This window comes from Pezoporus occidentalis, unplaced genomic scaffold (genome assembly GCF_034315485.1).
Source record: "Pezoporus occidentalis ecotype Australia unplaced genomic scaffold, CSIRO_AGI_Poc_V1 ctg55, whole genome shotgun sequence".
NCBI classification, from domain to species: Eukaryota; Metazoa; Chordata; class Aves; order Psittaciformes; family Psittacidae; genus Pezoporus; species Pezoporus occidentalis.
Genome location: NW_026915888.1, coordinates 2,510,139 through 2,762,649, shown reverse-complemented (window position 1 = coordinate 2,762,649; position 252,511 = coordinate 2,510,139). Strand labels below are relative to the sequence as shown.

Below are 252,511 nucleotides of genomic sequence, written 5' to 3'. Positions count from 1 at the left end.
GCATGCAGATCATAAAAACAACAGCAAAAGGCTTCTAAAAGCCTTGCACTCCTTGTAAACCAGGCAGCAATTTCCATTTTAACTCATTTTCTTAAAAGAGGATACAAACATACTGCACAAAACAGGCTTTAAACCACATGAAGAACTCTGCAAGTAAAATACAGTTATTTCTGAACAATTAAATAATCTGGTTCCAATTATTAAAGCATACCAAACCTTTAGTGATTAAAAAAAGGGGTAGATTTAGAACCTCTCCACTTTTACCCCTTTGGCCTGATGTTCCTTAGTTCTGTAGATCATGCCCCATCCCTGGCAGTGTTCAAGGCCAGGCTGGACAAAGGGGCTTGGAGCAAGCTGCTCTAGTGGAAGGTGTCCCTGCCCGTGGCAGGGGTTGGAGCAGGATGAGCTTTATGGTCCCTTCCAACCCAAACCATTCTGTGATAACCACTGACTAAACAGTAACGATAACACCTATTGAAAAGTTCAAGCAGTAGCAACGGCCTTGTAAATTGTTAGAGCAATTCTTCCAGAAGAACACTACAATACTTACTTCAGATAAGACTGAAGCTCACATATAACTGCTTGTGCTTGGCTCTCAAGAAAAGGAGGGATTAAAAAGGACTGAGGAGAGCTGGTTACACAGGCAGATTTTTGTGCAAGGTTCCCACTCAGCTCTGTCTTGACCTGCAACATTAGGGGGGGGCGGTCTGAGCTATGCTTACAAAACGAGGAAAGTCATATGTAAAACTAGAAATTAGCCAGCCCTACCTCCCTTTAGTTATTATTTATTATTAAAAATGGTAATAACTAAGCAAACAAACCTCCCTTTAATTCCAATAGTAATAACAGCACTTTGTAGATAAAAAAATAACAAACAAACCATTATCCCCCTGTGAAAATTAATGTATTAAATCACCATTAAGGACAGTAAGTTCCTGAAGTCCCCAGCTGGTCTATGGAACACCAGGAACAAAAGACAATGCTTCCAGACCCTCCTAGTTAAGTTATCAGCTCTGCCACAGCATCCTTGTGAAACACTGAGCTCTCCAGATACAACATCGAGTGGGAGAGTGATGGAAGATCCATACACAAGTAACTTTTTCCGGGATTATAGAAAAGCTCTGGTATTTCAGAGCTGAAACACATCAAATACCCAACTGATGTATTCATATCAATAAATATCTATTCATATCACATATTTATGGGCTTGCCCATCAATTGATAGAGTATGAATATTAAATAAACAAACTCGGTGTCCCCCTGAAGAGGATTTATCATCCGTGTACAGTAACAGCAACCCAAGGGAAAGATGCTCAGGAATCCAAGAACAGTACAGCTGCTGCTGCTCTTATAAAGTTATTTTCTGCTGTTGTTTTAACTCAGAGCATTTTATATTAGAGGTCTATAATACAACGTTTTGAACCACTACAGTACAACAAAGTTGAAAGTCATTGTGCTCGAAGGAATAACTGAATTACTGAGTTGGGGGGGGGAACCCACATATTGTTCTGCTGCAAGTTTTCTGCCCACATCTTTGTGCTTTGGCAATCCTTCAAACACAGTCTGGGCTATGAAGATTCAATTGTTCTGTAAGGCAGTGAGAGCTTCCTAAACCAGACCCCTGCAAAACAGCATGAAACAGAACAGAAAGCCTTTGAAGCAGAGCTCCAGGAAGGCAGAACAGTTGCTCAGCCCCTGAACAGGAAGAGCCTGCAGTAGTTCTGCCACATGCAAACTATCCAATTACTCACAGGAATGGGAAAGGGGGGGGCTGGGGAATGGATTAGGGATTGCCTAATCTTAAAGAAAACATCTTCTGCAGAGGCATAAATTGCTTTTTTAACAGGAACAGGAGACAGAGAAATTAAGGTTTTCATGGAATTTGGGTCCTGGTTCCTCACTGTTCCTGTGTTCAGAAAGGCCAAATACCTGTGTAAATAGATTATTAGGAGTTATGATACTAAACCAAACGTTTGCAACATATCCCTTCCAGTACTAAAACAAACCCAGGCCCTATTTCTTCCACGCACCCTTTGGCTTGCTCTTGCTTGTTCTCTGATTAACTCTTTCCTCTACAGATCAAACCACCATTTTGTTTCATTTTGACATTGCTTTTATTTCACATGTCACAAAGAATATTTCCATAACCCACTTGCTTTATTATTCCACTAATAGAGTCCAATAGCCCTTATCTGTTGGAAAGAGATGCTGGGTACTTGGGTGCTGAGTGAGTTCCAGTTCCTTCCATCATGCACTCCCTCCCCCATGTAATTAAAACGAAAGGTAATGCAGCCAAAAAATGCAGCTTGCCACCTTAAATACAGAAGTCATTTCAAACCAACCATTCCCTCTTTCACCACGGCTCAAACTCCATCCCTTTCACTGTCCTAACAGGCAGCAAAATCCTTTCAAACTCCTCTTTCATGCCTCTCTGCCGATACTTACACATTAGTATGAAGCTGGAACTCATCAGTCTTATAGCCAACAGCAAAGTTGCTCTGGGTTACTCTAGACTTCGTTGTCTCAAAGGTCATCTGGTAACCTGCCAGCCACCCCTCGTAGCCAACCACCAGGGCTCCACGTATTGAAGGACCAGCAATGTCGAAATCCATGTCGCAGCCAAGGTTGATGTGTTCCCTTTTGTACCCTGTCTTAACTTTAGCACTCTTCTTCCTGAAGAGAAAAAGAACGCATCTTTGAACAGGTACACTCACAGGGAGCAATTCCATCAGATCAGTTCCTTTAATGCAGTGTAATAGCTCCTGAAGACAAAGCATGAACTCCTGTAGAGCCACAGGATACGTCACCTTCCTACCTCTGCAGAACCCTAGTTCAAGATACAGTGGGTTAATTGCAGTCAAGCAATTAAATGCTGTGTGGTGCCCCACTGAGCACTGCTGGGCTGTGCTCTGAAACGAGACAGCACAAAAAGCCAGATGGGAGATGACAAAACCAGATCCTCATCTCCAGCTCATCTAATGGCTCGGGGAGTTCGGTAGATGCAGGGAAGGAATGGGAGCTGCAGCAGTTTGAGGTTTGCCACAGAAACTCCACATACAAATACAATTTATAGACAACCCCAGTGAGCTGGGTAATTGCATTTACTGAGACAAACATCAAGAAATCACTGCTTTGTCTCCAGCTTCTTGAGGGAACAGAACAGTGTTTTCTCAGGTGTCCTTAGGTTGGTTTACACCACGGATGCAGGCCCTCACAAGAGAGTTATGTCTAAGATACTCAGCTACTCTTAATAAAGATCTTTTCCCCCTTCTCCTTTTACCTGACAGGTATCTTCTGTCCTTGACCAAATCTTCTCCTGAAATCTTCCTGGAAATGTCAGCCTAAATTGAGATTTCAAAGCAACCTTTCCCTCCGGGTAGCAAAGCCAGTCCGCAAGAACTGTTCCCCTCCTGTATCTGACCCACACAGAGATCGCTCTCCATTTCATTATGAGTATTCCAGACTGAGGAATTCGTGTTTTGCAAGATCAGACACAAGAGCAGCAGTGCCAGAAGCACTCAGCATTAGCTCCTCTGCAACTGCTCTAAGTCAGCAGTACTTCTACCATCGTCAGCAGGGACAGAGGCAAGCTAACACAGAGCACCCCCGAAAATGACTCTCACTGCTGAAAGACTCCTCACAGCAGGAAGGAAGGGGGAGAAGGTGTCTCATACTCAGACATGATGCATCCCTGTCAACCTAATCCAGGTCACACCAGGGTTGAATCTCACTCCATTTATTCAAATTACAATAGGCCTCCCACAAGGCAATTGTTATAAATCAGATACTACTACTACTCCTGTAGTAGTGTCTGAAGTGCTAGGAAATAGCTGTAGAGCTGTACATTGCCATTCTCAGACCAGGTTTCTCTATTTCTTTAAAACCCCTACCAGTAAAGAAATAATTATCACCCAACACTAGAGATTATTCTGGTTAACAAAAAATATCTACTTAATGTACAACTAGGAGTGGACTGGAAGTAGCTGGCAATGCAGGACACTACAAGACAGGGTGCAACCTCCCTGTGCCTGTATCCACAGCCTCAGTGCAGCGTGCTGCTCTGGGAAGCTCCTGTGCAGTGTTTTGACTCGCTGGCAGCACTGCTTGCAAAAAGATAATCAGGGGAATGAAATAAACCAGCATCCAGATTCCAGCTGCTGCTTAATCCCTCTGGCCCAAATAAAACATGGCATCCAATGAGGAATACTCATCCACCACCATGCCGCGACCAGCGGGAGCTCACATGATAATGCAGCTCGGGAGAAGAGCCCAGTTCCTGTGCTGACCTATTAGAGCCACGGCCAACTGGCTCCTGGAGCCTGTTCAGCCTTGAACTGACTTGTTTCATTCAGACAGCAGCTCAGCCTCTGACACAGCCAGAAACAGGCACCAGGAGCACAAACAAACCCTTTCCTTCACACCCTGACTCAGGCTGTCATTTTCAAGGTACTGGCTGTAAAAGTTTGCTTGCTGCAGCTTCGGATTAAAAAGGGATTGTTAATGCAGAGATTTAAATCAGATGCACATGATTTCATCATACACAGGCTGACTGTTAACTGTCTCCGGGTCTTAGGACAGAAGCAGCAAAGAAGCAAGACTATTCTGGAAAACTAAAGCAAAAAATGCCTTTTGGGGTCACTTAAGCTTACTGGCTTCTTACCCAGTGTTAGGAGAGAAGGAGGAGTCAAAGGTCAGCTTCAGGCCTCGTGCAAGCTGAACAGAAAAGAAATTCACTGGTTGGATTTATAACGAAGAGACTGACGTAAGTGAACATGCAAACTGCAGCTTCTGAGCCAAAAGTTACCTGGTCTTCAAGGGTAATCTCAGTGCCAAGTGTGTTGTCCGTGTTCCACTTCTCTGTGAACATCAGGCCGTATTCCACCCATCTGTATTTTGTTTCCAAACTGCCACTAACTTTGCTTGTTTCTGAGTTTGCTGAACCTGAGCTTGTGAATTCCTAAAAGGGAAAAGAAATACTTACGTATATATATAATATATACATATATATTTGCAAAGATAGAAGATGCTTGCACACAGGCAAATGCTTGTAGAACATTCATCACATTAATTTGGGGTATTATTCAATACTGCAGAGTTCTCAGAGGATTTAAGAACAGTTGCTAGGTATTAGCATCAACACACCCCTGCCCCACAACAAGCTTCAGTGTCAGGGGGAGTGAGGAACATGCATTTCCCTTTACAATGAAACACACAGTAACCACAAGAACACTGCAGTGCTTTGATTTCAATGTGTCTCCAAACTCACCAGTCCATTTTCAGACTTTGTTTTCAAATCAAGTTTTATGAGCCCGAAACCTAGAAAACGAGTGAAAAACATGAATTATACATATGATAATTGGAAAAGCACTTCTGATTGATTTCTTACAACTCCCTTCTAAATTGCCTGTGGATTATTAAAACAATACACCAAGGGCACAGTTATCAAACTGTGTTTTTATGAAGCAGATAATACAGCTGTGCTCACTTCAGATAGCACCCGATTAATCCTGCTGACCTCAGCAATGTAACTGGGACCAAACTGGGTAATAAAGTCCTCACTCATACTGAGCAAACTACTGACATCTGTCATCCTGTTCATGAGACAAGGAGACAGTTAAAGTACGTTTTCTTTCAGGCCTATAGGGAACAGGCAGAATTCTGCTTAAACAAGCTCCCCTCCCTTTCCAGCAAGGGCAATGGAAGCAATGAGAGAAAATTCTCTGGCTTCTAATGGAAATTCCTGGAATACTTATCAGAAAACAGTGATAAAGTCATAACATAGAGTGGGGGAGACTGAGAAAGACCAAACTTCTTTTGCCTTTATTTACCATATCCCTTGGTGAAAACATCCCTGGCGGATTTGCCCAGGTCAGCGTAAGCAGGTGGTACAGCCATCTTCTGCAGGGGATAGAAAGAGAAATTGCACTGCTCAGAAACATCCAATTCATTTGTGCAACATGAAACCTGAGGTCATTTCAGCCAGTTTTATTTGCTACAGCCCCCCCATCAATTCAATACAGCCTGAAAAATGTAGCTGTAGCAAACAGAGCGATTCGATTCTGCTCATGAGCCAGGAGAAGCCATTGCCATTCATTTGCCATGAGGATGAGGATCATGTTGCAGAACAAATATGTATTTAAAGGAAAAAAGAACTCTGCCTTTGCAAAGAGCCAACAGTTATTCTCCAATCAGTGTAACTGCATGAATGAATGACTTTGTTCTTTAAAACCACCCCTCTGCTCAGTCTCCCCTCTGGCAGGTTAAAGCCATTCCCCTTGGCCTGTCCCTGCAGGCCCTTGTCCAAAGCCCCTCTCCAGGTTTCCTGCAGCCCCTTTAAGCACTGGAGCTGCTCTCAGGTCTCCCCTTCAGGAGCCTTCTCTTCTCCAGGCTGACCCAGCCCAGCTCTCAGCCTGGCTCCAGAGCAGAGCTGCTCCAGCCCTTGCAGCAGCATCAAATGGTGCACACCTTCTGCCTTTATAGACAAGATTTCATCATTTTAAGAAAGCAAAGGAGATGAATCATAAACCGGTCCTCTCGATACTGGATGCTGCACTAAAATTCCGCATTCCCAAACTTTCTGGTTATGCAAAAGCAGCAAGTAGTTTATTACACATGCATGGAAATGCTTAAACATAATTCCCTGTCAATCCTTACTCCTGACTCTTCAGAGGAACAGCAAACTATTCCTTTAAACCACAAGGAAAACAGCTGGCTCTGAACTGAAGGGATGTTCCAAAAACTTCCTGGCTGCACTTGGACACAGCTCTCTGGGCAGGCACAGCACCCCACGAGTATCAGATCTGGAGCTTCAGCAGTCACTCACCGCCTCGAGCACTCCATCCAACAAGTTGCAGCCTGTTGAAGCAGGATATTGCTGCTGCCTAAATGAAGAATCCCTGTCCTAGAGGGAACAAAACAGATCTGGTGGCTAAATGAAAGCCAAGTCTTCCCAGAATGTAAATCAAGTAGGATACAAGGGTGAACACCATGATGTAGCTTCAGTTGCACAGACTACCTGGATGCATGTCATCTCTTTCCTGTTGCAGCTCAGTAGTAAGATGCAGCCTCAAATACATAAGAGCTAAAGTTAAATAAAAAGAGGGGGACAAAAAGGTATCCTATATTCCAAAGCAGTTTTAGCTGCCTATATTAGACCTAAATATCTATCTTTAGTTGTTGTGCGAACACAAACGTGGGGATTCATTGTTTATACACAAACCCAGCCTTTAAATAAAACCCCATGCTCCCAAACCAAGTAGTCACAGATCTGTTTAAGTCATTCCTCTGCTCCTTGGTAAAGTCACTAGAAGCTGGGTGCAATGCCCCGCTTGGAGACTGTAGCCTAGAGTCAGAGCTAAGGCAGCACTTAGGAGGGGGATGGAGGGATGCAGTTTGGGCTCTGTGTGTGCAGGAGATGTTTCTTCCCTGCCAGAGCAGCTTGGTCCCCTGAGAACTCTCAGATGGGTTCTTATTTCCATTTAGCATCATCAAAAATTAAGATGTTAGAAATGCCTTCTCTTCCCCAAGCCCATGAAGCCACCGGTGTCTGCACTGAACACCGCCAGGCTCTGCGGGTGGCTGAGCTGCTCTGCTGCTGCAGCCCAGGCTGCGGCCATGAACAGTGGGAGACGGCGAGATCTCCACTTAGGCAATTACTATAATTAGGGGGCAATACTGAAAGGCAAATCCCTGTGGGCTGTAAAGGCAGATCATGCAATGCACACAGAGCAAGGTGTTCAGATCTGCTGAGCGTGGAAGCCACGAGGAGCCCTGTACCTGGCCGTTAACCTTGCTGTTGTCAGCAAGAACAGGAAGAATTGTTTCTGTTTGTCCTGGCTAATCAGGAGCCTCTTGTTTAACAGATGGAAACCAAAACTGATTACATCCTGTTGAGTGCAGGTTGGAAGACAAGCGTGCTTAGCAGGGATTCAGACTCTTAAAGGATCAAGGAATGGCCGTGGCCAAGCGCCCTTGCTTGTCACCAGTGGGATCCCAGCACGTTAACTCCAATTAGGTTAGGACTGAAATGAATTCACTGCTTTTATCCTTGTCCAACTGGGCAAATAGCTCAGTGACCGTGTACCTGAACCCCTGCGCAGAGCAGGACGAGTAGAATATATACAGCATGTTCTAAGTAGGAAAAGAGTTTGATCTTCTTGAGTAGGAAATGCTGCAGCACAAGTCACAACTGAAGGGAATGTAAAGTGAGGACCTGGGTCCAAGCGCTGCTGCAAGCACCACCTCCATGAGTGCCTGATTTGTAACTGCCATAGGGAGAAAAGAGGAATCTTCCTTTGGAGCTACAGGATCCAAGAGCCAGCCCTAGTGAAGAGTTCATGAAAAACGAAGCAGCAGTTCCAGCAAGCCAAACCTGAGCATTTTCCAGTGTCACAGATGGCAAAGTTCTCACCCTGCAATTCAGTTCTGGGCAATTAAATCAGAATCAGCCCAACAGGCAGCAAAGCCCAGGGTGCCCTTGGTAAGGATTGACTGCAACCAAAGGACTGCAACCAATCTCTGCTTGGTAACTCTCCTGAGTGCCTCAGTTTAAGTTTCCCTCCACAGACTGATCAACCTCATAATAATTACAGGAGAGGGGAAGGAGCAATCTACAAATCTAAGATGAGAATAAAATCCATGATAAGAATAAAATCTCCATGCAGACAGTGAGAACCTGTCAGATCCAAGGCAAAGAAAATAAAAAGGCTGGATTCAACCTTACTGTGGCCACATTTTTTGCTGATACCATTCAAACTCGTGCACCATTTCTTGATGGTGACAGCAGTTCTGAACATATCAGCTCCCCGTCTCCACAAGCGGCACCCCTGAAGAGATGGTAACTGCAGAGCTGGCACGTAGAGGGTGCCAGGGACATGTCCCACTGGTGCTGAGCTGGGAGGGACAGACAGCATTGGGGTATGGACCAGGTACCACCTGTCTGCAGGAGGGAGAAAGCACACGAGGGTCTCCTGCCTCAGGATAAGCAAATTCTTCCCTGTGAGGGTGCTGAGGCGCTGGCACAGGGTGCCCAGAGAAGCTGTGGCTGCACCATCCCTGGCAGTGTTCAAGGCCAGGTTGGACACAGGGACTTGGAGCAAGATGCTCTAGTGGAAGGTGTCCCTGCCCGTGGCAGGGGTTGGAGCTGGAGGAGCTTTAAGGTCCCATCAAGCCAAACCAGGCTGGGATTTCTCATTTATCTCCTTCATTAAAGGAGAAATTATTCCTTGATATGAAGGAACTTTTAAGCCCCAGCCTGCGCAGTCATTTCCCAACCAAGACAGCAATAAACAGACCATGAACAGGGCCCAGTTCTCTCCAGGCTGGCTGAGTCACCAGCTCTCCATCCCAGATGTAGCAGCATGGTGCTGGCTCCACAGTTTGGGTTTATGATCCAGATCCTGAACCCATTCGAGTCACGACTCCAGCGTGCCTTGAATCAGGTTCAGAAGCCCGACTGTGCAGGGATTTAAAGCCACACTTAACCATAAACGCATGAGTAGTCCACTGAGGTCAAACATCAAGTCAGGCACACTCACAAGGAGCAGCCAGTGCAAGCACGTGATTTGGAAATACTCTGCATTATGGGACACAAACTTAACACCACTTCTGCCCCAACCTGCTACTGCTCCAACATCACATCATCCATGCACCGCCACGAGTCAACACTGAAGCCTCTGGAGCTCACAGCTGCTTTCATGCAGGTATTAGGAACCCCTCCAACACCCGCAGGATCACAGCAGCCTGCCGCAGCTCCGCTTCTGAACTGCAGGCGTGATGGAGCAGAGCTGGGCTGTAAAGACTGGTTTATGCAGGATCTCTGCAGCCCAATAACCACAGGAGCAGAGAGGAGTTAAACCCCTTTAAAGCACTAAATATTATTTAGTCTATACTAATATTTATGGAATGAAAGAAAGAGCCGGCTCTTAATTGCATGGGTGTAAATGAAGACTGACAATGCTCCACAGCAACCCCTTATTAAACTATCACTTACAAGTGTCAATTAGACAAAGCTAGGGATCGTGCAGCTGTAGCTGTTGTAGTTACTGAAGCTGCAAGGGAAGAACAAAGAACCACATGCCTGATGTTCAATTAAACCTCCAGGTTAACTATCTGCAGAGCAGGAGTCGCAGGGGCCCTGGCACAGCGCTCCAGAAGGGACATGTCCCTGTAGAACACCAGCACCAGATCAATGGGGATGACTAATTGATATGGCATTTTGGCTTCCAGCACCATTTGTCAGCTCACTGCCCTCACGCACAAGAGAAGCATCCACACAGCAGAGCTCAGGCTGCATCCCAGAGCTGCAGATGGGGTGATCTCGACCTGCAGCAGATGCCAAACGCAGGAAGGCCTATGCTGTGCTTCCCAACTGCATCCTGTAGAGCACCAGGGCTGGGGACATCCCTCCAGCTGCTATGGCAACCGACAGGATGCCCCACATCCCATCACACCTCTCCCTGCATTACCCAAAACGTGGGCAGGAGGAAAAGCAGCTAGCATGGAGCAGCGTAAACCTTCAATGGAGACTGGTGGGGAGGGACTATTCTGGGATGCTTTCCCAACAGAGCAAAAGCCCTTTTCTGAAGGAATTCTGACAGGATTTCATGGATGAAATGCCATGAGGCAGATGATGATTCAACCACACACTGCTGTGAACCCCACAAACTGCAACGCGCTCCTGAGCCTCCCTATGCCATTGGAGAAATGAGATGGGCTCCGTGTCAGCGGGATCGCCATAAGTATTCCCCAGGGACAGAGCCGTGGGGATGAGTCAGCTCCGCTTGTTTCAGGGAAGATTTGTTCCTCTCTTTCTTTCAAATGCCCAAAGACCAAATGAGTGTTTCACCCTCCAGCAGCAGCTGCTGCCAGTGAGAGCTGTGACGAGGCAGAATGGAGGCGATGGCACCGCGGCACCCTGCACAGGAAAACCCAATCCTCAACATTTATCATGGAACGGTTTGTGTTGGAAGGGACCTTAAAGCCCAGCCGGGCAGGGACGCCTTCCACTAGAGCAGCTTGCTCCAAGCCCTTTCCAACCATTTAAAACTGACGTTATCCCCCCCCAGGCCAAGTAAAGAGCTACATGTTGAGGATAAGCAGCATAAACCGAAACAGAAATCAGCCTGGCCGCTCAGAGCGGGCTTTGGGCTTACGGTGCGTGCCAGGATCACTGCACCTGGCACTGCACAACGGCGCCCGTGGGAGCGCCTCGGCGCCAAACCGGGCCACCGCGACCTTTGCTCCTCGGGAGCGCGCAATGGATCCACACCTGCGGCCGCGCTCCCCATGCAGCCCGCGGCGCCGCCCGCCCCGTGACCCATGGCCAGCGCCCGGCCTCCCCGCTGGCACCGCACCGCGGCCGGGCTCCGGGCAGCGCCGGTGCCGACCCCGCAGGCCCGGGCGCCCCGCGTTACGTAAGGACACGGTCACCCCGCGCCACCGCCAACAACACCACCCCGCGGCTCCCCCGCTGCCACCGAGGCCCCCCCGGCTCCCCCGTACCCGCTCCCGCCTCGGCCTCCTCGGCGGCGGCTGCCCCTGCCCGGCGCCTCCCGGGTCTGCGGCGGCGGCGGCTGCGTGACGGCGGGCGGGGACGGCACCGGAGGGAGGGGACGGGGCGGGCGGCGGGGCGGGACCTGCGGCTGCACCGGGACCGGGACCCGCGGAGGGAGCCGGTGAGGGGGGTTTGGGCAAGGGGAATGGCTTCAACGTGCCCGAGGGGAGACTGAGCTGAGCTCTTAGGCAGAAGCTCTTCCCTGTGAGGGTGCTGAGGCGCTGGCACAGGGTGCCCAGAGAAGCTGTGGCTGCCCCATCCCTGGCAGTGCTCAAGGCCAGGTTGGACACAGAGGCTTGGAGCAAGCTGCTCCAGTGGAAGGGGTCCCTGCCCGTGGCAGGGGTTGGGACCAGATGAGTTTTAAGGTTTTTTCCGACCCAAACCAGGCTGGGATTCCATGATTGTAATTAAATTAGAATTACCCAGAAATAATTCAATCCTAACTTCCCATCCAGTTGAAATTCCCATTCCCAGTATTCCTGAGCCCCAAAGGGACCAATTAAGAGAGAGTTTTGAGGCTGGTTATGCCGTGTGCAATGGTGTCTGAAGGGGCTGCTGGAGGGCAGCGAGCAGCAAACCTCCCTGCGCAGGGCCTGCTACACGGATGCTCCCGTTAGTTATGGAGCTTCCCACCTTCCACAGCTCCCACTCAGCCACATGGATCAGCCCCCACGGCTCACAGGGAAGCCAAGGCTGAGCCCAGAGCAAAGCTCCTGGTGACAACAGGTCCCACGTGGAGAGCTCCACTATCAGAGTGGAGCAGAGCCTGAACTGTGCTCGTTCAGGATGAGATAAACCCACCCTTCGCTGCTAGAGGCTTCTGCAGAGCTCAGAGCATCACCCACAAGGCCTGCAGGAGAATCAGCCCACCCAGGGAACTGCTGCTGCTCTTGACCATCACCTTCTAGCCCAGCATCCAGGGGTGATGTGTGTTAGGCACAGACATCACTGCTGAGAGCCCCCATCCACCGTTAGCTCTGATTTACTGCTTTCTCTTTCTTATACAATGAATCCTTTCCTACTCTCTCCCTCACGCAGTAGCAGCAGGTGGCAGGAGGCAGTTTCCTGCGTGTGCTCTTGTCTCAATCTTGTCTCAATGTCTTTGCTGCCCCAGCAGCATCCCTCCAGAGAGATCCCGCTCCACACGCACACACAGCGCTTAACTTCGAACCAGGGTTCAAGCTAAATGAGCCTTGCGAGGGATGGATTTCCTGCTGAACAGATACAGATAAATGGTGTGTGGGATGCAGCGAGACCGCAGGGATTTCATGGCATTCCTGGTGGGGTGGTAGAGGAGAAAGGGTTCCATGTACCCACGTGCAGACCTTGGAAATGCAGCCGTAGCAGCAAAGGCTGAAGTAATTGAGCCTGATCCTGACTCCACACTGAAATAAAGCACACAGCCTTCCACCAGGACGGGAAACAAGAGGCCTTTTTTGCATCTGGAGAGTCCCTTCCAACCACAGTCATTTTGGCAACCCTGAGAGCGTGGGTTTCATAACCAGAGCACAGGGTCTGACATGGGGGGGAAGTGCTGGCTTTGGGCAGCCTCTGAGCTCCATGTGCCCTCCCTCCTGCCCTGCATGGGGCTTGTCGGAGCCTGCCCGGGGCTGACTTCACTCACTGCCCCATGGAAAGCCCCAGCCCAGCAGAAGCAGCCTGGTGGCATTGTGCAAGGGTGCACAGGGACAGGGTCCCAGCAGGGAGCAGGGGCACGGGACATCCCTCACCATCCCTTTGGCTCAGCCCCAGGAATCCCAAGGGGCAGTTCCTCAATGTGTCCCATGCCAGAATGCAGCCCCAGCTCTTCACCTCTGCAAAGGCCAATCACACAGTGAATGTGCTTCACAGCACGCTCCCTCCCCAGCATTGTCCCTGCTGCTGCCCCATCTTCTCAGATACATCCTGCTATTACCTCCAGGCATAAATGCCTCATTCCTGCCTGCAAGCATGCAGGTTCCTTACCTGCAGCCTGTTCTCTATGGCTTTTCTCTGTCTTGGAAGGTTTTCATACCACCACCCACCCTCCAGACGCGGTGGCTGAGCCCTCACCGCGTTATGTTGGAATACACCTTGCACACCCACTATTTACCCTGATTTTCACTTCGCTGGTTTTCCTCCTTCCAGGCTTCCACCCCCTCAGTCTCTGCCTGAGCCTTTTCCCTTCAGCAAGACCAAGAAGAAACCAGCCAGGCCCATGGCCCTGCACTTGGCCCTTCCAGCCCCAAAGGCACCTTTGGAGGTTTCACTGGTTGCGATTGATTTCATGGGCTGCCTCTGCGGTGGAGGCTGAGAGGACACAGCTTAGTGTGTGGCATCCCTGCCCATGGCAGGGGAGTTGGAACTGGATGATCTTAAGGTCCTTTCCAACCCTAACTATTCTATGATTCTATGCTGCAGGTGGGGTAAGAACGAGCAGAGGGAGATGTCAGTATCTGTGCAGTTTTTCATGCGTGGCTGGGACATGCATCTACCAAGAGATGGCAGCAAATCTCCTCACATTGATGTGGGCATCAGTGTCATGCTCTGCTGGGCTCTTTCATACAGAGCTCTGGATGATCCCGGCGAGCGCCAGCTGAACTCAAGGATAACCCCAGATGTTCTCTAGGGAGGAAGTCTGGGCTTGGGACTGCAGGTTCAAGTTTCGAGACTCCTTCAATGGTGTAAGGAATCACCAAAATGGGTCAGAGCCCTCGTATTTTGGCAGCCCAGGGCTTTTGGTTAATGCTACATCTTAATTTTACAGGTGAAAATGGAATAAGAGGGAATCCATAATAATAGATTTGACAAATAATAATGCACAAATAGCTCATATACAAGGTCCGTCTTTGCCATGACAAGCTTTGGGTCTGGAGCTCTCCAAGAGGCTTGTTTCATAGAATCACAGAACCCCAGCCTGGTTTGTGCTGGAAGGGAGCTTAAAGCTCATCCAGCTCCCACCCCTGCCACGGGCAAGGACACCTTCCACTAGAGCAGCTTGCTCCAACCTGGCCTGTTTAACTCCAGTTTGCTGGAAAACCTGGAGCTGCCTCACCCCTTGTTACATAAATCTGTGTGTCAGCCAAAGGATTATATTTAAGCCCTGTCCTGTGTCATTGATGGATACAGCCATGACCCTGGCTCTGACTCTCTTTCATGCCAAAGGAACTGGGAATAAGTCCAAGTCAGTGGGGTTTCACTGCAGGTACAAGACCAGGTTACAGTCCTGGGCTGCGATCCTGATAGGCACAGCCTTACACCTGCACTGTACAGCAGGTAGTGGTGACAAGGTGGGAGCATGGGATGATCCTCCATCTCTCCATCCCTTCAGAGTATGCTCCTGATTCAGTCCCTTCACTCCCTCCTTTGGAAAACAGGATCAGTAAATCCTATCTGCATGAACACCATAACTGTGCAAAACTGCCATCTCCTCCCAGAAATCCACCTGCCTAAAACGAAGCTGCCATAAAACTGCCCTTGTGCTTATTCACAGCTTGGGGATTGTACGTGACGGCCAAGATCTAACTGAGCTACAGCTTCCTTCATGTCACACAGCGTGTTTGAACAGCCGAAAGCTCATTAGCCACAGACCAGGGATGTGTTTGTTCAGCAGAGCTTGATATGGTTTTTAATCATATGAATGGTGTTAGCTTGTTAACTTGCAGGGAATTCATTCCCGATCAGGCGAGGACATGCTGATGGAGTGATGAAACAAGAGAGGCCGCCTCGCTGCTCGGTACCACGCTACAGAAACACCTCTTCATGCCTCTTACACTTAGCAACTCAAACCAGGTTTTGGTCTCAGGGACAAGCCCTGACTGCTGCTGTTCCTGGGCCAGAGAAAGGGTTGTTTCCACTGCAGAGCACACTGCATGGGGATGCTTCCATAGCTTTGCTGCTCCGTGGGGCATCTCTATCTCATCATCAACAGTTTTTACCTTCACCAGTGTGAACGGGCTGCTTCTGGTCACTGAGCACAAGGAGCTATTGCCACCATCAGCACAGCCATGCAGCACCCAGCAGGCTGGGCAGTGGTGGTGTCCCTACTCGGTTCCTACACCAGCGCTGTGCCACATAGCCTGTGGTGGGCTTGGGGGCTCTGGGGGGTTACAAGATGCATTGATTTTTACGGAACAAAGCCCAAAAGCAGAAAACAAAAGGGGAAGGCAATGAAAGCCAAACACCCTGCACTGCTTTTGATCTCGGAGAGTAACAAGGAGTTGACCTGACATTATCACACCCCTCGCTCACTCCCTTTGGGTTATGTTCCCGTATCCTGGGCTGCATCAAAAGGAGCATGACCAGCAGGTCAAAGGAGGTGATCCTGCCCCTTTGCTCTTGTGAGACCTCACCTGGAGCATTGTGTGCAGTTCTGGTCTCCTCAACATCAAAAGGACATGGAACTGTTGGAACAAGTCCAGAGGAGGCCACGAGTTAAAACTGAAACAGGGGAAGTTTAGATTGGATATAAGGAGGAAATTCTTTCCTGTGAGGGTGGTGAGGCACTGGAATGGGTTGCCCAGGGAGGTTGTGAATGCTCCATCCCTGGCAGTGTTCAAGACCAGGTTGGACAGAGCCTTGGGTGCCATGGTTTAGTGTAAGGTGTCCCTGCCCATGGCAAGGGGGTTTGAAGTGGATGATCTTAAGGTCCTTTCCAACCCTAACTATTCTATGATTCTATGTTTCTATTCCCCATAACCAGCAATGATGGAAGCCAAGAGCTGCTCTGTCACTGTATGTTTTCCTTTTCACTTCAAACAACAGTTGCAAAGGCTGCTATGCTTTCCCTCACCCTGTCCTGGACCAGCAGTCTGCTTCAAACAGAGCTGGTCAAGGAGCTATGTGGTCTCTGTAACCTCATCTCCACATGCTGAGGCAATGTGCATCTCCCCAAGCAGGGGTGAAGGGAAGGGGATCTGCACCCTTAGCATTGGGCACGGGCTGTCAAAGCAGATGTCAGAGCTTCTACAGCTGCAATTGCTTGGGGAGAGCTGGAAATCTGATGTGTCAGGTGGGGCTGGCTGGAGTCATTGCCTCTGAGGATGGAGGGGTACAGAGATGCTGCGAGGGCTGGAGGAGCTCTGCTCTGGAGCCAGGCTGAGAGAGCTGGGCTGGGTCAGCCTGGAGAAGAGAAGGCTCCTGAAGGGGAGACCTGAGAGCAGCTCCAGTGCCTAAAGGGGCTGCAGGAAAGCTGGAGAGGGGCTTTGGACAAGGGCCTGTAGGGACAGGCCAAGGGGAATGGCTTTAACCTGCCAGAGGGGAGACTGAGCTGAGCTCTTAGGCAGAAGCTCTTCCCTGTGAGGGTGCTGAGGCGCTGGCACAGGGTGCCCAGAGAAGCTGTGGCTGCCCCATCCCTGGCAGTGTTCAAGGCCAGGTTGGATATACACCCTTATCTTGTCCTGAAAGCAACTTTAGAGAAGCAGCAAAGATATTGTATGTAAGACAAACAGGTGATACAAACGTGCCAAGCAGAACAGTATTTGCAGGCTGTTTAAATTCAGGAAGCATTGGTATTAATTTGGCAGAGAAGTCTTCCACACTGTGGTTACAGAGCTGCAAACATGATGGTTAGCAAGACAATCTGACACTTCTTTTACTTGTCCAGGAACCAACTGCTGAATATCATTGGAGAAAAGCTATTCATCAAATACGATACAAGCAGTGGGGTGGCAGAAGGGTGCCTCCAGGTGAGAGATGTTTCTGGCCACTGGCTGCTAAATCCATATGCAAAGCAGCACACAAATAACCCTTCCAGCCTTGCCAGGAGATCTATTTGCAATGAAAAGGGACACAAAGCACCTTGGAATGACGCTGTGGGGCTGGATCACAGAGAGGTTCAGGTGTGCAGTGGATCACTCTGTGGGCACCATCCCAAAATGCAACACCAAAGCATGATGCTGATGGCCACAGGCACCAAACACAGGTTGTGCTTCTCTGCTGCGTGTTCCTGGGCAGGAATGTGGTCAGAAGATGAAGACATCCAGCATTTCCCATTGAAAAAGACTTGGAGAGAAACGAGCCCTCACACAATGGACTAGTTGGTATCAGAGGTGCAGTCCTGGGTCATCCTTAGTGTGTTTGGCAAGGAGATGCAGTGATGGGTGAGAGATTAAGGGAAGGGAGAAGCTGCCAGGGCTCATTGCTGACCATCAGTGGCATGGCAGCAGGATTCATGCCATGTAAAATCCTCAAGGAAAGTTCCTCTTGGCAGACAAGAACTGCTGGAGCTAAGAGGATGCTCGGGCTTGCCATCTTCCAGATGAAGTTTAAGCACTAGAACACTGCTGGAAGCAAACAGGGGTTTGGCAGCAGAATATCCACATTGGATTGATACTTGCCAGCATAAAAACGTGAGCGGTTCAACTCAATTTAAGTGATTATTTAATCAGGTCCTATTTAGGCTGAATAATCCTGCAGATACAGGCAAAATGTAACACTGGGTTTAAAAACAGAACTAAGAACATCTGCACCTCAGCTGCAGTGTTTGCTCTGTGCAGTTAAACCAAACGCATGAGATCTAATCTCAGTGTGGCTGGGCTATGTGAGCACATCCCCAGCCTTAACTGCAGCTGGAGTTTTGGTACCCAGTTAAATAGGACACACGGGTTTAGGCTACAGGTCTTTAAATCCCTTTGGATAAACCTGAGTATTTCAATGAGATGTCCAAGTGTTGTGATGAATTGGTTCTGCTGCTGCTTGAATGGATCTACTGTGGTAGCACTGAAGGAGATGATGGAAACTACCATCAGACTCAGACAGTAGAATGATGCTATTTAGTGCAATAAATAGCATTCATTACATTATTTGATGTCCCAAACAAGCTAGGTACACCCCTTCACAAGGATGCACACAGGGCATCCATTGGAGTGTTATCTTATACACAGCTTTTCCATTCAACCTACTTCTCCCCATGGCAGAAAGGGCATCTCTGGTTCAGGGAAGAGCAGCCCATGCCAACGAGTTGCATGTTTGTTCCCTTCCCACCCAGTACTGCAGACAAGCAAAGTTTCCACAGAGAGGACCAGTGGGTCCAGCCCACCTCATATGGGTTTAAACCATGGTGTTATGCAGGAATAGCCAGAGTTCTCAAGTCAGTTCCAGAACACACGGCTTCTCCTCTTCAAGGAGAATTAGGAGTGACCAACACCTGCCTGGTGGGAAGAACAGGGATGTAACATCAGAAACTTGAGAGGAAGGATTACATGGTCAGGAGCCTGCAAGAGGAAAGACCTTTCACAGCCCTCTGAGCAGGTCCTGGCATCAGATTAAAGCTGGGTATCGAGTGCACTTGTACTCCCACCCCTGCAGGAACAGCACTGAGTTAGCACAGGGCAAACTGCTGTTTGCCATCGAAGCTGGGGGCTCTCTGGGGAGGAGGGTGGAGGTTTCCCTGGAAGCTGGCTCACCTGGGAAGGCTACTCCTGAGAGGACACAGATCCTGCTGCAGGGGCAGAGGCTGTGCCACAGCGCTGAGGAAGTCTGACAAAACCTCCACCTATTTGCTCAGACACAGGAGGGAAAACAGTTCAGATGCTTCACTGCACCAAGCTGAGCTCAGGGCAGGCTCCTCATGGATCCCAGTGGGTTTGGAGCAGACTTCACTTCCTGAGCTCAAGCCAAAGCATTCCCGGTATCTGGCACCTCTGCGGGGCCGGAGCAGCCTGCCTCTGGGATGTTGGCCTCGAGCACTCAGCACTGATCTGCCTTCCTTTCTGCAGCCAGCCTGGATTGAGTCCAAGCAGCAGGACAGCGATAGCAGCGTTTGGAGCATCCCGCATGGATGTAGGTTTCCTCTCTTGGAAGAGATTCTGCTCTTTGATCTACTCCACCTTAGAGAAGGAAAAGGCAATTTTCCTCTCAGCCCTGAGAAATGGCAGGCCCAGCATGGAAATACAGTTGGGTTGTGAAGGAATAAGGCAGAAGGTGACACCAAACACTGACTCCATGCACATTTGACACATGGTTTAAGCCACTTTGGGCTATAACTTTGATGCATGTCACCGTGTAGTGACACTAGGGGGACAGATGTCACAGAGAAGGTGAACCAGCTGCTCAGGGCCATGCAATGGGACAGTCACCACCCTGCCCTCTGCCAGCACAGACTGTCTGACCACTGTCATTCTGCATTGCTTAGACTTAGACTGCCATTATAGTTGTAGCCAGTTATTTATACAAAGAATTCATAAAACATGACAAAAATAAGTTATTTATACACAAACAGAATACATAAAAGATGCTAAAAGACAACCTTTATAAAGATGTCATTTTAGTTTGTTTATTATATGGTATTTCATGGGCTTGTATTTAGTGCTGGTGAAGGATGGCAGAGTGACAGCTCTATCCTGGTCCACCCCTGGGCTGGAGAGTGCAGGGACAGGGATGTGGCAGAGCCACACTGAGAACAGGATGGTCTTCAGTGGGGCTGTAGGGCAGGCTGGGTGTGTTGTGTGGTACAATGCTGGCAGAGGCAGCCACAGAAGCCTGAAAGTGAGGGAAGAGCCCTCACTGCCCGGCTCCAACTTGCACAGCTCACACGTGCCATCTAGTGATGCTGAGGTCTCATATACAGCACCTCTTCCAGTAGAACCAAAAGCATTCAGAAGGGTTTGAGCGCCTGAAGCCACGAGGATGGGCACGGGTGATGCTGCACAGGCAGCCCTGTCTGACAGCATCCCCCATATAGGTGTTAGGAGTGATCTGAACACAGTCCCTCCAAAAATACCCCAAACCAGATGTCCTAAATATAGTAGCAAAGTTTGTGTTCAAATTCATTCACCGTTTCATGCAAGGGGTAAAAAACCACAGCTGGCAAAATTAGACCAACTAAATAGCTAAGAACTAAATAACAACCTAATGTATAAGTAGAATATCTAATAGGTAGGAACTAAATAGCACAGAAAACACCAATGCTTAACTGTGAAGAAAGCCCAAGTTAAAAAGACATTGATCAAAGATGTCCTGAGACCATTACCCGGGGCAGAGCCCACATCCAGATCAAAGCCTTGGCGTTCTGTGGGATTCATAAAGGCAAAGGAACAAAGGTGGCAGACACTGGGATTACCCTTTTAATTCCTGGCAGTGGGCTGGAAGGGCCCAGGCTGGAGGAGGATGTGGGAATAACCATTAAAGCAAAACTGGAAATGGCTTGTGCCCATTCACTTCCTGTGGCATTTGTCACTGGGATGCAGGATAAGCCCTGCAGTTTCCCATCAGCAGGGAGACAGCGTGGAGCCAACAGCCTCTCCTGAGCTGATGGGCTCGAGGCCAGTTTATGTCGCAGTGGTGAGGATGGAGAACCACAGCACTCGTTGCTAAGTGCTGGTGAAGAAGCTTCCTCAAGAGCTCATTAGAAATCAATAGGGAAGCAGCACACTCCAGAGCAGCAACAGGAGAAAACATGAGCCAAGAAGGTCAGGATGAGGAGTGAGTGCACAGGAGAGCTGGTTCCAGTGTGTTTGGAGTGGATATTGGAGGGGTACAAATCCAGCCACCACCTGAGGCGTTTGTTCAGACCTCAATCCACCACTGGATGGGGCAGGGTGCTGCACTGAGGGTACAGGGACCAGGCTGCAGCCCAGGGCTCCTCTCATCCCCAAAACTCATTTAAAGCTGTGATACAGGCACTTTGTCTGTATCCAATGTGTCCAAACAGGCTTCCATGTTTACCCACAACTGCTCTGTCTTTCATGCTCCCATTTACCCTCCTTCACTGAGGCAGTTACAGGACTGTTGTAGCCCACCTACTGCTCCAGGAAAGCAAGCACAAGACACTGGGAAGAATGGATCAGCATTTTCCTTCCCTGCAGCATCGCTCGCTCCATTCTTGCCCCTAAGGAGGAAGCTACTCTCCCGTGTGTCTTCAGCCACCTCAAGGGGGTGGCTCTCAGGATGTGACCCGACTTTTCCCTTGGCTGTCTCCAATCCTGCTGTTTGCTGGATTGGGATGTGGAAGAGACCCCCAGATCCTTCCTAAACCATTTAATCCCCTGCTCCTTCAGCAGTAACATGAACAGTTCCACTCACTTTCAACCCCCAAATGGTTGCCCTTTTCCCTGAGACAGCTCCAGATTTTATCTCTCATTTCCCTATCCACCTACTCACACATTTCTCCTCTTTCTCCCTGAATTCTCTTGCTCCCTTTTCATGGCCTGCAGCTTTGCTTTTAACATCCAGAGCATTATTTCTGGCAAGACATGAAGGTGTTCATCGGTTGCCAGCCTGAAAGCCATAAATACACCATTTGCATTCAGAGTTTGCTAGTCCCTCCATCGCTGTTGGGATGGCATCTCTCCCTCCCCAGAACGCCTCGCTGTCTCCATCCTCTTGGCACAGGAAGGGATCAAACCTTTCCTCTTTCCATCTGAGGTTATTCCAGCCATGACAGTCAGTGCAGCAACAAGGGACATCGCTTGGCTTGGGCTCCAGGAGCTTTGCTCTCTTCTTGGGTGTTTTGCAGCAATCTGTTCTCCTGGTGTAGAGCTTGGAGTCCAGGGAGGCTCTCTCCGGCTGCTCACAGAGATAGTTTCTCTTTCATCTTATGTGCTCCCATGGAACCATGCTGCTCATCTCCAGCAGTGGCTGGGGTTCCTCCATCGGGACTGCAGGGTACCTTTAGCAGCACCCTGAGTTAACAGCCAGGTTTGGAGTCAGTGGGATGAATTACAGCCTGGCACAGCTCCACATCCACAAACACCCACCACCAGAGTGAAGCAGCACTTGAACACCTTCAGCTGCACCTACACAGGTTCAGCTCCAGCAGAGCTGTTGCCTGTTCCCAACTCAGCTGAGTCCAGAGCTCCTGCAATCCCCTCCCTGGTTTCCAGCACTCATCACAGTAGAGACTGAAATCTTTGTCTGCCTTTATTGCTGAGCTACAGGAAATCTTTTATAGAGGGCAAAACCAGACCCGCACTGGAGTGAGAAATGGGATGAAGTGAGAATGACACCTGGAACCCGTGATCACCAACTGATAGTTCTAGGTTAGCAGATTTTATTAGGTCTTGTCCCCTTGTAAATCAATTCTGGGACTTCAGCAAGAAGATCTGAACTACGAAATATGATTAAAATTATGAAATATGATTAAAATTAGCCATAAAATATAAGCAAAACCCTCAAAACTGATGGCTGGTGCCATATATCCTGCCAGTTAACAGCTTCTTAAGCTCCAGGGAGAAGACATTACTTGGCTTCAGCTCTCCTCCGTCTCCTGGGGAGATGGGTTGTCACAGCTCTGCATCAATGAGCTCTTAGGAGATGAAAGCATGAGATGAAGAAATCCATTCATTCAGTGCGTTTTGCACTGCCAGCAGTTACTGGTATCCCTGTAGCTGCTGACTTTAACCTCACTTTCAAAGCCATGGATGGCATTCCCCAGGTTGCAAACTCTTCCTTGAGCCTGCAGCACGCAGGAGAAGAAAGGCTGAAGTTACTTTTCTTATTAGTACTTGGAAAAGGCAAGCTCCACTCCTGAGGCTGGATGTGGAGCTGGGCACCAACACCAGCCACCATGGCCCAGCTCTCTGCAGCCTGTGCACAGGCTCTCACAGGCCATCTGTGGCCATGAACATGTGCAGTGCACACACAGTACCGTCTGAACCCTGAAGTGGAAACGGGTTGTGAACTTCCCCAGCACAGAACACACACACAGCATCACCCTTTGCTGCTGCTTTGAATCCAAGTCTGACCCAGTTTAGGTCTTCCTTTCTCTTTCTCTCAGTTCCTTTGAACTAAAGGAGCTCACTGGAGCAGCTCAGTGATTCGGAGGGTGCCCCATTCCTCCTATCCCACTGTCATTTCCACCCGGCTCAAAGCCTCACTCGTGCACACAGTGCACACAGCTCCCTCCGACACCAGTAAAACACTGTCTTGTTGTTCTCTGACCATTTGCCTAGCATCTTCCTGAAGCATTTGACCTACATGTTCTTCCTACTCTTCCTTGTGCTTCTGTATATTCAAATTAACTGCTTAAAGGAGTTATCTGCTCTTCTGTGCTTAACAGTAATACTATCTGTAACAATGCCTCACAGATCAATCATGTTTTCGGTCTGTGACGACTACCACATCTCTTATATATAAAACAAATCCCTTTAAAGAAGTTCTGGAATTGCTGAGGCTCTTTTGTACTGCCTCATTCATATTGGAGATCTTAATTGGAACTGAAATGGTACACGGTCTGTGTAGGCTGGAGGAGCTCACAAGAAGTTTCCATCTGATTTGATCAAGAAATACTTAAGCAGAGCTGAACACAACCACAGTCCTTACAGAAGTGTGGTTGTGCATCAGGCTTCACCCCACTCACAACACATGTGCTAACAGGAAGACAACAAAGAGCTCCTTTTTTACCACCTTTCATCCCCCTCATCTCTTGCCAGCCTGAACCTACATCTTCCATCAGAGTACTCCTGGCTGTGGGTATGTGGGCTTGAGCCAAAGCCAGCCTCCCAGATCCATTGCAAATAGCTGCTATCATGAGAAGGGCTTCCACTGGGTTTCCTGCTGAGGCTGGCACTGCCAGGGTCTGCTTGGGGGACTCAGGACATTGCCACTGCATCACCTGCCTTCTGCACTGATCCCATTGCCCTTTTCTGATGTGTCCCACACTTAATGATAAACATCAAGAGCTGCCAGCTCATAGTATGACTTCTGGTAAGCCATCTACCTTATTTCTAGCATAGCACTAGCACCTCCCAGCAGGGCCCTTAGAAGGGCCAAGGGGCTCAGTTCCCCAGTGTGTGTCAGTCTCAGACAGAAGAGGCACAGAGCCACTGCTAGGAAGGGACTTGCTTTGGTTTGATCTTTGCAGCACTCATCAGTGGGAGAAGAACCCTGTTTCATCAGGACGAAGCCAGGGCTCCATGGCTCATGTTTAAGGATGGCACCAAGTACCAACACCAGCAATACCTCCTGAGCTGCCCCTTCTCCCCTTGATCCCCAACATGCACATGACAGCCAGGGAGGAGCAATGCTTTGCAGCTCTGGGTAACAGACATTGGTACCCAATACTCCTCCAAGCAGCAGCAGCACAAGATGCTGTCTGCTGTCATCTCCTCCCACTGCTGCTTTAGTCAGGCACTGGACATCAGTCAAACAGGCACTTGCACCATTGCGAAACCTGCTTCCCACACACCCTGGGCACAGTGAGTGACCTTTTGCAGTCTCCCAGGTGAGGACTCTGCTGGTGTTTGCACTGTGGTCTGTCCCAGGCTGGTTACTCCGTTACAAGTAAGCAGTTTGCATTAATGGTGTGCACAGCTTTAACTACCCATATATGTTATAGAAGCATTTAGACTAATTAGGAACTTGCACTTTCTGATGTGGATTTTGCTGCTATCCCTCCCGTTTCATTATGAATACAAGATCAAGAGGTTACAGACCAGCTTTTCAAAGGTGACCAGCACTTAAATACCTTGGCAATGCTGAGCAATTACCGTGAGGCTGAGCAGCGCCTGTGTCAGAGCAGGGAGCCTCTCAGGAGACATCTATTGCAAACACTGGGGTTGTTCTTGTAGACACAAGCCTCCCATGCCTTTGGTAGCAACCCCATTTGCAGTACAGAGAGAGGTAACCCCAGGAGGGAGCAGAACAAGGTCATGGAGTCCAAGAAAATCCAATTTGATCTTGTGAATACGCCCAAGAAGTGCATTTCTACCACTCAGCCTTACTCAAAGCTCAGGCAGGGCCAGAGGAAGGTATTTGTAACAGGAGCATGACGGCTCTAGATGTTTCTACCAAGATACTTGCACAAGATGGAAACACACGATACCACAAAAGCCATCAAGTGCTCTTGTGTATGATGGAAGAGCTATTCCCATGAGAAGACCGTAGGTGTGCTTATTGCTCAGCCCAGGCATGCCTTCTAGGTCAAGCAGAGGGTGTCATTCCCTGTCCAGTAAAGGCATCCTGTGCTCATACCAGCCTTCAGTTGTGTACATGGGGATTCTGCCTGTCCCATCCACTGACCACCTATGGAATGAAAGCTTTATCAACAGCACAGGGGGACACTTTTGGACCCTACTCTTTTATGTAGAAATGGCAGAGGAGGATTCCTGCAGCTCTGGTTTTGCAGACAGAAGTAGAAAGCTGGATTTAGCCAAGCAAGCACTTGGAGGGCAAAGCTACCCATTGTTTCCTAAAGCAAAATGTAAAGGGTCGTTTTATTTTGATGCTTCAATATTTGGTTTTAAGACAGAAGCACTTGAAAACACAGACTCCAACAGCACCATTTTCACACAGTGCAGTTTGACCCATTCATGAAAGGATTTTGGGTGTTAACCAGATGAGCTTCCTTGTGCATCTCTGTCAGATTGCCACAGCCTGGGAGCTTCTATGGACACCAGCACAAAATCAGCATCCCCTGCTGGGTTATCCCACAGATACAGACATTTCTGGTCATGTTCAGTGGCCACACAGCTTGTTTAATCCTCATCCATGCCTCCACTAAAGCTCCCAAGTACAGGTGAATACGGGATGAAGCCCAGGGGTGGACATCGCTGTCCTTTTAAGCCATTTCCCTTATGCAAGAGTATCCTTCAGAGTCACAGCAGGGTAACTGTGAGCAGACCTCTATGAATCCCTGACCGCTCGCTCCTTGCTGGCTTCCTCCCTGCCAACACCAGCGCGGTTTGCCCGGCTCCCAGCAGAACCTTCCTCACTTCAATTAAAATTCCTTTGCGGCCATCATCTAAGAACTCGTCATCCAAAGAACTCCAGCCATTGCACAAACCAGCTCCAACTCATACCTCCTGTAAGCCCATTGCAATGGAGTCAACGGTTACACCCAAAACCAAAGCACCAAAGCCTGTGAAGAGCTCCTGGGCTCCTCCAGCCTGCCTTTCTCCCACTGGGATTGCTCTTTACCAATCTTCCCCAAGACTTAATTCCATTGTAGTTTTCAAGGGGATTAACCTGGACTTTAAAGATCTCATTTCCAAGGGCACATCCTGATATTGCATCCCCATTTTGCTTCTCCCCGCATTGTGCTAACAAATGGTGGCCTTTTGAAAAGGCTGAACCCCTTCAGCATCACAAGCCACGACCACCTGAAGCACCTCTTGGCTAAGCCTTGCCCTATTTTGCTGGTTTAACCTTTCTTCTCCAACACCCCAAATAGTTTTGCCCTTCTCACAACTCTTAATTAGCCAAGGAAGAGCTCCAAACCCCAGTGATGCCCAAACCTGAACACAGCCACTGATGAGGAATTCGTACCATCATGTGGTAGTGGGTAATATCATGAAAATGCCCATTTGTCTGGATAACTGAGCTTCATTCCAAAATCATGCCTAACATGGAAACTAACACACCACCCTAATGCCAATTATTAGCTTCAAAGGCAGCAGCACAGACTAATGCTGTAGACAGATAATATCAGACATCCCTATATTAAAGCAAACACAAATGATTTAATTTCATTTCACCTGGAAAGTTCTGGCTCTCCCATTTATTGTGCTGGTCCCCACGTGTCATGGGAATGGCATCAGCCGTGTTCCTCCATCCTACCTCCATCCCAGAGGTCACCTCTGCTGACCTGGGCTGGTGGCACCACTCCTTGGCTCACAGTCAAGCCTATCACTACAGTGTATTCTCATAGCAGTTACTAGCTATAGTAAAGTGAAAATAAGACTATTGGGGAAAGGTTAATCATTAACTTCAGGTCTTAAAACCAGACCAGTCTCTCACCCAAGTTATAATGGGGTTTTCATCTGCTTGGCATGAATAAAATGAGTCTGAGAGAAGTCTTAATTGATCTGGGCTGCACAGAAGAGTTCCAAGGTATCTCCTGATCCAATCCATGTTTAACAAGGCATTTTACTTCTCAGTTTAGGAGCATTTCAATAGCTCTCAGGAAGCTTTAACTAGCTTGCTTCACAGAATTACATGTTGCAACAGATGCTGCTTGCATGGTGGATGCCAGGCTGTCTATACTGACTAATCCATATGGGTCCTGTTGGAGAAACCACTCCGGTCAATGGGAATTGTCCAAACTGAACCAGCTGTTTGTGCAAGCTTGTATATTGGCCTGGTTCATGTCAAGAATTAGCTCCCATTTGCTTTACCTCCTGTCAGATCTGCTCTTCTCACAGCTACTTCTGCTGCTGGATCTTTCTGATCCCTGAAGAAAACATCCAGGGAACACCCCCCCCCCCCGCCAGTGTCCTACAGGGAGTTAGACAGGATGATGGGGAACACACAGATTGTGCTGGAGTCTTACACCCCATGGATTGTGTGGAAAAGCAAGGAATGGGTATAGCGCAGTTAAAAGAGAATAGCTGCATAATGTGTATTTACCTGTAACTGCCAAGAATAAATTCCATGAATGTTTTTATGTTCCTTTTCCAAAGTTTCTGGCTCGAGTTCTTTCCAAAGTAACTGTTGGTCTCTCAGCACAATCTCATGCATCTGGCTTCATTCATTAAACACTTTGTTTCCTCATATGATAAAACCAACTCTGGCAGTTGACATAAGTGTGCAGAGCAAGAGCAGTGCCAAGCCATCGGCAAAGCTACTGCAGCTTGAGGTTGGATCGAGACCTGACAAAGTATTCCAAAGTATTTCTTAGCTAAGAACTCATTACCCTGTACAACAGCCACTGCAGAGCCTTCAGCATCTGCAATCCAGGAGGGAAAACTCAAGGTCAGCTCCAGTGGGATGCAGACACAGGGGCAATAACTCCATGAGCTCATGCATCAGCTATTGAGTTCCTCACTGCCAGAACACTGGTGGGGATGAAAGCAGTGCAGAGCTAGAAAAACATTACAAGGCTTTATATAAAGTGCTGCAAAACCATGGAGTTTTGTTCCTGTTCTCTCCCAGCTCCTCCTGTGGAATTCTATAGGACTGGATGATCCTTATTCATGGGGTGGTTATAAAGCCAGCAGAAACCCTGCAGGCAGATTAAATGCTGCAATACCCTCCAATACTTGGTGGTCAGAGGGACTCTCAGAGGTTTGTATCTTTATAGCAGACACTGAAAATTGGGAATACCTACTCCTAAAGAGGGAGCAGGAGTGCATCGTGCAATGTATTCATCCAGCGGGAAACAACATGCATTTACAATCTACAGACACCCATAAACTGCTCAGAAGAACACAGAAATACATCATTCACAGAAGTGATTTAGTAGAGAATAAGGAATTCCTTGCAGGAAAGTGATGGGGTGTGAATGAGGCTCCTGCATGCGCATCCTCCAAGGGATGCGGAGGAGAGCACACAGCGGATCTGCCAACCAAGACACGCATCTCCTGGCCAAGACACCGGACCACTGGACCATGCATGGCTGTGGCACAGCTTGCTCCTTCCTTGGAGCAGGAATAAACAGGAGACAGCTGCCCGATTCAGACACGCTGGGATGTCCAGCACAGACATGCCCAAGCCCTGCCCTAGCGCAGGACCAAGCACCCAGATCCATGCTTGGTCTTGCAGCAGCCCAGGGGGTGATCCCATGTGGGATCACTGCACTCCAACATCCCACTTTCCTCCCTCCCCTCTTTTTAATTTCCCAGTAAATTGCTGGGAAGTCTTTAAAGGAGATCAAGTCCATGCAGATTACTCTTAAATAAGCATTTGGCAAAAGGATGGGCTGCAGTTTAATTGATGAGCAGGGATTTGGTTGGTATGAAAATCCTATCTCCAAGCACTGGGATGATGGAGTCTAGGGTTTTTTTCCTTTTCACAAGCACTGCGGCCAGAAAGCTCTCTAAAAACATGACAAGGAAGAAGTTTTGACTGGTTTTCCTTGTATTTTCAGGTTTCAGAGATCAAGGGGGGGAACAGATCAAGGTTTTCCCCCTTAGCGGTTTATTCCCCAGTCCTGACTAATCCACAGAGCATCACTACATCACTACACACCTTGTTTCACATCCTCCAAACTTAAAAGCCTATTTCTGTCAGCCAGACGCAGAAAGCAGCCCCTTGTCCTCCCAACCACCAGGTCATAGCAATACATACATGTCTTTTGACAGAAAGGTTTATTCCATGAACCCCAAGCACATGAAAACTTTGCCTTCACAGATCTCAGCAGGAGTTGCCTTATTTTTTTTTGTTTTCACACCATAAAATTCTGCCAATTATTTTTAATCAGAAAATGAGCCCAATTTAGGAGAATGAGAGAGGAGGAACCCCAAACCTGACATCTAGGCATTCGACCTGCACTGTCAGAACTTGCACTTAATGGGTTTAGGTCCATTACCCCCTTGTGCAAGTCCTGACCGAGCCCTTTGTGCTGCCGCTCCGCAGGAGATGTACCACAGCTCTGTGGTATTAAGATGTCAACTGAAACCAAGCCAAAGCCCCAAACTTCCTTTCACAAAGGAGATATAAAAACAGATTCTACAGACACCTGTGTGAAATATTATAACCCCTTTACTTGGCTTTTCTCATGGGGAGGGAAGGAGACATTGAAGTCATTGTTTCTCTATTGATGAATTCAAAACACACTGGTGAGAAGAATTAGAGACTTGGAAGCAAGTATCAGAGTAGGTGTCCAATGCATCTTTTTGGACAAAGTCAGCAGAAAAAGTAAGTGGATTTTTCCCCATGTGCTAGACAAGGTTTATTACACTGGGCGTAAAGGATTGCTACAGAGAGAGATCAAAGCCTGACACATTATACAAAGACATTAACCGAAGGCTTACCATAACCTGCCATGAGATGCAAAACCAAGTTCCTGTGGTCAGTGGAAACCTCATGACCTCTCACAAGAGTTGACCACAGCATCCTGGTCAAATACCAATAAGTTAATTACATTTTGGCTTCAAGCATCCTCTGCTGTGTGAGCAGACCAGGGCAACCTCTCCTGCTGGGGCCAGAGAGCACCACTAACCCTTGTCTGCACTTGGCTCTCAGTGAGGAACAGTACAACTGACAGTGCAATGCCAAGTTAGTTGAAGCCAAAACTTCTCCTATATTTGCTTGCATCCCCCTCTGAACAAAGAGAAACTCCATATGCACCCTGGTCAAAAGAACTGGCATTTAGTGTTTTAGGCCATTCTTAAGGCAAACTCCTAACTGCTATCCAACCTGGCTCCAGGGACACACCAGTAACCCTCCATATGAAAGATCTTTACAGAGCATTTACCTTCCTCTGTTTCATTAATGTCTTTCATTTCCCCCCACCATTAAACCCATTTTAATGCCAGAAATGTCTGGCTGCTCCAGAGAGAGATGGATGTTCCTACAATCACATCTGATAAAACATAGAAATCAATCACAGGCTCCAGCTCTCTGTTCTCAAAGTCATATATACAATAGAGCATAAAACTCACAATAGCTCAGCTCTGACAACCTAACTCAGATTTTGAGCAGCAATCATACAGTTCTTTAGTAGCTTGTATTAAATCATCATAGAAGAAGCTAGTAGGTAGCTCAAGGAAGCTATCCATCCTTTTGCTGTGTCACTCTGCTGCATTAGCTCCAAGCTCCAGCCAGGAGTATTACTAAGTTAAGAAAAATTAAGGAAATAAAAAGCAAAACCCCCCCCAGTTGTTTAATTAGCCTAAAAGCAGCAATTTTCATTTTCTGTTCTTTGGGAGGGTTACGCTCGTGTTGTGTCAGATGTGGTTACCTTCCTTGTTCTTAGAAGAGCTCTCTCTTTGCTCTCTTTGCCCTGCTCACAGGGCTCTTGTAACTGGAGAGGCAGATGGAGAGGAGAAAGGATCATTTAAACTTACAAATAGGAAACTGAAAAGCCACATGAAGTTTGCAGTGCTATGGATGAGGCATAAGCAAGGGCGCTATCTGAGGGTCCGAAACTGTTTGAGTGCAACCAGGACAGGCCCCTTGAGAAAACTCAAACCAAAGCTGAATATAGAAGAGAAACACCTAAAAGGAACATTATTATGTAAAGTGATGGGGATTTATGGTACTGAAAATCATTTCTGAGGAACCCACGATACCAGGCAGAGGGCCACATCACAAGTGCTTATTGTCCCATCCCAGCCTGGGCAAGGGGAAAATCACTGCTTTGATTTACGGCCCATGTTTCCTTACCTGTGTAGAAATGACTGCAGGAAAATCAAGGCACCACCACTGAATAAGCAGTATCACTCTCCAGTATCACCTCTGTGCTCTGCAGAGGAGCAGCCATGAACACATCACCCAGCCATGGGACATCACAGAAACCCACTAAAGGCTGTCAAGGATACAGCAAAGGGGCAGCAATTGAGGGTAAAACACACAGCATTGCTCATCTCCAATTTTTCAGCATTAGACAGAAAAGTGAGAGCTGGGCTTTGATCATGAGGAGTGAATGTTTCACACCGGAGGGGATGGCAGAGAGACCGGAGCTGTAAGCAGGGGGTGTCTTCACTCTGTATTTCCTTTGTGAACTGAAGCAAACCACTAAATAACATAATCACGGCTGTATGATTAACACACACACACACACACACACACCCCTGCTCTGCTATTGCCAGAGAGTATTTTGGCTGGTCACAACTCCCAGCATTTCCACTCTGCCATAGCCTGAGTGTTGAAGGGCACAAAACTCTCCCACAGGCTTTTCCTCCTGTGCCCCAACACCTTTAAACACAACCCTTCACTCTCATGGAGATGTCTTACCATGGAAATCCTCCTTGTTCAACCAGATTGAGCTGCTCCCCAGCAGGAGCAGAGGGAAGACTCTGCCTGATAAAGCTGCCATCACACCTGCAGGCTTTTAACTTGCAAATTGGTAAAGCCAGTACTGATAAGTGGGAGAAATGAGTGTCCAGGGGGCAAATCCCTTGGGAGAGTAACACAGGAGCTGCCCCTGCAAACCACCCGTGAGATGCCACTAGATGGTGACAGCGCCCACAGAAATTAAACCACGTAGGGGATAAAGAGCCCCATCTCCAGGACAAGGTCACTGTGGACTGAAAACAATGTTTGGAAATCAATGGTTGGCACTTCTTGATCGTAAAGAATGGGGATTCATTAAATCGTGTTATGGTCAAGGCAGTGGTTTAGTGATAAATAGAAAAGTGAGTGAATTCCCCTGCTTGGTTTAAGTGTGAAACGAGTTAGTTCTGCCTGCCCCACATCAGAAAGAGATAACTCCATTTATCTTCATTTCCCCTGCACCTCTGGTGCCCTCAGGCTGAGATCAGGCATAATCTGGGCTGTGGGATTCACCTGCCATTCCCAATTGGAGTTGATAATCTTCCATGGAGCAACTTCAACTGCTCATTCCCAGCAGAGGAGGAGCCCAAGTGTAATAGCTCCTGCTGTGTCCTGCCCAGACACTGCTCTTGTGCTGCTTGTGCAACACATTTCTGTTTCAAGCTACTGGTTTACAGCACACAGAAACTATGAGCATCATCAGGGATAAGCAGGAATTGGATTGTAAGTGGTTTGCTTTCTGTGTGAACACTTGTGTTAAAGGATGGTTTATGCCTGTGAAAGGCTCCTCAGTGTTCTTGTGTGAGAACAATCGGGTTCACTGACCTATTTAATCTACAGTTGTGACATATTGTAAGCTACTGGATCTGTCTTTCATTCTGGATTCATCACCCAAATGATACATGCAAAAAAAGTGAGGTTTTCAATAAATGGTTGAGAGAAACTTTTTCTGCCCCTTCATAATCTTTGTTATCTCTGATCAAATAAATCTAAGGGATCCTTTACATTTGGCTGGTTATCTTGTTCCTGTACCTCTTGTCCCAAACACCAGCTACAACAGGAGAGGAAGCCCAACTTGAGAAAACCCTACAATACCCAGAGCCTTAAAAGCTCCACGTGCACATTGTGAGTTGCTGGTGTTAGACTCGTGCTCTCAGCTCACTGCAGTGCAACCCTGAGCAGAGCTGAAGTGATCACTGTACTCACCACAGAGCACACACCAAATCCACTTTCTGTTAAATAAAGCTGATGGGAAGAGGGGAATGGCTGGGAAGGATGGGGAGCTCGCAGAAACAGGGATGAGATTTGCAAAAGTACAAGAAAATAATATAATTTCAAAGATGGAATGATAAAAACCCCTTAGATAATTCTGAAAAATAAGATGATTATGAACTTGAAATGAATATCTGACTTTGGGCTCTGTTTAGCTCCTCCTTAAGCCATCAGAGACATCTCAGGCCCATGGATGAGGCTGTGCAGCAATCACAGAGACAAGAGCAGATATAGGTTGTCAAGCCTGACATTGGTGCAAATCATGGGAAAAATCAGGTCATTGAGCTCACTAACATAAACCACACTCATTTAATAACAGCACCATAGGATGCTAAGGAAGTATGGCTGGCATTCCTGTTGTGATGATGCCCAATTGCCCAAAGAAAAACCATTATAAAACACATAGAAGGAAAAGGGTATCTTCTCTGGCTTGGCAAATAGCTTGTGAGTGTGGCTGTGCAGCACCTTCTCCATCCCCTTTTGGCTGATGCTGCAGACACCCTCCCCCAGCCTCAGTTTTGCCAAGCAGAGTTCTCACATAGGAACATGCACACGCATGTCACTGCACAAACCAAGGTATTCCCATTGCACATCCCCTTTGCTTAGAGACAGGACACATTTTACTCAATTCTAAACAAAGTCTCACCTCTTTATTTGAAAATAACTCATGTCTCAATGGAAGGGGGAAAAAAGCAGTGAATTTTTTAACACAGAAAAAGAAATCAGGTTTCGATTTTACAGCGAGTGTGAAATACCCGATTGGGACAGTTTTCACTTTTATTCTACACTGCATTTATTTCAACAGCTCTTCTCTTTCCCAGGTCAGTAAGTTCTGCAAAGTGAAGGTTTCACCTCCTTTAAGGCCACAGAACCCCTGAGAGAGGCTGCCAACACCCCTCTTGAGCACTGGGGTTCCCTGGCATTAGCTGGAAGGCCCTGAGCTCTCCCAGGGGAGGGACAACCAAGGGGCACCTGACATGGTGTGATCCCCACACAGGGATGGATGGGGAGCCCACAGGGATGTCCTAAGATGCCCAGAATTCCTCTGGTGGAACCATGGACAACACAGCTGTGTTAGAAGGTGCAAATACAAAATACTCCCTTTCAAAGTGATGTTTCCTTCCCAGCTGCACAGGCATTTGTGTGAAAACTGGAGACCAAAAGTCCACTTGTGAACACAGCCATCCGCTCGCACCTTGGAAACAAGGGCAGCAAAGAAATCCAGACAGAAAAGAACACTGCTTTGTGTTCCCATCACAGCGCCCTGGCAGGAGGAGATGGGGGCTTCTTTCCTATAAAATTTCTTTTGTGCTCCCCACTTGGTGCCAGCAGAACTGGATGAGCTTTAAGGCCCTTTCCAACCCAAACCATTCCATGACTCAATGGATTAATGCTCAGTGTCAAGGCTGCATTGCCTTTCTTAGAGGAGCTGGTGGCAGGAGCCAAGCTGGGGCCAAGCAGACACCACATGGAGTCAACCAGAGGTTTTGGGGAAAATACCTTCAGTCTTTCAAGGGTTTCAGTAGGAGCAAGCAGGGACTCTCAGCAGCCCTGCACTGAGGCAGGCACAGGACGGTTCCCAGCCCCAGAGCCCTGCAGTGTGTTGGGGTGTCAGTCGGAGACGGCAATGGGAGGTTTGTGCAATGTGGCCCATTCCCACCGCAGCAGTAACTGAAGTGCTTGAAAACAAACTGCCTGTGGTTAGTTAAATGGAAAATGTGTGAGATCGTTCCCTTCCCCTGCACACACTCACCCTGAGCCCCACTCCGCAGCAGGGGCCAAGCTGCTCCTGTACCCTGTATCTTCAGCAGGGCAGGAGAGGACCCAGCACCTCCATTACCCATTAAGGGCTGTGCACAAAGAGGTTTCACAACTTACATTCCAACCGATAACACCCCATTGTGATAGGTTCCAAAATCCCCTTCAGGACCACCTTGGTGCTGAGCGGCCACAGGAGAAGCTTTGTCCCCACATCTGTCCAACTGAGGGCAAACACATCTCTGTTTTGGAGAGAGCTGCTTTGCACAGTGACCCAAGCTCACCCGTGGTAGCAAAAGGGCTTCAAATCATAACCACCAAGATGATAATTACTTTTCCAGACTTACAAAGCCCAAAAATCATTTAAATATTGCTTCATATAAACAACCTGATTCTCAAGCATGGGCTCATTCATTCCATCCCAAACCAGATGTGCGGTAGGAGATGACAAAGCAAAGGAAAGGGACCACCAAACAAATGTTTTCTACCAGCAGAAAATGTCTCTAGGTCTCATTGAAATGATCTGCTGTATCCCAGCAGTGAACTGCCAATGATTTCCATGTTCCCCTGACTTTCTGGCACACACATGGAAATACATTGTTAGAAAGCCCAAATTTCAGACTAATTAAAGGGAATTTAGCTGCTTAAAATAATATCTTGCTTTTTCAAACCCCAGACATCTCCTTGCTCCTGTGTTCTAAATAGCATCTTAGATTATTAAAGCAGAAAGAAGTTTTATTTCCACCACGCTGTGTAGTGTCTTCTGCATGGTTTTGCATGTCTCCTGGTGCAGTCTAGTCAGTTCCACCTTTTCTTCACCAGCACTTTCTAATCAATGGCATTTTCAGACTCTTTTGCCCGAAAGCAGGAGACAGGATGGTTCAGTGATTAGGGCACTAGACAGAAATACCACTCCAGCATCCCATGGGATCGCAGGCCAGGCGCTCACCCGCTCTTTGTCTCTACTCCCCATCTGTAAACCACCATTCTCCTAAGGCACGGGGCTGCCCCAAAGCACACAGCATTTTATCTGAGCGGGGTAATGAGCTACAGACTGCTCTTGTCTGCGCCTCTGTGCAGTGCTCATCAAAAATAAAGCTACAAATGGCTCGATGGGAGCTGAACGTTGTAATTGAGGGAGTAATGAAGCTGGAGGTAAAGCAGAAACTTGGAAGAAAGGAGCTACATAAAAGTGTGCAAGGGTGCTTCAGTCCCTGGGGTGGAATGTAAACACCAGCTTTCCAGGCAAACACCCTGCTCCAAAATTGGAGGAACTTCATTCAGGCATAAATACCCTGCTTTAAATAGCACGGCAGGGCTTTATCTTCCTGTCTTGGCTCCTCAGGAACCCTTTGTTTTTCGGCAGACTGCCACTGGCCAGAGTGATGATCTTGCAGCATGTGACTGCTGTGCTTGGTACCAGCTAAAATAGGATTCCAACAGCAGCCAGGGATGCTTGTGTTTCCCCAGTGAGATCCTTGCATGGACAGCCTGTCCAGGCATGGCTGGACCTGAAGAGGAAGGCAGGGCCATCATCTTAGACATGATGTTACATCCTCCATAGGCCTGTTCTATCAGTTTAAAACCCTCCATAAATCCCAAAGCTTGTGTTCATCACAATTGCTGTAGATGCTAGGTTACATAACTATGTGCTCCTAACGCCCATGCTAGTCTCCCTATTTGTTTTCTAAACACTGGAGTGATCAGGTCTCCTATTTGTAACAGGGCCCATGGAAAAGCAACAGGATTATCCATTTTCTCACAGATACACAGACTAGTAGCAATAATAATTCTCTTACTCGCAAGACTTCACAACCATAAAACCACATACCACTGTGTGCATACTGCTAACAGTAATACCTGCAATTACTGGGTAAAGCCCAGTTTGCCCTAAAACAGTAGTTGACTGTAATTACTTGAATTTACCTAATTGCAGCTCATCATGCCCCTGCCTAAGCGGGGATCAGCAGCACTCTCATGGAGATATCTCTGAAAGTCGTGGTGCATTTAGTTGCCTTTAGGGGATGGAAGCACAATGAACTAACTCATTTAAATCAGCAGCCAGCTCCCAGGGTGTCACTCACCACCCTGTGTAATGTCACCTCAGGAAGGGAAGCCCAGCCAGGCACACCTGCAGAACCCATGTTCATGCACCAGCATCCTCAGAGTCAGGCTCAACTCTCAGGAATCATGGTCAGTAAATAAAGAACCTATGGATAACCAACTGGACCCATCCAGATGTTTTCTAAAGGAGGGCAAATACTTAAGAGCTTGTCAATGCTTTAATATTCATTTCTGATATGAGCTTCTGGTTTGAAATACAAGTACTTATTTATTCAGCAGGATGTTACAGCTGGTACTTGGCTTTCGCTTGTACCCTACTACGTACATGTTTCTTTTCTGAATCAGGCTTATAAGCCTGGAATTTATTTGCTGAAGTTTCATGGAATATAAAGAGTTAGAAAATGAGAGAGGAAAGATTTATTTTAGTGAATGCGAATAATTCCTTTCTTCTTACCCCTGGTCTACACGCATTTATGGCAGAGATGGGTTGAGGGAGCAAGAGGTGAAGATCTTTTCTCAACAGGACCATGCTGAACAACAGCACTAAGCTACACAAACAGCACAACAGGGTCAGTAAGGTTGGCCCAGATGATCCCTTTTGGTGTTCTATGGTATTCTATGATTTTCCAGGACCCTTTAGACATCAACTTTTATCTAAAGTGCTTGACTACTGAAATGGCTACTGGAAAAATGCAATGGAATCAAAATAACTTCATCATTTGGGCTGAAACCCTACTGGAAATGTGGAAATAAAGAGCAAAGTGTATTAGTGGACTGGCCTGTGTGATTTCAAGGGTGGCTGCTGGTTCACGAAGGCTGTTTTACCTGTGGCTCTGCAGGCAGCTCAGAGGTAGCCACCGTTTCATGCTCATCTGCCACAGCTCACAAACAAGAGCTTCTGTGACCTCTCCATCTTATGAGTCTGTAACCATCATTGCATGTATCACTCCCAGTATTATTACCAGTCATAATATTATCCAGCTGTTTGTTGATTGGGTTTTTTTAGAGACAAAAAAAAGACAACTATCATATTTAACTTTACAGACATTTTGCCGCAACAAGACTTCACCAGATGTTCTGTCCCTTGATTATGCATGCCACAAGAGCATGTTTTATAATGACATAAATGCAAAGCAAGATGAAAGTCATGGAAATGCCTGTGTGCTCTTTTCTTAACACAGCTGTATTTGAGATGCTTTTTGCATCTGTCAACCATAAATCAAATGGAGGAAAATGATCCTCAGAACTAGCCTGTTCCTTGAGAGAGTAGGCATTTTCCCTCACAAACATTAATCTATGTCAAGAATTATTCTCTGCTATAAACTTTCACTTCCCACATTCATGAGGAGGTTAAGTTAAAATGTTTCTAAAGCATTTCCAACCCTGGACTGGCAAGTGCTGAGAGCTTCAGGTTTGACTACATTTATTGATGGGATTATGAAAGGTAAGTAATGGAGACCGCTTAAGGGGGGCATATGTCAGCTAGGACTCCTAATTTCTATTCCCAGCAGTGCCAAAACATACATGAGTGGCTATAACCAGATCTCAGACCAGGGCATGAGGCTCTTCAAATGCTTTTGGGGGACATGGCACTTAGTTAATAGTCAAGATGCTGAGATGAACCTCCATTATCAGTAAAGACGAATACTTAGTGTGTTTAAACTTTCCACATGGCATCGCTGGGGCACTGGCAAGCAGGATATCACAAATGACAGAGGTGTTATTGTGTAAGCACAAAATACAGCAGTGCCCAGGAGAAAAGAGCACCCAGGTTTTTTGTGACATTTCCCAAGCAAAGCACCATCTGCGGTAAGCCCTCAGCTGCGTGTTACCTATATCCTGTATGAATGAATCCCTTTCTTGTGTGATTGTTCAAAGCCAACAGGTCCGTTTCTATAGAAGCACCCACAGGATCACCAAAAAAACCACATATTCAGCTCTTGTTAATGTCAGCAATGACGTACCAGAGCAAGTACTTGTTTGTCCTGAAGAAATACAGGACTTCCACCGCTCAAGAGCGAGCTGCTGCCGAACGCCAGCTCAGAAAAGAAAGAAACGAAGAGAGAAAAAAAGTTGTTGACATGAGAGGAAAAACCAGGTTTCCTGTTTGAACTCTGACAGGTACTGGAAGATATGAGTAACATCAAATCTTGGTCTGCTCTAAAGGCAGTCTGTGGTCAGGGGGTTCTCACATTTGTTTGTGTGGAACAGCTTTGAATTGTTTGCAGATACCGCGCAGAAGAAACTCAGAGATCCTTATCGGGGCGCAGGGCCTGTTATGAAATAGATGCATTTGTGAACAGGTTACAGGAGATCAAACCGCTCCAGATGACATGCCTCACATGCTGTAAAGTGTGGTAGATGCTCCCGAGATACCTCCGAAAATATCACATGTGGCAGCGTTGTCGAGTACAGGCAGTGGCCACCTTTATTTCCATTTCTCACTGTGTGGCAGGGGAAAGGAGTTTGGGGGATGTTTTTCCAGTTCATTCTTTATTTGTGTGTGTCTGTTTGTCTGCTCAAATTAAAACTTTCCTTCGTTATGATTTTCACTAACAGAACCACCCAAACAATTGCAAAGGAAACTAGATGCTGGGAGAAAAAGGCTTAAGACAACCTGGGTTTGCCCTGGTTGGGTGCCATGCTCTCCCCCATGGGTGACACCACCAGTGTGACTCCTCACCAGTTCTTCTGGCTTGAAAAGTCCAGTGGGGAAACCTGCAGGAAGGAGGGATTCTGTGTCAGCAGTACAGACTGTTCTGCAGCAGAAAGGAAAGCAAATAGACATGGATGTGAACGCTGCAGGTGAGCAGAGAACAGGACCATGATGCCCAGCCCAGCTCCGAGAGGTGCTGGTGAGAACTATACCAATTCTAAGAGCCTTCCAAAGTGCTCAACCAGAACAGCAGCTGAAAGCCTGTCTCCCTCACAACCCAGCCTGCCAGCCACGGAGGCATGCTGCTTCCTCGGGCCTCAAAGATCAACCCCTACAAACTTCACTCATCCCTTCAGACAAGTCTACCCTTGACCAAACACCATGCAAGGAGCTCAGCCATCTGTGGACCAGTGGCCACCCTCCAGCCCAGGTCTGCAGGTGTGCAGTGAAGAGCTCAAAGGGCCCTGCTCGTCTCCTTCCTCACGACAAGCCGGTCTCCAACTCCAGCAGCCACATCTGCTCTCGCACTCTTGCGATGCCTTTTCCTCCCGACCACCCCTAATGTCGCATTACAGTGCCTCTGTTTACACAAAACTAAGCCTCAATTTTCCTTACTCTCTAATGCAAAACATCTTGCTCAAAAATGCTGTTAAAAGGCCCTCCCAGAGCTCTGCTAAGCCCAACTTGTATCAGGGGATACAGCTAGTTCACAGCTCTGTGGTATGATTTAGTAAGTGGATAGCTTAGAGCTGCTTCAGATCATTCGTTAACGCAAAACTGTCCTCAAATATGTGTATCCCAAATTCATGCCATCACCTCTCACAGCCCAAACTGAGTCCACACGAGGAGCTTCCATCAAAACTGGAGGCAGCTCTGCGTGCATGCCTGATAAATGGGACACTGCCCTTCAGGAAGAACAGTCTCTCTTGATCCATTACTATGATACCACCACGCCAAGACACTACAGGTTATTTGAACTTCTTGAGGGTAGATTTAGGTTAGACATTAGGAATAAATTCTTCACCATGAGGGTGGTGAGATGGTGGAACAGGTTGCGCAGAGAAGCTGGAAGTTGGGATTTCAGATCTGGGCCGCTCATAACTTCACTTATCTTGTAAGGGCCTTTCTTGAGCTGCTTGTGTAGTAAATTTGAAGCAGATAAAAAGCTGCAAGTTCCTCAGACACCTGACGGAGCTCAACCCCTTGGAGCACATGGCTGGAGGGCCAGAAACTTAGCAAACAATTATCCTCTTAAAACACTGGGTACTGCCTTTGGCTTCAGTGCTGAGCTAGAACCTTTCAGTTAAATCCATGATTTTCTACATTAACTTTTGTAAATTTACTGAAGTGGGTGTTTTCCCACTGGTTGTTCTGGCACAGCTGGCACAAATGCAGTATTAACAGTATGTTCCCAATGATCTGACACTGGATTTCCTCTGAAATCACTGGGACCTAAGTAAGTGGTTAACTTCATACCTGTGATCAAGAGCTTTGCTGAATCAGGGCTATAAATCACAAGAGAAAGCTGGAGGGATGCTCCTGTCACTGAAGTCATTGCCTAGTCAGTACTTATTTGAGGGTAGTGAGATTAAGCCATTAACTTCTTTGTAGTAATTCATAGCAGCGTCATTAGAAATGGACTTAGAGAATTACAAAGTGCATAAGATAAAACCCAACAGGATCAGGAATGAGAAAACCCAGAGGACTCATAACTAGAAATAACAACAAATTCATTCAGTACTACATGATACAGCAGTAAATATATATTGAAAATGGGAGCACAGGTTGTTCATATACAGCACTGCAGCATCATAAATTTACAGCACTGAAGGGTTTGGTTTAACTGAATACTAATCCACGGCAAATTTCTGAATAGCTTTCAAAGTGAAACTGCTTAAAATAAGGCATTACAGACCTTTGTTCCTTTGAGTTTTCAAGTACTGGTGTGAATTATTACTTTCAAAGTGCTGTCCCCATTGATTCTATCTTGTTTTAGCAAATACTAAGGCCAGGTGTGCTCATACTCTTTGTGAATTTTGAATGTTAATGAACAAAAGACAACTGAGTTTAACCAAGAGATAAGACAGGCAGATTAATTCAATTATTAACTATGATTTATGTTCGCTCTGTACAATTTCATTAAGGAATTTTCCTTTTTCATTTAACTCCTCATGCTTAAGTGCTACTACCAAATGTTTTGACTCTTATTCAAATAAAGTAATTACAAGGAATAGTCCCCTTAATCTTATTTAAATGATTTCTTTTCAACTTCTCCTTTTAGTTTGGATTTTGAGCGAGTTAATAAGATGCAATGGGACTGTGTGTGTGCTCTGAGCAAAAGCTTCATTTATTACATCCAGACTTCCCTGGTAGCAAACACGCGATCCAGCCCTGCTCTGTAAATCCCCCCAGATCACTCAGATTCCAGCCATCAGGTGCCACACACTGTGCCTCCAGCATTTAATTCGTATTTAGCAGCAATATTACCTGATTTTATGTGATCCAGTAGGACATGCAGAGGTTGAGAGTCAAAATAGTGTTGGCTTATTAAATAAAAAGCATTTTTAACAAAGCAACTGATTTTCAAAGTGTCTGAATCTTTTTGTCTTTGTCTTTTTTGAATTCTATACTCTCAGAATATCTAACCACAAGCATTTGAGCAAACTAGAGAAAAGAAACTGTTGGTGATTCTCTGTAGGTTTCAGAAGGCAGCAGGATATACACACCAGTTTATGTTGCTATCTATAGAGACCTGCAGACAAACGTACAGTGGAACAAAGATACGCATCTAGATACATTTGTACCTGCCGCTCGTGTGCCTGCATGGAGAGAGATTCTTAATGAGATAAGGAAACAATGGAAACTTTCACATTCGGGGTTTGAGTGTACTGAACTCTGCAGTCCTCCCTTTTACATTTTAGTAATAAATTCTTCAGGCTTTTTTATTTAAGCCATCATTTTTGCTACGCTTTCCATGAGCTACAGCTGAGGACAACACATCCAGCGCTGCTGGTGTGTGGCACATTAGTGTGAGCTTCTGGACATGGCTTTGACCTGCGTTGAAGCACAACCAAACATATAAAAGGGAAATAGTTATCTTTGATTCAACTGCTTCTTTAGTTTAGCAGAAACGTAATTTCTGAACTACTGAGTGAGGTAATCACAACATGGAAGAACTTGAGCAGAGCTAAAGCAGAAAGCTAAAACTGGAGAAATATCAGTTTATAGTTGGTGTAACAGGACCTTGGGTGAAGGATGGAGCTCCCTGAGCAGTCCCTGCTCTCCATGGTCTGATCTCCCCTTCTGACTGCCATCAAATATTCACTGAAGTCAGGATGATTCTCCAAATTATTCTAGCAGGGAAGAGTCAAGCATTTCCCAAACCCAGAGAAATCACTAGAATGGTCAAGGCCAGGTTGGATGGGGCTTGGGGCAACCTGCTCTAGTGGAAGCTCTCCCTGCCCATGGCAGGGAGTTGGAAATGGATGAGCTTTATGGTCCCTTTTAACACAAACCAGTTTCTGACTCTATGATCAATGAGTGGGAATCAGTAAAGCTCTGGTGAGCTCAGCAGGACTGTGACAACTCACAAAGATTCAATACAGACCACAGGACCCAATTCAGAAGCCCATGAAATCCATGCACTGGTTTCCCAGCACTGGAAGAGCCATTTAAGTGCCCACAGGAATCACTCACTTCTAGCAAACTGAATAGCAGTTTTTATTAAGCTGTCTCTTTCCCTACACTGGCAAGGCTTTGAGGAAGCAAAGATATAAACCAGAAATATTTAAAAGAACGTTCATTAATTTGTAATAGCTACAACTCTGTGTTTCAAAACCCCATCTCTCTGGGAACCATGAGTTAAATATGCATCCTGATACCTTGCAGTTCCAAAGAGGAGATACAGATATATATTTCTTTGGAGCCAAACTTTAAAAGTTGATGAAGTGAAATAAATAAATCCAATAAAATCCAGATGATCACTGACTAACTTTACTTGCTTAAAGAAATCTGACGGCTTCAAGAGCCTTCTCCTTCCCTCATGGTCAACAGAGCTCAGTTTTAACTATAGCTGATGGGTTCTTGGTCTTTGCAAGGAAGGATGAAAAAGAACAATTTTGATAATCAAACTTGTCTGTAAAACCAGACCAGGAACCAGCCATCACTGAACAGGCTGAAGGCTTTTCCACATTTATCAGTCTATTCCCCAGTAAACCTCCCCCGGTGCCCAGGTACAGGAAGGGAGGTACGGCAGTGGGTTTGGGAAAGGAGGGGAAAAAAAAGAGATACTCCTGGAGAACACCAAAAAAAAGAGGCATATGATCTAAACCACTGTGAAATCAGCAACCTGCCAGTGGGTAAAAAGACTAAAGTAAAACTCTAGTGATGAGCAAAGTGCAATGCCAATGCTAAAACGCCATCCAGTACTCTGGTACAATGGAATCAGTACTCTGGTAAAATGGGATCAGTACTCTGGTAACCAGAGTTCATAATCTGTTTAACAAAGCCTTCCTTAAGCAGTACTCCAAAATCTCAGTTCTTGGACATCTACAATAGCTTCTGAGTGTAGGACAAAACCTAACATACTGGTAGGTACACAACTAACAAGGTCAGGTCCTTTAATGTATCAGATAGTTGTGTTTCACCTTATGCACTATACAAATGTTGAGTGTTCACTAGAAGTGGAAGCTGGCTCCCGGATGGGGCCAGCTCAGTATCTCCATTTATGTCTGCCTTCAAACCTCACATAAGCTGTAAAAGCTGAACAGATCCTGTGAAAATCCCTCACTTTATTCCAGGCTGGAGGGACAATATAAAGCAAAAAGGAGAAAAATAAAGCAAAAAGGATTGATAAAGAAATCCTTGCTCCTAACAGCAAAAGGTTACTCTTAGGTTACAAACATCACTTTTCAGTTGATACATTTCTCATTCCTAGTAAATGTTTCTGTGACTTTTCACTTTCAGGGTCTGTGTTGTGTAAATACTTTATTTTTGGCCACAACACAGGCTGCTCACAAGCCCTTGATGTGTTCCAGGGGCTCCTATTGATGCCATTTCAGGAATCTCTACAGCAACACAATCCTTGCTATTTTTATCAGCATCGGTTGTACCCAGCCTATTGTGTGGCTGCTGGACTTGAAAGCATTGCAGGAAATCCAGCACCAGGAAATCACCAAGGCATTTTACTTCAGGATTGCAACACTACCTCTTCAGTAGCTGGAAATCCAGGCTAAGAGCAATAACTCTGTTCCTGCAACACAATGTAAGTGTGTACGTGGTTGTAAGCGTGGCTATTTTTAGACAGTAAAAGCTTCCGCTTTCCCAAACCAAAAGCAGGCAGAAATGAATGCGAATCATCTGCAAATTGTGGGCATCTACAGCCCTCCAAGTGAGTTTGCTCCAAGTGCTTTTTGAGGGGCAGGATAGTCCCAGTTTTCTGGTTAAAATCCTCATACACCAGCGTGGTACAGCTTCACTTTTAGCTTTCAGGCTACGATCCAGCTCCCAGACACAGTTCTTTCTCAGGTCACCTGGACTCACCTTGAATTCCTGCTTCCAATCCTGATTCTCCCCTGGCCACAAGCACTGAATCAAGTGCCCAAACCCAAAAGTGCCTTACCCATAAGGTGCAATCTACAGTACAGGATTTCCCAGACACTACTGTGCAAATGCATATGGGCACTGTAAAAGTGAGACACAAAATAACTACTCCGAATGCAAACTTTCCTAAACCCTTTGATGGCAGCAATAGAAAGTGGGACTGCAAGTGCTGATGTGATGCTGCTTACTTGCATTTCTCATTATTCTAACAAGCAGGCAGTCTCCAGGCTCCAGAAACCAAAGAGCAGCCAGGGACTAATTCTCCCCAGTTGCTACCCTGCTGCTGATAAAAAGTTATAGCAGAGACAAATTCCACCCTCAGACTTTTATATAAAACAGGCTTGCACATGCAGGCCCACAAAAGCACTGAGAGCACTGCTTTTAATTGCAATTAGCAGGACAAAACAAGAGGCAGAGTATTTATCTGAGGAAAACGCTGCACCAAACCAGCAACATAACAGCACCTTAATCTGAATGGAAGCAAAATGCACAAGAGAACAGGAAAGAATGGTTTGTGTTGAAGGGACCTTAAAGCTCATCCAGTTCCAACTCCCTGCCATTGGCAGGGACCCCTTCCACTAGAGCAGCTTGCTCCAAGCCCCTGTGTCCAACCCGGCCTTGAACACTGCCAGGGATGGGGCAGCCACAGCTTCTCTGGGCACCCTGTGCCAGTGCCTCAGCACCCTCACAGGGAAGAGCTTCTGCCTAAGAGCTCAGCTCAGTCTCCCCTCTGGCAGGTTAAAGCCATTCCTCTTGTACTGTCCCTGCAGGCCCTTGTCCAAAGCTCCTCTCCAGGTTTCCTGCAGCCCCTTCAGGCACTGGAGCTGCTCTAAGGTCTCCCCTTCAGGAGCCTTCTCTTCTCCAGGCTTGACCCAGCCCAGCTCTCTCAGCCTGGCTCCAGAGCAGAGCTGCTCCAGCCCTCGCAGCATCTCCGTGGCCTCCTCAGGACCTGCTCCAACAGCTCCACGTCTGGGAAAGAAGCTGCATGGCACTGTGTCCCGAAGACACACAGAGCCCACAGCTCCATCCTCCCTGCTGTTCCTGCACTGGCACAGTGCTCCCTGTGGCACCGATGATGTGTCCAGCACCACACAGGAGAAAGTAAACTTTCCAGACAGAAACCCTACAATGTGAAGCAGGCTGGCACACCCCAGCTGGGCTTTCAGAAAGCTCACAGCTTGACAGTTGAATTTGATGTATTTCTGGTTTGGTTTTAGTCTGTTTCACCTCCTCTCTCGAGCCCTGTATTATCGTAATTAACTTAACTGGAACAGGCTTTCTCTAAACATTTCCAAGCAGCCTTTGGGAGGGCATCTTTCCACAGCCCTCAAAGCTTCTACAGAACTGTGTTTTTCTCTCCTATCTTAACAATCTTTTTGCTTCAACCGTGTATTTGTTCTCTTTTCTAGCACCCTTCCCTCCCCATGGCCAGAGCTACCAGCTAGAGAGTTTCCATTAACTTCACTGAGCTTTGGTTCACGTTTTATATTCAGAAGTTTTCTGCCCCTTCTCATCTTTATATCCCTTCACCACAATGGTTCCTACCCACACAGAGCTAGTCTGTGCGAGCTGGAAATCTCATGAGCCTGTGGCTCTCAGGTTGTTTCCAGTTCCCAAAGAAGGCGATGTTTTTGCCTTCAGGGGGTTTCAGTAACTCCCATTCTGAACTGGCTACAAACATAGTTTTTCAGGCATAAAAAAGCCTCAGATTTGGTCCTATTTAGATAAAACAGATGGGGGCACTTGGCCGCTTTTAGCCTTATCAGACTCATAAAGTTGGAGTGATTCTTCAGCCAAAGTGGCCCCTGGGGATCCAGCCATACCCGGAAGGTGATCCGCAGCAGCTCCTTATGAAGTTGATTTATTAACAATCTACAGGAAGCTCTCAGATCCCATTCTATTCCATGTTTTCCATAAAATCAGGGGTGATAAACCAGAAAGGGCACATTTAGATTGGCAGAGGATGGGAATGCGGGAGCCATTGCAAACATAAAGGAACATGACTGGAGTTAATCTTTAAAATAGAAATAATAATGAAGTTCAACATAAGTAAGTATTATAAATGAAAGGAGTAAGCACTAATACAGATGCACCATGTGAAAGGGTTACAGCAAATAGAAGGCAACAATTAGAGGTTGCTTCCCAAACAATGAATATGCAGCTTTTCCTCTGGGATAAATGACAAAATGCATCTGCTGTGCTCAGTATCAGTGCAGTCTCAGGCTCTACCACCAAGCACTTTGGGGGCTTCACCTTCAAGAAAGATATGGAGCACTTGGAGAGAGTGCAAAAGGCAAAGAGAAGAATGAGCAGACTGCCTGAAAACCAGCCCACTGAGATGATTGAGTTTGCTGAGCCTAACGAATGGGCTACCAGCAAGGAAATGACAGCCACAGTCCCTAAAAGGCATCCAAGCAAGAAAATGGAACAGTGAGGAGGAGAGACTTCAACTTTGGCAAGAAAGATTCAGGTTAGACCTCAAGGAAACCCTCTAGTGAGAGAAAAGCACTGGAACAGGCTGACTGGGGAAGCTGCAGAGCTCCCATCATGGGAAGCCTTTGCACTAGAATGACAAAGGTGTTTTTTCCTGTAGCGGTTCAGGGGCTGGGTCAGAAGACTGAAAAGTCCTTTCTGTGCTTATTAAACAGCTACTTATGGTTAGGTTCTCCAGGCAGATCAAAGTGAACACTTCACCCAGCACCACGCAACTGCAGGTTCAGGGATGTTGTAATGATCCAATTTTCTGGATTTTTAAACCCTCAACAACAGTTAGTGGCCAGCCTTGCCCAGAAGGTCCACAGAGCTGATGCAATTCAACTCTGCTGACAGAGGTCTATGGTGGGAACAGGGAAGAGTCCACCTTGATTGCTTCTCACTTCCAGACCCACAGAGATCTTCTGGAAGTGGCTTGGCTTCAGTGAGAGGATGGAGGTCCAGCACTTCTCCACAGAATCCCAAACTGGTTTGTGTTGGAAGGGACCTTAAAGCTCATGCAGTTCCAACCCCCTGCCACGGACAGGGACACCTTGCACTAGAGAAGGTTGCTCCAAGCCCTGTCCAACCTGGCCTTGAGCACTGCCAGGGATGGGGCATTCCTGAGATCAGCCTTTCCATGCACTAAGAGAAAAGAAGAAATTAAGCAGCAAAAGATGAGTCAATAATTGCCAAACAGGCAGCAGATTTGGACATTCCCTGTGTACAGCAACCGCTGTCCCATGAGCTCCTGCCTTCCACCTGTATCCTTCCTTCACCCATCTCAGCATTGGTCAAGGCAAAGGTACACAGCCAACAGAACATCATACACTTCAAGCAGGAGCAAGACACCAGATCATAAACCCGAGGCCAGTGATTTATCCCGCAGGAGGGTCTGGCCACCCGTCTCAGTCTGCTTTCTTGCTCACACACATTGTGCGCACCAGGTTCACTCACGTTTTGCTCCCTGAACCAGCTTGGTATTTACTCACACAATTATTCCATGCAGACTTATTGTTCAAGCCTTTTCTTTTGTTCTTGTAAAGATTAACTTTGCAGAAAGATGCTCAGCTGGCAAAACATCTGGAAATAGAACTCTCTGGTGGTCTATTTTCAGAACTGAAATACTTGGTGGTCACCAGATTTCACTACCAGCACTTAGTGGTTTTAAAAGTTCTTTTCTGTTCTACATATTAACATAATTTGTTTACTATAAAAAGACTCCTAAACATGTATTTCTCCCATCTTCCTTGTCCATTACAGGATGAAACCTGAATGTTACATCAAAGAGGCTAAGTCAAGTCTCAAAATGCTCCTACCCAAAACCAGCTTCACTTTCAGACTCTAACTGCTTATTTTCCAGATAAGCTTAAAAGCCCTTAAAACAACAAGACAGGCACGATCACCACAGCCCATCAGAAACGCAGCATGTTCTGTTGTTGTTATAAGAAATACCACGATTGCAAGAATCCCAGGACACAGGAGACACACTGACAGCAAAAGCTCCAGTCTTCTGTGCTCAGCAGACGATACTGATGGGGAATAAATAGTGATTTAAAAAGCAAGTTACACGACTTACAGCTGTGTCTTAATGAGTGCTCTTGCCTGAAAAAGAGCCAGGCAAGCAAAGAGCTCAAACACTACAGGAGTCCTCAGAAAAGGATTTTGAAGGGATCAGGAAGAACTGACCTCTTCCCTCATCAGTCATGCTTGCCACTTGTATTTTACCTGGGTAGATGTTTAACTGCAAGTAGTATTTGACTTGCCATGCTCCTGTTTGCAGAGTATACAGTTACCTGGTGGGACAGGGCATTCTCTGGTTGTGAAAGCTCCCTTAGCCAAGAGAGCAGCACCAGCCAGGTCTGAACACAAAACAACCTCTGTGGGTTGTGTGTATGTGGGCAGGGAGAGAATGATGGCAACAAGGCATGAGCAGGGCAGAAATCATCACCAAATACTACTGATAGATGGGAAGCAGCTCAGAGCAGGGCTAGCAAAGTAATGAAGAGCCTGAAGGAATGGACGGCAGAGGGAACATTAGAGGAAATGCACATGTATACCTTCGACCAAGGGAAAGAGTCTGGGAATATCTGACAGGTATCCACTTCACAGAGGGGAGGGAAGCGTTCGGCGTGGGATAGGATGGATAACTGGGAGCAATTATAGGAAACCGAATAAGAAGAAATTTAGGCTCAATATGATGGAAGAAAATTAAAGAAGAAAATTAGAATGCAAAATAGTTTGGGGGCAAAAGGGTCATTTGCAGCAACTCATTCAGTGGAGAATTCAAAAGCAAGCACGATAGAACTCTAATAAAACATACAGCAAGGAGAATCGTGCTCTGTGAACTCAGACTGTCTGAGTGCCCCACCAGTGCTTTGCCAGCTCTGAGAGTTAGTGCTGCATGTACACCTGACCACACCATGGGATACAAGGCAGCAATGAGGGGAGTCTTTTCTTGATAGCTCTGCTCCCCCAGGGCCAGGCTTTGCTGCAGCTCTACAGCCTCAAGCTTTCACTGTGCTCCAGGACACTTGACCACTACTACTAGTGGTAAGCAGTGTTACCAGGAATAGCAACCCAAGAGCTGCCAGATGCTGCCCTGTCCCTAGCAGGGTGAAACTCTGGAGCAATGCACACCGTTTTTGCCAGAGTTCACATCTCTAACACATACACAATAGTCTTGCCCTGACATTTATTCCAATACACACGGGGAGAGCTTCCAAAAGCCCATTGCAGACAGTTAGGAAGACTAACCAAGTCATTGAATTACTATATAAATGATCTTCCAGGCCTATTCCAGGGACAATAACAAGACTTCGAGGGGCTTCCACAATAGCACAGTCTCATGTGTGATCCCAGAGGCTTCTGGCTCAGCCTCTTCTATTCAAGCACAGCAGAACTAGTGCAGCTCTGACTGAACTGCAAGACACTGTGGGGTTAAACCCAAGCATTGCATCAAGATTAAATACATGTGTTATGAAAAGCCTCAGTGTTTTGCATACATGATTCAATAAAGAGCCTGAGCGGGATAATTGTTTTGCCCAGGTTAATAACCAGAATTTTCTTTGCTTTTTTTTCTTTATTATTATTAGTCCTCAGAATGATGTTTAAGGTAAACAACCCATAATTGTGCAAGAACTGCAGTAAAGTGGAATGCTCTATCCTGAGTGCCCATTCCTGGATATTATGTTCTATGACCAAAAGTCACCCTTGCATTTAGGAAGTTAATTTTCTGTTTCTAGAAACTAAAGCAGACTCTGTGCGCATGTAAAAGATTAAAATAAAAAGGAAATTAAGCCCTGAATACCAGAGGCAATGTCAAAGTGAGAATTAGGTTTACACAAGGTCAGAACTCAGGGAAGGCATCCCAGAGCCAGGGATCTGTGCTTTGCCCCATGTTCAGCTCTGGGCCCCCCACTACAAGAAAGACATTGAGGTGCTGGAGTGGGGGCAGAGAAGGGCAACGTAGCTGGTGCAGGGCCTGGAGCACAAGTGTGATGGGGAATGGCTGAGGGACCTTGGGGGGTTCAGTCTGGAGAAGTCTCAGGGGGGGACCTTATCGCTCCCTACAACTGCCTGTTCCCAAGGAACAAGGGATGGGACAAGAGGAAACGGCCTCAAGCTGCACCAGGGGAGGTTTAGATGGAGAAGAGGAACAATTCCTTCCCCAAACGGTGCTCGGGCATTGGAACAGGCTGCCCAAGGCAGTGCTGGAGTCACTGTCCCTGGAAGCGTTCACAAACCACGCAGAAGAGGCCCCCAATGACATGGGTTAGTGGTGGCCCTGGCAGTCCCAGGGGAACAGTTAGACTTAGAGGTCTTTTCCAACCCAGTTAATTCTGTGACTGTATGGTTGGAAGCAGCCACAGCTCCTGCAACCTGGGGAGCAGAGCACTATGCTGCCAGCACCATCCCTGACACAGTTTGAGCCCTCACCCCGCCGGCAAGCCCCCACATGCCTGCTTCGAGTGCCAGCTGTGGGCAGCAAGTCGTGACAGGCCTCGAAGGGAAGCGACATCCCCGATTATCCCTTCGCAACCCGCCCGAAGCTCCCGGGTAAGCCGGAGCCCAGCGGCGCGGCGGAGTCAGCCTCCTCCGGCGGCCGCCAGAGGGCGCCGCAGTGCCCCGCAGCCGCGCAACCTGCGCGTCCCCGCCGCGGCCGCGGCTCTGCCCCGCGCACGGCGCAGCAAGCGGCGGAGGCACCTCGGAACAGCGATTCTCAAGCCCACACAAACCGGGCTGTGCCCCGCTGTGGGGGCCGCGGCGCAGTCCCAGCTCGCTCTTTGCAGCCTGCTGAAACCGTGACTTTGGTTTCTGTCGTTCAGTTGAACCGTATTCATGCTCTTAAAGCACAACAGCTGCATTTTGACATGAAGGCAGGGGTGGGTTTAGGGTGAGCAGAGTGGAAAATGCGCTTCAGGATGTTCAGATGAACTTGAGTGTTCTTGTTCCCAGGTGCTGCAGGGGTTTAAAATGCTTCATAGAAAGAGAGCTTGAAAATTAGGGTCAAATAAGGAGCAAGATGCATAAAGCAGGACTAACAGATGTTAACAAAGGGAAAGGGCTTAAGATAAAAGAAGGGAGATTTAGATGAGATATGAAAAGTCTTCCCTGTGAGGATGCTGAGGCGCTGGCACAGAGTGCCCAGAGAAGCTGTGGCTGCCCCATCCCTGGCAGTGCTCAAGGCCAGGTTGGACACAGGGACTTGGAGCAAGCTGCTCTAGCAGAAGGTGTCCCTGCCCGTGGCAGGGGTTGGAGCTGGAGGAGCTTTAAGGTCCCTTCCACCAGAAACTGTTCTGATTCGGTGATTAAAGCCCAACACTCAAACCAGTAATGCTCAAAATTCCCATCCATTTGCTGGTGACATTAACACACACCCAAAGCCCCCTGGTCTTGGCCAAAGCATCTTAGAAGCTAGCACAGGCCCAAGCCTTTGAAAGGCACATGACACTGATCATTACTATTTGTCCTGAAAGACTGGATCCCAGAGAGCCATGGGAATATCCATTCCAGATCAGGCACATACAGTATTCATCCCTTTTCCATAGATTAGTTCAGGAGTTAAGACACTGGTTTGGGATGCTGGGAGCACAGGGCCATAGCTCTTTCCTCCATCCCAGCTACCAAATTATGGGCTGCTCTGATGGGCAGCAGAAGCCTGTATATAAATCCTGCTCTTGATGGTTTGCCTTAGTGTGGAACATTTCCAGATGGATTAGACTGGAGAAAGGGAACAGGATGGTGCAGCTTGGAGCTTTAAAGAAAGAGCTCTTCTCCCAGTGGAGAATAGCTGCAAAGAGATTTAACCTCTGAACTGAAGGGCTCCAACACCTTTTCACTGGGGGAAAGCCACCATCTTGCCAAAATCCCAATCCACCACAAGCATTGCTGGAGAAGTCCTAAGAGTTTCAGCCCTTCCACACAGAGGCCAGACTTTGCCTACTCAGCAAATCCTGCCAGGGCAGAGGTGTTAAATAACTACCTTAAACCTCAGTGTCGCAATACTCCCGGTCCTTGCTCAATTGCCACCTGACCTTAGAGACTCCTAGAGCCTGCTCATGCCTTTCTTGACACCTTTAGCCAGCCCCAGAACTTGAATGCCATGAGAAGGTGTCCTGCAGTGCTCTCAAGAGGCCCACTTCCAAGCTATGTTTTGTTAAGGGTAATTAGTTGAGTAGCCAGAAGGGATGAGAGAGATAACTGGGAATGCCACAGCCGGAGCTGCGAGTGACCACTAGTCAGCATTGCAGCCTTTCGACAGAAAACACATTGTTTTCTGCTATGTGGACAAACAGGTTGGACTAATTACATATAATCATTATTATTTATGCTCTACAGACATCAGAGTTTTGTCTTTAAATGAATTTATAGGGGGGGGGGGGGGGGGGGGAAATCACAAAGCTGAATAATCCCTTTAATTATATGCTTAAAAATCCTGAATGGAAGAAATTAGGAGGCACAAAGGAACAAACATAAACTAATTATTCCTTCCTTTGCAGCTAACATATTTCTATAGTAACCACTATGGTCTTCGAAGAAATTCAATGATCTTTCTAAATCAGATCATCAGGAAAGTCACCCAGTAAAGCCACAAACCCAAAATCTTTCAAATAAGCCTAGAGATGAAGGAGGAAATTCCTGCTTTTCCCAGCTGTTCATCATTATAGCCATGAAACTGCATCTTCATCAAAACCACGAAGGAGATTCTCTCTTATGTGCTGTGTGGGGAGTCAGTGGATATTGGAATCCCAGACTGGTTTGGGTTGGAAGGGACCTTAAAGCTCAGCCAGTTCCAAACCTCTGCCACGGGCACACAGGTAATTTGTGTATATAGAAGAGCAGAGAGGACTTTGACCTGTTCTGTATCCTGCATGGCAATATGAGAAGGTGAACAGAAGAGAACATATGGTCTTCATAGTTGCACTTTCTGCTTGCACACTTATTTTTCAGTTTGAAGGCTTCTTGCACAGCCTCAGCTTTCTTGTGCATCTTCAAGTAGATTGTCAAGTATTGATTTAAATGTGGGGTGTCCCAGCTTTGTTTCTCCAGTACATGGAGAAGCACACCAGGTAGGCAAAGTTTTGGTAGGTCAACACATGGGAAGTGGAGCAGTATTCGGCAAAGACCAGGTTTACACATTTTTGTACATGAAATGTAGTGAATTAATCAAGCCCATTCACTTCAAACCCAAACCAGCCTGTCACCACCTTCCCATCATCAAACACCAGCTCAGAGGGTGCATTCCCAGGGCAGTAATTCAAGCAGAGTGGGCCCTGGAGCTGGCAGATCCTGGCTCTATGCGAGGTTCACCTCTCCAGGCTGTTTGTCAGCCAAAAACACAGTTCCTGCAAACACACCTCACTCTTCTTTTGACCACACTGCCAAAACCAATGGCTTCCCCTATCGCATCTGTGGCCATGCTGGCAGCTACAGATAAAGCAGTTAACTGAACAGACTCCAGCGAAGGGATTCAGTTAAGAGGAAAGTCCCTGCAGCTGAAGCTGAGCAGCAGGGTTCAAGCTTTTTCACAGAAGTCAGAATTTTTTCCCTTCCTTTGGTCTCCACTTGGCACTTTGACCATCACACTTTCAGATGTCTGCCTTCCTTCACTGCTGTGAGCAAAACAGGAACTTTGCTGCACAAAACTAAGTAGGATGCTCTATATGATCTGTCTCTATGCTGGGATGAGTTTCCGTCCCAAATACAAATACCAAGTAACTTCAGTGTCAGCAGGGACTGTTGGTTGGCTTTCTACATAACAGCCATCATAGGCTTTACCCCTGCTCTTGGATGGTTTTTGCCACAGCTTTGTAAGGACATGAGGACATGTCACGCATCCCAGGCACAGGCCAGCAAGAGATTTGTTCCTGCCTTTGGTTAACATAATATTCTTAATAGCAGCAATAACAGCTCCTATTAAGACACCCTGCTGGCTTCGGAGAACAGGTTCCTGTTTTCCTCAGGTTCTTATTTTAGAAGCTTCTGGGGACTATGTAAACATGTCAGCTAGAAACAAAAGAACCATAGAGATCATTTGCTGAGAGCTTGGGTGGGTGATCAGAGCAGGGAATATGACGGGTCTGGCTGGGCTGCTGCTAGAAAGAGGAGCTTTCCCATCGACTTCACTGGGAGACAGCAAGCTTGGCACAAATAGAGATGTACCAAGAGCAAGCAACACTGAGCAAACACTATCCAGGCTGGGGAAAGGATGTGTACACAACCTCACCACACTATGAGAAATTCACTTCCATTCAGTGCAAGACACCTCAGCTCTGTGCTGTGCCTTGTGGCCCCATTCTACATCTGCTCTGCCAAGTCTTTGTGCCCTTCGCTATGTTTAGTAAAAACCATAGTGGTTGAATGCTCATTTTGTGTTTGTAGTAACAGTTTTCCTCAAAAGATAACTTACACACTGAAATATCTCTCTAAAGTTAAGCTTGCTCACATCCCATCTTCCTTTTTCATTAATCCAGCAAAAATATCAAAAGCTCCATAATGAATGGCACCACTCTTGTAACAGACAAAAGAGCTGAAAAATCTTCATGAGAGTTTTTTGGCTCTTGATCCTCCAAAGCACTTAAGCAGGAGCTTAATTTACTGCGGGTAAGTAGATGTGGCTCCAGTGGGACTACATAGCTGATTAAAGAATAAATGTAATTGTCTCTATAGATCAATGCCTTAATTTATTCCTCCTGGAGTATCAGATGGATCCTTATAGCCTCTGATAAACTTGTGCAGTGCAACACACTAAGTCATTCAAACTATGAAACCACACACATGCTAATGGAAATCTATACCTAGCTAGGTATTAACATCCCTGTTCAAGTATTTAATTTCTATTGCATTTTCTAGTTAAATAAAGTAGGGTTTTTTTCAGAACTCTATATAGAGAGCTTACAAAAGCAACCCCACACCTTTGCCAACATCTTGACATATTCCAGAGCAAAAAAAGAACCCAAACCCACAAAACCAGACATTTACCAGGGCAGATCCCTTCAACAGGAACAAATTTAAGACCCTGGAAAGTAACTTCAGGTATTTGAAAGAATGAAAGGATGTTGAAGGCCAGCTACAGGGCATGAAATCAGATATTGGAGCTGCTTCTGTTGCTAGCTGGTGCTTTGGACACATGTTTATCTGCTCTTTAGGGACCCTTATTCTATAGGCACTGAAAGTGCATCCATCAGAGGTATGATTTAATGGCCTTCACAGCAACCAGTGACCCTACAGGAAGAATAAATGAGTGTGCGTTGTTCGCTGAAGGCGAAGGCATGTTTTGCACACATGATGTCACTCTTGCAACTCAGGAAGAACTAATTGCTCAGCTTGTTGTAAAGTCTCATACTCCTTGGGTTTACTTGCAAATTATAGTCGTCTGGAAAGCTGCAGTATGTCATCAGCACACAGCAATGCTGTCTGAAGCGTAATTAATATCTGTCTTTCTTTTCAAGTTCCTTATTTACCCTCTTTCCCCCATGACAAATATGTTAATGCCTTCTCCAAAACCCACAAGTTGTCATTTTCAAAGAGCCCCCGTCTTTCTGCCTTGAGCTCAACACTTTAGACTAAATCATGGGGAGCCTGTTCTTGCCCCCATTAAAGCTATTGAGGGTTTTGTCAGTGACTTCAGTGTAAGCAAACTCTCACAGGCTGTAATGGGAACAGGACCACAGACCTATTTTGCTTTGCACCTTCAGCCAGAGGAGAAAAAAAAGGCAGCACCACACCAAACAAACAACAGGCAGGGATTGCTTCGGAGTTCTGCAGGATTTTGAGTTGAATCAGGTGCCCAGAGCAACATGACCATCATCAAACCATCCAGTCTTATGGGTTGCAATGGATTACAGGGTCCTAAAAGGCTTTAGTTTTGATTTTGAGAATTGATTTTATATCTTGGGGGTTATTTCCAGCAATACTATCTGCTTACCTGATTCTCTTTTAAGTGCTTATCTGCAAAGAGTAAAATACTGCCCAGAGCTTAATATAGTAGCATGTGAAAATAAACATACAAAAGATGTGTATCAGTGACAGCAATAACTGTACTGGTAGCCCAGACCATTACTGAGAACGTTTGCCACCAGCTCATGAAGTACAGCTCGCACAAGTACCAGGACTTGGATAACTCTGAATGTGTGTGCCCATTTTTGTGTGTGCCCCTTTACAGATGAGTCATGTTTATAAATAATAAATATATTTACACCAAAATCAGAAATAGGATCTCCTGTATTTCACTACCCATATCGGGGTCCTACTTTTCCTTTTGTATTAAAGGAAAAAAATCCCCTGATAAAATCATCTGCCATGCAGCAGAAATCTCTGTGCAACAAAAGTACTATTTCCACTAGTACGTAACTGTTAGCTTCAGATGTGAGTAAAGCATTTCCTTTTCCAAGCTTTAAACACATGGCAAGTCCCCATGCTGTGTTTATCAAGTTTTCACATGTTTCTATCCCTCCACAATTAGCAAGGTAGATCTTCTGGAATTCTTACTGTATTACTAATGTGAATGTACTTGCAGGTAAGAAACTACAAGATAGGTTATAAATATCTTGTTTTGCCCATAGTGCTGTAACATAGAAGTTTAGACACCCATTTTCTTCCCAAAACATCCAGCTGTATCCAGATTTCCGCATTAACTCATACTTAGCTCACCTCTCCCATTGATCTAGAACACCTTGTAGACCCTCTTGGGACCATGAGTACAAGTAAATAGTCATATTTAACTCCAGCTCAGCAGCATTACAGGAGCATCAGTAGCGGTGGTTTTGAGGGTTAACATGGTGTCTGAGGGACACTTCTTGGTCTCTGCACTGCTGTGGTCTTCACCAAGTAAATTTTACATTGACTGGAGCATCTTTATCCAAGCACTTTTGCTCAGTCAGGAGCACTGTAGCACCCTGTGAGGTTTCCAATGAGAGCACTGAGGTCAGGCTTCCAACAGGGTGTAATATAGAGTCCCAGTCCTGCTGACTGAGGGAAGCCCATAGTCTGCAATCACTTCTGCACGTGTTCTACAAGCCACCTGCTATTTACATTTTTAAAAAGGGGTTTATGTTACATAGGTAGAGCAGAATGACAGAAAAGAATCTGTTTCAGCAGGATTTGTTTTTAAAGACATCTATTGATCCTCATTCCATCATGGTTTAGATGTGCTTCTTCAGCATTAGTGTAAAACCCTCCTGCATTCATCATGTAATAAAGATAACCCCCCTGCATCTAAAAGCATGCAGAACTTTCTAAAGTCTGCCAGACAAAACCCAGTGGATTTTAATGATCTTCTCTTCCAGCAAGAAATGGACAGCTCTTAGAACAGGGGCTATGATTCAGGATTCTTGGGTTCTGGTCTTCGTTTTGCAATCCGATCGCTGCCAAGCTACCTTTGACACCTCTGTGCCTCAGCTTGCCTGGTTCATAAATGGGCCCAGCAACACCTGTCACATGGGCTTGAAAGGTTGAGTTAATTGCTGCTCATAAATCATATTGAGAGCCTTGAAAAAGAGAAATACATATATATGCAAAGTAGTTGTGATGTTGTAATAGAGTTGCATTGCTTTCAGATGCAGTGTTCAAAATTAAACTCTTAAGAGATTCATATTTCTTGTATCACTTTGCTGACCATTAGCATTAAGGATTTCTTCCAGAATATTCAAAACCTAGGTACAGTATTTGTGCAATTAAAGACAACGCTACTCATCACACTTACAGGGGAAGATGCTGGCATAGGAACAACTTTCTCTTCATCTCTCAGTGAAGAGGAGTGAGCTTTGCAAGCATTTCAAGGGCTGTAGGGCCCAAATCTATTCACCATTCCTAATCAGCCTCGCAAAGCAACACTGCCACTTTATAAGACACACATCCTACATTTAATAGCTCAGTTAAACAAATGCTTCTCCTCCATCTTCTTAACCAGCACATTGGGTGGCTGAAGGATTTAAAATGAGGCACCTTCACTTTGTGAAGATCACAAGCTGCGAAGTTTGGATTAGATAAGAAATTCCCTATTTACACTTTAATGTAAGCCTCAGTTTTCCTCCTGCCCACCAGGAAGACAAGGGAACACCGCCAACTTTCAATCCAGAACTCAACAGAACCCAGTGAAGATGTCTTTTACTTGGGCTTTTGGCCTAATTTCACCTCTAAGAGCCAAATTGGATAATTTCTGTGCCTCCTCCACATAGCAGTGAAGTGGCACAAAAAGCAATAAGATTCATGGAGGTGCCTATAGCAAGATGACTCCATTCCTACACATTTCTCCCACTGCTCCTGCGGGTTGAACACTCCCTGTGCTCCAGGCAGACCCTGTACACAACCACAAGTGGATCTTCGGAGGAGAGAGGACTTGAATCCCTGCTGAGCTGTTCCATCCTGGTAGGGTTTCTAACCACACAACTATGACAAAATCCCAGACGATGAGACCTTTGGAGACTTATCCTTCACCCCTAGCCAGGGCACCAGCATAAGCTCCATTCCCAGAGCAGCTTACTCACTCCGTCCTACAACTCATGTTAAACAGGCAGGTGAAAGATTAGCCTTTTACTTAACCATTTCAAATGGAATTCTTTCTGGTTCTTACACAGATGGCTGCGCTTCAACATGGGAAAATAAAGAAGTTACTGTCAAGCTGGAAATGCTGAGTATGCTCCATAAAATGAACCTGATGTCTTGGTGATAGTATGGCAACTTGACTTTGGTGCTAAATTTCAGCTGAACAGAAAAAGGCAAGCGAAGGCATCTTAACATTTTAGTAGCCACCTACTATTATAGGAACAAATCAAGCTACAAGAACAGATTAGGATTTATTTCTTGCTTGAAATCAAGAGAAGCATCAAGTATGCCGGATTGCCCAAATTCTGACCTGAATCTGAATCAACCATATTGTAACAAGAAGGGGCCTGGACACTGAATAGAGCCATCTATGTGCTAGAGAATGTAAATAGGGACAGGTAATATAAATAACACATGACTGCAGGATCTGGCCCTCATTTGGGGGCAGAATGCTGAAACTATAATTGCTCTTGCAATGAATAGCTGATGAATGAAAACAATTAGTCATTTTATTTAAGCTGCTGTTCGTTCTGCCAACACAAGTTTACAGAAGTCATTAGTCAGACTGCACACGGAAAGGAGGAAGAAGTTAAGAAATTTCAGTTCTAAAAATCATTAGATTGAAAAAAAGCCCCCAAACTGATACAGATGCTCAGGCTTTCTCTTGCTGTCTGGTGGGTCCCTTTTTTTCCAAGCTTTTACCAAGTGATGAAAACTAGAGGGTTTAGCATGTTTTTTTTAAGAAGACAGCAAGCAAACCAAGCCTTGGGACTGTAAGACAGAGGACCTTATAGGTTGTCACAAGACTTGGGATAAGATTTGGAGCATAGGAGCAGTGCAGGGCTGGGCACAGGCCATCAAGGAGTGAGGCACTGTGCCTGCTGAGGCATGGCCTCCCTCCTGTGGGCTGCACTGAAATTCAACAGCAGGTTGGCCATGGAAGTAGGCCAACACAAGCACCACGGGGCAGGATGGAGGGGCACGGCTGTCCCTGAGCCTCCTCCTCTGACTGCCCTGTAGGGACAGGTGGCTCCTCAGCAAGCCCACCCAGAGTCCTGCCAGTCCCACATGTCAGCCAACCCCACTGCATCAAGACCAGCAAGAAACACCTCACCTCTCTGCATTTAACCTTCTCAGGTTTGAAGGTTTGGAGAACCAGGGTGTCCAGCCCTGTCAAGAGTCTCCTAATCCATTAGGACACAAACACTGGCTGCCAAGAGCAAACAGTCATTTTATGCCCAAACTCAGTGCATGAGGAGATGCGAGACAGTGGGTCAGCAGAGCAGGAGTGCATGGGAACAGTGCTCTGCCTCAGAGCCAGCATGGGTCTTGGCATACCCACCGACTCCCCATTGCCGAGAGGCTTTCAGCATCAGCAATGAGAATCAGGTGGAAACTTTGTGCTTTCCAATACCTTAAAACAAAAGGCAGCTTGTAAGACTTTTCCCCTTTCCTGGGGACTTGAAGTAGTGGTTCCAGCTTTGCCTCGCAGCTATTCACAGCATCAAAAGCATGCTCATGAGATCGTACCAAGCTACGGCAATACAGCTGAAGAGGAGCACGTGTTTTTTTTTATTATAACTTCCAAAAGAAGCCATAAATGCACCAACCCAGACATTGTTTCCCATCTTTCCATCAATGGCAATTCAGCATTTCACAAAGTGCATTTTACCAGAATGCACCAGAAATCAACCAGATTCTAGTGGAGGTTGAGTTCTGTGATGCTATTAGTTAACGATTCTGTGAAAGGGACCACAAACCAAATGTCTGGATACAAGCACACATTTGTTTAACCACAAGGAAGGAAAAGTTCTATCAAAGTATACAAAGGCAAGATAATCTTGATGTAGTCTCTAGATGGTCAACTCTGTATGTGATCTATCCGCTATATTTCCCTGGATGCTCCAATCTCCATTCTTTTCACCTCTGTATTTAGTATTTGCAAGTCACGGTGCTCATTTTCCTAAAGAATATAGTATCTTGCTGCAAAACACACCAAGACTGAACAGTTACTGGATCCCCAGCAAGACCCGCACAGAACACAGTGGTCTTCTCACTCCTCTTCACCAAGGACGCAGCACACCAACAGGGAAGATACACAGTGGTTACAGCTCCTGCTAGTACCTTCTCTTTGGCTAAATGGGATGTACATGCCCTCATAACCCAGCTTTATTTTCATTTATTCTTTTAAGCAAAAGTTCGTTAGGCACAGACTAATAGAGTGGAAAGTTTAACACATTTAATGGTCATAAACAAGTCTTTGACAGAGTCTGAACAAGACTAATAGGTAAAGGCAACTAATGTTTCTTTGCTTCAGCTATACTGTCTTTGCCATCACAAAAAAAACCTGCCGTAAAGACGCTTCAGATTTTTTTATCTGCTTTCTAAACATGTGCTGCTCAAGGAAGTCACTCTATAGCTTATTCCCCTGGCTGAATTTCCATATGCCATATGCTTAGAAGCAGAAAGGAGCCTTTCTGCAGTCCTGCTGGTTGAGTGAATCCCCGTGAACCTCTTGTCTGCTTGGATCTCCAGGAAGTAGCATTGAATCTCCTCAGCAGTGTTTTAATTGGCACTGCGAGGACATGCTGTCATCACCCCTCTTCATTCTCTAATGTATCGTTCCAAAATCATAATGCTACTTCTCTAATTACTTTATTTGGCAACCCAAAAATAAAGTGTAATTACAGTGCTCACTATTAGCCTGTAAGGACAGAGGACCAGATCATTTGGAGGACAAAAAAAACTCAGGCCATTAGGTCCTGCTCACAGTCAAACATGAGTCTCCAAAGGAAATGTGTGGTTGCCCATGAAATATTGCTGGCATCTTTGGGAGCAGTTTTGCTTTAGAGCAATGTTGAACCAATACTCCAGCATGACAGAGGCACAGTAACTCTGGATATGGCATATTCCCATACGAGATGCTGAACAAATGTCTTTACCACATGTGGTCATTAAAGATTTGATGTCAAGATGAAAGGTGTTAACCTTGGAAACCTGGCCAGACTCCAGCATGGGTAATTACATTCTGCCTCCCTAAGCAGTTCTCTGTAGAGTTTCAGCTGGACATTTCAGATCTTAAACCGTTATGTAGCCCTGCTGTGAGTGGCTTAAGAGAAGGACTTTTTGATCACTGTGACAACTCACTGATACTGTGCATCAACAGCTCGTATTACGAGTTGCAAACCTTAGAGCAGTAACAAATCATGCCATGCAAAAACTACTCCAGTTACTGAGCACTGCTGCAGCCCTTTTACACGTGAGTAGCTCTAGGAATGCAGAGAAACCTACTGTGCAGATAACCGCTGTGGGTTGGACCTTTTGAAAAGGAAAGATTGTATTTTCACTCACAGTGCCTGCCTTGGAAGAAACTCACAGGCTAGGGTTGCTGTTTACTGGCATTAGCTGTTTGCACTGTGTCACTATTTCTCATAGAAGCAGTCCTGCTTGGATCCGAGAGTTATGGGCAAATTTTGCAGTCTTCTAACACCATTATCAAGTGCAAATATGGCATGTGTAGCCTGGCCACTGGATGCTACCAGCACATTGAGCACTGCATCACTGAGACCTGCTCAGCAAGTAGAGCATTTACAATGCCAGACACTTCTCAAGGAAGGCTCCCCAGAGGCAGTATCTACATTGCTGGGCAGATGCTCCCTGCAATCCTTGTCCCAAGGTACACACCCTCGCCCCACACTGTCTGTTCCAGCAGATCTGTATGCACAGCCATCCCCCACGTGCACTAGTTTTCTTTGTGAGGAAGCCAGGGCATGCCTGGGGATGGGAGCAGAGCTGCATGCCGAGAGGTCCATAGCTGGTCCAGGGGCTGGGGCAGTGAACAGTAACAAACTGCAGCCTGACTTCAGAGGGCAGGCAGAAAGAAGCACTAAGAATATTTGCACAAGTTTCCCAAGTGTTAACAAGACTGTAGTTATTACCATCCTCATTAGGACTATCTTTTCCTCATAAAACAGAATCCTACTTTAGCTGAAGCAGACAATTCCTAGAAGTTCCATACTGAACAACACTGGCTCCATGCAAAACCCCAATGCAGAGATTCACTGAGGTTGTAACACAACTGATTTAAATGCAAGAGACTTCAAGGAGTGTGAATTCACACACAGCACAGGAGATTGCTCTAAAATATGTTGACCATCTTATGAATATAAGGTTAGAAATAAATCCTTATTTATGTAAAAACTCCTGAGCCTACCTGATCTTGATTGATTACTATGCTATCTTAGATTTCAGAAGAGCTTTAATAACACTATGCAGTAACCAGAGGCAGTGATGATCTCCTTTCAATGTTAAGTTTCTGACACCGCAAAGAACAACGTGGATCATTTGCAGGAATTTTCCCAGTGCTCAACATGCAACTTATCAAATTCCCTTCAAGCATTCATCACACCCATGCAAATAATTTATTCTTCCCCACACTTTGTGTTTGATCACAATGACAACTTAGTGCAGCCACTCTGTATCAAATACATTATGGAGCTTCAAACCTCAGAGCAACAGCTAAATCACATTGAGGAGAGGATCCATTCCTGCAGTCCCTGCACACACAGTTACACCTCATGGACACAGTAAGATTCAGTTATGTCAGCAAGGACTGCAAAACCAAGACCATGCTGTTGAAAAACAATCTGTTAATCCTGAAAAGGATTAGCACACTGGATGATAAGAAAATGCTTGAGACCATTGTTACAAGAAAGGCACTTTGATTATAAACTAGTTTTTTATCATTTACAAGTCACCTGTCCTGCAAATACACATGCACTAATTTGTCTATGAAACCCCTGGGAAGCCACAAACAGGTTCCAGGATCTGCTGATTAGTGTAAGCAGTCTGTCAGAACAGCTTCAGCAAATAAAAGAAATGCAAAGTACTGAAACATACCTAGAGGACAGAGTCTCCTGGCTGAGCAGGATTGCAGGCTGGCACCCAAAGAGCCCGTAATTTGGGATGGAACGGCTTCTACAAATCAATCAGTACAGAAAGCAAGCATCACACAAGCTCTGCATTTACCAGGCACTGTTTGACAGCAAGAAACAAGCTACAGCATAGAAAATTTCTATGTATTTTAAGCCTCCATCCCAAACTGACTCCTCATACAATTCATCTGCAGGCTGTAATTTACTAAATCCATCTGTTGTTCCTGCAGCCTGCTTTCTGGAAATGCTGCATTTCAAGGGTCTGCTTGTTAGAGAAGGTCAAAGAGTAAAGCAGGCCCTTTCATTTTAAGTGACTTGAAAGAAAAGGAAAGGAAATTTATATTTAGAAATAGCAATGATTAACTAGGGGAAATATATTAGAGTATTAAAATAAATGACATAGACTAGCTCTTACTTCCAATTAGGCTGACTTTACTTCAAGAAAAATATTTATATACAAATATAAAAAGCCAGGGAATGCCAACCTATACTGAGATGAAAGCATCTCATAATATAATTCATGTTTAGCCATTAAAATGGTTGATCATATTTTTATGTACTTTTTCTTCTTGCCCTTCTCAAGTCTCTGCTTCTGTGCTTTCTTCTCTAGTCACCAAGACTTTTAGCAACTTCTGTCTGTTACCAAGCTGCCTCTTGCAACCACACACCTTCCACATCTCTACAGCCTTTAGAAACACCTCATCTGCTACTACTGCATCATTCCTGGACCCATACACATCACAAGCGGACAACTAACAGACTGGCCACAGAATTAAAGACACAAATTCCCATATGCATCAGTCCAAAACTAAGGGTCTCAAGAGCTGAAGTCTGGACCAGAATCCACCAACTGCAGATTGTATTCAAGGCTTCTGTTATAGCCCACTGGTTGGGCAGGATAAGGAACACCAAAGCCACTTCAGAAAAACAGAAGCAAGCTGTGGGTAACCCCTGAGTATACCTTTATGATGAGCAGAGAGCTGGTGGTAGAGTGCAGAGCCACAGAAGTCAACCCAGCACCCCAGAGGTGAGCCTACGGCCCCATGGTCATCCACAAGCTTGCTTTAAATGAGCAAGCTCACATACCACTAGTGCTGTAGCTATCATCAGGAAAGAAAGAAGTAGCCCTCTGCCCCCTGCTTAAATACCCAGGTGTCAGCTTCCAATTAACCAGTCAAAGGTGCAGCACACCCAGCTGCAGTCCTTTTCCAGGGCTGTGCTACAGACCATGGTCACAGCCTTAAAGGGCCCAATAATTGACACCATACGAAGCAGTTACTGAGGGAAAACACAATTAATACAGCTGGACTTTGACCAGGAGATTGGAATCACCATCTGTACAAGTGCAAAAGTATCCCAGGACTCTTATTGGCATGAGCAGTCAGGCTGTCAGTCTAAGAAACATCTCAAGTTTGGGTGCGCTAACGTCATGCGGGAACACTGGTTCAGTTCTGACTCAGAAGAATCCATGTCACCTACTGAGTCACCAAAACCATCCCTTGCAGCATGGGTTTCCTTGGAGTCCCCTTTGTAAGCTCTACTTAGGCCTGGCCCTGTTTTGCCTATACGATTTAACACGGTGGAAGTCAAGAGTCATATGATGCAATGAGCTCCAGAGTTTGTTTGTTTTCTTAGGGGCTCTCCCTCCCTCCCTCCAACTGCAGCCCTACCAAAAGGCCTTTGTCTAAGGGGCAGAATAAGGAGCATAGCAGAGTGTTCGCATTTACTTTATGGAAGAGCTACTCCAACAACTCCTCTCAAGCCTCTGAAGTCAGCTCCAGTACAGTTATTTGGCCTAAGTTCATCTAAACTAAATGGGCTGACTTGGTTCAAATATATTGCACAACCAAATGATAAAATTGGGAAAGGGGGGGGGGGGGGCGGGGGAATGATTAGTGATGACACATGTATTTAACACTGCATGTCTCCTCTTTCCAGATTAGGAGGAGCTGGCAAGCTTCAGTCTGTACACATGCCAACAGCGGATGTCGGCACATATACAACACTTTTCAGAACAACATACTGTTGAAACATGTAGTTCAACTCAAAGGCACCCCTTCTGTTCAGCTAGCCCAAAACAACTATCTGGATTGTCTTGCTTAATATGGTAGGATTTGTAGCACAGCTCTTAATGCTGCTTTAATCTGGTTTCTTTATAGACACTTTTGAAGTGCAGAGAAGTAGGAAGGAGCGACTGTGCTGTACTTTGCACAAGGTCCCCCACATCCACGTGAAACAGGGGAGGTGATGAAACTGCTGACAAGAGGGAAATGGCAAGGAAAAGGGGGTGGCATACCCGATGCAGGAATACAAGCCTCCCTTCAGCCTTTACCTTTCCTCACTTTCCTTTTATTTCCAGTCTGAAGCACAGAGAAGTACGATGCTGACAGGCTCACCCTGGCTTGTTGTCAGTGTGTCTCCAGAAAGCCATCAGTTAGGATGGGAAAGAAGTAACATCTGCAAAATAAATAAAAATGTATATGAGTGGTAGCTGAAGTGTTCTGCATTCATTAGCAGACAGCTCTGCGCACTGAATTCAGATTTGTAAATATGTTCAGTTCCTTCCTCCTTTTCCTGTCAATAATTTTGGTGTGAACACTTATAAATTCAGTGTTCTGGCCCCTCCAGTCCCATGTTCTTTTCTCTGCTTCATTCCCCCTCTCAGCTCTTCAATTATTTTTCTTCTTTCTCACAGCAGACAACACTCATAAACTAAAAATCATGCAGACAAAAAGCCCTAATAAACACAGAGAAAGACACATTTTGGTGTGGGTCTGGAGCGGTGCTGAGTGTATCAGAAGCGATCAATACGCCCCACATGATATGGATGGCTTTTAGACATTGGAATCATTTTCCTTTGGCTTCTGATCTGGCCACCCCATCCCACCACTACCCTGACAATTTCCTTTGAGTCTCACTTCCTACCAGCTGCTTGCATTTCTTTCCCCCTTTCTTTCTGCATAGCTTTAGCACTGGGAAGGTGATCAGCCTGCAGAGACTCAGGGAGGGCTTCCTGCCGTGGGACTCAGAGGCATGTTCGTGTAAGGCAGGAGACTGCCAAAGCCTCCAGCTCTGTTCTGCACAAGTTTGATGTGCTAATGTGGGGATCACAGAAAGAGCTGCAGCCAAGGCTGTCATAATAATCGTAAGCCCTTTTCACTCTTCACCAGCAGCACCAGTCCCCACGGGTACCTCTCGATGAAGCAGCCTCTTGTGTGGGTCTCTTTCCTTTCATTGCCCTCTTGAGCATCCAGAGAGCACTTCTCCAGTCAGATGTCCCCAGTCACAACTACACCCAGTTTCAATGTCTACTGTCAGTTCAGCAGTGCACTGCTGCCATCCAGCCCTGTTTCCAGCAGTGATCCTCATTCAGTTCTGTCTAACTCAGGTTTCATGAAATAATTCTTTTAGTGCCCTTTTTAACTGTCTTTTAGACAGGCGCTCATTTGGACAGAAGTAGGCTGGGGACTGTCTATGTGTGAAATTACACTGCCCCATCTGATGGAGTACAGTCAGCTTTGGTGGGAGATGTGCAAGAAGGGAAGATGCAGTTGGAAGCTGGGTCTGGATAATAACCTCTTAACCAGGCTCAGCGTGGCCTGGATAACATGTCTGAGCAGAGCCTGGGCTAAAAGAACAATATTTGGATTTCTCCTGTACTTTGTTCCATGCAGTGTACAAACAGGAATCCCAGGACAAAGTGTACTCCATGTGAATTGTACCAAATGCACTGCAAGGGGCTGCTTCTGTTGGCTTGTAAGGATCTGGTTAAAATGCAGAGGACACTGCCAGAGAAAAAAGGAACCTAGTCGTTTGGTTTGGTAAAAATAAGCTTTTATGGACACAAAAATCAACGTACTTTTCCTATGATTGATGGAAAAACAGTTATGGAAGCAATGAGTGATTCTGCAAATCCATCTTCATGGGTCCTTTTAATTTAGAGGCATGACTCATCGGAGCAGGGACTACTTGGATGGTTGTATGACCACAGGATGCAGCCCTGGAAAAGTGTTTTTGTAAACAAATAAACATGCTCCTTCCTGTTGGAAACTCAGATCTTTCAGCACTGGGCAAGCGCCTGAGAACCTGACAGGGAAAGGAGTAAGAAATATTAAACACAATGCCAGTTGCTTGGTCCAGATCCAATAGCAAGAGGTGAATGAAACACATCGAGTGAAAAATAGATGAGTCTTTTAAAGTCCTTTAATAATCTGAAGTGTTGTTTGCATCAGGAACAAAGAAAAGACATGTTAAGTGGAAATTGCCTGCAGAGACAGTCTTACAGCCTGGCAAAACGGAAACAGAGGGGATCTTCTAGACAAAGCAAGACCTAAAATCTGCACTGGGGTATTTGACAACAGCTTGTGCTATGTTGTGCTGTATGTGCAGGGAGTTATCCAAAGATCACATCTCCAAAATGGATTTCACACTATGGCTTTTGACATCTGATGAAGTCTTTGGAGAGAGATTATCCTCTTTTCCTGGAGAAAGCAGGATGCTGGCTCCCATCAGCAGGCTGCTGTGCCTTCACTACTTGCCTCCCAAGGGGAAAAAAGTCCCAACAGCTGGAAACATTTCCAGAAAAGCATGTAGACAGTAGAAAACAAGCTAAATATTGCAATGTCAGGGAGTCGATTTTCTGTTCATATTCTAAAAGCTATCTTTTGGCAGCTGCTAGTGAATCCTTTAAGTACGTTTAAATCAATGCAGAGAGTCAAAGAAACACTGAAAATCATGTGAGATTAAGACGGGCAGAGTGAATCAAGTAGGGAAACGGCTGAGCAGCTGCTGGAGCCTTTTTGCTGTCACAGACCAACAAAGTTGGAGGATGCTCCAAACCAACACAAAATCCGGCTTGTGCCCAGGCCCAGGTGAGGGAAGGAAAGTCAGAGTGGGAAGAAGAATGCAAGGTTTTGCCCTTGCCTTAGCTGGGTCGAGATGTTTCAGTTGCAAACGATAGATCTATTTTACCTATTAGAGCTTGTCTAGACTAAGGAAATGTTCCTTCTATGACTATGCTGAGGTAATTACACCAGTGTAAACCCCTTTGGGCAAAACAGAGCTTTCAGTGGCCTGATTTACTCTGGTCACTTGCCAGGTTTAGTTCAGCTGGTACCAGCCTATCCTTCAGGAGCTCCTGCTCCCAGCTGGAACCCCACACAGGAGTTTTCTTCCATCTCATCTGAAACATTTGTACTGCCTATCTATCAATCAAACCATCCTCTGGGATGATCTGCAAATGTTCTTCTCCAAAAGAAGGGTAAATATTTAGAAGGTGCCTCTGTTAGTAGAGAATTGATTAATTGGCTACAAAAATAACTCTGGTTTTAAACTAAAGCATACTTTGGTTTGTGCATGCACATCAAGGAAACATATTTGCTGCAAACACAGTGAAATAGGAAGGCAGATGTAGGATGTTCAACCTTCCAGGGGCAGATGTGTCCCTTACGTTAAATGAACTTGTATGAGAAGATAAAATGTGTCCAAAGAGAGTAAAATGGGAGCTATTCCAAAGAGATTCTATTAAATTAATAAAAAAATGAGGAAGAAAAAACATGAATTAACTAAATCCAAGTGCTCACTCTGAAGCGCCTTTTAAAGAACAGAAGAGGAAACTTTAACCTAGAAATCAGTGGCAACATTTACATTGACTTTAAAGGAGAGGCTTCACTCAATACGTGTACCATGAAGCCACATAACACCGCTGTGCGCGGAGCGGTACAGAAATGCATGTGCTGAGTTTCACACACAGCCCTCAGAGAACAGGCTGATAAATGCAGGATGAGGAACAGAAGGATTGACAGGCAGACTTGGTTATAATTTAATCTGGTTTACTGTTATCTGCAGGTGCTACGGTTAAAATGTTCTAAAAAGCCATTGCACACCTTTAATTCTGAGCAGTTACTGGAAGGCCAGTTAGAAACTCCAACAGTGGAACAAACAGGCTGCTTTGAAAGTCTCCTTTCCAAAAAAAAAAGGAGGGGGAAAAAAGTATGTCTGAAGCACAAAGATGACATCAGAAAAGTGCCTCAATTCACACATGGCTGCACCTCTCCAAAAAAATTAAACCAGGAACCCGGGATTGATTTAATCACCCATACAAGCGAAAAAACGTAATGAAGATACTCGGTGCCAAATTGGTTTCTTGGGACCTTTTCCATGTAAATAATACAAATCAAACCTTGAAGTTCAGTGCAGATATGATCTGACAAGTAAGCCAGGCTCTTGCTTTTACTTTGATCCAGCTCCAGAAATATTTTATCCAAGGTAAAGTTGGTTTTAAGTGTTTTCCATTTCAGTTTTTAATTTTGGATATTCATCATATAGGAAACTTGCTTATAATGCTTAAAACATCAGCCTGGCTGCACCGACTCGCCACACCACGCAGCAAGATTTCCTTCTCTTTTGCTCCTAAGAGGGAGAACATAAAGAGCTCCCGATGCAACAGGGGTTCAGTTTCTGCTCCCTCTCTTGTTTTAATGATACAGTGAATGTGGACAACCCAAGTGGCGTACTTCCATACATCAAGTCAAGCTGATTCCAGTAGCTTCAGCACTGTGTCACTGCTCATAGGTGGGCCGGTGAATAACACTTCTGAATGTAGTAAGATAAACAGGCCTTTGTTTTCTGAGTGATGCCCCCAATTCTCCCCATGCTGCCATTCCCTCAGTATGTGTCTGTAACAGTGTCTTCTCTTGTTAGAAAACCTCCACATTAGGCTTACTCCAGGTTTTTTAGTATTTTACTTTTATACTTATTTGTTAAAAATACTTTAGAAATCTATTTTTACTCCATTCTAAAGCCAGGATGAAGATTCTGCAGTTCAGAAAACTATATATATATACAGATATATACACACGTATATATAAACCCTGAACCTTGTTCAAGATTCCCACTGTTGTGTGCCTCAAGACAGATTTAGGCACCTTGCTACAGGCATCCACATTGCCACAACTCAGCTCTTGTGAATAATGTAAAATCCTCTGGATTCTCTTACTTGCACAAATTGGCATGTAGTATATTTAGAATTAACAGGGCCCCTTTTTCCCTTTTCACTCGAATATGTGGTGTAAGGTTAATGAAAATAAGATGGATCTTTTATTTTGGGTCTTAAATCTAGTATTATTAAATGTGCCCACCAGAAATGTAAGATAAAATATTTGCTCTGCTTGAAGATTATGTGATATTTGTATTCTAAGCCTCACCACAGTGGGTTTCTTTAAATAGAAGCTATACTTTACTCCTAAATTGCTTAAGGCAAAGGAAGCAGAGATGATGTTTTTATGAATGTTTAAATGCAAATGGAACTGAGAGTGAATGCTATGCTAGCTAACATCAAAGGCTCACCAAAGTCTCTGCATTAATGAGGCTCTTTGTTTCCTGGATCACAGATTACAACAGGTTTCCAACTCATTGCCAAGGCTTTATCTCCATTTGGGAGGGCTGTAAATCTCAGACGATTTTTTTCACATGCAAAACAAGAGGATCATCTGAAAGAAGAGAGAGGGAAAAAAATCTTAAAGTAGCAAATATTTCATTCAAATGATTATTACTCAAAGTGGCTGCAGCTTATTTGATTTTTGTGATGTTTAAAAGAATGGAAATTTGCAGACGGAGTTTCCTATGGGGCAGCCCTCACTCATCTGGATGGGAGAGCCGAGCAGGAAAAAAGCAAAGAGCATCTTTTCCCTCTCTCTTCGCACAGCGTAAACCCGGCCTCCGAATCAGACCGAGAATTCTGTGTGATGCAAAATCAGCAATTAGCAGAAAGACGGATTTTGCTTCATTTAAATACATTCAGGACTTTTCAAAGTGGCTCCAACTCGTTCTTCTCCTCCCCAAAAAGTAATGAGATTATATCCCCAGTAATAATACCCTAATTAACAAGAAAAATAGGGACCAAGATTTTTAGCTTCCTATTCAAGGGCTGAATGTGACAATATGGAGTATATTGGGTCATAAAACCCAATTTACATGGCGTCATTACAGTCTGTGCAGCAGTCTCCAGGACCCAGGGCTATCTTATGCAATCTTAATTAAGGAAAATAAATATCGGGGTGTTGTTTTAAGCTACCGGAGACATGCACAGGACCTGTCGTATGTGATCACAAGAGATGGGGAGTTTCCTTTTCCATGGGAACTGCTTGAAAATCCCTCCGACGCCGACACAGAAGTGTCTCGTGTCCTCGGAGCGGGCTGTGAGGAGGGTAATTTGTGTTTCCTGACCCGCGGGGCCACTCAGGAAAACTCATCATTTTTGGCAGTTCAACATCATGTCTGTGCTGGGAAGGGGCCAGAATGAGGGATGGTGGCATCACCCCGGGCCTGGTGTGAGCTGTGGCCACTCTCTGTGGACATAGGCACCCACATGTGCTGTGAGCATCCACGGCCAGCAACATACTGCCCTTGTGTGCACACGTGTGTGTGTACACATGTATGTGATGTGTCTGTCTGTGCACACGTGCATGTCCTGATGTCTGCCTCTGTGCACACACGTGTTGACCTGTCTGTGTGCACACTTACATGACCTGATGTGTCTCAATGTGTGCACACATGTATGTGTTGATGTATATCTATGTGTGCACGTGTGTGTTGATGTGTGCCCATGTGTGCACTCTTTAACATCCCAAAGTGTTCCAGTGTGATATGTGTTGATGTGTGTCTGTGTGCACACACAAGCGTCCTGATGTATGCCTGTTTGTGCATGCGTGTTAATGTGTGTCTTTGCACTCATACATGTCCTGATGTGTCTGTGTACATGCATACATGCTGTTACGTGTCTTTGTGCACACATATTATGAGTTGATGTGTGTCTGTGTGTGTGCATGCATATACATGGTGATGCGTGCAAACATACATATCCTGATGTGTCTCAGTGTGTGCACACACGTGTGTTGATGTGTGTCTGTGTGTGCACGCATACATGTACTGACATGTATCTGCAGCTCCATGTACAGATCTCTGTCCTCTGTGTTTAGTTGTTTTAGTGCTGCCCATCTGGTTATAGATTCATGGGCAAATGTGAGCATGCAGATGTGTTTGTGTGTGCAGATGTGCTGCTGCATGCTGCTGTGTGCAGGTGTGTGCTCATCAGAACGATGATGCATTCAGGGCTATGTTTGGATCCCACTGGTGTGTGTAGCTCACTGCTTGTATGTGCCAGATGTGCGCTGATCTGTGTGTAGAGACTATGTGGGGCCGCACCAATGCAGATGTATGCTGATGCCTATTACAGACCATGTGCACGGACACGCTGAAGATGCACACATGCATGCAGCTGTGTGTGTGCAAATACATACACAGGTGCAGATGTGGGGGGGGTGCTCATGAGTGTGTGCACAGATGTGGAAGCAGGCACGTGTGGCCACAGGTGTGTGCGCAGATGTGTTCGCACAGATGTGTGCGCACACATGTGTGTGCAGGTATGTGCGTGTACACATGTGCGCACAGGTGTGTGAGCTGATTGTGTATACAGGTATGTGCCCACACCCGGGAGGGCTGCACAGAGCCCCCATTTCAGGCCACCATGGGGCCCAATCCCACACATCCCCCCTCGGATCAGTGCCGGAGGGGGCTCACCCCGTTGGGCAGGGCTGTCGGTCCCTTTAAGACGAGCACTCCAGGACCGTGTGTGCATGTGTGTGTTCATGTGTGTGTTCATGTGTGTGTTCATGTGTGTGTTCATGTGTGTGTCTGTGTGTGTCTGTGTGTGTGTGCCCGCCCCCGGCCCCTCCCCGCCGCTGCCAATCACCCGGCGGCCGCTTTGATGCCGGCAGCCGTCGCCCGCCGCGCCGCCGCGCTCGCACACAGCCACCGGCCGCTCCGTGCCTCCGGTGCCGCCGGCGCCCGCTGATCACAGGGCAACTTTCCGGGGCTCGGAGGGGCCGGGCCGGCGGCGGCACGGAGAAGGGGGGGGGCGGTCCGGTCCAGCCCAGCCCGGCATCCCACGACGCCCGCCCGCAGCCTGCCGAGCCCCCGCGGGCCGCCGGGGAAGGGAGGGAAAGGAAGGAGGGGGGGAAGCTTTAAGAAGGAAAAGCAATCATAATATTATCTTATTTTTTTAAAGAAAGGCTTTGAAAGGGAATTTGGAAGGGGGGAATTAAAGGAAAAAAAAAAGTTTAAAAGTTGGAAAGGAGGAAAAAAAAACTTTATAAAGAAAAAATCTAAAAGAGCGATTTTTTTATTATTTGAAGATTGAAAAAAAAAAAGAGATTGAGGGAGCAGGGGGAAAAAAAACACCTCGTAATTGCGAAGGGCTCGATCGGGCGCCGGAGAACAATACTCACCGGGAAAGTTACTGCGCGGCCCGTGAGGGAGCGGCGGGAGGAAAATGCCGCAGCTGGGCAGCGGCGGCGGGGACGACCTGGGGGCCACGGACGAGATGTTGGCCTTCAAGGACGAGGGCGAGCAGGAGGAGAAGATCCCCGAGAACGCCTTCACGGAGCGCGACTTGGCCGACCTCAAGTCCTCGCTGGTGAACGAGTCCGAGGGGACCGGCAGCCCGGCCACCGCCGCAGCCGCGGACCCTGAGGTAAACTGCACCCCCCCCCCGCCTCACGCTCCCGCCCTTCCCGCCCCGCGCCCCTTTGCCCGCCGCCCCGCAATGCCCGTCCGTGTCTCTCCCTGTGCAGGCCGTCCGGAGGGTGCAGGATCCGCAGAGGGCTTACCAGGAGAAGCTGCCCGACCACATGGATGATGGTTAGTCGCAGCGATCCCCCTTCTCTATGTGTGTGTGTGTGTGTCCCACATCCGAGTGCTCGCCGTCCCCACGGTGGGTGAACTCCCCCGGGTCCCCGACCTCACCACCCTGGAGTGAGAGATGCCGGCCTGGCCGCCATGGCCCTCATGGGAATGCTGCTCCTGTCAGCAGTGAGGCCTCCCAATGCACCCCTGTGGGACCCAGCACCCCTCCAAACACCCTTTCTAAAGGATACAGAGCAAAAAGACTCCCCAAAACCGCACTGTAACCTTTATGATGGGCCCCGACATGCAGAGGAATCACCTGTCATAAAGTGAGTTTTGATGGGGAACTTTAATTTTAACAGGTATGAAGCATCAGGACCCAGGGATGTATAAAGGATCTGCGTACTCTGGCTACCCCTTCCTCATGCTCTCAGATCCGTATCTGCCAAATGGATCCATGTCGCCACTGGTGAGTTCATCCTCTCTTTATGGAGAAGTTCCGTGGCCTCTCTCGGCCTGCTGCAGTGTGTTGCAGGTATCGTGCAGGCTTTTTTGCCTGACACATTGCAGCCTGCCTCCTAAAATGCCTGAGCACTGCTCTGTCTAAATGGGAGAAAGAATGGGAAGGGGGGAGAGATGCTTGGCAGCAAGCGCCTGCCTCACTCCGAACTTGCTGGAGGCGCTTCTTTTCCAGTCTCCCCATCCTCTAGGTTTGCCTTTACAATCAAACCAAAAAATGATGTAAGAATGCCCCTTCCTTTTTCTGGGTCACTGACTTTGGAGGAGAACAGCTTCTGGTGTTTGTGTTCAGGGATATGTCCCGCAGCTCGACTTCAGTTTGATGTATCTGCTTGTGAGATTGCCAGGGTTTGGCCTGCTTTAGTTCGGGCTCTGTTGTGGATGATGATGGTCCAGAGAGTGGATCTTGTGCTTCTAAAATGACAATAGAGGTATTTAGGAAAAGGCTTCATGCTGCTGGAGGACTGTCTTCTTTCTATGAAGTTTTTTCCCTCTTGGGTCAAATCAGCTTTAGTAACTCTATATTCTCATGCTTACAAGTTTTGCTGTCTGAATAATTGAACTAAAGGCTTCTCTGCAAAAGCTGTCTTTTCCCATCGCCATCTCTAGCAGAACTCCAGAAAATCATGTCACGACGTTGCCGCAGTCAGTTGGTGCTTGTGTTGCTCCTGAGGAGCTGGCATTGCTGCATTCATTTCAGACATGATTCTGTTTGCAGTCAGTAAATGAGAACAGAACATCAGTTGGCTTATTTCGGGTTTAGTTTTTCACTTTTAAAGGGATAAGGTTGGAAAAGAATACATAACATTGTGCTTAACTGCAGTCATTTGTTGGCTGGAGGGGTAGAGTGTTAAACTGGTGCTATGAAAAAGTGATGGATTGTGGTGTGTGAAACTCAAGAGTGAGATGAAATATTATTTGTGGGAATCGCTGCTGTGCCCTGCGGGCTGACACTGCTGGCCTGGGTCACAGGAGATGGGTCCTTCCATGAGCCTGCCCCAGCCCCAGCACAGCCTTCCTTGGGGGCACAGATTCCCCTGCTTGCAGACTGCTGGAACTTTGCTGAAGTCAGTTTTGAGGATCTGCCCCTGAATTTTGGAGTCTTCCTTGGGTTTGCAGCCAGGAAAGATGCGTTTGCAAGACAGGGCCAGTGTACATTGTTGTAATCCAAATTAGCATTTCTCCTGTTGCTTCCCACCTTTGTGTCCCTTCATCCAGGTACCAGCTATCCCCCTCACCCTCCTAAAATGTTAAGCTGCTCTCTTCCTGGTAAATGTTTAAGTCTATTGAATTTGTCTTATTTAAACGTGTTTAGTTTGCTCCCTAGTATAGAATCTGGGTAAGTTCAGAGTTACATTAGCACAGCAACTCTTTCTTGTAATGGAACATTTCTTTTAATCTTAAACCCTTACTAGATGGGCCACGAAGTGCAATAGTCTATTTATTAGCAATTAGGGTTAAAAGGAGATTGTAGCTTGTGAATTGCTTTTCCTCTTGATAATGTAATAAAAACCCAAGTAGTTCCTGTCGGAGCAGGAGTAAATAGATGGTGCAGAGCTCAAAGGGGGTAAATGAAGTAGCAGGGAGGGAATGATTCCATCCCCTTGGGAGCCATGGGAATCATCTCCTGTCCCAGCCAGCTTCACTGAGGCCCGTTCTGATCCTGTGGTGGTTTGTTGCGTGCCTTAAGAAACTGATTTGATTTAACAGACTTAACTCACAACCTAACAGACATGGGAAGATTCTTCCTCAGATAAAGGCTGGTCTTGTGGTTTTTGACTTGGTATAATAGCTATTCCAGTATTGGAATAGCTAGGCAATTTTGTCTTGTATTTATATTGACTATGCAAAGGTTATCATAGTAAATTGTGTATTGCTTTCATATAGATTTATTGCTACTGTGTATATTGGATGAATTGTGGGCTATAATCTGGTGGCTGTTTCCAGTAATTGAGGAGGTCAGATCTGTGACCGAAGATTGCAGATACTTCACCATCCATAGAAGTGTGTTTAATTAACACTTTAGCAAAAGTAGAGTTGGACAGGAGGGTTGTGTGAGTGAATGGCATTATGTACCACACTTGTGGGTGCGCTCAATAGTGGAGATTGTATGTTGGTTAATGATGCTTCCTGGAAACGGGTGTTTGCAGCCAGGATGAAGTTCAGAACCTTCCAAAACTAAAAATTAAATGAATTAACCCAGGAGTACTTTGGCAAACTGTCAGGGCTTTACATTTACCTGATTGAAAAACAGAATACATGGCTGTAGATGAAGGGCAGCCAGTGCCGATCCTGTGGGCTGAACCCCACTCTGTGACTCACTGTAAAACCACAGTTCTGTTCCGTGGGCTCCCTCCAGACCCCAGCTGGGCGCTGTGAGTGGTGCTGGAGCCAGCCCGTGTGGGTGTGTTGCTGCCAGTGGTACCAGTGTGCTGCTTTCCTCTTTTTCTTTCTTATTTTCTCAGCAGCGTCACTTTTGTTTTGTTTCCCTGAGGTGGCTATGGCCTGCTAACTGTTCCTCGGCTCTCTCCAGCACCCTGCTGAGCTCCCCACATCTCCCCAGCCAAAATTGCCTCTTTTTACCAAAACACACTCACTTGTGTTATTTACATGCTGTGAGACACCCCCCTGCAGTCCTGTGTCCAGCTCGGGCCCTCAATACAAGAGGGACATGGAGCTGTTGGAGCGAGTCCAGAGGAGGCCATGGAGATGCTGCGAGGGCTGGAGCAGCTCTGCTCTGGAGCCAGGCTGAAAGAGTTAGGGTGGTTCAGCTGGAGAAGAGAAGGCTCCTTAAGGGGAGACCTTAGAGCAGCTCCTGTGCCTAAAGGGGCTGCAGGAAACCTGGAGAGGGGCTTTGGACAAGGGCCTGTAGGGACAGACCAAGGGGAATGGCTTTAACCTGCCAGAGGGGAGACTGAGCTGAGCTCTTAGGCAGAAGCTCTTCCCTGTGAGGGTGCTGAGGCGCTGGCACAGGGTGCCTAGAGAAGCTGTGGCTGCCCCATCCCTGGCAGTGTTCAAGGCCAGGTTGGACACAGGGACTTGGAGCAACCTGCTCTAGTGGAAGGTGTTCCTGCCCGTGGCAGGGGGCTGGATTCAGATGAGTTTTAAGGTCCCAGCCTGTGATTCTATGATCTTGCTCTGAAGTGATGCACTGGACATGTCTGGCTACCTAACAGCAGCAGCAATGGCAAGCCCAGTTGATGTCTCCAGCGACCAGCAGGATGTGGCAGGAGCCACCCTACAGTGGGCAGATCCTAGGCATTGGGCTCAGTGGCCACCTTTGCTCCAGGTGGCAAACATGAATTTAGGGTAATTCAGCTGTAATGATGCTGTTTGAGCATGCACAAGTAGCCCGGCCTGGCAGTGAAGCTATCAAAGAGGGAAGGGAGGGCTAGGAGTGAGGAAGGAGCCTGTGCATGCATCTGAAACCTCAGAACCAGGAGAACCGTTTCTCACCCGTCGCTCTGGTCTTGCATATGTGGTTGATTGCGGCTCTGCTTTGGCTCTCCTGACTTGCAAAGTCCAGCTTTTCCTTGAGTGAAATATATAGGATTTACCAGTTAAAAATCTGCAAGAAACTTCCAAAGAATACTGACAAGCTGAGGAACTGTTTTTCTAACTGAAATAAAAAATCATAAAACTATATCCTTTTTTTAAATAGTACAAATGACTTTAAATCAAATTAAGGTACATCCTTAGTGAGAACATCAGCCTTTTAGGTGGTTACAAACATTAGAGGTCAGACATGGTCAAACATGTTAACACTTTGATCAGATTAAAATATTTTTCTTGCTACAGTTATATAATTGAGTTTAGACCCGAGGGGGTTTTCTGAACATTGTTATATCTTGTACCATGTGGTAGTTAAATGGTAGAAGGAGTACTTATAAGTTCCTTTAAGTTCCTTTTGTAAATAGGTTTATAAAAGAGGGGAATGAGCCATGCTGCCCCGTATGTAGGGCACAAGCTCTCCCTGCTCCAGTCGATGGCAGAGCTCCCCCGGGAGCTCTTCACACCTTCTGTGCACCTCTGTTGTGTGAGGTGTGTGCAGGCAGAATTCAGAGGTTCTATATTTAAAGTTGAGGCATTGGACTTACTGTCTGTGTGAGCGAAGAGATCCAAGAGCCTCAGTTTCTTTGGAAAACAGACACTACCTCATTTTCTTAATTATGAAGTTGTCTAACCAGAGCTGATGCAGGAGCAGAAGGGTGGTGGTACCTTCCCAAGCTCTGCACATCTCAAGTCCTCAAATGAGGCTGCAGGTTCCAGTGTTCAGAGCCTGGTCCCTGTGGTCCAGCAAGCTCCTTGAGCTTGGTTCCTGCTCAGAGGGTTTGAAATGTCCCCTTGGGCAGGGCAAGATGAAAGTGCAGTTACTGCTGGCCTGTGGCCACAGATCCCACATGTCTAAAGTGAAGTCAGAAAGCATGGAGCTGAAATCCTTCTGCTGCCCTTCGCTGGACAGAAGCAGCTGAGCTCTGGGACGTGGTGCTGCTCCATCCCTTTGCAGGAGGAGGCTGTTGCCCCCGCAGCAGTTGGTGGAAGGAAATCTGCAGCTCAGCTGCTTCTGTGCGGAGGTCTTTCTTTCTGTCCCAGCTTGCACTGTCAGGGCAATGGTTTAGTGGTGCTTTTTCTTGTGTTGAGTTCGGATCCTGTTGAAACCAGTGGGAAAACTCCCTGGAGCCGCCATGTGATAGGGATTTGTTGCTGTGCGTGAGAGGGCTGCTGCATCCCTCTCCAGATGTGGTGCATGGAGGGAGGGCAGCTGCAAGCCACCGGTAGGTCTGCACGTTCCCAGCAGTGCCTGCAGCATCCTAGCCAGGTTCGCTGGCATGGGGCTTGTGCTATGGGACCTCACTGGGACAGTGCTCTTTCCCCATAGATTGTTATATTCCCAGCAGAAAGCATTTGGAGTGCGGTGCCTGCTGATGGATGTCCTGGCAGACACACAGATTAGTAACTTGTTCCCTCCCGACCAGAGTGAATCCACTAATTCCAGCTCTTCTACCTAACTTGAAATAGGGTAATGGTGAAAATAACTTTTTTCTATTAAAGCATGATGGGGGATAGGTGGATGTACCAAGGCACAGGGCTTCCGAGGTCATTTATTGCATGTCTGATTCAGCCTTGGTTCCCCCCCAAGGAAAATTCTTGTGTTAATTTCTGAGTTCATATCACACCCTCAATTTTGAAGCAGAACTTCCCTTTGAAATAAATTAGAGAGTTCTGCTTAAGAAGCAGTGACATGATACAGCACTGCCTGTGTGTGGTCTAATAGAACCTTATTTTTAAAATGGTTGGGAAGGCAAAAAAGAGGAGGAGAAATGTCACAGGGAAGCAAAAAACCAAGTTTTATGTACATCCGTGCATGTGAATGAGTGTGCATGTGATTCAGACAGTTCAACAATGTCTGCTCTCCCACTGGGATTCCTTCACAGTCTACCCTGGAACTGGCTTCCCAGGCATGGGATGCTTTGTCAGTGGGGAGTTGCTGTGAGATGTGTATGGTACAAACACCGTTCCTGCAAGCTTCCAGCTGTTGCTGTTTGTGAGGTGCTATTAGCTCAACTGGTTGAGAATTTGGAGAGAATAGCAAAACCCTCACATCAGCCCAAGCTCCCAAGGCTCCTCCATGTTAATGGTTGATAAGTTTGAAGTTGTAACTGTGAAATACAAAGTGATATGGGGTTGAGCAGCACATGGCATGTGCTTTAACCAGGAGAAGGGAGTTTGCGGGCGTTTGCTGTTCCAATGTACCCGTTCAAGCAACCACACGTGTTCCTGTGACTAAACAGCCATGGTAGACTCCGTGGAGATGACTCTCTTGACTGCTCTCGCAGATCATCTGTGAAAGGCCAGATCCTAATCGCAGGCTGAATCCCTCTATCTGTAGCATGATCTGCAAGTGAAGCAGGTTTTCAGGATACGGGTGGTGTAAACTGCACGCCTGAGATTGCAGTCTGGTCCAGACTGTGTGTGTCTGCATGTACAAGGCATGACGGTTATTGGTAGGGCACAGTGAAGTGCTGAGAAACTTCAGCAGTTTGGGGGAAACATCTACAGATTGCTATTAGTGTCACATCCACAGTTCATAGAATCACAGAGTGGTTTCATACAAGTTGGCCTTTGAGCCCCTCACCATGGGAAGGTGAAGTAAAGACCTCTTGTATGCTCACAGGAGGCTGTGCTAGACAGGGCAGGTTTGCACGTGCTACCATTAAGTTACTAAAATCTCCTCCACCATGTGTGAGTTAAAGAAATCCTTAAGGATTGTCTCCTCCTGGCTGTTGTATTGATTTGAAGAGGGACTAGATGCCAGACATCCTCTTGCAGAGGTCATTGCCGCTGCAGGACCTTATCTCCATCCCACCTCTCCGAGGCTTTGGGCTGTCCACACCATCACGTAACACCTCTCCTTTGCTGTGCACTTGCTTGGTTTCCCATGCCTTTGCTGCTCCAGCTCACTGCTCTGGGTGCCGGGAGATGGCTTACATCAGCATCTCTGCCAGCCTGATGTATATATGCTCTTACCTCATCATTTACCAGTGGTGGGTGGAGGGCACAGAAATAGGAGAGGATGTGCAAGTTGCTTCCTGAGCTCTTTGCAGAGATATTGCAGCAGGGAAACTCTTCAGCCTGATCAAATCCCAGGTAGTGCCAAGCTGGGACCTGTCAGTCCCCCTCCCCACAGACTCTTTTCATGTGCTATTCTTCCAAATCTCTCTATAACATGATACTTGCTTATTAGTCTGTGTGTCTGGAGGATGAAACAAAGGTTTGGTAGGAGGGTGGGTGACTCAGAGGATTGGTAACAGGATGCAGAGCTGTTCGTTTCCGAGTTTCCAGTTTTAATCCAGCTGAATCAGTAAAGCCCAAACGGCTGCTCTGTCTGCTGGCTTGTCCAGTGGTATGGCCAGGAGGGCACAGCTCCCTCCAGCCCCCAGGCAGGGTGAGTGTTCCATGCTGTGGATGAGGATTTGTTCTGGGAGCCTGCGAAGTGTGCCAAACCCTCTGTGAGTATCAAGTCTTCATTCTCACCTCAGGACAGCCCATTCAGCACATGCTGCTGGCTCACAAACCCACCTACTTCATGTCTTTAAGGAAGTGATTGCAACATCCTATGCTTCTGTCTCTTGATTACAGCAGGATCCTTTTCTTGGTCACCTCCCAGTGATCTTGGACAAAGAGCTCTCATCTTCACCTCCTTATGGAGCGAGTTATCCCTGCTCTGTCCCTTGGGATCTCTCTGATTTTTTGCCTTTAGGTCTTTTTATTTTATGACCATTCCCAAAGTTATGAAGGACTATTTCACCACCAGTGCCTCTGTGAAGTGGTTTCATGGAAAAAGTGAGACAGTTGGACAACACTGAGGATGAGGAGGGTTGGCAAAAGATGGCAGAGTTAATGGTACCCGCCCAAAGGATCCTGCTGGCTGGAGGTGCTGGGCAAGAGGTCACCAAAGTGGCTTTAAACCACTGCTCCTCTCCCAGCCACCGCTTCTGTGCTAAAGACAGCTCAGCTGCAAGGAGAAGAATCTGTTTCATTGTGTTTCATGGGGTCCCAAAATTAGTATTTTGTTAAAGAAAACAATAAACTCAACAATGCTGTGGTAAGTTTTTGAAACCAAAGTAAAGCTGGATCCTAGAATCTGGAGCACTTTTCCCCTCTGGTTATAACAACTTTACATTTGATTAAATGATAGGCAAAAAAAGTCTAACAGTGTCTCCTTTGTTCCATTGAGAATCTGGAACTATAATATACAAAGTACACGTCTGCCTTGAAGAGCTACGCAGTAATCATGGACTGACCAAAAAAGCTCCTTTTTTAAGTGATTCAGCTCGTCTGCTCTATATTGAATTTGTGTTCTGCTGTGGTTTGCTCCAAGGAACAGCAGACACGAGTGTAAACAGAGGCTCTCCTCTGATGGGACTTAACACAAAAGTAAAATGTGAAAGCCACAGATCAGAAAAGTCTGCTTGACTCAGCATGAGGGGATTGCAGTGATAAACACACTGTGGAAGGAGGGCTGGGAGGATGCTATTCCCAGCAAGATGCTCAGGAAGGCTCGGGAATGTGGAATTTTTATTCTGACACTGAGGAGATGGCACTGCGGAGACTGCTTTCATGTTTAGGAAATAAACCATCCTAAGATCTACCACATGGAAAAAGTGTTGTTCTTAGTGTGGAGAGGCTGATGAGTTGGGTCTCATTACATGCTGCTGCCTGGAGTTACTGGTGTGGAAGCAGAGATAGCGAGGAGGAGTCACCATCATCCACAGACCTTGCTTTGTGTGAAAAAAGAAAGGGCAACTAATGTGGGAGGCAGTGCACAACCCCTGACACCAGCATAGCCGAGGTCGAGGTTTGGCCTTTGAGCTCTGGCTTCCTGCTATAACTTAGAGTGGGGCATTGCCAGCTTTGAAATCCAACTGTCCAAAGGAATATGTGGAGTCAGAAATCCAGGTGAGGTTTTGGGGGATCGCATCTCTCTGTGCTGAGCTTTCCTTTGGGATACCAAGTGCTGTCACAATTCAGACATGCACATGAACCCCAAATCCGAAGCAGAATAATAGAAGATAAAAACTAAAGGAACAAAGCCACCCAAACCTTTTTGTTTTACTTTCCCTGATATAAAGTGATTTCTCCAGGACTCTGCACCATATGAAACACATTATAAATGCTCTTGTAAAATCCACATCATTATACCACATGAAAGGCCGGGTCCTAAAAATAGCCACTCGGAGAGGATGCAGGCTAGTAGCAATTTCGGTGATCATGAAATAGTTGTGTTGACATCCCTGTGCATGCACACCCACAGAAAGCTTTGACTTTCGAATATTCTTAGCAACATTCATGCTTTATGGAATTTTCCACATTCTAGTCCCAGGAATAGTCCCTTGCTCAGGGGTGTTCCCGTGCGCTCTTATCCCTATGTTTCTAACTTGGATTTTATTGAGAAAATGAGTAAATCAGTTTTATTTTGTTTTATTTTACATGAAACTCTTCTTTGCTGTCAGTTTGACAGCATCAGTTGTATTTCCCTGTCTCCTATCGATGGAAATACTTTCTTTTCCTTCAATAGACACACACATCCCTGTATTTTGGAGGGGTAACTGTCAAAATGTAAACCTAGAGCTTTAGGTAGCGTGAGGAGCTGCCACATCTACCTAGCCTTTGAGCTGCTGTACTATTCAAAAGAAAGTAAATGAAATCTGCGGTAATTATGCAGCAGTGTATCCCCAACAAAAAAAGTTCTTCCTCATCCCAGGGATCAGAACTTGGCTTTTGTTTGGCAGTATGAAAGGATGCAGCCTCCTGGCTTTGGGCTTTGGCTGGGATAAACCGCTGTAGCTCTGGGATAGGCAACAGAGTCCTGCCAGCTGATATCGCTCGAGATCTTTTTGAAGAGCTCCTCAGGTTTGATTTTCTTGCTGTTGTTTCGGGTTTAGCTGGTTACTTGTTTGAAATCATCACTATAGGGATAGTTTTCTGTAAAGAATGTTAGAATCTTCAGTGCTGATCTCATTTGCATGTTTCTTTTGTAAGTAGAGGTGGGGATGCTGGAGTTGTACAGCCTCAAACACAAGGATTGGCTGAAGGTTTAAGCCTGGCCAGGGTTTTAAGTGTGTGGTCCCTCAAAAGCCAGTTGGAAACAGTCTATTTCCTCAAAATAAGTTTGCTTTTGGAATTGGAACAAAATCTGTGGCGGTAGCGAATGCAGTAATCGGGTGCTGAAGAAATGACATTGCTGCTTAAATAGCTGGCATGAACATCCTGAAGTCTGAAGTTTCATTCAAATCAGATGGAGCTGTGGTTGTAACGGGGCAGGACACAAGCTCTTCAAGCAGTGCAACTCGGAGTGATTTACTGCAAGACTTAAGAGTTGTTCTCTGCATTGTTTTAACTTAGGGGCAGCTCTTGTCCCTTGTCCAGGTCTGTCCCTTTTCCAGTGGAAACAGGCTTCAAGTTTTTAGATGGATCAGTTGAATTCTTGCAGGATGTTACTGACTGAAGGATCAAATGCTGTAAAGTGACCTGACAGCAGTGTGTTTGCTGTTGGCTAGTATAGCACTCTCAAAAACAGCTGGACCAGGGAACATGGGAACACTTTGACAGGGCAGTGATTTTATCTAAACCTCATAAAGTAAGTGCATTCATTTCTACACACAGTCAGCAGTGATGTAAGGATAGATTTCCAACCAAGTGCTTAGACATTTTGGCTCATGTTGGAATTCATGCTCTGTACAATATAACAGATACTGGTGTTTAGAAATAGCTAAAAAGCTTTTGATGTTTCTGGCTTGTAGTTAACATCGTGCCTAAGCCCTTTTGTGTTTTTTGTAGTTGATTTGATAGCTGAAACCAGGGATATATCTGGCAATGTGAGTTTTTTACTGTTCTGGTGAACTCTGATTTTCCTGTTGGGAGCAGAATTCAGGTACAAACACCAAATGTGTGCTGGCTGGGACTTCTGACAGCACTTGAGCACATGGGTTGTTGTAGAAAAAAACCTCATTTCTACCCTTGAGGACAGAAAATTACCTCATGTATCAGTGCCAGTTGCTTGGTTATTGGCATTTACTGGAAATAGCATATAACTGCATGCATAGATTTAAACTTGGCCAAAGAGAATGTTTTAAAATTACAGTATTTCTACTGATCTAGTACATGGATCTGCATATAAATGCCTGAAAGATCAGCTCCTGTATCCAAAAGCATCACTCTTCATCCAAATTCTCTTCTAAAAGCAGTGCCATGCCTGGCTCCGGGCGGGAGCGTTGGTGTTTGCTGTGGGTGGGAGCTGCCTCTCTCCTGTCTGCTCCCCAGGGAGTTGGTTTGATATGGAGCCCAGCAATTCCAGGTGCCCTGTCAGACACATGTCAATAGCCAAATACACAAACATGAGTAGCACCACTTGTTTATGTGTTAACACAGGATGTTCTCAAAATCAGGTAAGAAGTGAGGCAGGGTACCAGGTTTTACGGCAGAGGAACCGGATAGTCTTGTAACTGCCATGTGGGGCTGCAGCGGAGGAAGCACGGTTTGATCCCAGCTCCTGCTCCCAGTCCTGCAGGAGCTTGTTTTGCCGTGACTCAGTTTCCCTTAGGAGCATTTTGGAGCTTTATCATTTCATGTGTAAGCGCTGTATGGAGAGCATTGCAGGGAAACCTGGTCTGGTGGAAGGCGTCCAGGCCCATGGCAGGGGATTGGAACTGGATGAGCTTTAAGGTCCCTTCCAACCCAAACCAGTCTGAGATTCTATGAAAGCCACATTGATACTGGATAAAAGCCCCATCAAATCCAACCCAGGCTGCTGCGAGAGGGGATGTTTCAGAGGTGATCAGAGAAGGACTAGCCAAAAAAAGTAAGCTGTGCTGCCTGTAGACCATTTACTCTAAGATATTAAACAAATTGCAGTTTCATCATGTTTTAGCAAGTTGCAGGTGGTCCCAAGACCACAGTGCCTTCAAGGCAATTGGCATCTTTTCTCTCTTTAAAAGCAAGTTGCCTTCTCAGTCTGAATGGTATTTTCATAGAGTGGCATTAGCTGGGTGGGAATGAGCCTTGGATGGTCCAAATACACATGCCGCACAAATCAGTGCTATTAATCCGAGGACAAAATGTCATTTCTTATTTACCCACTTGTAACATGCTGATGAGAACAACCTCCAGGACTGCACGGCAGAGTTTTTGGACACATGTACCAAACCCCTGGATGCATAATTCAAATTCCTTGTCATGAAGAATGAGTCTATTTATCTTGGAACCTTTTTTACTTAAACAGTAATCTCTAGGAAATCATTTGTTAACAGTAGTTAGCTGCCAGTTTGTCAGTTAATGGCTTGAGGCAAAGTCTGAAGCAAACTGAATCTTTTCCAGGGAGATGCTGTTGTCGCATGTGGTGCAGAAAGGTTTATACCAGAAAGCATTAGAGGAGGCGTTCAGATGAGTTCAGTCCAACTTTCAGAAGCATGAGGAAACTCGGCACAATGGGGTAGGGAAGGCTGTTTTGGGAGTGCATCCTTTTGTGAGATATTAAAGCCATCAATTGTGCCCGTGTCAACTTCTAAGCCTAAAGTTTTCCTTACTGGAGGCTCCAGGTGTGAGCGTGCAGAGGCCAAAACCACATATGTTCATGGTGGTTGGGGCTCAGCCTCATGCCCTGTGCAGCTCTGCATCCCAGGCATCCTGTGCAATTCTCTGCATCCCATCCCTCTCTGAATCTCTGCATCCCAGGCATCCTGTGCATCTCTCTCTGCATCCCAGCCTTTTCTGCATCCCAGTCACAGGGGCAGTGGGGAGGGACAGCTGGGGTGCCTTGGGGTGTCTGCCAGGCAGCAGAGTCCTCCAGCTTCTTAGGCATTACCATGTCTCTATAAAGGTCTAACAGAGAGTTTCAGTTAGGTAATGAGAGTTATCTGATGTCTCTTTAATCTGAGCAGCATCACTGCAGCATGATAACCTCACATCACCGTTGATCTTGTGCTCAGTGCTGCAGGGAGGAAAGTGGCAAGAATGGGTGAAAATACACTGGAAAAGGAGCTGAGAAAAGTTGTCCTATTCTACACCAAATCCCTCCTTCCTGCAGCAGGAGCGGGTGAGAAATAACTGCCCCAAGTAGAAACTCTCCCATGAAGCCACAAAATCCAGCTGAAGTAAATACCACTTCCCTGCAGCATTATCTCCCACTCTGTGCTGTCTACCCACAGAGGATGGTAGGGTGTAGGAACTGGCAGGGGATTAATGGCAGCTTGGTTCATAAAAACTCTGCTGCCAGAAGGACGTGGGACCCAGACAGAAGTAAAGAGGGGCTGGTTCTCTCTGCAGATGCCCCCAAGTGCTATTTGTCTGAGAGCAGATTTTCCCACAGATCTTTGGCCTTCATATTATTTGAAGAACCCCCTCTGCAGCTGCAATCCTTCCCTCCCCTGAGGGGAAAACAGGGTGGTAACTTTGTGAACTGAATGGTGTGGAGGTTTAGGAGTACTGCCATGGGAGGGGAAGATTTGGCTCATTAGCGTGGAACATTGTGTTGCCAGGAACAGAGTTTTGGGGCAGAACTAATAACATGGAAGCAGATACAGTCAGCTTTTATTAAACTGGTTTGTAGATGACTTTAAATAGGCAACAGTTTGTATCTGGGGCTTCCCTTGTGCAAGGCAGAAGGGCAGACCCCACCAGCAGAGCCTGGCTTAGGTGCTGGCTAACAAGTACAGGGAAGTCAGATGAACCTCTGGATACGAGGAGAAATTTCTCCCAGATTTAAGGAAAAAAGTCCAAACACACAAAAAAAACCAAAATACCCAAGGAAAAATGACATGGTTGTGTTATATTCTTTAAACTCATAGAGTCCATACATCTCACTCAGAGCAAGGAAGAGCCATAGAGTTTATGGTCTGAAGAACACAATGTTCTATCATCTCCTCTTTATCGTGGTGTTTTGTCTCCACTATCCCATAGCCTCCTGAATTCACTCAGTTACCTCAGCAGCTGGATGTACTATTAACTACTTGGCAGTGCATTACAGGTGGGATGGATAAATCAATCTCCAGTGCAGGTTTTGGAGCACTTCTTCCTTGAACCACCCTTTCTGTAGCACTCATTAACTCCATAGCACTTATCTGCATCGGTGATGGTCGGATGCCATTTCCTGACACATGGCATTCCACGGCCACCAGTAATGATGGGTTGAACTTGTTCTGTAATTGCCTTACCCAAGTACACAGGATGGAATGACCATCAGCCAAATACAAATTGCCCATCAGCCAGCTACCAGCACCAAGCAAGGCTATGATACCTCTGAGAAGTCACCACCGAGACCATCCATCTCTCTGCCAGACCTAGCAGTGACTGTTGCTGTGCATCCTTACAGTGTCCTTCTGGTCCTCCACCGCCTCCATGCAGCCTGGACTAACCATCCAGCTTTCATGAGGGTGTTGGGAATGATCAGCCCTGTCAGTGCAGCCGAACCTGCGAATCTCCATAGTGCTGCCTATTGGATTTCTGACATCTCCATAGACATCTATAAGCTGTCGCCTCCTTCTGCACTGACTCTAGCCACCATTCCATAGAGTCAAAGATCACTCCCAAAATCCTTTCTCTGCTCTGTGCATCTGAGAGCAGCCTGGGATGTGCTCCAGGTCTTCATTGATGTGCTCCTTGAGCCCCATCATCCTGGCCTGGCTGAATAAGGCCCGAAGAATCCCATTTGAGTGCTGTACTCCATCCTACCTTTGTTGTGCAATACTTTTTTTCTCAGGCAGTTTCTAATCTAGAGATTTTCTGGGATCTGTGCGTGGCATGAAGGGAAGTCTCATCACCTCAGGTTCTGTCTTTCAGTACCAAGTGTTTAAGACATAATTCTAGGCGTCCAGGGCTTGCTTTCTCTTTGTGTCTCCTTTGCTGTTGCTTTCATTTACTAACATGTTGAACTTCAAAGTCTATTCTTTCTCCTTCCTAATTTTTATGGAAAAAAATGGTCTGAACCCCATTTGCATTTCCTCCCTGAGGATACTGGCAATCCTTAATTCTATATATTAAAGAATCTCAGTTTTTCCCAGCAGCCCTTTATTCTGGGACTACTCTTCCATTCTGTTTTCTCCTTGAAATTCTCTCCTGTGGTTCAGAATTGCTCTTCACGGTGCCCCTGACCACTGTCACTTTCTGTTACAAATGATTTGTATGGATGTTTGATCACTTTTAAGTCATTTTCTCTCCCCATCCTGCCCTTTGCAGGTAATTTGTCAAGGTTTCATGCTCGTGGCAGTGGGTGCCCTCGGTGGCTGCAGCGCAGGGTGTGCTCTGATGTGCATGTGCTCTGCAACCCACTGATCTCCAGGGACCTGCTGGAATAACTATTTTTAGAGGCAGGAGACGGCAGGATGAAAGTAAATAGGGTGAATAACTGGGTGCTAGTTTCTTCAGGGTGGCTTTAATTACACCCCGATGGGCTCTGTGTTCCAGTTGAGGACATGGCCCTTGGTGACCACTGGCATTTACCTGCTTGCCATCCCTCCCCTGCTGCAGTGTGTAATGGCACCATGGGGACCATGCCTGTCCCTTGCCCTACTCCCTGCTTCCACGCAGGGACCATGGCGATTCCCCCTGTGTTCCTGGCTCGCAGGAGCTGTGGGAAGTAGGTAGGATGCTGGCTGGGCTGGCGGTGCAGATCCAGGGCTTTAGATCACGTAAACCCAGTGTTCTCTGCTACAAGTGATTCTCAGCAATGCACTGGTGTAATTAGCATGTGCATAAACACTGTGTAATCTTGTGATCATGGCTTGCAGATTAGCTCTTTTGCCAGCTTTGCGATTTCTTTGCCAGTTTTAGTTTTAATTGCAAATCCATTACTGCCAGCTCCCTTGCATATTGTAGCAATAGGCAAATTAAAACACTTGGACACAGTTGGGCGGGTTTCAGTTAAGAAATTAATTGTTACTGCCAACCAGTGCTTTTTAATGTGAGGGTGGCATTTGAGCTTGTTTTTGAGGGCATAATCTCCAAGACTTTCTTTTTTCCCTTCTCCTCCCCCTTCCCCAGACTGCGTTGCCCTGTTGAGCAGCTCCCCAGATGGCACGGAGCAAATGCTCACCTCTTTGATCTCCTAGTCAAGAAATTTGGAAGTCGTTCTGAATTTATGAGAATCCTGTCTGAAATAACTCTGTCTGTGCACAGGGCCACGCTAAGTCAACCCAGAGCTGCAGGCAGGGCTCACCTGAGCCTCCTGGGGAAGCGCAGGATTACATCCCACAAGAGCATCGGGTGATGCTGTAGTGATAAAGAGAAACTTCATGCATGTTGTTGAACAAGAAGGAGTCTAGACAATCTACAATTTACCAGTCGGGGTAATTGGCTAAAGGCTTAATCCACCCTGATAATCCAGTAATGGTATTGTTGGCAGGACACTGATGTAAATATCACTCAGCAGCACTGGCAGCCGCTGTCTCCTGGGATTGCTGCCGTTCCCAATTCCCTTTCCACACTCATTAGGGCTGATGGGGAATTGTCAGTGTTCTGCAAACTTCTTGTCTTGGGTGTTTCTAAAAACCTGCCCGGGCTCAGCTGATTTTTTTCACCCTGTTTGTAATATTTTTCCCCAGGTCAGAATTTTCACAAAAACATTAAGAATATCTTTTCCTTCCTGATGTACCTTGTTTGCTGATGTATTTTTCACGTGGCTTTTCCCAGCCTCCTGATGCTGCTGTCACACAGCCTCCCATCACCCTTCAACACAAATAGCATCTGGTTGCAGTGGGCCTATGCCAATGCCCTGTGTGTCACCTCCAAACCTGGTGGCATTCACTTAGACTTCAGTGGCATCACTCTGCATAAGCATGAGCTGTCACGTGCCACCAGCATGGCTGGTGGGGCACTTCTTGTTCAGCCTGGGGAAGAGAAGGCTCCAGGGAGACCTTAGAGCAGCTCCCAGTGCCTGAAGGGACTACAGGAAATCTGGAGAGGGTCTTTTGACAAGGGCCTGTAGGAGCAGGGCAAGGGGAATGGCTTTAACCTGCCCGAGGGAAGACTGAGATGAGCTCTTAGGCAGAAGCTCTTCCCTGTGAGGGTGCTGAGGCGCTGGCACAGGGTGCCCAGAGAAGCTGTGGCTGCACCATCCCTGGCAGTGTTCAAGGCCAGGCTGGACACAGGGGCTTGGAGCAAGCTGCTCTAGTGGAAGGTGTCCCTGCCCGTGGCAGGGGTTGGAGCTGGAGGAGCTTTAAGGTGCCTTCAACACAAGCCAGTCATGATTCAGTGATTCTCAGGTCAATAAGCTGAGCAGGAGTTTAAAAGTACCATGTGTCCCTGTTTTTCAGGGATATGTTTAATGTATTTCTTTTTGTCCTATGGGGACAAAGGAAGGGAGCTGGGGCAGCAGCAGATGCAGGGAAGGACAGACAGACAGATTGCACCCTCCAAACGTGAGTCTCTTACAGGTAAAGCATTTCATCCCTGAGGTCTGCCTTTTGTGGCCTGTTGAGGTGTCAGAGCGTGGCTGAGCTCTGAACACAGGCTGTCTGAAATTACTGTCTAATTGTGCATGAAGCCAGTTGATAGAATCACCTATCCCATTCCTGCTAACTTTGTTCTCTTTTAACTTATTCCTTCCATTTATCTTGGTAAAAAGGGCTGTTTATAGCTAGTTCTACAGCTGAAGGGCTCTGTTCCTCTAGCACCAAGTATGAATGAACCCTGCCAAGTACTGGAGTCTCCAAGACTTCATTTATAGGAGTCAGATTTGCTCACTGGAAAGCAGCTTGCTTGTTTCTCACTGCTGGCTTTGCACCTTTAGTCCAGGGACTAAGTGCCAATAGTTAGGTTTCTCTTCCTGTGCATCACCACCAAAACATGCCCTGAGTATTGTCTGTACAACTGCCCTGCCTACAGGGAGGTTGTGGACCTGTAATTGATTGGAGCTCCGCAAATGATTCCCCAGATGACCGAAGCAGAAACACCCTGGGAATTACTCTTCTGCAGCAGCACTGACTCTGCGCTGCCAGCAGAAGTGTTAATAAACCCATATATAATAACATACACAAATGCATTTTGGTCACAGACCATCCGAGATGGCCGTGAATCCTTGACACTGTTTTTCAGGCAGCCTTTTTGAACAATCGTGGTGGTTTTTTTCAGCTCAGAAAACAATGGAAGAAGCACAGTTCCGCTGCAAACAAAACCTGACCATGCTCTGCCTTACATGTGAAATATCAAAGGGCGCTGTTCAGTACACACATTGCCACCCTTCCGCTCACAGCAAACACCTCGTCACGGCCCAGAGACTTTGGGAAAACTACACATAGAGAGTGTATTCAGCCCAGTGTCACCCTTACAGTTATCCCATAGCCCTGGCTCCGCAATGTTGTGGCTAACGAACCCAGCTTTAATTGTTCAGGATCTCTATCGGAGCAGACATCGGGTTTGAGTTCAGCCGGTCCAGAGTCAGGAGGAATAAACACAAACCTACAGTAAGATCAAAGCAGCAGAGAGGTGCCCATGTGCTAATAATAATATCTCATGAAAGCTCATATTTTCCTTCAACAACATCCTGTCATTCGTGTATTAGCTTTGAAAAGGGGTAAAAAAAAATAAGAATTCAGTGTAATTTACTTCAGCAAAGATAAGGCAGAGACTTCATTGCAGCAGCTCATGTGTGGTTTGCTGGGAGGACTGTACATGCACCGTGTCCTCCGCTGCATGTGTGAGTGGAGTGTGCAGAGCTGAGCTGGCTGTGACTGAAGTACCATTGTTATCTGATTTTCATATACAGTCTGTGACAATGTGATGCTGAAAGGAGGATGAGGTAAACAGTCTCCGAGCCAGTAACCGCATCCACACCTGGTGCACCTCGATAAATGGCTGTAAACAGTTTGTATGGTGGGAGGTTATGGTGAGCCTGAGGATGTCTAACGGCTCCTGGTGACCCGGGAGGGAAACACAGAGCTCAAGGGATGGAGTTTCCATCAGGGTGGAATCACCCAGGGGATTAAAATTGGGATTTCACCCTTCTGTAGGTGTAGGTGGCTCCGTGGCTTTGCAGGCAGTGTGTGGGACGAGTGGAGCGTGGTTGGGGTGATGGTACCCGAGGAGGCACTTTGGGCTGCTCAGCTATAGTGGGTCAGACAACAGTGATTTCCCCTCCACATGATGTGACCTACTTAGGAAGCACTGGTCAGCCCTCAGAACTGGGCACAGCGCTGACCATTTCCTCAGTCTTACTTCAAGGGTTCACTATCAGCTTTTTAATCTAGTGCAGCAGCTTAAACCTCCGGCAGGGTTTTACTCTGCCCAGCACTGGGATGCTCAGCAGGCTGCAGGGCGCTGGAACCTGAGAAACCGCAGGAGGATGGGTGGTGGGTGATGCTGGAGACTCTGTTTTGAACTCGTCTTTCACGTTGCATACTGTGGTTGTTGATATTTGATGGTGCTGTAATTCTCTCTGCAAGCAGGAAGGGGTTTGGAGTTTTGGTGAAGGGGAGGAAGGCTGATGATGAAAGGCGACAGAGTGACCCACTAAGCACTGAAAATGGGCTGGCTGAGGAAGGAGGAGGTTGTTTAGGAAGAAAACTGAGGGGAAGAGGAGCAACAGGGGCAGGTACAGGCATGGCCACAAGCTTCTGGCTCTGCCTGCGCAGGCGCTGTGTCTTTAGGTCCTGCCAGCTCCTGGGGCAAGGTGTGACGATGGCCATGGGGTGATAATCACAGCGAGCAATCACTGCACTGAGAAGGTGCTTTTCAGGGTTGGGAGGCTGAGCTAGTGTCTATCCAAAGTCTGCAGCAAACAGGGACTTGTTAAGAAAGTGGAGCAAATAATAATGATCCATCTGTTTAAATGCAGCTGAAAGGCGTACTTCAAAGATAGCGTTATCCTAAAAAAGCCCAAGTATTGAGGGGAATATACTTGATCACAGCTTCCAAGTTTTGATGGTAGCGTTGTAAGTAGGTCAGCAAACGGTAATATTTAAATTAACTCCGCTTTCTGGCAACTAGATGGGAATGTAGGTCTGGAAATGGGTAGATGTAGATTCTCTTCCCAGCTCTGCCACTCTGACAAGTCACTTCATCTCCTCGTGCCTAAGGGAAGAATACACCTTTGGGCTCTGCCCAGTAATTATCAGCCAAATGCTTCCCCACCTATCTAAAGGGTTTTAGAATATGTGATTGAAAAGTGCAAAGTGTTATTAACATTGAATTAATGTCTGCCATTACAATATGTAATGGAGTATTTCTGCACACACCCCATTTCCTCCTGCTCATATGTTTTGTCAGACCAGTCCAAGTGTTTACCAGCTTTATAGCTGGCCTCAAAAGAGCCAGCGAGCTGGAGCTGCTGGTTGCTAGTGGAGCTGCTCCTTTGCCAGAAGGGTATTTTGGATGCAGGAGCCAGCACAGAGCCATGGCCCCAGTTTTGGCAGCAGCTTTGGGGTGCCCCATCGCCAGAGCTGCCGGGCACATCTCGTGTGAAGCCTGCACACCCGTGGCATGTACCGGAAGGCAAGGTGCCTTCACCACGGGCTGCACGGTGGGGTGCAGATGTGCCACGCTTCCTGCCGCGGGTGGAGAGGACCAGGCTGCTCTGAAAGCAGGGGGATGCACTTCCCTTCACCTCTCTTTCGGGAGCTGAGCACCACAGCCCTCCCACCGCCTGCACAGCATCAGCATCCACAACAACACCCTGCCCAAATTGCTTTAATTTCTACCTCCTCTAAATATATTGATTTTCTCTATGCAAATAGCAGCTGTTTGTTGACCCACAGCTGTATTTAAGGATAGAAACGCAGGCTTCTCAAGGCAGTGTTCATCTTTAGTCATCTGCTCATCCCATCACAGACATTCCCTGCCTGCTGCTCCTACCCACCGGCGTTTGGTTCACACACAAGGGCTCTGCCTCGCTTCTCATTATCGCGCCCTGCACAGACGTTTCACTTCTTTTCTGTAATATCTCAGTGCACGGTGTGGGTTACTGTCTAGACTGCATCTCTTGAACCAAATGTATGCACTAATATAATGTATTATTAGAGCTCACTAAAAGTAACAAACAAAGTACATTTCTTTGTTCACTCCGTAATTGTTTGTTCATTAGCTTGCTTGCTGATTCATAAAATATGAAAACCTCCAATAGTGTATCTAGTCACTAGTGCAAATTAGCTAGTTTCTAATGTGCATAAATAAATTATAAGCCTGCATTTACAATGTGCCTTTAGTACAGGCGCTGCACAGAAGTGCTTTATCTCATCAGGAAAGAACTGGACCTGCCGCTGCTCTGCACACAAAGTGACAAGTAAAGGCAGAAGCTGGGAGTGCTGTATCCTACACTTGCAAAACGTGTTAGTGGCAAAAATGATCTCTTTGCTGGTGGGTGATCTGTTTTCTTTGGCTTCAAAGGTGGAACATCACATCCTTGGATGCCTACCTTGGTAGCTAGTGCTGTTGTGAATGAGCATGGGCATGGCCTGCATCCTGTCAGCCGTTGGGAAAGCTCCAAAGCTTCCGTTATCTGGGGGCTCTGCATTTTCCCTTGGTTTGTGTGATCCTTCTCTCCAGCAGCAGCTCTTCCTACTTCTTGGCTATTCTGGTTGCTTATGAATTGCTCCCAAAAAGAGCCATGTCCTCAGATTCCTAAGAAACTTACTTCCACGGAGGATGTGCCCATGTGCAAGACTCCCAGAGGATCTAAGATCATGTTTTTAGGGTATCTTTTTCTAGCTACAGATTTGTGTGGCAGGGAGTGTAATTCTCTAATACAGTTCAGAGACAGAGTTCTTCGTTCCTTTCCATACCAAGGTACAAGCTCATCACAAAGGGTCTGCTCTCTAAAAATAGTGTACGTTTTGAGATAAATTTCTGAAGGCAGCAGTTTAATGTCTGTGTGTTTTATTGGTTTAATCCCTCTTCAGTTCTCTAATTCTCTTAAATAATGAATACAGGCTCTCTGGGATAAGCTTGGGATACAAGTTTTGGCTTACACTGCCCAACCTGCCTACAAGAGAGGTTTGAACTGGGGCAGCTTCACCATCACTGGGTAATGGTCCCCCATCAGCCCCCAAACAGGACAACAGTTCTATTTTGGACAGAATGAAATGCACACTTTTGCCTCAGCCTCTTTCGATGCAGTTGATGAAACAGAGATTAGGATGATGTGGGGTTTGTATCTTCAGTTATTTTACCTCAGTGCTGTACCATTACTTTAACTGACTTTACCTCAAAGCCCATCAAGCTTCCTTTTCTTTGCTGAATTAGCTCATGATTTTTCCTCTTGCCCAACACCTCCACCTCTGACAGGCTTGGGAAAAACTGCCCCAAAACTCAATTAGGACATTTTAGGAGCTGTGTGGTAGAAAAAGGGATCTTTATTCTTGTGTGTTCCGAATTGGAAAGTCCTAAAGCAGGTTTTGTATGGTCTGGGAGCTGGCAGGGCTGATGGTGCATCCTTCAGATACACCAGGAGCCTGCAACCTCTGTACTCTTAAGTGTAGGCACTTGGATCGTCAGACTAAATGAACTCCTGCTTTGCAAAGTCAGGGGAGCCTTTGCCCCCTGTTTGTCCACATTTCATATGCTAGAATCATAGACTGGTTTGTGTTGGAAGGACCTTAAAGCTCATCCAGTTTGAACTGCCTGCAATGGGCAGGGACACCTTCCACTAGGTCAGCTTGCTCCAAGTCCACCCAAATGAGAGTTTTCTTGATCAATCATGGATTTCTGTCATTTTGTCAGTATTGTGCTTCAACAAGAAAAGAAAATTAGTTCCAGTGAATTAACCCCCAAACCTGTAACCTTCAGTTTATGAAGGAAAAACAGAGAAGTGGTAAAATCTCATGTCCTGCTGTTGGAGCCAAGCAGTACGTGATGCTGGGAAGGCCCGCAGACAGCTCCAAACGGCGTCATTCAGAAATCCTCTTTCATCTTAGAATCATCATCTCCTTCTGCTTCAGTTTCTTCATTTAATTGTTCAAATCCTTGGCTGCGCTTGGGTTCTTACAGTTTTCGTTTGCTGTATGTGTAATGCTCTCAGGTCTCTTTGCAGATGACCAGATTAGGTGAAAGAAAATGAATTATGCTTATTTCTGTGCTTTAGGTGTTTTTTTCATGTGCGCTGCCTTATGCAAAACAAGGCAGATGATTCTTTAATGTTTTCTTTAGATCCTGACTCTAATCCAGCCTTCCAGCTCCACCTGAGTTCCATGTGAATGTCGCTTTAGTCGCTGTACAATTTCTCTGCAGTTGAAGGTAAAGGTTCTTGCTAAAGAGGCAGAAAGCTCTAGATCAACATCTCTTCTTTCAGGCTCGAAACATCATTACTTTCCCTGTCCATTCAGTTCTCTGCCTCCCTTTTGGTGTTAGGAGCCATTGTGGTGCTGAGATTTCTGGGTTCTTGTGATGATCAGAAACAGATTTCAAAGGGCACCACACAGCTGCTTGAAGACAGCTTTCATTCACTGCTGCTCCTGTCTGGATTCAGGACAACAACTGCAAGGCAAAGTATTTTACTGCAGATACCAAGAGTTTTAAAGTCCTCAAGCAAGCTTGCATTTAAAAGGAAGAGTTGCTAAATTCAGCATACGTAATTGACATACAATTTGGAATAATGGCTTTACAGGAGTGTCTGCATAGAATTTGACCTATATATTCCTTGGAATTGGTGACCATGTGGAGGAAGGAGAGAGCTTGACCCAGCTTGACATTCAGATCCCAGAGGAAGGTTGTATGACTAACATTCAAAAACCAGCCATTTAATTTCAGTCTTGGGATTGCATCATGAAATCACAAGCTGACAACCATGGAACCCAACATGGGCATTTTTTGGAGCCATTTATTGATGCTCATCCACTTGAATTGGGAAAGAAGAGTTAACCACTTTCTTTTGGAAAGCAACTGTACATGTGTCTCCTTTTAACCTCTTCACATAGTTAAGAGCACCTCTTATGCATCTGAAGAGCATTTCAGATGCACCTTTGACTCGCACTGTTGCCAGGTGGTGGTGATCCTGCTTTTCCAAAATACCTCTACATGAAATTATCCCAATCCCACAAACCACTCCGCATTATTTCATTGATGTTCCGCTGGTGGAGAGAGAGGCCTCTAAGGTTATAGAGGCTCGAATGGAGGCAGGTGCCTCTTTTGTCCTCCAGCCTTCCCAGAAAAGCTAGTGATGCTGTGGGGTTTCCCCAGTCCTTGAAGGAATTCCCACCTTGGGGGAACATAGAGGTCAGGGTGGCAGTGGGGGCATTTATTTGCATCTTCCTGCATCAGAGGACTGTGTCGCCAGCACATCCTTCTCCTGCATCCCTGTGCCGCCTGGTGCTGAGCTCTCAGTACCCGGGTGCATTCCTGGACCACTCTGTCCTCTCCATTTCCTATTCCTGGTGCAGTGAGAGCAGGTAGATCATACATGAAGGGAGGAGATGCACAGTGATGCTTACAAAACAGGGAATTAATCCAGTGACACCAGTGTGTCCCAGGTACCAAAATCCCAAGGGAGCACATGAGGTCAGTCCCAAGGACAGCAGCATCCTCGGGTACCGCGCTGGGGCTCTTCTGTTTCCTCAGTACCACCCATTGCCCTGTGTTGTAGCATGGCATATTCTTTATCAGCTTTGTGGAAAGGAGTGCTTTATATCAAGTTTCAGTCTCTGTGGTCCTTGTATGGCATATCTTGACTTCCGTACACAGCAGAAATGGCTGCTGGGGTTGTCACTTCAGTTGTAGGACATCACAGTATGTTATTTAGGGTGATTCACAGGGCTGCATTGTTCTGCCTGGTGGTGCTTTTGGTTAAGACATCCCATGTTCCATGAGTGCTGGGTCAGGAGGGAGCAGAAAAGGAGCAAAATGTTGCTACTCTGGCTTATCTTTTTAACTGCCTAAATGCTGAGCAGAGCATGCTGAGAGCTGCTGGCTCTTGGTCTCTGCTCTCCTGCTCCATAAAGCAACAGGTTCAGAGATGTGGATTTTCCCTTGCAAAGGGGATGGGTAAATCAGCTGGCAAGGAGGGGGAGTCAGCTCTGCTGTCCGATAGAGAGAGCACAGGCAAGGTGTTCTCCTCAAGCACTGGGCCCACCACCAGCTATGGAGTTCCAAAACATGCCCAGAGAGAGGGAGGGGAGAAGCTTGAGCTGCTGTAATCACAGGTAGGAGTGGGAATGCCTGGAAATGCTCCATCAGCGAGCAGCGGGCCGCCCCTTGGAAAACCTGGGAATAACTCCTGCACCCTCCTGGCGAATTTGTGCTAACATGGCCTTGTGCAGGACTTTCCTTTTCAATCTCATAGCCTCAGCAACACGTTTAGGTAGATATTTACATAAAAATCTCATTTCATGTTCCAAGCCAGCACGCATGGATTTGCTCGTGAGTAATGCCTGACTCGGCAGGGATAATGCTCATTACTCACAGGGAGCGCGCTGGGAGGAACTGGGAGCCGTGGTGAGGGCCGGGTGTATCCCAAACTCATCCTGTCCCCGAACCCTGGGCATCACTGCCTGGAGCTGCTGCACTGCTGATGCTGCAGAAGCTGGGATGAGGAATCCAGCTCTTTTTTAGCCCATTTTTAAGTTCATTTCTGTCAAGGTGAACTAAGCCTCTACCATGCCATAGAGTGCAAGGCAGTGATAAAGTCTGATGTGTGCATTTTCTGCCTTCCACTTCTACCTATGGAAGGGAGGAAACAAAATGACGTTGGATGGCCACAAACTCTCTTCTAAATGAGGCTTACATTGCCTCCAAAGAATGTAGGCAAGCCAGACTCAGTGGTGCAACTTGCTGAAGAAAAGCCTAGTGCTAATATCTGGTCATTCACTCATGGATTAATCTTCTCCCTCAGCCAAAGGTTTCTGCTTCAAGCACCTGCTAAAAAGGGAGCAATATAATGAAGTGTCTGGGTGGTAAAATGTGGTTTTATAGCCCTGGTTTTGCTTCCCATTCTTCAGTGAAGAAAAGGTTCCCATAGCATGGGAAAGCAGGAGCAGAGATGGGGAATTAGGATCTGGGCCCTAGAGCCTGAAATACCCAGCCTGCAAAATCTCATGCTGTGGGTTGGGTGGAAAACAAGAGCGATAATTGAAGGAGAGAGATGGAATTTAGGAACAGAGCAGAACAAATTAACGCGTGGTCCTGGAGGGTGAATATTCCTGCTCCTGCGCTCATCCCGAATCACAGGGATGCACAGGCGGAGGGAGGTGAAGGAATAGCTTCTCCTTCTGTTCAGAATACAGTCTAGACCAAGCCTGGCCAGACCAGAAAGACAACACAGCATGGAAATCAAACCCCAGGCTCCTATTTGGCTAATGGTGCACAGGATACAGTGGGGCCAGCATGAGGTTTGCTGCTTGTGGTCGAGAGTTTAACTTTCTTTTTCTGAATGTAAGACACGTTGGGGTGAGGGTTTCCAATGAAACAGGGCTCTGTGCATGCAGGAGTTGCTTGTTTGCAAATAGAGTGGTGTGAGTTTCAACCCCTTGTGGTTTACCATGGAAAACAGAGACATGGTGTTTTTCACCTGAACATCGCTACACACAGGCTGAAGCAGAGGGGACCCCATAGCTCGAGCAGAGAAGACTTTGAGAGGTGCAACTAAAATTGACTTCCTTGGGGTGTGCACAGACAAATACAGATAAACACACGCATATACTTGATGCTGGAGGGTGATTTCCTCCTACCATTGCTGTTGCAAAGTGGTGAACAGCACCACTTTGGAGCAGTGGGTGAGCAGAGCTCTGATCCCCCCAGCCGTGGAAGGAAGGTTTTGCAGGGCAGGAGTTCACTGCAGTGGTGGGAGTGAGTCAACTCTCATGGACTTATGGCCATAGCCATGTTCTGTACAAACCTGGCCAGACATTGGGCCTCTGTGAGTCTTTGTTGGCAAGTTCAACTCTTGGTAAGTCTTTAATTTATAAGTGCTTTTCCAGAAATATGGCATAAAAATCTTCCTTGCCTTTGTTCATACAAGACCTATACGTGTCAGCATCCTGAATGGATGACAGTATCTTTCCAGCTTGGAAGGCACAGGGAATGGCCCTTCTGCAGGAGATGGGAGAGCTGGGAAGTGTTCCCTGTGCCCAGGACTCATCTAGGCTGCCTCTGATCTGCTTCCAAACATAAAGAGGACCACGATCCAGGGAGTAAAGCCCCAAAATACAAGGAAGGTCAGGAGTCTTTCTGTGTCTTGTCCCTTAGTAGCACAGTTACAGCTGCTGCCTGTGTTCGAGGGACTTGTGCCATGGAAGGAAGGGCAGGATATGAGTCCCAGTGATGATAGTATTATTTGTCTGTTACTCAAAAAATCAGGGGAACAGTGTGGTTGACCACATTTAATAGAAAGTTTCCACTTTGGGACTGGGAAAAAAAGACATGTCCCAGTACAGACTCTATGCAGCAGACACTTGGAAGTATTTCTCATCATGTGTTAATGGGGTGGGTGAGAGAATTGCCATCCACATTCAGAATTGCTTTTACATTTGATTCCACCTGCAGGGTTGAAGGTTCTCAGTCTGTAACACAACATGTGTGGGTTCCACAGGTCAGTCCACCTGCCCTGGAGCAAACTGATTCCATGGGTAGTTTCTCATTCTCAGTGACTGCTTGTATTCTTCATTGGCACAAAGATTCACAGGGAGCTGAATACAGAACATCAGCTATGCTTGGGAGGACCAAGACATGATGATTTTTCACATGGCAGCAGTTTTGTGAGGGTTTGAATGCACAGTTTAGTAAAAAAAAACCAACAAAATCTGGTTTTGAGTTAGGAATAAGGCATGTGGTAGGGTGAACATTTGGGCTGATGGATGAACTCAATGAGCGCAAGCTACAGCTTGTGAGCAAGATGGAGCTTGGGCCTGCATGGAGGTTAGGGCTGCTAGGAGACACTGGATAGTAGGGGATAATTTTAGGATTAAGATTTGCCTGTGAAAAGCCATAAGGCATTGTAACTGCTTCTGAATTCCCATGGTATGCTATTTACTTCGTACTTTCCCCCTGACCTTTACTGACTGCCTTGAGCCTTGGTCATCAGTGTCTCGCTGGCTGTGGTTGGAAGTGCCTGAACTCAGCAGTTCTCAGGTTGCTTTAGTGACCTTCTCTATAGTACAGTCTCAGTGGTGCACCTGCTTTAAGCCCTAATCCTACACTCAACATCAGCCCAGGTCAAGGAACATCTCCCAGTTCCCAAATACAATGGTTCTCAATGTGGCAGCACATCCGGAGTCCACCATATAATCTGCTGGATTTGAACACTAATCCTGAACTCAACCTCAGCCCTTTCACTGCTGCAGTGACTTCTGGTGAACCCAGATTTCAAAGGAGTCACAGCTTCACTCAACAAGAGCTTTCAGTTTTGGTGCTGTCTCCCCCAAATCCCTTTATTATCCTAACCCATCAGTTTCTTCTGCTAGAACTGTAATTCTGCACCTTCCCAAACTGATGCAGCCATCACCAGTCCCAGAAGAAGAAGCAGCTCTCAAAGAGCTCCATGTACTCTCTCCTTTGCTCACCCAGCTCCACTGAACCTCCTCATGACCCGACTTCATCTGTTCATCCTGGCCTGGATTATAATCCTAACACCTACTCCAACCTCAGCACCATCGCTTTCCCCTTGTCAGGTATTAACCCTAACCAGAACTCTCACCCAAGCCATCAATGCACAAGCTGTCCTCAGCCTGCCTTAAAATGGGATCCAGGTGGAGCTGCTAGAATGATTCCTTAGGAACTACACTAAGAGTCCCGTGAGTTGGGGTTAATATTGTTCTCCACATTCAGGTTAGGGTTTAGTGTAGGCTTATGGTTCACAGGAGCCATGGGCTAGGAAAAAACGGGAGGTAACCAGTGCTGCCTTCCCAAGCGAGTGGGTTGGGAGTGCCGTGTCCCAGATTTCCCTGCCTGCTGTCACATGGATAAAATAAATATGGGCACCGTCACGGTCTGACAACAGTCGTGCTTGGAAAAAACAGGCTTCAAGGAAGAGTATCTGGTGTAGTCACCGTGAGGTGACTGGGCTGGAACAGTCTCCTTAAGTAACCTCCTGTCAGTAAGGTGCTCTGAGGCCTGCAGCTCTGCCCTGCACATGGATCTGTTCCTGAGGAAATTCTTCTCAATCCAGGCGAGGTGAAGATGCTTTGGCTGAGAAGCTGCCGTATCCAATAATAGCTCCAAAGTTCGCATACAAGTCTTTGATCTCCTCTGTTTCATGACTCCACATTGCTTCTGAAAGAGAGCTGGATCTTCACCCCCCCACCAGAGAAAATCAGCTTTTCTTTGTGCTTCTCCTGCTCACAGCAAACGCAGGTGGCAGGGCCTGGTGGCACCATGAGTGCGAGGGATGAGCTTCCCTTCCTGGCAGCTTGGTGACAAATGGGCAATAGGAGTAGAGTAGAATAGAATAGAATGGAATATAATATAGAGTGGAATGGAATAGGATAGGATAGGATAGGATAGGATAGGATAGGATAGGATAGGATAGGATAGGATAGGATAGGATAGGATAGGTAAGAAAGATATTTCCGTTGGAAGGGGTACGACAGCTACTCCTGTTTGCGCATAAAAAGAGGGTTTGGGATTCGTATCATCAGCACTTCATAAACCATGAGAAGAGAAACTCCAGGCTATTTGCATGCTTGCTTGCAACTAAATACAAAGCAACTTGAGGCTAAAGTCCACCCCAGACTGGATGCCCCCATGTCGCAGGCCACCCCATCAAAGCTGTGTGAGGATATGCTGCTCCACTTCCAAACCTGTGCTGAGTGACAGTCCCCGGGAGCACGGGGGAATTGGCCATCTGCACAGCTCCCTGGGAGCTGCACACAGCTGTGAGCACATCCCTTCCCATTTGATGCATCACATATGAAGGGAGGAGGCTGGGATTCAAACTTGTCCCCACTGTGCCTGTGGGGAGGATAAAGCCTCGTACCCAGAAGTTAGTTGAGAGCAGCAGTCACAGGTTTTTCCATTGATTTCCATTCAGACTTCCAAAGGTACTTTTTTTCTCTGTTTTCTAAAGCATACACCTACTTTCAGCTATAAATAAGAAATAATCATGTGCATTTAACACTTATTAAAATTCTTTTTAAATTTATATGCAAAGGAGGAGCAGCCACAGGCTCCTGGCAGGCTGCCCTGCACAGCCCTTTGTTCTGCACAGATCCTACACCACTGATGAGGCAGATAAATTTGTCTTCAGTGCCATCGTCTTGTCTTTGCTCTGAATCTTCTTTAGAACTACTGGAAGGTGTAGGTTGAGAAATGCTGGTTTGATTAGCTGGGCTTGTGGTTGGTCCCTTTTCATGCCAAAATCATTTAAGTGTTCCAGACATGGCATACACCCATGGAATCTACAAATATATCTCTCCCCAGTGTGTCATAATTCCTGGGGTAGTAAGTGATGAATCATCAGGATCTAATGTGGAGATAAGCTAATGAGCATTAATCAGAGCTCCTGCCCGAGGTGGGAAAGTGCTGGGTGAGCACTCTGTTGGCTGCCATCTCAGTTAATTCTTTTCATTTCTTTCCATTTGACAAACGGGGCTCTTCAAAGCTGCCAGGCTCACAGACTGAGAGTCTTCAGTGCCATGCAAAACGTGACAGCCCTTTTGTATCCCTCTGTCTCCATCCTGCTCTCAGCTCACCCATGGTCTTGCTTCTTGTGTCGTCTGAAGTCCACACACTGTGCCTGGTCCCATTGTGCAATGGGATAGCTGCCGGACTTGAAGCTTCTCCCTGCAAGAAATCTTCCTGCAGCCCCATCCCATTAAAATCATTAAGTGACTATCTCCACATTCAAATTGTTCTTAACTGATTGCATATCATGGAAGAGAGAGCTCCCATCACGTGTAGTAAGTTGTGAGGATGTGATGTTTCCCTTATGTAGTGTAGTTGTGGTCCCTGCTTTCTATTGTGGGGTCTAAAAACTTCTATTACGGCATTTTTCTGCGGGTAATGTACCTTTTAGCAGAGTCCCAAGCAAGAGGAATGGCTGAAACTCTTCCTTATGCATCCTGCCTGGGTGGCAGCTCTCTTACCCTGGTCGGAGCAGGGCTGTTGCAATCAGTGTTCAAGTCTGTGGTGCAGAGCAGGAGGAATTCAGCCTCAGCAAAAAGATGCCATCGAACACCACCTTCCGTGTCTGCTGGCCTAGTTGAAGGATTGTTTGTGACAAATTCCTTTACATATTGGCATCTGCAGAGTGCCTCTAGCTTTGGAAATGCATTGGATTTGGTGGTGTGTTTCCTTCTCTGTGCATCTTGGGTCTGGTAGCAGGAATCATAGAACCATGGAATGGTTTGGGTTGGAAGGGACCTTAAAGCTCATCCAGTTCCATCCCCCTGCCACGGGCAGGGACCCCTTCCACTAGAGCAGCTTGCTCCAAGCCCCTGTGTCCAACCTGGCCTTGAGCACTGCCAGGGATGGGGCAGCCACAGCTTCTCTGGGCACCCTGTGCCAGCGCCTAAGCACCTTCACAGGGAAGAGCTTCTGCCTGAGAGCTCAGCTCAGTCTCCCCTCTGGCAGGTTAAAGCCATTCCCCTTAGCCTGTCTCTACAGGCCCTTGTCCAAAGCCCCTCTCCAGGTTTCTTGTCAGCCCAAGCAATACCCAGGACAGGGGCACTGGGGATGCTGCAGCCTCACTGGGGAATAAGGGATATGTGTCAGCAGATCCCCAGAGTGAGGAAATGGAGAAAGCTTCCCAGTCCGTGGGCTCAGGAGTCCCACAGAACTCAGGTCCATGTGGTTCTTTGCTGTTGTGTCCAATACGTATCTTTGCCACCCAGACAGAACCGAGGTTATCTTTCCTTGAAACTGCTGGAGACGTGCCACTGGAAATGCCTTTCCTTGCTCTGGATTTTACCATGATCCTGTAACTTATAATTACTCTGGCTCTTCCATTACAGTGTAACCATCCCTTCCTTTTAAACCGTGGCACAAGGGCTTTTGTGGGGAACCACCAAGAAGTTTCAGAGCAGCCTTGTGCCCCGTGCTGGGTCAGTGAGTTTTACCTCCTGAGCTTGTTCAGATGAACCGGAATTCTTCCTTTCCACAGAAATACTGTTCCATAGCTGTGCACTGAGCTGGACAAATAAAAACCCAAGAGTGCAGGAGCACAGAGCTGCTGCTTTTACTGTAGTGGATAATAATACCTGGGCCAGCTGAGAAGGTTTGTAACCGCCAGCAGATGTCATTGCAGCCAGCGCAGCTCAGGACACGCTGGGTGAGAGCAGAGGCACTGCAGGTGTTCAGATAATGCCCGATGGAGCAGGAGAATGAAAGAATAAATCATGTCATCTCTGCCAGGTAGCTCATTCTTAGCTCACTGGGAACTAGTTTATAGTAGATAGAGTAGATATGAGGGATTAAATTCCACGCTACAATTTGTTTTCTGCTGAATAATTATGATTTATTAGTCCCAAGCACAAATTATAGTAATTTTAAATAATACTTTAAAAAAAAAAAGCAGCACTCAAGTGGATTGTGGGGGATGGTTGAGGCCTGATAACTCATGAGCCTGAGGATTAATGAGGGGGGCTAATGCGGGGCTCCCCATCTGCCTCATAGTAATGTTGGGTGCAGTGCTTCAGGATGGATGGGATAAGTGGGCTGATCCTGCCTGGGGATGCAGGGCACCTTTTCCTCCCTCCCTGGTGGGAGATGATGGGATGTGATTCCGTGTTCCTGTGCCGTGCTCTATATCCAAGAGCTCATCTCAGTCTCCCTTCTGGCAGGTTAAAGCCATTCCCCCTTACCCTGTCCCTACTGGCCCTTGTCCAAAGCCCCTCTCCAGCTTTCCTGTAGGCATCTTTAAATGCCACCAAGCTGCATATGAGAGCTTGGGCAGTAACTGGTAGTTATTGCAGTATTGTATAAAATGCATAGACATATTTGCATAAGGTCTCCTGTTACAGCAATATTTACTGTTAGCATGGCAGAGATCACAACCAGAAGTGTCTCTGCTGAGCTGGATCTTGTTCAGATGCAGGAGATAAGAGGTCTCCACCCTAAAAAAAGCCCTTTACAGTTAAGAAATGCAATCGCTGTTAAACTCCTGGTGTGAACATAGCCCCGTGCGAGCACGGAGCAGCCCAGCTGAGGCAGATGGATGTGGAGATAAGAGAGATCGACTCAAGGCAACGTTTTATGGGCTGTCACCGTAAAGCCCTCGCAACACAACAAACAAGGGCTTATCTTGCGGGCAGCTCCAGGTGACTGGTGAGGCTCTCGCACCGGAGGTGATGTACCTGTGCCCCTCCGAAGCCCAGTGCCTTTCATGTGGTGGGGCTGGGAGCTGGGATTGGGAACGGTGCAGGGAGCGCCTGCAGCTGCAGAGCGGTGTGGGCAGCGCCACGGACGGGAGCAGGAAGGGAAGCGGGTTCCTGAGATGAGTAAATCCGAGGTGCTAAAGCATCGCAGAGCTCAACAGGAGAAAGTGTCCTGCTGCTGTTAAACTGACAGTGTAAGAGTGATTGTCTTCTCTATGTACTGTGCTGCTGCATACAGTGCTGCAGGGCTGTTGTGTCTGACAGGCTGAAAGCACCTTGTGTTGCCTTCCAGCACCTAAAGGGGGTACAAGAAGCCTGGAGAGGGGCTTTGGACAAGGGCCTGCTTAGATGATGGCCATGAGATAGATGGGTTTATTATTTAATTGCAAACTTTGCAGGTTGAAACACAAATCCTGACCCACTGGGAAGAGGGTTTTAGTTGTTTTTTTTCAGCATATGTACAACCCAGGGGTTATGAAGAACGCGTCTTACAAAGTGAGGTACTCGTGTAGGATTTGATCCTGTAGCCATGTCCTGAAGTGAGGATTTGTTTGCCTGTGGATCATTGTCCTGATAGCAAGAGAAGTTTATCATTCCCAGGTTTTCAGAGAGCAGATGTGGGATGCACAGATGTCCATCTCAGGCTCTAAATAACACCTAAGCTAAAAGGTTGCACTGGAGGCATGTGGAGGTTATGCGCATACTGGAGAGGTAGATATGTATGTATATATATAGTATAATTAATGCTCTGTGTAACTTCAGTTTCCTCATTCACAAATAGAGCTGTCAGTCAGTGTTACAGATCAGAGGGATTGCAAATAAGTTTTAGGAAAGAAATCTGTGTTACAAAATGACCTACAGTTAAATAGCTGATGCCTGCTAGTGAGTTACATTCATTGTCTGGTTAGGAACAACTCTATGCCAGAAGCTTGATGTACTGGTGGTGTCCTGGATTATCATCTGTTCTTCCATTTCAATTCTTTGTCTTCTGTCCATCTAAATGGGTGTAATTGCTGGGGTAGTTGTAGTGAATCAGGTTGTGTTTCATGGCCACAACTGGCACAGAATAAGAAAATCAGAGAGGTCAGCAAACACCTCCATGGACACCCTGAGGTTTTCCTTGTGTCAAAGAGGGCTGAAGGCCCCATGCTCTCCAGGAGAGCTCAGAAACCACCCCCTATTTCCCATCCAGTCCCCCAGATCGAGTTGCCTAAACGCAAATGGGCACCTCCTGCTTTGGGGACACTTCTGGTGCTGGTGGCATCACTGGGGTCTCAAGGTGCAGGCAGAGGCAGACCCTGCAGGGACCAGCAGTGTCCAGGGATGTGCTGGGATGCAGCTGCCTGCTCGCACTCCAGCAGTCCTGGTCCGAGCCCAGCATGGGGCTGGCTGGATACACACCTTCTGTTTGCTCAGTTCTGCTTTGTTTAACATTGCTGGGAAAACCTTTTCCATGGAGTCCCATGTCATGGCTGACCGCAGGGCAGGGCGAGCTCCCAGGGCAAACAGCCTGACCTCAGCCAGAGGAGCTGGTATTTTAGCACTTATCCCCTTCACCACCTGCATGAAATCGTGGTATCTCCAATTGTGGTGATGGGGATAGACATTTGTGGTGCTGGGAATGGACACACACCTCCAGCCACCATGCTCAGGCTGTTCCCCCCAGTTGAGGTTGGGCTACCAGGACCCTCTTCATGGTCACCCAGTGTGGTTCACATAAAGCAGCACAGTCCAGCAGGGGATTGCTATTGCAGTATCATCAGAGCAGGAAAATACACAGATTCAGGGTGAGCATCACTTGTATCTGGGTCTTCTGCCTCCCAGGGAGGTGAGTGCATTGACCAGGAGGTGGCTCTAACCTTTGTCCTGGACCTAAACTTCTCCCAACAAAACTTTGGTGAAGATGCAGCCTATGAAGAGTTGTGGTTTCCATGGCTTGATTTCTCTGACAAAACAAATGATGTTCCTTAAAATTCCTGTGCCTGTGCTGTCCTGGAGCAGGTGGCAGCTCCCTTAGCAAGAACAGGATCATTTAAAGTATCCTAAGATTTCAGCCTGTGTGGGTTTGCACCCATTGCTTCTTGCATTCAGGTGAACCCCAGCTCAAAGCAAAACCAGGCTGAAAGAGCAAACTTTCATCAATTATTTTTCTCATCAAAACCATATGAAATAGTGACTTCCTCATTTTTTCACTGTGAAGCCTTTGATCAGTCCAGCCCTGTGAACTCTTGATAGCCTGGGTTAAAATGAAATCCAAAACTGGGCACATTCTGTGTGCTCTCTGGTTTCGAAGAGAGAATTCTTCATATCTGCACTAACCGTGTCACTCCCAGGCTGTTATTCACAGTCACTCTCATGAAGCCATAGCCAAAAACTTACTGGAGCTCTTGGATAAAATATGCTGAGAAGCCAACCTGGCCATCTTAGGAGTCATTTATTATTTATCACTAAGAGAAAAGCATAAAGTTTGCTCTATTTTATTACCAGTCCATGTTACAATTGCCCATTACAGCACCTCCTTGCACTGGTTTAGCTGTATATGGAAACCAGGACTTTCAGCCAGGATGTGAAGTTTGGAAAGCAGCTCCCTCAAAGCTGCTTTCCATAGTGAGACCCAGAGATGAAAATAATCTCATGACCATCCCCTCCCGTAGTAGAATCTTACACAATGAAATCTGTGGATCTCAATACCTGAAAAACAGGCTTTGATGACACATGACAAGAGCTGAGTTCAAATATGTATGACTTCATACCAGCACGGTAGGTAATCTTTATCATCACAAGTGCAGAGCAGATGAAATCGAGGCATGGGGTGGGGATGGCACAGCACTGGAGTTACCTCATTTATTCCCATCCCTTACCTTGAATCCCATGCTGAAAATGAGCCCGATAAGTATTGCTAAATGGAATATTGACTGAAGAAAACCCATGGTAAAAGATGTGAAAAGAAGCCTCTATGGAGCCAGGGATTGCTGCAGTACTTGGTGCATCCCCTCTCTCTCAGTTTGCTGTCTCATTACCTAGTTCATCACAGGGAGTGGGGAAATTCAGGCAGCAGAGCTGCATGTTCCCCCACAGCCTGAATCCAGCTCACGTGCTAGGGTCAGACTACTCTGTCCTAAATCCCAACTGGGAAGCTCGGGGAGCCCTCTCCCCATCCGCGGGGATTAGCTGGAGAGCCTTTAAACTGCTCCTTGTTTTACATCTCATTGGAGGGAACGCGTAAGGAACTTCTAGAAGTCAAGTGGCAGGACAAGATTAATTAGGATTCCTTCCTAATCCTAATTACGATGATATTTGCTTCCCACGATAGGAGGCCCTCATTATCATATGTATAAGTTTGTTTCTTGTGTCTGGCTGCTTCCCTCGCCCCAACAGAAAAAAGCTTAAATAATATTTAATACATTTTTATATTCATTAAAAAAAAAATCAGCTCTTTTTTAATCTGGTGAAAACATCAGCTGGGCAGAGGAGAAACCCATCCAATTCCCTGTGCATTTCCCTTGCTCTCTAATTATATGCAAATCCACCAAGCCCAGGTTTTAATTCAGCCATTGGCATTAAGAGATGAGAGGCAGATTCAGACTGGGGAAGCAGAGTTTGATGGTTCGTATGAATTCTAGTGGCAGATCAATTCCACACTTGAATCCAAATGTTTATTCCGCTCTGCACAATAACTTGCTTGCTTTCAGAGGAAAAAAGGGGTATTAAGCATTAAAGGAACTAATTCCTCCTATCAAGGAAATTAGGATTTCTCCCAGGCAGACACAGGGTATCATCCAGGATTAGTGGCTGTAGCATTCTTTGTAAACATGTCACCCTTGAAAGTGAGCAACAAGGAAAGCTGCTATCGCCTTACAGCTGCAGGGTGTCAGTAAAGCATCCCTTCGGCTCCAGAGGGGATTAGCTTCCCTCCGCATCCTCCAGAGGACTATTTATCATGGAAACCGGGAAATAAAAGTTGGTGCCAATTGGAATAATGCAGAGGCAGCTCAGGGCTGGGCAGTGAGCAGCTCTCCCCTGTCCTGCCCTGGGGCTCCCAGTGGGATCTGGGGCTCCCTGTGCAGAGGGAAACCCCTCACTACATGCCTTAACCCCTTGAGCTTCATGGCTGGTTGGTAAAATCAATACTAGGTTGGGAATGACTTCCCAGGCCACAGCCAGCCGTTCCCATGCCATTCTGGCAGCAATGCTGTGGGAAAGGCTGGGAGAGACCCCCGCAAAGGCTCAGCGGAGCCACCGTTCATTCATTCATTGCCATCCGTGTTGGAAACACACTTAACATCCATATAAATATCAAAGGATTTCACCATATCAGGAAATGCATTCCTGGGAATGCCGATAACCATGGCAGGTTATCACCCCCGCTTGCTTTGTCTGATCTGTTATTTAGCTGGTGCCATGTGCTTGGGCACGGCTGCCTCTGACACGTTCAAAGCTCTTGACCTGGTGCCGTCTGATGCTGTGTGAGCGCATGGCCCCGGCGGTCGTGTGCTGCAGGAGAAAGCTCTCTCTGATCGAGTCAGCAGCAGTTCACTGTCGCTGTTGTTGTGGTTGCTGTTACTGGTAGTGTTTTTCACAGCGCACTCGCCCACTTGGGGGTTTACTTTGGATGGGGAGAGACACTTTCCATTTGTTGTCTTTTTATTTCAACTAGGGACATGCTCGCACGGTGAGATCCCCCCTGGAGCTGAGCTCTGGGACTAGCAGATGAAAAAGGAGTGGAATGGAATGGAATGGGTTGGGTTGGAATGGAATGGAATGGAATGGAATGGGTTGGGTTGGAAGGGATCTTAAAGCTCCTCCAGGTCCAGCCCCCTTCTAGCAACCTTCCACTAGAGCAGCTTGCTCCAAGCCCCTGTGTCCAACCTGGCCTTGAACACTGCCAGGGATGGGGCAGCCACAGCTTCTCTGGGCACCCTGTGCCAGCGCCTCAGCACCCTCACAGGGAAGAAAATAATCAGAACAGAGCAGAGTTAGGAAGTGCAATGCCTGCCAGGAAGCCAGCAGCTCTCCCATCCCAAGCCCAGAGACAGGGACAAAAGTCCTGTTACGGGTCTCCTGTGCAGGTCCCGGGGTGACAGTGGTGGCACCAGCAGGATGGTGTCACCCCTGTGGCCATGCACCCTGGCACTGCTGCGGTGTGAAGGGGCAGGTTTCACCCCCTCTGATGTTGAGTGAATCGAAACACCTTAACTCACATCAGAGGTGGGGTTTTGTTGCTTCTGTGTTTTGATACCTCCCCTGCGCTCTCTCAAGTACAGGGGCTGGTTTTGTTTTGTTTGAAATGGGAATCAGAAACCCAGCCAAGCAGCCAGGAGCTCTCCGGATGCCCAGGGGATGTGTAAGCAGACATTGGCCTCCAGAAGACTGGAGGGCTCCTGTTGGGCTCATCTCCTGGCAGAGCCCTCACACCCTGAGGATCCTGGTGCTGCCTGTGAGCCGGGCACACCGAGGGTGGCATCGCTGGTCCTTTTGCATACTTTTTGGCCTTACCAAAGGGCAAGCCTTGGCTCTGTGTCACACTTTAGCTTTGCTCTCCTCCCTCGCCCGCTTGGCTGTTTTCCTGATGAATTCCGGGTATGAGACCGACCGCTTGCCTTTGAGAAGCGGAGCGGAATAAAGGAGGTCAGATACTATCAGCCACCGTGGGTCAAGTAAGCGCCTTCTCATTCAAAGCCTCAAGTGTTACCAGTAACTCCAGGGCTTGCAGTGTTCATTCAGATTCGCAGAACTACATTGGCATGAAAGGGTCAGAGATAGTTCTGTTTTCCATAGCCCAGAACATAAAGGGGCAAGACCCAGGGATGGGTGTTGCAGAAGAGGGAAAATAGCTTCAGCCCCACTGTTACATTGCCCTGGAGTTTGGTGTTGTGGTGCAGCCCCTGGGTTATATCACCCCATCATTCCTTTCCATGGAGCCAAATGTCACCATTGCCTTGGTGGCATCCAGCACACTGGGACTAAGGGGTTTTCCTGTCCCCTCCTGAGCACCATGAGGCTGCTTTTAGCATTGCAGCAGCAGCGTTTCCTGGGCAAGGCAAGTGTGGCACAAGGGGACTTTCTGCGTGGTTGAGGAGGCTTCTGGAGTGAGGTGGCTCTTCTGATCAATGTGACTATACACATCAAGTGGTGATGCCAAAAGTTCATTTTCAGGGGGTTTCTTCTCTCTGGTATGGGGTGTACCTGCCTCTGCGCTTGTCCCTGTTACCATAAGAGAGCAGCCTCTGGGAGTGACTTTGATCTTCTATTTTTCCATGCTTTTTTATTTCTTTCATGAAGAACCACCTACATCTTTCTCTTAGAACATAACTACTTGAGAAGTGAAACGGCTCTTCCTGTGCCCGTAAATGGTGAAAAGCTCAACTTTTCAAAGCCCAGCAGAGTTTAACTGCAAAATAATCATCACCATCATTGCTTAAAAACAGAAACCAGCAGCACAGAAGGTCACTGAGAACATTTGAAAGGTTATGAGGTTCTTTCCCTATGTTTGTCCCCATCAGTGGAGCTTGGCCACTTCCTTGAGTGCTGGGGCGTGGAAGGTGTTCAGGGCTGGGAATGTGTCCCCTGATACCCAAGGCAGGTCTCCTAAAGCGTTTGTGATGCCCATCTGAGTCCCAGGGCAGAGTCATCCTCATGGCAGAAAAGAGCAGGGCTGCTCAGGGGCAGAGCTGGATTTTAAAAAGGCTGAAAGAAATTGTAGAATCATAGAATTATGGAATGGTTTGGGATGGAAGGGGCCTTAAAGCTCACCCAGCTCCAGCCCCTGCCACGGGCAGGGACACCTTCCACTGGAGCAGCTTGTGCTCCAAGCCCCTGTGTCCAACCTGGCCTTGAACACTGCCAGGGATGGGGCAGCCGCAGCTTCTCTGGGCACCCTGTGCCAGCGCCTCAGCACCTTACAGTAAAAAACTTCTTATATCTCATCTCAATCTACCCTCTTTCAGTTTAAAACCTTTCCCCCTTGTCCTGTCCCTGCAGGCCCTTATTAAAAGTCAGAGGGAAAAGGAAGAATCGAGGAATGAAACACTCCACCATCTATAAGGAGCGCAGGGATAAAAACCTGGGCAAGGCCAGTGTTTGCCCATGTGTGCAATGTGTATCTTAAACCAGTTGGCTTCTTGATGCAATTCATATGCAGAACTACTGCAAGAATTAATAGCTGCAGATTATTACTTTGCCCTTTGTTTGACTACTGCTCATAAGCACCTCTGGGCTGACCGGAAATGGGGTGCATGGGGCCATGGAGGTCTTCTGGTCATGGCAGACGTGGTCTTCTGGTCCATGAAGGAACTTTGTTGGTGCTAAGGGTAGGGACAGGTCGAGCCCTCGTCCTGCAGCCGCGCTGGGTGACCAAGGGAGATGCTGCTGCTGCTGCTGCTGCAGTTGTGCTTTGCTGGAGGGGTGCAGGGCTGAGTGTGGGTGGCTTTAACTTTCCCTGCTTCCTCTGTGCTGTGGCAGCGGGCTGGGGCCATGGGCCTGCAGCAAAAGTGAGAAAGGAGAAGAAAGCTGCTGAGATGAGAAATGAGTCGACGGTGCCTGCGCCCGGCGGGTGCTGAGCGCGCGCTCCGGCCCCAGCGCTTGCAAACCCTCTGCAGGGTGTACTCGGGGTGATCTTTCACCACAGTGTCTCCCGGTGCAGCACCACGGGGATGCAAGGGGTGAAGGTGTTGCTGACACGGGCTGGGGGCCTGAGCTGGGGGATGTCAGAACTCAGAGGTACCCTCAAACTGTGCAGAGCTGGGTTTGGGTCATGGCATTGCCCTCTGAGCCCTCCCGGGAGCAGATCCGATGCTGTGGGACGCACCTGATAAAGTCCCTAATAACATATCCCTAATGGCTAATTTGGATTGATTGTTGGATCAAAAGGCCCAGTCCCCCAGTAACAGGCACCTTCCCCAGCAGCAGTGCATGCTCAGTGCAGCTTGACCTCACACCATTCTTTCTGTGGCACAATGACTCATTCTGCAGTGAAAAGGAATGAATTCCTCCTTGAATCATCAGCAGCAAAACTTTGTAGGTTTTGTTTTTCATAGCCAGCACGTCGACTCATCTCACCTTGTCTGAGAAGTGACGTCAAAGCACACACATTTGGGGTAACTTAGGGCTGGAATGTGACCTGCAGCATGTGTGCTATACCCTGGGCTGCCACCTCTGAGGCACCCGAGCAAGGCAGGGGAGCATGGAGATGCCTGGAGATGAGAAGGCTGAGGGGAGACCTTATAGCACTCTTCCAGTAACTAAAAGGGGCTACAAGAACCTTGGAGAGGGGCTTTGGACAAGGGCCTGTAGGGACAGGCCAAAGGGAATGGCTTTAATCTGCCAGAGTGGAGACTGAGGTGAGCTCTTAGGCAGAAGCTCTACCCTGTGAGGGTGCTGAGGCGCTGGCACAGGGTGCCCAGAGAAGCTGTGGCTGCCCCATCCCTGGCAGTGCTCAAGGCCAGGTTGGACACAGAGGCTTGGAGCAAGCTGCTCTAGTGGAAGTGTCCCTGCCCGATTGGAACTGAATGAGTTTTAAGGTCCCTTCAACCCAAACCATTCCATGATTCTATGTGCTCAGAGCTCACCCCATCCACCCCCCCTGTTCTTGAGACAGGACCAGCTCCAGGGGCTGCACCCCGCAGATGGACACAAGGCACAGCTGGTGGCAGAGGGCTGCTAAAACCTCCCTCTGCCTTGTCAGTGCCAGCCACCAGCGTGGCACAACCTCCAGCCTGAGCTCCTGGCCCCAGCCAGGCCTCTTGCCCCACGGCTATTTCAAGTCCCTGCGTTTGGGACAATCTGAAAGTGCCCTGACTCATCTCACCCCACCAGCTGCAAACCACAGCGTGATCCTTGGCCGGCGGCACGTGTGCCAGGGTGCTCTGTGCCACGGGGGATTGATCCCTCCCAGGCCTTTCTTGTTATTGTTCTTCTCAGCAAGGTTGATGGGGGCTGATGACACTGGTAGGTGATGCACTGCAGCATCAGTGCCTGCTCCAGCCCGGGTGGACAACCCTCACTGGGGAGGTGGGCACTCAGGGCAGTTGCAGTTAGGAAACACAGAGGAGAAGTCCCTCCAGGCTTTCAAACCCCATTCTGCAGCTCCATCCTCTCTGGAAATACAATTGCAGTGTTGCTGTAAATGTGCCTTTTCATTTCTGTAGCAAGGCTGAGGTGGCACAGCTAATTCCCCATCCTGCCCTCAAAGGGCTGTGCTGGGAGGGATGAGATAAAGCTGTCCTCAGAGCCCTTTCCAGTCCCTCCACAGCTACTGAAGGACAGCAGATGACTTGGGGTGACTTGAGGTTGGAGCCATGATGCTGGGCACCATGTTAATTTGCGGGTGTGGGTAGTGAGCAGCTCCATCACCGCTGCTCTGAGCTGTATTAAAACACAGCTTTGGGGAAGAGGTACAAGAAGATGCTTCACCAAACCACAGCATATCCCCATGGTGTCCCAGCAGCACCTCCCCGCATCCTCCCAGGGGACCTGCTGAGAGGACACTAAACCAATGCCCTCAAGTTAAATCAGTCCACTCAGCAGAAAACACATCAGGTTATCTTGATGGCAGAAGACATTGTCAGCTGGTAGCTTCTGGCTTTGAAAAGCCTCTTCAAAGTTCATGTGCTGCAGGAATTAAATCTAGACCTTGTGAAAGAAGAGGAATTGAGTCCATTTCCCTGCCATGCAGATCTCTGTTCATGTGGTAGGATTTAACAGCAAAGACACGTGTGGCAGCCACAGCACAGCTGGAGCCAGCCAGGAGATGCAGACGTGGCTGTGGACCACAACCATTAGCAGTTGTGTTTAAAGCAGGGATCAACACTGAAGGAGTTTCCTCTGTTTCTCCAGATCTTTGTGCAACGTTTCCTTTTTCCTTGGTTGGTTCAAGTGGGAGATGGATTCCTGTAACAAACTCCCTAATGGAGGAAGTGGGAAGGGGATGAATAGCCGCCTGCAGAAGTTTTTGTCTTTCCTCCTTCCTAAGCATCCTTCCCCAACAGCTTTTTATGCCTTTAAAAGAGTAGGAGAAAATGAGCAAGGCAAGAGTAAATGTAAAAGGGACATGGGAAAGGGCAGCTCTTCTTACTGGTGCAACATCTTGTTTCCCACCTGAACTGATGGGGAATCCAAGCAACTGAGCTGCAGTCTATTGTACTGCCAAGTTAACAACCTTCTGCTTCGATGGAGAAGGAGGACGGGCCATGCCTCTGCTGTAACCACACATGCTCTGTGCTTTTCACTGTTGAGGTATCCTGTGGATCGGTATCAGGACTGTTCAGCTGCCTTTGTAGTGGTCTGTGTCTTCTGTCATTGCTCCAGAAGCTGTTACCAGTCATCAGACAGCGAGGCTGGTGGCTGGTGCTGTGCATTGGATCAGGCATGGTGCAAATGAGGAGGAAAGATCTGCCCCACTTTGAAATGCTTAAGCCAAGGTTTTCAAAGCAGCTTAGCATTGAGCTCGTTCTGCTCCAGTGCCACGGTACAATGTACACATAGAACTGCATATCCCTAATTTAGGCTTTCTGGCTCTTAAATAGGCTAAACCATGGCTACTTTTAGGAATATCACTGAAAAGCTCTTCTTCATCTCATTTCTTGGGCAAGAATAGTAAAAGCTCAAAGCTACAAACGTATATTTAACTAAGCAGGAACCAACCCAGAGCCACTCTTGATGGGAAGCCCACATAGCCGTGGCCCTGCTGCAGGACTGTACCACCCCAGTTTGTGCTGGGAGGGGAATCACATTCCCAATATCCCGCTGTATGCTGTAAATCTACACCTGGTAAGCATCAGGGATTAGGGTTTTCACTCATTCTTGAATGCAAACCTTCACGCCTCTTGGTTTTTATTTGCATGAGCAGCCTTTGTGGGATAGACAGATGTAAAGCAGCATCTCCATCGGTCTGTTTTCCTTTCCGCTTCATGGGTTTCCTCCTTGGAGTAGGGATGCAAAACACAGGACTTGCCCAGGGCTCTTGGGCTGCTGTGCAAGCAACTCAGAGCAGCAAGGAGAGGTCCAGGACAGGTTCTCCAGAGCCATCAGCTCTGGCCGCTCCACCTCCACCAAAGCCAACTGGCATTGTGTGCTCACTGTGCCTGAGCAGAATCATGACCAAAGTGAAAGGCACCCCTGAATCAAGCCCAGAGATCACAGAACCACTTGCCACTGGTCTCCACTTGGACACGGAGCTGCTCACTGCAGGTCTCTGAGTGCAGTCATCCAGCCAATTCCATATCCACTGAGTGGTCCATCCGTCATATCCATGTCTCTCCAGTTTAGAGACAAGGATGTTATGCGGGCCAGTGTCAAACACTTTGCACAAGTCCAGGTAGATCATAGAATGGTTTGGGTTGGATGTCACCAATCAATCACATCCTTAGTTTCCATGTGCTACAGCTTCTCAGATATGATGGACAGCAGCTTAGCAAGTGCATCCACCAGTTCCCTCAGGACCCACGGATACATCTTGTCATGTCCCATGGACTTGTGCACCTCAGGTTCTTTAGATGTTCTCAAACATGGTCTTCTCTTAGAGAGGGGCTGTTCTCCATTCTCCCAGTCCCTGCCTTTGCATTCTGTAACTTGGGCAGTGTGGCTGGAACTCTTGCTGGGGAAGACTGAGGCAGAAAGGTCACTGAGTAACTCAGCCTTCTCTGGGGTAACTAGGCCTCTCATTTCCTTCCAGAGAGGGCCTGCGTTTTCCTCAGTCGTCCTTTTATAGATCATAAATGACTTGCCAAAGGCCACACAGCACATCATCTGTAGATGTCCTGGTGGGACACAAGAAGTCAGGCCAGCAATACCCGCAGGCCCTGCAGAGCTGTCGTGCCTGGTTCGTGCTCATTTTCTCCCCATTTTGGGGTGCTGTTGGTCCTGTTTCTCTTTCTGGATGTGTCTGGGACAAATTCTAACATTCCACCACCAAGGCAAAGCCAGTTTGAGTTTAAAGGCAACCATGGGCGAAACCGGGCATGTAGGAAGCAGCTTGAGACGCTGGAGGCGAGGAGGCTGGCAGAGGCAGCAGTGTGTGAGTGTGTGCATGTGTGTGTGTTTTCCTTACAGCTCTGTTGATCAGTTCCCCCCTCTGCTCCAACACACAGGAATACTCCCCATTGTGTTCACCAGAAAGCACCTTTTACAATGATGTTGGGTTCCAATGGCCTCGCCGTGTGTAACCAGGAGTAGCTACAAGGGGGTTTGTTGCATCCCCAGCACTGCTTCAGCTCCCTCCAGTCCTCCTCCCAGAGGTTGGACCCATGGGGATTTCATCCCAAGGGTGACCATGTCCCATTCTCAAAGGCATTGCCCTCAGCATGGCTCTCCCAGTCCCGCTTAGGAAAGCCCAAGCATGGCTTTCAGAGTGAATGTGCAGGATGTGAAAGTCCGGATTTAGACCCTGTGGTAGCACAAGGACAAAAACAAGAGCAGTGCACAGCACTGGCGTAAAGCTGTTGTAAGTTACTACCCAATTGGTATTATGGGGTTGTCCAGAGAAGCTGTGGCTGCCCCATCCCTGGCAGTGTTCAAGGCCAGGTTGGATACAGGGGCTTGGAGCAAGCTGCTCTAGTGGAAGGTGTCCCTGCCGGTGGCAGGGGCTGGAACTGGATGAGCTTTAAGGTCCCTTCCAACCCAAGCCGTTCCATAATTCTGTGATTCTATGATTGGAGCTGGTTTCCCCCTGCCCATGCAGTTGTGTTCAGCTGCTGTCATTGCTTCATTTATGGGTTTTTCTTGCAGGAAGCTGTAGTGTTTATTTAGGTGGGCAAGAGCATTCGTTCTCTGCCTTGTCCTGGAGAGTCACTGGGGACTTAGGATCATTCCCAGCCTCACTTGTAACAACAGGACTGCAAAGGGCTCTGTTCCTCCTTGCTCACGGAGCCTGACAGCTTCTGAGCCCTCTCCCTCCTTGTGTCTTGCAGTCCAACAAGGTTCCTGTTGTGCAGCCATCGCACGGCGTCCACCCGCTCACCCCGCTCATCCCTTACAGCAACGACCATTTCAGCCACGGCTCCCACTCGCCCCACTTGCCCGCTGACATCAACCAGAAGCAAGGTAATGGCACCACTGGGGACCTGCGTGATGGGAGGGGGGACAGTGCTGGGGACCACTGAGACCAAGGCTGTCACCATCCTGCTCCCAAATCAATGGGAGACAAGAGCTTTGGTGAGCTGGGGCAGTGCTCAGCAGTAGTTTATTTAGCTCATTGGTAATGCTTTGTAATCGTGGTCAGGAGGAGTTTGACATCAGAAACCCCAACCCTGCTGATCAAATGTGCTCAGTTCTCTGTGCAAGCTGTCCTGTAGCCTGGGACCAGACCAGAGCCTGCAAGGTGATGCATAAGAGTCAACCAGAAAATGGAAAGTAATCTTTCCTTTGACTCATACCCAAACTGTTGTCAGGTTGTCATTTTGAGAAAATAAATGCTTGAAACAGGAAATATTTTGACTAAATAGGATGGGTGTCTGATAGCTGCCTGGATTGTTACATGTGTGTGTCTGTAGCCACACGTTATGTGGTTGTCACACAGTTTGGCTCTTTGGGTTCCTGTGTGAGCGCAGGACACGTCAATTGGCTCGTGAGGCTGCAAAGGAAAGTACAGTAGGTCGAGGTTAATTCACTGTGAATTATAGTTATGTGCACAGGAATCCACCCCAGCCCATTGTTCTTCGTGGGTTACTGGCAAGCTGAGTGTAAAATCAAACCTTACATTACAATCAAACTTATCTCAATCTTACATTAGTGCAACAGGATCTTTCAACATCTGTTCAGATTACCCAGGTTTCTGCACAAACTCGGTCTTGATTTCATGTGAAAGCAAGTGAATTCATGGGTTTGTGTCTGACTACATTCAGGAAGGGATTCAGGGTCCATCACAGCCCAGAAATCAGTGTGAAAACAGAGGCATAAAGTGAACAGCTGTGATCTGGGCAAAGGCAAAGGTTTGGATCCAAACTATCCCAGAGATAATCAGCTTCAATGAGTTAATATCACTGATAAAAGAGTGGGGATTGAGGATGCTCCTGGCTGGAGGACAGGCTGAATTATCCCTGGTCTGAATGCAGAGGTCATGTCCTGGACTTGTCAGGGATGCTGATGGGGAGGATTTAGGTCCAGTGATACCCAGGTACATCCTGGTTTTCTTTCCAGTCTCCCCTTTCCTGTTTACCCTGTACATTTACAGGGGCGGGGGGAGTCTGTCCATCCCAGAGACATCCCCAGTCCTGTTTGTGAAGAGGTTCAGACAATTGTCCTCAGCTGGGACCTGTCTCTGGGGTACAGCTTGCTAACTTTGCATGCCCCATCCCTGCACTGCTGGGTTGAAGGTTTCCTTCCCCACTCATCCTGGATGTGTCCCATCCCTGAAATACCCCCCATTATCAGCCAGTGCAAGCACTTGCGAGTCACCATCTACTCATTCTCACAGCATCCCTTTAAAGTACTTCACAGTAGCCCAAGGACACGCAGACAAGGAAGTACAAGCAGGATCTTCTGAGTCAGTGGCTGGTGCCCAGCCACTGGGCTAGCGAGAAGAACTGGTGCTCTGGCTCACACAACTTGTTGGAGGTGCAAATACCAGGAAATCCTGGCAGCTGCCTAATGTGGAGGCTGGATTTGTCTGACCTTCAGTGGGCTGCTGCATCCCACTTAAGCACAGCTGTACATAAATCTCATGCTATTCATCTTCCTTTCAATTTGATTATGTGTTTATTTTAGTTGCCTCCTAATAAGATGCTTGGAATCTGCTGGTGTCATTCCTAAATCATAATTTATCATTAATACACCCAGGAGAATAATCCAGGCTTAAACTGCTTGCAGCTACTCACCCATTTATCCAGTGCATTTATTGCTCAGGACAGCTGCTGGACAATCTCTGTACATGATATTTGCTCAGAGGCTCTGTAGCTGCCAGCATTACAGGATGCTGCAGCAGAGCTCAGCTCCAGTTTCCAGTCTGGTGCTTATCTGGAGGCTCCTTTGCTGGTTGTCTGAGTCCCACCCGCAGCCCCCAGGCTGTTTTCAAGTCCAAATAGGAGCTGTGGCTGTCTCCTCTGGCCGTGCCACCCGTGCCAGCAGCTTTGAAGATCACACAGGGATTCCCCGTGTGAAGGGTGAATTCCCAGCTGGCACCGTACCCACCTCCACTCTTCCTTGGCACCCACAGAGCTCGTGAAATGATTGCTTTGAGCAAGGACTTATGGTATAGAACCGAGATAGCAGAGGTGCTGCTGGAGCATCCCCACTGGCCACTCCTAGGGGGTCCTAGGGATGACTGATGGGAAGGAAGGTGATGACTGAAAGGGGTGTAGGAATGGCTTTGACCATCAGTTATGCCCCTGAAGAGGCAGTCTGGAAGGGCACGGGGATGTCTGGAGTCCATCAAATCCTTACCAAAGCAAGCTGCTGCTTGGCTTCAGGGTAGCCCGGAGCAGGGATGCTGCTTGTGCAGGAGCAGACCTGCCTTCTCCATCACATTATGAGTGTTTGTGATTCTGCAGCAACACGGCTGACCCAGCACATCCCCCCAGAGAGAACCACAGCAATAAAAAGAGCAATTACAATATCCTGCTGCTTGCAGACACCTATTTCACATGCATTCCCTGCTGCCCACGAGTGCCTGTAGATGGAGCAGTCAGGGGGTCGGGAGCCGTTTGGGTCAGCTGGGGTGCATGGTGCTGGGTCCAACTCACCTCCTTTTCCCTTCTCCCTTCTTCCAGGGGTGCACCGTCCATCCCAGACCTCAGACATCCCCGGATTCTACCCCCTCCCTCCCGGTGGAGTCGGACAGATCACGCCGTCGATGGGATGGTGAGTGTGGGGGCTCAGCCCCAGCTGCTCCATGCAAGGAACAAATGTGCAGCCATTCTCCGTAACCTCCACGGTGCTTTCACCCTTCTCCATCCCTCCCGTATGCTGCATGGTGGGGAGCAGGATTTAGAGTTGTTTTAAAGACATCTCTGGAGAGGCTGAAGGCTTTGTCCCAGCTGGAGTATGCTTGAAGCAGGGTTACAACCTGCCTGATTCAGAACTGTCTGCTGCCTTACATCTATCTGCCTGGGCGGATTAGGAAACCCAGGGAGAGCTTTCTACCCACCTCTCTTAATCACACAAAAGCCTCTCTTTTTAAGTAGGAGGTAATTTTCTCCTCACTGGGGTTTTCAGCACAAACAGTGTTTTCCCTGAGCATGCCACTGGCACAGTGTAATCCAGTGGGATGCTGCATCCGCTCAGCCACAGTGCTTCTCAGGGTCTGACACACAGCGGAGCCCATTGAGAAACCTGCCCCAGGGACATGAGTTAAAAATGCATCAGTTTGTGCTCTGTGGTCATTGCTCCTGGCTTTTGTCACCCTGATGGTAAGGACATGGAGAGAGCTGGTCTGGTTACTCTTCAGGTGAATTTTCATGCCCATCAGTGACACAGGGGCCTTGTAGAAGCTTGTGGGGAGCCTGGTGGCTGCAGGCAGCGATTTGGGGTGGCCAGGACAGGGGGAGAATATGGAGAAGGTGATTGTGGGGCAGGCAGATCCCCAGCAAAGCCCAGCAGAGACCTCCAGGTACAAGCAGGTATTGCAGAATGGGAGAGGCGAAGCATATTAAAACACAAAGTAAAATGTTAGCTTTTTGGTTTGTTTTGTTTGTGAATCTCATGTTCCAGATATTTAACCACAAGGAAACAGAGGCTGAGGCCTTTGATACGGAGCTTGGCTTCAAAGAGATTACATTTTGCCTTCTGTGCTAAATCTGCTACTCTTGGGCGATGATTTAACTCCTCACACGATGTGATTCATCCTCAGGAAAAACAAGTACTGGGGTGACTGTGCTGTAACATGAAAGCAAGAGTTTGGGGTGAGGAAGGAGACTGTTTGCCAAATGCAAGGTCCACTCGTGGGGTGGGATGCTGTTGGGGGCAGCCCTGGGAAGGAAGCCTGGTTTGCACAGGTTGGTTGCTTGGTGTGAGAGGGGTTTTGCATTGCTGAGAGCTACTCTAGCATTGCAGGGGTTTGGCATCCTCAAGCAACCTCGTCAGACACGTTCAGGAGTGACTAATAGACCAGATACAGTAAAGCAGCCAACGGCCTGGTGGAGCAGAGAGCAGCACCTCAAAGCACACGTGTCTATAACAGAGCCTTTGCTTACCCCTTTGCCTGCCCCAGATTTATGGAGAGAGCCCCAAAACCACTCCTGATGTGCCCAGTGCTCAGCTGAGGCTCACTGTGGTTGGGTGCATAAGCACCAAAGCATAGAAGGGTTGTGGCAGCACTGACCCCCATGCAGCAGGGGCTGAGTGCAGGATGGTTGTGCTGGGGATGCTTTAGCCGGTGCCATGTGCAGGAAGCAGCTTTTCCTCCAGGATCTGCTCAGAAATGGGGTTTGTTCTCACTGAGCACTCAGGAGGAGGAGCTGCAGTCACCCTCTGTAATTAACTGGGATGACAGTCAGATAAAAGCCTCCAAGTCCAGTCAGGTGAGTTTTGCTCACGGGAGCCTGGCAGCAAACATCACCCAGGAGCCTGTGAACCGTGTCCCTCACCCGCTCCAAGCAGTGCCAATGCCACTGCAGCCCTTCCATGCCCATCCCGTGTCTTTTTCCCCTCCTATCACCGGGTGACACAGCCGTAATCGCGCATTCCCAACCATTAGGGACTGGTTTAGCCCTTGCATTCATTTGCACGTCAGACTCAGGCTGGATGAAGCCGCCAGTGCCCTTTTCTATCCCTGCATCCCAGCTCTGCAGTACCGTGTGTCGCTTCTGGATGAGCTCCGAGTGTTTTCTCAGCCCTGGGGCAGCCGCCTTTGACTTCAAAGGGTGTTTCAGCTTCCCGATGCTGGGTAGCACTTGGCTGTTTGTTGGGGTGTTTATACCCGCCGACATCTAAGGGGTGGGAGAGGGCTTCTGCCTGGCAGGGTGTAAACACAGCCTTTCCTGCACACAGATCCGCTCAAGCCAAGACACAGCAGCTCCCGGAGCAGCACAAACAGAAACCCTCCTCCCCAGCAAAGCTCAAGGGCCTGTCGTTATTCCTCTTCAGGGCAGAAACTATCTTTAGCCCTGAAAAATCCCTGGCATCCAGGAGCTCGTTGCAAGGCACTGCACTTAATGATAATGGGCTTTTTTTATTGCTTGTTAGAGCTGAAAATAGCCAATGCTGGTCTTAAGCACAGCTTTATGCAGGCTGGCTGGAGGGAGCATGAGCATCAGCATGGATTTAAGCACCCCAGCGTGCCCTCCTTGGCCACCCCAGTTTCTATGCACAGTTTTAGGCTGGGAGCATCTTCTGTCAGGTTTGCAGAACAAGCCTGGGTGTTTTTGAGCTATCTCCGTATGAAAACAAGGGGGGTTCCCTCGCTGGGAACAACAAGGAACTTCCTGCATAGTTATTTTACTACCTCAGGAATAATTCCCAGCTCCAGTCTGGTACATGCCTGGTCCCCAATATGAAATGGCTTTGAAAAGAAAGGTAGGACTGAGGTTTTGGTGTGTTTAAAAATGATGGGCATCCTTAAAATGATGCACTGGGGAAATCAGAGCATTTATAAAGCACGGGCAAGGTGCTTACTCTCCATTCCTGTCCTTGGGCATCCTCCCAGTGCAGCCCATGACATGCAGTCTCTTGTGCACCACACAGAGAGAGGCTCTGACCACGCTTTAGGGTTTTTTGGTCTAACTGTGGTCTTTTAAGCAACTCCTTCTGTATGGTAGCCACATGTCCTAATCCTTCAGCACACCTCTGCATTTTGCGTGTTAACAGGATAAGCTCAGTGCTGCAGTTACTGCATCAGGGATGGAGGGGGGGGTCACTTGGATCCAAGCTTTGCAGGGAGGCCCAGCTTCTCCCAAAATAAAGCCCAAATCCTGCGCCTTAAAGCCCAGGGGACACCAGGAGCATCCCACCAGTCAGAGCTGGGGCATCGGTGCTCCAAGTCCCCTTAGCAAAGAGAATCTTTAGGAGACACCACGTAGCTGTGGGTACTTTATAGACTCTTTCTTCCTGATCCCAGGCAGAGCCAGTCTGTCTATCCGCTCCCGTCATGTGGATTTAGGCAGCCGTATTCGTCAGCGCTTTCTGCTGGGGCTTCTTTCTCCAGGTGAGTATGAGCTGTGTGAGACAGGGCAGCAGCTCGGCCCCGCTCGCAGCTTGCAGTGTGTGCAATGGAGCTTGCAGCAGACCACGGCCACGCGCTTCCCGTGGCAGCCATGGGAAGAGAAGGAGGTTTTAGGCATTGTCTGGTCCAAAGGGTGCGCAGGGGAACATGGAGCATCCCAGGAGGATGCAGTGACTGAGGTTTAATCAGCAGAAACCCCTGTCTTCAGCTCAGCATTGGGAAAATGGGGTGAAATCCATTGCTCAGGATTTTGCTCCTTGTCACAATCCTAAGCCTGAATATACCCCTGCTGCCACACCACTGAGTTTTGCTCTGCGGGGACTGATCTGTGTTACTTGCTCTCAGCCTTTGAAGCAGGACAGGCAGCGGGCAGTGATCTGCTGTCCTCCCATCAGCACAAGTCAGCTCTCTGAGACTGAAGTGCAGCTTCCACCTTCCCCATCCCATCATCAGGCAGAGAGCATGGGCTGGACCCTGCACATGGGAAGCGGTCAGCAGGAGGTGGCCATGTCACTGCCTTGCTTTTCCCTGCAAGGACGTGGCCCTGCAGCACAACCTACCTTAAATAGTGGGTGCGTTGAGCCACGTAGCAAAGCACCATTCATACTGCAAGTTTGTGGTCACCCAGGACCAAATACTGCCCTCTGTAAATACACCCAGAGCCCAGCGATGTCCCAGTGAGCAGCGCTAGGGATGCCTGTGCACACCACATGTGCTCACACAGCAGCTTTTGCTTCTGCTTTGTGTTGTCCTGAAGAGCCATTAGCGGAGGTTTCCCACAGGAAAACCATGCAAACCCTTAGCCATGCAAAAACCTCCATCCATGCATCCCTGGATCCAGGCAGCCCCTTAGCCCTGCAGCAGAGGTGAGGGACGCTGCCAGCCCTCCTTACTCACTGGGGCATCGCTTTGCCCAGCCTTGATGATGAAGGCTAGAAAGGAGCTAACGGTTCCCTTTGGAGGCCATCAGCCTCCTGAGCCCAGCACAGGAGCTCCTGCTTGCAGGATTTGGGATGGGTTTTGCAGCCCTGCTGCAGCCCTAAAAGTACACCTGGTCAGATAAGGATCAGACTGTGCTGGTGGAGTCAATTAAACAGCTTTTCTTTCTGTGCCAGCATATCTAACGAACAGTTCATCTCCCATGGGCAATTCTGCCATCTCAAGCTGCAGTCATAACGTGGCAAGCTTGGCAAAGCTGGCTGCGCTGGCTTTACCCTCTGAAACTCTCGAGGGAGCTAATGAAGCCTGAAAGCTAGCGAGACCTCTCATGATCTCAGAGCCGTGTTGGTGGAGAGCGTTGCTTAGGGAAGGTGCACCTCCTAGAGTTGCAGTTCGGTTCATGTTCAGACTCATGCTGCTTCTGTTAAAAGAAAGGTGCAGGGTGGTCCTAATCTCTCCCATCCAAACCTGGGTTGAGTTTGTTGTTCCTTTCTGCAGTGCTCATAAGATATTGCAACAACAGAGATCTGAGTAGCTGAAACCACTGGTTGAAAGCACCCTTGATCTCAGTGGGGCTGGCTCCTGATCAGGCTTCCTCATGGCAGCACCCAGACTCTTTCCAGCCCCATTCCAGCTATGGGGGCAACCCAGTGCTGGTGGGCAGCTGCCTGCCCTGCACCAGCATCGCAGCACTCACGGGTTTGCTTTCCATGTCCTTTGCTTTCCCGTCTGCTTCTGCCTCGTCAGAGTGCCAGTTCGTGAGACACCGCTCCGGCTGCCCCAGCATCCCGAGCATTCCCAGCACAGCCCTCCCGGCCGGCTCATCCGCTCTCTGTTGCAGGTTCACTCACCCGCTGATGCTGGGCTCTGGCATGCACACCACCGGCATCCCGCACCCCGCCATCGTGCCCCATTCCGGCAAGCAAGAGATGGAGCACTATGACCGGAACATGTGAGTTCATAGAGTCATGGTTTGGGTTGGAAAGGATCTTAAAGCTCATCCGGTCCCAACCCCTGCCACGGGCAGGGACCCCTTCCACTAGAGCAGCTTGCTCCAAGCCCCTGTGTCCAACCTGGCCTTGAGCACTGCCAGGGATGGGGCAGCCACAGCTTCTCTGGGCACCCTGTGCCAGCGCCTCAGCACCCTCACAGGGAAGAGCTTCTGCCTAAGAGCTCATCTCAGTCTCCCCTCGGGCAGGTTAAAGCCATTCCCCTTGGCCTGTCCCTACAGGCCCTTATAAAAAGCCCCTCTCCAGATTTCTTGTCAGCCTTTTTTAGTTATTGGAATACTGTTAGAAGCTCCCCCCCTGAGAAGCTGGAAGTTGAGCCAGCAGGGTTCAACAGCATTAATGCTTTAATACCCATTTAATTTATCACTGTTAATGCTTGCGGGTGGATGAACACTGAGCTCTGCCTGCATCAGGCAGCAGCACGTGTCCAGGGTGCAGATTTCAGGTCCCCCCATCGGGTTGGTTTGGTGTTGAGTCTTTAGAGCTTGGTGTCACCAGGCAGCCAGGCTGGAGGCACCTGATGCTCACAACTCCTCCTTTGGTCCTACCAAGGAAACCTCAACCAGAACCAAAGAGAGAGAAGGAAGCCAAGAAGCCCACTATCAAGAAGCCCCTGAATGCTTTCATGTTGTATATGAAAGAAATGCGGGCGAAAGTCATTGCCGAGTGCACCCTGAAAGAGAGCGCCGCCATCAACCAGATCCTGGGGCGGAGGGTAAGGACACGGGGGCTCAGCACCATCACCCCAGTGCAGCATCCCCATCCCTTGCACCTGCTCTTAAGCACGTAACAATCGTCTTGCTTTCAAAACCGGCTGCTCTTATCCCTTGAACACATGGAGTCGGATGTGCTCCAGAGCGGGGTGGCCATGGTGGGATGGGCAGTGGGGGGGACAATGGGGCCATATCTCACTGTCACTTGTCCTTGCAGTGGCACGCGCTGTCCCGGGAGGAGCAGGCCAAGTACTATGAACTGGCTCGCAAGGAACGGCAGCTCCACATGCAGCTCTACCCCGGCTGGTCTGCCAGGGACAACTACGTGAGTGGCTGCTCTGGTCGGGTCCCCTCCCTATGGCATGGGCTGCAGTGACCCGGGGTGGGGGGCTGACAACTGGGGTTTGCCAAACAACCCGCCTGTCCCCGGTGATGCCAAAACAGACCAAAACCACCCCAAAAAGAGAGGAGAGATGATTCAGAAAGAGCATAGGTGATGCGGCACCCCCAGCCTGCAGCGGCACAATGTCCCTGCCTCCTTACAAGCACAGAGCAGGAGCTCAGCATCCATATGCAGCTTTGCAGAATCAGTGCTGGATGCTGCTGCCCTCCAGAGCTGCCCTTAGAGAAGCACCAAATGTGGCAACATCTGAAGGGCAGCAGCATCATGACAGCAAGGCATCATCATCTTCCAAAGATGAAGTACACCCTCCATGGAAATCTCCATCCCATAGCATCCTTCCTCTTGGCAAGGGCTGGTTCCTCTCTCCAGAAGATGCATCCAGAGGACAGTGGGCTCCAGAGGTGCCCATTGGCTCTCCCAGCACTGGCAAGAAGCTGCTTCGAGTCTTGTGGTTGTCGTAAGAGATGCTTTTCTCTCTGGAGCTCGAGCAGGAAGGAGGAGGAGGAATGTAGGTCACTTGTGCAGCACATGATGCGGATATCAGGCAGGAAATACAGTTGCTCCCACACTGAAGAAAAAGCTCACCGCAGCTCAGAGCTTTCCACCTTCACTCAAACCACAAGAAGTCATAGACAGAGTCAGAGGTCAAAGGCAGCCCTGCGAGCTGCCTGCTCCACACAGGCCAGATTTGCTCCTGTGCTGCTCTGCCCTCATGATAAGCTCATGAGGAGATGAGGGGAATTGTGTGTTGTGAATCAGAGGCAGTTTGGGGAAATAATTGGGGTTTCTTGTTAGTGAGGGGAGCAAGAAGAATGAGAGATGAGTCCAGAGCTGCAAAAAGACTGAAATAGAGAAGCAGTATTTGAATGTTAATTTCTGGGGATTTCCCAAAGCTTTCTTTCCCATTGGAAATGTGGAACACTCCTCCTGGTTATGCTATGGAGCAATTCCTGTTTGGGTGTAAGGTACCACATTAAAGCAGCAGCAGCTTTCCCCAGCAACCCAGTCCAGCCCCAAAACTGGTGTGCAGCACCCTCAGTTCAGAGCATGACCTGACAGACTTTCCTTTGATTCCCTAGGGTAAAAAGAAGAGACGAACACGGGAAAAGCAGCAAGATTCCAACTCAGGTAAATGTGTGTGGCTTCGGTACCCCTTCACAGGGGATAATCCAAAGCAGTTGTCATGTTTTACCATGTTTCCTTTTATTCTCCCAAGTTAACTAAAGAAATACACATGTATTTAGTTTTTAAGATGCAGCAAATGAACATTTCTGTGACTTTTCCATAGAGAACTTCAAAGGAGAACATGGGTAGTATCCATCTCTATGTCTTGCCTGTGAAATGATCATTTCACCTGTTGTGGATTGAAACCCAGCTGCTGGCTGTACACAGCAGGACACTGGTGGTAGCTGTAAGAGGAAGCGTGAGTCCAGCACTGATCAAATGATCACTGACGTGCTGATCAAATCCCATTTACAGCACTAGAGAAAACCATGATGAGCCCTATAATTATACAGTAAAACTGCCACACGTTAGGAAAGGCCATGGAAAATAGCTTTTCCATTAAAACTGGAAGAGGAATGGTGGGGGGCAGAGCAGTAGAATAACCCATGTCTGGGTCTCCTTGGCGCTAACTCTGCTTTCAGCCTGCTTCTGCAATGTTTCCTCCTCTTCTTTTCCATGCACAGTCTGAGCTCACTGGCAGCCCCATTTAGTCACTGCTGGAAAGGCAGGGAGCAGGTAAGGATGCAAACACAGGGGGCAGGGAGCACCTCTGGGATCTGGAAGCTTTTCCAGCCTTAAGAAATGTGAAGAGCCTGCAATTGCCCATATTCCCACAGCTGAAGCCATTTCCCAAACCTTCCCCAGCTGCCAGCACTGATCACTGATCCTGCCTAACAATCCCTTTTTTCCAGGAGAGGTTGGTGCTGGCTCCATTCTGTTACAGGAACATGGGTTGTAGTCTGTGACTCGTGTGTTCAAGTGGCTAAAATGATGTTGCCTCTTTTCTTCCTCCTGCTCCTCCTCCTCTTTGTGCCTCTGCCTTGCCCATTCTCCGCCACGCATGCTTCTGTGTTCAGATCCTGCCTCTCCTAAGAAATGCAGAGCTCGCTTTGGCCTCAACCAACAAACGGACTGGTGCGGCCCGTGCAGGTGTGTATCAGCATCTCCTCCTGCTGGGGTGCTCCTGGGCGAGTGGGTTCGGCTCCGTGTGTCCCCCTGCTGCTCCGGCCAGGCGGGATGGGGTTTGCTCTGGTCACCATCAGTTGTTGTCCAAGCTGCCAGGGTCAGGCTGCTCCATGGGGTTTGTACTCAGGCTCCCCAGGGTGATGTTGGTGTGATGCTGTATGTGCTTCTTGGTTGATGGGCTTCCCTGCTCTTAAAAGCTTAGTTCCAGGGTGGAGACCTCTGATGCAGGGTTTTTCATCCCCTATTAGAGTTTATCACATATATAGGATCCTAGGACCAGCAGTGAGTAGTTAATGGGTTTCTTTTTCCTGTTTATACTGGGGCTAACCATGTATTTCAAGATCCAGTTCTTTTTGATGCTGGACTTTTGCAGTACCCACCATGTGTGGGATGGGAAAGCCTCAAGCAAGGCAGTTTGCAAGTGCCCTGTGCCTCTGGCTTGTAGGGAATGGACATGGCCAGGGGACAGTAAAACTATAGCAAAAGCTGGAAGTAAAGAATTGCTTCATGTGCTTCTGCAGCTTGAAGTGACTGAAATCATTGAGTGCACCCAAATCTGACCATCTGCAGAGTCCCAGCAGTGCTTGGCTACTGGCCTTGCTGGCACGATGAGCTTAGGTCTGAGCTGCCACCGCATCCCATGCAGCAGCAAACCTCCCTGCTTGCCCTTTATACGCAGGGTAATGTCATCAAACAGCATTTCTTTAACTAATGAAGTCCTTTAACAAGTCACTGAGTGTCCACAGAGGGGTTTTTGGGACCCCATCCCACACGCAGCAATGCCCCATCCTGCAGCGCAGAGCACGGCTGCAGCTCTGCGGCAGTTCTCCAGCCTCTGCCTTCACTTCAGCTCTGAATCCAGCATCTCCTCTGCGCTGCTTCCCCATTAACACAGCTGCTGAAGTGCTCCGAGACCTCGGCTTGCTTCTGTGTTTTAACCTTTGCCTCTCAAACTCTGGTCAGTCACAGCTGCTCTGCAATTCCCCTGTACCTGTACTAACTGCTGCTGCCGGCTGAAGGGCTCCGGTCCTGTGTGCTCTGGTCACCTGCAGAGGTGCAGGATTTACTGAGGAGGTTTCCACTCCACCGGGCAGGGACACCTTCCACTAGAGCAGCTTGCCCCAAGCCCCTGTGTCCAACCTGGCCTTGAACACTGCCAGGGATGGGGCAGCCACAGCTTCTTGGGGCACCCTGTGCCAGTGCCTCAGTGCCCTCACAGGGAAGAGCTTCTGCCTAAGAGCTCATCTCAGTCTCCCCTCTGGCAGGTTAAAGCCATTCCCCTTGGCCTGTCCCTACAGGCCCTTGTCCAAAGCCCCTCTCCAGGTTTCCTGCAGCCCCTTTAGGCACTAGAGCTGCTCTAAGGTCTCCCCTTCAGGAGCCTTCTCTTCTCCAGGCTGACCCAGCCCAGCTCTCTCAGCCTGGCTCCAGAGCAGAGCTGCTCCAGCCCTTAGAGCATCCCAGCTAAACCCCTTTAGCTGTGTAACAGCCACATCAGCCTTAGCCCACTGACTGGTTCATTATCAGCAACCAGATCTGCCTTTTCCCCTTATTACTTTAAATCAGATCGTTTGGTATCATCGCTGAAACTCTCCATCCTGCAGCTTCTCCTGGGATGTCTGTGGGAAACAGCTTCTCCTCGGGCTCATCTGCTCTGGGGAATTACAGCCCATGCAGAGTAACCTCCGAGTTCAATACTCGGTTCAGCAGCACTGTCATGTTTCATATCACATTAATTGGGTCACCACGGCTAACGATGATACTGCCAGCAGAAACAGCACTTCCCTTGTTCACAGCCAGTGCAAAGTCATGTTTAATACTGGGCCAGTTAATACATATTCTAACACGGTCTGGGTTTTCATTAGGAAGATCAAAGAAAGGTGTGTGCCCGCATTAGCAACTTCTCCACTTGAGCTGTTTCCCTCAAATGAGACACTGAGGCAGGGAGCAGGGCGGGAGGAGGATGTGCCTTTAGCTGCAAAGTCATTAGTACCATCCCCAGCAGAGGAATTGTTCCCTCGCTGCTGTTACAGTGACATCTTGAGAGCTCTTTTGTTTAAAACTACCCTGAGATGCTGGAGGACCTGTAGCAGGTGAAGGACCTGTCACACCAAGAGAGGGAAACACCAGCTCAGCACAGAGTATGGGAAGGCAGAGTGAGGCCATGTGAGGGCCTGACTGCATGGGCAGGAGGGGTTAAGGTTTAATGGATTGGTTTGGGGTGGAAGGGACCTCAGAGCTCTTCCAGCTCCAACCCTTGCCACGGGCAGGGACACCTTCCACTGGAGCAGCTTGCTCCAAGCCCCTGTGTCCAACCTGGCCTTGAACCCTGCCAGGGATGGGGCAGCCACAGCTTCTCTGGGCACCCTGTGCCAGCGCCTCAGCACCCTCCTTATTTTGATTTTTATTACTGGTATTATTGGTTTAGGGTTTATTATTGCTTTTATTTTTCTTATTTGGGGGTTTATTAATTTGCTTTTCATTAGACTTGTTATTTTGAATTTTATTATATTAACTTTCTTTTTTATTCATTTGTTATTATTTTCATTTTTATTCATTTTATTCACCGTTTTATTTTTATTCCTTTATCCTTTATTATATGACTTTTATTACTGTTCCTTTTACTCCGTTTCCCCCCTCCATCCCCGCGCAGTGGCGCCGCTGGGCCGCCATTATGGCGCCGCCTGGTGGTCGCAGCGCAGCACAGCCCCGGCGCCGCACTGAAGGGCGATCCCCGGGCGGGGTGGGGGGGCTGCTGGACTGGGGGGTCCCCATCGCTGTCCTGTGTCTGGTGTATGACCCCGAACTCGGCCTTTATTCACAGATAACTCTCTCCACTGTCCCTAGGAGGAAAAAGAAGTGCATTCGGTACCTACAAGGAGAAGGACGCTGTGCCAGCCCAGTTTCTTCCGATGGAAGTGCTATAGACTCCCCTCCCTCTCCTCTGGACGCACTCCAATGCATCTCCTCTGCTTTCCCTTCAGACAAGCTCGCAGCCCCCGCTGACTCCGCACACAGAGATCACCCCGACCCCTTCCCCGGCTCCGCTCACCTCCAGCCCCCCTCCGGCTCCTCCAGACGGACGCCCACAGAGTCCCCTCCACGCTGCGTGGCCTCCATGGGGACATAGTCCTGCGCCCCCCTCGGGGTACCGGGTACCTCCTTTCAGTGCCCACTGCCAAGGACCAGAGGCCACATTCCCCATCGCACTGTAGAACATGCAGGGTTAGGACATGGGATGCCTTGAGGATGCTGGAAAACTCCTTTAGTTTTTATTTCTTTTGGGGGGTGGGAGAGGTGTTAAAGATAGAAAAGTGATCTCCAAAACACAAGGTAATGAGAACTTGCCAAGATTTAAAGTGCTGATGAGTAAACAAGCCTTTGTCCCTGCCCTGTGCTGCTTTTCTTTGTTTGGGGGTTTTTGGTTCTTTTACTGCATTATCTCCAGGTATGGTGGGAAGCAGAGCCCACCTCCCCAGCTTGCTGCAGTAGATGGTAGGTGCTATCACTCTAACACTGCCTTTGCTCCCTGCTTCCAAGTGTAGTCCTTCACTCACACATCCCTTGTAGCCGTTCCACCACGGAACTGGAAAAGCTGGAATAGGAGCAGTTTTAGAAGCTGAAACTCAGTGTAGTGATGCCGGCTTTGATCCGACCGGATAACAGAGAAAAGGAGGGTTTCAGTCGAGGAAGTGAACGTTTCCAAGGTGCTGTTACAGGTAACAGATCTCATGCAGACGTGTGCCATGAGCATGGCAGAGGGAAAGGGAGCACCGAGCACAGGAGCTGGACCAGCCCCTGGCAGGGCTGAGGACCCATCGCTCACTGCAGGGGCTGTGCAGGGGCGCCCCTGTTAACAGAGGTTGTCCTCTGTAGATAATGGTCACGGCTCCCTGGATGCTGGGCAAAGCCTAAAAGTCCTCCTGGAGCTCCCTCCCCAGCACAGTCCAGCAGCTCCTGCTCCAGGCACCCTCAGAGCCCTTCCTGTTGATGCTTTGGTGGATAACTTCCTAAAATCCCCTTCCTCTGCTTTTGGATCTGCACAAGATCCTCCCTCCACCCTCAGGACGATGCCAAAGGTTCAGTGTGTCCTCTCCAGCTTGAAAACCTTCACCACTTCCTGGTGTTCTATTCATGTTTGAGCTTGACCAACACAACCCCGCTGTGGCCGGGCTGAGATCAACCTGACCCCATCTCAAGCCCAGATGAATCCAATTACTTCTTGATTTCCTTTGGGTGTACAGGCTCCCCCCACCCAATCCAGCCCAAATCATCCCCTCCTTGAAAGAGATTCCAGACCAGTGAAGGGATAAATAACACCACACAGAGGGAGAAGGGGGGCTGGTTTTTGTCCTTACTGGGGTTTAAAGTCCTGAACACAAATTATGTAGTAATATTATTGTAGAACTGCAGAAATTTATGACCTTTATAATGTACAAAAATATTTTTATATTGTTTTTCTTAATGCAAAAAAAAAAGCCACAAACCCAAATTTTTTACATTGGAGTAAACAGAACTTTTTGAACCAGTTTATGCCTCAAAGATTGAAAAGGATTAGTCTGTAGAACAGCTTTGGGTTTGTTCCCTTTATTTAGGTAGTTTGGCTTTAGAGTAGCATAGAGTTGGGTTTAAGTCCAGTCTTAGTTTAGATGTGAACCTGTCGCTTTATCCTCTCCTGTGTAAATGTAACTTCAGAAGCACTGAATGAAAGCTCCTGCACAAACCTGAACAGGATGAAGTCGTTTTAGCGGTTGAAAGAATCGTTTTAAAGCTTGAAAGAGACATTTTAACCCTTAAGGAAGCAGCATTACCTGACCCCATGCCTGCTGTACATTGGGCGATGCAGTGATGGTGCTCCGAGGGGTGGTTAGGTCTGGAGCTTCATGCTCTGGTTTACATTACTTTGCCAGCTTAGACGAGCAGGCACTAGTGTTGAACAAGGAGCTACTGCTCAGGCTCTTCCCAGACCCCCCCCCCAAGTCTCTTTTTATCACTTGTATTTAAAACACACCCAAAACTTGCTTTACAGAACAACAGTGATGGCTCAGCTCATGCCTGTCACTGAGACCTGCAGTGTATGGGGCTGTCAGAGCATCAGCCCCTGCCAACGCCACAGAGGACAAAGCAGCCTCAGTGGCGTAGCTTAACCCAGCACTGGTGTAAAGCTGTTGTAAGTTACTACCCAGTTGGTATTATGGGGTTGTCCAGAGAAGCTGTGGCTGCCCCCTCCCTGGCAGTGTTCAAGGCCAGGTTGGACACAGGGGCTTGGAGCAAGCTGCTCTAGTGGAAGGTGTCCTTGCCAGTGGCAGGGGTTGGAACTGGAGGAGCTTTAAGGTCCCTTCCAACACAAACCAGGCTGGAATTCTATAAAACAAGTTAGCACCAAAGGCAGGAATAAGAGAGAAAGCAAATGGGCATAAATAAAACCAGTGGGAACTGAGGGGCAAGCCCCAGACCTATTAACCTGCATCCCTAGCCAAGGAGCAGCCCTCACCCCTGTCAGCTCACCAGGGCTTTCACATGCCCATTCCAAGGCTGCTTTGGTCAGTCTCCACAGGGGCTCAGGGCCCATCCCTACAGCAGCCTCCTCTGAGCCCCTTTATGCCATCCAATTCCCACCCAGTCCTCACAGTGAATCCCACTGCCCCTGGCAGCATCTCCACACACAACCTGAAGCAGCTACACCTGCTTTTCCAAGCCATGCTTGCTCCACGCGGGCACAGTGAGAGCTGCCCTCTGCTCCCAAGTGCTGCAGGCTAAGCTCAGACTGCCCCTCGGTGCCCTGCAGCACATTCAGTTTAGGCTGGTGTAACTGAGAACAAGAGTTCAGAGCTTCCAAAACACACAAGATAAAGAGACCATGAAGCTGCCCATTGCCAAGACAAAACAGTGACTAAGAGCTGTCTCCAACACCAAAACAAAGTTACCTTGACTAATATCAGAAAGTGTCTTTAGAAACACCCCATGAAGTGTTCCTGGTTTGTGTTAATGCTCTTTTTTTTAAAACAGAAGGAAAACTTTGCCCTTTTTTAGTTCTTTTCACAGCAATTTCAACTCTTGCTTAAATCCATCATTCGACTTCCTGCAATCAGTTTAAATGTACAAGTCCTGGAAGTACCACTTCATTAAAGCAGAGTGCAAGCACTGTAGCAGGGATCAATGCGTTGCAGCTGTACTTTCATTTGTCCAGTGACATCCACCACTTGTAAGTTTTTTACTTCATTGAATTTGTATGTTTTTGGCTTTTATGTTCAAAATATGTTTATAGCTTTATAAATAAAGTAACTGCCAGAGTGGCTCTTTGAGATGGGCCACTGGGAGTTCTGATCTGAACCTCTCAAATAATGATTTCTTGGAAGTTAAGAGGATTCTGCTGCTTCTCCCCCCCCCCTTGATCATTTGTATGAATAGATTCTAGGATAATTGCTAACAGGCTTCAATGGGTAGGACTAAAGTAGTAAACCAAAAGTAAGAAGAAATATATGGGTTCATGTAATGGGACCTTGGGTCACAGATACAGCTTCCTGAGCAGTCCCTGCTCTCCATGGTCTGATCTCCCCTTCTCACTGCTATCAAATACCCACTGAAATCAGGTGGATTCTCCAGTCAACTCTAGATGGGAAGAGCCAAGCATTTCCCAATCCCTGGCAGTGTTCAAGGCCAGGCTGGACAGGGCTTGGAGCAAGCTGCTCTAGTGGAAGGCATCCCTGTGCCTGGCAGTGGGTTGGGACTGAGTGAGCTTTAAGGTCCCTTCAACCCAGACTAGTCTGGGACTCTATGTCCCAGCACTGGAGTGCTTTATGCCCCCTGACAACACAGTATCTAATCTGCCTGATAGGTACAGAAGCACAAAGGCTGAAGGTACAGAAGCACAAAGGCTGAATAAGCAGATGCATCCAAAGCACAGATGTGAATGCTGCTTTGGAGCAAGTTAACAAATCCTTTCATTAATGGCTACAAAGATCACCTACAAGCTGGTAAAGCATCACAATACCTCCATCTGCATTGCTTACTGTTTAATTTCCACCTTCATGTGAGAAGTCACCCACTGTGTCTGACTGGTGGCCTACATCGGTCACTAAACCAAACCTTTACATCTGTTTCACTTCAGTTAACCACCGCCTCAGTGCTCCTGTTTGTACATACACCCAGTAGCAAGCAGCAGGCTGTCTAGTTCCAAATAACTAGCACCATTTGCAAACAAAAGTTTAAAAGCCCTTTATTAATCCAGAAGTGGAACACTGATATTTAAAGTGAGATAAGTACGTTTATTACGGATCATTCTACTCTAAGGTTTATACAGAGAATGGAATGCAATACAAGCTAAGAGCACACCTCAAAGATCTACCACACAACCATCCCTACTCCCTATAAGGGAACTGTAAAAAAAACAAAAGAAATACAAATCAGGAAACCAGTTACTGTTTAACTAGTTGCAAGTGGCTTTGTCCAAGTTAAGCTGATATTGCATTAGCTCTGTATGCAATAATTAAAGTCTCTACAAGCCAAAGGTATCGCAGTCAGAGGCATAAGATTTCATATGGACACATGAAACCATGTTTTAAAGAGCTACATCACAAGGGCTGTTTAAAATTGCCTAAAACCCAGTCACTACTGACATGCACAGGTCAATAATAGTAACTTTGGTAATGTCAGTCATTTTTGGTCAAATCAGGATTCCACTTTTAACAGGAACATATAAAAACACACCAATCCTGTGCATAAAGCAACACACTTCTCATCTGCTACCAGCTAGAGGCAGGTCTTCAAGACATGGTTGAAGGATTCAGATTTCACTGTCGGGAGCTTGCTTCGTTCGAGATCACATCTTTCACTAGTCTCTAAGGCCAGACTAACAGGACAAGAAGGTGGTCAAATAGTTTCTCTTTTTCATATGCAGGACAAGAACATCTCAGAAGTCCCATCACTTTAAGCTTAAACACTAATTCTGCCCACAATGGTTCTGCAAGGAATCCAGTAGCTTGTACTTCACCTGCTTCCCCAAAACACATGCTAATTAGCCTTTCTTGCTGAAGCTGTCAATACCCTGTAAATGCAAGTGTCTTGCTCTTGAGGAAGAAGCCACAGGTGGGTTTATTTACAATGGAGTCAATCCTTAGCATTGGAACTGGACTTGAACAGTTTCAAAGTGTAATGAAAACGATAACCTGAAGTGCTACTTCCCATATAGAATCCACACTTAGTTCAGTTTTATTCATTGCAGAGTAAAGTAAAAAGACATCCAATTACACTAGTAAAAACTGAGAAGATTTAAATTTGTACTCAAAAAAAAACCACTACACATGCAGAGGGAACAATATCCTGCTAACACAACTTCATTTGCTGCTGCATTTGTCTACTATTAACAATTATGAACAGAGCAGTGCAACTAGTATTTGGAACAATCCTTACAGTGTTCGAGTGTCAGGCACAACGCTTCACTTCTCTTCACACCACTGGTTCTCTTTGCGTACCTGAAAGAGCAGTTTAACTGTTAGTATCTGCAGTGAACTTCAAGGGGGTTGTACATCCCTGTGAGGATTCAGGGTTCCTCACTGCAGGAAGGCATAAACTCAGAAGCAGCTGTAACTTTTCATGCAGGTTTGTACTTCGAGATTCAGTCTTCCAAAGTGACCTCTGTGTCCACAGAAACCAAGAAATGTATTCCTCATGCCTTGATCTAAGCTGAATTGGTTTTTCCACCAAGCAAAGCTTAAGACTGAACTGCTTGTTTCACAACAGCTCTGAAGACAAGCCTGAGATCAGAATTCACTTTGTATTTAAGAGTCATCTCATTCCGCTCTCTCCCAGCTCTGCCATTTTGCAGTCAGTTTGGTGTTCAAGACCAATGGCTTCATTACTTAAGCATCTAAACATCTTGCCTTCCTAGCCACATAATACAGCTTCAACATTCTTACTAACAGCAAACCAAGCCTGCCATGAACAACCTTGATGCGTCCTCACCACACACATCTGAGCTAGGACATCAACTCACTTTGACTGTTTCAGCTGATGGCCTGCAAGCCCTGTAGACACCAAAAGGTTGACCACTAGTAGCAACCCAGTTATGAGGGGCTGATGCATTTACATTTGTTGTTACCAGGTCAGGTGCATCACACATTGCATTTTAAAGCCCCACACAATAACTCAGCATAGAAAACCAGCTAAATTATAGCTAAACCCAAGCCAAATACCTGTGCTTCCTCCTCCTCAGTGAAGTCATTCTTGATGTTGAATGTCTTGCGAATTTCTTCTGGAGTTTTCCCCTTGATCATGTTTGCAACTGTCTTGCACGTGACATCAAGCAAGCCTTTGATGTCCAGGTAATTTGCAGCCTGTAGAAGAGTTTTCACATTTAAAGCCTCCTTATCAATACTGTGCCCTCTGCAGATGTGCTCCCCAAGTTACGCTGACACTGGAATTGTGCAATACTCAACTGCAAACACATCACCTCTACTCTGAGAAGCTTTACCTTGAAGTAACAGGACCTAAAACTTGCTTGCCAAACAGAAAGGGAAGTCATTTGCACTATGAAAGACACCCCCATACTCCTCCTTATACAGAGCTCACCAAAGCCTGCAAACACCCCAGGTCTTTAGTGCTGAAGTGCTATGAACTAGCCAAGATAAGTAGCGCTGCCTCATGGTACCACACAAGGTGAAAGCCAGATTTTAATCTGCGTGCACACCTCCAGAACTCCATTTCTAGTAGTAAGCCCTCAACTAAGACTCAGGAGCCCCAAGAATAAAGACAGCTCCAGGGCCCCAGATTCAGAAAGGTCAAAGAAGTCATTCCAGAGCACAAGGACTTTAGTTGTGAGTGGAGCACTCACAGACACAGCCTCACACACCCTGAGCACTTACCAGGATAAGTTCAAACAGCGTTCCTTGGTCTACTTTCAGAAACTCTTGATCCCACACAGGGATGTCATCTGTTCGCTTCTCTTTGTTCTCATCATCCTCAGGAGGAGGTGGATCATCCTTGTGGTGGGTGCACCACTGAATCACCTAATCATGGGTTTGATAGGAAAGCTTCAGCACAATCATTCTCCCATTAGGCCCCAGTTAGAACTTAACTTTGTTTTAGAAGAAATACACCTTTTCCTCTAGATTAATAGTAGAATCCTGTGTAAACACACCCCAATACCCAGCATTTGCATTTCAGAACAACTGATCCCCAGCCCTGGAGTGCAACAGCCTTTTGAAATACTAGTAGTAAATCACTTACCATCTTAAAAGCCAGCTGCTGGTGTTACAAAGCTACTCGACCCTGCGCTAACACACAGAGGACTGTGCAAAGGAAACCTAAACCTCAGTCTTTAATCTGTTTGTAGAAGCACAGTTTTTATTAAGCACAATACTACAGAGGGGAAGAGTGGAGCTGGTAGCAGCCACCAGCAGGGCAGGTTCACATGGCAAAAGTTTGCTTTTTTGTTTTAGTAACTTGGGAACATGCAGCCTCAGTCTCATCACCCAGACAGTGAAAAGGAGCACGGATCTAGTGCAAGTAAAATCCTGTTCCGTTCTGCCCACCCCAGAGACTTGACAAGTTTGAAGTTACTTATGTGTGTGTTCACTAGGAAATAACTCCTAACCCAGTATTTACCCCAAAACTGTCCAGTGCTTATTTTAACACAACACTTTCTACTTCAGAGCAAAAAGCATCTTCAGAGACAACAACGTACTTCTCTTTTCTTACCTGACCCAACAATAATCATGGTCTGTTACTGAATTTCATGCCATCAAGTGCATGATGTCTCAAGCACTGTGACTGCCGCACAGTTTCTCCTAACATCTGGATCCTGCAGAACAACCTCAGTTCACAGAATCCAATTAATATCCGTGCTTTAATCCCATGCAATACTGGTGTGCATAGATGGCCAGCACCACTTCCACACCGCTGGAACCCTATCTGGCCTCCAGCTGCTGTTCCAGGTGGTCACCCCATAGGTCTCTTACCTCAGCCCAGTCCTCAGCTCCCCCAGATGCCCGTGTTCATGCACCTCTTATCAATTCAGCTTGTAGCACATGGAAAGTAGCTTTAATACAACAGCTCAAAATACCCAGCTCTAACATGAATTCCACATTTCATCTCTGCCATAAGCACAACCACTTTCAACATCTTACCTTTTTCAAGATAGCTGCATTAACGTTTGGAAGAGGGACTGGGTCATCATCACCTTCATCATCCATCCCCAAATCTGAAAACAGAGATGACTAAGCAACTGGCAGGCAAAACCATTCACCCTTCTCTGAACTGGGCCACTTCACCAGTTCTCCAGTGAGGCTGAATGGATTGGCAGCAATGGAGCTCTAACTGGTGAGCTCAGAAGGTTTTTAGATGAGGCTCTGTGGAGCCATTGTATGTACTAGGTTACACCCAGTTGAGGCTAAGTAGCCAACTAGGCTGCCTCATCAAATGAGAGCATCAACGAGCCATCAGTTAAGCAATCGTTACTTGTTAAAACCCAGCTTACTAGGTCAGTGTTGTGGGAACAGGATACATGGAATAATCAAATACTTGTGTACATCTACCACTTTCAACAGCTCGAGCCACAAGTTAAACCAGAGCGTTCCAGCTGAGATCTCCCATTCCCTTCATTATTAAATAAGGATTCAGATCTACTGTGGTAAGAGACAGTGTTTTGTCCTCTACAAGAGTAGCCAGTTACCCAGCCTCTGAAGCACCTGCACTGCTTCTTACCAGCTGAAGAAGTTCACGTGCTGGGACAGCAGCACAACCACTCAACCAAAAAAGCCTTCCCAAAGCATGCTCCTGATACTCCTTGGTTTAAAAGCTTGTCAGCCTGCTGTAGACACAGCTGGATGAAGTTTGTCACTTTGTCCCCTTGATATAATTAAGGAATCAAAGTTAAAAATGAGATTAAAACATAATTAAACTTTGGCCTTGATACACAGCACAAACACCGCATTAACCAGCCTTGATTAGAGAATATGCCTTTCTGATTACACAGATGCTAACAGCTGGATGACACCCTAGCTGTCAAAGATTAGCATCTTGCAATTAGTAGGATATTAATTGCTATTACTTTGTGTAATTGAGTAACAGCAGATCTTCATTCATTATATGCAGAAGAGACAATTCTACATCACCAAGGAGCTTAATTTTTAAGCACAGACAACTGTCACACCATCCTCACTGATCAAATCTGTGCAGTTACAATAGCATCTACTTCTGTATTCAGGCAAGTCAACTCCTGTTATTAATGAGATATTAATTAGTCCTACTTCTTGTCTGGAATAACTTCATAGATTCAGAAGCTAAAATACTGCATATGTCACCAGTTAACACAGACTTCAGGCACACTCAGAATGGGGTGGCAGGTACTAGTGTAAGAAGTGACCAGTCCAAAATTGCTGCTATGGGGAAATAATTCAAGCAGCAGCTCACATTTAGTGAACTCTGCTCAACTTGTCCCCATCACCCCCAAACCAGCAGTTTTATCTGTTATCCAAAAATTCCTACCTGACTGGCCATCCCAGGATGCTCAACACAACCTCACCCTTTAGCTCTTCCCCTTCAAGCTGCAGCACCCAACAAAACATCTATTAACTGATGCTTAACCAACTGTACTGCAGATGCATTTCACCTGTACAAGGACACTGGTTCTCATTCAGAGCAGCAAGAAGCTAGTTTACGGTGCCTAACACCACCTACCATGCGTAACCTCCCTTTAGTCAGCACCAAGTGTCACTAAACACCAGCATTGACACAGCTTCTGCATGAGAAAGCAGAGAATTGTGCTCCCTAATGTATTCCACAGAGAGAAACGCTTCCTGCTCATGTTGCTGGTCAAGTTCTACAGCATCTTATTAACAGAATCAAAGGGTTCAAGACTTGCGAGTATTTCAGCCTCACTCTTATTGTTCTTATGTGCAAGTGTCACAGCCAGCCAAATATTTATACCCAAGAACACAATTTTAACTACATCAACAGAAAGGGTTTCTTTCCTCCCAAGTTAATTCATGTATACACCCAAAAACTGGGAAAGCCACCAGGAGACAATGAGGATTTGCATGGAGGGATCAGACACAGCTTGCTCTGTATCCCAGCCATCTGGCAGACCTCCCCTCCCCCCCACAAGCTCCTTTGTTTCAAATGTATGTCAGCAGGAGATCAGAACTGAGCATTTAGCCCAAATAATTTAATTGCAGCCGTAAGCTCACAATATAGGTTTCATTTCAGCTCTGCAGTGCATTGCTTTATGATCCCCCACCCCATTTTAAGAGATATTTACATTGCAAGACTGGTTTGTGGGATTAAATAATCTTGGGGTTTAATATTATTAGATGCTCTGTTTGCTGAACTCTTACAATAGCGAAGCAGGCTGTAAGCAAGGCAGTGGGGTGCTCACTTTTACAAGCCTCCTTCTAAGCGCTTCTTAACAAGAGGACTGAAAGTTTAAGCTTTATGTGAGAGCACACCCACCCAAAAACAGTTTCAGCTATGACAGCAATTGTCTGGGCTGTTCTGACGTCAGGCAGAAGCTGCCTCACAGACCTGGGAATCCTTTTTCAGGGCAGCACCAGTTGGTCTCCTTTGGTCACAGCTCCTGTCCAAGAGGCCTCCCTGCATGCACTGCTACCTCTGCACAAGGCAGTGCTCCTCAAGGGCTCATGCTCTTACCTTCCAGCATAGTCTTTATAGTTACAGACTGCTTTGCAATTTCAACATCAACTTCAAAGATTTCTCCATCTGAACTCTGCAGTTTAATCGAAGGCATCTACAAGAGAAGGACAGTTACTTCCACACTATATCCAGCAGATGTTACAAGTTTAGCCAACCCAAAGATGGGCATTACCTTTACTATTTATATTGCTTCTTACCCACAGCAGATAGGCCAATGCCACTTAAATCCCTCAAGTTACTCACTGCTTGAATCAACAGGCCTAAATTCGCTAATCCTCATGCTTAAGAAACAAGGACTGTTGGAAGCTGAACATGAACTTCAGAATACACAGATTAAGTTATTCCTGCTTATTTCTATAGTGGAACACCAGAGCAATCTTTCTCCTGACTTGACTTTCAACAACGCTTCCAAAACACGACCTGCCCTCAAAGCCAGACAACTGCTCCTCACTTTGAGTACTCAAATGAAGCCAGACCTCAAAAGCAGGTTTCAAACAATAGCCTCTGGAGCAGAATGACAAAGCTGAGGTTGGAAAGAGCCCCCTCAGAGCCCAGGCCAGCCTCCCTCCTCCCAACACAAAGAACAGGTTACTCAGGATCAAAGGCTTCCCTGCAGAAAAGCATGTGGCTTTCTGAAGAGATTAAAAAGCAATACATCACCACAAGGAAGGCTTTCAGCACTCGGTACTGCTCATACAGAGTAGGAAGTTAGCTCAGCACTTTGGTAGCACTAGCAAAGCCTAAGATGACTGTGCATTTTAAAGTTTCTCAAACAAACTGTATTAAGACCTGCAATAAATAGAAGCAGCTTTCAGAAGCACTAACAAAAAACAAGCAAGCTCTACAAGAATGCATCTTCCCAGATATTTAACTCCAATCCAAAACCAACACACTTGATACAGCAGGTAGGAGGCTACAACTTCTGCCTGAAGCTACACATGAAGTTTGTCTGTATCACTGCACTTGAACCAAGGAACTTGCCTGGCCAGGCACACTTTATAAACTGGTTCTCAACAAATGAGCAGGATGTGTTGCAAGTTCCTCACCAAAGCATCTGTTAGCAGCAAACCATTGCAACAGGTTCACGTTCCTTGAGTTACCTGCTTGAAGAGCTCTAAGGCAAGTAACTTGTCCTGCAAGGCGTCAGGGACAAGGCATTACACGTTCATTTCAAACCTAAGAGCTATGCACACAAGTTCCCCACAGCAGCACCTGAGCCACCCAAATTGAATTAGCTGGACCCCTTTCAGCAAATCGACATTATCCCTTTTTGAATGCCTCCTGCAGGTCATCAATACAGCCAAGCCTGACAGCACTGCAACAAACCCAGGCCGTGGAGCCTGGCCAAAGCGCGTTATTAAGCAGCTCACACCAGCTCGAAGCCCTCACTGCTTTCATTCCCATTTGGCAGAGCAAGCAGCTAGTTAATGTTTACACAGCAATGTAACCCTATATGATAGCACTACCTCTAATTGAGATGGGTGCTCTGGAGGAACACACGGACGTTCCAAAGATACAAATATAGCCCCAAACGTACGATTTGGATTAAAACACACAGTGCTGAGCCGGGAGCTGGAATGATGGTGATCCAGGCACACATTCCAGACGCAACGCACTCGTTCTTGCGGCGACCGCCTGCAAGCACTCAAGAACGAGCCCAGCCTCATATGCCAGCCTTCGGGTGCTCGTGTCTAGGGTTACATAATGCTGCACAATGGAGCCAGCACGACAGTGATGCTGCTGCCTCAGTGAATCCAACCCCTGCAAGAACATTTGCGTCGAGACCCTTCTATCACCCCAAACCACTTCTATCCAGACCTTTAGGTTACTGTTAAGGGTCTGGATCAGGTAGCACGAAGTTAATCTAACGCCTTATCACATAACAGACGAGGATTTCATCCAAATGTCATTGTTTTTATACCACAGAGCTCTGCCTCCTAGAAGGAAGGAATACAACAAGTAATTTTCAAGCAGACCGCACTACAGCTGTGGAAACAGGCAGGCCTCAGCACCACAACCGGGTGACTAAGCAGCGCAGGCCTGAAGCTCCATCCCACAGAGCCATACAGGTCGGGAGGCCGGCAAAAGGCAAACCTGAATTACAGCGGTCATCTGCATACAGAAACCTGAATCGCAAGCGCTCAGCCCTCTCAAACAGGCAAGGCCGTGCCTCCCACAGCTCCTCACCGACACCCGCTCCCTTCCCTTCCCTTCCCCTCCGTGCCGCTGCCCCTAACCCCTCACACCGCGACCTCCGCGGCCTGACCGGGGGCAGGGCCTCGCCGTTATTTACCAGACCCCGCAGCCGCGCCCCCCATCCCCACCCCCGCACCTCCCCTATGGGGCCCGCAGCCGCTCCGGCCCCGCGTTACCCAGCCAGGGCCTCAGCCCGACCCCCCCCCAACAACCACCACCGGCAGCTCCTCCCGCGCCCGCTTCCCCGCGGCCCGGCCCCCGCCGCCCCAAGCCCAGGGCCTCACCGTGAGGCGGCGGCGTTCAGCTCCGCGCGGACGGGACCTGGCGGCGCTCGGGGCCCAACTGCGGCGGCGGCTTTATATGGCGGGAGCGGAGCGGGGGGAGGGAGAAGGACCCGCCTCTCGCTGCCTCGCAACGGCCGGGCTGCCCGCGGCGAACGCCTGACTGAAACCCCGCGGCCCTGGCTCCCAGCGCCCCTCAAAGTGCAGCTGGCCGGGACAAACCGGAGCCGCGCCGCCCTCAGCCGGGGAGCAGCGGCGGAGCGGAGCCGGAGCGAAGGGCTGGGACGCGGTAACAGCCGCCGAGGCTTGCAGGCAGCGGCGAGGCCGCCCCGGGAGCCAAACAACGGGCGGGGGCCACGCGCGCGGACCAACGGCTGCGGCCCCCCCCCCCGCGGACCCCTGAGGGACGGAGAGGGCGCGGGCCGGGGGTGCGGCGGAGCGGGCCGGGAGCGGGCCGCAGGGGGGAGCCCAGGCCCCGGGAAGGGCGCTGGGGGCCGCCCGGTGCCGCTGCCCGCTATGGGGATCGCGGCGTCCCCCTGGAAACCACCCGTGATGGCGACGGTGTGTCCGTGGGCCGGCCCGAGCCCCCTTAGGAAGCAGCAGGGGCTGAGGCAGGAGCTGCACTGGAACAGTGGCTCCTTCCACATGGCTGCAACAACAACGGCCCGCTCCCGGCGAGTGGGAACGCAGCAGCCACAGCTCGGGACAGTGCGTAGTGACAGGAGCGGAGTTAGGTCTGAGGAGCCACCACCGAACACCCGGCCCGGATCCCAGCGGGAGCTTTAGGCTGGAGCCCGTTGATGACTCTGCAGGCACCAGCTGTGTGAGGAGCCGCCAGCTAGCAGCCAAGGCAGGGCTGCGGGGCACAGCCAGCGCACCCGAGCCGTGTAGCCCAGCGCAGGTAACATCTGACAGGTCAAGAGTGTGTGAGGGATAGGGACAGGCACTGGGTTAGCTATAAGGAAGCTCTTCCCTGTGAGGGTGCTGAGGCGCTGGCACAGGGTGCCCAGAGAAGCTGTGGCTGCCCCATCCCTGGCAGTGCTCAAGGCCAGGTTGGACACAGGGGCTTGGAGCAAGCTGCTCTGGTGGAAGGGGTCCCTGCCCATGGCAGGGGGTGGAACTGGATGAGCTTTAAGGTCCCTTCCAACCCAAGCCATTCCATGGGTCTATGATCTGAAGGCATTTGCTCAGTGAGGCCACCAAAGTGACCGCGAGATGCCTGGGGCGCTGCTTGTGCTGCCCAAAACCCCACTTGCTCCATGTTACAGTTGAGCCCTCTTTTCCATCAGCTGTCCATAGCACCGTGGTTTGTCAGTAATTAAGGTACTTAAACAGGGGCAGCTCGTGATTGTGACAATTGACTTCAAATCCTGATTAAAAATGGGTTCAGAACTGAAGCGTGTTTTCACAGCGCTTTAGTGCAGGTGTAGCTGCACTGCCTGTAAGCAGACTGGTACCGGCAGCAGCGTTGCACTGCAGAGCCCCAGCGCAGTGTAAGTCACAGCTTTCCCTTCCCTTGGGGTCCCAGGCAGTGCACCACACACCTCAGTGAGCAGATGACAGTCATACCTGGAAGCAGAAATTAACCTGCCAGCATCAAGAATTTCCCTGAAATTTGGAAGTTCTCAGGTCAGGAGCTCGTTTTGCTCATTCCAGAGTCCACAGCCCAGGACAGCAGCCCCCTCACAGAAGTATTCCTTCTTTCCTTAGTCTTCTCCTGAGTGACATAACCAATGAGACCACAAATATCCCAAGTATTCCAATTAAATAGGGGTGACTTTCTGGAGAGGTGCAAGACTCAAATACAGAGTCTCAGCCAGGAAGAACCTCTTAAGAGCTCAGGGCACAATAAGGCTCTTTCAGGTCAGGCCATAGCACTTCAACAGGTCTCTGGATAAATTCCACTGACTCCCTGACCTGGGAATCTTGTTGGACAGGCTTTGGGATGCCAAGCAGCTCATTAGGTAGCACAGGCTTGAGGGTGACTGAGCAACCTGGTCTGACTTGGAAGGTGGATTTCAGTTCAGTGTGGTCCCTTCAGCCTGATTTACTGTGCGCTTTGGGAGCACTCACTTCAGCTGAGTGAGCATCTGAGGATGTCTGGTGATGCTCATACAGCAGACTGATGCTAACAGAGGTTCCTCAAAGATCCTGATACGCTAACCAGATAAGCTGCTTAGGACCTGATTATCATGGTTTTAATTTGTATTACACATATAAGTGCATGAAGGCTCCAAACTATGCCTAGTGCAACCCTTTGATTGTACCATCATCACATTGACTTCATTCTTTCTCAGTCGCTCCGTCTCATACTCCAGTGCTGAGACCCACACTCACTGCACTAAAAAGAGGAACGACACTATCTTGATTTCCCTTAAATGTTCTTTTTTATTGTGATTTATATTGGAACATCTTGGTCCGGAGGATCAGACAGTGACAGAAGGTGGTCTGTGGAAACCATCTGCAAATCCTAAATCCCCTTTCCCTGTGGTTTCTGATGTGGCTTATGACCTGTGAGCGCAAGCTCTCTGTCTGCAAATCAGGCTCAGCAAAGGGGGTGGCGGATTTTATTGGACCACAAATGTAATCAAATCTAGGAGCAGGCAGAAAGCAAAGTTCCAGGCTTAGTTATGGGATTCCGAGCGATGCTACTGATGGGTTTTATACAAGGAGAAACATCAGTCCACAATGGACCTGGAATTTAGGTGTTGAACGAAAAGCCTGGAAAAGTTAAAGCCAAACCACCCCGCACCCCAAACCCGTGGCAGCCGGGTGTCAGAGATACGCTGTAATCACAGGATAGCCACCTCCCACTGTGCCCTACATATCATACACTGAATCTCCCCAGCTGGCCCAGATGCTTTCTGTTATCTGCTGGGGAAAGCAGCTGCTGCGGCGCTGATAGCCAAGGTCCTGTGAATAAGTCAGTATTAGCAACACAACAGAGCCGTCCTTCACTAGAGCTGAAAGGCAACAGGGTTTTGCAAAACATGGGTGGCCCAATTTCCATTGTTACACACAGTACAAATAATCCTAAACCTAAGCATTGCCCCCCTGAGCCATAAACAGAATCACACCGTGTATCAGCCACTGATAACTTGTAATGAAAGACCTTTCACCACCAAAAACCCAGAGGAGGAAGGGGGAAGCTTAACACTAAAGCAAATAACTGGAAAGATTGGAGCAGCCAAGATCAGAGCAAGCTTGATTTAATGCTTATGAGCTCCAGAAGAGCTCTGACCTACATACTGCAGCATCCCCAGGCACTACAGTGCCACAGCTGCAGGGGGAAGGGGATGTTAGCACATGGAACACGCAGGAGTGGCCTCCAGGGCACAGCACTGCATCTGCTCCCCAGCCTTGAGTTCTCTTGCTGGCTCTTGAGCAAAAATCACTGTGCCCCCACCCCTCAGAACACCTCTCAGTCTCCCCTTTCACACAGGAACTGGTGATTTAGAGACCATGGAGAGAACACTGAGTATTTTTCACCACCACAAGCACAACACGGGACTGTCAAAGCCTCCTAATGAGAACCATCAGGTTTGAAAGGGCTCAGCTCTGCTCCACTGACATATTGGGAAGCTTCTGAGAGCAGAGCCTGGATTCCCTGAGCCACAGGGGTAGGGACTGGTGATGGCTGGACCAGAGGGTCCTGCAGTGAGGTGCGACCGTTGGATCTGAGCAAAAACCTCAGCTATACACAGGAGAGGATGAGGGCTGCAAAATTCCTCCTGTTTATTTCAGGAATATAAAAGATGAGGGATATTCTTTAAATCAAGCAGCCACGGCAAGTTAAAACCCAAACTGAGCTGCCTGGGTGAGTGTAAACCCGGAAAACATCACAGTTATTCATGTGAGAGAGGGTACAAAGACACTGCTGAGCTCACCAGCCTGGGCTGCTGCTGCTGCTCAAAGCAACCTTGCAATGGTGCAGTAGCAGCAGAGGAAAATGCTTGTTCTGTTGCTCTGGGAAAAGCCAATTCCGCATTTCCACTTCCTCAAACCTTGCCTTGAGCAGCATCCTCAAGCAGGCATTGCTTCTCATCCATGTTGTATCCTGGCCACATGAGACAGAGCCCATCACTTGGGTGAGAGTCCAGCTGACACCAACAGACTGACAGCATTCAGCCACCAAATCCTGTCCAGTAGGCACCAGCTGGGTTTCTTTCCTTCGTCAACTTCTTTCTTCCTCTACCACCACTCATTCCCCTTACATAACTACAGGGATTCAAGATAGTTTAGAAGATAAAATACAGGGGGAGAAAGAAAAAGATTAAAAATAGAAACACACCTACTTCAAGTGTATTTGCAGCATCTATTTCCTGACCTCACTCCACCTCCACGCTCTTAAACAGGCTCGTTTCCGTTCCAGGTGTGCACTGGGATCCTTCGAACCCGGCTGGTGGGGAGGAATCCTACACAATCCAGCGGTCGATGGGAAGATGCCGCCTGCTGAGGCCGCCCGGTTGGACGGTGGGTACCCGAACCTTGCGGGCAGCGGAGCAGCTCCGCCGGCCACAAGCCGGGATGCAGCCACGCGGTGGCGCCGGGGCTCCCTCCGCGGGACGGGAGACACCGGGGCAGGGAGAGGGGAGCGCTCGAATGAGCTCCCCGAACTGACTGAGGAGGGTTGGATTTGTTTTAAACGGGCTTAAGAACGACTTTAAGCAGCAGAGAATAACACGGTGCATAGCCTCACACTTGGCTGAGTGAACTAGGTCAGCCTGAAAGGGTTGCACGACCCCGGGTCGTTGACCTTGGAGCTGTTCGAAGTCCAAAACCCAGATTCTGTGCTGTTTCTGACGCTGCAGATGATAAAGAGGAGTTGCTTTAAGGTTTCAAAGTCTGTGGGAATAAATACAACGTGTTTCAGAAGTCGGGCGAGTTCAAAGCATTCCTAAAAGAGATTGCAGGGGAAAAGGAACAGTTTTGAGATGGCTGAACTAAAGCAAGATACACTGATGGCCAGACACAACAGAGCACCCATCAGCAGCCTTTCTTTGAGAGGGGGAAGGAAGAACAGGCTCCAGGGAGCTGCAGCAGAGGTCCCTGCAGCAGCAGCAGCGAGCCATGTTCCTCTTCCCTGAGGATAAACGTGGTAAGGAAAAAGGAGGGAAGCTGCCTGCAAAGTGGGTCAAGCATGGAACGAGCACTGCAGGATCCTCTTAGACAAACACTGCCAGGGCCCCACTTTTCTTCATCAAATAAGGAGGCAGAAGAGAAGTGGCCACTGACCACTCCTGCATCATCTGCTGTGCTAAAGAGGGGTTTTCACAGCAGGTTTTATGCTGAGGTAGGGTGGCTGGGGTTGGGTTTTCCACCTCCTGATAAACAAAGGCATTTGGGAGGCAGGCTGAAGCCTTCCAGCCCAATTGAATATGCAGTTACCAGTTTGAGGAGTGCACTTTTGATCATGGTCCCACTCAAAGCAGCACCAGCATCAGCCCAGATGTGGCTTTTCCTTGCCTGGTCCAGGAAACTTCCAAGACTGGAGATTCTGCAGCCTTCCCACCACCCTGCTGTTCTGAAAGCTGGTATGTCCAACCTGGCTCTATACACAAGTTCATTATGTACATATAATATCTAGGTTCTATTAGTTATTTACACACCAGCAGCCATCAGTTTAATCTTCATCCAAAGCAGTTCTGTTCACCATAGAGTAATTAAGAGATTGGGAGCTGTAGTTCAACCCATCTTAAAGAACAAAGCTTTTAAGCCACAGCACAGGTTTTAAAAGGCTAAAACATGCAGCACTGCTTAATTTAAAGCCAGAAGTGTTGTTTCAGCCCTTTTTTCCCTGTATGAATGCCAAAGAACTCTGATCCCTTGCTCAAGAGAGCAGCTTGCCTTTATTCTCATCCAAAAGCAGCAGAGCCAAATGAATTAGAGCACTGAAATAACTTCTTAGCAAACCACAGAAGCTGACTCATGAGGTGCTTGCTCTGCAGGGCTGTTCCAGTGTATTCCTGGGGACTGCAAGATTTCCACACAGTCCAGTGGCATTTTTACTTAACACTTTACCCATTTCCAACCTCCTCCTGGAGCTTGCAGAGAACTAATACTCAGTGTAGCATGCAGAAGGCACTCTACATATTCTGCAGGACTTCAGAACCCACTGCTCCAAAACCTAAGCTCATATAAACCATGGAATGCTAAAAAGCCATTTCTCTTGGGTAAAACTTCACTTTCACCAACCCAAACCCCCCTAAAACATATCTTGAGAGGAAGTGGTGACAATGGAACTTTCACCTTCACCTGCCATGGACTGAACGTGGAGCAGTATTTAACTTGAGATTAAAAACCTGTGTTGTTCACACTTGCCTCTTCTCACAGACCACTCTTCCTGATGAAGAAGAGCATTTCTCCTTCTGCTCCCTCCTGCTCCTTAGGTCACAGCTCCCTCCATAGCAGGAACTGTGCTCCAGTATTACTAAGGGAACAAAGATGAAGGGGTGAAAGGGGACAGAGAGAGCAATGTGTTTACTGAACTATGGAAAAAGGCACCAAATAAGCCTAGCACTTGCATAACAGCTTTTGGTTTCTATTGTACATAAGGAAATCCTTTAAGATTCAGGTGGAATTTCTAAGTTGCCAAAGCAAAGACACAATTACTTCATGATGTCAGTGTTTGAGTTCACAACTGTAAGAACACGGAAGCAGGGGCTGGCAGGTACCAGTAAACCTCAGAGATCTCTCTCCTCACGTTTCCAGATGGACTTTGGTACTAAGCAGACTGAAGGACAGGCAGATGAAATGTCCAAGCTCTCATCAGCAATCCATCCACTCACCTTCTCCCCAAGGCAGGATTTAGTCTGTTATCATCCAGACACACAGGAAGGAGCGAGGTAACCAGGTCTGTCTGCATCAAGTATCCTCCTGGGGTGTTATCAGGAGATCTAAACCGGGTAACACTGCCCAAGCAGCTGAGGCAGGGACAGGGATGCAAACGTCAGCAGCTGGAAACAATGCGACACGAGGACGAGGTGGCAAACACGTGTGGTGCTTTACCTTGGAGGAAGGGGACATTACACACACAGCACTGTCTGTCCATCAGTGCATACAACAGGCAGGAGAGAGGGGTAGAGAGAACATGAAGGCAAGTCTGTGCACTTCAGTCTCATTTTCCCTCCAAACCCAGAGTTCCTGAATGTTTCCCTGTGGAGGTGTGCAATTTTGTCTTGATTGTGACCCAACAACCCCTTAGTTCAGAAGGATGGGCTTCTACAAGTGAAGGGCACTTCAATCTGAGACAAATTCAGGTGAACACCTAAATGACAGGACATCAAGTGTGGCTTCAGTAAAACACAGTATGGAAAGCTCAAACCCCTCCTTCATCTGTCCAACAGAATTCGACTGACTATCCAAATTCCGAGGAACAGAAGAAAAAGAGTATGGTTTAGATTCATTCATGGGATGCCTTCAACAACTTAAACCCCAATAGGGGCTCACCAGGTTTAACTACCCTGCTTCAAAAAACACTGAACTACCACAGAATGGGAATTCAGCTACTCTTATTTCACGTCAGGGATTCACCAGTCCTTGGAGTGAGGGAGGAACATCACCACTAGTTCCAGAACAAGTACAAACCCTCATTACGCTCATCCCCTGCAGCCAGCATCATCACAGGCTGTAGTGAAGGAGGTTTGGCTCATGTGAACCACTAAATCAGACAGTAATGATTTATGTTTGACGTTTTCTTTCTCCTCTTGAATCTTCCAAATGTGCTTTTAGCTGCTCAGTGCTGCTGGTGACCAGTTCCCATCAGAACAACCATTTATTGTTGACAACCTGATATCCTCATTCACATCTGCTGATGGCCAGTCCCAGCCACCAGTGGGGGGGGGGGAGCACAAAAACCAGGGTGACTTTCTGCCTTTTCCATTGACTTTACTAACAACTGCTCACACTTGTATATAGAACCTGAGCAAACAGACTGCTCCCAAGCAGAGGAGGAGGAATAATGCCCACTGGAGTGACAGGGAACACAGAAAATAGGGCACAGTCACTACTCTGGCAGTAAAGGTGTCAGTTAAGGCAGAGTTCTGCCTACAAAGCCACTTCCAGAGAATGGCAAGTGAAGTTGAAGGGAACTCCCCTCTACAGCAAGCAGTGATCAAAGCAGAAGTTCCTGATACACTAAAAACAGACACTTCAGATGCACTTATTTTAGGACCCCCTTCTTCCTGAAAGAGATCAAACTGCAGAGGAGCAAGTGCTCTCCAGAAACCATTTGGAACCCAACCTCCAGGCCAAGGCTGCATTCTTGCTGAAGGAAAGCAGCCACCACTGAAGCCTTTCAGAAAAGGGGTGAAGTAATGCTTGGTGAAATGCAGCACCCTCTTTGTTAATTATGAAGTCCTCTATTAAAACAACACCTAGATACGTCTTAAGATACAGCCAGTAAATTTCAAGCACAAGCCTTAATAAGGCATAAAAGGTGAATTTCTTGTTTGAAGAAAACAATCAGATCAGGGTTCAAATCCTGAAACAAATCAGTAGAAAGGACCTATTTTAGCAGAAGTGCCCACTGCCCACACAGCGTTGGCTTTCAGGATGGAGCCTGGGCAATACACGTAGTACTACATTTCAAGTTACTTCCTTTAGAAAACTGGTTTTATTCTCAGTGTTTCAGGCAATGAAGTATTTTAGTACCTCCACTGTAAATGACTCAAGCTCAGATTTACACTTGAATAAAGCCAGGCTCAATGAATTCAGAGATCCTCTATCTTCCATTTGAGCACTTCAGCAGAGCAGCATGGCAGGAACAAGCAGCTCCGCTCTCAGCTGCACGATGCCGCACAACCAGGCACCTCCCTGGCACAGAACTGAGATGGAGCTCTCCAGCACACTCCAACCACCTCAAGTCTTAAGTTATTCCGGGTGGAAATTCCTATGCAAGTTTCTAAACCCCATCCAGCTACGTGTCAGCTTATTAAACCTGAGATGCAATTAGGATTTGACATGTTTCCATACTTAGTTCACAAGTTTATTATGAAAAACACTGCAGCTCTGTCCTGCAGTCACATTGTTTTACAGAAAAAAACAGTTCTGTTCAAAGTAATTCACTATCCTTGGACAATTACAAGGGACAATATGGAAGGGCCAAGAGTGGAAAAGGGAACTGAGTGCAGACAAAAAAACAAACAAAAAAAAAAAGAAAATCAAATACAATTAAATTAAACAGTATTCCCTGAAAATAAAACCAACAGTTTCAGAACAAATATGAGGCCTTGGTACTTACTTTAAAAATGTTCTTTAAGCTTCAATGATTGTTTGCTGCTACCCTTATCTACAGTCATGCTGAATAAAGCTAGAGCTAAATGGAAAGTTAAATGTATTCACGAGGTGTTAATGTCTACATCTTATTATTTGCAGTCTCTCAGAGAAAGCAAAAGTAACTACAAATAGCGCTATGCCAGAAACTGGTTTCTTGACCAACAATGTTGCTTCAGCATGCAATGAACTGGTTCATTCTAAAGTGGTCACAGTTGTTGACGACAAGAGGCTTTGTATTTGAATATGGCACGTCTTTTGGTCCATGTGAAAACAAGTTTGAATGTTAAATATTTTCTGACACTTTGGAGTTACTGTTGCTCTTCCTGTTTTCTTTAGGTCAACATACGGTTCATGGCCATACTGTACAGGGCTAAAATCTCTTTACAGGAAGTAGTCTGGGGTGCGACGAGTCACATGCGGCTCACCTCTGCGCGGCGCCGGATCGAACTGCAAGCTGAAAAGCACAGCTATTAATGACACTGCCAGAGCTGCCTTTGCATTCAGGTATGTATCACACATGAATTAGAATCATAGAATAGTTAGGGTTGGAAAGGACCTTAAGATCATTCAGTTCCAACCCCCCTGCCATGGGCAGGGACACCTCACACTAAACCATCTCACCCAAGGCTTCATCCAGCCTGGTCTTGAACACTGCCAGGGATGGAGCATTCACAGCCTCCCTGGGCAACCCATTCCAGTGCCTCAGCACCCTAACAGTGAAGAATTTCTTCCTTATATCCAATCTAAACTTCCCCTGTTTCAGTTTGAACCCGTTACCCCTTGTCCTGTCACTGCAGTCCCTAATGAAGAGTCCCTCCCCAGCATCCCTATAGGCCCCCTTCAGATACTGGAAGGCTGCTCTGAGGTCTCCACGCAGCCTTCTCTTCTCCAGGCTGAACAGCCCCAACTTCCTGAACCTGTCTTCATACGGGAGGTACTCCAGTCCCCTGATCATCCTTGTGGCCTCCTCTGGACTTGTTCCAACAGTTCCATGTCCTTTTTATGTTGAGGACACCAGAACTGCACACAATGCTCCAGATGAGGTCTCATTACGGCAGCAGTAATTAATGCAGGTAAGTCTTTTGAACCAGTTAAAGTCTTACTCTAGAGTAAGTGTTCAATTTCTTCTGCTCCTTCTATTAGTACGTATTTATAACCCCCGTATCTTAAACTCCTCTCAGGATTGCTACAAAGGACTTACTCAAACTGGTCACACAGTACTATATATTTAGAAAGTTGAAGCCTCCAGTGACTGTCAAAGGGGGCAGTTTACTCAATGCTTTTGCCTCATTTACTAGTGAAGCTGCTGCTGAGAGAGTTATTTAGAAACCTCATTGAAAAAGATGACATCCTGACATCTGAGGAATTCAAACATCCCAGAAGTCAGGACATCACCTCAGGCGTGACAGAGCACTCCTACTCTCAAATCACACACCTTCATTAAACTCCACTTACACAAAACAAAACCAGGGAGTCTTCCTTTAATCTGACAGACAAGATGTCTTTAGATGTGACTAACCCAACAATTGCACATTCTCTTCACCTCCCAAAAGCATGGGGGGGGAAAAGCCCAACCTTAACACAATAATTACGTAGGATCTTATTGCGGCAGTTATCTTAGTATCAGGGACAGTGTAATTCTCATTTTCAAGCATACTTACAAGGAGTATTTTAGAGTATCATCGAGTTCCATGATTGCCGCCTGGTTGCCACAGCGGTAACAGTAATTTGGAGCGCTGAAAATTGTTACTACATTTCGGTCATGGCACCAGTTGTACCCCTGGAGAGGGAAAGAAAGGGAATGATGACAGCCAGCCATGTTCACTACTTGTATCCACCCCATATAACCACCTGACTAGCAACTGGATTTTCAATGTGCAAAACCCCAGGTGGCAGTTGTAGGGTCATCTGAAGTAAGATGAAGGCTGTATCTTTGTCTTCTTGAAAGAAAAAGGAGTTTTGGCCTTCATATGTTGTTTCTTACTAGTAAGCAAGAAGTAAACATTAAAAATAATGCACATTTATGTGCATTTTTTTATTGAGGAACTCGACATTTATGTTTAGGAGCCTTTTCACTTACACAGAAATACAATACCACATCTACTGCTAGCATCTCTTTTGGGACATTACTGTGAATTGTCAGAACAGAGGCCAAATTAAAGGTTACTCCACCGTTAAATCGAGAAACGCCTTTAGTAGCACATGAACACTGTCAGAGTGGAGTTTCTGAAGCCTTTGAGCTGGATCAGCAATTGCTGACAACAGCACATGCACATCTCCAATGCACGGAGTATGGTATTAACGGAGCAGCTCTGCAGTCAGAAGTTCAAACACCCAGGCTGTCCTGCTTACCTCCATTACCAACTGATGAGCTCTCGAAACCAACGTAAGGCCGTTAGCATGGTTAAAGGTTTCTGAAATATCCTGTCCAAACGTATAACCTGCACCTCGAGGAGAAATGCCCCAGCCACCACGATCATCCGGGTCTGACCATAACAAGTCACACATTGGACCCTGCAACAGACACAGAAGATGTTTCAGGAACAGAGTGCAAAAAACCAAACCCAAACAAAACCCCAGTAAACCTCCACGTGCACCACCCCTGCACAACGAGTGCATTAATACTGCCAAGAAGGTGACCTGAATGAAGAATATTCACAGCAGCAGTTCTCACCTCCAACATCATTCAGTTGTACCTGTTGTGATTCCAGGCACACTACAATGTTTCTTTCTTTAGGCAAGAGCCTGCCCCTTCACAAAACTGCAACAGGAAGCCAGGCACTTTCAACCTGCTAAGTTGTGAATTTCATTTTCAGCCTGTGTACTCAAGCACGCAGTATGTGCTGAATCATGGATCCCACCAGTTCAGAAGGTTAGTTGTCAGTACCTCATGGGGAACTTCCTGCAAGCGATCAAGTGCTCTGATGTGATCCAGTGTATCTATCGATGGAGACAGGCCACCGTGTAGGCAGAAAATCTGCAACAATGAGATATAATCAATGTAAATGAAACTTCATCTATCAGTACAATTGTAATTGATCAGTACAAATAATTAGGATAAAAATCATCAAGAGCTTCCTTTAAAACTGAGAGCTGATACAATACAGTATTATCAGCTCCTCTTACAACTAGGAACGTTTAACACCACCAAATACCAACGTACCTGGCCATCCACCAAGGCAGTTAGAGGCAGGTAATCAAAAAGGTCTGTGAAGTATTTCCAAACGTTTGCATTTCCGTATTTTCTTAAACATTCATCATAGAAACCATATACTTGTGTGATTTGCCTGCTTTCGTGGTTCCCTCGGAGAATTGTGATGCGTTCACGGTATCGGACCTAAACATAACACCTTAGTTTAGAAGCAATAAAACACATGTCTTCCCCAAAACCCTCACAAAACCATCTGCCCCCCTCACCTCCCATCACGTGTCAATAAAGCAGTGAAAACCAAACCCTTCTTAAGATGAAGAGTCAGTTATAACCTTTGAGAAAGCAGGGATAATTCATTCAAATCTTCAGCTGCCCAGTACTTTGGAGATGAATTCTAGACGTTATTCATTGTTACTAGTGGACTTCACTACATCTGGGCATTAAGATGCTCTCCCCAAGAGAATTATTAAGGATTGCTACTTAAGCAAGTCAAAAGAAATACAGCATTAACTGAACCTTTCAGAAGCATCTTAAAAAACCAAGACAGCCAACATTTCAGTTTCTATACATAATGCCAATGTAATACAAATCGTAAGAGATATTAAGCACAGTCAGGATAGTAAATACATACATTATTATACAGAATCATACAGCAGAGAAGAAAAGGTACCTTAAGAGCTACAAGCAATGTGACTGTTTCGACTGAATAATAGCCTCTGTCAACATAGTCCCCCATAAACAAATAGTTTGTGTCTGGTGATTTGCCTCCAATTCTGAAAAGTTCCATGAGGTCGTGAAATTGTCCATGGACATCTCCACAGACTGTGACTGGACATCGCACCTCCTGTACGTTAGACTCCTTTGTCAGGATTTCCTTAGCCTGGAGAACAAAACACATATATTGTGAACCTGTCCATGAACAGTCATTGCATTCTGAGTATGCTCTATGCACTCCACCAGTTGATCTCTTCATAGAATAGTTAGGGCTGGAAGGACCTTAAGATCATCTAGTTCCACCCCCCCCGCCATGGACTCTTGTCCCTTCCTTCGCTGAAGTGCTTGAGATAAGAGCTTACTGAAAATGCCATTTTGCTTTATGCAGCCCCGTATTAGCAGCAGCAATTTGGTTCGATGGTTTCTTCCCCTCCTTGAGGAAGGTATCTCAGGATTAATTTCCAGCATAAGACAAACTTCAGACTTTCTACACAAATGATTCCATGAAGCCTACATCAACGATCACCACTGCTCCGACTGCAGAAGTCCATAGGAAACACGAAATCTAAAACTTACGCCAGTCTTGTCTCCAATTCAAAGCCTGAACTGCACATGACCAAAACCAAGGCTCTCCCTTGGGGAGGTAAGTGCAGGAAAAGCTCTCTGAACAAGTTTTGTGCTTAAGTTGTGTCTTCAGGAACCAAAGGAAGGAAATGCCTTCCCTGTACCATTTTTTCCCCACAAAACTTTGTATGTAGCAGTTGCAGACAAAGGCAATTTGTGTGAAGAACAAACTAAATATAGCATCAGAAAGGTAACTTTGAAATCTCCTGAATTCCTTACTCGTACCATCACACTGCCAGTTGCTGCAGCTTGTTCTCAGCACAGCCACCAAACACATGCCACAATAATTTTCTAAATCAAGGGGGTATTAGGAATATAAATAGTAACAAGTTTACATCTACAGAGATTTCCATCCCTTTCGACTGCCAGTGCCCCTGTTCAGACAGGATTCCTTTTCTGCCTCACTGCCAGAATGACAAGAGAATGTACAAAAACTATTTTCCGTTTTATAACCCAAGGTATCTACAAGATTTGCAGAGACAGCACCAAATATCCATCTATGTGTATCCCACACTGGATCCAAAATGTTCTGAAGCACACATCAGATGGATGAGCAACACCACATTCGTTTTAGGGTCACTTATTCTTAACTTCCTCAAACCCACCCTAACAACTAAAGCAGGGTACTCATTTTTGGGGGTTCTGCTAAGCAAAGTATTTTGAGACAATATTAGAAAATTCACCATAATCCAAAGAGCATTAGAGTTTAAAAAGGTTAGGAAAAGCATTTGAAGTTAAAATCTAAGCAGTATATTGAATACTGGGTATTGACATGAGCGAAACCATTAAGAGACATGTTGTCCACCCTCTTCACGAAGCCATCAGCTGCACAGAAGTGGTCTCACTGTTGCTGCACATGGTCCAGGCTAACCACCACAGTCACCACTTCAAACAAGAGGAGCACCAGCCACACGCAGTTTAGTGATGGAAGGTCGTGAAACTCAGTGTTTCATTCAATACTAGGAAGAAATGCAATTGTGGTTTAGCACCCTGCACAACACTGAGCATTAGATACTACAGCATGAGCAACGGAGTTAAATCACTCTGTAGACATATTTACATCAAAAGTCAATCTCATGTGACAGTTTCCACTCATGCTCTGCCTAGTACTAAAGATAGGTCATTGCTGGCTTGTGGTGGGTGCTAAAAGTGTACATTTATTTTAAGATAGCCTGACTTAAGTTCATTTTTATGCAGTGACACTCACCGGATGTTTTGAAGGTGTTTTAACAGCTTTCGCCTCTTCTAATACGCTATTACATTCAGAAGCTTTAGCCACCTTAATTCTCCTTTTGACAGAGAATGTTGCAGATGCTGATAGTGCTTCAACATGAAAACGCTCCTCTGTAATTAGGATGCTTTCTACTGCTGTGCTTTCTTAGCGCAGTGGAAGCACTGCACAAGGAATGCAGCATTCATTTTTCATCAAAGGCATGCAACGTTTCTGCTGACTGAGATTAAACTGGCACCGTTCTCAGCAACGGAGCTGTTGCTTCCTCAGTTTCTGAAATATTAAATCACTCAGATATGCATATGACCAAACACCTACGGAAGTCACACAGCTACTCTCATGGAAAAAGACTGTTCCAGGTCAACCTGCAGAACGGCGATCTCCATTTAAATCCTGCAGTGGGGGAATGCTGGTTCAGGGATTTCAGCATTTCCATGTTCTGAAATAAGTTTCATGGACTACTGTGTTACAAACTGCTCAGCCCAGTTACTGCCTTATGTCCCACAGCATTAACAGTGGCATATGTTAACATGCTTATGCAGTATATTCACCTCTACTAAAGAGCTTCAGAAGAGCTGGAAGCAGAAAAAAGTAACACCGTGAAAACAAGCCACCAACAAGTGGTTCATGAACTATACCCACACGTCCACGTTACATCAATTCCTATGAAAGGGTAAAGCAAAAAATGTTTTAACGCACTGTACCATAACACAAGTTGGTACAGTAACAGTACATGTAGTACTACAATTTCACAACTCAAGTTCCATGGAGGTAAGCTGCCACTACTGAAGTGTCTGTGACCCTGAACCTGTACTGGACCCCACCATCCTGTGCAGTCTCATCTGGTTCCACTCCCTCATTACTGATCTTTGCCCCGAGATTCACAATGATGCTACTTGCTCAGCCACATCACGCAACTCCATCTTCTTCCCCAGCAAACTGGGCTTCCCACCAGCACTCTCTTACACTTCCTCACAGTGAGGAATGAGTAGAGAATTTTTCAGCAGCCTTCAGTAGAGTGTACTTCTTGATCAAACCACCTGATGAAGCCGAACTAGAGGAGAAACACACACTGAATTCCTTGTACTTCAAAATCTCATTGACCTATTGCCATGATGCTAACAGTGCAACACTTGGCAGTATTTTGCCATCAACGTTTTGAAACATCCAGGTTTCATTCCCTGTCACCAAGATAAACAATTATGCAATTCTGAAACTCTTGAACTCTTACTAGTGCTTTTATTTCTGTGTCTTCTCTCAGTTCTTAACAATTCTTAACATTAAGACAGCATGTCTTCGATCCTTTTAGCGACTGATGATAACCGCACACCACAGGAAGTTTAACACAGGGTGGGCATTCTATGATTTAAAATAGGTTAACTTAGGCAAAAACTCAGTATCACAGCCTACTACATTATGGTTAAGATGCTACCTCCAAATCAGCTGAACTGTTTACTCAGCACTACACACTCCCAGCTTTCAAAATCAAGTGCAAATGAATAGAGAACAAGACTGAAAAGAACCCATTACATTAAGTTGATAAATGCAGACTTTACAGCCAAGCACCAATAAACTCCAATGCAGAAAAAAACATGTAGCTATCAGACATGGTTGCACAAGATCATAAGAACTAAGAAAATGCTGTCATAGACAACTGCTGAGGTTGAAAGTCACATATTTTACTTAGTGCAACCTCAACATTTCACACAATAAGCACGTATCAAGTACACTTAAGCTCAGTCATAGTGACTGGAATTCATTCCTACTTGGTATCTGAACATTGGCTTACTCAGCCGTTTTGCTGGAAGGAAGCAACCTGTACCATCCCAAAACACCCAAAAGACAACTAGAATAAAACCACTACTGGGTTAAACTCACAGAAAACAACAAATTTTCACTTTATTGTAAAGCAAGTAGCTGGTATTTAAGAATTAAAACATTCTGGACTGCTGCACATCTCCACTGGCAGATGAACACTAAAGCACTGTTCTATTGCCTCTGTTTACAAAGCACATTCATGCAGAACACTGTTCTTAAAATACAAAGACTAGCTTCATTGTTTTAGGACAATGCAAGATCCAAGTGTAAACTCTGCATTTTATAATGAACAGTCAGGGACATTAATTAAAAACCCTGTAGTACAATTAAAGCTACCATATGATTTTCAGGTCTTCACAATGATATGCAGGGGGCTGTATGTCTGCAGAGGTATCTCCTATTTCCCTGGTTCCCTGTATGTATCTTTACCCTATACGCCACAGATTAAGGTTCCAAAACAAGGGCCATATAAGCTATAATCCATCCAGTCTCTCTTCCAACTTACTCTTACACCGAGGACAAGCGAGTTTCCCTCATAAGCAGAGTACATCACCAACCCTGCCAAACAGAACTCATTTTAAGTGGTCCATTTCTAAAAAGCCCTATTAATCCATCTGTACCCAAATTCCTTTGTACTTCCAGAACATACCAGGAGGTTCTCAATTACTCTAACCCCTTCTTAGAGCCATACATTCTAGCAGGAGCTCTGCCAACTCAAACGAAGTATCCACCCTGAAAAAGATTACTACTAACTCAGTGAAGGAAATACAACCATTAGTTTAATCTGACAACACAGCTCCAAAGTCATGCTTGCAGATGGTACCATGTCATTCTTGGCAGACCAGAATTCACACCTGCAACCCACCACGCTGTCTAGTAAAGGGAGTGTGGAGAAGCATCCACTGTAACCAAGGAAAATAATGGGTATTTGTAGTTACCATAAGGATGCTTCAGTGAGATCTAAGACTTAAATCACACCCATAATTTCCTGTTGTCAGGATGCACAGGATGTGACTAAAGGCACAATGATCAGCTAATTGGGATGAGCACTGGCTTTAGCTGGCCTGACACTGTGGCCTGGAAAAGATTCCAGTTCCAAGCAAAGTCATCCATTACAGTCAGCAAGTCTTCTGCAGAGTGAAAGCATTCACTTCTTGCAACTTAAGGGCTTCCCCCCAGTCTTTACTTGCAGAGGAAAGGGACACATTCAGACAGAAGACTAGCCATTTTTAGAGCAAAAGGGATTTTCATTCATTGTCTGACATTTTAAACAACTTGAAAAACGAGGCCTCCAGCCTTCTATGATGAAGGCATGAGGCAGATTGTGTATCACACAAATGGGAGACCAATTCATACTGCTGGGAATCCACTGAGGAGTTCATTGTGAATGGAGAAGTAGGAACAAAATTCAAATACAAAGCTCCCCACTGACATTTAATTATTTAGTATTCCAAAGCAGGACCGACCAGGATTTCCATCCACATAGAAGAAGCCACAGCAGCAAAATACTCTTTTCCCAGGACTGAAGGAAAAGGGATCTGCTTCCTCTCTGGTCTGTGACATCTCCATTTCTAAACTCTTTCGCTACCAGCGATGCTGCAGGTTTAGAACTCAGTGAAGCCAAACAAGGTACGCTTGGTCAAACAGTCACAGCACAGCTCCCAAGAACACGTGTCATGATGTGGTCACTACATTCCTAGCCTTCATTTTCCTGGGATAGGGCACATAGAACTAACAAATTGCCTCAAGTTTCGTTTTAATTCCAAGTGCACAAAATGAAAGGTTTTTAGCTCATGCATCAATGCCTGTCAGTGAACAAGAACAGGCAATTAGCTAACCAAAAAGCACAAAATACAATCAGCTTTATATCTCACAACACAGAGCAAGTACCCTTCTTCACTGCTCCACTACCCAGCAACAACTCCCTTACTCCTTCAGCAACTTCTGTTTGGTTAGAAGAGAGAAAGTTAAACACAAGATGTCAGCCAAAGAAGATCAATCCTAATGCCAGTGCTACATGTAAAATGGGACAACTTTCCTTCTCCTGTTAATTCAAGGTCTACACAAAGGCACCTAGGTGGTAAACTTCTGCCAAACAGCCCTCTAGTCCTTTGTACTGCAAAGCAACGATTGACACCATTCATAGCCCTGACAGTCCCCTCAACACTTCCATTTGGAGACATCATCAGCAGTCCTACACACTCAGCATGACTGGAAGGAGTGTTCTGTCCCTTGGAGGCAGATTTAGGAGAAGGGGAACAGCTATTTAAGTAGCAGTAGTTGACGAGATCAGATGGAAAATGAGGATGGGATAATTTTACCTCACACAGACCTTAGTGCCTTTAACCTTGAATTAAAAGACTAGAAAAATCTTTTACGAGACATATAGGAGGCCAAATAGCTGAGGAAAAGCAGACACCTTCCTCTGTACATAGGAGTTCCAAGGAACACAGCAGCAGTAGCAACACATGAAGGTGAGAACTTAGACAGGATCTTCATCCCATCTGTAGAACAAGCTGTGTTCATCTTGTATCATTCCAGTTATTAAAATAAAAAGAGAAATAGGCTAAAACTATTCCCAAACTAGTTGTACCTCACATCCCCAAGTCAGGCTTCATGTAGTAAACTCAAATGGCTTTCAGCTCTTTTGCTCAAATAACTCCAAGCACAGCTAGAAAGGGTCATGTTAAAGGATACCATTGAGAAGAGGGTGGGCACGTGTGTCAAAACTCAAGAAATGGATTCAAACCCAACTAGCACACCTGTAACACCTCTGTTGGAAGGTACTGTCAATATATCTAGCAGAAATGTTGGAGACCTGACTACTGAACAATTGAGCTCCAATATTTTATTATTTAGCCAGGAATAAACTGGTTTTCCAGCTAAACACACTATTTAAAAGGAACCAAGGGCAACAGCTGTGTTCCTGAGCACAGATTTAGTGTTTAAGGGTTCCTAAGCAAGTATGGAAATCCAGTCACTGCTCCACTGACTCCCCTCACACAGCCCTGTGTCCGAGGCCTCCGCACCTCCTGCAGACACAGCAGCCATGGTGGTTATTACACTGTTTAAGGCAACTCAGATGACAACCTGAAAATGGTAAGGGAGCAATCACAGAGCAGGACTGTCATCAGATCTGCCCAGGCACCAGCCTCACCACAGCTACCCTTTGGAAAGGACATCCATCTGCAGCCTCATCTGTGTCCTGAGCCTTAAACTAGTAGAGCTCAAGTAGAAACTTGTTCTGACTTACAAGTGCTTACTTCTGTTACCTTAAAATAACTTCTAAACCAACACAAAAATACCCTTCACTCCTATTTGATCACAACTAATGTTGTAATTAAACCCCCCCACCTGTCAGCAGAACTCCATTTTACAGAATTTACCAGAATTGGAAGAATTAGAAAGCTGCTGATGCTACAAGACCTGCCACATACACGACTAAATTCCCATACACACAAGTGCTGTAAGTTTAATCAGGACTAGGTGAGAAGCCTGGCAAGGTCGATGCTTCAAATGCCTTTTGTGTAAAAAGACAATTTCCATTTTATATTACCAACCATCACAAAAAAGAAAAACCACAGAACACTGGGAATGAAAGGATCTTTTTTTGTAGAGTGTTCCAGAATAATCTGAAACACAGTTATTAAAATGTCACCAAAGGCTTTTTGCAATACACCTGCAACTCTTGAGAAATGAAGGTTTAATTATATGCACCCATCAGCAGCTTGATCCCCAGGTATCTTCAACAAAGCAGCAGCAAATGTGTTCTAACCCATCTTCTGGTCTCCCACAGCCCCGGAACAACTGAAGAAGCCCCTCCACACACAGCACTGGAAGCAGCGCAAGGGTTTCCTGGTCACTGAATCCAGAAGGCAGTGCAGTAGCAAGGAGGAACTGAAACACTGCACCTTCCAGATCCATGCTCTTCTGCTGGGGTAGGGGTGGAGGGACACAAATGTCCAATACACAGCCCATGGAAACTCACACTAGTTGGAAGATCTGCTGGGGAGGGTTTTTCAGTTGATTTACAGCCAGTTCAGACAGCAACATTCATTTTTACGATCAGCTCAGTTTGAAGAATAGTTCTATGTGATGGTTACATGTAAGGATGTGGAAATGCAGAAGCTAGCTAATGGAAAAGCCCCAGCAAATGCAGCTGGGGACAGTTTAAACCATTCACTTTTGGCCAAAAATAATCAGCTAAGAAAGGCAACTCTCAACAGCAGAGGAGGCAGAAGGGATCATGTGCCTGCCTGTCTGAAAAAGAAATGGGGCAGACATCTCAGGACAGTAATAGTTTAAAACACAGGAGTGAGATCCACAAAACTTGCCAGTGCCATGCATTAGAGGAACTGAACTTGGGTTGCCCAGGCAAGGTTTTTTGACCCAAAAGAAAGGTGCAGCATTACATACTGCCCTCCCAGACCTAAGGCACTTAACCTAAGCAGCTCACACACTGCAGTGGGTCCATGCATGTTTGGTTAGTTCTCAGCTCTGATCAGTCTCTAGGTTGGAAGATCTGGAGTTAAACAAAGGTGGAAGTTCTGCAACAAGGAAAAACATTAAAAAATACACCATTGACAAGGAATATACCAGAGAACAGGATGGCCCAGAAACGTATTTATACTATGAAAATTAGCACTGGTGACAAATCAAAAAGCAAATGTAACCAAGATCACTGTCACAGATCAAAAGCTGCAGGAGACAAGGCTTGGATCAAGGTTTCTGGAATGCTTTATCAGTATCATCCCTTCACTTAGTTTAAAAGATTTTGGGATAGCAGCACTGTCTATTCAGAGACTAGTATTTCAAGGGCATGAGAAGAGAACCCCGACACTCCACAAAGCATATGACTATCCTGTCATCTTGTTCTACAGACCAGATGCCATATTCAAACCCACTGAATTACAGACTGGTATTTCCAGGGGACTGACATCTCTGCCCCCACCTGCACTAGACACCCAAAATAACCAGTGGAGACTCTATGCATGGATTCAACTCATTCCTTTAGGTGTTTTTAGACTATCATCCCACCTTCCTGAGCAACGTACACCCCCACCACCTGTGAGAAAGAGCATTTAATACACCAGTAAGGAGGCAAGACCCCCACAAAGTATGGGAAAACAGTGTTCCAAACCAGCATCCTTTCATTCAACATGGCCAGTGGAAAAACTCTCACCTGGCAGTAAAGGACTTCCTTCTCCTCTGTTCATGGACAACAGTCAATAAACAATTCAGTGGTCACAGGACAAACACTGCTGGTACATAACAGTGACTATACAGTGGACATCTTAAACACTTTAAGTGCTTTAGATATCAATAGTGAAATACAAGAGAGAGCCCTCAGGCTTACTCCTATCAGGCACCAGTCTGCACACACGAAGTCCCAGCAGATCAAGAAATACCAGTCAGAAAGATCATCCGATCAAACAGTGTTACAGGGGAAAAGCCCTTGCAAAGGTATTTTGAGTTGTTTATTTGAACTAACCCAAGCTACAGATCAAAGTGGTGAAGAATGACAGTTTATACCTAGTAGGGTCTTTATATGTCCTTTGGGACAGTAGCTATATTTGACACTGTCCTTAACACATTAAGCTACTTATGGAAAAACATAACCTTTGGGTGTGATTACATCCACGAAACTACTTCAGACAATCAAAGCACGAAGCACAGCTCAGCAGTTTCTGAGCGTCAGCGCTGGAAGCATGAAACATGTTAAAGCAAATGCTGTCCCTCAGCAGGAGGGCACAGAACTCAACCAGTGACCTGCTTTCACAAACAGCTTCCACTCAAGGCAGCAGAGGTGACCTGAGAGAACAGTCTTCAAGAGTCTATTTCAAATTCCTTGCATCAGCAACCATGTAGGAACTTACTCTCAGCAGAAAGCCCCAGTAAATCCACCTACAGTTATCAGCAACAACTCATCTTTCCTTAACATAAACAGCCACGTGGCTCTGCTCTGCAAAGTGCTGACCGCAAACTAGTCACAGAAACAGAATTTCAGCTCAAGAACAGTATCATGCTACCCAGAGAAATGCTACCTTGGCTCTGGAGCTAGCTCACATCCACCCAATTCAAGGCAATATGAGGCTGCTGAATGCTATTTTTCAGGTAGACTTCTCTCACATTCGTGTGGTCTCTCAAAACACAGCAGTTGAGGCACACGACTTTCTGTGACCTTTCCTTTTCTCTCCCATTATTTTAGTGACGAGCATCAGGCATTTATCCAGAAATACAGTTCACTTCCATACTTCACTGGGGAAAACGATGCACAATAACGATGACCGGGACTACGGTATCCTCAGGAAGGCATTTCTGATGGTCTGCACACTCCTCACCCATCTAAAACTCCAGTCAATGGAAAGCTTTTTGTGTACATCCTCAAGTGACCACAGAACCTTACAAAACACACCCTCTCACACAGTATCCAGTACCCAGGACCCGGCACCAGCATTAGCTCATAAATAATGGCAAGTGGAATACTCGCCCCTCCAGCAAAGCAATACAAGGAAGCTGGACTGCTGTCATTGGAGAGGCACATGAAAAATAGACAGTGACATTGCCACTTGCTTGCAACACACAAACTGTATCAGATGGTACCAATCTGGAGTTGCTGGAATACTAGTGAACTAAAATCTGTACTCAAGCAAGAACCTGTCTGGCCAAAGCCACAAGCTCTTTAGTAAGTTCATAGACAGTCCTCTGGAAGCAATTTAATCTAAACCAACATGCTGTAGTATTTGAAGGCACGATGCCAAATTTAAACTATTCTAATTGCTCCTCGTGGCAGGTACACCGGCTTCTTTAGAACGCAATACAGCAGTAACTTCCCATATTCCTTAACTCCCAGTTCCCGAACAGTCAATAAATATTTCTACCTTCAGCCTAGAAATGCAGGAATATGTAAAAGCTTCAAGAACTGCTCAGCTATTAAGTTACATCCAAAATTAGAATCCAATTGGAAAATACAGCTAAATGTTACTAAAGGCGCGCTATCCTGGGATGATTTTATGACTCAATCAACACAGTCCTCGAACATCTGAGTCTCAACATCCTCAATCCATCGCCATAAAAATAAACGGCTATATGGGACATCAACTGTCTGCTCGGAGAATTTCAAGGAACCCAGAACCTCATTCAGAGGAACCGAAGTCCCAAAGCTAATCCACCCTTCAATTAGTTATAAACGCGGCTGGGCTTGTTTATAGCAGGAAAAAGAAGAAAATCAAAGCTGTTCCGTTCCAGCAGCAGCTCTTTACCCCGTGTAATATTCAGCTTGTTACCATAAGCTTTTACTTTCATTGCAATAAGTGACGCTTTCGGAGCTGCCTTAACCGTATCATGACAGCACAGCGCGCCGATTCACCCGCGATACCCCTCACACGCCAAGCGGGGCCTGCGGAAGGCCAGGACCAGCGGCGAAGGGAAGAACCGGTCCCGGTGCGGAGCAGCCGAGCCGAGCCGGGCCGGGCTCCCCCGCCGAGGGATGGCGGCCCCACTCGGGGGTCTCTCCCGAGAATCCCGGCAGCGGCGCCATTTTAGGAGGCGATGAAAAGGCGGGAGGCGGAGCCAGGTCCCAGCGCAGCGGGAGGGGGCGCGGATCCGCCCGCGGAGGGACCGCGGCTCGCCGTGCTCCCCGGCGCGCTCCCCCCCCACCCCGCCGCCCGAGAGGCCGCGGCCCGCCAGGCCCGCTCACCCCCAGCGCCTTCCCCGGCTCCGCGGCCGCTCGCCTTCCCGCCGAGAGGCCGCGGCGGCCCCGGCACGGAGCGCCGCCTCCCGTCAGCGACCAGCCCCTGAGTCCCTGTGCCGCGGCCCCAGCGCCGGCCGCTCCTCACCTTCTCACAGAGGCTCTTCACCTGTCCCTCGGAGAGCTGCTTGCACTCGTTGAGCTGCTCCACCCACTGGTCGAGCTCCTTGGTGAAGACCTTCTCCTCCATCCCGCTCTCCCCCTCCTCACGGGCCGCTGCTACCACCGCACCACCCTGGAGCTCCCTGCGATCCGCGCTCCCAGCGGCAGGACGGGGCGGACGGGGCCGGGTGCGGTGTGGGGCGGGCGGCGCGGCGCTCCCCGCTGCTGCAGCTCTGCCGCCCGCTGCCTCGCACCACACCGTGTAATGGCCGCCGCTCCTGACGTCACCGCCTCGGCTTCCACTACGGGGAGGAGGACGGAGACGCCGGAGGGGGGGAGTTAAGGGCGCATGCGTCGCCTCTGGGCTGGACCGCGCTTGCGCGTTGGGGAGGACCGGAGCAGCGGCGGGACGGGGCTGACGCGCGGCTGCGCATGCGCGGAGGCACAAAGCGGAGGGGCTCAGTGTCCGTGAGGGGATGGCGGGAGGTGGTTGTGTCCTCCTCTGAGGTGCGGGGTCCGCTGAGGGGCTGCCGGCTTCACCCGCCCCAGCACCGCGCTGGGCCGAGACCCAGTGGTCTTCTCAGCGGGGGTCCATCCGAGGGAGGCGGAGCGGCCCAGCCCGCAGCGCTGAGGCGGGAGGGAAGGGCGCTGCTGTGAGGGGTTGGTGGTTGGCTGCGGTGGTTCCCGCTCCTGCCCGGCAGAGCCGTTAGGGCAGCGAGGCGGTCGGTCCCCGTTGCACAGGGAGCAGGGACGGGGCAGAGCGCCCGGCTGCTGAGCGCTTGTTGGGTGTCTCTTGTGTTTGCAGTCGGTTCGCGGTGCTGGTGCTTCTCTGGGTATCCTGAGGAACATCACCGTGTTCCTCTGGGAACAGGGGAGCGGAGGGCGCTTGGTGGTGGTGGGTGCTTAGAAATAAATCTTTTCAGCTCGAGCATAAGCGTTAAATAATACCTGGTTTGTGCCACCGCGTAGTGCTGAGGTTAAAAAGGCTGTTGCGTTTTTTGTCTATGAGCCGTTTATACTGAAAGAGTTCTTGGAAGATTTGGGTTTATTATGACCCTTTAGGAGAGAAAGGTGCAGTGTAAGCTTTTAGCAAAATACAGGAAACTAAGAGTGGAGCTCAGCTCCTTTGGTGTACTCAGACATTGCTTTCTACCTAAAAGAAAAGATGTCAGAAAGAAAGAAAGAAGATGCAGTCAGAAGGAATGAAAGAAACAAGCATCTGTGATTTGTAACAGATTAAGTATTTTATAGCATTTGGTATCTTAAGTTACAGAGGTATTGGTCAAAGCAAAATTTCCCTTTAAATAACCTCCAAAAGATGATTTTGTAATTTAAAAACCCTACATTCTTTCACTTAAACAGCTCAGAATTTGGACAAAAGGTACCCTGTTGGTATTGCCCAATCCACAAAGGCTTTTCCTGGATAATAGGTGGCAGTTGTCTCAGGGTTTGCCCAATACAGGCTCTAGATTGTTAAATTCTTTGTGTACTGTTAAATCACCAATTATACAGTGAGCAAGAGGAAAAGAATGTTTGCTTTCCTAGGTCAGTCTCGGTTTCTTGGTGTCATACTCTCCCAGTCGACACCAGTTTGTTCAAATGACTTAATTCACGTGGTTTGGTTTTCTTCCAGGATGCTTTTGCTCTTTCTACATAAGTTTCCCTCTTCAGATACGCTTAGTTTTGTACTTAAAGTAGTAGAAGGTGAAGTTGTTACGCACTGAAAAATGGCAGGCTTCAAGCATTGCACACCTAAAGTAATCTTGAACAGATAAATGCAAAGAATATGAAGCAATAACATACTCTCTTGTGTAACTTGCCAAGCTAAAGTTTATTATCTTCAATAGCTGTTGACCTCCTGGCATAGTCAGATGTTTTCAGACCACATTTAGCTCTGTATTTCCCACACAGATAGTGAAATTCTTGATGAAACTTGTGTAGGTTACACCTTTGAAGTCCTCGTGGTGTTGGTATTACAGTTAATTATGCTTCTCTCTATGAAAAAATCCTCATTACTCTTAGTTTTTACTTATTTACCACAACTTTCAGAAAAATCTGGACCTACAACTTCACTACTCTTTGCTACTCTATTGCCTGCACCCATCTGTGTTTCTGGAATAGGAAATATGGAATAAGAGAGGAAAAACCTCCTCAGCATCAGGGAACTATTAATGTGGTTTATTCACTTGTGAAACTACAACCAGAGTCCTGTGATGTCTTATCTGCTAGGTGTGGGGAGAGCACAGCTACAGTGGATTAGACAGGGCTCCTTGTAGATGGCAGTAGTAATGACTGCTGTCTTCAGAGCACTTGTGGTGGTTCCCAAACTCACAAATGGCTCACAGGAGCAATGAGAAAAGCTCCTAAGAAAGGAGCCTTTTTTGCTTGAAAAGACTCAGTTATAGCTCTTCACTGGCAGGACAAACAGCGCTTTGGAAGGGGTAGGTGATTCAGTGCTCGCTGCTTGCAGCTGAAGCCATGCCATTGACTAGGGGAGAATTCAGGATTCAGTTATTTGGATGCTCACAGAGAAGGGGGAAGCTTTGGGTTCCATCTCCATGGCAAGCATTAGCTCTGTATTTTATCAGGTTGTTTTGAATAGTCTGTATGTGGATCAGAAAGCAGGTCTCATTCCTCCCTCCTACTTGAGAGCCATAATCAATAGCTTAGAGAACCATGACTGCTTTTCTCTTCTTTCTCAGATAGTTATCTGGGCCTTCAAAGGAGAACAAAATAATGACAGAATACCCATCGTGTTGCATAAGCTGGGGGATTGTCAGTGCCTCAGATACACAGTAAGATTGCATGGTGAGTTGTGAGATGGCAGTGATACCCCTTCACATTTAGTATGTGAAATACCCCAGGTTTTTGTGTGTGGCTTGTAACTAAGGAGATTGGCTGGGTGCGGTGATGAGTCAAGGGCAGCCCATGCTGCTCCACGCAGTCCCAGCACTTGAGTCAGTGATAAGTGTATGCATGGCATTCCTTAAAAAGGTGAACAATTCCAGCTCACCGCCCTGAAGTGCTGGAACACAGAGTTGGAAGGTTGTTCAGCTTCTTTGCAAAGCCACCTGTAGTGCCAACTAGTTGTGTAACGGGCTGAAGTGAGTCTGGAGCTCATTGATGAGTGTGTCAGCAATTGCAATAATCTTATCAGTTACTGTAGTAACAGCGTTTCCATTGCAGTGTAAGAGACAGCAGTCAGTGTTTAAACTCCAGATTCATATTGCTACATGAATGTAGTGTTGATTACACGTTGGAGAGTGAGGAACACATAAACTAGTTTTCTCAAACTTATCTATCTCCTTGAATGTTTTATGGGTTCTCAGTTACCTGTCAATGCATGTTTGCAATGTCTATTGCTGTAGTTGTTTAAGGGTAAAGGCAGATTTAAAAGGCTATATGATATTGTAATAATGAGTTGCCACCTTTTGATGCAGGGCTGGCTTCTTTGATGAGTAGATTTTTTTGGTGAGCAAAGAGTATAGGCGCTGATATTTCAGGGGAAAAGGGACTCTTCCTGATCAGACGTGGTCAGAAGCGTACAACATGTACCCTCTCCCATATTCAGATACTGAGACAAAATATTATACATTTTGTGTCTTAATAGTCCCATTAAGTCCGATAAATCCTGTGATCTGTAGCAGAACAACTGCAAAAGATGGGAGCTAGAAGCTATTTACGTCAGATACTAGTGTGTTGTATCAGCATGAGCAAGTATTTCTGTATCTTTGACTCATACCAGAGTCCAGATAGCGTGTGACAAAGCCACTGACATCATTAACACCACTATCAGGGGAAGCCTCCTCACTTCAACAGTTCAATTAACTGGCTTCTGCAATGGGTGGAATCTCATTATTAATCATCTTCTATACCACAAAACATGGTACTTGAAATTTGCTGGTTCATAGTTTGCTCTGGTGCTGTAGAGAAAGCAGAAGTGTGCAGTCTTGCTGAAAGAAATGGTTACAGACTGTGACAATCACATTTTCAAGTCGCTATGGATACAGATATTTCCTAGTCAAGACCCTTTAAAAAGCTAAGGAAAGGGGGCTCATTCACAAACAGTAGGATTTTAAGATTTTGCAGCTATTTGTGTTCTACTTTCTCGCCAGGAGTACTAAACACTCCTTTCAGCTTGTGCATTGTCACTGGCTCCAGTCACTGAAGTGGGTGCATCACTGAGCACCTGAGCTGTGTTCCTCCTCAGTCTGAAAGTGCTATGTTATCACCTCACAGTTCTAATCTTTAGAGCACTTGACAGGTCCTCCCACTGCCAGGACAAATGCTATCACTGTCATGGCCAAATAACCTAAATGTGAGGAAACAGATACTGAAGTTAATCAACTTTACAAACATGACAGGAGCATTTAGAGACCCCAGTTCAACAGATACTTAAATAGATGTTTAAATTCCTTTCTTTTAAACAAATAATGTAAATACCTGTGAAATACCCCTGCTAAGCTTGCTCTTGGAGGCTTTAGGCTTTCTGATTGCTGGGGTGGTGCTTTGATCACCTCCTGTTACAAGTACTTTCTATAGAAAAGCTCTCCTGTTGTTCAGTCCTTTCCATAAGCTACATTTAAACACCCAAATTATTAATACATACAAGCAGTTGTCATGGAGACAGTATTATGCAAAGTGGGGTTTTCTTAATAAGCGGCACAAAGTTGGCACATCCCACATGCCTTGTACAGACAATTCCTGCGGAATGTTTCCTGCGTTACACATGGGATAGATCCATTTCTTTGCTTTTCATGCCAGCATGCTCTGGAGAAACCACTCTTTCTGGCTTTCAGATGGCTGGCTTTAGGAATGTGAAAAATGTAGGAGCTGTAAGAGGTGTTGGGTTTAGTTCAGGTCATAAGATCTTAGCAAGGGGCCATACAGCTCATTTCTGTGAGCCCTCAAACACAACGTGACAGCTGAATTAGGGCTGAAACCACTGTGGGATATATTTTCTCTTCTCGTCTTGGTGTGTACACTTACAGCAAAATGCAGTAACTAATCCAAAAGGAGGCAGTTGGCTGATGTAGCTGGGGAGGCTGCAGGGCTGTAATGATGGTTGTTTTCACTGGAACAAAACTGCAATCCTATTAAATGCCTATAAATCCAAGAGGACCTGGTGCTGTACCTGCAGACTTAAGGGTATTAAACCTGAACTCTCTGAGATGTTTTGCCCATACTTGTCATAATACTTCTGCTTTTTAACTGTGCCCTTGCAAAGTAGCACACAGCACAGTTCATCTCATAAGTAGGACTCTTTCTACCTTTATTCTGTGCTTCCTTCTTTTGTCTTGTCCTGGAGATCCTGTTACACTTATGCCAGGCAGCACCTAACTGATGATGCGGACATTCTGTAGCCTATTTATTTGAGTGAATGGATGAGATTCTCTTTTTGTTATAGTTACTGCTTTCTCTTTTTTTTTCCCCACAGATACTCTTCAGTTAATGCTACATCACAGTTACTGTCATAATGACCTTCATCTGGGCCAGGCAACCAGAGAATAAAGTTACAGAAAGACTGCAAAAAGGATTGCAGCAAGAAAACATGAGGTAGTCCTTCCTCCCTTTGCTGCCAGGTAAATGTCTGTTTCCTTCATAGCACTGCCAGTATCTTGTAGAGAAGGAAGCATGAACCCACTGGGGCTGTACCCATGACTTTTAGAAGCATGTTAATACCGTACCCGTGTTGGTTTGGAGATGTCAGTTGTCTTGTGTGACAAACAGGTCCACAAAGCCTGCTAAAGATGGCTTGGCCAAACCACCACCAAGCCCAGCACCAGCTCTTGAGCTGGATTCCAAGCAGTGCTGTGTCCTGGCTGCTCCTTAAATGCTTCCTCCAAATAGAGAGACCAGGGAGGGAAGTTTCCTTTTGAAATCTATTTGTGTATGTGCTAAAGGACAAAGGAGATCCATGATCTAGTCACTGCACAGGCACACTTATTCTTAGATCATGATTTTGTTTCACTGTGCTTAACAAGTGTATTATTAGTAATAGCTGGTTACAAATAATAACCTGGCCTTATTTTTAACCTAATACTGCATTGGATTTCATTGCAATAGGTGGGTTCACTGCTGTGCTTTGCTCTTTGAGTATTATCTTTCAGAATTTCAGTGCCTTCCATCTTCAGCATTAAAAATAGGTGGCAAGTTGAGTAATTATTATCGCTCCAAATCTCATGTGCAGCCTTACATAACAGTGTTCTCACCAAAAGCCTGATTTTAAGGGTGGAGTGGAAGAACATGCTGCAGCAACCTGAAATTATTTGCTCTACTGTAGCAGGGTTATACAGAGCCCAGATAGAACTGTTTCTTCTGAGGAAGCTCTGAGAGCCAGTCTAATATTAATGAAAATAATAATGTGTGGAATGCCTCAGCTTTGGCATTATGTTGTCAGCACTCCTCAGTCCTGAGTAGAGGCCTTCTTGGCAATCCTCTGTTGCCCAAGCAGAAACTACCTGTCATGCCAACTCAGTGACAGTCCAAATACTTGTGAGTTTAGTAACAGTAAATATATAAACATGCAAAGTGAAATAACAGTGGCAAATTACTTGGAAAGAGACTATCCCCAGCTGGACAGAGCTACCCTTGATAAACATGAACTTCCTCATTAGTAACACTGTGTTCATAGGCAAAGTGCTGTCTGTTTTTACTAGCTAAGACTGTTTACCCTTCCAACCGTGAGCTGGGTTCCTTATGTCCATCATACTCATGTCACTTTGGAAGGACGAAAAACAGTTGGGAAGAGGCAGTGGTCAGTCCTGAGAACATCAGGTACCTTCTTTTAACTCTAACAAACTCTCAGCTCTCGTGGTGATCACAGTAACAACAAACCCTGATCTCTTCTATTTGCATAATATATTTTATTGTTTCATCTCCTGTTTCATTGCATGCTGTGACCTTCTTCCTTCATCGATGCATCAAAGCTGCATCATTCTTCCTGATTGCCATTTTTCTCTTCCATCCCTTTTCCTGTGCATAACTTCCTTTCCTCCCCCCTTTCAGCCTCATTGAATCAGATTTAGCCAAATGATCCACAACTGCTGATAAGCTCTGGCAATTGCATATAGAGGCTTTTCTTCCTGAGGTTGTGCATAGCATGAAAATAAAAACCACACTGTTATAAATTTTACTAATAAAAATCTTACATTTGGCAAAAGTGTGAGAAATGGCCATGAATGGACCTGTTAATTTCGCTGCTAGATGGTGATGCCAGAACTCTTGGCATTCTGCCTGGAGCTGGGATCTTACTGTCAGGGTCTAACTTCCTTTTTGATGTCTACAACATTAGTGATGGCTGCTGAGTGTGTTCCCTGGCACAGTAATGCTCTCCTCATGTTAGACCTAGAATGTGCACAGCCACTGCATCCTACAGATGCTGACCCTCAGCTGTTGGAGACTCAAGCCAACAGATTCTCCAAGTTTGTAGGCTTAAAGCTGGGCTCATGTTGTGAATGCTGAGTTCCAGCTGTGTTAGCTGAATCACTAACTGAATTTCACTCACAGGCAGTAACTGCATCTAAAAGTGTCGGTCTCTGTGTATTCCAAAGCATGAGCTAGTTCTAACCTTGCTGCCGTGGTACAGAGATTTACTCTAGGAGTACGTATCTAGCACAAACATGACGTTAATTTGTACACTTCACCAGTACTGGTTTTCCTCCTCAGATTACAAACTGAAAAGATCAATGAAATGATGACTTGTTTTTGTGAGATGAATGGGAACTCCATAATTAATGATACCAGGTATATTAGCAGAGAGAAGAACTAGTTTCAGAAGACTGTCATTAACTTGAGCAATTGGAATTGTTCAGTTCCATAATGGATGTGTATTTATTACAGCACTGCATGAGCGGAGAGGCGATGCAGGGTCTATTACAACAGTGGTGCACCTTATCTGCACAGAATGAGAGGCAGAAGTTTGCTGGCTTCACAAGGGAGCCTCTCCAGCATGGAACACTCTGGGACACTGCACAGCAAGTTTAATTCTGATTCATGTTTTACTATCAAAAATCACTTGTAAAACCCTGGCTCACCTCCCTCAAAGAGTGTTTATTTGGGAAGTGGCACCTTCCAGGCACTGAAGCTCTGATACAAATTGGCCTCAACAGAGTAAGTGTTAAACATCCCATTCTTGTGTTGTAGCTGTTCCCTGGTGAAGTCCCTCAATGTACGTTTTCATAAATTGCCCTCTCTGTCCTGACTGTAGTTATACTTCCCTTAAAAGGTATCTATTACATCAGAAAATCAATGCTATTCATTCTTGTAGTAGTCCAAAAAGCTTTACTGGTATAGCTACTGCTGCTCTATTTTTTGACAGTGTCCAATTGGAGGCAAATGTACCAAAATATGTCAAGACTTACTCATGTAGAGATAATATAGCAAGTGAAAGAATTTCCACCATAAAGGTGTGTACATTACAATAGCCTTGAGATAGGGCTGACTTCTTCCAAAACAAGTTCTTCTGGTTTTATGTGACTATTTAATATACTTTTGTGTTCAAGAAAAGAATTCTTGCTCTTACTCTGTACTAGGAAACCAGTATATCAGGAGGCACCATGGGCTGGGGAGCAGATCGGGAGACAGGAGGTGTCTCTTGTATATGTTTAAAGATCTTCAGGGCCATTTCAACTCCCACTTCCCCTTCTGTGCAGTGTTACAGCTGCTATTCATTTTACTAGTTCTATGAGCAGGTATTAAGCTGAAATATGAATTCTTCAAAGTCTAAGGGATCTTTAACAGAAAAGTCAGAACAATTAGGTAAAGAAACTCATTATTATGCCTGTGAATGAAAGAGCTTCTGGGCAGTGTCACTGAATGCAAATACTTGCATTTTGTTCATCTGATTTAAATATAAATGCTTTCTCCAGATCATCCAGGAAAAAGATATATATATATTCATTTTAGAGAGGCTGACTACTGACAGAGGGTATCTATACTGTGGCTTTTCAGTTACTTCATTTCTGTACTCTCTTCTGCTCAAAAAATAACCTGTTCAGTGATTTCAGACAGAAAGGCAGTTTCATTTATCCTGAAGCTGTGTCTATGATGAAGTCAGGAACACAGCACTGGACAGTAAGATTTCTAGGTGAGGTAGTGACAAATCATGTATCCTCTTGAAACTGGCGATACATATTTGTCAAGCAGGGGTGCTTCCAGCAGACTAGAGCTGCCTGTCAAGTGAAACCATGTATGCTGGCAGCTGAGTACAATAGGTGCATCCAGATCACTCCTGGTCCTCTTTTTTATGATGGGATAGTGAGTTGTGCTTTTTTGTTTTTGTAATTAAAGGGTGAGCAGATGGTGAGAACTTGAAGAGCTGCATCCATTAAATTAATGTTGAGAATGTCTCTACATTATAATTTAATATAATGGGATTTTCCTTCAGTGAAGTAAAACTACAGTGTAGTACTTGGGAATGTTTACTATAGAGAAGCTTCACTGGTAAAAGATTTCACTGACTCACGCTGTGACTTGCTGCCAAAAGGGTGTTTCTTCATGCCAGTATATTTCACATGCCACCCTAGAGTGAACCTTTTTTCAACTACACACCTCCAGATTTATGTAACACCAAAGGGGACAATGGAATCTGACTGCCTGTGTTATAAAAGAGTAGATAGTAACAAGCAGGAGCTGGCTGGGCTGGTATTGAGAACGGTGTAACACGGGTTGGGTTTGACATGATTTCAGAGGTGTATTTAAGGGAGACAATCCAGATCAAACATTGAGACTGTTAAAAACTCGGTGTTTTGTCAGTTCCAGGAGTTAAGGTGCTACTCGTTGGATGACAATTCCATAAGCGGAGAGAACAAACTTTCTTATTTTTCATGAGACAAGAGTTTTAGTGACACTGGTTAAAACAGAAGAAGAAAACCCAACAGCAGTGACATGACTTTTATCAGCAGCAGTGGACACTGGTAGGTTTTCCTACATCTCAGAAAATATACTCAACTATAAATATCTGAGTGAAACTTGCCGAAGCCACATTTTGGGAATCCTGTGTTTTATTCCTGGAATGGTTTTGAATGGTGGAAAGTTACAGCAAATGCTTTGTGCTGGTGATTCTGTACCCAGCTAGCTCCAGCTGTAGATACATAATACTGGTCTCCCACGCAGCTCCACCATGGCTGCAATCACACATTGTCTCCTGCATACAAAGGCTATTCCTCTAATAATCAGACACTGGGATAGGGATGAAATCATTATGGAAAATAGTACTAGAAAGAACACAAAGGCTCACAGTGGGCCCAAATGTCTCTGCTGCAAGCCTTCTGCCATCTAAATTACACCACAGATTAACCTGCCTCAATGGCTACAGAATGAGAAAACTAAAGGGATGAGCACACACACCATAGAAAAGTTTAAACTGCTCTTCCCTGCAGTGTAATCTGTGAAATCACTCTTACACTGTGTGGGAATAATTGGGAGGTCACAGAGGATTATGTGGGCATTTATGTTTCATTCTGGCTTAAGTGTGTTCAACTCCAGTGATAGCAACCAAATTGTTTCCATCTTCAGTAATGCTGCACTTGCTCCTAGGGCTGAATGCAGAAATAACAAGTTTATTAACTGCACATTTATCTCCCGCTGAGATCTCGGGTTTTCAAATTTCAGCATTCAGCTACTGAAACATCGTGTCAGAAGTGCTGAAGCTTCTGTGGAATTGAAGAATAGGATGTTAATAGTGTCAGAGTAGAACAAAGCCGAACGTTGCTCCAGCGGCAGCCAGGGAACCTGACACATAGCACTTAAGTCTTCACCTACCACTGCATGAGATAAAACCTCTCACTCCCTTGTCCCTGTTTCCCATTTTCTTCCCTCTACTTGTATAATCTCTTGCAGAAAGAATGGCTCCTGCACTGGCTGTTTCCCACTTCTCTATTTTAACTGTTAGCTTGTCCTTCCTCCCCTTCGGAAGGTGGGGACTTCTGGTTTGGAGAAACAGCCACACAGCTGAAGTAAAGCCCATGGTGCTACTGAGCAGTTTCTCCTTTGGCATCATATGCTCTTCAGACTGCAGCGGAGCCCATCCTAGGAGATAATTAGCAGCTATATTCAAGTGACTCAGGGGAGGATTCGAGCTCTGCATTTTGAGAGGCTGTTTGTGTATCTGATGTAATTTTGTCTCATCACAGTCTGCCTGAGCTTTCTGTGCAACGAAACAAAGGGGAGAATTAACCAATGAGTCCAAAATACTTACACTGGGAAAATAACTATTTTGTTTTAACAGCTGCTGAGACTTTTTCTCCATTGAGCCTAAAGAGCAGAGGTTTTAGAAGTCCAGCTTTCACTGTCAGTAACACCCTACAGCCACCAAGAAAGGAAGTCCATCTGAAGCACTTCAGAGTAATGCTTGATGTAAGTAAGGTGCTTTTGTCTAACACAGTCTCTGAAAGTCAGTCTTTTCACTTGGAAAATGCACTTCTGCAGTTAAGCAACTGTTTCAGGTTTCTTAAGCATTTATCCACATGTGCAGTAAAATACTTAATCATTTTAATAGTAATCCCTCTGCAGAAAATAATTAAAACCAGATAGAAACTGATGTCACAGAGCAGACCTTAGAGCTGTGGCATCTGGACATTTCTGCATTGGGAAGTTATTTCTTTTTTACTCATGGAAGCACCTTCTTTTTCCAGGGTTCTTCCAGCAGGGATGTTCCTGCTTGTGTCGGGATTTCCTCTTTCTGTGGTGTTATATTTGCTAACTCTACAGTATGGTGCATATAGACACATAATTCCTAATTTTGCAGGGGGAAAGCATAGAGCAGCAGAGATCAGTTGATTTTCTGACCACCCTTCTAAATCCTGGTAATTGTTTGTATCTGAACACTCTCTTATGGCGAAGGCAGCATATTGTAATAACTCCAGAATAGGATTTTCCATCAGTACCTCTCAGTGGGCTTTGCAAAGTCACTGTCACCTCACAGATGAGGAGTCTGATTTTCAGCAGTGAGATTATTTACCCTGGACCATTTTAGCTAGCAGCACAGCAAGGCAGGAACATGATCTAGAGAGCTCGAGGCTTGTGTCAAATCCAGTTGGCTATTTCAAATGGAAAATGTTTTATTATTTATTCCTGGAGGATTTGCTCTGCCTTTCACACCTTTTGGGGTGTTTTTTGAGCCCTATAGGTACTGTTTCTCTTTCTGGGATGTTCAAGGTATGTTCCTTCATCTCCTGAGCTGGGATGCAGAGAATGCAATCTGCGTTTCTGAGCTCTAGCCCTGAGCCAATCTGAGCTTTTCCTGGATTTGGTGGCTTTAAGTCCCCATTTCCCTACTTACCCAGAGCCCTCAAAATACATTTTTAGATAGGATTATAGGGGAAAAAGCATTAGGAGAGGAAGGGATTTTAAAAATAGCCTAGCATCTAAATCTCTTCCAACTGTCCCAGCATTTGAGCATCGGACAGGGGGCTGGTATCAATAAAGAGGAGCCCTGTGTAGGATGCACACTTCACAAATAATAATGAATTGAAAAGTGTTTGTTACACCCGGATGATGTCACTAAAGGTTTATCTATAGTAAATCTGCTTTCTTTGGAGGGTCAGTGGGGCTTTTTCACACCCACACCTGATAACCCATTAGGCAGCTGTGACAGTAGCTGTCAGGCTGCATTAATCCTGCCACAGCAGGGGCACAGCCCCCACGTTACCAGCCTGGCAGCAAGTCACTAGGCAGAGCAAGAGCAGGAAGGCTGCACTATCCTGAGGCTTCAGTTTAATAACCAATGCAAGACTAAATAGGAAGAAATTAAGTCGTGCCCAAGATGTCCAATTTGATGGTATGACTTTCTGTTTGGTGTTATCCAAACTTCTGTTCATATTTTATGTATTTTAATTGCTGAATAAGTAGTTACCATGGTATAAAGCCACATAATAAATATTTTAAACTTCCACACAAGAATAGTGCTCTTTATTTTCTACCATTTATTTTGTTAACATTCCAGGCTTTTCATAGCTTTCCAGTCCTTTGATAGTCCTACTATCTCACTTAGGGTGTCTGTATGTTTTTCCTAGCAATGTCAGTGACCACCTGGAAAATGCAACAGAGGAAAGCTCATGGAAAATCGTAAATATGGGACAATAAATAGGACGAGTTATTGCAATAATAAGTGGAATTTGCTTCCTAATTCCTATGATAAAAAGGTTTCTAGACCTCACCACTCATGAACTCCTCCAGTTTCTTTATTAGCTTTGCTGCTCAGCAGGATTCTTCAGCTACTTTACAGACACCTTGCAGTACCAGATGGTGCAGTGATCAAGCAGAAATTGCTTCTCCCCCAAAATACAGGCTGGACAAGAGAGCCCCAGAAAGGCTTTCCCACTAGCCCCAATAACACAGCTTCCATGTAACCCAAACTCCTACCAGTTCCAGTTAGACATGTGAAGCAGCAGTTCAGGTCGCTTCCACTAGGTATTTGTCTAATTCTGTCTCTTTTACTGCCTCTGCAGGTGATTTATCCTCAGTTCACCCCTGTGAACACCAGCAGTCAAGGTACTGCCTGATCTCTTCAATCACCCTGTAGTAACTCACTACTAATGAGTGACTGGTCATCGTGCTGCAGAGCATCCTCAGTCGGGCTGGTAACAGAAAACAGCAAAGGTAATCATCAAATACCTGTTAATTTCCTGTTAGGTTTTTAATTGGAATTTCTCTTCTCTAACAGATCTTCTTCCAGAAAGGCATGTTTGCATCTTTTCCCTAATCATACATGATTATGCAGATTCTTTGTATGTTACCTATGTATACTAATCCCAGTAGCATGGTATTAATTCACAACACAGTCAGTGAATTTAGACAGGGATATAGCAGAAATGTAACTAAAACATGACTACAATATGACAGCTATGCAATTACTACCCTTTTTTTCCCTTCAGATACTGACCAGGCCAAAATCACTATACGGGGTTCAGTTTGTAAGGCCAAGCTTGTGGTTTCACATCCTGGATGAAGCAGCCACCCTTTTCCCTGTGCCCCCCTCACTCTTCCCTTCCCAGGCTACTGTCTCAGTGATGCCACTGCATCTTAGTGAGGCTGTTGCGCAGGAAAATGATCCAAGTTCAAAATAACCATCTTGTGGGTTATTTTAGTCTGAATCAAATCCTTGCCTGGGTTCACTGCACAACCCTGCATGCAATTACGCCAGCACAGCTCAGGGAAAGATGTGGGACTAGAAACAAACAGCATGACTTTGGGCTGCACAGGGCAGAGCTGCTGCCAAAGGAAACATTAGTGGAGCTGTACAGAATATTTGTTTGGAAACAGTTTTAAAGTGAAGTTTCAGAACACTTGCAGATGAAACGTGTTTAATTGGTGGGATAAAAGGCTGCAGCCAAAGTTAAGTCTGGCTTCTAATTATACAGAGTAAACAGATACAAAATTAGGCTCTGTGAAGTCTAAATAGGTAATTTCACAGTTAATATTTAACTACTGGATATTTAACAATAAAAAGCATTAAATGGTTTTAAATCCTCATGCCTGGCATGCTGCTCACCAAGCTACAGCCTACAATCGCTGTAAAGGGGTTTCCTGGGCGATGGTGACCATGAACTCCAGCATCTCCTCACCCAGTGTGAACACACACCAAAAATGGCTTTTGCCTAAAATGTCCCTTCTCACTTTTTCACATTATTTCCATTGATGATGCTGGGGATGGGAACCTTGGGAAGCAGAGGTTGTTGAGAACCATACCCTGTAGAAATCTGTTGTTTAATGTTCAGCACACAGGAATAATGCCTTTTGTTCAAACTATACGTAATGTTTTTCATCTGGCAGCTGTTTTCCCTGTAAATGATAAAACATTAAAACCTGAACTAAAAATAATCCTGTTTGCTGTTCCAGTTCAGGAAATTTCTATCAGCCAAGTTTTGCTGTTGTTTTTTTACTGACTGTTATTCCCAGTATTCAACTCAGCAAGTGCTGACTCTACAATCAGAGCTGGTTTCATACAACCTTCATTTACTGTCTTTTGGCTTTGGAAATAATGACAAAACATCAGTTGGAACACTCAGCCCAGGGTTTTCTTATCATGCCTGGAATAAACCAGCAGATGATCATCTGTGAGAGAAGATAATTCCATAGCAATGCACAGACCCCAAAAGACGTCCCATATTCCCTAGCTGGAAGATCCTTTAGCAAGCTCGTAAGTTTTTGATGCTGGTGTCTAAAACCAGCTGTAAAATCCAAACACCATTAGATGGGAAAAGTAGGAAACTATCAACATGAGAAACCTCTGAGGATGCATCCTGCACCCCTTTCCCCTTATGTTGGAAATGCTTCTCCCTCAAAATCAACATTCATTTTTCCACTGCAGTGATGCTGATTAGATACAAGCCCATGAGCTCATCAAGAATGAGTGTGTTGTAAGAACAATTTTATCCTGCAATAAATACTTAATACTTTAAGTTCTCACCTTCCCAAATCCTGGGCCATTCTCACAGGCATTAAACCAAGCCCTTTTCATCTTTCAGTAATTCTACATCTTTGTTATTCCCACTGTACTTGGAAGGAGAGTTTAATCTTGTTTCTTGTAAGAATTTGGCTTTCATCTCTGGTGAGAATCTGATAGCAAAAGGTTATATTAAAGAATATGTTCTCTTAAAATTATATGCCAGCATCCAAAGTAAATCTGTTCTTTAACAACTCAGAGAGCCAAGTACCTCCTTATTAGTTCCAAGGATAATGCCAGTTGTATAGATTACAAACGGAGCTTGTCAGCAAAGATCACAAAGATAGTTTCAAGTTCTTTGCATCAGAAAATACCAACACTGTATCTGTATACAACACACCGTAGATACAGCACTCGTGTTCCTGCTCTGGGATTTCCGAGGGTGAAGGCAAACCCAGAGCTTGTAGAATAATCCTTGTTGGGAGTGGGTGCAGTGCTGAGATCTGTCCGGAGCGATGGGAGAAATCCCCTGGTTTCAGAAGGCTCCACAGCCTCACCTGCTGGCTGCTGTGCTCCCCACAGCTCCGAGGGCATGGAGAGAGAGCCTTTCAAAACAGTGCTTAATGCAGCATCGCACCGTGATGCCCCTCTTTGTGTCATAAAGAAAACTGATAAACGTTTTTCAGAAGTATTATATGAAGTGCTCGATGGAGGTTCTTGTAGAAATGTGGCCAAGCTGAGTGCGCAGCAAGTTAAAACTAGGCATTGCATTTCCTAAGCTGCCATAACCCATTGACCTCTTTTCGTACATTAGAAGGTGATAACCTTTACTTGCTGTTTGCATGGGGGAATTTGCTTTATTCAGCCTCTGTCTGAAGTTTTCTCTTCACTGTTCACTGGGTGATTTCTCCTTGCTCTGGAAAGGGCCACAATCCAGTGCTTTTCCATTATAACTTATGCCTCTTGAGCAGGCTCAGCACAGTGAACACTTGGCCAGTGGCTCTGAATCCACTCTTGTGTAGGAGAACATACAACTAATGTTTTGTGAGAGCTCATACAGAGCTGTAGGGATGTACAGGCTTTTGGGGACATATTCAGGCTCCTCTGAATATCTCGACTTCACACACAAATTGAGGACAGTTTACCAGTGTGTGCATAGTTATGAATTTATAGCTGTTCATATCATTGGGTTATTTGTAATTCCCATCATTTGGGTTATTAAGAAGCATCTTATCTAGTGGTATTTGGTGTCTGTTCTCGCATGCTCTCATAGTTTTCTGTCATTGCACCTCCTTCAGTAACATCTGGGATGTCTGGATCTTGTTCTGTTGCTCTGTAACCTAGTTCATGAGTTTTGGCTCATCTTGCTGAATTGGTGCAGCGGGTGGCTGGAAGGTGAGTTGTTATTTTAGCTCCCAGTTCTAGGGTAGGTAAGGGCCCCAGAGTCTTACCTAAATTATACAGGAGAACATACTCCCTTTAGGAGCACTCCACTGGCTGAGGACTGTCCCAAAATACTCCTCTCATTTGTTAGGGGTTATGAATGGACTATCAAGGTAGCTGTGGTAGCTATATAGCAACTCAGACCTTTTTCACCTCCCTTGCTGTCCCCTTCTCTCTACAGCCAACAATCCATCCCTGTATCTTTATTTCCAGTTTGCATTTGTGTGAGCTGCTGTACCCTTCTGTGGATGTCATTCACACACAGACAGAGCCTCAAGTGCTTACAGTCATGCAGTTTTTGAACACAGAATAGGAAACAGTGCCTGTCTGTGCAGTTTGTTAAAATAAAGGGCTCGGGTGTGAAAGGCAGGATCCCTATCCCAGTAAAACAGAGACATTCTTCCACAAGCAGGTTAGAAATGTGATTTTAGTGTTTAATTATTGCATGGTTGCGGTGATGTGAAGTATTTCCTGAGAATTTCTGCTTCTCTTCAATGGCTCTTCAATGAAAACCAGGAGCTTCTAACCTAAACAAGTCAATCAGATGTCTGAAATAGATGGAGTAGTGCCCCTTTAAATGCATAGGAAGACACTGGCTTCCTTGTGTCATGTCCTTGTTCTGAAAGAACATCCTCTGTCCCTCCATTTCCACTCTGCTTCCAGCTACCACAGCTGGGTGATGGTGGCCACTTCTGCAGTGGGACCTTTATAATGTCCCTTTATGCTGTCTGTCTGTGATTCATCTTTAGGGAAACCTAAAAGAAACCCAAATAAACACACTCAGACAAAATAAATCCTCCTGGAGTTTCTTAACATGTTTGTGACGGGATTTTGAAGGGTTACAAAGACTTCTGAGGAATGAGAGTAGCCAAATGGATAACTGCTTTCCCTTTCTTCTCTCATACATGTCAAAGCTCCATCTGGTTTCAAGTGTTAAACTTAATTGTCATAACTTAGCACCTGAAAATGCATCTGTAAATGAGTCAACCCATTGTCAGCAAAATCATTGAATCTGGAGATTTAAATGCATCTCCCACTGCAAGTGTCAGAGATATGGAAGGATATAAGAGAACCAGAGAGGGAAGGAGCAAACTCTCTCTAATGCTGTAATTCAGCTGCAGGAGGGAAGCTTGGCCCTTAGTCTTTCCTCTTCCCTGTCCCCCACAGCTGAACGAGATCCTTTATTTCCCTGCAGCAACTGGGAATTCTCCATTTCCAGGGAAAGAATGAGTCAGAAAAGCTGCTGCTGGTGACAGCTTCACTGGCCTTTGCTCAACAGAGGCTTCACCACTTGTGTTGGAGTGTTTGGCGTGTTAACAGTTGTTATAAGTGCCTGGTATCGCCACTACCATCCTGGCTTTGTAAAAGAGCTTTTTGCTTGCCATTTATTTTAAGACTTACTGAACAAGCTCTCTTTGTGGGAGACATTTTAGGTATGCTCTTAAAAATGAAATAGAGCAAGCTAGTAAAAATGAAAATGCATCTCAATTAGATTATTCTTCCTCCATCTGCTCTCTCGGATCTTTTGATGACAGGAAATTGCCTATTGGATTTTTTATTTTGCTTAATGGAAATGGCAAAACCTAAATCCATTCCCATTCCTCCTGACATCAGGAGAAAGGAGGTTTGATGTCTGAACAGAACTCTTTTTTTCAAAGCCATTAGTGTCTGCTACTGCCTCTCAGTGAATGCAGTAATTGTAGCATCAGTGAATTTAAATTAACTGAAATACTTACAAAACTGCAGCCTGGCACTGACACTCCTGAACCTCCCTTCTGAAATCCCCACTTCTTTAATTAGCCATTTCTGGTGTGCCTCATTCTTCATACATGGAATTAAACCCACCGAACTCCTCACATGAGTTAGGGCAACAGATTGCAACTGAATGGGGTTTCTAAAGGTAATGAGCTGGGGAAACCTGTTCCTTGCATTTTTAGGATGCTGGACTTCAGGAATTCAAACTCCTCCATCCAAAAGAGTGCTGTTTTCAAAACTGAAATGAATCCAATCCACTTCTGCATTCCTCCCTGTGCTTCCTCTCAGAGGAGGATGGATAAAAGCAGGTCCTTCCCGCTGACTCATTCTGCTCTATAAACTGGAGTTGAGGTTTGAGAATAAAGGCATTAGCCTGGCTTGTTAAAAAGCTATTTACCTGTGAGCTTGTAGTTCAGCACTGCCAGAATAACTACTGCAGTGTGCTGCTGTTGTGATTAGTAAGAATAATGGTAAACATACTTCACAGCATGAATGAGAGCATAGAGGCAGAATTATCACTCCTCTCTGCAATCCCAAACCTCCTCTGCAGTATTCTCTAATGGTAGGTGGAAATAAGAGAATTTTATAAAATACAGAATAAAATCTTTAGTGGGAATTAATTACATGCTTGGAAAAGCTTCCAAGTTGCTGTGTTGTCTGGTCCTTCTCCTGCCATCTCATCTCTTTGAATCACTTTTGGCCTGTCCTGCTGCTGACAGGCAGGGTATGGTGCAGGAATCTGTTCCTCTTCCACTCCTCACCCACATTAAGCAGTTGCTAATTGTATCGGGACATTGATGACTTTGGGAAATGAGGGCACTGTGTGCCTCACAGAGGCAAGTCTGGAGTTGCTGGAAGGTTTTTCTCAGTCCATGCTTCCATTCCTTGAGAACTTTGGAAGCAAACAGAACCTGCTTCTTATTAAACTGTTTCAGAGCGCGGTTTTGGTGAGGTTTATTTTTATTCCTTCCTTTGTTACACACCATGCTTTTCCCTGAGAATAATTTGTTAATACAAAGTGGAATTACTGAACTTTGTGATTTTGGTCTTGCTTAAACATTCGCTACCCCTGGTGAGGTTTATACAGATTACGTGGTTACATGATGGTACTGGGCTCCTGGAGTTAGAAGACCCCACACAGGGGAAATATATGTGGTTGTTTTGCTGTGTGGGGGGTGGCACCTGTAATTCAGCTGATATAGGAGAAGCAGTCTCCTGCATGTGAATCTCTGCACACAGTGCAACCTTAGCAAAGGAAAATACTCCTAGAAAAGCTAAATTAAAACGGTGACGTATAATGTGCCTAATACAAGGTCAAAGATACCGTTAGGCTCTGGTTCCAGATTCAGGGAAAGCAGAGCAAGGTTTATCTCTAAATACAGCACTGTTATTGTATAAACCAAACAGACAACTCATATTCATCTCTATGGCAGCCTGTGTTATTGCCAGGTAACCTGTGCCCATCGTCCCTGCAGGCATTTTCCATCCTGCTCCCATCAAAACTGGCCAGCGGTGCTGGCACTTGGCCCCTGTGGTGATTGGCGAGAAAGGTTGGCTGAAGAGCCCCTAAGGAGCAGCGCAAGAAAAGTTTGTGTTGGAAGGGACCCTAAAGCTCCTCCAGCTCCAACCCCTGCCACAAGCAGGGACACCTTCCACTGGAGCAGCTTGCTCCAAGCCCCTGTGTCCAACCTGGCCTTGAACACTGCCAGGGATGGGGCAGCCACAGCTTCTCTGGGCACCCTGTGCCAGCGCCTCAGCACCCTCACAGGGAAGAGCTTCTGCCTAAGAGCTCATCTCAGTCTCCCCTCTGGCAGGTTAAAGCCATTCCCCTTGGCCTGTCCCTGCAGGCCCTTGTCCAAAGCTTCTCTCCAGCTTACTTGTAGCCCTGTTAGGCGTTGAAAGCTGCACTAAGGTCTCCCCTTAAGGAGCCTTCCCTTCTCCAAGCCCACCTTCAAACCCGTGTCATTTAGAATGAAAACAGCAAACACGGCCCCACCTTCCTGAAATAAACGCGTGACCGGCGCGGCCGGGCGGGCTCCGGGCGTCTGCGTTATCGCACCGGGCCACGAGCGGTTAATGGTGCTTTGGAAAACAGCCCCGCCGGGCTCGGGGGCGGCCTCACCGGGGGCTGCGGAGGGGCAGCCCCCAAGATCCGGTGCTCGGTGCGGCCAGCGCTGCGCAGCGGACCCGGCGCGGCTCCGGAGGACAAAGCGGGCCGGGCACCGGGGCCGCCCTCAGCCCCGCGCCGGGAGCCCCACTTCCGCCTGTGCCGCTAGGCCCTACTGCCATGGCAACGGGCGGGGCGGTGCCGCGGTGACGTCAGACGCACGGGTGGGCGGGGCTCCGGCTCGCCTCGAAAGGGCGCTCCCCGGTGGCGGGCGCGGGCCGTGTTTGTGTCGGTTCTGCCCTCGGTAGCGGAGCCTTTGGTCCCAGGGAGCGAGGCCTCAGGTAACGGAGGGCGTTCAGCAGCGCCGGGCCGGTGAAAGGGGAGCTGGTGCCTCCGGAGGCGGAGCCGCGGTGTCCCTGCGCCGGTGTCTGCAGGAATGAATGAACACGTACATAAAGCGAGGGAATTAATGTGGATTCCTGAAGCAGGGGGGTCAGGGGCTCGGGAAGGTGGGGTTGGAGTCGGGGTACATGGAAATTACACCCTGAGTATGCTGTGGGGGTTCAGAGGCTGCCTCAAGCTCTGTGGGTTAAATCAGCTCCTGGATTCTCTTACTGTAGCTCTGCTTACATGCGCCTATATAGAACCTAAGGATGCAGTCATTTATTTCCACACGACCTGGTGGATTATCTTTGATCCCGCGTGGTTTGGGAAGAAGGATCCTCTCCTGAGGAGCAGCATAGCAGAGTTTACCCCTCCCACTCCCCTCATGTGCTCTTCAGTGGCTGCTGCAATGAATGACAACAAAACCCATTTCTAACAGGTGACTTGGCCTATTCATTTCCCTGATTTTGGAATCTTGGCTCTGCCTTCCAAGGTGTTCACTTCCCCACTCAGTTTGGTGTTATCTACAAACTTACCAGGGTGCACTTGATCCCATCATCCAGATCCCTTGAACAATGTTGGCCCCAGCGTTGATCCCTGGGGACTGCACCTGTGATGGGAGCATCGGTGGGATGTAAAGGAAAACGTGTGTGATGGGAGGGGGAAGATCCAGAAGAGAGGATCATTTGGTGGCAGCCGTTTCTCACTAGTGTGGGGAATGGTGTTTCATTGTGGGGGAATGAGTTTCTAATTGCCCAGCCTCGTGGAATAGCTTGGTCCCTGCAGGATCAGGATTATGTGTTCCTGCCCTCGTATCTCACTTTTAGCGTCTGAATATTGTCACTGAGGTGGGACGTAGCGTTAAGAGCGTTGAGAGCCCAAGTCCTCACAGCAGATCCCGACTGCCTGAGGCACCGATTCCAAGCAGTGCTGTCTGGTCAGGGGCTATCCCAGCAACCCGGCTGCAGCCTGTGCTTGGCACAGACTTCATCCGGGAGCAGTGAGACAAGCTTTGTGCTATATTAAACCCCAGCACACGGATTGCCGGCGGCAAGAGGATGAAGACGACGTTTATTTCTGTCCCTCCATTACAAGTCTCGTGGGGTTTTGACCTCCTTAAAATCGTCTCGGAGAGAAGCAAGGAGACACGTGGAATCGCGTCCAAAGCTCCACCGAGGAATCAGGCCATGGCTTCAGAGAGACCTGCCCCGTCTGCGGCGATAATGGGGCTAAAAACAGTGAAAATGATGCATTGCTTCCCGCTGCGCCCGGCAGCCTCCCATAGGAACCCGGTCCTGGAGCCGAGCGCCGCCTCTCCGCCTCTATGCGCGGAGGTAGCGCCTCCCCGCGCGCCGCGGTGGGCCGGCCCGGCTCCGGTTCCACTTCCCCCCCCCGCCGCGCCGCGCCATGGGCCGGCCCAGCGGCACGGCCCGGCCCGCCCTCCGCGGAGGGAGCCGCCATTGCGGGTTGTTTGTGCGGCTGGCGGAGGGAGGCGGCGCCGCGGCCGCGGACTCGTTCCCCGCGGCCATCATGTCTACCCCGGCGCGGCGCAGGCTGATGCGCGACTTCAAGAGGTGAGCGGGACCCCGGCACCGCCGGCTGGGGCCGGGGCCAGGGCCAGGGCCAGGGCCAGGGCCGGGGCCAGGGCCAGGGCCAGGGCCAGGGCCAGGGCCGTGTTGGCACTGAGGGCAGCACCGCCCGGCTGCGGGCCCGAGGCCCTTCCCCGCACCGCCGGGGCTTCCCCGGTGGTCCCCGCAGGCAGCGGCGCTGCGAGGAGCCGCATCCGCAGGTCGCGGACCGCCCGTCCGGCCTCGCTCCTTCGTGCTGAGGCCGGGGGCTGGCACCGAGCTCCCGTCCCCCCCCCGGGCCCACCCTCCGCGGCGGGGCAGGGGCGCGGTGCGGGCCAGCCGCTGCGCCCGTTCCCTGCAGGGAAGCGACCCCCGGGGACGGGCAGGGGGGTCCGGCCGGGCAGGGCCGGCTTTGTTCGCGGTGGGCTCCGCGGCGCCGACGGCTGGGGGCGTCTGAGGATAAAAGTTGAACGGCGCCTTCAAAAACAAGGGCAGGCCCCGGGCCGCGGCCCTGAGCGGGGCTCTCGGGGTACCCCCATAGGGCCCGGCGGTGCGGAGCCGGGCGCCGTGCGCCTTGCATCCGCCTCCTCGCACAGGAGTCCCGGTGCTGGGCTCGGGTTTGTGCGGAGCCCGAGCTGAGGTGTACTGGGGGCTTGTTGGGTTCAGGCCTCCCCGAAAGTAGGTATTTGGGACGGGCAGCTGGAAACGAAGCACGAAGAAGTGGTAAACACATCATTTGGTGCAAAACAAAACGCCCTGTAATGTGTTTATGTGCATGCTGCATCGTCTGAAGCTTTAAAGTCGGGAGGAATCTAGTATAACATATACAGACTGCTGAAGAAGCAGTTATTACTTTGCTCTTTTAAGTGTTAATGACCGAACCACAGACTGTGGGCTAATTAATTTCCAGCCTGACATGTAAACACATGTAGAGCGTGTGGGAAAAGGTTGGGGGGGTTCTCCTGTAGCTGTACAGCATGGTGTACTGCCCTGGGGCCGCCCGGTTGTTGTTGGAGGTGAGTCAGCTTTGATATCACATCTTTTTTTAGCATAGCTCTGTTATCCCAGCACCTGAAAATACGTGGGTAAGCAGTTGACATGTGTTGTAGTTGCTTCATGGGATTGCTCGCAGAGCCCCAGTGATGGAGCTTTGAGTTGTGGACCTACAAGGAGTTGGATGCTTTGGGGATGTGGGGCCTTCACCTTGGCTCTGGGTGTTGGTGTTTGCTGAGCAGGTGTTGCTTGACTCCTGTTCAGCCCAAACCAGGATGTTCATCTGGTTTAATGTGTTCTGTTGCCCCAGTGATGTGAACAGGGATTTTGTGCCAGGGCGAGGGACTAAGTCGCTTCACGAGATTGCAGTCAGATGTGGGGAGATGAGTTTATGATTTTGGCAGGATTGGTTTAATCTTGCAGTTGAGGGTGTGGAGGAGACTTTGCAGCTGTGGAGAGCCCAGCCCAGTAACCAGAGTAAAGCAAATTGATTTAGCAAATATCTGACAACTTTGATCCCTCAAAGCTTATGCAACTTCTTCATGTCAGGGTTTTGTGACTCCTCTCTTCCGTACCATAAGCTGTGTATTGGGTCAGCCTAATGTTACTTGTACCTCATGCTGAAAAGCAAACCGTGTGAAGTCTGCTTCACTTTGTTAGATGTCAACTCCTTTTGCATGCTGTGCTTGTCAGGAGCAGTGAGGAGGGAGGAGTTCAACAGATTTTTATATCTCCTCTAATTTATTTGACTTAAACCAACAGCAAAATTCATTACCTTTTTTACCGTCGTTATTGCTGCTAAAAAGGGGCCACAAAACTGCATTTTCCCGAGCTGTTAAAGGTTTCCGAGCACTTTTTGGATCTAACTTCCAATTTCCAGCCCTGGCCACAGCCTTTCTGCAGTTAGCCCTTCTGACAGCAGGGTGCACATGAGCTTTTCAGTCGGGCTGAAACCCAAAGCCATCCCTCAGATGTGTTTGTCAGGCTGAAGGCTTAGGCATTGCTGTTGGCAGGCAGCCTGGCTGTCAGGGAGGAAGAAGTCGCGTTCCTGCTCTCCCGGACCAAAATAGAAGGGGATTTATACTGTTGGGACTGAGCTGTCCGAACTGTGTGTGCTCGGGGAGCCAGGATGTAAACACGGTGCTTAGATGGCATCTGAGCACAAACAGAGCGAGCCTTGCTTCTGGGTGTCACCACAGGGCAATGCCATTGCTTAGTGTCCACATCACATCCAGTTTTATCACAGTGTAAGTGCAGGACACCAGCATCAGCCTGGATAAACTTGCACTTACACACTGATGTTTAGTTAAGAGTTTGTCCCTTGGCCTGCAGGGCTGTTGGTGGTGCTGGTTTCCTACAGCCAAACCTCAAGTTAATGCTCCACAGTGGCTGTTGGAGCAGGGGCAGCCACTGTGTTTTCTGTGTTCTCATCTGACTCAAGAGGAGCTGTCACTGAAGTCAAATTGCACCATGGCTGGGGCTTGCTGGTTTACACCATTCAGGGTCCTTGGTGTGCAGACGGATCTGGATCCCATGCCTGTTGCGATACATATTTCAGTGTGGGCTGGGTTGATGTGGCTTGCAGTAAATAATGTGCTTCTCCCTAGTCCAGGGATTAAGGAGCTAAGAAGAACTTTAAAAGCTTCCATGGTTACTCTAGAGATAAACACATCATCGAGCTGGTTAAAGGGATCTGGACACAAGTTTTCCCTTCGCTCCCTTTAAAAGCAATCAGCTTGCTGGTCCAAACAGCCTTATACTGAATTTAGCCACATTGCACACATGGATCTGAGAGCAGGCAAAGCTCCATTGACAGTCCCTTGCACTTAGTCCCAGTGAGGGTGTGTAGAAGTGTCACTGGCTGGTTCTCGGCTCCTATTTGTGGCTGCAGTTGGTTCTCTTCCTCACTGTGGCAGCCAGCAGTGGTTGCTCTTCCATGGTTCATGATGTAGTACTGTAAATTCCAGCTCGATGTGTTGCTTTGATATTACTTTGCTCCCTGCACACTTAACCTGTTGGGCTGTTGTAACATAATGGTGTATGTGCATTGTAGGCTTGTCTTTTGGAGTATTCATCATCTGCATGTAATGCTTTGTGCATTTTCTGATTTGGAATGAGAAAGTACATATTAAATCTGCATATTACTGTTCAGTTGTACTTGCAGGTGGAAGTATTTCGTTTATATAGAGCTTGTTATTCTGTATTTGTCATTCTTAGATTGCAAGAAGACCCTCCTGTGGGTGTCAGTGGTGCACCGTCTGAGAATAACATAATGCAATGGAATGCAGTTATATTTGGGTAAGAGCTTTTGATGACTCTTAAAATTCTATCTCAAAGGGCTGAAAGTACCAAACCCTGGAGGTTGTTTTTATGGTTCTTCATCTCTTTTATGTACGTAACACCAGCAAACTGACCAAGTGTGCTGTTGTGGTAAGAATCTGACTTTGGGGGTAACACAGGGTGTGTAAGAAAGACAAATGTAGAATGTTTTCATCTTGTTCTGTTGACTACAACTTGCACACGGGTTAATAAATAGGTTAAGCTGAGTAGGAGGTAGGTTATGACAAAGCAGGATTCCTTTCTAAGCTACATAAGAGCCGCCTGTTCTCACCATTAAATCCAGATGTGTTAGCAGGGATTGGATTGATTCCCAGGAGAAGGAGGCACAGGTTCTGTCTGGGAAGTTACATTGCATCCTGCAAAATGGGAATGGCCTTAGTACCCTTTCATGAAACTGAATGTTTTCTAGTAATTTCCTCATTAATTCCATCTAATGATGTAATGACATATGTATTGCTTGGGATGACAGAGGCAGATATCCCAACTTGCAGACTGACCATGGGAAAGTGTCTTATAGACACCACACAGTGCTCAGAGGTTGCCTCTGGATACTTCTCTAAATGTTTAAATCACTGCCTCTACCTATATCTGGGGGAGGATGAGGAAGATGAACATTGACTGTTGTTCTTTAGAAGCCGGTAATGAGCATTTTGTAACTGGAGTTTATGTTTTAAACCTTTCAGGCCAGAAGGGACACCTTTTGAAGATGGTAAGCTGCTGACTTCTATAGCCCTGTCATTCTTATAAATATGGCCAGTACTAACAAGTAAGAGATGCTATCTGTATATGGAACAAACTAAGCAAGTGAAGGAGTAAGTCCTCACAGGTTATACAAATATGTATTTTGATGTAAGCAGTGTCTTGCCGTAGTGGCTGCTGTTTAGTTAGCTGCAAAGCGATGCTTGTATTGAGACCTGTTTGTACATATACAGCAGAGCTTTTAGTGGGGGAAGCTGGTCTGCTGCTGCCAGATGTGTTTTCCATAGCTGAGCTCAACAAGACAATGTGCTTCTCTGGCTTCGTCTTGGTGGCACATTTGATTCATCTCTGTTCTCCTAATGAAGAACAGGTGAAGAATCTTGAGTTGTTCTGAGTAGAGAGCTCGGTGAGGGGGAGGCAGTACTCAACTGGTACATAAACATGAAAGTTGGTGTGTAATGAACCTCCCTTAGGCAGATGAGGAATAATGAGTTTAATAATTATAGTATTATTGCAGTAATTGGCAGCAGATGGGGTTGTCTCTGTGTTGGGTTGGAGGAGTTACAGTAAATTATTCACTGATCCATAGTAAAGGTTTTCAGTGAATCAGTCGTGAGCTCCGAAGGCTGAGATTGCTGCTGATGAAATTCCAGTGTTTCTTTGCTGGCACCACGGTGCCTTCTTAATGAAACACCTTAAAGTCACCAAAATCCATGGAAGCAGCATACTGGGTCACGGAAGAAGGGGAGGGATAATTGCCATTGGATGTAGCTGCCTTTGCCATGTGTGCAGTGAGTCCCCCAGCTGCTGCTGGGTTTATGACTATCACTAAGGAGTAGTTCCATACTTCCATCATCCCTTGAAACACATGGAAAGAAACCAGATTCTGTTGTTTGTTTCTATAATGGTGAGGAGAAATATTGATCATGGAGCACAGAACTTACGTTGTGTGTGTTCCTGGCAGTGTTCTTTTGTTGCTAGTTACCTGATTGTATTTCTGTTTGTATTTCAGGTACTTTTAAACTAGTAATAGAATTCTCAGAAGAATATCCCAACAAGCCTCCAACTGTTAGGTTTTTATCAAAAATGTTCCATCCAAACGGTGAGTAAATACCTTTTATTTAGCCATAAGACTCATTAAATACTGTGGTGTGGTCATGTAGTCCATGGAGCTCCTGAATGCTTTAACAGCTCTCCGTTTCTCTTCACTGCCACCTCCCAAGTGGGTGGCTAGGACAGGATGAAGAATTAAGAGTTATAATGCTGTTAAGCAGCAGCTATCTGTCTCTTTCTAATCAATATTTAGCCACGGTAGCAAAGTTTGTGTGCATTTGGTTGGCTTAAAGAGGCAATTCTGGCTGCAGATTCCTGCCCCCTTCCATTAAACAGCCATCATCTATGTGCAGCCACATCATGAATCAGGGCAGGGAACTGATGCAGCCAGATGTCATTTATTTCTGTCAGGTGAGATTTCAACCAAGTCCATGCCTTCACTTGCTTTACTGTGCCAGCCAGTGTTAGCACAGGGGAGAATGTGCAGCCATAGGGAGCCCCATCCAACCTGGCCTTGAGCACTGCCAGGGATGGGGCAGCCACAGCTTCTCTGGGCACCCTGTGCCAGCGCCTCAGCACCCTCACAGGGAAGAGCTTCTGCCTAAGAGCTCACCTCGGTCTCCCCTTGGGCAGGTTAAAGCCATTCTCCCTTGACCTGTCCCTACAGGCCCTTGTCCAAAGCCCCTCTCCAGCTTTCCTGTAGCCCCTTTAGGCACTGGAGCTGCTCTAAGGTCTCCCCTTCAGGAGCCTTCTCTTCTCCAGGCTGACCCAGCCCAGCTCTCTCAGCCTGGCCCCAGAGCAGAGCTGCTCCAGCCCTCGCAGCAGCTCCATGGCCTCCTCTGGACTCGCTCCAGCAGCTCCATGTCCCTCTTGTGCTGTTGCCCCAGAGCTGGATCAAGACTGCAGGAGGGGTCTCCCCAGAGCACAGCAGAGGGGCAGGATCCCCTCCCTCAGCTGCTGCTCACACTCTGGGTGTGCAGCCCAGGATACAGTTGGTTTTCCAGGCTGGAAGTGCACTCTGCCAGGTCATATTGAGCTTAATGACCAACACAGAAGTAGGTTTTCAGGCACATTTCTATATTGTCTGCCTTGGAGTGTCTCTTAGAGTACGTGATAAGAGGGTGAGAACCGCCACTGTTCAGTGCGTGATGGCTGCAGTAAGCACATTGCTGCTCTCTGGGAGGCCTCTTCTCTGCAGCACAGACCAGTCACACAAGAGGAGCATGAAACCAAGTCTACCAGTTCCCATGCTAATGCCACAATATTTAGACCTTCCTTCCTTTCCTCTGAAGTCTTCTGTTACTTCCAGTAAGACATCTCCTTCAACACACAGGGTGTCAAACTACAGAAGGTTGTGAAACAATTGCTGTCCTCTTCCCTAAAGCATCAATTTAAGCACAGTCTGAATTGGAACAGTAACTCTGGCTTGAACAGTGTGTAATGAACAACCTGTAACATAACTCTGCTTCTAAATGACACCTCTGTTGTACTTACAGTGTATGCAGATGGTAGCATATGTTTAGATATTCTTCAGAATCGCTGGAGTCCAACATACGATGTTTCATCTATTTTAACTTCAATTCAGGTAACTTTGCATCTGTTTGAGCAAATAATTCTGTTGTTGTTAGCATCTCTTCCAGAATGCACAGCTCAGTGGTGGGGCTAGCCAGGAATCTGCCTCAAGGGGGACTTCAGATACTTGTGAGCTAAGCAGTGGCTTTTTAGATCAGGCTAGGTTTTAGACCTAACTTTTTAGGCAGGTTAAGGCGCCAGCCTATGTAATTATTAATTTTGAGCTACAGATTTGCCAGAATAAGGTTTTTGCAGGAAAAAGTGATTTGGATTTCTTTTAACTGTTTTTAGTCAAGACAGGACATCACATGTACAGGCTTGCTCAGTATTTGAAACCCTGAGCTTTATCGTAGAGCCCTGTCCCATAAAGTCCTCAAGGAGGCAGTGCTGAAACCTGATTTACTTGGACTGGCCTGGCACAGCAGAAACGTGCATCTCCTTATCTCCTGGGTGCTTGGTTTTATTTTTCTACAGTGAGGTTTTGTAGGAGGCATCTTAAGCCCCTATTTAGTCCTGAATGACAATAGCAGTATAATTACCAAATAACCAGTTAGCATCCTACTGCTCTCTGGCACAAATGACCACGTATCTGTTAGGTTTATGAACCTGGCAGTGTTAATGCTTATGCAGTGTTTCATTTGAGGTTCAGTAACGTAATTACAGGTGCCTAACCATGAGTTCACCTTGGGTGTTTTTTCACTTGGGCTCTTCTGAGCCGTGTCTGCCCCCTGAAACACGTTGCATTTGAGAGCTGTGAATCTTTATTTGAAATGTCTCTGTTTGTCTCATGTTTTGTTTTCCCCTTTTCACAGTCTCTGCTTGATGAACCTAATCCCAACAGCCCAGCAAACAGCCAGGCAGCACAACTCTACCAGGAGAACAAACGTGAATATGAGAAAAGAGTTTCAGCTATCGTGGAACAAAGTTGGAATGATTCGTAACGGCCGCTTTGTTCCTCTCCCTCCTCGTAATCATGTACCATTTAACTCTCAATAGAAAGGCTGCCACAGATTTCAAGTGCCACAGTTCTAAGAATTCGCATCAAAACTCATTTTGCAACCAAAATCTAAGCCCTCCAGTTTAGGAAACTTTCGAGCTTGTGTATCTTGATTAACGTCCTTTTTATTGCATGGTCTGAACTAAGTTATTGCTGCATAAATTTGTAATATATCCTGTTTGTATTTTTTTTCCAAGTGTATACTGTTGGTGTGGAGTTTTCATGACAGAATATACACATTTTGTAAATCTGTACTTTTTCAAATATTGAATGCCTTATTTTTGCATTCTTTAGATTTTTAAATTGGAGAAAAGCACTTAACAAAGTTTTTATATATAACTATTTCATGTACAACTGTTAAATACATAACCTTAGTGCAAGACCTTCTGCTCTCGCTCTCTATCTCTTCCAAAGGGCTCCTTTTCAGTCCACTCCATGCCTGATACCACTTAACAGAAGGTTAATCCATGATGTAGCTGTCTCCACTGGATGTCTCTGCTTCTGCACCAGAGCTTAACTTGATTCTGTGCATCCTCAGTTGTATGAGGAAGAGGAATTGGTAGCTGCCAGCTTACAGATAAGGAAATAGATGTAACTATTCTGCTCAAAGTCACACATTAAACCAGTGCCAGAGGGACCTTGATGGCCAGGTTTGATGCTAATGTGTTCTAATAGCTTTTATTTTCCAGGGAGATTGTATTTTACTAAGTTGTAAAATGTTGTCATCTAAATCTGTCCCGTATTCAGGTCCTGATACTGTAATATAGCTTTAAATGCCCTCTAATAATTAAAGAGGTGCCCCATTAGTTTCCCTTAGGGGCAGGGATAAATGAATCACCACCAGAAGAGAACAGGCCTGCAGGTTTAATGCAATGATTCTTCAGAACTTGGCTGTGTACCCACATAGCCAGGTCTTGCGTCTGTATCAGAACTTCCACATATTCTAAATAGCCAGTTTAAAAAGGTTTGGGGTTTTGGAAGTGTCGCTGTGGTAATTCCTTACTGTGTTCTGTAATCCAGGCTGGATTCTATAGTAAAGAATTAGGCCTTATTCTTTTTCCTCCCAGCAGCAAAACTGTAATCCCTCTGTCATTCCAACCAGCATTACACATGCATCAAAACCCCCAAATCCCACACCAAAATACAGCTCAGCACTGCCTGAAAAGCAGTGGGAGTTTATTTCAGCTGGAAGAGGAAATGATGCTTTTTTGCAATAGTCATTACTAAAGGTCAGTGTCTGTTAATGCAGTGAACAGGAATATCAATTTATACATTGCACCTGCTTGTGAAGTTGGTTTATAATTCATAGGAACAGCACTGTTAACTTTAGATACAGCAACCAGAATACTCGTCAAACCATTCTGTTTAGTAGTAGCCTGTGGAGGAAACCAGAGAACTGTTGGTGTGCAAAGGCTCAGAAGCATCAATGCAAAGGGCTGTGCACCTTGGTAAGGCAGTTTGTGTTCCTTGAGCTGGTGAATTGGTGTTTGAAAACTCTCTCATCTACATCTAATTATTAACAGCGACCCCAGAGGATCCAATTTGCCTGTTGACTGTGGTGAAATTACAGCACCACCAGTGAAGCTGTTGCATGTCTTAAAGCAGTGTCAGTGCAGATTCTTGTTTAGAAATAGAACAGGGGAAAGCTCCTTCAGAATTGGGCTCAACTTTGAAGTTTGGGGTGTTTTTACATTTTGCCTCCTGTTGCAGTGTGTTTGTTCCTTTGATACGTGCATGAGACCAGATTTGCCAGTCATTAGTCTACATTGATGTGATTACCAGCTGATGTAGCCTGGTTGTAGATGCCTGAGGCTCAGAACATGTTTCTGTGTACCTGAGGTGGAGGCAGTGAATGTCTGAGGACTGGAACTGGGGCAGGAGGTGCAATCAGCGGTCAGTGCTGCAAGCTCAGGGCACCAGGACCCACCATATCCAGGCACGTGAGTGTGTTTGGAGGAGTTAGAGGTTTCTCTGTTGCACGCACGGGTTGGAGCCTGCAGTTAGGAGTTAAGGTGGAAAGGGTCCTGCTGACCATGGAGGAAGGCAAGGACTTGTATTCCCAGTGTACACTGAGGAGGGACGTGCCCTTGTTTGGCCACGTTAATGCTGTGTGATGGATGTGAACATCGGCACGGTTTGACGATGCCCATGGAGGAACTGGTGGCTCCTGAGGTGGGAGTCCTGCAGCTGCAAGGGGTGAAAAAGCGCGGTGCCTTCTGCAAGCCCTCCCAGCGCACACATCAGAAGCAATGACAATACAGATAACGGTCACAGCGTGCTGGTAGAAGCGGTGCGCTTGCGAGGCACAGGCAGTGTTACCCGGGACGGCGCTTCACGGCTCAGCCCGGCTGTGCCGGCTCCACCCATGGCTCCGCTGCCCGCCCATGCCGCTGTGGAGCACCCCGGCTGCTGATGCTGGGGGCTGGCGCCATTTCCCCGCGCTCCTTCCTTCCCCTTCGGGTCCGCTCAGGCGGAGCCCACCGGGGCCGGGCCTTCCCCCCCCCCCGCGCCCGCTGCGGGCCGAGGCCGTTTCCCCGCGCGGCCCCGCCGGCGGCAGCGGAAGGCCCGGTCCCGAGGAGCGGGGCGGGGCCGCGCAGGCGCGCTGGGACCCTGTGCTCCGGCTCCGGCAGCGCTGGTTCGGCCCCCGCGGGTGCGAGGGTCCCGGAGCCGCCCGTAGGTGGAACCAGGGGGAAGGAGCGCGGATGAAGGGCAGCTCTGAGGGAGGTGCTGCTGCTTCCCTCGTCGTGCTGGCCACAGCCGGAACCCTCATAGAGAAGGGTGCCCAGAGAAGCTGTGGCTGCCCCATCCCTGGCAGTGCTCAAGGCCGGGTTGGACACAAGGGGCTTGGAGCAACCTGCTCCAGTGGAAGGGGTCCCTGCCCGTGGCAGGGGGATGGAACTGGATGGGCTTTAAGGTCCCTTCAACCCAGTCCTTGAGTCTGTTAAATGTAAGGGCAAGTTCAAGTTACGGCAGTTCCCAGGCTCACGGTGCAGCGCCGATAAGCGCGGTGGTGCAGTTAATGTCTGGAGTAGTGCGCTGGGATGCTTGATGGTTTAGTTCATTAATCAGGAGCTGCAGTGCGCTGGGGATGGGGGGTAATTAAGGGAGGACTGATGGGCATGCAGATTTTGGGCTTGCAGCCTCTCACGGGGGTTTGATTCATTGATGTTAAACAGTTCCTAATCGCTTCTTTTCAATGGGATCCCTTCTGAAGATCTGAAATCGCTTTGGAGACATCTTTAGATTGCTCATCCCTGTGCTTTTGTGCTTGTGTGCCGACAGAGGCATCCAGTTTTGTGGTGGTCCAGAGGAAGCCAGTGTCAGGGCTATGGACATGAGCCCTTCCTGGGGATTCCCAAGCCCACATTCCAAGCACAAGGATGCCTTCCCCTTAGTTTATCACGCTACCATTCTTCCTTAAGAAGCATCAAACACTGCGCTGCTGCTGCTGCTCTCCTCAGATCTTTGTTCCCTGAAGATACCTCATCCCAGCCCAGTCCCAAGCCACAAGCACAGGGCTCAGATCCTCACAAATGTGATTATCCTCACTAGTGCGAGCCTCCCCGTCGGGGTTCCTCACGGCACTGCAGACAAATGTGTGTGACTGCAGACCTGAGGCCTTAGGCTGTGAGAAGTGAGGAAATCACAGCTTGAGGTGGTCTGGCTGTAGCTCTTTGTGGGAGGTTTTGTGTTAACAGTCGACAAATTCAGTGTGTCAAACATACAGCTTTAAACAGCCAGAGATTAGGAGGTCCCGCATAGAAAATTCATAGGCATGAAGGCAGATTCCCTCATCCCTACAGCAGCATTCAGTTCCATGTCAAATAGGGAGGATGACTTGGTAGATAGGTAGATAGAAGATGGAAGGATAGATAGATAGAAGATAGATGTATAGATAGTAGATAGAAGATGGATAGAAAGATAATAGATAATACTAGATAGATGGATATATAGATAGCAGATAGAAGATGGATAGCTATATAGATAGAAGATGGATAGATAGTGGATAGAAGATAGAAGATGGATAGATAGAAGATGGATGGATAGCTAGAAGATAGATATATAGATAGTAGATAGAAGATGGATAGAAAGAGAGATAATAGATAATAGTAGATAGATGGATATATAGATAGTAGATAGAAGATGGATAGATAGAAGATGGATATCTATATAGATAGAAGATGGATAGATAGAAGATAGAAGATGGATGGATAGATAGATAGATAGATAGATAGATCGATCGATCCTTTGTGTTTGGCTTGTCAGGGTTCCATGAGAAGAGCTGTTGATGTGTACAGAAATGCATGAGGACAGGCAGAGCTGACCAGCCTCCCCACCTGATGCTTCTGTTTGAGCGTTTTACTGCCTGTGGAAGCTGTCCCAGGCAAACGCTAACCCTTGTATGTTTAGAGCTGTGCTGCTGGAAGAGGAAAGGTGCAACCAGCAGGCAATCTGCTGTGAGGTGTGAGTTGGCAGCACCATCTCCTCCACCTCTCCTCTTGATGGGGCTCCACAGTGCCAGGAAGAAGGAGTTTGGCTGCAGTGTGGGTGGGAAGTGGGTGACCAGAGCCTCTGGTGAGTGGCAGAGTGCATGAGCTGTGTGTCATGTATGTCACTGGATGAAACATTGCCTGATTTCATTAATCTCTCTAATGGAAGAGCCTCGACAGAGCAGGGAATGCTGTGCCTCTCTTGCAGGATGGGATTATTCTCCTGGAAAGGAAGAGCTGTGGGTTCAGAATTCCTCAGGGAAGGAATAAACTCAGCCTGTGACTGCTGTGTAAGTGTAGAAAAGTAGGAGGGTGCCACCGCCTCCTGTGTTTTGAACACACTGGCTTTGGTCCATGAAGACCAAAAGAAGGATTTATGGCATACTCCTCTATGGAATATGTCCTGCTGCTGTGCCTGCGATGGCTCAGGGATCCTTCTTGGAATGGCTTTAACCTGCCAGAGGGGAGACTGAGATGAGCTCTCAGGCAGAAGCTCTTCCCTGGGAGGGTGCTGAGGCGCTGGCACAGGGTGCCCAGAGAAGCTGTGGCTGCCCCATCCCTGGCAGTGCTCAAGGCCAGGTTGGACACAGGGGCTTGGAGCAAGCTGCTCTAGTGGAAGGTGTCCCTGCCCGTGGCAGGGGTTGGGGCTGGAGGAGCTTTAAGGTCCCTTCCAACCCAAACCACTCTGGGATTCTGTGATTCTTTAGAAATCTCTTCATATTAGAAGAAGAATGAGGTAAGAGGCAAAGGAAAAAGGAGCTAAATCTAAAGAAAACCCCATAAAAATATGTAGAACCAAAGAATAGAGCCATGGACCCCCCCTGTGCTGCTCTGCTCTTGCAGTGCATTCAAAGGATAGAAGTTGCTATTTTAGAAAAGAATATACCTGGGGTGCTGTGTGTGCATGCACACAGGAGAGGAGAGGGCTTTTGGACTTGCTTATTATGGAAACCACATAATTAGGTGGTGCTATTGAAAGTAAACAGGGTTTAGGGGTTGATTTTTTTCCCCTTAGCATTGTTACTGCACCTCGAGTTCATCTCGCATCCCAGCTACCAGGAGCAGAGAACAAAACACAGGCAGAACTTTGTAGCCTCTCCAATAATGACTGTAATTAGCATCACAAGCTATGGAAATTGCAATATTCCCTAAAGGTTTCTTGTCATTCTCCCATGTTTCTGCAGGGCATATAGAGGGGTTTTAACACAGGGCATCTTCTGTCTCTGCTGCTGTCCCACGGATGGTAACGTTCCAGCCGCCGTGACTGCACGAATCCATTCTCAATGCTCGGCTCAGAGTCGTGTTTCGGAGCCGCTCCGTGTGAAAGCTGTGTCCTGCCCAGGGAGCAACGGCGCTCCTCTGAAACACTGGATGCTGTTCAGTGTCCACAAGGGAGCTGTTCTCCGTCTGATGTGGTCGGAGCACAGAGCGTGGGATTTTCTGAGCGAGGGAAAATGTTAGGAAAAGCAAGTGCTGGGGTTTGGAAAGCCGGAATGGGGAAGTTTGCATTGGGACTTGTCATAAGAGAAATTATGTTCTGCCTTTCAAGATGTGCCAGGGCCGGGTCCAGCTCCGCTATAAAGGCAGTATTATGGTATAGCACTGAGTGATTGCATAGAGATCTCATTGCAGAGGCTGTTAGCACTGAAGGTGGACAGACTTCACCTCCCCAAGCCTCCACCTGTGGCACAGGATGTTCGGTCCCCGGCTCGTATGACTGAAAAGATCTTGTGTTTCTCTCCCTGTTTCCCAGTTGGGGCCATGAACCGCCGTGTCTGATTCATTTCCAAGCTGAATCATTTTGACAGCTGCCAATTCGGTACACATACCATAGGCTGAGCTGGGGAGCTGCCCAGCGGGGCAGGATGCTGCAGCCCGGGCACGGCTCTACCTGGCACAGGAACACCTCTGTAGCCCTATAGCTTGGGCACAACAGGGAGCCAAAACAGGCATTCACTGGGGGCTGGTTGGTCAAAGTAAGGTGCTCCCAAGCACCTTATCCTTTTTATGATAGAATCCCAGACTGGTTTGGGTTGAAGGGACCATAAAGCACATCCAATTCCAACCCCCTGCCACGGGCAGGGACCCCTTCCACTAGAGCAGGTTGCTCCAAGCCCCGGTGTCCAACCTGGCCTTGAACACAGCCACAGTTTCTCTGGGCACCCTATGCCAGTGCCTCAGCACCCTCACAGGGAAGAGCTTTCTTATTATCTAATGTAAACCTGTCTACATACTGACCCTACATAAACCTTTGCTTACAAATCAGTGAACACATCCGTGTTCTTTTCAGAGCTGGGTTGAACTTGGAATTGCTCCATCTCAGCATCAGATTATTAGTAACTCTTAATATGATTATTAAAATGATTATTAGTTCATCATCATCCCCATAATTTATTGTATCATTTTATCCCCATCATCATCATTTATTATCTCTATTTCTGTTCATCTTGAAGTTTATTTGGGTGTGGAGAGACAATTATGGGTTCGGGTTTAGTCCAGAATTCAGCTGCAATATCCACTACATGTAAGCGTTGGTGTTTTTATTACTTTACATTACCGCTATCGTGATGGGAATAGAAGGATTTCATGCTGAAATATGGCACTTCACACAGACTGAGAGGGGAATTGTCTTCAATGACTGCCCAAGCCCGGCGAGAAGGCAGCAATGCCATCCCTTCTGAATTAATTATGAACCACACAGCTCTTGCTATTATCTGTTTACACATTATTGGCCTTGTGATGTGCTGGTGAGAGATTTCCTTTCACTGTCTGGTCCAACCGTACGTTAAGTCCCAATTTCATTAAAAGGGCTGCTCGCTTTCCTGGTTGAAAGGGTCATTGTGTTAGTTATTACAGTGTTGTCTTTGTGCTCGCTCCCCCCAAATTCCAGTAACTGTTTTGTAGGGAAGTTTGAAAGTGAACTTCTGCTGCCTGTGAAAGCTGCTTCATTGACTTTATTGACTCCGGAGCCTCCAGTTCTTTATCCGCAGAGATCTTTAAAAGGACACTCAAAACTTCCAGCCAAAGCTTATAGAACTTGGTACTTATAGTTAAGTATTATAGACCCGATGCTGTTCCCATGGAGACCTAAAGGAATGTTTCCATTGAATTCAGTGGTAGCAAAGCATACGCTTTAGTAAGTGGGGAAAGGAGTAGCCTGGAGAACTCAATTTGTTGTTCCCGGGCCTGTTTGTGTGCTTGCTCTTCTGTATAAGGACATAAACCAGGAGAAATTATAGGTGTTTGCATTGCAGTTCGTTTGCTTTGTCTCGTGTGTCTGTAGGGAAGGGGTGTGCGGTTACAGTGTGATAAGGCACGGCTCTCCTTCTTTCACTCCTTGCTGTGTCTTGCCTTGGAAACCGGGATGCAGGGAGAGGGTTTCGGTCTTGGACAGGTCAGTGATGGTACAAGTGGGTACTGGTGGGAGGCAGTGTTAGTGCCTCCCTCCCTCTCAGGGCACTCTTTAATGTGAACTTGTGAAAACACCAACTTCCAATGAAATTCCAATGGTTTACTACTACACAAAGAGACCATGGAATCCCAGACTGGTTTGGGTTGGAAGGGACGTTAAAGCTTATCAGTTCCAACCCCCTGCTTTGTGTATGCAGATCCTTGGTAATGTCCAGAACAAGAGAAAATCAAGGCCTCCGACTGTACAATCCAGTGCTGGAAGTTGGTTTTGGTGGAAGCTGTGCCATGAAACCCTTGGCTACTGAAGTCAACAAACAGATTTCTGATTGACTTAAATGGAGCGAGGATTTGGCCTATAATGAAGTCCTTTCATTTTGGCTCACTGAGATTTCTCTTGTTCTTTCTCAGTGCCTTATGACACATTCACTCCATCCTTGCCTCAAACAAAGAGAAATTATACTTATCATGGTCTCCCTTTAAGTATTTTCTATTTGAAGGCCTACTGAAAGGACTCCAGAGGCAAATTCTTGGTTTAGAAGTTGCTATTTATGTCTAGACACATCTGAATGTCGTTATGCTTTGAATGTTCTGGATTGCTTGCCGTTTTCTTTGTGAGGATGCATGAGTCGAGAGAGAGGGAGCATTGTATCAAATTAACTTGAAATAAGCTGTAACCAGCTCAGGGTTCTGCTTGTTGCAGCTGGCTCCCCTGATACATAACAAAATGAGCAGCACCACGAGTAACATTCATATTTATTGGTGTTTTAAAGCAGAGTGGGAGCGAGTTCTCAATGCCTGATTCTGTTGGTATATTACTGTTGGAATCACTGGTCATGGCCTGGAGCCTAAATGCTATGGGCTGTATATGAGCAAAACCAATGTGTTGTCTTTATTCCAAGGAGCTTTCAGCCTGGTGACAGGGAGCAGAGGCACAGAGGGAAAGGGAATAACAAGATGATAGTTACTGCCAGGGAAGCCAGTGGTCTCATTATTGCTGGTTAACTATCAAACATCGTAATAAATGAATCGATGAGTTTGGTAATTTGTGCATTTCATTTCAAATAGCACTGCAGTTATGCACACCTGAAGTGAGAAGCCAGATTGTCCTCGGTGTGTGCATTTCAGCTCCAAAGCCAGGTCACACAGTGCAGTGGTCATAGACCTCCACCTCTTTTTCTGCAGTTCTGTGTTTCTCATAGGATTCTTCAAGGCATTCTAAAGCACTGCAAGTTAAATCACTGCTTGGTGGTGGTCTTGTCTGCAAACCATGTTTGCTTACCAAGGGTCAGCACGGAACCTGCCTTTATCTCACAGCAGCTCTGTAGTTCTGCTGATGCATGTTCCTCCCTGTGAGGGTGCTGAGGCGCTGGCACAGGGTGCCCAGAGAAGCTGTGGCTGCCCCATCCCTGGCAGTGTTCAAGGCCAGGTTGGACACAGGGGCTTGGAGCAAGCTGCTCTAGTGGAAGGTGTTCCTGCCCGTGGCAGGGGTTGGAGCTGGAGGAGCTTTAAGGTCCCTTCAAACCAAACCAGTCTGGGATCACCTCCAAGCCTGCAGAGGTCAGGTGTATGCAGGACAAGAGCGAGGCTCTTTGGGTTTAATCACTTTAAAGAATACAAAATGTCATTAAATCTCTTTCCATCACTTTATCCAACTTAACTGTCTTCCTCCTGCTGGGCTACAGTCACTTTTAAAGGACGGAGGAGGTATTTCAAACCCATGATCAAAAGAACCTTTTCCTCTTCTCACATTCAGAGTGTGGAGCCTATGAAACATTTATCCAGGAAATGAAATATTAGGGCCTGACAGCTACCTCTGGTGTCACTGAGTAAGCAGGTTATCTGGAGATTCCTAGTGCAAACAAGCCAGGGCTTTGATGGATACATGAGTAATACCACTACAGGCGTTGGAAAGCTCAATGAGGTTGGTGCTGAAGATACACTCACTGCAGCAAGTATAATACAGCCTGAAAACTAATAGTCTGTTACAAGGAGAAGCATCTTTCTTAAGTGTGTTTCTTAAGCAAAGGATAGCAGAGCATTCTGCTTTAGAGTGTCTTATTGTTGAGCAGGGGGGTTGGATGCCATGGAAAGAGACTGATGTGCGGCAGCTTAGATTGTAGGGAATTGTGCATGGGGATCAGTGGAACGTTGCAGTCTTACACGGTGATAGCTTTGTGTTTGGCATTGGGTTTGTGTGTGATGTCCATCTGGGATTTTGGCACTTGGCTTTCACTCGGTGGTGGTGTAAAATGACACTGGGAAGTGAGCTCTGAGACCTTAAACTCTAGTGACATTGCTTCAACTGTCAGGTTCTTCAGCAGTGGATCACTTGTGGTGGTGGGATCCTCAGTAACAAAACGGCTTCACGCTGCCATGGGATGCAGGGGGAATCTCCCTGCGCAGGGAAGCTGATAGGGGAGATCTGAGTCACGGTGACGGCCTCAGCCAAGAGGCAGGCGGTGAAGTGGAGCATGCGAGGAGCTCAGAGGAGGTGAATTGATGATCTGCTATTTATAGATGCACCAAGAAGCTCAGAGACAGGATCGCCAGGCAGGGCTTGCTCTGGAAATGATTCCCTGTCAGAGCTGCAAGCGAAACACAGTGTGGAGCTGGCACGGTCTGAGGGTGCCCTGGTTGTGTGAACACGTGGACGTGCCACAGGAGCAGCTTTTGGTGTGAGAGCCCGAAATACAGCTGGTTTAGCAATACAGACACTGCTGCATTTTATCTGTCTCTTCCTTGGTGAGTGTGTTTTGGTTTTATAGGGAAAGAATGGACCGATGCTGTGTGTCCTCCACAGCAAGAGCAGTCGCCTCTTGTTATTGTAGGGTATAATTCAGGAGCTACTTTGGTATGGTTATTTCCTGGATGATTCTCTCTCTTGTTATTCAAATCTGGAAACTGGAGTTATAGAACTTAAATACCATAACCTTGCCTTCATAAGAGACGATGATCACAAAGTCCAGTTGCATCTAACTCAGCACCATCAGCTTGAATTAAAAGCGGTCATAGAATCCCAGATGGATTTGGGTTGGAAGGGAGCTTAAAGCTCATCCAGTCCCAACCCCTGCCACGGGCAGGGACCCCTTCCACTAGAGCAGCTTGCTCCAAGCCCCTGTGTCCAGCCTGGCCTTGAGCACTGCCAGGGATGGGGCAGCCACAGCTTCTCTGGGCACCCTGTGCCAGCGCCTCAGCACCCTCACAGGGAAGAGCTTCTGCCTAAGAGCTCATCTCAGTCTCCCCTGGGGTAGGTTAAAGCCATTCCCCTTGTTCTGGCTCTACAGCCCTTGTCCAAAGCCCCTCTCCAGGTTTCTTGTTGTCTCAATGAGGTATTTTCTGCCTTTCTACTGCAAGAAACCCCACATTTCTCTCCCTAAGTGACTGGCTCTCGCTCTGCTGCTGCTCTGGCTTACCCCATGTGTCCATCAAAGTCAAGGATCAATGTCATGCTTGTTTCAGAGATGCTGAATTGAGTGCTTAGGGCCCGGCTCTGTGAGTGTGCCCGCTCTCAAATCCCAGTGAGCTCAATGAGCGCGGAAGGAGCTCATCACCTCTGTGGATCAGGCAGATACCGAAGGCAGTGAAGCCTCGCTGAAGCCCATGTTGTGCTTAAAAAGGTCAGTGCCATATTGACAAAAGCCTGTGAAGGGTTGAATTGTGCCTTGATTGAGATGATACTGGAAGCAAGGCATGTGATTGTGCTGATGTTGACATTATTGCCTGGGAAAGTAACATTCAGGCATGTATTTGCGATGGTTTCACACCACACAGAGCTGTCAGCCTGATTTGTATTCAACTGCTGCATATTGAGGCTGGTCATCGCTCTTGTAAATGGGAGATAGGAGGGATTGCTGTAACAGAGAAAGATTTCCTCTGGTTTAGGATAGATTTTAACTGTAGCCCTCTGACTCCTGATAACTGATAACTGGCATTCGCTGCCCTCCGCTCCGGGTGATTTATCCCATGATGCGCAGGGAGGAAGGAGACGGGCTCCGGCTCCATTCTTGTTACCAGGAATTGTGCACCTAATTCTCTGTGCATTGTACTGAAAACGAACCAGTGAGATGTGTTCTGCATCAGCAAAAAGGCTCCCTCATTCAGCTGGATGGAAAACGTGCCCGCTGGAACTTGGGAGGAAAGGAAATCGCTGGGAACGGTTTCTTTAAGCAGAGCCTGTTGGGTTTTTTCCTTCCATTTTTCGCTGAGAGGGAAGATTCTGCAGAGGGGTTTTATTCCCCTCCTCCTTTTTCCTCCCCAGTTGCAAGCCTTCCAGTCGCATGCGTTTCTGCTGCTTCCAGCACTTTTCATTCTCATGGCAGCTTTTCATCTCTTCACTCGCTCACGGCTAAAACAGTCCCTGCAACAGGAACCCCAGTTACTTGCTCCCCAGAATAACTGCACCCATTTGTTCCCACTCTGGTCCTGGAAAGGGCTTCCTCGTGTCCCCCCCTTTGATGGATCCATCCTCTGCTTCATGCAAATACCTTCTCTGCGGGTGTCAAAGCCGGGTGATGGCACCGTTCTGAGGTGTATCCTCAAGTCATTCGTAGCTAAAACATTGCCTAAATGGGAATTCCTCTTAGGACTGGAATTTTCCTGGCTGGCTACTGAATTAATACAAATGCACCTGCATATGCATAGTTATGTTAATGCACATAATTCTGTCTGAAACCCCACAGAAGTATTGTTAACCACAGCACAGAGGCTCAAAACAAGCACAGGGAATGGAGCATCTTCATCTCATGCTGTTCATCCCGAAGTTGTTATAATAACCAGGATAACCCATTCCGGTTGGGATCTCCTCACCCACCATTGGGATAGCCACTGCCTACATCCTGGGTGGTTTTTCTGTAGCAAAAGATATAATACAGAATCCCAACTTGGTGTTTTATACCGAAGCAAAGTCATTTATATGCTGTGTGATGTTATAAAAGCCTCCTGCTTTTTATGATACCTCGAGTTGTTAAATGTAGACCTCCTCTTCTTCATAGGATCACAGCCTGGTTTGGATTGAAGGGACCATGAAGCTCATCCAGTTCCAGCCCTCTGCCAACTGTACCATGCATCGTGTGCCAGGGAGAGGAGCACAAGAGGTGCTGTGGGGAGAGCAGAGCATTACACAGAGCTCCCCATGTCCTCACCAGCACATCTACAGGAGGAAGCTGCCTCGCTACAACTGATCTCTACATTTAAATCAATACAAGTGATATCATTTTTGCCTGCTTTGGTTGGGAACACATTTGACTAGCCCATAATAAGCTACTTTATATGGAAATCAGTGTCCGTGCAGTCCCTTGCTCCTGCTGAACTGTATTGGTTTATGGATTCATGTTCAGTTCTGCAGCAATACAAGTGTTTTCTGCAGCAAAGCCCTTGGAGAGTCATCAGCCTCCTATGGCATCAAGGCGTGGAAATCTAAAGTGAAGGTTTAGGACATCTCAGCTGTATCAAAGTTATGAATTCTGCCTGCATTCATGAAGCTGTTGTGTTATTTAATGCTTCAATGCCTAAAGGTTTGTTTCAAAGTTCGTGTTGCCTGCTTCAGGCCTGAGCTTAAAGAGTTGTGAAAGGAGCAACCCAGTGTCATGTATTTTAATAACCTGCCGGAGGGAGGCGAGGAGGATGCTGACCTGGGTGAAAGGCAGTGGGAATCATAGAATCATAGAATCATTATGGTTGGAAAGGACCTTAAGAACATCCAGTTCCAACCCCCCTGCCGTGGGCAGGGACACCTCACACTAAACCATCTCACCCAAGGCTCTGTCCAACCTGACCTTGAACACTGCCAGGGATGGAGCATTCACAACTTCCCTGGGCAACCCATTCCAGTGCCTCACCACCCTCACAGGAAAGAATTTCCTCCTTATATCCAATCTAAACTTCCCCTGTTTCAGTTTTAACCCGTTACCCCTTGTCCTGTCACTCCAGTCCCTAATGAAGAGTCCCTCCCCAGCATCCCTATAGGCCCCCTTCAGATACTGGAAGCTGCTCTGAGGTCTCCACGCAGCTTCTCTTCTCCAGGCTGAACAGCCCCAACTTTCTCAGCCTATCTTGATATGGGAGGTGCTCCAGCCCCTGATCATCCTCATGGCCTCCTCTGGACTTGTTCCAACAGTTCCATGTCCTTTTTATGTTGAGGACACCAGAACTGCACACAATGCTCCAGGTGAGGTCTCACAAGAGCAGAGCAGAGGGGCAGGATCACCTCCTTCGACCTGCTGGTCACACTCCTTTTGATGCAGCCCAGGATACGGTTGCTTTCTGGGCTGCAAGCACACACTGAAGCCGGCCCATGTTCATTTTCTCATCAACCAACACCCCCCAACTCCTTCTCCACAGGGCTGCTCTGAATCTCTTCTCTGCCCAACCTGGAGCTGTGCCTGGGATTGCTCCGACCCAGGTGTAGGACCTTGCTCTGGTCTCTGGAAGGGGCTGAGCAGTGGAGACACCCCAGCAGAAAGGATAAAGGCAAATGTGTATTTCAGTGCAGTGAGGAGGGGATGTACCTGGCGATGGGCACAGACACATTGAGGGCAGGAATCACAAAGCAGCTTGCGACCAGGGAGCCAGGAGGCTTATGACAAAGTTAAAGCAGAAGCCGAGCAATGATGTGGGTTCTGAAGGGCTTAGAATTGCCTGGAGATGCTTAATGCACCACTTAAATCTGTGCGTACGCTCGGGCTGTGGGTGAGTAAATGCCTTGTGATCCTTTAGCCCTTCCTCCGAGAGCCCTGTGTGCGCAGCGCTGCTTCAGCCTTTATTCCTCAAGGGTTAAACTATAAACTGAAGTACCCTCAAGTGGGGAGCTCAAGTGAGGGTGGCTTTAAGTACCCATCAGCCTTATAGCAGCTGGAATGCAGAGGCTCATTCCTGAGCAGTAATATCAGACCCTGCGCACAGAAACCATGGTTGGTGTCTGCAGAGACTCGTTCACAGCAGCTCCTTGGTTTTATGTAGGTTGTAAGCCCTCCAGTATCGATTGGGTATTAACCTGCATGAAAGGAAAACTGGGCTTTAAATAACTACATAAAAAAGCCATTCAGATTGTGAGCATCTCAGTCCCCATGTACTGTAGAGCTGTGCGAGGAATGAACCAGGATGTGATGTGCAGTTCTTGTGCTTCTTCCTGTGCATGAGCAGACACAAGTAAAACACTGACCCCAGCTCAGAGCTGCTAAATTCAACCAGAATCCCTCTGCCTTGGGTTTTGCACTGGCCAGGCATTGGTGGTGTGAGGTACAGGGACCAGAACCATCAGGCACTGCAGGAATCTCAGGTGGGAGATCTTCCTGGGATGCAGGAGCCAGAACACTGACCTCTCTTTGCATGCATTGGGAGCCAGGGCCATCCCCCAGCCTCGGAGCTTGCCCTGTCTAACACAAACTCCTTACACAAGGAAGGCAGACGGCCGTGGCTCCATGATTCTCGGGCAGCTTTGTGACTAACTCCTTACCTCCATGTGGTGAAGGACGAGCTGCTGCCTTCTCCCTGGGGATTAGTCCCAGACAGGGCTTTTTGTGAGCATTATGGAGACACTTTATCAGCAGCACTGGGTTTCCCTTGAAACAACAAAATGACCTTGAGTAAAACCATGGATGGGAGACAAAGCTCTTCCATAGAGCACGTCTGCATCTCCTGCAGGCATGAATTAAACACTGAGCTCACCTTTTCTTCCTTGCTCAGGGGCCAGGGAAGCAAAGCACAGCTGTGATTGCGCTTTATGCCAGGTGCATCACACATCAGCAGGGTACCAATGCAGAGGTACCTGTAAAAGCTGGGGTTTGTGTTATGTCCAGTGGAAGGATGGCTGTGGGACCCTGTTCGTTGGTGCATCCTCACACATTGACCAGTTTGCTTTATTTCTGGCCGCCTCGTGTGTTTTTGTCTTCGGTCTGGTGACTCCATCCTGCAAAGGAAGTATACATAGGGAGGTACCTATATCACTGCAGCCTTTTCATCGTGTTTGCTTTGCCATGTACAGGATATTCAGCCACCGCTGCTGGAATGATTCTACTGTTGCTGTTCATTACTAATTATTAAACATCCAATACAATAAACTACTTTCTTCTTTTCAACCCTGGGGACACGTTTTAGAGCATTAGATTGATGTTAGTTTTCAAACCCAGCATAAAGCCAAACTCTGTATGGCCCCTGGGTGTTCGTACTGCGGACTTGGCCAGCCAAGCATGCAAAACCCTGGTGAGATAAACCCAGAGACCACATTTGCAGCGTGTCTTTCACTCTCCACAGTTTTCTTCTGCTCAAAGAGGCTGCCCAGACTCAATACACAAGGCTTAATAATAGCGAATGACACTAAGCCAGGTCAGGAAGAACGTGGTATGGACAGGCCTCAGGTAAGCACAGCATTTAAAAGTGTTATATTTATTTTCTCGTGGTGCAAACCATCAGTAATCACATTTCCATAACCCAGAGATGGAGGTGAATGGACGAGGGAAGTGCTGAGTCAACAGCTTGGGGACCTGCAGGTATCCTGCTTTCAGCATGGCAAAGTGAGGAGATGCTTTCCCAAGAGGCCGCTGTTCCAATGAGTAAGGGTGACTCTGAGTCTTTGCTTTATCCTCCTAAGAAGCAACCTCTGCTCTGGTTGTGCCAGGGGATACACTGAAGGAAGGGGATCTGCCTGGAGCAAGTATCTGACAGGGAGAAAAGCAGTGAAACAAACCCGTGTGCTGGGGAGCGTCTGGCAGATGTGGTGCTGGATCTATGGCATGGTGCTGGTTCCGGTGTGTCTTCTGGTTTGGAGGCACTGCTCAGCCTCCAGTCAGCCTTCCAGTGCCTAAAGGGGCTACAAGAAACCTGGACAAGGGCCTATAGGGACTGGACAAGGGGAATGGCTTTAACCTGCCAGAGGGGAGATTGGGGTTGGAACTGGATGAGCTTTAAGGTCCCTTCCAACACAAACCATTCTATGACTCTGATGATTCCATGATTCAGGTGGTTGCTGGTGCTGGGGGATGGATGCTATGGAGCTGTATCAGTTCCTTGGGAATACCCAAGCAGCAGGTGCCATCCTGGCTGTTGGGGAGAAGGCAGTTTTAGCTTTGGAGCCGAAGAAGAGGGAATCATGAGGGAGGAGCCCGCCTTGTGACTTCATTACAATCTTCAAGCCTTTCACAACCCTGTAACCTTTCTGGGGTTTGCCTCAAACCTGAGGTCTCAGCCACATCTCACATGAGCTTCGAGATTCAATTCATTTTAACAAAGCCCATTATGTGGAATTAGCCATAGACAGGAGATTCTGGAAAGGGTGAAATCAGAATAGTCATGATCAGACTGTCTGTGTTGCTTGGAAACTGAGAGCTGTCCTGGGCTGCTCCTCAATATTTGCCTTTCATTACAGTTATTGTCCCCCTACTCGTGGAACAGGAGTTTTAAAGGAGGGAAATGAGTCCATTGACAGCGATGAATACAAAGAAAAGTAATTTATTGAGCTTTCTCTTCTTGCAGTTGGGTTTCGGGTCTGCAGGTGATGACTGTGACAAGGTTAGTTCTGAATGCCCCATCCCTGGCAGTGCTCAAGTCCAGGTTGGACACAGGGGCTTGGAGCAAGCTGCTCTAGTGGAAGGTGTCCCTGCCCGTGGCAGGGGTTGGGGCTGGATGCGCTTTAAGGTCCCTTCCAACCCAAGCCATTCTGTGATTCTATGACTCTATGCTCTCAAAAAGCCTGCAGCAGAAGTGCACAAGCTCCCATCTAATCACACGAGTGGCGCTTTCAGCTAATCAGGAGTTCCGATTGTCTCGGCATTCCCGCTCACGAATCAGTTGCATTTAGGAGCTGAGGCAGCTTCATCACCACTGGAGCCTGATTACAGATTGCAGAGGGGCTGCCTGATTAGATTAACCTCGGTGCTTTTTATGGCTGATTCTGAGAAAAGGGGGAAAAATCCGCGGTGGGATCCCGATTTTGAGCATTCAGGAGTCAATCCCGGCTGAGATTTGAGCATTGGACCGAGGCCTCTGTCTCCAGAGTGGGCTGCTCCAAGAGCCTGCAAGGAAAGGCGCTGGGTTATTCCCCTATGGGGAACTTGTGTTTGCTTAGAATCATAGAATCACAGAATAGTTAGGGTTGGAAAGGACCTTAAGATCATCCAGTTCCAACCCCCCTGGCATGGGCAGGGACACCTCACACTAAACCATCTCACCCAAGGCTCTGTCCAACCTGGTCCTGAACACTGCCAGGGATGGAGCATTCACAACCTCCCTGGGCAACCCATTCCAGTGCCTCAGCACCCTCACAGGAAAGAATTTCCTCCTTATATCCAATCTAAACTTCCCCTGTTTAAGTTTGAACCCATTACCCCTTGTCCTGTCACTGCAGTCCCTAATGAAGAGTCCCTCCCCAGCATCCCTATAGGCCCCCTTCAGATACTGGAAGGCAATAAGTGACTTGATTCTTAAGGGCGCTGGGCGGGTTGTGTCCTCGGGACTGAGTTCACATTGAACAAAGATAAGGTGCTAAAACAGCCAGCGGTTTACTTAAACACAGAAATATGCATCCAAAGGTATTTCAGCAGTTCCTATAGTTTGCAATCCAGCGTCACTGCAGGTTAGCACATGTATTCTGTTTCAGGCTTTTGATTAATTACACAGTACCAAACCCATACATATTTATAGCTTGCAGAATGAGATAAATTCCCCAGATGTGGCTTCCTTTTCGTTAAGTGGAGATGAATGGAGATCAAAGCCTTTGATCTTTAGCCTGACTGAACCCTGCTGCTGACATAAGCCTCTAGGAAAGGATGCAGCGAGGGGAACCGGCTACTCTCAACTTTGGTACAGGCACGTCTCAAACTGAACCTATGGGAAGAGACTTTGTGGAGGATCTCTCTATACATACCATTGAGTCTCTGCTTCTCAAAGTAAAGGCAGTTTTCAATGAACCTTTTACTCTTAAGCAATGTATTTAAACAGGTGGATTTTATGTTCCAGCTCAGAAACGATTTAAGGCTTTTCAGTGCATGAGTACCCTCTGCGAGACAGAACTGGCAGCAAATGTCATCATGAGCTAGTTTATAGCCTCAATTAAGGCTATTTCCACTGCTCCAGATGTGTAAAGCAGACTTATAGCTGAGTTCCTGGTACAGCAAAATCCCTGATGCATCCTAGGATCAGCGCTGGCAGCTCAATGATATCTTCTTCATGACCCTTGGAAAAAATGATGCATAGCCAGGGAGCTGCAAATTCAGGCTGATCCTGGCAAGATGAGCTCTTCAGACAAGTCTTAGCCAGTCAGGCAGATAGCTCAGTCTGGAAAGTCTTATCTTGTACCACGGGTGATTCTAGCAGCTGCAAAGTGCTCTGTGGCCACTTTTGCCTCTCTCAGCAGCTTCATAACCCCCACGGTGTGGCCGTAAACCCGCAGAGCTGTCTGGGTGATGCTGCCAAGAGAGTTCTGTGTCCCACGACCAAGACTTTAACCTGCCCGAGGGGAGACTGAGATGAGCTCTCAGGCAGAAGCTCTTCCCTGTGAGGGTGCTGAGGCGCTGGCACAGGGTGCCCAGAGAAGCTGTGGCTGCCCCATCCCTGGCAGTGTTCAAGGCCAGGTTGGACACAGGGGCTTGGAGCAAGCTGCTCTAGTGGAAGGTGTCCCTGCCCGTGGCAGGGGCTGGGTTGGGAGTGGAGGAGCTTTAAGGTCTCTTCCAACACAAACCATTCAGTGATGATGATGATGGTGACTGCTTCATGAACACTGAAACATGAAATGAGCCTACAAAACCAACCAATAAACAACAAAATCACATTCGGTCTTGCCAACATCACGAGAAGAAAGAACGAATGAAGGGCACTGCAGTGTAGATGACCCACAGCAACAGGGCTGAAAAACCAGGGAGAAAAGGTTTATTAATAATGAAGTACCAAGGAGAACGGGCTCCTCACCCATCACACACAGCAGAATCTGAGTCAGGAAGCTCAGGGGGTTGATACCTTTTGTCAGTGACAGAGGAATCATCCAAAGACCAAAGCACTGTCGGAGGAGGTTGAGGCTGTTGGAGGATGCCACCAGCTCTTCTAAGAGACTTTTAGTCAATTTAGTCAATTTTTGGATGGGGAAGACGAGCAAAACAATTCAAATGGGCTCTCTTGGACATCGTATCCTTTCAGGAGCTGGAAATAAGAGTGTAGAAGACAGCCTGGTGGTGCTGCCAGTGGGACAATAGCACTCATGGTGCTTGGAAAGGGAGATTTGCCTTCAAAATGCCTTATTTCAGTAAACTCAGAGAACTGACAGAGGTTTTTTGAAGTGACAAGGCAGAAATACACTATTCCAGTGCAGAGAGACTATAGGAATTGCAATCGATTCACTAAGTCAGTAATTCTTTATCGACATCAGAGGGAAGAGCTGTAATTTCTAAGATTACTAAAGGTGATCATAAAGGAAAAGCTCAACTACAGAAGGGAAAAGTCGAAGTGGAAAAGGTAGAAAACCAAACCCACAAGCAAAAGACATCAGGGATAGCACAAAATAACTCTTAAGCCCATTAATAATGGGAGGAAGAGCAAATGAAGTCTTTGTCCATTGCTTTGTAGAGAGGTAAAGCTCTTGATCAATGAAAATAAGAAGAATTAATGCCCTTTTCCACCAGTCTTCAATAAAATTAAACGGTGAATAAGCCTTTACCACAATTAACATTAACAGAAATAAATACTTCAGCATAGATTAGTGGAAAACCAGGTTAAAGAATACTTAGATAACTTAGAGGGTTTTAAATTGGGGCTGACTGAATCCTGCACTACTTGAAGAACTGGCTTTAGTAATCTCAGAGCCATTAATGGTACCTCTGAATCCATGGATGGGTTGGGGTGATACCACAAGACTGATGTATTGCTTGTCTTTAAGAGGTAGGAGAGGTGAGAGGAAAAAGAGCAGAACTGAACAACAGTCAGTTTACCCTCAAGGTCCAGAAAATGCAAATAATCACATACCTGAAAAGCATTAAGATGAGCAACAGCCAATAGAGATGAGTCAGGAACAGATCATGTCAAAGTACTCCAGTGTCATTGTAAAGAGGAACAGGCCATGTGGATAGAAGGAAAACAATAGATGTCAATATACTTCAGCAAGGCCTATTGATTTCAGTGAGGGTTTTGCCACTGATGATATTCTGCTTCTTGTCCCTTGTGGCATTTCCCTTTCTTTTATGATTTCCTTTAAAAATAATCCAGAGGAATATAAAATCTAATGTTAATCAGTCAAAAAGATCCTTTTAAGCTTAAATGAGCTTATAAAACATATAAAACACATAAACATATAAAACAGAGAATAAACATTAGAATTGTGAATGGTGCCAGGGCAAGCTTCTTTGTACCTCTCGAGAACTAATGTGGAGGCTTACATCCCTTCTTAGGTGATGGGGACTTACATCCCTCTTAGGTAACGGGGGCTTACATCCCCTCTTAGGTATGGGACTTACATCCTCTCTTAGGTGATGGGACTTACGTCCCCTCGTAGGTGATGGGGACTTACCTCCTCTCTTAGGTGATGGGGACTTAGATCCTCTCTTAGGCGATGGGCACTTACATCCGTCTTAGGTGATGGGACTTACATCCCCTCTTAGGTGACGGGGGCTTACATCCCTCTTAGGTGATGGGGACTTACATCCTCTCTTAGGTGATGGGGACTTAGATCCTCTCTTAGGCGATGGGCACTTACATCCCTCTTAGGTGATGGGACTTACATCCCCTCTTAGGTGACGGGGACTTACATCCCTCTTAGGTATGGGACTTACATCCTCTCTTAGGTGATGGGGACTTACATCCCTCTTAGGTATGGGACTTACATCCTCTCTTAGGTGATGGGGACTTCCACACCCTCTTAGGTGACAAGGTGCCTGTGTTTTTACCACCAGTGAATATGAGCAAAGATGTGAGGACTAAGATGTCTCCCCGTTGCAGACTCACAAGGGCAGAGCAATGAGAAGGTCTCATTTATCCCATCCAGCTCAGCCTCGCAGAGCTACAGAGCAGCCTCTCCAAAGGTCTCTGCTGCTCCTCGCCTTCGCCTCTCCATGGTCTGGTTGGCAGCAGGTTGGTGCTGAGCAGCAGACTGTTGCTCATGTTTAGTTACAGCAAAATCCTTTTTATTCTGCCTCGTGGTGATGTGATATCATAAAATGTCCTCACAGTTTGTAGGGATCTGCTTCCTGGTCAAACCGAGAACCTTATTTCACAGTGCAGAAAGATTCCTTGCCTTTATTCTACATGCAACGAAAGCTGCAAAATTCCATCTCCCTCTGCCTCTTCCAGAAGTTTCTTGGGGCCAATGGCTTTATTCTGCTGGTGCATCAATGGTTTGGGATAAGCAACATCCCCTTGTAAACCTTCCCTCTTTCCCCTGGGTTGTGTTAGCACTCCATTGAACGCTGCCAGCTGAGCTAAGCTAATCCATCTCCTCTTCTTCTTTTCCCTTCTTCTTTGGAAGTCTGCAGCTCTCAGCTGCTCTGTTACAAACCTACTGAATGGAGATCACTGGGAATACAGAATGGGAAATGGGTGGGACTGTGGAGAATCACCTTGGGTTTGAAACAGGCTCGATGTGACAGTATGGGAGAAGCACAGATGGGCACCGGAGAAAGAAACCAGAGGTAAGGAGAGAGATGAATGACCAATGCACACAGGTCAAAGCATGCACACAGTGACTGATGGGCACTCATACCAGGTACAATGTGTGGTCCAGGACCTCTAACCTGCCTAGTGGCTGAGCTAAAGCCAAGAGCAACACCAGTTTGTTGCCCTCTGTAGAGCCCAGGTATGGCCCTCAACCTGCAGTTCAGCCTCTGAATGGAGCCAGCTTTGCCCTGCAGCCCCTTTGTGATTGATGCCCATGAAGCTGCTGTCATACCAGACCCACCACCACGTAATCACCTTTTGCTGCTTTATCACCCTATATATTCTTACAGCATCACCCTCCATGGCCCTTCACCCATCCATCTCCAGAGCTCCTGGCCTGCAGCTCCACAGCACACAGCCACATCACCATGAGCTTTATCTGTAATGAAAAGAGCTCCCAGGCTCAAACAGCCCCGGCCCCATCTGGTTCAACATCTGATTCGTTTCAAGTCACTTGAGTCCCAATCCCCTCCCTTTCACATCTGCTTCAGAGTTGGGGCGTGGAGCTCTCCAGAACAAGAGTCTTCTGCCTGCCTTTGAAGGAAGCAGCTTTGCCTTTGATGTAGCCATAAGCAAGGAGGTGGCCTCGTCTCGCAGTTGGGCATTATTTACAGTTCATAGCAAAAACTAGAAGCAGAGTCTTACAATGCATTGCTAAACCTGACCAGGCTGCATTTAGTGTCATTTGAGGCGTGCTATAGGTGCAGGTGTAGGTGTAGGTACTGTCAGATATACTTTACTGCTAAGGTAAAGGAGTCTTTCCACTGCAATAGGCTCCAGAGGGCACTAACAGGCATTAACACCTTGAGCAGCCCCAGCTGGGACTCACCCTGCCCTCTGCTCAGGAGCCCATTTAAGCTCAGCCTGGGTCCCTCTGTCCTTCCTTGATCTGTGTGGGACCCTGGTTGCCCTCATTGGATCTCACCCTGACCCATGGGCTGACTTCTGGGCCCCATCACCATGAGCTTGCTGATGATGGTGGCCTCTTGGTTGAACCTGGCTGTGACGTGTGGGTCTGCTCACCTTGCTCAGGTACAGAGGGCTCTCCTGGCTGTGTAACCAGGCTGGGCTCCTTCCACCCCTGTCCCTGTGAAGGCTTCTAGACCTTAAATCTGTTTTAAATTAAGCTTGGTAAGAAGGTTCATAGCAGGGAATGAAAAACTTGGTTAAATGGGACTCTTCCCTGGGACTATGTGGGCTGTGCTGGGGAGATGGGGTTGTCCAGAGCTGCCTTCTAGCTGGTGAATGAAATGCTTTTGGGGGTTGATAGATTAGGTTTACTGCTGCAGTGTGGGTGTCGTGTCCTTTTTGGGCTGTGGGAGGGTAATGGGTGTTCAAAGTGGGCTGTGGGGTGTTCAGATGAGCCCACAGACTCCAACTGGCACCAAGCCACCACATGGTCATGGAGCTCTGTATTCCTGAGGCATTATGAATGCCTACAGATAACAAAGGATTACAATCATAGGTGATGTGAATGGTTAAAAGCATGGGTGCTGTATGTCCAGGGTATCAATGTGGAAGATGCTGCCTGACCCACTGGTGCCCAGCTAGCACTGAGACCCAGGGATGCTGACAATGCAAAGAAGTTCAATGGAGTTAGCAATGGCTGTGAAGCAGCCTTTTAATGCCTGATATTTCTGTGAAGAAGGCTGCATGGTATGGAAATGATAGGGCTTTATTCTGGTGTATAATGGAAGCGAATCCAAACAGCAGAGGGCTTGTCCCAAACTGACATCTGAATCTGAATTTCAACACCTGCTCCCATCCACCACTTGCTTGGATATTCTCAACCCTTTCTGATGCCTTTGCTCCTCTCCCAAGCACAGGAGCTCACCCTGAGCACCTGCAGACCCGTACCGTTGTCTTGTGGTTGCATTGCTCCCCATCTTCCTGCAGCGGGTACAAGCCCTCTATTTTGCTTGTGTTCATCACTAGCTGTAAGTAACAGCTTCCCACATCCTACCGTTGGCACTGAGCTTTGCCTGTCAGAGGGGGGAAAACTCCTCTTTTCTGGCTATTAAATTGTCTATCTGAAGTTGAATGAGTTGCAGCTGACATGCTGATAAAAGCACGAAATCCGAAGCTATAGCAGCAATTTGGCTTGCTATCGCGCAGTAAATAAGACTTACCTGCTGTTCTTTGATCCCCTTTCTTCTCTTATGAACTGCCTGTGTTGACAAATTATGTCACCAAAAATTCAAGGCTTTGATGAAATGAGAGGAAACGTGCAGGTGCTGGGAGCTAAAAACCGGGCTTAAATGAATGTGGTTGGATTGAGTATGGCTGGAGCCCCGTTGAAGGTGTGTGAGAAAGGGCTGGGTTGGCAGTGGGAAGTTTGGCGGTCTCAAAGGCACCCTGAAGCCCCATGCAGGCTTTGGGAGGTGTTTTAACCACAGCAATGGAGCTGTGGCTGAATGAAGCTGATGCTGCTTTGGGTTTATAACAGCAAACTGGAGTTTCTGTTAATGGGCAGAAATTGATGTTTTGGTAAAGGAAGAGGCACCTCAAAGAGAGTGACTGACACTATGTGTTGTGATAAGGGCCTGGTTAAGGGTGAGGTTTGGATCCATGGCTTTAAGAATTCATGGAACTTCACTATTAGAATGCTAACAGTGGTGCCTGAAGGGTTTGGTGGAGCTTGGACACGAATCTTGGTCAAATTCCAGGTTTCTGAACTGCTTCCCAGAATGTCAGCACCAAACCCAATAGGTTTCCATGTCTGCTTCCTGTAAAACCTGACAGCAGCGACAAGTGAGATGAGATTCCAAAACAAGGGTGAGGTTAAGAAAGCGCACACCTGGACCTGAGCTTGTCTGGAGGCTTTTACATCCAGACTCTTCATCGGCTCTGTTGCAGAGCGTGAGGCTGCCCCTTGCATCCTCCCTTCCCAAGGGCAGGATGGAGTGGAGCGGGGCTCTGTGCTGAGCTCAGTCCTGAGTTCTGATGTAACTAAAGAGGTGTGCAGTCAGGGTCTCTAAAACCTTGTTCTTCCCCAGCTCTAGGCCTGTGATTGAAACAGGCTTTGGTCATGTGCATAAGGTCTCAGACTGCACCGCACTGTGGTCCAGCTGCTTCCCTACCCTGTCTCCAGCTCCAGATGCTGCAGCAGATGATGCATGAGGTGTGGTGGCAGGCACACACACAAAAGGCTGTTCCTCTTGATTTCCCCTCCCAAAGATGTTGTTATGCTTAGGACCTGGCTTAAATCTTGATCTTTGCCCATGCAATGACTCTGGATGTACTTACCCACACAGGACTTGGGTCTCTCCTTGAGGGTTGCCGATTTATGAGCATCTGTGACCTCTTCTATCCAATTTAACAGCACATTTAATCAGTTTGGAGTTTGCCACTTCACCTCAATGAACACCATTTGACCATTCACTAATCAATAGTACTGTTAAATCATCCTTTATATAGTAATATATTCAAATTAATAAGAACTAAGCCCAGAGGAATGACACAGGAATCCTTAATGTATCCAGTGGCTCCAGCACACAATGCCTTGGGAAAATGCAGTGTGGGTGTGATGGCATAACTCAAGTTACTGTGCACAAGATGGGTCTGTGCTGCCTGAATGTCCCTTTCCCTGTTGTCATGATCTGGATGAAATAGGTGGAAAAAGGCAGGATATCCTTCCAGAAGGACCGAGGCCATGGCCAAATAAGATGCTCGGAGTATTGTGCCAGAGTGGGTCCAGGTAAAATATTACAGGTGGGGAACCTGAGTGTATCACTGTGCTGGAGAGGATGGAACAAGCACAAAACCCCTGTTAGGATGTCTTAAGTGTCCATGCACCTTTAACGCCCCCCCGATTATAAATAGCTAATACAAAATACATGTTCTTCAGTAAGTCCAGGCTATGCAGTTGACACCAGGGTTCTTTCTCTTGCCTGTAAGGAGCAGAAATACAGAAGATCAATCAAATACATCTAAACAATAACTGAATAAGGGGACATGGTCCCAGCAAGCCTATGAGCCTCATGTGCAGAGCTTGTTGCTGGAGAATGTGGTTTAATCGGATTCTAATGCATTAAAGCCCAGAAGTTTTCCTGGTTGTGTATAAGTGAATGTATTACTGAGGATGATAACCAAATTAATCACTTTTCCACTGGAAGTTGGGTGGTGACAGCTGTAATTTCGAGGTTTCCCAGGGTTTTAGGTCCATTATGGTATATGGTGTTTTCATTCTTTGAGGCATTTGATTTTTACCAGCCTAAAGCAGCTCTTCCCACTGCTCTGAGGTCTCATTCCCTTCTACTGAATGCTTCCCAAATGGATGGGAGATGGACGACAGCTTCACATTGACCTTGCCCAGCACATCTTAACCACTATGTTAACCACTTATACTATGTGAGTATATTAATGTCTCCATCCCCACTGACCAGCACGCACAGAAGCCCACGCTGGATGCTTGGGCAGACTCTGCAATTAATGGGTAGAGCCTTACCATTCATCTTCATCTCTCACATATGGCTCAATAAATACATTTGGTTGCAGCTTTGATAAAGCTGCTGGAGCTCCAGAGGGCTCATGAAATCAGTGTTCAGTCACTTCTTAACCTGCAGAAGCAGCCAGCAGAAGGCATAGATCCATTCCTTGAGGGAATGGCTGAATGGGAGAAATGGAACATCTCGGCAGGAACCAATATTGCCTGACAAGGTCGGGGGTAGCAGAACAGTTTTCATGGTAGTTTTCCTGCCTGAGGCACCTCCCTTTTGCTGCCAGCAGAATACGCAGGACAAATGATGCTAATAGCGGTGAGAAGGGATTACTGACAGCATCCCCACTTTCCTCCTTGCTTCTCATCACAGCCACTGGCACAGCATGGGGAGAACCCCTTGATGTGCAGTTCCCTTGTTCCTTCTTGCTGAATGAACCTGCGCAGGGGTGCTGATTCCCTGGGGGACAGAAGGGGATCAGCCCTTCACAAGCCTTTTGATCCCCAGAGATCTGCACTCTTGAGCCTCCTCCAGAGAAGCTTTCACTTGCAGTAAGTGGAGAGGTGTCCATGGGCTCCTGCCAAAGGCCTGGGAGGAGCAGCTAAGGACAGCAAACCTCCTGCAGCCCCTTAGGGGAAGCACTGGGGGCTCACAGAGCTGGGGAGGCACAACCAGGAGCAGCTCTGCTCTGTCGGAGTCTGCTGTTTCCTGCTTTGCTGGCTTGGGGCTGTGCTGCGGAGCCTCGCCAGCGCTGGCTGCCCAAGGGACCAGGCTCTAACCTAAGGGAGGTTCGTGATTCCAGACAAGCTGTGCCACACCACCCGTGCAGGGCAGGTCTTTACCCTCCCCTCTCCTTAATGCATGCATTTGTTTTGTCTGCATCTCAGGAGCTTGCGCTCTCCGAGCCCAGGGAATGGGAGGTCACAGCCCTGCAGGAGCCGAGCACCTTTTTGCTGTAGAGAAAGGGCTGAAGCTGGCGTGAGAAGTTGGGGATGGATTTCTTCTAAAGCCTTTTAATACCATTGATGCAATAACAACAAATGGGTGATGTGAAGGGGGCTTGGAGCAGCCTGGTTTCAGGAGACAGCCAAAAGGCCAGGCCAGGAGCAGTGACATGGTCTGCACTCTCTCCAAAACCGGCCTCATTTAGACTTGAAAGTGAGCTCAAAAGCCCTGCTGCTTCCTTCTGAAGCTATTGCCTCCTCCCTGTGCAGGTGAAGTTCAACCGGTCCCCAGCTTGAAGGCTTTTAGATGCCCATCTCTGAAGAATAAATACTGCCTTCCCCCTGTATCAACACATCCTGGTCCGCAGGGGAGCCTCAGTGGCTGGGAGTGAAGGGCTGGGAGGACTTTTTTAGCTTCCTATCATTATCTCAAGCCTTTATCTGTAAAATGCAAAGGCTTTTATAGACTTTGTATTCTATTAGAGCAACACCGAATGCCCTTGTTCTTCAGGTATTTATAGCAACTTCTGCAGCTCCTATAATAACTCTTAGTGGCTCAGCACCTCGCAATATGATGCCTTGTTATCCCTTTCACATGTATGAAAGTAGGGCACACAGAAATTAAGTGATTTTGGCAGGATTTCCTATAACCCAATACAACGCCTTGACTATAACACCACCTTTGTACCAGCTTGTAGCTCAGGTGGTGTGTTGTGGACTTGTACTATTCTCTTTGCTTAAGCTTGTACGTTATTAGGGCACATAAGTATTGATTCAAGAATAGGGCCTGGATTTCCAGCAGTCCTGAGGCTCCTCAGTTGTCTCTGGGCTCAATGCAGACATCCAGGGCCTCTGAAAATGAGGGTTTAGGTGTTTAAATAATGGTGTTGTACTGAGTGGCAGAGCAGAGATTAACAGGAGGCGGAGGGCTTGGTTAATTCTTACGTGACGCTTGGTCTCATTCAGCAGCTGAGCTGTGGATAAGCCAAGCTCCTGTGAACCTGGGGCACAAATAGGTGCAGGGCTCCACAGAGCTCAGTGCTATTGGAATCACCAAGTCCTGCTTTCAAACGTAACCCTTTTTATCCTGGCTTGCTATTAGTGACCTCCCCGGCCACACCAGTTCGAGCTTCAGGCCTTTGGCTATGTGTGTGATGTGGTGTTTGCTGCAGGGGCTGGATTGTTTGGATGCTTGAGCTGCGTAGTGCTTTGCAAGGTGACAAGTTAATGCTATGATCTGTGGATTAACTTCTTCCTTATTATTCCCTAATGATGGCACAGCTTTGGGATGCGTGGTGTTTGCAAGCAGTAAAGGATGACAGTTGGGCAAAGGACTGGTGTTGATAGAGGAATCCTTCTCTCAGCTGCCAATGCTGCTGCTGGGGGATGTTTTTATGCATCCAGAAATCTGCCCTCCCTTCTCTTCCATGCCTCAGCCCATTGCAAAGCTTGGGCATCACTGAAGTGCCTGCTTTTTTGTGCCATCAGCAACAGCTTTGGCTGATGCGAATGACGCTGGGCTGAGCAGCGTGTCTGGTCCCATCATCCCTGAATAACATCCAGAGCTGCATCAAGGACAGCTTTGTGCTGAGCCCCGCTGCACTTGAGATTGGGTTGGAAACACCAGGAAAATGGCTTCTCCTGATAAAATTAGGATCAATATGGCAACAGCACTTCATCAGGTTTTCATTAATCGTGCTCTGGGAATGCCTATTACTTCCAGCCACGGTGTCTGGTACTGCTCAGTACTGAACATGCATGGAACAAACGGCTCCTGCCCCAACAGTGCTGGCAGTGCAAAGCTGTGCCTGCTTTGGATCCATTTCCTTCAGCACATGGACATCAAAGGTCTGCAGAGCCTTCGGTGCCGATGTGTTACCCAGCTGTAATCTGGGAAAATTGGTAGGTATGGACACGGGATGTTTTAGAAGGATTACATTTAGTGTGGTACAATAGCCCTTTATAGCCAGGGCCTTAATGCGCTGCAGTTCATGATGGTAATTAGTTGGATTAAGTTGTACTGATATAAACAAAGTAATAATGAGATGCAGTGAATGGAATGGGCAGAGCTCATCCTGTGCCAGCTGCAGAGGCACTGTGGCGGTTTGGGTCCTTGGGGAGGATGTTTGCAGCCATCCCATGAATGTCTTGCTGCGGTGGTGGCTGCTAAACAGAGCAGGGTGGGGAGCAGAAGCATCACTGACATCTCCGGCGGCAAACTGGTACCAAACCCCACATAGGTGACGGCACCCACTTTTAACGTGAGAGATGAAGGGCTTGGAGGAAAAGGTTGAAGCAGCAATGCTAGAAGCAGAAAATCCGCTCGGATTGCAGCGTTGCTCTGTTTTAATTGCATTAATTCCAGTTCCTTATGCTCGAAGACATCAAATTTGTGTTGAAATTATTCAAAGCCAAGCTGCGAGTCTCAACATCAGAACGCCCGTTACGCTTCTCTGTGACCTTCCTACCATGAACCCCACCGTGTTGTTGTTATTTTACATCTTCAGCGTATTATTATTGGGCTTCTGAACTCTGCTGCAGCTTGATTTATAGAAACTGCTTAGTCACTGGCAGCAGAGCAGTGCTGGGAGTGGGAGTGATGCTCAGTGGTGCCTCAGCAGAGGCTCCTGCCAAGAAGCAGCCGCTGCCCTTGAGACATCATTGAAAGCTGTTGCATGTTTCCCTCTCATGTCTGACTTCTGGAGCTGTTGCAAACCAAACCGACCTCCTTCCCCATCAAGAGCCAGGGGTGAAACACATCACGGCTTGGTTAATGCATCCCTTCCAATCAGCCAGGGCAGATTTAATGTCCTTTGCATGAAAAGCCATCTGTTGTGCTGTGTGCTTTGGGAGCGATGCCCTAGGTTCTGGGGAGGTTGTGCCCCTGTGAAGTACCAAGGAGGGATTCAGGCTGCAGAAGGAGCAGTTTGAATGGGCAGAAGTAGTCAGCAATGCGGGAAGGAGCTGCTGTGTGGCCAGGTTGGGATGGGAGGGAGGTGGGGGCTTGGCACGGTCCATGCACTGGGCACTGAAAAGCACTTCCAACATGAAATCCAAGGGGATGGTGCCTGCTGCTTGATCACATTAATTATGGTGTCTCTGACCCCACTCGCAGCAAATGCTCTGAGCAGGAGTTGCAGGACAGGCCCTTACAAGAAGGGTGCTTTTCCCAGGTTGTGCATGCACCAGGGCATAGTAAATGCTAATAACTTACAACTGTCTCAACAAACCAATTACAAACCTGTTTCTTTCGGTTATTTGCTGAGTAATGACTATGCTAAACTCTTTATAAAGCACATAGAAAATCACAGACCTTGCCTCTGTGCCACGTATGCCCTGACCGGGTAGGGAGCGATGCCTTGTCCACCACCTCTTCAGTCAAACTGCTTTATTCCTGCTGCAGAGCTTGATGCTCTGTGTAGCAGCAGCCCAGAGCCCTTCAAAGCCTGCACCAGAAAAGGCTTTAAAACAAAAGGTATTGAGCACTTCCATCCTGATGTCTTCCGTGGACAGGTTTAAGAACCATCGGATGACGTGTGCCTGTTTGCAACGGGCTGGTACCCTGGGGGTTTGAATGGGATAGTTCAAAGAGCACCCATCAGTTAAGTAGCTTAGTCTTTAATTTCATTCACACTGGAGTAAGCCATGGGCAGATATTCTCAGGGAGCTAACGGGAGAAAAACAATGGCTCTATTTGGCAGAGGCCAGGGGCTGAAAGGTATCAAAGGTATAAAGTCCTGAACTGCTGGGAACACTTGAAAATAACAGATTAGTTCTCCTGACTCAAGGCTTTTATTCGTTTTGACTTATTTCCTTGCCTTTTCTTCCATCCTGTGTTGTGGTGACTCGGTGTGAAAGGTCTGTAATAATGTTTCATTGCTGTAAAGTCACCAGATAACCACTATTCATCCGCTGGTCTAAGCCGGTTCCAAGTGTTTAGAATATAGCCAGAAATGGGCTGACCTCGATAGAAGAGGGTGAAATAAGAGATGGGAAGAGCATTAAAAAACCAGGTACTGAGGAATCGTACACCAGAAACCAATGTTTTATATCTCTGTTGGAAATCAGAAATGGCACATGGTGACCTGGTGCTGTACAGAGCTATTGCATGGGATAAGTGGAGCCACAGCAGCACACTTCTACCCATCTCCTGTTCCAGTGGATGCCCTTGCTCACAGATATGATGCTGGAGTTGGTATTTTCAGGAACTTTGCAGCTTACTTTGTCTCATATCTGACACTTTCTGGTCTTTATGTGGTCCTCTACAAGTGCTGTGAGCTGAGCATCCTGCAGTAGTGGATCTGAGCTGAGGTGGGAGCCACCATCTGGTTCAGTTTAGGCTCTGGTGTTAGAGCAGCTGGAGGATGAGGTGCGACCTCTCACAGCCCACTCTGGAGTTTGCCAGCTCGTTCAGATGCCCAAATGCTGCTCTATAGAGCAGAGAGCCTCATCTTGGAGGCTGATTTCCTCTCATAGCCAGGGCATCTGAGGACTAGAGACATCAAGGCTTGGCCTAATAATAAACCTATTGACTTCAGGCATTTGGGGGCAGAGATTCAATAAACTTGCATTTTGGTGAGCACAGGGTTGGCCAAGTCCCTTCTGCTAAAAGCACATCTCTTCTGAAGCAACCAGGGCTCCAACTGCAGCAAAATGGGGAGGGGATAAAAGAAGTGCTGGCCTGGCAATATTACACAGTCCCATCTCAGCCTGGGTCCAGTTTTGAGCCATTCTCTGCCTTCAGCCCAATAGTAAAGTCCTATTTATTTACTTGGCTCTGCTGTGTTAATGCAAAAGCCACTTAACACAACAACGAGAAGGAAGGACATTTGCAACCAATTATGGTATTGCTGATCAGTCAAATGGTGCTGGAAATTGCATGTTGAAGTTCAGCCCAGGCAGCTGATCAATTACCTGGTAGCTTGGCACGGGTGCACGCTATCAGCTTCATAAATCAGTGTAATTCAGTTGCTACACCAGAATATAGATGTGTACGCGATATGGCATCAATATTCCATAGTGATGGTTAAAACTAGTTGGCCAAAAGCTGTGCTTTCTTATCTGCTGTGCAGCCCCACTGGTGCTCCAGCAGCCAGGGTGGAATTGGGCTTAGTTGTTCTTTAAATATACCCCTGGGCATCATTTAAAATCATGTTTTTCAAGCCTTTCTTTTCTTTGCAACCACAAGGGAAGTTAGCACTCCAGCACGTAATTCAGGGCTGACCAAATTGCCAGCCTAGCTACCTGCTTCAAGAGGAAGACTTTCTCTTGGGTGGCAGATGCGCATCTTGGCTGCTTTATGCACAGCTTCCTCTTCTTAATTAGCTCTGACATTTTAGTGATCATAATACGGGGTTGGTTTAGAAGTGAAGGCTCAAAGCCCTGGGTTTGTGCTGAAAGCAAAGTTTGCTGTAAGTGCATGGAAACCAGGGCACTTCTAACAGTGATGGGCTGGAGCATGGAAAAACATGAGCTTCTGGAAGCACTGACGGTCGCTTCTCCCACACCTGATAGCAGCAGTTTGTGCTCTGTGCTTTTATAGAATCATAGAATAGTTAGGGCTGGAAAGGACCTTAAGATCATTCAGTTCCAACCCCCCTGCCATGGGCAGGGACACCTTACGCTAAACCATACCACCCAAGGCCTCCTCCAACCTGGTCTTGAGCACTGCCAGGGATGGAGAATTCACAGCCTCCCTGGGCAACCCATTCCAGTGCTTCACCACCTTCACAGGAAAGAATTTCCTCCTTATATCCAATCTAAACTTCCCCTGTTTAAGTTTTAACCCGTTACCCCCTTGTCCTATCACTGCAGTCCCTAATGAAGAGTCCCTCTCCAGCATCCCTGTAGGCCCCTTTCAGATACTGGAAGGCTGCTCTGAGGTCTCCACGCAGCCTTCTCTTCTCCAGGCTGAACAGCCCCAACTTCCTCAGCCTGTCTTCATACAGGAGGTGCTCCAGTCCCTGATCATCCTCATGGCCTCCTCTGGACTTGTTCCAACAGTTCCATGTCCTTTTTATGTTGAGGACACCAGAACTGCACACAATGCTCCAGGTGAGGTCTCACAAGAGCAGAGTAGAGGGCCAGGATCACCTCCTTCGACCCGCTGGTCACGCTGCTCTTGATGCAGCCCAGGATACAGTTGCTTTCTGTGATGCAAGTGCACACTGAAGCCGGCCCATGTTCATTTTCTCATCAACCAACACCCCCAAGTCCTTCTCCACAGGGCTGCTCTGAATCTCTTCTTTGCCCAGCCTGTAGCTGTGCCTGGGATTGCCCTGACAATCTCACCCTCACTCTTGTCCAACTGATCTTTGTTTGCCCTCCCGTTCTGCACCAGTGACAACTGCAGTTCACTGGTAGTTCCCAGCTCTGCTGTACCTCTGTTACCAGTGCATGTTCGTATTTGGGAGCATGCACAGGGACCTGAGCCATGGCTGCTGCGTTAGGTGCTTTGCAGAAGCAGGGTTTAAAGAAAGGCAATCCCTGCCCTGAGGGACTTGTGTTCTGCAGGCAGTAATAACAGCGGTCATACAGCATACAAAATACAGATGTACAAAAGGCAAGGACCCTTCTTGGGTGGTGTGACTTGGTTGGGCTGATGCTCGGCTGAGAATGGAGGGAGGAGAGAAAACCTTAGCTCCTCCGTTGCCCAGCCATAGGCAAGGTTGTGTTTGGAAGGGATTTTTGGCAGGAGGGAGCTGCAGGGATGGTTTTGGAGGAGGAGGAGGAAGGAGTGGCTGCTCAGATTTTATCGGGAAGGTTTTCCCAGGCTTAAAAGAAAGCTGGGCAGAAAGTGAGGCTGCGCTTAGGGAAGGAGCTGACAGACGGATTCTAGAGGCTGGTGGGGCAAAGGTGATGGGCTGGCCGTATGGTAGGTGGGTTATTGGTTCAGCGAGGTAAGAGGAGATGTGGAAAGGTAACAGGAATACAGAGGGGAAGGCAAGAAGCTTCTGAATTATGTAAGCGGAGGACCAGAGTGACTGTGGAGTGAATTGATGTGGTCTTGAGGGCAGCTGCTGGAACGGGAGATGACGATAACTGATGGATGAAGAGGGAGGCTTGGTGGAGAACAGAGAGAGAGAAAGGGGTTTAGATGTTTATAAAGGCAAGCTTGAGACATGGTTCCAAAGCAGACCAGCCTGCCTGTGGTGGGTGAGACTGTGGGCCTAAGTGAGAGGTTAGGGAGTCTCTAAGAGAGAGATGGAGGTTGTCCCTGACTGAGGGGGAAAAGAGGGAGGATGGCAGCAAACAGCCTATACCTGGCTTACCAGGAGGGGTAGAAAGCGGTGATCCGAGCTGTTCTGTGGAGCTGTTGCTATCTCTTTGCGTTATCGGAGTGTTTTTGCCAACTATTTTTTGATGAACGGATCTTTATATCAGTACTGATCCTGGTAACTCGCCCAGTGCCACAAAATACAGGTGGCTGCGGGGGGTATTCCATCAGCCTGATTCTCCATCATCTCCCACCAGCTTCACACCAGCAAGGTTCCTTTTGCTGTTTCCACTTCCTAGCTTCTGCTAGGAAGTGAATACACAGTGAAAACCAATTACTCTGGGAATATCTTGCCTTGTGGTGGTTTGTCCCTTCTGGCTCTGGCCATCACCCCGATAAATGTGGCAATGGTCAGTGGAGAAAAGAGCAATGATTAAACCCTAGATGCTTGCTTCCCTTTTTCCAGTTTACCCTTTTGAGTTCTCTTTTCCATTTCCCCATTCCCAAGAAGAGACGCACTCAAGGAACGTTCCCCTTAATGTCACAATGCAGAGTAATCCCTAGAGGAGTCTTTCAAAGATGACTTTGTATTTGTCCTGTCAATGCAGGACATTGGCGGTTTTTCTCCTCCCCCAAACATTTACACCTGGGAATGTGATGAAGTTGATTTTTATTCTTCCTAAATCTGTTTGGCTGGGGAAAAAAAAATTTCTTTTATATTGATTTTTCAGTTTGTTCCTCTTGGAGTATAAAACCAGGGTGTAGAACAGTTGGGTACGGGGGAGGGGGGGGTGTGTGTGTTGCATTTATCAGTTGAAGTTGGAGAGCATCATATACCAGGGTGGAATGATGCAAACAAGGTGTGAAAACCTGGATCCAGGTAGCAATTGAGTAGCAATATTTCCTTTAGTTTTCCTTTATTATGCGTAACAGGGTAATTCACACTTTAAAGAGCAAGCACTGATTGCTCCAAAATAGGTGATGACTTTGTGATCCTTTTCAAATCAGAAGCCGTCTGCAAAGCATCGCAGACTGGTTTGGGTTGGAAGGGACCTTAAAGCTCATCCAGTTTCAACCCCAGGGACACCTTCCACTAGAGCAGGTTGAACATGCAGCTCCCAATGCTATAACACAGCAAGGAGGATCTGCAGGAGGACTTTTCTGCTGGGAAACAGAGCCCCAGGTGATGGGCATCTCTCTGTTCAGGCTCCTCTCTCTGCTATCCCAGCTGCGGTACCACGTTTGCATAAGAAGCAACAGGGTGAGTAATGCCTGCCTCTGCAGACATCAAATGCTGCAGGTATTTTGTGGTAAACCTGATGCTGCTCTGGGCAGGGAGGATGCACTTTACTCTGAAAGCAAAGGATGAAAGCCTTTGTGGCAAGGGCTGGGCTTTGAGAGCGACTGAGCCCGATCCCCTGCACAAACAGCTGTTGTATTATCGCAATAGCTCATCTCCCAAAGCACCTGGGGCCACGGAGCCAGCGCACGCTGCAGCCTTGCAGCCTTCTGCTGGTGCTGCTGAGTGTCGCGATCCTACTCCAGCAATATATTGTTGTTCAGTGCAATGAAACAGTGGATTTAAGGGATGCACCTCTTCAGGTTGCTTGTTCAAGCATGCTCAAGGTGATACACAGCGAAAACCAACCACTCTTAGATGGCTTGCCTATAGCAATGCCCTGAAATGGCTGTATTTGCCCAATTCCTGAGCTATAGGTGTGTGGTGATGCAGACCTGGGGCTGTTGTCACAAACTGAGTCTAAGAATGGAGTAGATTTGCACCATTCCTCTCTGTTTGTAAGTGAAAGTGTTACTTGAGAGCCAGGGCATGGATGTAGCTGGCGGACAGACTTTGAAGCTGGGTGCTGGGTTATTGCCACTTACATCACTGGAGCAAAACTCTGTGTTTTCTTACATGGAGGTAAGGCTGCAGGTCCCTGGATTAAAAGTGCTATTAAGGAGCCACATTAGAAACATTACAGGGTGGCCAGTGTGCAGAAGCTTCCTCAATGAGTGTGTGCATTGGTGAAAGGGCAGGAGAAACGACGCAGGAGGATGCTCTCTCCTCTATAGGCAGAGGGAATGGATTTCCTGTGGAGCAGCCAAGAGTTTCTATTTACTGTGAAAACTCCCAATCCCGCTCTCCGTTTGGCAGCAAGATAAACCGCAGGCACTTGGTTGAACTGAATGCTCCAGAGGTTTAATTACCGCCACTCGCTAATCGGAATCAACACGGAGCACAGTCCGCAGCGCCCAGCTTCAAGGAGAAATGCAGTCAGTAAAAGGAAGAGCCATAGCAGGCGCTCAGGTTGTTGCGGTCCTTCCCATAGCTGACCTAGCAAATGCTCTCTTTGAAACCTCAGGTTCTCCCTTAGCCGTTATCAAACTCCATAGCTCCTTGTTACTACACTCTTCTGTATATAGTGTCTATAAATGGGGCACTGAATTAAGGGAGTTCACAGCCCTGGAAACTAAATTTCCTGTTTTTCCTGGTCTGAACTAGTCTCAATTCTGGCAATTATTCAGCCACAGAACTGTTGTATTACTGAAGCTTTATGAGGATCTTGGTTGGAAAAGGTGTCAAGAAGGCAGGTAAAGTTTTGGTGTGATCTCTGGCAGGGGCCCCTGCTCTGTGGGATGAATCAGGCATAGAATCCCAGACTGGTTTGGGTTGGAAGGGACCTTAAAGCTCATTCAGTTGCAACCCCTGCCACAGGCAGGGACACCTTCCACTAGAGCAGGATGCTCCAAGCACAGGTACTGCTGGCAATGGAGCTGCACTCCCTGCCTTCTGCCAGGGATCAAGCCCTGGCTTTACATCATGGGATGCTCCCAGGCTGGAGATGTTTATGCAGGAGCTGCTGTAGGAACCACATAAGTTGCTCTAAACCCTGTTCTCCATTTCCTTCTGTATAAGCAGGAGTTAGGTTTTCTCATCATCAGCAGCAGCAGCACACTTTGTATCCTGCCCCTACTGATTCATGGCAATAAGAGACCCTAAGAGCAATCCTTGTCCAAAGCAAGCATCGTCCCGGTTAGTGCCAGCACCTTCCAGCACTGCTATTTGGGCTTTTTCCATGCTCTTAATCTTATAAATTGAATCGAGCCTGATGATAGAAGTGACTTCCTGGATATTGTGTAACAGCTTGTGCCTGTCAGGATGGGAGACAAACCAGCCTGACCTTGAACTCCGGCGTTTCCTCCCAGCAGGTAGGAGCTTCCAACAGCCTGCGCTGATGTGGGGATTGCCAGAGGGGGCTCCTGGTCTCCTCAATGCCCTGGGACAGCAGCGAGGCTTCCATGGCAAAGGAGCTTTGGAAAATGCTTTGGATTCCCCTCTAGGGACCGGAGGATGCCCCGGAAAGCGCTGCGGCAGGAAGGCAGCAGCGTGTTCCTGCTCCAGAAAGGAGGCAGAGAAGGAATCCCGTCCCTATCTGGCATGGTTTAACCTCCTGGGATTAATTAAAGGCTTTCTCAGTTTTTCTTTCAAACCTCACAACATTCATCTCTCCCTCGCTGAATAGGGAAAGGCAGAGGCATCTTCTCTGGTGAATCACCAGCCTGGTCCAGTGCTCAGTTTTACGTTGCAGTAATAGCTTTTCCCTAAGGGAATACCGCAGGAAGGGCAGACTTTGGCTTCTCACCACTGGAGCATTACATCATTAACACGAGCTGGGAATCTGAGCAGCGGGAGAAACAAATGTCCCGAAATCCAGCAATCCCCCTTCCCTTGGTGCTTCTGTCCCCTCTTCCCTGCCCATGGGTAGGGCAGGTGATGGCGTTGGCAGAGCCAGTGTGGGGCAGGGGACCACGTGCATGGCGATGCTACAGGAGCAGGGATGTGTCCTGCATCCTCTGAGCTGCTGGCAGTGCGAGGACTGGAGACTAATGGAGCTCTGGGACAGCGAAATCCTTCCTTCTACAACTCAGGTTTGTGGTGATGGATGCAATGGCAGGGAAGGAGCCATATGTCTCAGTGCTCGCTGAAACACACAGGGTCTTTCATAAGGTTTCCTAATACCAGAGAAAGATGAGACCAGAGTCTCTGGTTCTTGAGCATCCTGAAGAAGCACCACAGCTCCTGGCTCAGCAAGCCCTGAGTACATGCATGGTCTCTATCCACTGGCCCTGCAGACCCTCCAGCTATGCCCTGGCTGCACAGCGTTTGTTTCCTGACCCCATTACCTATTCCCGTTTGCATTTCAGCTGCTTAGGCTTGATTCTTTTAAGCCCCCTCTATCTGATTATCAGCAGCCCAGCCAGGCAGATAGGAAGCTTCCTGCGGGATCCCTGGCAGAGCTGCAGGTGGATGTTTTGCCTCATTTATGCTCCTGGAGGTGACTGATCGACAAAGGGGCAGCAGAGAAGTTATGGGGGCAGTTCAAGACTCCCCTGTGGTGCAGGCTCGTAAGTCTGGGACACTTTGCTGCGTGATACTTTTCCTTGCTCCCAAGGGCACCCGGGGAGATGCAAACTCTGTCCCCAGGAGGCGTGGGTGACAGGCACCACATGCAAACCTGCATCCGCACCGCAGGATGCTTCTGGGAGCAGAGAGGAGCGCGGTTGCTGCTGCTGAGCAGCGCAGGGACACGGTGGCATGGCAGGGTGCAGCAGATGGGTACCGAAACCCTGTGCAACCCTCCCAGAGCTGCCCTGCTCTTGCTTTGCGGTTTCCTATTGTTATCCTAACGCCGTCCTCCTCCTCCTCCCCCGCCCAGCTGGATGAAGAAGCCTCCAGCTGGCCTAGGAGGCTTATCAGCTCTGTCTGGCTGGGTGTTAACAGTCGATTTGCATAAGTACCTGTCCCCATCATATGCTGCCTGCCTTTGTGACTCATGTGCTTGTTTGTTTCTCCTTCAGCAGCCAGGCTTGTGCTGGGCTGCTCCCAGAGGTACCAGGGCAGATGCCACCACCCCGGGCACTGCGGGATGGATGCTGAGCATCCTCCCTGGCTCACCCACTGCTCCTGCCCTGCGGGACCAGCTTGGGAATGACCCGTGGAACTCGCTGTTTTCTCCTGGTTGTCAAGGTAGAATTGAACTTGAACCTTTGCTTTCACACTTCCAGATGGGGAAAGCAAGGCTTCCCCTGGGCTGCAGTCCCAGCTTGTATTGCAGGGCAGGGTGATGCAACAGTGTGATGGGTAACTCTCCTCCCTGCTGTTAGGTGGGCATGAGCTGGGATCCTTAAAGGCCTTTCTGAACTCAGGTCTCAAAGGCAGGGGCAGCACAGACTGACTCCTGTGCATTTGCTGTGCTGCAGCATCACTACAGCTCTGCTCCGAGTGCTGGTGGTGACCGTGGAGTCACCTCTTCAGGTAGGAGCTGAGCGGTCTTGTTTCTGCTCATTAGCTCTGAAAGGTGTCTCCATCCATAATAAGGAAGTCATTAGTGTGAAACTTCCACTACCAGGTACGATTGATTAGGAGATTATAACCACTGTAAAGGAGGGGATGCGTTGCACATACAATGCATTAAAGTCCCGGCATGCTGCTTTGGTTGTATGTCATTTGTGGAGCTCACCAGAGAATGGCTCAGGCAGATGGGTGGCTGCTGAGACAAGGAGGCACAAAAGCACAATGTAATCAGTTCTAAGTAACTTGAAGTTTGATGGCTTTGTAATGGACAATAACTGCGGTGCTTGAAGGTAGATGACAGGGTTTTAGGTCCTTAGGACCTTAGTACAAAAAGTGTAAGAAAAACAGGACCTGGGGATGGGGAGCATCGGGGAGTAGCAGATGTCCAGGATGGGCACAGTTACACTAACTGATCGGTAGGACAGGATGATTGCTGTGTTTGTGGTGTCAATGAACCCATTAAGCTGGTGTAAACATCTACTGGGGAGTATCAGGGACTAGCAGATGTCCAGGATGGAAGCAGTTAAACTAACTGATAAGTAGGACAGGTTTATTGCTGTGTCTGTGGTAATTAAGTTGGTGCTTCAAAGACTGCCAGAAGTGATGAAGATTGCTGGGAGAAGTAAAGGACCCTCAGAGACCACCACCACCTTTGTGTATGCATGCGGGGAACCTTCAGGAAAACGATGTAACCCATGTGTAGCCTCATGAATATGTAATGCACGTATGCCCAGGGACTACATAAGGATGGCCTGTAGAGCAGCAGGGCGATACGTTAGGAGGAGCTATCCCTTGTGTCTCCCGGCACCGCAATAAAGAATACCCGCTTATCGACTTGAAACCCTTGTTGGTGAGCTTGTTCCTGGAGTTTTCTCTGAATCACTGCTCGGAGCCTGTTTGCACAGGGCAAAGGTAAATTCACATCAACAGCTTGTACATCCTCTGTGGAAGGGCTCTAAGCCCATCCTAGGAGATGGACTCCATGGCTTTGGAAGTCCTCATGCTCTTGTTGCTGCGACATCTTACAAACAGGGTGCACAACCTTGAGGTCCTCTGTGCTTGCTGTTCAGTTTGGGATCCCCTCTGCAAGGAGCTACCAGTACTGAATAAGTTCTTCTGCATGTGGCCTAGAAACATGTCCTGGTGTGTTCTGTTTCCCCTCCACGGCTGACGAGCCAGGGAATCAGCTGCCCAGCCAGCCAGCCACTTCTTGTATGTAGAAGTTAAACACGTATTTGCAGCATTCATCATCTCACTCATCGTAAAGTGCTTTTGACAGGGCATTGGTTGAGCTGTGCCAGGCGTACATTGCTCTTCTGACTGGAGAGTGGATGGGGAAGTTGGGTGAGAAGAATGAGGGGTTCAGCTCAGCACGTCAGTCTCGGTTTTGATTGTGCTGCCTGGGGTGTGATATTATGGGGCCAACTGAAGCTTTCTCTGCAATGGAGAGAGATGAGCAAGCGTGGAGAGGTGGATAACCAGCAACTTGGTATGAAGATAGGCTGGGAAAGTTGGGGCTGTTCAGCCTGGAGAAGAGAAGGCTGCGTGGAGACCTCAGAGCAGCCTTCCAGTATCTGAAGGGGGCCTATAGGGATGCTGGGGAGGGACTCTTCATTAGGGACTGTAGTGACAGGACAAGGGGTAACAGGTTAAAACTTAAACAGGGGAAGTTTAGATTGGATATAAGGAGGAAATTCTTTCCTGTGAGGGTGGTGAAGCACTGGAATGGGTTGCCCAGGGAGGTTGTGAATGCTCCATCCCTGGCAGTGTTCAAGACCAGGCTGGACGAGGCCTTGGGTGAGATGCTTTAGTGTGAGGTGTCCCTGCCCAAGGCAGGGGGTTGGAACTGGATGATCTTAAGGTCCTTTCCAACCCTAACTATTCTGTGATTCTATGATTCTAATATAATCACTGAAGAGGATCAGTGGACTGGATTGTCCAAAGGAAAATGCAATGAGCAGCAGAGGGAGGAAGAAACAGGCAATAACTACATGAGTCGTTCAAGAAGCGGCTGAAAGAGGAGCAGAACCACAACAGGTTCAATTCACAAAGCCAAGAGAGGGCTGCAGAGATTCCAGGTCGGTGGCCGTTCCGGCTTTAGAGACACGATGAAATGGGATGGCTGCAGCTTCCTTGGATTTACTTTGCTCCCAACTAAGCAGCCTAAAAGTGAATTAGAAAACTACAAATCCCATAAAACGTGGCTGGGTCAAACCCAGAATGACTGAAATAAAATTAGCAGGATTACTCCAGAGGAGCCTGGGGCAGTGGATGCTCTCTGTCTGCTCCTCCTCCTCCAAGGTACTGTGCTTCTGTGGAAGTGGAGGAGAGAGTTCATGTGGTGGTTCTGGGGTTATCCAGTCTTGGGACCGCCAGCAGCACATGGACCTATGGTACAAAAAGCACCTGAGATAGACAGGACTCAGCATCTTGCTCAGCAAAGCAATTTGTCAATGTGCATGAATGGCAGCACGAGCCTTATTTCAGTCCTGTTCTAACAGGAGACAAAAAAGACCGGATCAATGTCTTCCATCAGAGGAGCAGAAGGCGGAGATGTTGGATCTGAAATCTTATTTACCCTCCCTCTCTCACAGCCCTTTGTACCTTCTGCTAATAAATAGTGCTGCACATGCACAACTTGATCCAAACCCTGAAGAAATCAACAGGAATTGCCAGGTGCTCCATCCTCTGAAAACCAGACCATGCATTTATGTGTCTAAACATGGGGCTTTCGGAGCCAGCTTTTGGGCATCCTTTTGAGAAGCTGGGATTGTGGCATTTTGTATCAGGTCCTGCCTGTGTTCAATCCTGATGAATACTGTGTGAAGTTGTAAATCTCAAGAAATCCTTCACTTTCCACCTTCATCTCTTTTCCCCAAATGCATTAACACCTGATTTGTCCTTTTGGCTACTCTTAGGTCCTTCCGCGTCATCATCGCCCATCCCACATCCCTCTCTGCTTGAAGCATCCAGGATAAGTTTGCTGCTTGGGAACATCGCTCAGGAGATGGAGTGTCTGTGGCAACCCCCCTATGGTTAAAATCAACCCTGTAAGCAAACCCTCATCACTTTATTTATGACTTTTGGATGAGATAATGGTTTTCCACTTTCAAAAAGGAAGCTCTCCACTTCAACACTTATTTTCTATAACTCCTCTGGCATTTATATTGCAACAGGAGCCTATTTGGTGACATTATCTGATAAATATCGTGTTATACAGCTGCAATTTACAATGCATGTATTTTTAACAGAGCTTCTAAGCTAAATTAAATGCTTCTAAAATACGGTGCTTATGGAAAACTAATGCCTGCTCTAGCAATTTTGGTTTTCAGGGTACACTCTTTTTTTAAACCCAGATACCATCTTTATCCTGTCAGGCAGTAAATTATGCACTTGCACTTTCATAAACTCTCCCCTTGGGAACTTAGTCAATGAAATGGAAATGTCTTTTTCACACCTTCCAACTCCGGAGGAATACAGGGGAATAGCCAACTCGGTTATGAACTGAATGCCTAGAGGGAATCCGTCTAAAATGTGGATTAATGCAGTCCTGATGCATGTATTGCTTAGCATACGTGCTGCTCAGTGCATTGAATTGCGACTTACATCCTTAATGTCTCTCTTTGGTTTTGAGAAAGTAATGGCATGTTGTGTGGTGGGATCTGCAGGTAGGAAGACACCCACTGGTACCTTGGCTGTTGCCCTTAGCTGTGGGAGGAGGAGAACCCTGTTGGCTTGCTCAGGGGAGTAAACCAGAACTGCTTTTACACCTATGTGGATCCTCTCCTGCATCGCAGGGTGGGAATGAGCAGGGAAAAGGTTTGCAATGGCATGTCCTGCCTCTGGGATAGCCTTTCATGAGGGAGGGAAGAGGTTCTTAGGTAGCTGAGCTACATGATCCTTGTAGGTCCTTTCCAACTGAACTATTCTAAATCCACTTCTATGTTCATCATCCATCACCCAGAACTGCTGAGTTTGCCCATAGCAGTCAAACATCTTCATGTGAAGGTCTGAACAGCTGTGTTATCCCATCTCCATATCTAATGTGGAGAGTTTGAAATGCCTCCCGAAAGGGAGCAAAGTGGGGAAGTGTGTAGGGGAAGTCTTCTGGGATGCCCAGGGATGTATCCAAAGCAGGAGGAGCCACAACAGGTCTCCTGTCGCAGGAGCATCACCGAAGCTGTTCAGCTGATCACTGATGCTCCTTATTTCCCCACATCCACCCTACGAAAACCCCAGTTCTTCCAGTCTGGGGACTGCAGGAAACATGTGATATACTAGATGTACTTTGCAATAGAAGTGAACTTACAGGAAACAGGGAAACCAAAACCAGCAGAAAACCAAGCTTAACATTTGGCAGGAAAAAAATCAGTGCATAAACCCCACAAGAACGTGAGCATCTTTGCACAAAACCACTTACCGATGCGTCCCTTAAAGGTAATCCCTTCAGACAGAGAGGCTGCCATTTCTTTACAAGATATTAAAGCAGCTGTTGCTAGAACATAGGGAATGTTTGAGCTATCCATCAAGGGAAGGACATTTGTAATGTTATATCCACTGTTTTTTTTTCTGTTTACAGTTTATTTTGGTACCAAATTCCTACCTACTGCAGGTAATTGAGACTGCAAACAAAATCTCACTATCCTCTGAGCTGCCAAATCACATTTTCTTCTCCTGTAAGCACATTTTCCCTTAGCTTCAGAGAGGAACGCAATTATGCCGAATGAATGAGAAAAGGGATTAGTTCATATAATGACCATAGCAGCCATCTCTCCCTTGATCTTTCCTTAGTAGCTCACTCTCGAAGATGGGAATGATTATTATTGTAATTCAGAACAGAGCTTGTTCTTTTTCCTTCCACAGCATCTGCTTCCTACTCTCCAAATTAACACCTATCACAATAAAAACTAAATATCCTGGCTGTAGGTGGGCTATTGGATGACCCTACCTGGGACATGGAGGCAAGTTTCATCATCTTCGTGCTCCCCTCCTGGAATGGCTGTGCATGAGGCTATATTGATGACTTGAGGCTATATTGATGACTTGAGGCTATATTGATGACTTGAGGCTATATTGATGACTTGAGGCTATATTGATGACTTGAGGCTATATTGATGACTTGAGGCTATATTGATGACTTCTGGCGACCAGAGGCCTCACAAGAGGGTATCCAAGGCAGTAAATTACCAGCCATGTGTCTCCTGTGCTGTTTTCAAGTTGTGAAACAGGTTGTTTCTGAAGGTCTTCAAAACAACATTGGACTTTCATGACAGCTGGGGACTACCTGCACTCCCTTGGACATGCCCTATCCGTGTGTCTGGCGCTAATGTACTGCAGTAATCAAATTCGATGCCAACAAGGCAACTGGGTTTTCTTCTTCCTTTCCATGAGATCCGTCTGCAGTGATTTTTCACGGGTCCCAAGCCTTGGTCAGAAGCTTTATTACACCAAAGCATTGGGAGATGAACTATTTTATAAGCTTTGCTGTCCTAAAGCTGCTTTAACAGTTTTGTACTCGTAGCTGTAGGTGAGCCAATTCACCCCTAAAGTCAATGTGTTCACACCTTGTCATGCCAGCAACAGGCTTTAGCTCTGCAGAACTCATCCAAAGCTCATAGAGATTCCATCCTTCGCTTTCAAATACCTGTTAATTCTACTTAGGTGCTCATTATTGAGAGGTTACCTATATTTTTCCTTTTAGGTTTGCAAAAATAAGCACTGGTGAATGAAGATGAAAGGAAAACGTTGCTGTTTTCTTCCCTGGAGATTGTATTTCTCACTTGTTGCATAACTGCTTATTTTAGCATCAATCAGCTGAGTCTTTGTTGTGTAGACAACTCTGTCCTTTCAGAGGATTTGTGCAGTATTATTTCCTTTAAAATGCCTGGGTTTTGGTTGTTTTTATTATTAGATTTATTTCTTCTCTTGGCAAATGCCAGCTGACAACGCCTGTAAGTGTTACATAAATGGCATGCTATGTAAGCTGAGTATCATACAGATCATACACATGACCTTTCTGCAGAGCTATCCTTCAGGTGTTACCTGTGTGTTTTGTTTGCCTGTGTTAACATGCATGCACCTATATATGAGTTTTGTTTAAGTGTGTATATATGGTAGGCAAAAATCTGCTAAGCTACTGACCAGGAAAGTACTCAAAATGCAGAAATGTCCGAACTCTTGTTGGCACAACTTTCATCTGCACCCTATTGTTGAAGCAGGAGATGATTGTAATTGCATGTTGACACGCTGTTTTTCTTCTGCATCTCTATATGGTGTGCAGGGAGCGAGATGCAGCGAGGGGCTCTGCAATGCTGGCTTGTTCCTATTGTTCAGCACACGATGCTAGGCCTGAGCTCAGCACATTATCCACATGTCTGACCACTTCTGGATTCCGCAGCAGTAGGAAACACAGCTCCACTCTTTCTGTGTGCACTTTCCAAAGCCAGAACAAGGTGCTCCTCTTCTGCATAGCAAAAATGCATCAAGGTTGCACCGAGGGATGCCGTGACCTGCAGTACGCAACCCATCTGCACCAAGGAACTGGGTTTTGATATTCCATGACCTCCTTTAGAGGGGTTGTCCAGAAGTCTTGGAGGAATGGCCAGAAGGGCTGTAGGGTTATGGTGCGCTGCACAGGACCATTGCCAGGTTCCTCCAGAGACAGGATTATTAATTTCCTCATGGCTTTTCCTCCAGTCCTTTCCACTACCCTGCGTCAGCGCTTCAGCACCTTCATTAATCCTTCCCCAAACACCCGTTATGAAGATGGGTCAGGGTGACACATGGATGGATTAAGGTCAGTTTTGACTAATTCAGGGTAGTCCATCTGAGGAGCAGAATGTCTGCGTTTTCAGAGCATTTAACATGATACAGCACTTCGTGCATGCAAGCGCAGCACCCACTGCTTCCAGCTGTACTAAGATGGATGTCAGCAATTCAGGCGAAAGGTTTCAGGCTACATTGTGGGCAACACAACCCTCAGAAGTTTGGTTTAATGAGTTTGTTTGTGTTACAAAGCCTGTGGCAAGGGCAAGGAGAGAATCCTGCTCTTTGGAAGAGTTTTATCCTGTCCTCAGCCTGTATGTTAAAGCCCTTTTATCGTGCTGTGGGCAGCTTTTGGTTCTGAAGATGAAGATCTGGCCAAACTTTGTTTCCTATTTGACTGACAGAGCAGGTCCATGGGCTGCAGGTGTCATATGGAAAACAGATTGTGAGTACATAAGTAAGAACTGCATTAGAATATGCACGTGCAAGAAAGCCTCCATAAATTGGTATGGAATGCCTCACTTTGGATGTTTGTGACATTGTGACCAAGTAACACAGTGACCTTCAAAATATCCCTTAAGGCAGCCTGTGCACGTAGCTGAAGTGGGATCCATAGGTGAACTCCTGGCAGGGAGTGCACTGGGTGCCAGAGCAGTGGGGCTAACAGCTGCCAAGGCACTTAGGGCCGATGGGGACTGACAGAAAGGGGTTGTGTTCATGTGTCCCATTGCTACTGCACTACAAGGGAAGGCTTTTCTTACCTGGGGGCTGAAGTTTCAAGTGAGCTGCTGAGCAGCGCCTTGAGAGACCTCAGCATCCAGAACCAGGCATGATTTTTGCTGTGTGCTGTAAGCTGCTGTTCTTTAAACCCAGTAATAAGGCTAACTTGGATGGGTTTATCTAAAACACCATAAAGGCCGTCTCACACCAAGTTGTAAGACCCTATTTCTAGAGTTACAGTCAAAAAAACCAC

The 252,511-nt window shown here is 47.2% G+C and overlaps 5 protein-coding genes and 4 long non-coding RNA genes across 25 annotated transcripts in view; 5 read left to right on the top strand and 4 right to left on the bottom strand.

Annotated features, from left to right (window-relative positions):
* Positions 1 to 11,571, bottom strand: part of VDAC1 (voltage dependent anion channel 1) — a 14,726-nt gene extending 3,155 nt beyond the window's left edge. Inside the window, exons 1-6 of one of the 2 annotated variants that reach the window (XM_062638098.1) lie at positions 11,478 to 11,571; positions 5,829 to 5,898; positions 5,267 to 5,316; positions 4,805 to 4,957; positions 4,661 to 4,713; positions 2,446 to 2,673 (exon numbers count right to left, since the gene is read on the bottom strand). In XM_062638098.1, the coding sequence (XP_062494082.1) occupies positions 2,446 to 2,673; positions 4,661 to 4,713; positions 4,805 to 4,957; positions 5,267 to 5,316; positions 5,829 to 5,895 (551 nt within the window). In that variant the 5' untranslated portion in view covers positions 5,896 to 5,898; positions 11,478 to 11,571. The remainder of the gene's footprint in view (positions 1 to 2,445; positions 2,674 to 4,660; positions 4,714 to 4,804; positions 4,958 to 5,266; positions 5,317 to 5,828; positions 5,899 to 11,477) is intronic. The other variant, XM_062638099.1, reaches the window with a different exon arrangement.
* Positions 11,572 to 37,239: 25,668 nt separating this feature from the next.
* On the bottom strand, positions 37,240 to 75,352 carry LOC134173750 (uncharacterized). 4 transcript variants are annotated; one of them, XR_009968387.1, is made up of 6 exons: positions 75,217 to 75,352; positions 68,123 to 72,420; positions 67,263 to 67,387; positions 64,896 to 64,973; positions 58,292 to 58,414; positions 37,246 to 37,365 (listed from the first exon to the last, which is right to left on the bottom strand). It is a non-coding gene; the product is annotated as an uncharacterized LOC134173750 (long non-coding RNA). The 4 variants fall into 4 exon arrangements; XR_009968388.1 differs by lacking the exon at positions 37,246 to 37,365 and adding an exon at positions 56,254 to 56,675 and having other exon boundaries at positions 58,292 to 58,417; XR_009968385.1 differs by lacking the exon at positions 37,246 to 37,365 and adding an exon at positions 56,254 to 56,675 and having other exon boundaries at positions 72,278 to 72,420.
* Positions 74,743 to 139,530, top strand: TCF7 (transcription factor 7). Of its 7 annotated transcripts, none has more exons than XM_062638085.1 (12): positions 74,743 to 75,461; positions 75,562 to 75,628; positions 75,976 to 76,082; positions 121,761 to 121,893; positions 124,557 to 124,647; positions 127,841 to 127,927; positions 129,726 to 129,836; positions 130,447 to 130,609; positions 130,825 to 130,932; positions 132,090 to 132,138; positions 133,092 to 133,164; positions 133,722 to 135,664. In XM_062638085.1, the coding sequence occupies exons 1-12, from the start codon at positions 75,261 to 75,263 to the stop codon at positions 133,729 to 133,731; spliced, it is 1,200 nt and encodes a 399-aa protein (XP_062494069.1). In that variant the 5' UTR covers positions 74,743 to 75,260; the 3' UTR covers positions 133,732 to 135,664. The 7 variants fall into 7 exon arrangements, with proteins under 7 accessions (XP_062494069.1, XP_062494071.1, XP_062494067.1 ...); XM_062638087.1 differs by lacking the exon at positions 133,722 to 135,664 and adding an exon at positions 136,022 to 136,187 and having other exon boundaries at positions 74,744 to 75,461; XM_062638083.1 differs by lacking the exon at positions 133,722 to 135,664 and adding an exon at positions 136,045 to 139,530 and having other exon boundaries at positions 74,747 to 75,461.
* Positions 139,531 to 140,400: 870 nt separating this feature from the next.
* Positions 140,401 to 149,421, bottom strand: SKP1 (S-phase kinase associated protein 1). Its single transcript, XM_062638093.1, has 6 exons — positions 149,328 to 149,421; positions 146,845 to 146,941; positions 144,324 to 144,397; positions 143,061 to 143,204; positions 142,392 to 142,532; positions 140,401 to 141,671 (listed from the first exon to the last, which is right to left on the bottom strand). The coding sequence occupies exons 2-6, from the start codon at positions 146,939 to 146,941 to the stop codon at positions 141,636 to 141,638; spliced, it is 492 nt and encodes a 163-aa protein (XP_062494077.1). The 5' UTR covers positions 149,328 to 149,421; the 3' UTR covers positions 140,401 to 141,635.
* An 8,867-nt stretch (positions 149,422 to 158,288) lies between these two features.
* PPP2CA (protein phosphatase 2 catalytic subunit alpha) lies at positions 158,289 to 174,301 on the bottom strand. The gene is made up of 7 exons (XM_062638091.1): positions 173,977 to 174,301; positions 162,422 to 162,631; positions 161,764 to 161,937; positions 161,488 to 161,577; positions 160,953 to 161,114; positions 160,262 to 160,380; positions 158,289 to 159,054 (listed from the first exon to the last, which is right to left on the bottom strand). The coding sequence occupies exons 1-7, from the start codon at positions 174,076 to 174,078 to the stop codon at positions 158,982 to 158,984; spliced, it is 930 nt and encodes a 309-aa protein (XP_062494075.1). The 5' UTR covers positions 174,079 to 174,301; the 3' UTR covers positions 158,289 to 158,981.
* LOC134173749 (uncharacterized) lies at positions 158,966 to 161,871 on the top strand. 2 transcript variants are annotated; one of them, XR_009968383.1, is made up of 2 exons: positions 158,966 to 159,104; positions 161,417 to 161,871. It is a non-coding gene; the product is annotated as an uncharacterized LOC134173749 (long non-coding RNA). The 2 variants fall into 2 exon arrangements; XR_009968384.1 differs by having other exon boundaries at positions 159,037 to 159,104; positions 160,644 to 161,871.
* Positions 174,302 to 174,535: 234 nt separating the features above from the next.
* LOC134173743 (uncharacterized) lies at positions 174,536 to 191,615 on the top strand. 6 transcript variants are annotated; one of them, XR_009968380.1, is made up of 5 exons: positions 174,536 to 176,219; positions 179,428 to 182,398; positions 183,747 to 183,907; positions 185,221 to 185,348; positions 187,442 to 191,615. It is a non-coding gene; the product is annotated as an uncharacterized LOC134173743 (long non-coding RNA). The 6 variants fall into 6 exon arrangements; XR_009968378.1 differs by having other exon boundaries at positions 174,536 to 179,572; positions 181,833 to 182,398; XR_009968381.1 differs by having other exon boundaries at positions 174,536 to 182,102; positions 182,311 to 182,398.
* Positions 191,616 to 196,480: 4,865 nt separating this feature from the next.
* On the top strand, positions 196,481 to 204,671 carry UBE2B (ubiquitin conjugating enzyme E2 B). The gene is made up of 6 exons (XM_062638092.1): positions 196,481 to 196,641; positions 199,846 to 199,926; positions 200,652 to 200,677; positions 201,680 to 201,769; positions 203,217 to 203,305; positions 204,105 to 204,671. The coding sequence occupies exons 1-6, from the start codon at positions 196,598 to 196,600 to the stop codon at positions 204,231 to 204,233; spliced, it is 459 nt and encodes a 152-aa protein (XP_062494076.1). The 5' UTR covers positions 196,481 to 196,597; the 3' UTR covers positions 204,234 to 204,671.
* A 10,580-nt stretch (positions 204,672 to 215,251) lies between these two features.
* Positions 215,252 to 217,718, top strand: LOC134173742 (uncharacterized). Its single transcript, XR_009968376.1, has 2 exons — positions 215,252 to 215,807; positions 217,182 to 217,718. It is a non-coding gene; the product is annotated as an uncharacterized LOC134173742 (long non-coding RNA).
* Positions 217,719 to 252,511: the final 34,793 nt, after the last annotated feature.

Excerpts from the sequence above, each read along its gene's own strand:
- TCF7 (XM_062638083.1), top strand. The coding sequence starts at position 75,261 with ATGCCGCAGCTGGGCAGCGGCGGCGGGGACGACCTGGGGGCCACGGAC. Across the intron at positions 127,928-129,725 it reads GCTGGGGCTTCTTTCTCCAG|GTTCACTCACCCGCTGATGC; the intron begins GTGAGTATGAGC and ends TCTCTGTTGCAG. Across the intron at positions 130,610-130,824 it reads ACCAGATCCTGGGGCGGAGG|TGGCACGCGCTGTCCCGGGA; the intron begins GTAAGGACACGG and ends TTGTCCTTGCAG.
- SKP1 (XM_062638093.1), bottom strand. The coding sequence starts at position 146,941 with ATGCCTTCGATTAAACTGCAGAGTTCAGATGGAGAAATCTTTGAAGTT. Across the intron at positions 143,205-144,323 it reads ATGCAGCTATCTTGAAAAAG|GTGATTCAGTGGTGCACCCA; the intron begins GTAAGATGTTGA and ends ACCCATGATTAG. Across the intron at positions 142,533-143,060 it reads CGCTGTTTGAACTTATCCTG|GCTGCAAATTACCTGGACAT; the intron begins GTAAGTGCTCAG and ends ACTCTTCTACAG.
- PPP2CA (XM_062638091.1), bottom strand. The coding sequence starts at position 174,078 with ATGGAGGAGAAGGTCTTCACCAAGGAGCTCGACCAGTGGGTGGAGCAG. Across the intron at positions 162,632-173,976 it reads TGAAGAGCCTCTGTGAGAAG|GCTAAGGAAATCCTGACAAA; the intron begins GTGAGGAGCGGC and ends TTTGTTCTCCAG. Across the intron at positions 160,381-160,952 it reads CTCATCAGTTGGTAATGGAG|GGGTACAACTGGTGCCATGA; the intron begins GTAAGCAGGACA and ends TTCCCTCTCCAG.
- UBE2B (XM_062638092.1), top strand. The coding sequence starts at position 196,598 with ATGTCTACCCCGGCGCGGCGCAGGCTGATGCGCGACTTCAAGAG. Across the intron at positions 199,927-200,651 it reads TGGAATGCAGTTATATTTGG|GCCAGAAGGGACACCTTTTG; the intron begins GTAAGAGCTTTT and ends TAAACCTTTCAG. Across the intron at positions 200,678-201,679 it reads AGGGACACCTTTTGAAGATG|GTACTTTTAAACTAGTAATA; the intron begins GTAAGCTGCTGA and ends TTTGTATTTCAG.